This window comes from Artibeus jamaicensis, unplaced genomic scaffold (genome assembly GCF_021234435.1).
Source record: "Artibeus jamaicensis isolate MK-2021 breed Jamaican fruit bat unplaced genomic scaffold, CSHL_Jam_final scaffold_474, whole genome shotgun sequence".
Classification (NCBI taxonomy): Eukaryota; Metazoa; Chordata; class Mammalia; order Chiroptera; family Phyllostomidae; genus Artibeus; species Artibeus jamaicensis.
Genome location: NW_026522046.1, coordinates 40526601 through 40807263, shown reverse-complemented (window position 1 = coordinate 40807263; position 280663 = coordinate 40526601). Strand labels below are relative to the sequence as shown.

At 53.0% G+C, this 280663-nt stretch overlaps 14 protein-coding genes, 1 long non-coding RNA gene and 1 pseudogene across 15 annotated transcripts in view; 9 read left to right on the top strand and 7 right to left on the bottom strand.

Annotated features, from left to right (window-relative positions):
- The window catches only part of TSPEAR (thrombospondin type laminin G domain and EAR repeats), a 40215-nt gene extending 4792 nt beyond the window's left edge, over window positions 1–35423 (bottom strand). The window contains exons 1-8 of the mRNA XM_037158219.2: window positions 35310–35423; window positions 17132–17370; window positions 14302–14392; window positions 13320–13473; window positions 12257–12388; window positions 11408–11634; window positions 10718–10904; window positions 9303–9532 (exon numbers count right to left, since the gene is read on the bottom strand). Of these exons, the coding sequence (XP_037014114.2) occupies window positions 9303–9532; window positions 10718–10904; window positions 11408–11634; window positions 12257–12388; window positions 13320–13473; window positions 14302–14392; window positions 17132–17370; window positions 35310–35408 (1359 nt within the window). The 5' untranslated portion in view covers window positions 35409–35423. The remainder of the gene's footprint in view (window positions 1–9302; window positions 9533–10717; window positions 10905–11407; window positions 11635–12256; window positions 12389–13319; window positions 13474–14301; window positions 14393–17131; window positions 17371–35309) is intronic.
- On the bottom strand, window positions 19267–27786 carry LOC119058779 (keratin-associated protein 10-4-like). Its single transcript, XM_037158221.2, has 2 exons — window positions 27126–27786; window positions 19267–20110 (listed from the first exon to the last, which is right to left on the bottom strand). Exons 1-2 carry the CDS (start codon window positions 27784–27786, stop codon window positions 19344–19346), a joined length of 1428 nt encoding a protein of 475 aa, XP_037014116.2. The 3' UTR covers window positions 19267–19343.
- A 9777-nt stretch (window positions 35424–45200) lies between the features above and the next one.
- LOC119058784 (keratin-associated protein 10-12-like) lies at window positions 45201–45980 on the top strand. The gene is made up of 2 exons (XM_037158227.2): window positions 45201–45378; window positions 45535–45980. Exons 1-2 carry the CDS (start codon window positions 45201–45203, stop codon window positions 45978–45980), a joined length of 624 nt encoding a protein of 207 aa, XP_037014122.2.
- Window positions 45981–52430: 6450 nt separating this feature from the next.
- On the bottom strand, window positions 52431–53139 carry LOC119058756 (keratin-associated protein 10-9-like). The gene is given in 3 exon segments (XM_053657934.1): window positions 52431–52488; window positions 52490–52857; window positions 52888–53139. Coding segments are annotated over 3 exon segments (678 nt in total).
- A 4103-nt stretch (window positions 53140–57242) lies between these two features.
- On the top strand, window positions 57243–57968 carry LOC119058780 (keratin-associated protein 10-3-like). The gene is made up of 2 exons (XM_053657933.1): window positions 57243–57430; window positions 57497–57968. The coding sequence occupies exons 1-2, from the start codon at window positions 57243–57245 to the stop codon at window positions 57966–57968; spliced, it is 660 nt and encodes a 219-aa protein (XP_053513908.1).
- Window positions 57969–59643: 1675 nt separating this feature from the next.
- Window positions 59644–65154, top strand: LOC128626280 (60S ribosomal protein L12-like; annotated as a pseudogene).
- Window positions 65155–70050: 4896 nt separating this feature from the next.
- On the top strand, window positions 70051–70802 carry LOC128626291 (keratin-associated protein 10-7-like). Its single transcript, XM_053658007.1, is given in 2 exon segments — window positions 70051–70686; window positions 70689–70802. Coding segments are annotated over 2 exon segments (750 nt in total).
- Window positions 70803–77030: 6228 nt separating this feature from the next.
- Window positions 77031–77729, top strand: LOC119058783 (keratin-associated protein 10-3-like). Its single transcript, XM_037158226.2, has one exon. The coding sequence runs from the start codon at window positions 77031–77033 to the stop codon at window positions 77727–77729; it is 699 nt and encodes a 232-aa protein (XP_037014121.2).
- Window positions 77730–83315: 5586 nt separating this feature from the next.
- LOC119058785 (keratin-associated protein 12-3-like) lies at window positions 83316–83636 on the top strand. Its single transcript, XM_037158228.2, has one exon. It carries the CDS (start codon window positions 83316–83318, stop codon window positions 83634–83636), a length of 321 nt encoding a protein of 106 aa, XP_037014123.2.
- Window positions 83637–87430: 3794 nt separating this feature from the next.
- On the top strand, window positions 87431–92968 carry LOC119058781 (keratin-associated protein 10-4-like). Its single transcript, XM_037158223.2, has 2 exons — window positions 87431–88094; window positions 92121–92968. Exons 1-2 carry the CDS (start codon window positions 87431–87433, stop codon window positions 92966–92968), a joined length of 1512 nt encoding a protein of 503 aa, XP_037014118.2.
- Window positions 92969–123806: 30838 nt separating this feature from the next.
- Window positions 123807–153542, bottom strand: UBE2G2 (ubiquitin conjugating enzyme E2 G2). Its single transcript, XM_037158196.2, has 6 exons — window positions 153407–153542; window positions 140765–140800; window positions 140628–140673; window positions 132090–132208; window positions 128100–128240; window positions 123807–125588 (listed from the first exon to the last, which is right to left on the bottom strand). The coding sequence occupies exons 1-6, from the start codon at window positions 153447–153449 to the stop codon at window positions 125476–125478; spliced, it is 498 nt and encodes a 165-aa protein (XP_037014091.1). The 5' UTR covers window positions 153450–153542; the 3' UTR covers window positions 123807–125475.
- Window positions 153543–155408: 1866 nt separating this feature from the next.
- SUMO3 (small ubiquitin like modifier 3) lies at window positions 155409–171319 on the bottom strand. The gene is made up of 4 exons (XM_037158213.2): window positions 171173–171319; window positions 165396–165524; window positions 159010–159081; window positions 155409–156790 (listed from the first exon to the last, which is right to left on the bottom strand). Exons 1-4 carry the CDS (start codon window positions 171191–171193, stop codon window positions 156698–156700), a joined length of 315 nt encoding a protein of 104 aa, XP_037014108.1. The 5' UTR covers window positions 171194–171319; the 3' UTR covers window positions 155409–156697.
- Window positions 170271–182634, top strand: LOC128626246 (uncharacterized). Its single transcript, XR_008390170.1, has 4 exons — window positions 170271–170324; window positions 176985–177049; window positions 179194–179441; window positions 179845–182634. It is a non-coding gene; the product is annotated as an uncharacterized LOC128626246 (long non-coding RNA).
- A 23-nt stretch (window positions 182635–182657) lies between these two features.
- PTTG1IP (PTTG1 interacting protein) lies at window positions 182658–203234 on the bottom strand. Its single transcript, XM_037158169.2, has 6 exons — window positions 203044–203234; window positions 195852–195904; window positions 190868–190976; window positions 187141–187315; window positions 186090–186136; window positions 182658–182881 (listed from the first exon to the last, which is right to left on the bottom strand). Exons 1-6 carry the CDS (start codon window positions 203156–203158, stop codon window positions 182835–182837), a joined length of 546 nt encoding a protein of 181 aa, XP_037014064.2. The 5' UTR covers window positions 203159–203234; the 3' UTR covers window positions 182658–182834.
- A 1456-nt stretch (window positions 203235–204690) lies between these two features.
- ITGB2 (integrin subunit beta 2) lies at window positions 204691–231154 on the bottom strand. The gene is made up of 17 exons (XM_037158183.2): window positions 231035–231154; window positions 230777–230937; window positions 220308–220368; window positions 219952–220040; window positions 217698–217878; window positions 217320–217490; window positions 216410–216651; window positions 215246–215401; window positions 213519–213614; window positions 211185–211274; window positions 210158–210298; window positions 208662–208849; window positions 208332–208576; window positions 207948–208167; window positions 207327–207556; window positions 205404–205570; window positions 204691–205191 (listed from the first exon to the last, which is right to left on the bottom strand). The coding sequence occupies exons 3-17, from the start codon at window positions 220363–220365 to the stop codon at window positions 205129–205131; spliced, it is 2337 nt and encodes a 778-aa protein (XP_037014078.2). The 5' UTR covers window positions 220366–220368; window positions 230777–230937; window positions 231035–231154; the 3' UTR covers window positions 204691–205128.
- Window positions 231155–240620: 9466 nt separating this feature from the next.
- On the top strand, window positions 240621–269641 carry SLX9 (SLX9 ribosome biogenesis factor). The gene is made up of 6 exons (XM_037158246.2): window positions 240621–240898; window positions 244454–244562; window positions 255616–255684; window positions 266981–267131; window positions 268181–268249; window positions 269339–269641. The coding sequence occupies exons 1-6, from the start codon at window positions 240761–240763 to the stop codon at window positions 269460–269462; spliced, it is 660 nt and encodes a 219-aa protein (XP_037014141.2). The 5' UTR covers window positions 240621–240760; the 3' UTR covers window positions 269463–269641.
- The last annotated feature ends 11022 nt before the right edge of the window (window positions 269642–280663 follow it).

The following is a 280663-nucleotide window of genomic DNA, read 5'->3' as shown; positions in this document are numbered from 1 at the left end:
CTGTAACAGTGGAGAATTGCAACAGCAGGGAATTGTGACCCCCCCCCCTCCATTCTCTTGTCATTGTTTCCATAAGGGCTGACTCTGACTAACATGCGGCTTGTAGATGAACAGCACGCTTGTGTAAGAATCCTAAGAACTAACTTCAAAATACATAGACTCCAACCTTCAGGCCTCCTGGCTCTGGGAGATTTGCTGACCTTCAACCATGGAGCCAGGATCGTGAAGCCAGGACGACTAAACCAGGATGATGCACACCCGCCCATCGCCTGCCTTATTGGAAGGGACCGAGCTCATCTGCATGTAAAGAACCTTTCAACCCCCTCCCTTGATCTCTTTGTTCTGTTCCCCTCTCCCTCCTTATAAAAACCTCTCCCTCCACGGAGAGGTGGAGGTGGGCTTTGAGATGTGAGTCCCCATCTTCCAGGTGGCCGGCACCTGAAAATAAATGTTCCTTTACATCAGCACCTGCCTCATGGGTACTGGCTTTTGTAGTGACAGATTGCCGAACTTGCTTTTGGTTACATAGCTGGAGTAACACCTCTTCCAGGGAGCCCTCCCTGCTTCCTCCAATCTGGCCATGACCTCTGAAGCAACCACTAGGTTCCTCTTGTGTTTCTTATTATGAGCTGCTCCTGCCTGGGGGGTCTCTTTTGGTTCCATTCACAGCCCCATCTCCGGATTCCCTTGCACGCCATTGCTCCATAGATCACTTGTCACCCTCGAGGATGAGGTGTGCAGGGTCAATAGGTCTGGACTTTTGCATGAGTGGCCAGCTATGGAGCATTTGCCCCAGGCCTCGAGTGGCATGAGCTGATTGGCAGGTGGGGCCCATGAGCAGGAAGCATGTGTCCAGTTTACAGCCAGCGTCTTGGGGGAATGGTGACACCTGTGCTCAGGGAGGAGAGGACCAGAGAAACCCAGATCCAGGGCCCAGCCTGAGCCCTGAAGAGAGAGGACAGGGGCAGGAAATGAAGGGAGACACTTTCCTGGGGAGCAAGGGGCAGGGCCAGCCCCGGAGGGCGACCACACCGATGACAGTCTTGGGGGAGAGAGGGAGACTGTGGCAGCGCCCTGCAGGGGTCTGTGGCAGATGCAAGAGCGTGTAAATGCTCTTGGAGGCCCCAAACCATGGCCTGTGCAGGCTTCAGGGGTCTCAGCTCCCGTGTGAGCAGAAGGGGGTCGAGGGCCGCAAAGGCGCAGGTGGTAGACTCTGCATGGACGTGGCCCTTAAGTGTTTCTCCTCCAGGCCCTCAGCTTCTGACACAAACGGAGAGACTTGCATCAGACTGACCCTGATGCCGGTCACAACTGTCACTCCGGACACGGCACTTACACAGAACACACAACCGTTCAAAGGAGAAGGGCCAAGGACAGGCAGAGCCTGGAGGAGTGCGCCCCTTGAACACAGGTTTATCTGACATCTCTTCTGAGGGTGCTCCTGGTGTTCAAATGGGCATGGCAGGCCAGTCAGGCGAGGGAGTCCAGGGGAGCCCATGGGAGCTTCCAGAGGGTCCGGAAACAGAGGCCAGCAGCCCCAGGAGGGAGGGAGCCACAGAAGGGACCAATATCTCCATACAAACTTCTCTCAAGTCCTCGCCTGGTTCCTGAGTTGCACGTAGGGAAAAGTGCAGGGTCCCTGAGACATACCGTAGCCAAGGGGCTGAAAGGACCGGCCAGAGACCCGACCAGCAGGGAGCACGGCAGCCATGGGGCCTATAAGTGGAAGAAGGCACAGCAGATGGAAATAGGCTGACCCTGTGCAGACACAGGAGTTAGCAGGCAAAGGCTGTAACGATGGTGGCCGCCCCCAGAGAAGTGTGAATGTAGTGAGCAGCGGGGAGAAAATTCGGAGAGCCAGGAAAACTCTAAAAGGAGTCAAACAGAAATCCTGTAATAGGAAGCATAACATCTGTATTCGTTGATTCGTTGGATGCAGAGCCAATCATCAGTGAACTAGAAGACAGACCAACAGAAGTTATCCTAATTGAAGCATTCAAAGGCAAAAATAGATTATAGTTAAAGCAAACAGCGCCTCCGTGACCCGTGGGGCAACCGAATGCAGCGCCACCTATCGGCAACTGGAGCCACAGAGGAAAGGAAAGGGGAATGAGGCAGAAAGAGCGTTCAAATAAACACAGGCCAAAATTTCTCCAAATTTGATTGAAAACATTGAGGCAAGAGGATCAGAGACCCAAAGTGGAAAACGAGTATTGAAAACCACATGTAGACACAGCCTCTTCAAGTAGCTGAAAACCGACGACAAAGAACATTTTAACAGCAGCCGCCAGGGCACCTCGGACACAAGGCAGCCCGACCTCCCCCCCACGGAGGCGCAGCCTCGACCAGAAAACCCGTTTAAAGTAATGGAAAGCAGCATTCTCCAACCAGTGAAAATATCCTTCAAAAATGAAGGCAAAATGAACTCATTTTCAGACCAAACTTCCCAGCAGAAAGTGGGGGTAGGGCAGACCATCCCTGCTCTGTCCCAGGTCGAGCTGGGGGTTCTCAGCCTGGAGGGGAGGGGCCGACCCCGTCCCCCTGCCCAGCAAGGCCCGTGCACAGGGGACATCCCCAGCGGCCTCCACGGTGGGAAGCGGCTCCGTTTCTCTTTGCCCTGACCTCCCTTCCTGGCCACGTTAGTTACCTCGTCACTTCCCCGCTCGTAAATTCAGGACAGGCTGCCCGGCCTGTCTTCTCCTCCCCACGGGTCTCGTGCCTGCCTGGCCAAGTGTGGCGAGCACTTTGTAAACGCTCCCCGCCGACAGGACGGTGTTTTCCCTGTGCCCAGCAGAGGGCGACGTTGCCCGCCTCGGTCCAGCCGGCCTGCCTGCTCGCTAAGAACCCTCCTGGGGCCAAAGCTGGGCTCAGACCCAGGAGCTCTGGAAACAGGTCTGGGTCCGTCCTGAGGAGCAGAACCAAGTACGTTTAAGCCAAAAGGATGACTCACTAGGACAAGGACAGGGAACCAGGACACCTGGCTGTCGCCAATCCCTTACTGGGGCCTTTCTCAAGTACCCTGTCCTCTCCTAAACTAGGTTCCACTCTGTGAGGTGGCTACATTCTCTTTCCAGGGCTGCCCCAAGCCTTCTGAGCCGGCTTGGGCATGAGGGGCCCAGAGGGGCTTTCAGCACCACCCACCGTAGGGCTGTGTCGAAGCGGGGGGTCTGTTAAGGACCCACACGGGGTGGAGAGTCACACACACACACCGGCTGTGGCTTTGCAGAGACCACACAGGTGATGTCAGGTCCCTGGCCTCTGGAACCCGTGCTGGGAAAACAATGTTGATGGGAACACGCACGTGCAAATGCGCACACCTGTTTGCACACACACACACACCTGTAGACACACGTGCAGGCGGGCATGCCCCACAGTGCAAGGGGCCAGGCTCTCTGCCTCCCGGTTCAACCCCAATCACCAGGGCTTCCTTGAGCTCTGAGTTACATGACCCGCTGACCTCTCGCCTGCCCTGAGCCCCAGCTCGGAGGACATGCGGGGTGAGGGGGCCTCGGCGGGTGCTGGGGCTTCAGCAGCACAGGGAGAAGCATCCCCAGGTGAGGAGGAAGGTGTGGTTGGCAGCAGGGAAGCAGGGGGAGTGGCAGGTGAGTGTGGCTCAGAGGGACTGTCACCCAGCCTCTGCCCCACGCACCCAGCGGGGTGGGGCACGATACGGCAAATACGAGGTGCCTCGTTCCTTGTGAACTTCAGCAAAACATAACTTTATTTTTCAGTCTGTGCGTATTCCATGCAATACGCAGGGCAATGCTTTTACTAAAAAATTAGTCACTGTTTCTCTGGACTGTAAATTGAATGGGCAGTCTGCATTTTATCCGGCCACAGGCTGGCTGGGACCCGCATGGGGCCTGGCTGGGTCACGGTTACTGACTGTCAGTGACCCCTCATCACACCGTAGCTGCCTGAAGCCCCCACCGAGCGGAGCCGACATCTGCATCCCCTGCCGGAGGCTGGGCTCCCCACGCCAGGAAGTGAGTCTGCGCCGGCCTGGGGCTGCACCAGCCTGAGCAGCGCGTGCAGGGGCTCGGGCCGCTGTCAGGCCACTCCTGGCCTCTAACCACATGAGGTGCAGAGGGAAGAAATCCCCACATCAAATGGCCCTGCCAGACCCTGCCTGGCACCAGCCCGCAGGTGGCCAGGCACCTGCTGGGCTGGGTGGGCCCCTTCCTTCCCTCCTTCTGAACGGAATTCCCCTGGAGCCCGGCCCCGCCAGCCCTGGCACAGTGCCTGGGGGTTTGGAGCCCTGACAGGCTCCCTCGAGGGTGGGCAGCACGCCAGTGCGGGCAAGGAGGCTCTTGGGTTCCAGCTTTGATGCAGCCAAGAATCGGGGCCCGGGAGTGCCAGAGCAGAGGGTGAAGGAGTCGGAGGCACTGCCGGGGGAAGACAGGTGGCCTCCAAAGGACCCTGGGGGGATGCTGCCATCCTCACTGCAGGCAGGTGGCTAATGTGGGCAAGGGTCCCATCCCGGGAGGTGGGGGAGAGTAGCACACTCCTCACCCAAATTCTAGGTGCTTCCCTGAGCTGCCCCCAGGCCCAGTAGCCCCTCCAAGCCATGCTGCCCGGGCTGCTGCCAGCTCCTGCCTCACAGGGACAATGGAGGTCTCAGGAGGGAGCACCCTCCCCTCGTGAGCACCTGGCCAGTTATTCTGGGTGGTACTGGCCCAGAAAGGGGCTGCTCTTTCACCCCCTCCTCACAGAGGTGGGTCTTAACCCAACTTTCTTGCCTCTTCCTTTTCATTTGTTGCTGGACGTGGGCATCCTTGGTGAGGACTGTTTCTGGGCCATTTTTCTGCCACCTGCACACCCGCTGGCCAGTCCGCCACACCTCTGCATGTCCCACCCACCTGCCCAGCTCACGGTCCCCTCCATCACCGACCCTCTCCCTGGGGCCCTGGGCATGCAGCCACCCCTACCCCAAGCCTCCCGCCCACACCCTGCCCTGGTCCTCGTGTCTGTCCACCATGGGCATGTCCATGAGCCTTGGCTCCCGGGCAGCAAACTCTGAACCCCGAACCTTGGTCAGTCTTACCCCTCTGCCCCCCACCACTTCTGATCCTCAACCCCTACCCTCACATCTGTGCTTACATTATCAAATGTGACCACAGCCCCACAGCCGGTCACTCAGGGAGCGGAAACCCCGGCAGCGGGAGGCCAGGTTTCTACACTTGCAGAGTCATTCCCTCCTGGAGGCGCCCAGCTCAGCCCTCCTTTGGTCCAAGATGCCGAGGACAAGAGGTTGAAGCCTGGGTCTCTGTCACCCGGAGGACAGTCCTAGAATTCCTGGCAGGAGGGTGGGAGCCAGCCTCCAGTCACAGGTGGGCGAAAGCCCTGCACGGCCTGGACTCCCCGGGAGCAGAAGCCCCCCACCCCTAGCCAGGACAGTGCCCGCGGCGTTGCAGACATGGCCCACACCCCTCACCTCCCCCGACATCTCCCCGCACGCGAGATCTCCAAGCACCCAGCCTCTCCTGCTTCAAAGCTCACGGTCAGGAAAGGCGTTGCAAAACTCCCAACCAAACAGTAAACACAGCGCGGGATCTTCAAGGCCTGAAAGGACTTAAACACACCCCGGAAAATGCTGGCAAAACATGAAAGTGGGGTTTCGTGGGTTTTGAGGAATTACTGAGCTGTGAACAGATGCGGCTTGTGAGAGAAGGCCGCCTTCAGGCAGGGGGCAGAGCTGCCACACGCCCGGGGCCCCCGTGGGAGCCTGCAGAGCTCGGGCGACCACAGGGCCCGAGTGCCCGCCTGAGCAGCCTCAGGGTCCTGGCTCCTAGAACAGCTCCGCCCTCGCAGGTGGAGTTACCACCCGACATCGCCCAGGATGGAGTCCTGTGGCCACCTTCCGGGACTCTCCCCACCTGCCTCCCGGAGCAGGCGAAGACCTAGCGGAGTCTGCCCAGCAGGACCCAGTGCCTCGTCCTGACCCTTTGTGATAAGGAGCCGGGAGGGTGGGCCGCACACCCGGGAGGAAAGGAGACAGCTCGCTGCGCAAACTACGAGCCAGGCTCCACCCGGATGGTGCAGGCCTGGAGGAGGGGACTTGTGTGGACACAAGGACACCTGTGGACAACTGGCTCTTCCACTCACCACCGTATGTCCCCAGCCAGGTCCCCTCCCTTCCCAGCCTTGGCTTCACCATCTGTGAAATGGGTCTGAGATGAAATCATGAGCCAGCTGAGCACAAGCAGCCACAGACCTCCCTCCAAAAATCTCTGTAATTGGCAGAATGGCTTCTCCAAAAGAGGAACAAAAAGGTGGCCATCTCGGCCAAAAAGGTGGACATTCTAGGGGTTCGGGATGAGGCTGGCAGGAATGGAAAACACCGTGCCCAGAGCGAGGAGCGGGGCCCAGTACCAGGGGGTCTTGCTTCCTTGGGTGCTCCCACCTGCTCTCACCTGCCCTGGGTGCCTGAGAGAGAACTGCCCCTGCCTAGGGACTGGGTAACCTCCCTCTCAGGGGGCCCCGGGGAGCCCTCTGATTCCAGTGGGCGGCGTGAGCATCCTCTCTTCAGGCCCTGCTGCAGCATCCAGGACAAAGGCCTGGGCCCCTCGCCTCCCCACACCTCCTGCGCCCCCTCCCTCCAAGCTGCCAGGGCTGCCCCGCTGCACATACAATCAGCGTGGCTCCCAGACACGCCCCCGGCTTTGTCCACCGAAGATTCTAAAACTGAGATGCACTGTCGGCGTTCACGCTGCCCAGGGCCGAGGGCGCAGCTGTGGTCACGTCGATGGTGCACAGCCTCTGTGTCACTGCTGGGAACAGTCCCTGCACGCGGGTCAGACGGACCCTCCTTTGTGCTGCAGTCACACGTGGACCCTGTGTGCTGCACACCGCTGCTCGTCCACAAGTTCTTCCCGAACCCCTCTCTCCCTCCTTCCCTCTTCTTTCCTTTCTGCGGGGGGGGGGAAAAATCGCCATCTCTGCCCACAAGCACGTCTCCCAGCTCCTCCCCGGCCCTTCCTCTCCCCAGGAGCCTGCGCTCTCCTGCTTCCGTGAAGCCAGTGCCCCTGGGAACGTGGCATCTGCAGTGCGAGCCCGGGGCTTCCACCCGCGAGTCTTCCCACTTGCTGTCCACGCTGCCATCGTGTCTTTAAGTTGTGCAGCCCACATGTGTCCATGGGGCCCTCCCGCCCGGGCTGACAGCCTCTAGGACAAACAGCAGTGGTTCCGGAACTACCACCAACCACGGTGGGAGCCACCACCTCTGACTCTGATCTCCTGTGTCAGGCTGACACCTGTGTTTGCAGGTGCACAAGGACACCACCTTCTGGGTGCTCCCCCACGTCTCTCAGCACCCCATGCAGCTGGGCTGGGTCATGTGACCAGCGCCGGCCAATGGGCATCAGCAGGAGTTCGCAGGCACCCCTCCCTGGGCTGGGGACTGAGGGCGGATCTCCTGCTCAGTGCCCACGGTTTCCGCACAGCCGAGTCCCTGCAGCTCTCATCCCCTCGGTCTCGGCCCTTTCGATCCGAAGGTTCACGTTCCTGGTTCAGGGAGAACCTTGGGCTTTTTCTTTGCTAATTCCATCGCCCCTTTTCTGGCTTCACTCTTTCTAGAACTCTGGTTCCTGGCACTCAGATTCCTGGTTGGTTCTATCTTTTCTTTTTATCCCTCATTCTGGGAGATTTGCCCACCTTTATTTTCCAATCAAGTTTGATGAGTGTCTTCTTGGCACGCCAGCAATGGTATTTTTAAAATCCAAGCACTCTTTCCTGTTAATGGCATTCCGTATTCATCTCACAAATGCGGTATCGTCTGGACTTCGGAAGGTAATTACAGTTTCTGAAAATTCTCTTGCTTCTAGAACCCGCTCATTGCCTCCCGGTGTGGGCGGGCGAGTGTGTGGATTTTAGCCTCCACGTTTCAGGCCTTCTCACGGCGGGAGGCCCTTCGTCATCTGAGTCTGTTTAGCGGGTGGCAGTGGCTGCACCTGTCACTGGCAGCTGTGCTCTGGGGACCCGGGGCCCAGCCTGCAGGTTGTGGCCCTCGGCGAAGCGCTGAAATGAAGACCATGTTCAACTGGACTTCTGTCCAATTGCACCTTTCTGTTCGAATGCAGGCGACTTGGGATCACAGTGTTGGTAGCTGTAGAATGACAATCTCCAAAATGTACTCCCCGCCCACCGCAGGGACCTCTCACACCACATGCAGGGTCTGAGGGTCCTGCGGGGCCTGGCTTGGCGGCCGCCCTTCTGTGCCAGGCTGCCAGGCCCTGATCTAACACCCCAGAACTCCACTCCCTGACTCACTCATCTGCTAGAGTCTTGGAAACAATGCCCTGAGTCTTCTTTTGGAACAAAGTCTTCGGCTCCTATGATCGTCCCTCCTTCAATATGATTCGATCCCTTCCAGATTCTGACCCATCCCCCTGCCACCGTGTGCTGAGCCGCAGAGGCCACCTGCACAGCCTCTAGGACAGGGACCCACGCGGCCCCTGCCCTGCTGCTCGAGGCCATTCGGTCCCTGCCAGTCCAGGTGTCCTTGGGAGCCTGTCTCCCCACCTGCAGCACTGCCCTGGCCCAGACCCAGACATTCTTGCACCTCCAGTCTCCTGGTCCTGGACTCTAATCACAAGGCAGACCCTGTCACCCAGCAGGCGCGCCCCACCGCAGCCCACTGCTGAACGCTTTCAGATCGGCCACCCACACCGGCACAGTCTCCTCTGACCCAGCATGTCTGGGCTGTCCTGGCGCCCATCATGCACCACAGCCACGACCAGCGGACGACCCATGTCACGCAGGGGCTTGCCTTTCAGAAAGAACCAGTCCGGTGCTGAACAAAGCCGTGCGCCACACTGTCTGGGTCCCAGTCCCAGCTCCATCACGGGGAAGCCCGTCACCTCTGTGCTGCAGCTTCCCGTGTGGAGAGGGGACTAGTGGCAGCGGTTACCTCACAAGGTGGCCGCAAGGATGGAGCGGGAAGAAGGGGGTCAAGATCTTGGCAGGGCAGCTTCACGAGGTTCCTGCTCAGCCAAACTGAGCCGCTGTCGCCCTAACTCAAGAATAACGCCTCATCCCAGCCCCGCTTCCCCCAGTGCATCTCCCCACCACTCTCATGTTAGGGCTCCCCAGGCTCTTTGGGGGGTAGCAGAGGCAGCTGCAGGCATCGTGGCTCAGCCTGAGCCTTATATGGGGGGAGGCACCTGGGGCGGAAACTCAAGGGTGAAGGCCAGACCCAGGGAACTGGTCCTGGCTGGGGGCCCCCAGTCCTGCACCGCCAGGCGCTGGCTTGGGGTCCCAGGTGAGGCACGGTGGGAGCACAGGGCACACGGGGGGTTCCTTACCGGGAAGGACTGGAAGAGCTGGAAGGAGCCCACCAGCCAGATGTACAGGTGGGAGAGCACCTTCGTGGACGTGCCGTTGAAGGCATTGGCCACCACCAGGAATGAGTAGGGACCCACGGTGAAGAACTCCCAGTCGTAGGCGCCGGAGGTGGCGATGGTCTGGTTGGCCTCGAACAGGCGTGTCCTCGGGTTCCACTTGTAGATGACACTGTCGATGTTGTGGTTGTCACCTAGAACCCAAGCAGCTGCGTTGAGGGAGGGAGGACAAATTTCCGTGGCCCAACGGTGGCCTTGGCTGGGACTGCGCCTGAGGGTCCCTGCAGGCTGTGCAGTCCAGCCAGGCCTGGGGCCACTCTGGACACAGCCCTGCTCACCCCACGCCCCCCTGCGCCCTCTCACCCCCCAGCGAAGATGCCCTGCATGTGGCCGCACCTCCAGCCTCTGTCCAGATGAGAACTCTCAGGGGCTCCCCCTTTGTATGGCTCTGGACCCCCACCATGGCCTCCCAGGGTCTTGCAGGTGGACCCCCGACCGCATGTCCCCAGCCCCACCTGTCACACTGCGCAGTGTCCCCTTGGCTCCCACGCTCTCCCACAGGTCAGGCACTGTGCTCCCTGGACCCCTCCAGGCCAGCCTGCCCTGAGACACTCACTTCCGCAGACAGCCCTAGTGAGTGGGCTCCTGGGGTCACGCTGCCCATCAGCCTCAGGGGGGCTCCTCCTCAGGCCCCCACAGAGCTCCCCAGTGGGTCTCGAACTCAGGTAAACACAGAGCCACTCGGCCCACCAAGGCCTGAGCTACAGACACCTGTAGGGCTGGTCGCCACCTGGACCCTGTCCATCCCCCGAGTCACAGGACGGAGAAGGGCTCGCCCAGGTCACTGAGGGCCGTCCCTGGCTTGCCAGCCGCTCCCTGCCTGTCTTCCCACTGTGCCCACATGTCACACACGGTCCGTGTGCAGAGGGACGGCCTGGTCTCGGAAACAGGGTCTGCATCTCTCTAACCTCTCTCCCAGCCCGTCCGCGCCGGCGTCCCCCTGCCTGGCCCTGGGCCGGCTGGTCAGAGGGCTCACCCGCCCACCTGTGCCAGCCAGACCATTCCCACGGGGAGGTGAGTTAGTTAGTGAGTTAATTAATTACTTGTTAAGTTAGTTTCAGATGAGGCCATCTATGTAGTCAGGTGACCCACACTTCTGTGGCCATTCTAAGGGCAGGTACAGACCACCCATCTTCCTACCCCGACAGGTGAGGATACTCAGGTGTGTTCACCCTTAGGCCACCGCACGATGACCAATCCCGGGAAATCGGGCCAGTGTGCTTTATTATCATTTTTAATGAGATGAAAATGAGCCTCGTGGGTGAGTCCTGCCCGCCCCTGGGATGGTTCCCTTCCAGGTCGAAGGTCACAGCCCCCACCTTCCCTGTGGTTGGCCACGGCCAGGAAGTGCTCCCCAGCCACCTCGAAGGCCTCCCAGTCTCGGGCGCTGTGGGTGGCCACCCTCTGGTAGGGCGTGAACCGCAGCTTCCTCTGGCTCCACTTGTAGATGACAGAGAACTCCTGGCCCTTCTCGTTCGGGTCGAAGTTCGCCACAGCCAGGAAGATCTGCAAGACAGGCCCGGACACTCGGTCTCATGCTCACAGCCAGGGTCTGGCGAGGGAGGTTTCTGGATGTCGGCGGCTCTGCCCGAATAGTGCGGGGGTGGAGGCCGAGTCCCCCTCTGTCTGCCAGCAGCCTCAGCAGTCTGGGAGCCCTGACTGTCTGTCTCCAGATTTGTTCATTACATTTAAAACCCTTAAATGCATCTGTACTTCCCAGTCATTACTGCCATTTCTATTTCCCAAACCAGGAAAAGCTTCATGCACAAAAGCGTTCATCACCTGCCTGAGTAGGAAGTCTCCATGCCCTACTCTCTTATGGTGAACGTGTATTTGTCACGAAGCCAAGCACAGCACAGAAACCCCCTGTGTGTGACGTGACCAGCAGGCACGAAGGCCCACTTATGTCATTGTGACAGGTGCACCAGGCGTGTGTGTGGGGTGGGAAGCCCGAATGCCCAGGTACGAACCACTTCAAGAGGACAGAGGAGGCCCCGCCGCCGACTTGCCTTCTTCCCGATGGTGAAGTGCCTCCAGGACTGGGCCTGGTGCGTGCGGATGCGCTGGTACGAGGCGAACCTCCCGTCGGTCCACTTGTAGATGGCGGACGTGGCCCTCCGATTGGCGGTCGCTACGAAGAGCCCGGCCTCGGGGATGACGAAGACCTCGATGCCCAGGGTCTCCGAGTTCGTGAACAGGCTCTGGTGCTCCTCCACGTAGTCCAGTTTCTCTTTGGCTTGTGAGAGAGACATCAAGGCCTGGTTAATGCTCCCCAGAACGGAAGCCTGGAGGGACCGTGTTGGGAGCACGACCCCCGGGCCCTGAGCCGTGATCCAGGGGCATTAGTGTGGGGCAAGGGCAATTCTCTGGGAGTGCCTGTCCACGCTCAGAAGCCCATCAAGAAGCCCATTCGGGCCGCGTGGGTCTCAGGGTCCATAGATGCCGGGTGGTACTCATTGGGTGGAACTGTTATGTCGGATCCTTACCAGCTACTTCCCACTCTCACTGACGTTACAAAAGACTGTGCCCTGGTGTGAACTAGAGGGTAGAGTCAGGAGTCGGGAGCAGCCCAGCAGGAGCCGGTTCCCCTTTGCTGCTGACGCCTGGGGCCACCTCACTCACCCCTCCAGCATCGTTCCATTGCATCTATGATCGGAGAGCTGACACGGGGTGAGGAGAGTGGGCAGAGCCCCCTGTGAGGGAGGAACCCTGTGCTCTTCCCTGGACAGGGGGAGAGGACAAGCTCTGCCTGCCCACGGAGGGCGGGCTACTGTGTTTCCTGCTCTTACGTAGCACTGGCCCAGAGCAGAGACGCCGGCCCCCAGAGCCCCCAGCCACAACCTCCCTATCCCCCTCACCTGCCAGTACGGACACCCACTCGCTGCCCACGCACAGGTACAGCCCCTTCCGCCCGGCATCAAACCAGAACTGGGCGTCCTCCTCTTTGGTGCACGGAGGCCGGGATCCCAGCGTCACCTTCATGTCGGTTTCTGGGGGGAGACAGGGAGGATGAGTGTCCGGTGGAAACCTGCCCCCTGGAAGAAGTGACCCTGCCTCTGCCTGTGAAGCTGGGCTTCGAGGACCCACTCGGGGGTCTCAGATGGATCTCTGGAGGCAGGCGAGGCCCGAGAGCGTCAGAGGACAGCGCGTCCACCTTTCCTCAGACCCGAAGCTCTTCTGAAAATCTTTAGTGATGACGGCATTCCTTGCTTGCCTCCCACATCTGTGATCCATGGGTTGGATTTATCAGAACTTCCATTTGGGTTAGTTCCCTGACATATTCATCCATCGCCTCTCGGAATGACGCCGCCATCTCAGGTCAAGCTCACCTGTCCCAGTGGTGCTCCTTGGCCACTTCAGAGCGGCGTCTGCCCTGTAGCCCAGGGTCAGGGCAGAGGTCTGGGGGCCTGATCCCGGGCCCAAGGCCCCTTCCGGTCACAGTGGCCCAGGCGTCCCAGGAAGACGCCTCTGAGGCCTCTCAGGGACTTGGAAACACAGTTCCAGCCCTGGGTACCAGTGTCGCCCTGGTCAGGGTCAGGGGTGTTCCCTGGACTCGTGAAGCTGGGGAGAGGGTCAGGTTGTCTCCCCACCTTGCTGAGTGGTGGGGTAAGGGGTGGGTGGGGGCTCGGAGTCTCCCCAGCAGGGGCTGTGGTTTAACCAGTCAGCATTGTGCTTTTCCATGGGGAATGTGAAAACAGAAACTAAAAAAGCAAAGCTGGGGACCCTCTGGGCAGGGGGTTCACGGTAAATAGAAATGTGGCTTGCAGAGGTGAGGTCCCCGCTGAGGCAGGGGCTGAGGTTCAGATGTATATCGGGGAGGGACGAGGAGAAAGGGCCCCAAACGCTGCTCAGGGGCAGAACCCGCAGCAGGAGGGAGGCAGAGGCCTTGTGTGTGGGAGCAGGCGGCTTTGGCTCACTAACCGTAGGGGTATTTCAGCACCTCGTTGTCTTCCGGCCCCCCGGTGAGACCCTGCAGGATGGGGGGGATAGACAGCACGATGTCGGTGTTCCTGCAGGGACACAGCCTCGCCCTGGCGTCCGAGCCGGGCAGCAGGACCAGCTGCCTCACCAGGCCCTGCCGAGAGAGGGACAGTGTGTCGGGACCCTGGGGGACAGGTGGAAGTGCAGTGGGGGCCTGACCGTCTCTACAGCCAGGAAAGAAGAGTCTGCATATTGGTTATGGGGGGACCCTGGGGGCATCAGTGGAGCGCTGCACACCCTTCGGAGGTCATTAAATCACAGAGGGTTTTTTCTGTGGACTAACCTGGGGTGACCGATCAACATTGCTTATGCATCCATCTGTCCACCCATTTACCCATCATCCATCCATCCCTCATCTGTCCATCCATCCATCCATCCATCCGTCCATCTGTCCATCCTAGCACACCATCAGTAAATACTCCCAGAGCACCTCTGCTATGCACCAGGCATGGTTCTAGTCACAGGGCACCCAGAGAACTAAAGCCCCTCCCCCCATGGAATAAGGTGCCCCGCCCACACTCCAGGGGAGAGACAGATGGTGAGCCCACACAGCCAGTCTGAGGGTGGCCTGGGCTTCTGTGAAGAGACCACCAGGGGTGGGGTGTGGGAGGGCTGGGTGAGGGTTGTCTTCTCAGTGCTGGGAAAGGCCTCCATGGTAAGAGGACATCGGGTGGGGCCCTGAGGGTGGGCTGTGAGCCGTGGCAGCAGGGGCGACATGCGTGCCAGGAGGAGGGAACAGCAAGGGCAGAGCCCCTGTGTCAGGTGTGCCTGGCTCGTGTGGGCAGGGCCTTGTGTTCCTCCTTCCGTCTGACACACACGACAATCTGTGGAGCCAGAGCAGGAGGACGGCAGACCTCCGGTGACAGCCCCTATGTGAGGACCGGTGCATGGGGGGCCGCGCAGGCAGCCCTGCCGAGCTTACTGTGAACAGGCCTTTGGTCCTCCTCCGGCTGCCAACGAAGAACCGGGCTCCTTGCACTGACAGGGTGGCGGGAAAGGGCACGTCAGACATTCTGCAAACAGCGGGTGTGGGTGTGAGGGCCATGGAGAGCAGCAGTGCGAGCCATTTCCGGGAAGAGGACAGGGCAGTGCCACCTAAGGGGCGTGTCAGTGTCCTGGGGCAGCCGGGGCAAAGTACTGTGGGTGGGTGGGGGGGCTTAAACCAGAGACATTCATCACCTCTCAGTTCTGGGGGCCAGGAGTCCAACACTGGGGGGTTGACAGGACCTCACTCCCACTGAAGGCTTTGGGGAGGGACCTCTCGGCCTCTTCCTGTCCTAGGGACTCCTGGGGGCCCCAGGGGGCCCCCGGCACTGCCTGGCTTGTAGTGGCATCGCTCCACCCTCTGCCCCATCATCACACGGCTTCCCCTCTGAGCCTCGGCTCCTCTTCCTGGAAGGACGCCGGTCACTACTGGGTCACCACCCTATCCAGCATGACCTCAACTTAGCTAGATAACGCCTGCAAAGGTGCTGTCTCTAAACAGCTCCCTTTCCCAGGTCCTAGGGCATGTGAATTTAGGGCACACCCTTTGTCCCAGAACAAGGGTCATCTGCAAAAGTGCATGCTGCCATGGGGTCCTGTGTCTTTGCCACCTCACAGGAACCTCCTGTGGCTTCTCCCGGCCCAGGCTTCCTGACCACGGGGGACAGATGGCCTCAGGGCAGGAGGGGCTTCCCTCCCTGATGACTTGAGGGTGGCTGGAAAGTGTGACTGGAGTTGGATCTTTTTTTAAAGATTTTATTTAAGAGAAAGGGGAAGGGAAGGAGAAAGAGAGAGAGAGAGACATCAATATGTGGTTGCCTCTTGCACACCCCCTACTGGGACCTGGCCAACAACGCAGACATGTGCCCTCACAGGGAATTGAACCTGTGACCCTTTGGTTCTTAGGCCGGTGTTCAATCCACTGAGCCACACCAGCCAGGGCCAGAGTTGGTTCTTCATGTGCAAGTGGGGCCAGACTCTGGGGACAGTTGAGAAGGTGGCACCCTATTGTAGACGACAGTGTGGCTGGAGCTCTTGGGGCAGAAAAGCCAGGCACATGCTTTCTCCTCACTGCCCAGTGTCTGCTGGGCCACGATGCCTCGTCCTCTCGTGAAAGCAGCAGCTCCTGCCAGTCTTTGCCGTCTGGCTGCAGATGGCCACGGCGAGGTCAGCTCCGGACCACAGTCTCAGATGCCCAGTGTCCGTGCAGTTTCTAGGTCCCCTGATTCTGAATTTGTGTGCAGGGCCTGAATTCCTCCTCGGTCACCATCACGTCAGTCCCCACAGCCTCCCCCACCCCTGTCCCTCCCAGAGCTGTCCCACTCCTTGCTCTCAGCACCTGAGGGGCCGTCGTCCAATGAAGTCCCTGATATGTCTGTGGGTGCGGTGGGGGAGGGGTGGTGAATAAGGCATGTTTAAACCAAGTGTATAAATGTTATGGTTTCTTTTTATTGTGGAAAAACTTTCATTAACAACAAAGCAGAGTGAGATTCTGCCTTTGAAAACCGTGTTTGGTATGAAGAGAACCAGACCCTCGCTGGCCCTGCTCAGCAAGGGTCGGTGCTGGGGACCCATGCGGCGCCTCGGCCGGCCAGGCCACGGGGATTCTCGGTTCCTGGCCGTTTACTGACTGACAGTTCGCAGAAACTGGTGATGGCAAGGACGAGAAACGAGCTCAGGCTTCCACGTGCCCAGGGTTGTGTCGATGTCACCAAGGTTTACTTTGCGTGGGGTTTTAATAAGTGTTTACTCCCTCATCTTAGATGAGGAGACTGAGTCAGAGAGGTTAAATGGCAGGTTGGAAGTCACACAGCGAGACTTGGGCCTCAAGCTCAGCCACAGCTTCTGTTTGGCTCTGGGGTCTGGGTTCCTCATGCTCTTCCTCTGTGCCCTAATGTCATGGTCCCAGCACGCCGCAGGGCACGTCCCCCTGGTCAAGCCAGACCTGGACTCATACTTCAGCCCAAATCCTGAGCCAGGTGTCGGCTCCCCGGCCTGCCACCCTCTGCCCTCCGACTGGTGACTGTCCTGGTCCTGGCCCCACGGTAACGGGGGAGTTGTAACCCGCCTCTCCAGTCTTCTGACACTGTTTCTGTAAGTGCCGACTCTGACTAATATGCGGCTTGCAGATAAACAGCTTGTTTGTGTGAGTATCCTAGGAACTACTTTCAAAAGATACAACTCCGACCCTCAGGCATCCCGGCTCCGGGAGGTTTGCTGACCTTCAACCGTGGAGCCAGGATGATGTGAAGCCAGGACGACTAAACCAGGGCGACGTACGCCAGACCGTCACTTGCCCTATTGGGATGGACTGAGCCCGTCTTCACGTAGAGAACCTTTCAACCCCCTCCCTTGATCTCTCTGTTCTGTTCCCCCTTCCCTCCTTATAAAACCTCTCCCTCCACTGAGAGGTGGAGGTGGCTTTGAGATGTGAGTGCCCCCCTTTCCAGGTGGCCAGCATCTGCAGATAAACCACTTTCCTTTCCATCAGCACCTGTCTCGTGAGCACTGTCTTTTGCAGCAGCAGGCAGCTGGCCTGCACTTGGTTACACCACCACAGCCTTTCTGGGGACAGGTTGGCCATCCGCCTGCTGGTGGCCCCGGGCAGTCCTGCCAAAAAGCATGTTTCTAACAGTGGTCCCTGCACAAGCCTGACCCCACCAGGGCCCGCACTGCATGGCTGGAGCGGCCCCCGGTGTCCACTCTGGACTCGGACTGCAGGGCACCACATAGCATCACGCGACCCTCCCCAGCATCCTGGTACCTACATGTCCACGGGGACGCCACAGTCCGTGGTGAGTGAAAAGGAGTCTTCAGACACAGCCAGGACCAGCGTGTGCCACTGGCTGTCCATCAGGGCTGGGCTGTGGAAGGACACACGGGTCTGCCAGGCACCTGCCCTGTCCTCACTGAGGAAGAGGAAGTGCAGCCGGGTGGGCGAGTACCGCAGGCCCAGCAGCAGCGCATCGGGCCCCTCCGCCACCACCGTGAACAAGTACTGGTTCTTCTGCAAGAGAGGGCAGGCAGGTGAGCGCCGCAGGGAAGGGGAGGCTGGCGAGGGCGGGGCAGGCCCCTGCAGAGGGCCTGCTGCTGTGACCCCGTCCGAGATAAAAGCACGTGCACACTGCTCACACCCATGACCGCGGCTGGCACTAGGAAAACAGAAAATAGCCAGCGTTGGTGAGAATGTGGGAAAATATAAAACCTCATGCCCTGTGGGCAGGAATGATAAATGGGGCGGCCTCGATAAAAAAACAGTACAATGTTTCCTCAAAAAAATTAGGAATGGAAGTCCCCCATGATCCAGCAGCGCCCCCCCATTTGCCATAAATCCAAGCAGATTAGCAGCAGGAGCTCAGAGAGGCGCTCACGCGCCCACGCTCACTGCCACACTGCTCACAAGTGTTGAAGCACAGTGCACAGCGGCTGTCCGTCATGGAGGGAGGGAGAAGCCAAGTGGTGTGGCCCATCCGCACCACGGAACGTCTGCAGCCTGAAAAGGAAGTTTCTGCATCCTCATGAACGAGCGTCAGGGACACTGCTCTGGGTGAAGTAAGCCAGTCACAAAAGGACAAACACGGTGTGATTTCACTCACCGGAGGTCCCTGAACCAGTCACATTCTCAGAGACAGAACACAGAAGAGTGGGTGCCAGGGGCTGGGGTTGGGGGTTGGGGAGTGAGCGTTTAAAGGGGGCAGAGTTCCCTTCCAAGAAGATGAAGAACATTCTGCAGATGGACAGTGGAGATGGCTGCACACCAGTGTGAGCACGCGTCATGTCACTGAGCCGTGCACTCAGAAGTTGTTGGAATGGGCCCTGGCTGGTGGGGCTCAGTTGGCTGAGCATCGTCCGGCCAAGTGAAAGGTGGCCAATTCCATTCCCAGTCAGGGCACGTGCCTCAGTTGCGGGCTGGTCCCCAGCTGGCACGTATGTGAGAGAAAATCAATCGGTGTTTCTCTCCCCCTCTTTCTCCCTCCCTTCCCCCAGCTATAATAAATAAACAGACAAATAAACAAATAAAATCTTTTTTTAAATGATTAAAATGGTAAACTTCACATTACGTGTATTTTACCACAATTTACAAACCACACACCTCCCGCCACTATGGCAACCTCGCGCACAGTGTGACCTCCAAACCCCGCAGCCCCTGCCACACCGACTACAGATGCAATGCACACTTGATTATAAGCAAATGTGGTGTGGAGACTATGAATTTCTAGCCTAACACAATTAAAAGAGTAATGAATTGGAAGTGATGAAACCTAATGCTAAAGGAGATCTATAACAATTACAGAGCATAATTTTTTTCAGCAAGTCTTTGTCCATGTAACACTGTGACCCAAATTCCATGCAACTGTTATTCTGAGGAAATTAAAAGGCACCATGTTCCTCATAGTTAATTTAATGATGGATTCAGTAAAACCCACTTGGCTCAGAGTGGGTCACATGGTCTCTGGCCACTCCTTCACTGAACTTCCCGTTTTGGGGGTGAGTCCCACCCGGTGCCTCACTTAAAGGACTGAGGCCACTACCCTTTGTGATCACGCCGTCACTCACTCCCAGAAATACTTGGGGCTGGAGACCAACATCTGGTGAAAACCACCTGTCCCTCCGCCCCGCCCTCACTGTGAAATCAGATGGAGGAAGCAATCAGGTGATGAAGTGAGTTTATTGGGGTGCCAGAGGAGATGCTGACAACATGAGAGTGGAGGTCAAGTGACTTGATAGAGAAATGTGGAGGGAAAGACAGGGGACCCAGGGGCAGGTGAGGTGCCTCCCGGCAGGCAAGAGGCTGGGGAAGCAGCAAGATCAGGGGTTCCTGGGAGCAGAGGTCAGATGAGGACAATGGGGACCTGGGGGACCCCGTCCTGGGTGAGGTCAGCCATATAACATGGGTCAGGGGTAGACTGAGGGGTGGCTGGAAGGACCACAGTCACAAGATGTGACCTGAACCCAGCTGGCCCTGGGAGACATGCCTGGTCAGCAGCAGGACTTCTGGGCCGAGGCAGGGACACAGCAGACCGGGCGGGAGCACACGGGGCGGCAGATGAGGGACACGCAGGAGGCCGGGCGGCAGCAGCTGGGCCGGCAGCAGGAGGAGGTGGGGGCACAGCAGGAGGAGACAGGCACACAGCAGGAGGGTCTGCACACAGGGCGGCAGATGACGGACATGCAGGAGGAGGGTTTGCAGCAGGATGAGGCGCAGGGGGTGCAGCAGACGGGCTTGCAGCAGACAGGTGTGCAGCAGACAGGTGTGCAGCAGACAGGCTTGCAACAGAGAGGGACACAGCAGGCCTGCTGGCAGGGGGAGGAGGTGCAGCAGGAGGGCTGGCAGCTAGACTGCTGGCAGCACAAGGGTGTGCAGGAGATGGTGCAGGCTGATTGGCAGGGGCTGGGCCCGCAGCTTGCCTGGCAGCAGGGGCTGGACACACAGCTCACTGGGGTACAGATGAGTGTCTGGCAGGGGACTGGGGCACAGCAGCTGGGGACACAGCAGGTGGACTGGCAGCAGCTGGGGACACAGCAGGAAGGCTGACAGCAGCTGGGGACACAGCAGGAGGGCTGGCAGCAGCTGGGGACACAGCAGGAGGGCTGGCAGCAGCTCTCTGGACAGTCATCCGCCTGGCAGGAGTCGGTGCAAGAGTCACCGGAACCAGGCAGGCAGACGCGGTTGCCATAGCTCAGGTCGCTGGAGCAGATGGACAGGGTGGAGGCGGCCATGGTGGGGCGGTGGGGCTGGAGGTGAGCTGGAAGATGGGGTGCGAGTGTGAGTGTGTGTATGTGTGTATGAGGTGCCCAGGGCTGTCAGCTTTTATACTCTCCTGAGTGTTGTCCAAGCAGGAGGCCCCCACGCCCTCCTTTCCGTGTTGATGTTTGGAGAGCCCTTATGACCTCTGGTTTATTTACAGGAAAGAGTTTGCTGCTTGTAAAATGCCTGTCATGGTAGAAGTCTGGGTTGACCCCCTGACCTGCCTTTGGTTTTCTAAGCAAACAGCATTGGAAAAGTCTGGAGTCCTGGAGCCCCAGCAGCCTGTACTTGCCCCGCTCCACTCCGCAGGTGTTATCTGTAAACTTGCCACTGATCCGTGACCAAGTCAGTGAGAGGGCAGCAGGGGGCTGACCCTGGGACACCGCTGCTCATCCGCTGCAGGACATCTCTGCACACAGAAGGCCGAAGAGCACACAGACCAGCCAAGGGGAGAAGCAGTGAATGGGAAGATAGACAAAGACAGGTGTCCACCTCAGCACAGGACGACAAGTAGTTTGGGCTATTTGAGTTCCTTTTCCTTTCCAAATAATTTTAGAATCAGCTTGTTTGTAGCAAAAATAAAAAAAATTAAAATTAAATAAAAGATAAGTAAAGTCCTGCTGTAATTTGATAGGGATGACCTTGAATCTATAGGTCAAGTTGGAGGGGACCGGCGTCATGGGGTCTCAACCCATGAACATGCTCTAATTCTTCACTTGCTCACGTTGTCTTTGATTTACCCCTTAGTGGTTTTATAGTTCTCCTTATGGAACATTCTGTCAGATTTATACTGGTTTTCATTTTCTGTTTTGTTGTCTGCTTTTAAACAAAAAAAATTTAATCTAATCATTTATTGTTATTATACAGGGGTGGGCAAAAGTAGGTTAAATTATCAGCCATCATTACCTAACGTTTAGAATGTAAGTAAAGGTACAAAATAATAATGAGAAAAAGACAAATAATACAAATAAATAATATGGTAACAAATAATACAAGAATAAATTTCGTGTTTTGTGTACTCACAACTGTAAAGCCACTTTTGCCCACTCCTGTATGGAACTACAGTGACTTTTTATTACTTTGCATTTGTGTTCCTCAACCTTGCTAAGCTCCCTTACGTTTCTAGGAGCCTTTCAATAGCTTCTTGAGGGTTTTCTCTGTGGACCATCATGTCTTCTGTGAATAGAGACAATTTTATTTCTTTATTTCCAATCCATACGCCTTGTTTTCTTTTTCTTGTTTCACTGTGCTGGCGAGACCCTCAGTAAGATGGAACAGGTGTGGTGGGGAAAGGCAGCCCTGTCTCACTCCTGGTGTCAGGGAACAGCAGTGTCTTTGACAATTGAATATGGTGTCGCCTGTGAGGTTTTCATAGATGCCTTATGTCAGGTTAAGTATTTTTTGTTTGTTTATTCTGATGTCACTGTAAACTTCTTTTAAAAATCAAGGAGGAGGGAACACTCCCTAACTCATTTTATAAGGCCGGCATTACCCTCACATCAAAGCCAGACAGAGACACCACAAGAAATGAGAACCGCACACCAACACTCTTTATGAACACTGATGAAGAACCCTCAACAAGATACTAGCAAACCCAATTCAGCAGCACATGAAAAGGTTTATACACCACGACCATGAGGGCTCCGTTGCTGAAATGCAAGGATGGTTCTACATACAAAAATCATTTAGTGTAACAATGACATTAATAGACTGAAGGAAAAAAATACACAATCATCTCAATTGATGCAAAAAAGCATTTGACAACATTCAACACCCTTTCATGATTAAAAAAACACTCAACAAACTAGGAATAGAAGAAAATGACATATAAATGAATATATATGAATACAGATAAATATATAAATGAGTAAATACAAAATACCACAGGAAACATCACACTCAGTTTTGGAAGACTAAAAGCTTCCCTGTGAAGATCAAGAACAAGGCAAGGACGCCCACTTTCACCACCTCTGGTCCCCACAGAACTGAAAGCTCCAGGAGAGAAGACAGACAGTGGGAGAAGTAAACGGTATCCAGGTTGGAAGGGGGCGAAATCATCTCTGCTCACAGATGTGATATGAAATGTAGAAAATCTGGAAGGTTCCACAGAACAGCCTGCGAGCTCTAACAAATGAATTCAGCGGAACAGCAGGAAACAGACCAACAAAACCCAGTTGCATTTTTGTACAGTAATAGCGAACAGCTCAAAATGAATATTGTGAAAATAATCCCATGTGTAACAGTATCGAAAGGAATAAAGTGCTTAGGAATGAACTTAAACAAGGAGGTAAAAAGCCTTCACAATGCAAACTACAAAACATTGTTGAAAGAAATCAAAGAAAACATAAATAAATAGAATGACAGCCCCTGTTCATGGATTGGAATTTAATACTACCCAAAGTACTCTATAGTTTTAATGCAATCACTATCAAATTCTCAATATTTATTGCAGAAATATGTAAACCCATCCTAAAATTCACATGGAACCTTAAGGGACCTTGACGAGCCCAAACAGTCCTCAAAAACACCACTGCTGAAGGGCTCACACCTCCTGATTTCAAAAGTTACTACAAAGCTACAGTAATCAAAAGAGTGTGGCACTGACATAAAGACATGTAGACTGCTCAATACAATACAGAGTCCAGAAACAGACCCTCACTCAATAGGCCGAGTCAGTTTTGACAAGGGCACCAAGTCCATTTAATGGAAAAAAGACAGTCATTTTAACAAATGATTCTGGGTAAACTGGATATCCCCATGCAACAGAAGGAAGTTAACCCATAACTAACACCATATGCAAGAATTAAGTCAAAATGGATCTACAGCCTAAGTGCAAGACCTGAAGCTATACAACTCTTAGAAGAAAACTGGACAAAAGGTTTACAGCATTGAACTTGGCAGGGCTTTCCTGGGTGTGATACCAAAGGCACAAGCAACATGAGAAAAATGCACAAATTGGACTTTTAAAGTTTCAGATATTTTTGCATCAGAAGACAATATCAACAGAGATAAAAGACAACTCGAGGAAATGGGAAAAACATTTGGAAATCATGTATCTGATAATGGATTAATATGTAGAATGTATTGAGAACTCCTAAAAATGAATAATAAAAAGCCCCCAAACGACATAATCCAAAAATGGGCCAAGGATTTGAGTGGACATCTTTCCAAAGAAGATACACAAATGGCCCTGGCTGGTGTAGCTCAGTGGATGAGGTGGGCCTGCGAACACAGGATACGTTTATTAGGGGATGATGTTTCTTCCCTCCTTCCCCCTCTAAAGATAAATAAATAAAAAAATCTTAAAAAAAAAAAGAAGATACACAAATGGACAATAAGCATGTGAAAAGGTGCTCAACACCACTAATCATCAGAGAAATGCAAACCCAAACTGTGAGATGCCACCTTATACCCATTAGGATAACTACTACATACGAAGGAAACAAAGAGAAAATAACAAGCGTTGGTGAGAGCGTGGAGAACCTGGAGCCCATGTGAACTGTTTCTGAGCACTGTTTCGGTGCTGCTGCTGTGGGAATAAGCATGATGGTCCCTCCCAAAAGTTAGAAGTGGAATTACCATATGATCTAGTAATTCTACTGGATATATGCCCAAAAGAATTACAAGTGGGGACTCATAGAAATAGTTGTTAACCTATGTTTCTAGTGGCTTTATTCACAATAGCTAAAGTGTGGAAGTGACCCAGTGACAATTGATGGATGAATGGATGAATGGATGGGTGAGCAAAATATACAGACACACAGTGGAATATTACTCACCCGTAAAAAGGAAACAGAAAAAGGGACGCCCCATGGGGACATTACGGTGAGTGAAATAAGCCAGCCACAGAAAGACAAATGCTACATGATTCCACTTACAGGAGGTACTTTAGCAACAGAAAGTAGGGTGGGGTTTCCCAGGGGCTGGAGGGAGGAGAGAATAGGAAGCTGCTGTTTAATGTGTGCAGAGTTTCCGTCTTTGCAGGGTGAAGGAGTTCTGGTTGTGGATGGTAGTGATGGCTGTACGGCATGACGAATGTACCCACTACCATCAAACTGTGCACTTAGACAGTGTTAGGGCAGTAACTTTTATATTATTTATATTTTACCTCAGTAAAAATATCTAGGGTGAAAAAGGAATGAGCCATCAAGCCATGAAAAGACATCGAGAAGCACCAACCGCACAATGCACATCACTGAGTGAAAGAACCAGTCTGAGAGTCTTCCTGCTATTTGAGTCCCAGCATGTGACATTCTGGAAAAGGTAAAACTATGGAGATGGGGCAAAGATCCATGGATGCCAGGCATTAGCAGGGAGATACGGACGAACAGGTGGGGTGCAGAGGACTTGGGGGAGCAGGGAAACTGTTCTGCATGAACTATAATGGTCCTTATGTGTCACTACATCTTTACAAAAACCCATAGAACAGACATCAAGAGTAAACCCTAATAGAAACTGTGGACTTTGGGTGATACTGATGTGTCAATATAGGCTTATTGATCATAACTAATGAACCACATTACTAACAAATGGATCAACATTGCAAGGTGTTCATTGTGGGAGAGCCTGTACGTGGGTGAGCATGCAAATTATGTGGGAACCCAAAACTGCTTCAAGAAACCAAGTCTATTAAATTGACCAGGATAATTAGGGTTATCTGCTTTCCTTTGAGTGAGTGAGTTTTGGTAGTCTGTGTCTTTAAAGAATGAGTCCCTAGTATCTGAGTTTTCTGTTTTTGGAGGAGAGTATTGCTTGCTGTAGTCCCCTTTAATTCTTTAATATCTATGGGGCCTGTAGTAATTCCTCCTTTTCTATCCCTGATATTGGTGATTTGCATCTTCTTTATCTTTTCCTTATCCAGTGTAGAATTTGTCCATTTATTTACCATTTCAAAAAACTAGCTTTCAGTTCATTGATTATCACTACTGTTTTACTATTTTCCATTTCACTGACTCATGCTTTAATCTTTATCACTTCATACTTCAGGCTTGTTTGAGATTTAACTTACTCTTTATTTTCATGAAAAAATTTTACCTTCTTCGTTTCTTTGTAACTAAAGTGCACTTCCCGCAGGCAGGAGAGTGGAGTTTCTCTTCTCTTCCGGCCTGACAGGCCCTCTTCTTTTCCTCCTTCTCTCTCGTCTTTGGGGACTCCAGTGACACGCAACACCTGAGGTCACTTGGCGTCATCCTCCAGCTCACCAGCTCTCTGTCTGGTTCTTTTCCTCTCTGTGCTTCATTTGCTTGCTATTGCTCCACCTTCCAGTTCACTTGTCTTTTCTTTTGCGGCATTTATTCTGCTGTTAACCTCATTTAGTGTAATAGTCACTCAGACGTAATGGTTTTCCTCTCTAGAGGCCCTGTGCCATTTTAAGTCTTCTGCAACTTTATTTAATATGTTTGCTTAGCCTTTTCTCTAGAACATATGGGACATAGTCATAACTCTTACCAACTCTATCAGCTGAGACATTTCTGGTTTGGTTTCGATGGCTTGATTTTATTCTTACTATGGGTTATGTTGTTCTGCCTCTTTGCATGCCTGATAATTTTGAAGGAATGTCTAAAATTGTGAATTTTACCTCATGGAGTATTGAGATGAATATTCTTGACCTTTGACCTAGATGCAATTAAGTTCCTTGGAAATGGCTCACTCTTTAAAGTTTGTGTATCAGCTTTGTCAGGTAGGACTGAACCACCAGTTATGTTGGGGTTAATTTTACCCACAATAAAAGCAATTGCTCTGAGTGGTCTCCCTGGAGCCCTGAGAATTAAGATCATGTTTCGGCTGGCAGGTAGGAACAGGCGCTACTTCGGGCATGTTTGATTTCTGGGATGACGCCATCTAACTTTGTTGCTTGCCCCAGTCTGAGTCTCAGGTGGGTTTGCTGATCGTTCCTTCACTGACACTTGAGGGAGACCCTGTGAGGACCAAGGGTTTCTCAGGGCAGTGCTCCCCTCTTCTCGCCCCAAACACTATCTCCCTGGGCCCCCCTCAACTTCCAAGGTCATCCCTGACTCCGGGGTGCATGGAGCTCTACTTGGACTCCCCACTTTTGCACTGAGGCCTGGACATGTTTACAAGGTGGTGAGTGGGACCCGTTGTGACACCCTTGTAGCTTGATTCCCCCTCTCAGGGGTTCCTGTTCTGTGATCCACAAATCTGATACCTGAACACTACTGCTTCACAGCTTTGCTAGTTTTTTGGTTCAGCCTTAGTGGGAAGGTCATCCAGTCTCTCTCACTCCTTCAGGGTGGGAGCAGCCCCTCCTGCCCTTGCCCCATCAGGTCTCTGCTAACGGTGTGGACCTGTGGGTGAAAGACAAGGGGTGGCCCCAGGCCCACAGAGTCTGTGCTGCATGGACCGCCCAGATGTTTCCTGACAGGCAAATCTGGAGGCATGGATTTTTCCAGTTGGGACAGTGGGTGGAAATGGTCCCTGGGGCCTGAGAACTCCCTAGACCAGGACTTTTTTGAAGGTGACCACTCTTGGGGAAGCCCCAGGCACAGACCTTCCAGGCCAGGGCAAAAGTTCCACCTGGTACCCCACCAAAAGGAGTTAGGCTGCTGCCTTTTGGGACTTCATTACTCATACTTGTGGCTAGAGGGGACCAATGTCGGTGACAATCATGTGTCCCCTCAGTACCCCACAAAGTCAGATGACGGAAGCAGTCAGATGATGAAGTGAGTTTATTGCGACACCCAATGGGGTGTTGACAGGCTGAGAGTTGAGGTCAAGTGACTCAAAAGAGAAACTAGGAGGGAAGAATAAGTGACCAAGAGGCATGTGAAGGCAAGAACCTGGGAAGCAGCAAGGTCCAGGGTTCCAGGGATCAGAGGTCAGGTCCAGACAGTGGAGACTTGGAGACCCCATTCTGGGTGGGGGCAGCTACCTAACACAGCTCAGTACCAGGCTGAGGGGTGGTTCAGAGGACCACAGTCACAGGCTAGAGCCAGGCTGGCCCTTGTGGGACATGTTTGGTCAGCAGTAGGACTTCTGGGCCGAGACGGGGACACGGCAGGCCAGGCGGGAGCACACAGGGCGGCAGATGAGGGACACGCAGGAGGCTGGGCGGCAGCAGCTGGGCTGGCAGCAGGAGGAGGAGGGGGCACAGCAGGAGGAGACAGGCACACAGCAGGCGGGTCTGCACACAGGGCGGCAGATGACGGACACGCAGGAGGAGGGTCTGCAGCAGGATGAGGGGCAGGGGGTGCAACAGACAGGTGTGCAGCAGACAGGTGTGCAGCAGACAGGCTTGCAACAGAGAGGGACACAGCAGGCCTGCTGGCAGAGGGAGGAGGTGCAGCAGGAGGGCTGGCAGCTAGACTGCTGGCAGCACAAGGGTGTGCAGGAGATGGTGCAGGCTGATTGGCAGGGGCTGGGCCCGCAGGTTGCCTGGCAGCAGGGACTGGACACACAGCTCACTGGGGTACAGATGAGTGTCTGGCAGGGGGCTGGGGCACAGCAGCTGGGGACACAGCAGGTGGACTGGCAGCAGCTGGGGACACAGCAGGAAGGCTGACAGCAGCTGGGGATGCAGCAGGAGGGCTCACAGCAGCTCTCTGGACAGTCATCCACCTGGCAGGACTCAGTGCAAGAGTCAGTGGAACTGGGCAGGCAGACATGGTTGCCATAGCTCAGGTCACTGGAGCAGATGGACAGGGTGGAGGCGGCCATGGTGGGTGGTGGAGCTGGAGGAGTGTGTGAGTGTGTGAGTGTGAGTGTGTGCATGATGCCTGGACTGTCATCTTTTATACCCTCCTGGGTATGTGTGTGTTGCCCCAGCAGCAGGCTTGGTGAAGCCTTCCCTTCCTTGTTGGTGTTGAGCGTTGTTCTGTGATTCCACATTGTGGGTTCACTGAGTGCCACTGCCTGTGAGGCTCCTTAGTGGGACTTGGTCTCTCCTGGCCAGTGCTTGTCCCCAGAGGAAAGGCAGTAGAAGTGCTGTTTGTGCTGTTTTTGCAGGAACGGTAGCGATCAGGCAATTCAGAAAGTGACAGCCCTCTTCTCCATCCCTTGAGGGGTTTGCTCTCATAAACATAACTTCTCCCATGGAGGGAGGAGGATGGGACAATCCCAGAATCTTTGAAAAAAGGGAAACGTGGTCAGCTGTGGATGGTCTGTGATGCTCAGCCAGCCTGGACACAGGGGGATGCACTTTGTGGGCTGATGAAGCCACTTGTAATGGGAGTTGAGGGGGTATGTGTCTACTGGGAGTGAGTCCTGGGGTAGGCATGCGTGAAAAAAATTTTTCCTCTGGGGGCAGAGACTGGGTCACAGAGAGTGATAAAGATGCAGACCCAAGCTAGCACAGTAGAAATGACCACATGTTGGGAGCTGTCCCACCTGGTTTCAGGGACTGTAGCCTTTTGTCCCATGGCTAGAGCTGAGTGAAAAGGCCTTGGGGACATAAGCCACTAAGGAGACAGAACATTACCTCCTGGCAAGAGCACAGCCCTGCCTCCCTCACTTCCCCCTGCTTGGCCTGGTGGATGACTGGTTAGCCAGTGATGGGTAAGATCCCTCAGAGGAAGAGGGACAACCTAAGACAGGCATTGTAACAAAGGGCCATCAGGGAAGGACTTAGGGGTCTTCAGAGAAGGGGCAGAAAAACCCTCACCCCTTGGCTTTGTCATAGTCTGAATCCTCAGTCTTTCTGCAAAAGTCTCCTAGTCTCTTGGCTGCTTTGCTTTCCCTGCCTGACTCAGCCTGGGAACTATGCCAAGAAACATCTGCGACCTTGTACTGGAACAGATGGTTCCTGGGGGCAAATCTGGCCAGAGAAAGAATGTACATTGTGTCCTTTGAGGTTTGCCGTGCCCTGTTGCTGTGAAACAGACACTTGAGCTAAAGCCAACCCTAACCAGAGACAATCCCTGTGCTTCTTCAACTATTATCTGTAAATGAGGTCAGTGGCATTTTCAGCACTGGTTGATGGGCTTTATGTGCATATTATGTATCCCTGTGTGAGCTGAACTCAATAAAAACACAGGGAAGGAGGTGTTCAGGACCTTTGTCCTTTGAGGGACTTGTCACCTTTTCTCCCCACACAAATCATGCATTGGGCATTTTTATTTTCATCCACAATGACCAAGGGAGATCTGCAGGCAGAGACCCCCATCAACCATGAGAGGCAAATGTCTTGGCTTATTGCACCTTGAACTTTCATAGAACCCTCCCCAATAGAGTGCTAAATGCTCATACATTCCTCCTCTCTTCATAGCTCAGATGATCACCTGCTCCATACACCCAGGGCCACCTGCAGCCCCCGTGTGAAAGTCAAAGCAGGATCTCCTCCCTCAAGAACTCTCCCTCCTCAGGCAGACATATATGATTTTCTATAATTATGTATATGTGATGTGTTGCTGGGCCTATAGTATATAATAATGTAATGTATTGGGGAATATCAGCACAAAGGAGGTACATGGGAGCCAAGCTGTATTAAGCAAAGGAAATTACTCCAGATCATAACTGAAATACACAGAAAAAAGTGAGGAAAATCAGAAATGATAAAAAGGTTAGGATAGCAAAAGCTCTAAGTATGTACTTGTTTTTCTTTCTTCTCTAAGCTTCTTAAAATTCATAAAAGTATAGTAAGTAATAATTACAACAATATACGGTTGGGTTGAACATTTATAGATACAGTATATAAAACAGCAAGCCCATAAAAAGGACAAGAATGAACACAGTTATATATAAAAAGGGGCAACATTTTTATATGGAAAAGGGTTAGTATTCATCAGAAGTTGATTCTGATCATTCAAAGCAAATGTATGGTTGGCCCTGGAGCAAACACTAAGGAAAAATTAAAAACTATAGTGAAACATTATTAGAGAATGAAAGTGCCACACTAGAAAGTATTCACAACATGCAAAGACAGCACTAAAAAATCAAACAAAGGACTAAAGGACCACACCAAAAAAAGACACAAGAGACAGAGGAAACAATAAGTAACACGGCAGGTAGAAACATAGCCCCCACTGATTCTCGTTGTCAGTGATGATCGTGCTCTGCAAAGTCACTGCAAACACTGTATTAGCAACCACCGAACCATTGGTCCTGGGGAAATGCAGGGTCAGTGCCTGTGAGCTTCTGGTCTCCTTTCCATCAGCTGCTCAATATATAACCTTGTTTGAAGTATGTCTAGGGAAAATGCCACGTATTTTCCTTTACTCGCACACATAATGCTTCTGACACCAGATGTGTAGGTTTTTTCCCCCACTGACCAATTCTCTGACACAAGCTGGTGTCCTACAATTCAATTCAATTCCAAAACCACCCAGAGTTATCATGGACCCCACAGGTGAAGAGCTCAGTCCCAAAGGTGGCCCCCATTCCAGATGCCAATTGCACGTAGCAGGTATCCAGGTGACCTCCAACATCTGTCTGACATGGTTACAAATCAGAGGTTCCCACAACCCCCTCCTTGGTTCAGTAATTTGCTAGAGTGGCTGGCAGGGCTCTGGAAAATAGTTTACTTGCTATTGCTGATTTGTTACAGAGGACATTTTAAAGGAAACACATAAACAACCAGTTGAAGATATACATAGGACAAGGTCTGGAAGAATCCTGAGAACAGAAGTTCCTGTCCCCATGGAGTTGGGGTGCTCAGTCTCCCAGTGTGGGGATGTGTTCGCCAACCTGGAAGCTCTCCAAACCCCAATTCATTGGGATTTTATGGAATTTTCACCATGTAGGTATTGTCAATTAATAACTCAGCTTTCAGCCCCTCTCCCCTGTATGGAGTAAGGGGTAGGTCTGGAAGTTCCAAGGTTCTAATACTGGCATGCTCCATCTGGTGACCAGCCCCCCGCCCCATCCAGGAGCCACCCGAGTCCCCTCATTAGAACAAAAGACACTCCTATCACTCATGAAATCCTAGTGAATTTAGGAGCTCTGTGTCAGGAACCAGAATCAAAGACCTAATATTAGAACAAAAGATGCCTTCAGTGGGCTTACCACTTAGGAAATTACACGGTTTTTAGGAGCTCTGTGCCAGGAACCAGGGTCAGAGACAAATACGAGCAAGAACTGGGGGCAGAGGCATACACATTAGCTCAGGACATGTGTCTAATACTTACTGTTGATTCATTAACACTGGACTCACTTCCCACAGCAGTGGAACCTTCTGGATGAAGCTTATCCAACACATGTTCTCTCTGTGAGGCACATCGCAGCCTTCCTGCACTGAGGAGTCCATTTTAAACAGCAAATCACCAAGAAGAGCACAGAAAGGTAAAAAATGTGGCACTAAGTAGACGGATAAAGGACCATCGTCCACAGTCAGAGCAGCAACAAGAAGGCACATGTCGGAACACCGACTGCTCTGCGGCTCTGTGTGTGCCCGTGAACAGCTACGACAGCATCATGCGTATTGATCTTCCAGGTTACACATTGATTTTATCAAGTAGCTGAATTTGAAAATACAAAATAGCTAAATAATGAAGATTAGTGATATAGCAATCATAATTTAAGTGTGAATAAATCCAATCATAAAGCAGAGATTGTCGGACTGGAAAAAAAGATTCAACCATATGCTGAACATTTCATGTTCAAGTATACAGATTGGTTAAAAGTTAAAGGACAGAATGGGATTTATTATGCAAACAATTATCACAGGAAAGCTGGAGTGGTTACACTAATAGCATGTAAAATAGACTTTAAACAAAAATTATTCCTAGAGGTCAATAAGGACACTTTCTAATAATAAAAAGGTCAATCCATCAAGAATATACAAATATAAACATTTATATGTAAACAATAACAAAGCACCAAAATACATGAAGCTAAAACAGATAGAAATAAAACAAAAATAATTTAACCATATTAGTTAAAGACTTCGATATCCCAAACCAATAATGGTTATAACAACTAGGCCAAAGATCAACAAGGAAACAGGGGACTTGAACAACATTATAAACCAGACGCCTACCAAACTCCCCACCGGACAACAGCAGAATACAAATTCTCAGAAGTGCACAGGAAACATTCTTGGGACAAAGTAGGCTAGGACACACAACAAGCCTCAGTAAGTTAAAAAGAGAAATAACACAACGTATGTTCCCTGAATGCAATGGAGTGAAATTAGAAATTAATAACAGAAAAAAATCAGGAAACTCACAAATACGTAGAAATTGAATAACAGCCCCGTAAATAACCAATGTGTCAAAGGAGAAATCCAAAGAGAAATAATAAAATACTTCGAGATGAATGAAAATGAGACCGAAAGAGCAGAGCACATGGGATGCAGCTAAAACAGTCCTCAGACATGCACAGCTGTGAGTACCGGTAGGTCTCAAATCGGTAACTGAAGCTTCCACTTTAAGACAAGGAGGAAGAAGAGCAAACCAAGCCTAACGCAAGCAGAGTAAAGGAAATAACACATATTACGGCAGAAAGACATGAAATAGAGAGTAGAAAAACAATAGAGAAAGATCGATAAAACCAAAAGCTGATTCTTTGGAAAAAGAAAATCAACAAAACTGACAACGTTTTAGGTACCTTGATCATGAAAGAAAGAGAGAAGACTCACATTTTAGGAGCAGAAATGAAGGAGGGGACATTGCTAACAACCCATGGAAATAAAAAGAACTATAGGAAAGTACTGTGAATAACAACAATAAATTGTGTAAATTAGATGAAATGAACAAGAACTCAGAAACAGAAGAACTGAAAACTAATACCCTGAGAAGTGCAAAATGTCATTTGTATGTTAAAGAAGTTCTAAATCAGTGAGAAACATCCTGTGTTCATGGATCAGAAGACTTAATATTATTAAGAAGGCAACCCTCCCCCAATCTGTCTACATACTTATGCGACTCCTCTCAGAATCCGAGCTGACTTCCTAGGAGAGGTTGACAAGTTGACTTTAAAATTCATATGGATTAATGAGGAGTACAGAATAGCCAGAACAATCTTGAAAAACAAAAACCCAAATTTGGAAGCCTTGCACTTCCCGATATCAAAATTTACTGTAAAGCTACAGTAATCAAGACAGTGGGGGGATGGCATAAGGATAGAAAATACTGATTTATCCATGGAATAGAATTGAGAGTCCAGAAATAAACCCATACAGGTGTGGTCAATTGATTTCAACAAGGCGCTAAGACCATACAATGGGGAAAGAATAGTCTCATCAATAAATGGGGCTGGGACGACTAGAAGTCCCCATGCAAAAGGATGAAATGGGACCCCCTACCTTACATGATACCAAATACAAAAAAATAAATGGATCAAAGACCTAAATTAAGAGTGAAAGCTATAAAACTCTTAGAAGAAAATATTGGGGTATATTTTCATGACCTCAGAGTTGGCACTAGATACTAAGATATAACACTAAAAATCTAAGCAAGAAAGGACAAATAAGATAAATCTGACTTATTTGAAATTCAAAGGTTTTGTATTTCTAAGGGCACTGTCAAGAAAGGGAAAAGAAAACGAGTAGAACAGGAGAAAATATGTGCAAATCATATATGTGATAAGTGAGTTTATCTAGAATATATAAAGAATTCATATAACTCAAAAAGGAAAATAATTCAATTAAAAACTAGGCCAAAGGCTTGAAAAAATACTCCTCCAAAATATACACGAATGCACACATAAAAAAAATTATTCATCAGGGAAATGCAAATCGAAGCCTCAATGCAATGCCGTTTCAAGCCCGTGAGGATGGCTAGAATTAAAAAGTCAGATAATAACAAGTGTTGACGAGGAGAAACCACACTGCTTGACCGATGCTGGGGGGAACGTAAGATGGTGCAGCTACCTTGGGAAACAGTCTGGCATTTCTTCAGAAGTTAATCACAGAGGCACCATGACCCAGCAACTCCGCTCTTAGGTATGTATCCGCCAAAATGAAAATATTCGTCCATACACAAGAGAGTGTACTTGAGTGTTCACGGCAGCTTTGCTCACAACAGTGAACAGGTGGAAAGAACCCAAGTATCCATCAACCGATGAAGAGGTAAACAAACTGCAGTGTATCTACACAGTTGAATAAGATTTGGCCATAAAAAGGAATACACGGTGACGTGCGCTACAACATGGACGAACCTCGAACACAGACTGCACGGAGGAAGCCGTATATTTGTGATTCCATTGATGTGAAATGTCCAGACTAGGCAAAGGTGCGGACACAGAAAGTTCAGCAGCAGTTGTTGCTCAGTGCTGGGGGCAGGTGGGAGCGAGAGTGTGCAGGGCTTGCTGGGCGGGGGGGGGGCTCTAAACCTACTGTGGAGAGGGTCGCTCATGGCAGCTGACTGTCCAAACATCACTGAGTTTCAACCTGAAATGGGTGGATTGCGTGGTGTATTTAGCATGTCTCAGTGAGGCTGTTAAAAATGGCGGGGCATGACAGGAAATGCTCTGAGGGACCCACATGCTGGAGTTGTCGGCAGAATGGAGTCCTTGCTTCCAAACATTGGAATCACATTCGAGACAGCAGCTGACCAGACAAAGACTTTAACCTGGGAACTGGAATTCATGTAAAAAAAAAGAAAGAAAATGGAAGTTATAGGACTGAAAGTCACAATGGCTGGGCCCAACAGCAAATTCGAGGGAGCAAAAGGAGAGGCCGAGTGGGCAGAGGCTCCCGAGAAAGGTCAGACACAATCACAGTCCACAGCCAAATCCCACAAGGAGGGTCAGGGGTCTGGGGCCCAAGGACCCAGACGTGTAAACAGAAAGGGCTTGTGGAGCGCCCAGGAAATGTATTGTCTTGGAAGCCATGGGGAACAGGGGTAGATGCCATCTGTCCTCCCTCCTGGCGGTGCCCAGCCCAGCAAGGAGGACGCGACAGCAGCTGGGTCTGGGTGGATGGGGTGGATGGGGCAGCGAGACACAGGTAATCGGGCTCCAAGAGGTTAAGTTTTGTTATTTTACTGTTTACCTTTCCTGCTAAAGAACATCAAAATAAAAACTCCAATACGAGCAGTATCCCTAGCCTTCGGCAGGTTAGCACACCAGGAACATTATAATTGCAAGAACTGCTGGTACAAACCCCAGGCAAATGACCACAGGCTCTGCCTGCTCACTTGCAGTGACGGGAACCTCACTACCCACCAAGACCCACGCTGCTGCCCCCACAGGTCTAGGCGACCCTGATCCATACCTCTCTGTGACTCGAGTCAGTCATGCCCTTTGCACACTCTGGCACCGAGGACATCGGGTTGTCTACCACAAAAATGAGAAGTGGGACTGACCTTCGGGGGGAGACTGGGAGCTTTTAAGGTTACGACGATGGAAAATTCTTCAGGAAAGAGGTCACATCTGACGAAAATCCTCGATGCCGGGAAGCTCATGGCGTGGAGGGCAGCGGCTGAAAGCTGGAGTCCCAGTGCACCTTGGACCCGTGAGACGCTGATGCCGCTCTCAGCGCCGTTCGGAGGGACCGCCTCTGCCAGGATGTCCAGGGGGCGCAGATCTGTGTCAAGGAAATCACAGGTGGGTTATGCCAGGACATTAATGGGGTGCCCCGTGTGGCAGGCCAGGTCCCAGCATGGTGCAGAATCCTCGCAGAGCTCCAAGGGCTGGTGCGGCAGTCGTCCCAGCTTCACCACCCACCTGGGCCTGCCCGTGACCACCCCTGTGCACCCCTACAACCTGGCACTCTGCTGGCTGCACTGGGGGGCTAGGAGAACAAGTCCCAGCTGGTCCTGGCCCCAGGGAGTGCATGGTCCCCAAGGCTCACACACATAAAGCATCTGGGGACTGGGGGGTCCAGCATGGCGTCCCCAGAGGGCTCAGCAGTGTCACCATCAGCAGCCAGACTCACAGACATGACAGTGGTCACTGCAGCTGAGACTGACAGAGCAAAGAGCCACGGCCATGGCAGTGTGGGGACATTGGCTGGTCCTGTCCTTGCGGATGCTCCTGGAGTGCACCGGGACCGACACCACTCCTTGCTGGCAATGACGGACTGTTTGCAGGTTTCTGGGTGTTCATCTCAGGCCCCCTGCAGGCGGTCTGAGTTCATCTCGCCTGTGCTCAGTGCAGGCTGGTGTCACGGGGAAAGTGATCGCACTCCTGCCCCCGTGAAATCCTCCTGAGAACTCTCCTCTGTCAATGTGGACCAGGGCACATGTGATGTGTCAGAAAGGACAGCTCTGTCCCCCTGCTCTGGGGCTGAGGCACACAGCTGCCCACTGCCATCCCGTTGGATCAGACTTCAGGAGCATGGCAGACGCAGGTCCTTGCAAATCACAACAGCCCACAGGGCGATCCAGAAATCCCAGGGACACCTTCCCTCAGGGGTTGAACCAGTGATCTTTCTTGAAGCAACAAAGGCTATGGCCCGTGTGGGCTGTGGGGAGTCTTAGGTTCGCGCGCAGCCTGGGAAGGGGCCGCATGGGGACAAGGGCCATCACACCGTTTTTCGGGGAGCACAGAGCCATGCAGCAGTGCCAGTGAGAACAATGGCTGGCAACTGATGCAGGAGAGAGGGGGCTTTGAGGCCTGGGGGTCCATGCTGTCACCCTTGTCCCTCACCCCTACAGTATTCTCCAACCCAGAGTGGGGGGCTGGCGGGCTGAGCTGGGGGACCCTGCCTGCCCTGTGCCCCGCTCGGACCCACACCCAGTCCAGGCTGCCCCTGCAAGGCCAGCTCCCTGCAGAGATGAGCTGTGACCAGAAAGAGCTGTCACAGGGGGACAAGGAACGGCACACACGGCGGGCGGGCGATGACGGCTTGTCGAGCAGAAGGTACGGAGCCCAGCTGTCCCCACCAAGTCAGAGGGAGGGGGGAGGAAAGATGGCCCCGTGTCTCTGGTGCCAGGAAAGCTACCAGAGTCCTAATGAGAGATGACAAACCAGCAGCTAAAGTGGGTTGGGCGGTCAGAGTGCCAGGGACAGAAGGAAAGGTCAGATATCAGAGGGGCCAACGCTGCCCTGGAGGCACAAGCGGGGCACGCCGGAGGCTGTCAGGCTGGGGGACACGATGAAGTGGTCCACATCCAGAACGTATGAAACTCCAGCCGATAGAGAAACGTCCCCCCCAGTAGACAGCTGGATGAGACAGCACGGGAGCCCCGTGGAGAGGGGCCCGTGGGCAGCAGAGGTACAGACACCGTGTGCCCGGTCAGCCCGCTGAGAGGGAGGAATGTGGATGCTTAGAACGTGATCACACTCGCTCAGTCCCCAGTGGTCCACAGCATGCAAAGTGTGGAGCGGTGAAGCCTCGGGCACAGCAAAGGGCACTGGTGTCCTTCGGGACAGTGTGACTATCTGGGCAGAGGGACCACACAAAGACTTCGCCTGGAAAAGCACAGGGCTCGGGGTGGCACTCGAGGGTGTGGCCCTGCCCAAGACCAAGGCGGTCGACTGGCTGGCGGGGCGGTGGTGAGCAGCCCGGCCTTCGGGCCCAGCTGGACGCCAACCCAAGGCACGCAGCTGGGAGGGAGGAACTGTGTGCAGTGTGGCGGACAGTGGGACACGTAGCAGTGGGCAGCATCTGGGGACACACAGGACATGCAGGCCTGCGTGCCGTCTGGGAGGGCACACATCCAATGACCTCTGGGGAGGGCGCTGTGGGGAGAGAGGTCAAAAGCCTGCCCTGCGGTAGGAGAACTCTCACTGTTATGATTTGTGCCGCTGAAGACAAAACAGGCTGTGAGGAGACTGCGGGTAGTTCCCTGCAAAACAGCCGCTCACAGAGCAGCAGGGAAGGCCATCAGAGCATCCATCACCCAGAACATTCAGGATGTGAGTGACCAGTGACCGCCGGTTCCCCTAGTTTTTGTCCCCACTCCAGTTCAGGATCGATCAGAAAAGCCACACCTCCTCCCCTGACCAAGCGCGCACACAGGAGCCCTGATTCCGGTGCTGCCTCCAGCCGCCCTGCGCCTCAGCCTCCCTCGGGCACTCGGAACGTCCCTTTTCACTATAAACTCTCCCCTGCCCTGCCTGTCTGAGCCTCCACCAAACCCAAGTGGTGGTGAAGGACCTGCTGCAGCCAGCTCTGGGGGAGCGGCCTTGGCTTATTTCCGTTTGGGTGGTCCTCTTAAAACGGCAGTTTCAGAAATAAATAGTTGTTGCCCTCAGGTCCCTACAGTTTGGCAGGGGAGGTGGTGGCCACAGATGCACTGACTCAAAGCTGACTACACTAAGTCCTGAACCTCAAGGTCTCACGGTCCACCACTCACTGATGCTCTCTGAGTCTCAGTTTCCTTGCCTTTAAAATGGGTGGGTGGTTAGAGTAATCTAGGTTGCAGGTCCTTGCTTTTCATGATTTAGAATACTCCTTGTCAATTCCTTCTAGCCTGCAAAGTTTCTATCGAGAAATCAGCTGACAGTTTTATCAGGACTCCTTTGTGGGTAATTATCTGCTTTTCTCTTGCTGCTTTTAAGATTCTCTCCTTATCTTTAACCTTTGGAATTTTAATTATGATGTGTCTTGGTGTGGTCCTCTTTGTATTCATCTTGTTTGGGACTCTCTGTGCTTCCTGGGCTTGTGTGTCTATTTTCTTCACCAAATAGGGAAGTTTTCTTGTATTATTTTTTCAAGTAGGTCACCAGCAAAGCTATCATTTAGAATCAAAGGGCAGATAAAATGCTTACCAGACAAGGAAAGGCAGGGCTAAAGGAGTTCATCATCACCAAACCATTAATGTATGAAATGTTAAAGGGACCTATTTAGGAAAAAGAAGACCAAAACTATGAACATTAAAATGACAACAAACTCACAACTATCAGCAACTGAATCTATAAACAAACTAAGCAAACAAGCAGAACAGAAACAGAATTATAGACCTGGAGAACACTGGGACTGTGGTAGTGAGAAGGGGGGCCTGGGGGGCTGGGGGAAGGGTGAAGGGATTAAGAAGCACGAATTGGGAGTTACAGAATAGGCAGGGGCATGTTAAGAGCAAATACAGGAAACGGAGTAGCCAGAGTTTATACACATGACCCAGGGATGTGAACAAAGGAGCAGCAATTGCCAGAGGGAGTGGGGATACTGGGTGGAGAGGGGTAAAGAGGGAAAACTGGGACGATTTTAATAGCATCATCAATTAATAATTTATTTATTTATTTCTAAAAAATGGGCAGGTGGAGCCCCACCCCCCGACATCAGGAGGTGGAGAAAGAGCGGAGCCGCCTGTTGTTGGACGAGCCGAGCAGCCCACCGGAAGGACCGGAAGGAACAGCCAGGGCCATTGTCACTGTGGTAGTGTAAGCGGGAGGCTGAATCAGAGGAGGCCCTGACCCCACCCCGCTGGCACCCCCAGGGAAGGACATGGCGAGGGAATCGGGACACATGCCTCTTGCAGGAAGGGAGGGGAGGAAGGGCTGAGAGTGGAAAGGTCTGGGTACCAAGTCAGAGTCAGAAAAGTGCCTCACGGCCCCCAAAAGGAGACCCCCAAATGCAGGCACCAGGCTCCGAAGGCAGTGCGGCCAGCGGGAAGGCAGCGCCCTGGCCGTACCCCACACCTGCTGTGTGGCAGGAGGGTGAAGCCTTCGTGATGGTGAGGACCAGGCCTGACAGGAGCCTCCTGGGACTCTGGCCAGGAGCTAGGCTCTTGGGTCCCAGATTCGTGCCCTGGGGAGGCTGTCTGTGCCAGTGCCCGTGATGAGCATGGTTTTCAGGAGGGACCAGTTGCCCTCACTGAAAGCACAGGCGTGAGGCCCTCGGCCAGGTCCGACAGTCTCTGGGAAGGGGTCCCCTACTGGGGGCAGGAGGGGGGAAAGAACTAAGTGGCCAATAAAATCCTCTTCACTCTGTGGATATTGTTGATTTAAATTGTGTGCCTGGAGAGCAGGAGCAGTTTCTTTCCAAGCATTTAGGTCAGGGTGTTAGAAGAGTCACCCTCCGTGACCTCGGGTTATGGAATTCCCAAACTCAATAAACACAAACAATCAGGAAGAGGTCACAGCAGAACAAGAATCTCTGCTCAGGAAGGACACCGTGGGCAGTGCCAATGACTGGGGCAGCCAGGAAGGGGGTCTGTCATGCCTGGAACCCACAAGAGTACAAACAAATGGTGAACCCGAGGACCCACGAGGAAAACAGAAGAGCAATCCATCCTCGGAAAAGAACAACAGCAGGCAACTCACAAAAGGAGGAGCCCAGAGGGCTCACGGGCATATGGAAGAAGACTCAAGTCGTGAGAGTCGGAGAGATGCAAATCAGAACAGTAGGGAGATGCTACTTTTCTCCTATTATCCTCGTTAAAGGAGGGAAGGAAAAACACGCAGAGATGGAAAACAAACGGGAAAATGTGTCGTGTCCTGTCTGAGCGCTCAAACCTGCTTTTCTTAACTTGTTTTAAAGGAAGTCAAGGGCAGGAGATAAGGCTGGCCCTGGGCTCTGGGTGGGACCACTGGGACCCCTGGGCTCTCTGGGGATGTGGGGTAAATATGTCCACAGCCCGCAAAGACAAAGGCAGTGTGGTCATCTGGCCACTGAAGCTGCAAGGAGGCCCCGAAAGAGCAGTGATGCCCACGATAACCCAGCAAACATGGCCCAGAGCGCTCCATGAATGAAGTCCTCTGCACACACCAATAAATTTCGGTGCAAAACACCTGCTCCTTCAGTCCTGCCCCGAAGTCCGCCTCAGCATCTTAGCGTCAAAGGCTCCCAGAAATGTGCATGATCTGGTCCACAGGGTGAGACACAGGGAGGGCGGTGGCATTTGCATCCAGCTCTCCTGGGCCTCGCTGTGTCCTGCAGCCTCCCACTGACCTCTCAGGGGCTTGGTCTTCTCGACAGCCATAGAAGACGGTACCCCCCTTTTGTGTAGGGCTATGGGGGGACTGGTAATCTTATCTGGCAGGCAGAGGTTGCTCCCCAAACATGGACTGCCTCACTGAAACTGAACTAGAAAGGGACCCCCCCCATCCCTGATGACACAGCCAACCCTGCACTGGCCCACTTTTGAGGGAATTGTTAATTTCCCACCCGAGTTTGCCTGCAGGAAGGCAGGCTGCCAGGCTGGCCGAGCAGGTCTCTTGAGTAAGATCCACATGGCTGGTACAGCTGATGCGAAGTTCGCGTATGTAAATAGGGCGCCAGGGTGCCTTGATCAGCGATACAGAGAAGTCTGCACACAGAGCACGGGGAATGAGTCCATCTGCTGGCCGTGCACTTCACAGCTCAAAACCTGAACCTCCTCGCCAGCCTTGTCAAATGCTGTCCTTCAGGCCCAGTGACCCCCTGGCCTGGGGACACGCAGACATTCTGGAGACAAAAGACAGAGTGATGGAATTCAGGCTGCAGGGCAGGGGGATGATGGGGGCCCTTCAGGACAGGATGCTCCCTGGCCCTCTGGGTCCCACCCACAGAGCATGTCTCCTCCCGGACCCGCCTCTGCCAGGAGCTGAGGGGTGGGAGAGGTGAAGATGAAGGGGCAGCCCTGTCCCTGAGGACCTTTGCAATAAAAACACTGCTCCCTCCTGCCAGGCACGATCACCTGCCATCCAGCCAACTCTCCGTGTTTCCTTATCTGCCGTCCTCCTGGCAAGTGAGAACCGCAGGTGACTCCCGCTGCAAGGACCTCAGGCTGTGGGGTGTGGGAGTCAACACGCTCAGCACCTGCAGCCTTACCTGCCTTCAAACCCACTGCATGTGAACTCCCATCTCATCCACTCTATCACCCTTAAAACACGGTACGAATCCAGGAATTACAGGGTCAGAGCCACGAGCGGCCCAGAGATGGGCTCACGCAAAGCCCCGGGCTCCAGCCCAGGACTGTCCTCAGGACGGCCTTAGGGACACGTGGAAGGACGAGGGCATTTACAGTAGTAAGAGCTTCTGTCAGAAAAGGGACGTACCAGGTCAGCCATCTGAGCTTCCACTGAAGAAACTTGGAAAAGAAGAGCAAATGAAAACCCGGGGAGCAAAAGAAGAACAAGGGCAGAAACCAAGGTCAAGGTCACTAGAAACAAGAGAAAAGTCAGTGAAATCAAAGCTGGTTCTTTGAGAAGATCGATGTAATTGATAAACTTCCAGCCAGGCTGACCAGGGAAAATACTGGAAAGATTAATTTATCAATATCAATGAAAAATAGTGGATATTACTGACCATTTTTCAGAAATTAAAAGGACAATGAGGGAAGCCTACACACAGCATTAGGTTTATTATTCAGAACCTTAAAGGAAATGAATCCACTCCTCACCGACACAAACTATCAAAACTCATTAAATAAGAATCAGATACCTGGGTGGTCTGATATCTATGGAAGAAAACTCCAGTTTCTTAGAAAATTTTACCAAACGTTCAAAGACAAAGTGCCAATTTGACACCACTTCTGATAGCAAAGAGGGGAGGAGGGGCCGCTTGCTGGCTGCTTGCATGAGGGCAGGGTCATCACAGCCACCGACATCACAGCCATGACATCACAGCCACCGGCATCACAGCCACAACATCACAGCCATGACATCACAGCCACCGGCGTCACAGCCGAGGAAAACTGCAGGCCAGCTCCCTCATGAATACTGTCATGAAAATCTTGAGTAAAATACTAGCAAATCAAGTCCAGCAACATACAAAAAGGACGACACGTCACGCCCAGGGGGCTTACTCCGGAACTCAGGACCGCTTCCACACTCAGAAATCAGTGAACGTGTGCACAATAGCTTCACAATTTTCCATAAATCTATAACTATTTCAGAATGAATAATTAAAAAAATCAGTTAATGTAATTCACCATATTAATGGACTTGAAAAAGAACAGTCTATGATACAAAAACGCATTTTGTGAAATCCAGCATCTGTACTTGGTCCCTCAGCAATAAAAGGAAACTTCCGGAAAACACTGCAGCTAACACGGTTCGTGAGGGCAAGACTGAACTGTCCCCAAGTTCAGGCACAGGTGAGGGATCTGCCCACGAGGAGGTCCTGGGAGAAATGACACCCTAGAAGTCATGAGCACCCTGGCTCCAGATTTGGTCTCCGAATGCCGTCATCCACTAAAAGGGACCAGTGCTCCCGGCAGAAGTGGCTGATTCCAGGGAGTGTGGAGGAAATTCGAGGTGAGCTCGCACCCGAAATGAGGCGTCAGGGAGAGGCGGGGCGCCCAAGGGGCCCAGGAGACGAACGAAGGAGCTACCACCAGTCCAAGTTGGGACGATCTGAATAACTAAATTAGAAACTGATAATATTGTCATAGAACTCAATAAAATATGTTTTTAAAAATATTTTATTCATTTATTTTTTGAGAGAGGGGAAGGGAGGGAGAAAGAGGGAGAGAAACATCAGGGTGCGGCTGCCCCCAATTCCCGGTGACCCTTTGGTTCTCAGGCTGGCGCTCAATCCATTGAGCCACCCCAGCCAGGGCAAAATAGACACTCTAGTCCATATTGAAATAAGTAATAGAACGAATTAAAAAATGGAGGACAAGGGACAACTCCTTCTTACAGAAGAATTGTAACTAGTAGCCTGTGATGACAGCCTGTGGAGGGAGAAGGACCACCCTAAAAACACCGCAGGGACAGTGGCTGCAGGGACAGCGGCTGCAGTCACTGTCCCCAGACAGTGCTGAAGCCATTGAGCAGACATTTCGGTAGAAACAGGGTGTTTGCAAAGCCCTGCACAACCTCCCCCAAATGTATACTCATTGCAAAGAGGAGAATGGTCACGTTCCCAGAGATAACACACACAGACAGCCCGTGCCCCTGCCTCGCTGGACACATGACTTCTATGAGGTTCTGCCCCCAAACAGAGCAGCCCTGGTAACTGTGAAAAGAACATCAGACAAACCCAAACTGAGAGTCGTTCAGCAGCATCCCTGACCAGTGCTCCCCAGCAGTGTGGAAGTGGAGGAGCACGTGGAAATGAGCGACGCCCTGGGTGGGAGAGGAAGACCTGAACACAGCCATGCCGGGTCAGGGAGCAGGGGGCGGGCATTCATGAGAAAAGGTGAACCCGGTAGAGTCCATCCTCTAGTGAGTAGTGAGGTACTGAAGTGGTTTCTGAAATTTGGTAATTGATCTACCGTTATGTAAGAAGGCAAGGGGTGTATGTAAATTCCCTGTACTTTTTTATAATTATTTGCTCAAATAAACTGTGTTTAAAAAATCAAGCTGTTCCTGGACAAGCAGAAGTCGTGTGCATGCCGCTGAACACGTCACGCCACATGCTGCCTGCGCCCCGCCCTGCACCTGCTGCAGACCCACGGCCCCGAGAAAGGAGCCCCACCCAAGCTCTCCTTCCATCCCTGGCTCTGACACTGTGTCTGCTTCAGAGCTGGTGCTTGTGATGGGCTGCATCCTGTCCCCAAAATGTTGCTGGGGCCCTCACCCTGGGACCTGTGAATGTGACCTTGTTTGGAAGTAGGGTCTTCTCAGGTGCAACCAAGTGAAAATCAGGTCACTATGGCAGGTCCTAATCCAGTATGACTTTGGTCCTCATAAAAGGGGGACATTTGGACACAGAGAGGCACACAGAGGGAGGGCCTTGTGAAAAGGGAGGTCGAGATTGGGCGCTGCTTCTATAAGCCAAGGAACCCACAGATGGCCTGCAGCCACCCGGAGCTGGGCAGAGCCGGGGCAGATTCTCCTCTCAGCCGCGGAACCAATTCTGCGGACACCCTGACCTCCGACTTCCGGACCCCAGACTATGACAAAACACACTTCTGTGTGTGAGGCCAGCTGGCTGCGGTGCTTTGTTATGGCGGCCCCAGGCTACACAGCGTGACTCACATTGTCTTAACCAAATAAGCTTCCAACCACCAGGCACATGACCTGGCGCCGCCAGCAGGGCACCCACCACAGGGCTGCAGGACCAGGGACCTCAACTTAGCACAACACAGACCGGGTTCTGCCCTAGTCCCCAGGGGTCCTGCTAAGAAACGAGGCAACCTACACCCCACCCCAAGGTTTCCTTCTGGCACTGAAAATGGGCAAGCACACCCAGGCCAATTCTAAGAATTTCGTGAGCTGAGCAATGACTCCTGGGGCTAAAACACCTGCTGCTTCCTCTCCAGGGTCCGCCCTCACCAGCAACAAGGAAGAGGCACGTGAGCCCGTGGCTGGGACAACACACAAACCCAGGGAGGGGTATAAAAGGTGAACAGCCCCAGCTTCTCACACACTCACTCATTCTCACACACTCACACTCTCACACACTACACCCAGCTCACCTCCAGCCCCACCCCTATACCATGGCTGCCTCCACCCTGTCAGTCTGCTCCAGCGACCTGCGCTATGGCAGCCGCATCTGCCTGCCTGGTTCCAGTGACTCTTGCATCGACTCCTGCCAGGTGGACGACTGTCCAGAGAGCTGCTGTGAGCCCTCCTGCTGTGCCCCCAGCTGCTGCCAGTCCACCTGCTGTGCCCCCAGCTGCTGCCAGTCCACCTGCTGTGTCCCCAGCTGCTGCCAGTCCACCTGCTGTGTCCCCAGCTGCTGCCAGTCCACCTGCTGTGCCCCCAGCTGCTGCCAGTCTACCCCCAGCTGCTGTGCCCTCATCCCCACACAGACCCTCATCTGCACCCCAGTGAGCTGTGTGTCCAGCCCCTGCTGCCAGGTGGCCTGTGGGCCCAGCCCCTGCCAATCAGCCTGCACCAGCTCCTGCACACCCTTGTGCTGCCAGCAATCTAGCTGCCAGCCCTCCTGCTGCACCTCCTCCCCCTGCCAACAGGACTGCTGTGTGCCTGTCTGCTGCAAGCCTGTCTGCTGCACACCTGTCTGCTGCACTCCTGTCTGCTGCAAGCCTGTCTGCTGCACACCTGTCTGCTGTAAGCCTGTCTGCTGCAAGCCCGTGTGCTGTGTGCCTATCTGCTCTGGGGCTGCCCCCTGCCCAGCCCCCTCCTGCTGCCAGCCCACCCCCTGCCCCTCGTCCTGCTGCAGACCCTCCTCCTCTGTGTCCCTCATCTGCCGCCCTGTGTGCAGACCTGCCTGCTGTGTGCCCATCTCCTCCTGCTGTGCCCCCTCCTGCTGCTAGCCCAGGTGCTGCTGCCTGGCCTCCTACCTGTCCTTTATCTGCTGCCCCATCCAGCCTGCTATGTCCCTGCCTTGGCCCTAAAGTCCTGCTGCTGACTGGGCACATCTTCCCAGGGCAGCCAGGCTCAGGCTTCACCCCTGTGACTGTGGGTCTCCCCACCACCCCTCAGTCTGGGCCTGAGCCATGTCAGAAGGTTGCCCTCACTGGGGTCAGGGTCAGGTCCCACTTGGAAGCTGACTGCCATGCCCTGCAAAGCTCTGGCACTTGGACAATTTCCTGAGCTGGACGGTGTAGAAGAACCAAATGATCATACTCAATGCTACAGTTTCTGAGTGGTGCCTAGGTAGTCCTCATGGCAGTGGTCCGTCCGTATGTCCCACCCTCAAGAGAACCAGATCAGCCTCCATCAGTCTCTGACTGCGCCCAGGCTCAGGTCTGGATGTACTTGAGCCAAGTGACCAATAAACACCCCTAAACTGAGAGTACTGCACTCATGGCCACGTGTCTTTGTTGCCATTTCTCAGCTTGACCACACATTTACCTCTGCCCTTTGCACATCAAACTGTCATCCAGCAGGGCCCCGTGTGGTTTCCTGTGACCTCCAGGTTTCCAAGGGACAGGTTTCACAGGTCTTTGGCCATTTGGGGCCATCATGGATTGGCCCTTCATCCTCCTGTATTATTTATTATTCACTGAATGGTTATTTTTCTTGATTTGACTCTGTACCTTCCCCACAGACATAATTACCATGGGGGCTGTGTGAACAGGACACCACTGAACCTTGGGTGAAATGGGAATTAGTGACATTCTTTATGGAGCCCGGAGGCCCCAGAAAGTTAGGTTGAGATTCCTTATGTCTCTACAAGACCCACAGTTAGGATCTCCAGGATCCGTTCCTCCCGGGAGAATGTTGGCAGCGTGGCGGCGTATGTTGGCGACATATGTTGGCAGCATGGTACAGCCCTTGGGGAAGGAGGTAAGTCTCAGGTTGAGCTCCAGGTTAGCCAGAGCATTTCCCAGAGTGGAAGCAGGCACATGCAGCTTCAGAGTCAGAACAGAATCTGTGGAGCCAGAGTGAAGCAAGGGATTAGATGGAAGGGATTTCGAGAGAGTTCTTGAAAACAGGGAGTCAGGCATTCCTTAGAGCCATGGCGGACCTGACATCCTCCCACCAGATGAAATTAGAAAATGAGACAAAAGACACAAAAAGCCAGGTTTTGGACACTAGACAACCGAGACTACAGTACCGGGGTCCCTCAGGGGAGGAAGACAAAGGAGGCAAGCCCTGCCATTTAATTCCCTAACTTTGGACACTTATCCGGGTAACTTTCTGTGAATGATTTCTGGTTCTGTTGTGGTCAGAATAACATTGTCTGTGTGATTACCAGCCTACTAAACGTATTGAGACTTGTTTAATTGCCCTGGCTTGCTGGCTGAGAGTCTCCAGGCCACAGCACATGGAGGGATGATAAACAGTGTGGGGTTTTTGCTGAGCTATAGAGGTAGGAGCCAGAGTTCACAGAGAATGAGGCAGCTGGAACCTATGGGGCAGACACAGAAGAGGGGAGAAATATGCAGAGAAAGCCTCCTGCGAGTCCACTGCAGAATCCTAATCCATTAGTCAGAGCTCAGAACCCCATGCAGCTGGACAAGAACAACCACAGAGCTGTTACAGTGAACAACTACCAGAGCATACGCAAGAGTAAGAGACACTAGGGTTCCAAACAACCAGAGGGGAGGGACCTCGCTGGACACCGGAGGCGTTCAGTACGGATCGCAGAAGAGTCGCATCTCAACCGCAGTGTTGAACCTCTCCAAGAGCAAAGCTTCTCCAGCCCGACCTGACGAAACTTGGAAACAAGCCCAAGAGCACCGAGAGCGTTGGCCGACCCGCAGTTGGTAACTACCAGGCAGAACACAGTTCAACACCCTTTAAAAAAAAGGAAACGAAGTACACCATTCAACGGCCTAACGGTTTTATTTCATTGAAGTCCAGCGCTCAAGAAAATATCAGTAGACACATGCAAAAGAGGAAAATGTCGCCCATAACCGAGAGATAAGACAGTGTATAAAAACGAACCCACAGAGTTGATAGAACTCGCAAAGTAGTTAAAACAGCCACTGCGAATATGTTCAGAAGTTTAAAGGCAACCACAAACATAATGAAGAGAGAAATGGACAACTGAAAAGAAAACAAAACAGAACCCCCAAAACTAAAAAGTATACCATCAATAGTAAAAAGTTATAAGGATGTGTTAAAAGTTCTTTAGACACTGCCGAGGAAAAGCCCCGTGACCCTGAAGACATAGCCATGGAAATTATCCAAAACAGAGGGCAGTGAGAAAAAAAAAGTAAAAACTTCACGGAGCCTCAGTGACCTGGGAAAGAATTAAGTGCTCTAATATAAGTACAAATGGAGCACTTAAATAAATAAATAAATAAATAATGAATAAATAAATAATAAATAAAAGTGAGGGACAGGGCAAAAGGTATTTTAAGAGATAATGGCCAAATATATTCATAATTTGATGTAACTGATAAATATATAGAAAACTGGGAAAACACTATAAATTAACCCGAACTAATTGATGTTATATAATATATCATCCCCCCAAACAGTAGAATGCACATTTTTAAGTGCATATGGGACACTCATCAGAAAAAATTATGTGCTAGGCCATTAAGCGAGTCTCAATATATTCAACAGGACTGAAATCATACAGAGAATGTTGTGCGACCACAACAGAATCGGAATCAATCGCTGCCTGAAAGATATCTGGAAAATGGTCCAATATCAGGAAATTAAACAACACGCTTCAAAATAATCCTGAGTCAAAGAAGAAATCACAGTGAAAATTAGAAAATATTCTGAATAAAATGAAAGTAAACTCTGCAAGATACAGCTAACACAATGCACTGGGGGGGAATGTAAAGCTTTAATGACGTATATCTTAAAAGAAGGCAGGACTAAAATCTATTATCTAAGTTTCTACCTTAAGAAGCTATAAAAAGAAGTACAAGTTGAACCCAAAAATAAGCAGAAGAAAGGAAATAATCAAGAAGTGTAGAAATCTGCTGAATAGAAAATGCACAGAGGAGAAAATCAATAAACCAAATTTGTTTTTTTGAAAAAAATCGATAAAGTTGATTCATTGCTAGCCTTGTTAGTCAAGAAAAAAGAGAAAAGATATGAATTTCTAACATCATAAATGAATGAGCACAGATCTGTAGGCTAAAAGAATTAAAAGGGGTGAAAGCAAACAACTTCATGATGATACATTTAATAACTTAGATGAAATAGGCCACTAACCAGAAAGATACAAATTATAAAAACTCATATGAGATGAAATAGAAAACCTCTATAGCCCTCTGCCAAGTGAAGAAATCGAATTCATAGTTAATACCTTTCCCACAAACAAGACACGGAGCCCAAGTGCCTTGACCACTGGAAATCCTAAGGAAAGAATATACCTTAAAAATCTATTCAATTCCAGTGCATTTAGCAAGGTTACAGGATACCAGCTCAATATAGAGAAGCCAATAGTACTTCTACCTAGTAGACTAAATAATCAAAAAGAAAAAAATATATACCATCAACTGAAGCACTGACCGTGAAATAGCACACAACGTGAACAGCATGTGTGCATGGCCTGTGTCCGGAAAATGGCAACACATTGTTGGACAAAGCAGCCCTGAAGGACTGGACAGACATATTGTGTCTATAAGTCAAAAGGCTCCATGCTGTAAATATGTCAACTCTTCCCAAATTTATCTACAAGTTCAATGCAATTCCAATCAAAATTTCAGCATGCTTTTCTGTAGAAATGAATGAGCTGATTCTAGAATATATTCTAAATGTTACATGAAAATGTAAAGGATCTAGATTAGCCAACTAATTCGGAAAAAGAAAACCAACATCGAAGGATTTACATTGCTTGATTTCAGGACTTAATTTAAAGCTACATTGTGTTGATTAAGACTGTGTAATTGGTGAAATAATAAACATATTTATTACTGGCATAAAAAATAGAAGAATAGAACAGGTAAGAAAGCGCAGAGACAGATCTTCACATATACCATCAATAGATTTTTTTGGCAAGGATAATTCAATGGAGAAAGGACAATCTTAACAAATGATGCTGGAACAACTCACAGTACATTCAAAAATTAACATGAAACGGATCATAAAACAACCACAAGATACTTAAAAGTAAGCATCGGGCAAAATCTACGTGACCTTGGATTTAGACAAAGATTTCTTAGATAGAACCATTAAAGAAAAAAATCAATTGAATTTAATCAAAATTAAAAATGTCAGCTCTTTAAAAAACACAGTTAAGAAGATAAAAAGCCTCATCACAGAGAGCTTTTCCACTTCTATGGATGACACATGAGTGGTACCCACACTATATGAAGAACACTTACAACTTAATGATAAGGATGGACCAGCAGATCCTATCAAATCGGGCAGAGTTTGGGACAGACACTGCACTGAGGAAGGCACACAAATGGCAAATGAGTACGTGAGACAGTCACCATCACCAGTCACCAGGGAAATAAGCACCTCACTACCAAGGACACCCACCTGGTGACTGGCAACGCCGCCCTGGGGTATTTACCCAGGCAACACGGAAACACTACGCACTGAGGGCCGGCATTTACAGAGGCTCCATTCAGAATCGCCCACACCCGGAGGCAGCCTCACGTCAGCAGGTGAGTGGATAGAGCATGGTGCAGCCTTCCGGTAACGCACGGCTCCGCCACGAAAGGGAATGAATGCACTACTGAAACACACAGCAGCAGGGACAAGACAGAGAGCCACATGCGGAGAGGACACACTACACAGTTCCTTCACGTGACCTGTTTTTAACGAGACCTCGGGCAGGGGTGGCCCGGCCCTGGGCAGGGGGTGGCCACTGGAAAGGAAGGCAAGGAACCTCTGGCCTGAAGGAAATATTCTACATCTTGACAATGGTGGTGGCGGCAGGATGGCGGCCTTTTAAAAAACTCACCAAACTGCACAATTACATTGGGTGCATTTGAATACAGGAAAGTCGTACCGCAACAAAGCTGATTTTAAGCAGAAGTGGTCAGGGGGAGAAGAGGGAGTTCAGGTGAGGAGTGTGCAGCAGGTGGGACGTGTGGGGGCGGCTGGGAGGTGGCCAGCATTTCAGGGAAGGAGGCCGAGACCCTCCAGGGACAGCAGGCCATGGATGCTGACCACAGGAAGAGTGAGGGGCTCATGACCGCCACCTCGTTCGCATGGTGGGCCGAACATTGTGTGATCCTTTAGAGCTCGGGGACAGCGGTCCACTTCCTGCAGCAGTTCTGGCCGCTGCTCCTAGTGGGTGATCTCGCTGGGGTACTTGCACCTTTGTCAACCGGTGCCCTTGCGTGGGGCTGATGTCATCCTGATGTCAGAGGAGGCTGTTGTCCATGGCCCTTTGGCACACTGAGGCCCGGAAGGGACACTCAGCTCTCAGGGGAGGCCCTGTGTCATGACTTGGTGTCCCTCACACTCCCAAGCCCAGAGGAAGCCAGAGGAAGGCTCCAAGGGCACGCAGACAGGGGACCTGCAGGTCCTGCCTCCTGCTTCTCCATGTCCTATTTCTATACTTGCTGTTCACTCTGTAAGCTGGGAGCAGCCCCTCCCCCCTCACTCCATCCGGCCTCTGCCACTGGTGTGGCTCTAAGTAGATGATGGAGGTGGATCCAGGCCCACAGAGGCTGTGCTGCGTGCAGCCCCCACACCAGCTTCCTGATGAGTGACTCTGGAGGGTGGGTTTGCCAAGATGGGACAGTGGGTGGAAACAGTCCCAGGGGACTGAGGACCCCTGGACCATGATGTGTCTGCAGGTGACCAGCCCCAGGGAAGGCCAGGGCATGGGCCTAGTAGGCACCAACCTTCCTCAGCAAGGACAAGAGTCCTACCCAGTCATCTTGCCCAGAGCAGTTAGGCCGCTGAGCTTTGTGATCTGTCAGCCACTCATTCCCAGAAATACTTGGGGCTGGAGACCAACATCTGGTGAAAACCACCTGTCCCTCCGCCCCGCCCTCACCATGAAATCAGATGGAGGAAGCAATCAGGTGATGAAGTGAGTTTATTGGGCTGCCCGAGGAGATGCTGACAAGACGAGAGTGGAGGTCAAGTGACTTGATAGAGAAATGTGGAGGGAATGACAGGGGACTGAGGCACATTGGAGGTGCCTCCTGGGAGGCAAGAGACTGGGGAAGCAGCAAGGTCAGGGGTTCCTGGGAGCAGAGGTCAGATAAGGACAGTGGAGACCTGGGGGACCCCATCCTGGGTGAGGTCAGCCATATAACATGGGTCAGGGGTAGACTGAGGGGTGGCTGGAAGGACCACAGTCACAAGGTGAGACCTGAACCCATCTGGCCCTGGGGGGACATGCCTGGTCAGCAGCAGGACTTCTGGGCTAAGGCAGGGACACATCAGGCAGGGTGGGAGCACACAGGGTGGCAGATGAGGGGCACGCAGGAGGCTGGGCTGGCAGCAGGAGGGTCTGCACATAAGGTAGCAGATGACAGACACACAGGAGGGGGGTTTGCAGCAGGATGAGGGTCAGGGGGTGCAGCAGACAGGCTTGCAGCAGACAGGTGTGCAGCAGACGGGCTTGCAGCAGACGGGTGTGCAGCAGACAGGTGTGCAACAGACAGTCTTGCAGCAGACAGGAGTGCAGCAGACAGGCTTGCAGCAGACAGGTGTGCAGCAGACAGGCTTGCAGCAGACAGGCACACAGCAGGCCTGCTGGCAGGGGGAGGAGGTGCAACAGGAGGGCTGGCAGCTAGACTGCTGGCAGCACAAGGGTGTGCAGGAGATGGTGCAGGCTGATTGGCAGGGGCTGGGCCCACAGGCCACCTGGCAGCAGGGGCTGGACACACAGCTCACTGGGGCACAGACAAGGGTCTGGCAGGGGGCTGGAGCACAGCAGCTGGGGACACAGCAGGTGGACTGGCAGCAGCTGGGGGCACAGCAGGTGGACTGGCAGCAGCTAGGGATGCAGCAGGAGGGCTCACAGCAGCTCTCTGGACAGTCATCCACCTGGCAGGAGTCGGTGCAAGAGTCACTGGAACCAGGCAGGCAGACACGGCTGCCATAGCTCAGGTTGCTAGAGCAGATGGACAGGGTGGAGGCAGCCATGGTGTGAGGGTGGGGCTGGAGGTGAGCTGGTAGGAGGTGTGAGTGTGTGAGTGTGTGAATGTGTGTGGTACCTGGGCTATTGGCTTTTATATTCTCCTGGCTGGGTGTCCCAAGCCCCACAGCTGCCATTTCCGCTTCCCAGAATCATCAGAGATGTTTGTTTGCCTGGGATGTTGTCCAGCTTGTAAATCTAGATTGTGTAGCTCAGGAGCCTGTCCCACTGTGTCTCCAGGGAACAGGAGTGGGTGGGCAGGTCCCAGCCTGGGTCCTCAGAGCAGGGGAAGGTGCAGGTGGAATGGGACTAAGGTCCCACCTCAAGCCATCCTGGATGTGTAGGCCATCATCCCTTCAGAGACCCGGACAGCCTCTGTGCCTGGCTCGCTTTGCAGGCAGCCGGCTTTGGGAAGGTTTCCCTGCAGTTCAACACCTCATCTGGTGGGGATGCAGAACTGTTGCCACCTTATGTGGGAGGAACCGAGAGCCAGGGGCGTTTGGTGACTTCCCAGGGCCACATGGGTGCAGCAGGACCTGGGCCCCTGAGTCGGGGCTCAGGAGGATTTCTCACTGCCAAAGACCTCTCTCCGTGGCCAACTGTCTGTGTGTCCACTTTCCACCATACTGGAAGGCCACAGGACTCTGCATTCTGGGGCGAATCATGCGGCTCCCTTCCAAGCAGAACAGTGACAGCTTCCTGGGTGCTCGATTCCCATGTGTGACCCACACAGAGCACCTCGGCTGGACCGTGAATGGGTCTGAGCCCTCGTCTCCCTCGCAGGTGCCTTCTTCGCAGGGATGCCTCGCCTCTCCTTCAAGGCAGCCCCCAACGGCCCTCTGATGGCTGGACACCCAGCCCGCCTACTCAGACCACCGGAGGGGTCACTCGGTAGTAGAGGGCCACTGGGCACAACAAAAAAGATGCAAAACGTGGCCGAGGAGAGCGCCTCCCTCACTGTCTGCCAGCGCCTGCACCCACTCAGGAAGCGGCAGCTGCACCCCTTTATTTTCTCTGTCTCTGTCTCTGTCTCTCTCTACACACACACACACACACACACACACACACACACACATTTACCCTCAGTCCATTTTTGTTCACAGTCGTTACGTTCTATAAAGTTGCTGCAAGCCCTGAATTATCAAATACCATGATGGTCCTGGGGAAATGCAAGGTCGGGTCCCTGCGATCCTCTGGGCACTGTATTTTCATAACCGATCAATACGTAGCCCTGTTTGGTATGTGCTTCTGTGTGAGGACGTTTGATTTAATGTATGTATTTAATGAGCATCTTAGTTAATATCGCGTTATAGCCACCTGCACTGTAACTCTCTCCTGAATGGGGTTACCTGACGTCTGTTTTCTCTGGGAGGCACACTGCAGCCTTCCTGTGCTCACAGCACCAGACAGACCTTCAGCTCCATGCTGTGGGCCATTCTCACCAGCAAAGTCACAAGTATAAGGCCCCAAAATGTGAAAAACACAGCGCTGAAGAGACCCAGGGAAGGACCCATCTACAGACCGTGAGCTGAAACAAGAGGCCATGTTGCCTGTGCGACCTCAGCCAGGAACATGCGCCATGGGGGACTCAGAGCCTCGGCTGTCCTGCACGAACCCGCAGTGCGAGACAGGCACTGCAAGGGTTAACAGGGCTACAAACAAATCGCAGCAAGCCAGTGAGTTCACAAATAAGGGGTCCCTGAATAATGAGGAGCTGTCTGTCTAGGCTTAGATACATATACCATGTGCATATAGATAATGTCTTTGTATACAAATTTTTTAAATACAAACTGTACCGTATTTTACCCACTATGTTTTTTTTTAATCTTAACATGGAGCTCCTCTCCTGTAAGTACATGAAGATTTCTCTTTCTCGTGGATAACTGTGTAGAATTCCACATTGGTCCGTGCACGTGATTTCTGTAGCTGTGTCATGAATTGCCACAAGCTTAGTGGGTTAAAAAAATGCACATGTCACACACAGTCTCTGGGGGTTGAGCTGCACTGAGTTCGCCATGGGTTCGCACCATGGGGTCCCATCTGGAGGCTCGACTGGGGGAGGAGTTGCTTCCCAGCTCACCTGTTCTCCTCAGAATTCAGGTCCTTGCAGGTGGTCCGACTGAGGGCCAATTTCTTGTCTTGCCACGTGGCCCCCTCCACGGGCAGCTCACAAGGGACAGCTGGCTCCTTCACAGCCAGCACAGGACAGTGTCTCCTCCCAAGACTAGTCTACAGTCTCACATGTGTAACATAAACACACACGTCCCATCACCTTGGCTGTAAAGGAAGGTACCTAAAACAAGTCAAGGGTCCTGACTGCTCTGGGGGGGCAAGGGCCACACAGCACACAGGATGCCCGTGTTTTACTCCAAACTTAGAAGAGCCCCACCCACACTGAGATTATTTTTGTCCCCTTTTCCTTCAGCTATTGAGCGAGGTGTATTAATGTCCCCAACTCTGATGTTACTCTTCCCTATTCCTACTTCTAGTCCTGACAGTTTTCTATTTCTCCGTTTTAGGCTATATAATTAGGTACATACACATATGGAATTGTTACAGCTTCCTGGCGGACTGGCCCTTTTTGCTTTGTGAAATGTCTTTATCTCAAATAACGCTTCTTACTTTACTTGGCAGTAAAGTAAGATCTACTTTACTTGGCAGTAACCAGCCGCACCAGCCTTTCAGAGTTGGTGTTTACATGGTATATTCTTATCAGTGGTTTCACCTCCAACCTTCTGTGACCATCTCACATGGCCACAGTGTTAGATCTACTCTCTGGCTATGTTTTCTATTTGTCCCAGAATGCTCTCTTTGATTATTTCCCGACCACTTTGGGTTAATCATGTACTTTTAGGATTCATCTCCCTGTTTTAATTCATGGTGAATGACCCGCTGCAGGCATTGACTTTTCCTCGGGGACCTAAAGACTCCCTGGGTGCACTCTCGGAGACTCGGGCACACACCGGCACTCTTACCGCTTTCAAAGCAACGCTAAGACCTCGGGATACTTTAGCTCCATTTACCTTTGTCACCCTTACTGTTAATGCTGTTTTCCATTTTATTTTTCTGTAAACAATCAAGAAAAAAATGGGGCCTGGCTGGTGTGGCTCAGTGGATTGAATACAGGCCTGCAAACCAAAAGTTGCTTGTTTGATTCCCAGTCAGGGCACGTGCCTGGGTTGTGGGCCAGGTCCCCAGTAGGGGTCATGTGAGAGGCAAGGACACATTGATGTTTCTCCCCCTCTCTTTCTCCCTCCCTCACCCACTCTCTAAAAATAAATAAAATATTAAAAAAGAAAAAAATGGGAAATACAAGTGAGCCTCGTTTTCCATGCAGAAGCCTTGTTGCAGGAGCTGTGCCCTCTGCAGGGAGGTGTACAGGGACCTCTGGGTCATACACACAGCTTTCCGTGTCGGATACACGCGGATGGTGCAGGAAGGCAGTGGACAGGCATGGGGTCTGTGCCTCACTGAGCAGTTGGGTAGGTCGCCAGGGTGTGCACCGCCCACTTGGGGACATGGGGGTGCCACTGCCAGACCATGCACCTGCGCCTGCCCACCACCCACACCAGGGGAGCCCCTGCACCAGAGGGCATGCCGGGGAACCACAGTGAGAGATGGTCCGGCCTCTGGCCCTCCTTGGCCCGGCCTTCTCCAGCCAAGCACTTGGGAAGCCCTGGGACCCCAACAAACAGGGTCCCCAGGTGGTCACAGGACCCGTCCCAGGTGTCAAGAGAAGGGAGGTTGGACATGAAGGGATGTCTCTCTTGCAAAGCAAACGCAGACCCCAGGACTTGCTATCTACAGGCAAACGTGACTTTCTACCTCAGTGTTAGGAACCAAAGGCAGCCTAAGACGGATGCACCCACAGAGCACACAGTATACAAGAGCTTTGCAGCTGAGCGACTGCTCGCAGAACAGAAACATAACACCGGCACTAATGAGAGCTCTCTGGGCTCAAACAGAAACAAGGAAGAAGGTGAATGAGCATCCTGTGGGGAAACACAAGCCACACGGGATATAAAAGCTGACAGCTCAGGTACCTCACACACTCACACACTCACAAACCCTCACACCTCCTCCCAGCTCACCTCCAGCCCCAGCACCCACCATGGCCACCTCCACCCTGTCTGTCTGCTCCAGCGACCTGAGCTATGGCAGCCGCGTCTGCCTGCCCGGTTCCATTGACTCTTGCACCGACTCCTGCCAGGTGGATGACTGTCCAGAGAGCTGCTGTGAGCCCTCCTGCTGCGCCCCCAACTGCTGCCAGCCCTTCTGCTGTGTCCCAAGCTGTTGTCAGTCCACCTGCTGTGTCCCCAGCTGCTGTGTCTCCAGCTGCTGCACCCCAACCTGCTGTGCCCCCAGCTGCTGTGCCCCAACCCCCTGCCTGACTCTCGTCTGTGCCCCAGTGAGCTGTGTGTCCAGTTCTTGCCAATCAGCCTGCACCAGCTCCTGCATACCTTCATGCTGCCAGCAGTCTAGCTGCCAGCCCTCCTGCTGCACCTCCTCCCCCTGCCAGCAGGCGTGCTGTGTCCCTCTCTGTTGCAAACCTGTTTGCTGCACACCCATCTGCTGCACACCTGTCTGCTGCAAGCCCGTCTGCTGCACCCCCTGCGCCTCATCCTGCTGCAGACCCTCCTCCTGCGTGTCCGTCATCTGCCGCCCTGTGTGCAGACCCTCCTGCTGCGTGCCTGTCTCCTCCTGCTGTGCCCCCTCCTCCTCCTGCTGCCGGCCCAGCTGCTGCCGCCCGGCCTCCTGCGTGTCCCTCATCTGCCGCCCTGGGTGCTCTCGCCCGGCCTGCTGTGTCCCTACTTCAGCCCAGAAGTCCTGCTACTAAGTGGTCTTCTTACAGGCACCCCAAAACTCAACAGCTCACTGCCATCTGCACCCCCAGAATTCTTTACTAAGAGCGAAGACAGCTGTCAAGTCCCCTTCATAAGACCCTGCACTGGGTATTTGTGGTCATCTGGCCACCACTGCGCATCTCTCCCTAGCTTTTCCTAGAGGAAATGCTTGCCCATTTTTCCAAGTAGAGACTTCCTCAAATCCACGTGCCCTGCCATCCAGCCCAGGCTGGCAGTGACCCCAGCAAGGCCAGCTGGACTCTCCCCAGGCCTTGGAACCTTAAACAGAGTGAAGGGAGAGAAGCTGGTCTCTCCTCACTGCCCCCCAACCCCCATGTGGCCCTAGCATCTCTACTGCATCCTTTGCTGGTGTCTTCATCCTTCCCCACCCCAGCCCCTGTCCTGTGTGCTATCCTTCCCATCCAATAAATTCCTCTCCTGATGCCTTTAACCAGCATTCATTTTTGTTCTTTAACAATGACCCCTACCTGACATCCCCCAGGTAAGGTTGGTCCCAGGTGGTTCCCCAGGGCCACCATGTTTCTGCCCCTTCAGTGGTGTCCAGGAAGTCCCCCATCACTCAGGCCATAAGAATGTCCAAGAGATGAACCCACCTTCTGGACACAAAGGGTGGATAATCTGACAGCAGTGCCTGCCCTGAGAGGGGCCACCCTTGAGGGGTGACTCGGACTCTCTACAGCATCCCCACTCCAGAAGGGCCCGTTCAGGAAGAAGCATGACAGACCTGGGGCGGCCAACCTTAGGCCTGCTCATAAGGCTGTCCCTGGGCTGGCACCTGGGAACAGGGACTGCGGGAGGGCTCTCAGTACGTGTGACGGGAGTGCCGCACTGGGCCTAAACCGTCCGCACAGACACGATGGTCGTGCTGACACCTCTCTCCCTCTGGGGGTCTGGAGTTTGGGGCACATGCAGGGCAGAAGTGCCACGTGACCAGCCCCAGTAAGAGCCCTGGGCTCTGGTCTCCGATGAGCTCCCTGGTGGGCACCTCCCATTCCTGGCTGAGCAGTTAAGTGAGTCCTGCAGGATCCACAAGGGAAGGCTCTGAATGGTGGCTGTGCCTGGTGTCCCTGACTCCCACCCACGTGGCTTTTCCCTGCGGTGATTTAGCTCTGCATACTGACTCCCAGGAGCTGTACAGAGTCATCAAAACTCGGGAGTGCTGGGGACCCCAACAGCCATCAGAATGAACAAAATGTTCAAGTCTGTTCATAATAAACAGGGCCAAGAGTGAGAACAGGCACATTTCACAGTCTGCAAGTCTCACCTAAATAATGTTGACTTTTTAAAAGAATACAGTCAAGAGGATGAAAACCGCTAGCCCCAGACTTGGATGAGAGGTTTGCCGTGCATCCACCCCAGGTGCTGTGCTGAAGCCGACCGGCCCAGCCCCTGAGAGCCGACCGGGCCCTTTGCTTCCTGGCTCCGTGTTCAGTGACACCATGTTGGTGGTGGCTGGGGGAATAGTTACACCAGGGTGATTGGCAAACACCACAAATCAGGACTTGTTTTGGTTTTGTTTCACAGGCATCCAGTCATTAAGCATTTACCGGTGCACTGTTGCACATATATGACAAAGAACTCATATTGGGGATATATAATAATTTTCTACAAATCCAGAAGAAATACAAATAACACTAGTTAATGAAAATGGTCAAATGCAAGAGATACTCAGATGTTCTGTGAGCAGCTTTACTCATCAGGGAAGGCAAATTAATGCAACAACACCACGCCTTTGCACACTTTCCAAAACGGAGAAGATCCTGAACGACTGACAATACCTCATTTCACAGAGACTGTGCAGTGACTGGAATTGTCTAACGGGAACGTAAATTAATTTAGAAACTTGTTGGTCAGTGTACGCTTAACTGAACATATAAGGTATGCATATTTCTACTCTGCCGCCCCATGTGCTCCCTCTTCACCTGCTGCGTCCCTGCCTCAGCACAGAAGTCCTGCTGCTGACGGGCACATCCCCGTAGGGCCACAGGCCCCAAGGATTCTCCCTACCCGTCAGCCCCTGGAAGCCCCTGACTTCCCACCTTCCTTGGCCTCCCCCATCCAGGTAGAGCTCAGACCTGACTTCCTCCAGCCCAGCCCCGGTCTGGAAGCCTGAAATGTTCACGGAGCTCTTCTCCTGACCAGGACCCATGGGTGCTCTGGCTGCACCACAGCATGCTTCTCTGCTCCAGGCCGCATCTCTCCTTTGGTCAAGAATGGGCGCTGTCTGACCCCAGTCCTGCCCATCCTCTGAGCACCAATCAAAACTCTCCTTCCCCCACCAGCCCTTCATGCTGACTGCACATATCTGGGGGTGGGAGGGGCAGCTGTGAGACCTGGGCCCCTTGGATGCCTTGCTATTGCCAGTCTTGGGAAATTTGTGGGGCTCCTGCACATGACAGCGGGAAGCTCAGTCTTCTTCATACTGTCGTTTGCTGTTTCACCACCATCACAGGTCCTGCAGGGTAATAGAAGCACTGTTCTAGGACAAGTCCTATGGGCCCTGCCTGGCCTGGCACTGACTGTCCTCTTGAGATGCTCGGGCACCCTGAACTCACACACAGAGACGCAGACACTGGAACACCTGGTGGCCCAGCACTGAGCCAGCTGCTGGGATGCAGAGGGCAGAGACCAGCACATGGCTAGCTTCACCTGCTGGGCGGGCTGAGGGAGAGCAGGTGGCAAAGGAAAGATCCCAGGGAGCTGTGGTGCAGAAAGCCCAGAACATGGGAGAATGAGTCCAGACTGTGGAGTGGGAGACACATGTGAACAACGTGTGTGGATATGCTCAGATGCAGGTTCACTCATGGCTGACCAAAGACTCCTAGAACAGACTCCTGGACCCAGAACCGCAGAGCACAGCAAGAGACACTGGGGATGTGACTGTCCCCACATGGCCCACAAGACCTGAAGGGCTAGTTTATCGAGTTTTCATTTGCATTTGTTTCAAAGTACTTTCTAACTTCCGTTTCATTTTTTTCTTTGACCCACCTGTTGTGTAAGTCTGTGTTGTTTGATTTCTACATATTCATGAATTTTTTTCAGTTTTCCTTCTGTAACTGACTTCTAGTTTCATTCCATTGTGGTGAGATAAGGCACTTTGTGGAATTTCAACATTTTTAAATGTATTGAAATTTGTTTTGTGGTTTAACATATGATCCAACTGGAGGATATTCCATGTCCACTTGAGAAAAATGCATATTCTGCTGCTGTTGAGTTGAGCATTGTGTATATGTCTATTACGTCCAGTTGCTTCACAGTGTTCTTCAAGTCCTATTTCACTATTGATCTTTGATCTAGTTGTCCTATCATTTAATTTCTTTAACTAGTGTAAATGACTTATTGAAGTCTCCACGTGTTATTGTAGGACTAGAATTGTCTATTTCTTTCTTCAGTTCAGTTTTTTTCTTTATGCATTTTGGAGGTCTCTTGATAGGTACATATATGCTTATAATGGTCATATAGTCTTGACATACTGGCCCTTTTATCAATATTTGAAGTCTTCATTTGTCTCTTACGATAATTTTTAACTTAAAGTCTGTTTTTGTGATTTTATTGTAGCCATCCAGTTTTCTTCTGGTTACTATTTCATTAAGTATATTTTTCAATTCTTTCACTTCCAATATATTTGTATTTTTGGATCTAAAGTGAGTGAACTGACTTGGGAATATGTAGACAAGCTGAAGAGACACAAAACAAGTAATGAGATTGAATCGGTCATTAAAAACCTCCTATAGGAGAAAAGCCTGGGGCTAGATGGCTTCAATGCTAAATTCTATGAAACATTTCCAAAAGACTTGACACCAAGCCTTCTCAAACCCTTCCAAAGGACACAGACTGAGGGAGCACTTTTTAACACGTTCTGTGAGGTAGGTAAGCATTATCCTGATTCCAAAGCCAGATGAACACAACAAATGAACACTACAGAGCAATATTCTTTATAGACAAAGGTTTAAAGTCTTCAACAAAATACAGTCAAACCAAATCCAACACCATATTAAAGAGATTATATCCAAGAGACAAATGGGATTTATCCCAAGAATGAAAGAGTGATTCTCATGTGAGAATCCATCAGTGTAATACTGATAGAATGAGGGGAGAACCACTCATGATCTCAATTGATGTAGAAAAAGCATTTGATTAAAAAAAAAGACCTCTTTCATGATAAAAAAAATTCAACGAACTAGGAATAAAAGGAAATTTCCTCCACATAATAGAGGGTGTTATGAAAAAGCCACAGCTAACATAATATTCAATGGTGAAAAACTAAAAGCTTTCCCCTCTAAGACAAAGAACAAGACAAGGACATTCACTTGCACCTCTTCTATTCAACACTGTACTAGAAGTTATAGACATAGCAACTGGGCAAGAAAAGGCATTCAAATTAGAAAGAAAACTTACTATAAAGCTATAGTAATCAAAACAGAGCTACTGACATAAGGATAAACAAATCAATGGAATAAAATTGAGAGTCCAGAAAAAAACCCACAAATATATGGTCAATTGATTTCTAACTATCAATTGATATGGTCAATTGATAGTCTCTTCAATAAATGGTTCTGAGTCAACTAAATATTTACATGCAAAAGAATGAAGCTGAACCATATCTCACACTATATATAAAAATTAACTCAGTTTCAGCTTTTGGCTTGGAGGAGGCTTAGTTGCAACTTTCTTTTTTTATTCATTTATTCATTTATTTTTAAAATTTAGTTGCAACTTTCTTTTTTTTGCTCTATGTATTTTTTATTTTAATTAATTTATTTTTATTGATTATGCCATTATAGTTGTTCTATTCACCCTTCATTCACCTCCACCCTACCCCCCATCCCCACCATTACCCCCCCTTTAAGTTTATGACCATGTGTCTCAAGTTCTTTAGATTCTATATTTCCCATACTATTCTTGCCCCCCCATCTATTTTCTATCTACTGTCTATGCTACTTATTTTCTGTACCTTCTCCCCCCTTCTCATCCTCCCACTCCCCTGTTGCTAACCCTCCTTGAGATCTTCATTTCTATGTTTCCACTCCTGATCTAGCTGTCCTTTTAGTTTGCTTTTGTTTTAGGTGTGGTTGTTAATAACTGTGAGTTTGCTGTCCTTTCACTGTTCATGTTTTTTTAACTTCTTTTTCTTAGATAAGTCCCTTTAACATTTCATATAATAAGGGCTTGGTGATGATGAACTCCTTGAATTTGATCTTATCTGAGAAGCACCTTATCTGTCCTTCCATTCTAAATGAAAGTTTTGCTGGATAGAGCAATCTTGGTTGTAGGTCTTTGGATTTCATGACTTGGAATACCTCTTTCCAGCCCCTTCTTGCCTGTAAGGTCTCTTTTGAGAAATCTGCTGACAGTCTGATGGGAACTCCTTTGTAGGTGACTGTCCCCTTAGCTCTTGCTGCTTCTAGGGTTCTCTCCTTCATTTTAATCTTGGCTAATGTAATGATGATGTGCCTTGGTGTGTTTCTTCTTGGGTCCAACTTCTTTGGGACTCTCTGAGCTTCCTGGATTTCCTGGAAGTCTATTTCCTTTGCCAGCTTGGGGAAATTCTCCTTTATTCTTTGTTCAAATAAGTTTCCCACTGGTGGCTGTGCCTTTCCCCCTTCTGGTACCCCTATAATTCGGATGTTGGAGCGTTTAAAGATGTCCTGGAGGTTCCTAAGACTCTCCTCATTTCTTTGAATTCTTGCTTCTTGACTCTTTTCTGTTTGGCCATTATTTGCTTTCTTCTGGTCCACTCCATTGATTTGAGTTCCAGTTTCCTTTTCATTGCTATTGGTTTCCTGTGCAATTCCATTCATTTCAATTAGTTTCGCCTTCATATGTTTCTCTAATTTGTGGCTATAATCAACCAGTTCTGTGAGGATCCTGATCACCAGTGTTTTAAACTGTGCGTCTGAGAGTTTTGCTATTTCTTCATCACTTAGATTTATAGGCTCTGGGGCTTTGAGATCTTCTTGAGCCATTTTTTATCTGTTTGCACCCATTAAGTATGAGGAGCAGAGCCTTGGACTCCCAGGTCGCTGAGTTGTGATGCTGTATGTGGGGGGCATGGTCAGAGCGGGGAAATGGCGACCCACTCTGCTGTTTCCCGCCGCTGGGTGAAGAGCAGAACCTTAGGTGGTTTACCAGGGCAGGGCTACTCAGGTCGCTGGGTTATGACACTATGTGGAGGCGGGGTCAGAGCGGGGAATGGCGGCACCCTCTGCTGCCGCTCGCTGCTGGGGCCTGCTGGGTTCCATCTAATCGCCCACTCCCTCGCTTGTCTATCTGCACAAGAATGTGTGACCACAGTCAACCTGCAGCCCTGCTCCCTCGCTATTTCCTGGAGGTTGCTCGATGGGTCACTCACTAGGTCCAACCCTGCGCCTGGGTTCCGCGCACCTGAGTCCTTCTGACCGAGTTTTCCTGTGCAAACCCGCTCCGCCAGCTGCTGGTTTCACCCCTCTTACCGGTCAGGCTGAAGAATTTGTTGTTATCAGACTTCCGAAAAGTTCAATTTTCTGTGTTCTGGCTGTGTTTTCTATTGCTAATATTTACTTGTCTCTAAACTTGGTTGTGTGAGAAAGCACAGCATCTCCACCTATGCCTCCATCTTGGCGGAAGTCCTAGTTGCAACTTTCTTTGCTCATCCTGAATGTGGGTTCATCTGACAGCAACCACCTCTACCAAGTTGCCAAGTTCGACCCCAGTAATATCAAAGTTGTATACCTGAGGCACATCGGTGGGCAAGCCAGTGCCATGTCTGCCCTGGCCTCCAAGATCAGCCCCCTGGGCCTATCTCTAAAAAAGTTTGGTGATGACATTGCCAAGTAACCAGTAGTTGGAAAGGTCTGAGGCTCACAGTGAAACTGACCATTCAGAACAGACAGGCCCAGACTGATATAGTGGCTTCTGCCTCCGCCCTGACCAGCAAAGCCCCCGAAGAACCACCACAAGACAGAAAGAAGCAAAAAAAAAAAATTACACACAGTGGAAATGTCACTCTTGATGAGATTGCCAACACTGACTGACAGATCTTTAGCTAGAGAACTCTCTGGAACACTTAAAGAGATCCTGGGGACAGCCCAGGCTGTGGGCTGCACTGCTGGTGGCCACTGCCCTTGTGACATCACAGATGATGGCAGCAGTGGTGCAGTGGGGTGCCTGCCTAGTTAAGAACTACAAAGAAAAATATTTCACTTAAAGATCATTTGATGACCAAAAAAAAAAAACCCCTCAAATAGACCAAAACCCTAAATATAAAAGCTAAAGCTATAATTCTTAGAAGAAAACAGAGGAGTCAATCTGTCAGTCCTTAGATCTGGCAGCAGTTTCTTAGATATGACACCAAAGGCACAATCAACAGAAGGAAAAAAGTAGATAAGGACTTCAGGTCAAGATGGCAGCTTAGTCATACATGCCTTGACTCTTCACACAACCACATCAAAATTGCAACTAAAATAGAGAAAACCAGCACTTGAAACTGTCAGAAATTGAGCTGAATGGAAGTCTGACAACTATGGAATTGAAGAAACCACATCCACTCAGACTGGTAGGAGGGCTGCAGACATGGAACCAGCCGGTCACCTTATCCACGTGCAGTAGATAAAAATTCAGAAGGGATATATCAGGAGCAAGGAGTCCCAGCCCCACCCTGGGCCCCACAGTCCAGGATTCCAGTGCCATGAAGATAAGTCCCCACAACTTCTGGCTGCAAAAACCACCAGGGATTGAATCAGTGGAAGAAAGTTCTGGAGCCCCAGCAATTCCTCTTAAAGAACCCACACACAGACTCACCTACTTACTCACTCCCTCTGAGCTCCAGCAGATCAAAAGGCACCAGTGGCATACTAGGAGAAACGGAAATGTCTGTCATCAAGGTGAGCAGAGGCCACTGTCCCATTCATGAACCCTCCACCCACAGTCACTGAGCCAGCAAGCTGGTGCCATATCTGAGACTCCATCAACCTGGCTAACACTGGTGTACCTGGGAGACCCCCAGAGACTGCCCCACCTAACTTATGGGCCATCCAAGCTGCTTTTCCATATGAATGGCTGGTCTTGGCTCAACTGCACAACTTCCTAAATCCTCTCAAACAAACAACAGCTGGCCTTGGTAAACCCCAGGCCCAGCACTAGCAACAGCCAGCCTAGATTCACCGCTTGGTTTAACCTGGGAATCTCCAAGCCCAGCACAAGTAGCAGCCATCTCAGATTGCTTTATGGCTCAGGCAGGGTGGCATTGGGCAAAACACAGGTGGGGGATGACCTTGACCTACACTACCTGGAGAAAGCCTAGAGCCAGTATACCCAGTGGTCAGCTACAGATAACATTGGAGAACCACTACTCTGCCCCTGCACAGCTGATCCTCCATGGAGGGCAGAGGTTGGTATAAGTGGTCATAGCCAATCCTTGAAGCTCACTAGCCTGGGTAAATCCCTCCCATTGATCTGCCAAAAGCAACCAAGGCTCAACTACAAAATGAGGGTGTACTCAGCACACATAAAGGGGACACCTCGAGTACCCAGCTTGGGTGATAGGGGAGGCTGTGCCACTGGATCCTACAGGACACCTACTATATTAGGCCATACTACCAAGACACAGAGTCAAAGTAGCTCTACTTAATAATATATAGAAACAAACACAGGGAGGCTACAAAAACAAGGGGACAAAGAAACATGGCCCAAATGAAAGATCAGATCAAAACTGCAGAAAAAAAGCTAAGTAAAATGGGGATAAGCAATATATCAGATGCAGAGTTCAAAACACTATTTATAAGGATGCTCAAAGAACTTAGTGAGGATCTCAGCAGCATAAGAAAGATCCAGTCAGAAACGAAGCATGCACTAATCAAAATAAAGAACAATTTACAGGGAAACAAGAGTAGAGTGGATGAAGCTGAGAATCAAAGCAATGATTTGAAACACAAGGAATTAAAAAAAAATGACCAGTCAGAACAACAAGAAAAAAAAATCCAAGAAAATGAGGATAGTATAAACAGCCTCTGGGACAACTTCAAGAGGTCCAACATTCACGTCATAGGAGTGACAGAAGGAGAAAAGAAAGCAAGGAATTGGAAACCTATTTGAAATTATAATGAAAGAAAACTTCCCTAATTTGGTGAAGGAAATAAACATGCAAGTCCAGGAAGCACAGAGAGTCCCAAACAAGGTGGATGCAAAGAGGCCCACTCCAAAACACGTCATAATTAAAATGCCAATGGTTAAAAAGAAAGAGAGAATCTTAAAAGCAGCAAGAGAAAAGAAATTAGTTACCTACAGGGGAGTTCCCATAAGACTGTCAGCTGCTTCATCAAAAGAAATTGCAGACTAGAAGGGACTGGCAAGAAATACTCAAACATGAAAACCAGGGACCTACAGCAAAGATTGCTCTACCCAGCAAAGCTATCATTTAGAATTGAAGGTCAGATAAAGAGCTTCCCAGACAAGAAAAAAACTAAAGAAGTTCATCATCACCAAATCATCACTACATGAAATGTTAAAGGAACTTATTTAAGAAAAAGAAGATCAAAATTATGAACACTAAAATGGCAAAAATATGTATCCATGAACAACTAAATCTAAAAAACAAACTAAGCAAACAAGAGGAACAAAGACAAAATGGATATGGAGGGTCTTTTGATGGTTGCCAGATGGGAGGGGAGTGTGGGGAAATGGGTGAAGAGGTGAGGGGATTGAGAAGTACAAACAGGTAGTTACAGAATAGCTTTGGGGATGTAAAGTACACAATAGGAAATGGAGTAGCCAAAGAACTTAGGAGTGTGGCCCATGGACATGTACAATGGTGGGGGGATTGCCTAAGGGAGTGGGGCATGGTGAGTAGAGGGGGCAAAGGGGAAAAATCAGGACAACTATAATAGCATAATCACTAAAATATAATTAAAAAAATAGGTAGGTGGGACTTAATCAAGATTTTAAAGTTTTGTATATTAAAGGACAGTCTCCAGAGTGAAAAGACAACCCACAGAATGAAAGATAATATTTGCAAATTTTAATTCTGATAAGGGTCTAGTATACATCATACATAAAGAACTCCTACAACTCAACAACAAAAAGACAAATTAATTAAAAAGAATACTTCTCCAAAGAAGATACACAAATAGCCACCGACACATGAAAGGAAGCCCAGCATCATTGGTCATTTGGAAACTACAAACCAAAACTTCAACACGATGCCACTTCACACCCATGACGGTGGCCATAATTAAAAAGTAAATAAATGACAAGTGTCGGCAAGCATGTGAAGAAAGGGAGCCCTCACACGCTGCTGCCGAGAATGTGCACTTGTACAGCTGCTGTGCTTAAATCTGTGTTTAACTCAGAAGTTAAACACAGATTTACCACGTGACCCGGCAACTCCACTGCTACGTGTACAGCCAAAAGAATGGACAAGAGATATTCAAACAATAACCTATGCAAAAAAATGTTCATAGAAGCACTATTCATATTAGCCAAAAGGTGGAAATAATTCAAATGCCTGTCAGCGGATCAGTGGATAAACAAAACATGGCCCACCCACACCACGGAATATCGCTCACCCACACCCAAGAGCGGGGCACGGACACATGCCACAGTGGAATGACCTTGAACCTCCGTGATGAACGACAGGAGCCGGACACGAAAGGCCACATGCTGTGTGGGCTTTTATGTGAAATGTGCAGACGAGCAAACCCATAGGGACAGAAAGCAGAGCAGCGACTGACAGGCACAGGAGGGACTGCTGAACAGCACAGGATTTCCTTCGTGGTGGGGGGAAGGTTCTGGAACTGGAGCGTGGTCACGGCTGCACAACAGTGTGACAGTACTAAATGCCCCGGAATTACACACTTTAAAATGGCGGAAATGGTGCGTTTTATATCATGTGTTATCACCCACACGTTCGAAACATCCCTGCTGCCGGCGGCTGAGGGTGAGGCCACCCCACTCGTCGGCCCTGGGCGTGATTCGTGTTGTGAGTCTCGGTTGATCTTACGGGTGGGACATCTGTGTTTTAATTTGAGAAACTTTAATTATTAATGATATCCAATAGCTTTGCCTATGGCTATTGATCACTTCAGTGATTTGAATTTTGTATTTGATTCTTTTGCATTGTGCTCTGTTTTAGTTCTAAGGACTTTTTAATGTTCATACTAAACTTTCATCTATCGTGCATATGACAAATATTTTACACAGGCTCCATGTCCTCAATTTATACCCCAGAAAGGTTCCCTTCGGGTTGTGGCTGAAATTACATCAATGACCAGTTGTGCCCCAGCCTCTCCGCTCCAGTCTCGTCAGTGCCCACCTCCTCCAGGTGAGTCCCACCCCTCCGTCAGGTCCCGACCGGAACTTGCTCTCCCAGGACAACGGACCATACATGCATGGGCTTCAGGGATGTATTTTAGGATTCCAAAGGTCCCTGAATGGGTCATCCCAACACTCCGGGAAGCCAGACCCACTGCAAGTTCCCTTCTCGTTCCTGCGGAGGGGAGGCCCTTGCCTGTCCCCAGCCTCATGGTCCTCACAGTCCTGGGCCGACACCATAGAAGTTCAGAGAGCCCTCCCAGGAGGGGCCTGTCCTCATGTTGCCTTTTCTCCAGAATAGGTACCTCCTTCCACTTCTTTACCAACCGCAGGCCAGGTTCCTGGCCTCAGGGAAGGCCTGTGCAAAGAAGCTAGCCCAGAAAGCGTGTGTCCTCATGGGACCAGATGTCACCCGGTCCCCTGGCACATGACTCATCAGGGGGAAACTGCAGGGTCAGATGAAGAGAAGTTGCAGCTTCCTTCAAGGTGTCCCTGCCAGGGTCAGACTCAGGCCAGGGACAGCCAGCCCATCGCAGGGCAGCCTAAAATTTACAAGATGACCAAGGACACCGCATGACAACAGGACTGACCATAATAAAGGTGTTCACAGGGCAAACACCAACAAGGAAGGGAAGGCGTGGGGGCCTCCTATGGGGGCAACACAACTGAGGGAGGGGTATAAAAGGCGACAGCCCTGGGCACCTCACACACTCACCTTCACACACTCACACACTCCTCCCAGCTCACCTCCAGCCCCACCCCTATACCATGGCCGCCTCCACCCTGTCTGTCTGCTCCAGCGACCTGAGCTATGGCAGCCGCGTCTGCCTGCCTGGTTCCAGTGACTCTTGCACCGACTCCTGCCAGGTGGATGACTGTCCAGAGAGCTGCTGTGTCCCCAGCTGCTGCCAGCCCTCCTGCTGTGTCCCCAGCTGCTGCCAGCCCTCCTGCTGTGTCCCCAGCTGCTGCCAGCCCTCCTGCTGTGTCCCCAGCTGCTGTCAGCCTTCCTGCTGTGTCCCCAGCTGCTGCCAGTCCACCTGCTGTGTCCCCAGCTGCTGTGCCCCAGCCCCCTGCCAGACACTCATCTGTACCCCAGTGAGTTGTGTGTCCAGTCCCTGCTGCCAGGTGGCCTGTGGGCCCAGCCCCTGCCAATCAGCCTGCACCAGCTCCTGCACACCCTTGTGCTGCCAGCAGTCTAGCTGCCAGCCCTCCTGCTGCACCTCCTCCCCCTGCCAGCAGGCCTGCTGTGTCCCTCTCTGTTGCAAGCCTGTCTGCTGCACACCTGTCTGCTGCAAGCCCGTCTGCTGCACCCCAGTTGTCCTGCTGCAAACCTGTCCTCCTGTGCCTCATCTGCCCTGTGGACCCGCCTGCTGCGTGCCTGCCTCCTCCTGCTGTGCCCCCCTCCTCCTGCGGCCTCATGCTGCTGCCGCCCAGCCTCCTGTGTGTCCGTCATCTGCCGCCCCGTGTGCTCCCGCCCAGCCTGCTGTGTCCCTGCCTCAGCCCAGAAATTCTGCTGCTAACTCTTCCTAGGCCTCATCCAGGGTCCTTCCCCAGTAGTAGGGTGACTTCCCAGCCAGCTACACCCCCTCTGGCTTTCACAACAGCAAGGGACAGGACAAGCTGCTTCTTACCTGGCTCCTCCTTCGGGGCCCCTCAATAACCGCCAAATCCTTCCTGATGCTGGTGAACAGGTGCAGCCCCCACCATTGCTCCACCCCTTCCCCCTGAGCCCCTGTATGCGCCCCGTTGCCCCAGCGGACCTGCTCCCACCCCAGGCAGTAACGTCACCTCTGGGCCCTAATAAAACCACCTGTTTCGCTCTGACCTTCTGTTTGTCTGTGGACTCAGTGGGGCCAGTGATGAGGGGTACCAGGTGCTGGTCTCTGTGAACCCCACAAGCCAGGCCCCCGCTAAGCCCTGCAGGACCCCAACCCCTAGCACACAGCCCCCAGACCTACCTCTGTGAAGCTGCCTCTGGAACCCAGGCCCGGGACTGTGGGGCACGGTGGTCACCTCCTGCACCCACCCCCTGGCAGCAGCCATGGGCCCCTGAGCCACACTGGCCTTTGCAGCTGTGTGGTCGCCCCGAGGTGCAGGCTGTGTGTCAGTGCCTGTGGCACCCCCAGGGGCCTCACCCACCTGGTCCCCTCTCACTAGACCAGCCCAGGGACTGCAGCGCCTGGCCAGGCAGCCTAGCAAGGCTGCCTTTGCTCCAGCTCTCCCCGACCCCACCCCCCACCCCAGTGACATGTGAAAGGGGTGCCCCAGCCAGGAAGGATAACCCAGCAGCCCTGGGTTCTTCCTGGCCCTTTCTCAGGTTCGGCCAGTGGGGACAGAAGCACAGCAAGGTTACCAGTGCCCATGGACTGAGGGGCCAGCCCCACGCAGCCTCCCCTGGAGCTCCTGGCTGCCTCCTGAACCAGGCTCCTGGACCCGCACCCCTGTCTGACACCCTCGTATACGCTTGCTCCCGAGCCCCATCCTGCTCTCACTGTGCCAGGCCCCTGGTGTGTGTGCCTCACATGCGTGGCCTCACCCATACACCCCACACTCCCGGGGCCCCCAGGATTCTCCTGGAGAGCCCCTTGGAATCTGCCTTTTGCCCTCTGGTCTGGGCTCAGACACTCCCTTCTGCCGGGCAGCTGTGCCCATCCAGGGCCCTCCGCCTTGCCCTGCCCCGGTGAACGGGCCCGTGTAACCAGCCATGTCACCAGGCATAGGCAGCAGGGCAGACAGTATCCAGCCCTCGGCCCCGGTCCCAACCCACTGTGACTGCAGAGGGTATGACAGCCATCTCCCTTATTCCTCCCTGGGACAGAACCCCCAGGACAGGCAGCTGGGGCCAGAGACCAGCCCGAAACAGGCTCCAAAGGACGCCACCTTCCTGGAAGGAAAGCCAGGTCCCTGCAAAGGGACAAAGTGAGGAAACCAAGGACAGAAATGTCGGTCTTCTTGCCGTGCGCCCAGGGTGGCTGCTGGGGCCCAAATCTTTGTCCTGGGCTTCAGTACACAGTGGTCCTGATTACCTCCCCTCTGTGCCCTCTGCCACCTAGGGTCAGAACAGACAGTGGCATGGGGACCCAGGGCTCATTCCCCGACCCCTCCCGCTTGGTCCTGTCACCTCTGCACACCGTCATCAAAGGCACAGGCAGGACCCAGCCTGCTCCGCTTTCCCGGGAGCGTTCTTCACGGCATCTCGGCCCCACCCTAGGTGATGTTCCAGTAGGTTCCTTTTTCTGCCGCCTCAGAACCTCGGTTCTAGATGCAGCCACTTTGGAAAAGTTCCTCAGACTCAGAGTCACAATATGACCCACCTAGTCCAATTCTAGGCATCTACCACTCGGAATCAAAAACCAGGGCTCAACCAAAAACCCACACGCCAAGTGCACAGCCACATGGTTCGCGATGACCATGAAGAGGAGACATCAGAACGTGGTCTGGCCACCCACTGGAATATTACTGAGCCGTGAGCGGGAGCGAGGCTCTGACGTGCCACGCCGTGGGTGGGCCTCGAGGACACCGTGCTGAGTGACAGACGCCAGGCAGGAGAGGCCCACGCTGGTTCCATTTGTAAGAAAGGCCCAGAAAAGCAGGATCCTCGGAGGTGGAAACTGGACGGCTGGTTGCCAGCAGCTGCGTGGAGGAGCCAATGGGGAGCAGTGGCTAACGGGTTTGGGGGTTGGGAGGGCGTTCTAAAATTAGACAATGGCCACGGCTGCCCAGCTCTGTAAATGCACTAAAGGCCGTGGGCTGTGCACTCTAAGTGGGTAAATGTTATGGCATGTGAATTATATCTTAATAAATCTGTTTAAAAGAAAAAACCTCATTCTGTTTCCAATTTGAAAATAAAAGCAAAATATACCATGTTCTTAAAAAGGCAAATTACCTGCATGACTAACAAAATAAAAACTGTAATGCAAGGAGATCCAAAGAAAGTGTTGAAAATGGATGGAAAGATCTAGTTATTTCAAAGGCGCAGACTTGGAGAGTTGTAAAGGTGCGTACCGTCCACATCATCACAGAGGTATTTTTTATGATATTTAAAACATTCGAGAGCTTAAGACGAGCCAGAGGTTTCCTGGGTTCACCTAACAGGGCTGGCAACAGCCCGGTGCCCCTCACGGCAGTGGAGCAGAGCGGAGCTGTGTAGATGGGCCTGGCCTCGGGCCACGCACAGCCCGCTGGGTCACAGCCGCACTGTTCCCACTGAAGAAAGTTTCCTTCTTCACCACACCCCATACCAGGGATTCCTGTTGGGGCTGAATTGGCACCGGTGACCACCAGTTTACATGCCAAACCAGCAACAAGATAGAGACAGGGGGAAAAAAAAAGAGAGAACCTGACTGTGGACCAATCTCATTTAAGAAAATAAAGTAGGGGATTCTAACTACAGTGTTAACGAATTCAATGTGAAACTACACTAAAAGCCATTATCGAGTAGAGTATATCTCAGGATGCAACTTAGAAAGGATACAATTAATTGTCCTGACGAATGGAAGCAGAAAGGCCATTAGAACTTGTCATAGGTTAATACACGCTCACAGAGGACTCAACTCGTTCTTTGCATAAAAGCCCAAAGCAAAACTCTGGGTAAACCAGGGGCAGGAAGAAGCTTCTCGGACACAGTGAGAGCCCTGCTACAACCCAGAAACCCCCACTGAGCCGTGAGCCACAGGCGGCGCTGCCACCGGCTCCAGGAGGCGCTGCCACCAGCTCCAGGAGCGAGACGCAACGGCTTCGTGGTCAGCCCTCCCCCGGTGCTGCCCTCTCATCCCCAACATAAGAGCAGAGTGAAGGGAAAGCACACAGTTCGGGGAGGGAGGAGAAAACGTGCATGGGTGCAGCTTCTGCCCCACAGTCCTCTGGACCCTCTCCCCGCCCCCCCGAGCCGTCCCCCACGCCCGTGGCCCGGCCAGAAACAGTGACCCACGCACTGTGGCACTCACTCGGATGCCCAGAGACTTCTTCCTGTTTTCAAAGATCAGCTGATCATTTGCTCTTTTGCTGCACCTACCCCACCAGCCCCAACCAAAGGCTCCCTGATCCAGGAGCCTGACTCATCCCATCGAAGAGTTGTACTTGAGGCAGTGACAGCAGGAAGACACCTTGGCCAGTGACAGATAGTCCTCAGGCCACAGAGAAGGGAGCTACATGAAAGGGCATGGGTCACAGGTGACACCCAGGAGACGTGGAGAGTCCTGACACCCGTGCCATTGAGCTGGACCCCGGGACAGGTTGGGGGACAGAAGGGGAAACCTTTATACTCATCCCAGAAGTCCGTGTCAGGCTTCCCGGAGCCCCCTAGCCTGGAGCCCACATTCTCTCCCCATTCCCACCCACAAAACCAAGGCTGCCCAGGGCGAGAGCGAGAAGGGGACGAAGCAGAGCCCCTTATGGCCAAGAGAGAAACGTCAGACTGCAGGCCCTCAGGTTTCCCACTGATCACTGTCCTCTTTCACAGGACACTCTCCTTCTGGCAGCATTTTTGTGTCTATAAAGTGGGTCACCGCACGCTGGTCGCCTCTGGAAAGCGCTCAGGCTGAGACGGAGCATGTCTAAGGGTAAAGCCCCGTGGTGCCCCGAAGCCCTGCGGTTATCATCAGTGTTTTCACCATTTCCCTAAAGCAACACGAGCTCCTTTCGCTCTGGAAGGTGGAGGAGGCCAGGGTTCTCACACAGCCCCTCAGGACCTACCGGAAGGACATTTCAAAAGTTATGAGGAAGACCAAAACAGGACAAGAAAAGGGCTCACCAGGACTCTCTATAAGTTTGTAAAAAAGAGAAGCAAAGGGAAACAGATTAGTATAAATTGGAACAGGACCCCAGTGCATAAGAATAAAATTGCTCAGTCTTTTACACGAAAAGTCAGATGCCTGACACCAAGGAGCAGCCTTATCTGAAGTCCGATGAAACAAACAGATCACTTAGGAAATGACAGAAAGCTTGTACCAATGCACACTGACATCATCGGAGTTATGGGGAGTGTATCTCATTTACATCACAGGACAAAATCCAGCTGCTACAGAAAAAATAAATAATCAAACACTGTTTGAAAATAAAAGTTAGGGGAACAAGATTTATCAGGATGTCCACTTAGTAGGTTACGCAATGGCAAATCGCTGGGCCGCACACCTGAAACTAACGTAGCCATGGATGTTGACTTTAACTGAAAAAAGTTTTTTTAAGATTTTTAAAAATTAGGGAAAAATCAATGTAAAGGCCTAATAATAGACAAGAAATGAAAGACTGAACTATGGTCTGAAAGATAAAATCAAGAAAGATCTCTTAGAGAAGAAGGCAACCAATGAAACATATGAAAATGAGGGGGAAGTGGGGAGACGTGAAGGCAAGTCCAGGAGGTGTGACGTCTCGTGGAGTCCCTGTGGTGGAGGACTCCGGAAACAGAAAGCAGACCCCCGTTTAAGTATAAAAGTAGCAACAGTGTAAATGTACAAGTAGGGCCTGGGTGGGCCTCCCCGTGGAGAGGAGCAAGGAGCTCTCACCCCAGGACACAAAGCAACATGAGAGCCTGGGAGCTACAGCAGGAGGTTGCGGATGAGGATGGGAGGAGGGCAGATGCTCTCGCAGACTTCAATAATTAAGTAAACAAACAAACAAACTATAAATAACAAGCGACAGCTTCACTCTCATCAGGAACACGGGACCCCGTGAGGAAATGCAAATATGTCTTTGATATTTTGAGGAAGCTATTACTTAGAACTTGAATTCTCACCCTGGCAGGTGTGGCTCAGCTGGTTGGAGCATCCTCCCAAAGACCAGAAGGTCCCAGGTTCGATTTCTGGTCATGGAACACACTCGGGGTGTGGTGTTTTCGGCCCCCAGTTGGTGCACATGAGAAGGCAGCCAACCAACGTTTCTCTCTCGCAGTGATGTCCCTCTTTCTCTCTCTCTTTCTCTCCCCACCCCTTCCCACTCTAAAAAAAAAAATGGAAAAAATATCCTTGGGTGAGAGTTAAAAAAAAACAGAATTCTATACCCAGCCGAACTATCATGATGAGTGTGGTGGTAACTCGATGCCTCTGCAGACACTCAAGGAATCTTCAAACATAAAACCCACCAACACATGTGCAAAAGTCTTTGATCGTTTCCCACGACAAAGTGGAAATGAAAAAAACCCAGAGTATCGCTTGCAGTCTAACAAAGGAGGTGTCCAAGTGTGTCATGAGGGAAAGCAAAGGGGAAAGAGAAGGAGCTAATTCACAGGATGCTGAAACTCCTCACAGGCGTGGGGTGATTGAAACGAGAGCTTCCTATGACCCAATCCTGTGCGTAGATGTGGTTATAATATGAGCAAGTTTCATGTTATACTTATATTTTAGAATGCTCACATGCATAAAAAATATTAAACCACCACAAACACAGGAAAAATGGAACCAGAATTCATCACTGGAGAGTAATCACAGCCTGACATCAACTCTGCAAAAACTTGTCTCAGATATTTTCCATAAGTTTTCTGGAGCCAAACAAGGAGACACAGGAAGCTCATCCTACAACACACAAGCTGAACCAGTAGAAGCTGATGGCAGGAAATACACGGGCACTAATGAGGGCTCTCCAGCAACAGGTGCTCAGCCCCAACAAGGAAGAGAGGGCGTGGGGAGCTGTGCTGTGGGACAACACAAGCCAGGGAGGGTATAAAAGCCAACGGCCTGGGCACCTCACACATTCACTCACCTTCACACACTCACACACTCCTCCCAGCTCACATCCAGCCCCACCCCCCGACCATGGCTGCCTCCACCCTGTCCATCTGCTCCAATGACCTGAGCTACAGCAGCGGAGTCTGCCTGCCTGGTTCCAGTGACTCTTGCACCGACTCCTCCTGCCAGGTGGACGACTGTCCAGAGAGCTGCTGCCAGCCCTCCTGCTGTGTCCCCAGCTGCTGCCAGTCCACCTGCTGTGTCCCCAGCTGCTGTGCCCCAGCCCCCTGCCAGACACTCATCTGTACCCCAGTGAGCTGTGTGTCCAGTCCCTGCTGCCAGGTGGCCTGTGGGCCCAGCCCCTGCCAATCAGCCTGCACCAGCTCCTGCACACCCTTGTGCTGCCAGCAGTCTAGCTGCCAGCCCTCCTGCTGCACCTCCTCCCCCTGCCAGCAGGCCTGCTGCATCCCTCTCTGTTGCAAACCCGTTTGTTGCACACCTGTCTGCTGCAAGCCTGTCTGCTGCACATCTGTCTGCTGCAAGCCCGTCTGCTGCACCCCCTGCGCCTCGTCCTGCTGCAAACCCTCCTCCTCTGTGTCTGTCATCTGCCGCCCTGTGTGCAGACCCTCCTGCTGCGTGCCTGTCTCCTCCTGCTGTGCCCCCTCCTCCTCCTGCTGCCAGCCCAGCTGCTGCCGCCCAGCCTCCTGCGTGTCCCTCATCTGCCGCCCCGTGTGCAGACCTGCATGCTGTGTCCCTGCCCCAGTGGCCCAGACATCCTGTTGCTGACCAGTTTGATCTCAAGCTGCTGCTCTCGCTCCTGAGCACAGTTCTCCCCTCCCACGAGCCCCTGGGGCCCCTTGGCTGGTGCCGGAACCTCCCCTCTCCCCTCAGGGGACACACAATTGCTGCCTAATGCACATCTGAACATGCTGCCCATCCCTTTTTGACAAAAGATGACCACAAATCCCTCACCAGAGGGTAGCATGCAGGACCCCAGGACCCTTCTCTGCAGAACCTATTGCTTGCTGTCTATGTGACAAAGGCCAATTGGTATAATAAATAAGATGTTTGTGCCAGGAAATACGTGTTTGCTTTCTCCTCCTCTCTTGAGCCCCTTGACCACCCCAAATCTGCGTGCTCTGGTGGCAGAAGCCAGACAATAAAGCCATGTTCTCAAATCTGAGTTCGGAGCAGCTGGGTGACAGATCTGGGAGTGATGCCATCCGCCTGTTCATTTCCCTTCCTGAGCCCAGCAGCCCACCCTCCCTGCAGTGGACAGCTTTCCCGGGCTGGGCCGGGAGGCAGGTGTGGGTGCTAGAGGCAGGGACCCTGAGTGGATGTGGGCTCCTGCCCACACCTATTCCCCCTGCCTGTCCATGTTAAGGGTGGTTTGGGGAGCAGAAAAGGCTCTGCGGGTCAGGCTGTGTGTGACAATGTCGCCTGCAGGGAGGAGCAACAGAGCCAGAATCTGTGCCGGATGCCCCACGGGTCAGAGGGCTAAGGGCGATGCTGCCTGAGAGCCACCGCTGTCCAGGTGGACCCTTGGGGACGGGATGAGGTGGACTCAGTTTAAGCAGGACAGACCTGAGCAGAAGGAACCCTGCTGCCAAGCACCGGAGAACGTAATGGGCCTCCTCCCCTGGCTAGTGGGCCCGGGGCAGAGGGCTCAGCAGGAGGAGCCCACAGAGGAATGAGGGGCTCAACAGCTGTGCAGCAGGGCGGGGTGGGGCAGCTGTAACCTGGTGTGAACACCACCTCCTCTCCCCTGTGCCTCTCCTGTCCGACGGTCACGCTGTGGTCAGCAGCGTCATGGAGGAAGAACAGACATCGGAAGCTGTACAACAGAACGATATCTGTCCTATGGCCAGAACACATGCCCACAAACACAGTGGCTGGAACAATACAAATTCACTGTCTCACAGCTGTGGAGGCTGGAACCCGACGTGGGGCTCTGTGGTCCGAGGTCAAGGCCGGAGCAGGGCCGGGCCCTTCTGGAGGCTCCGGGACAGAACCTGTTCCTTGTCCCTTTCAGCTTTTAGAGGTCCCTGCCTCATTCCACGTTCGCGTGCTCCAAGCCGGCAGCCTAGTGTCTTGCTCCCATCTTCCTGGAGACTTCTCTTCCGTAGCCCAGTCCCCCTTGTGTCCCTTATAAGTCACTGCGATAACATCGGGCCCCTGGTTGACCCAGGATCATCTCCCATCACCAATCCTGAACCGACTCCCATCTTCAAAGTCACTTTCCCTGTAAGGAACATATTCACAGGCTCTGGGACCAGGACACGGACATCTCCGGGGGACCACAAAAGCTGTACACCCCCAGGCTCACTCCCGCCGAATGGGAGAAGGAGGAGCCATACTTTTCGATGGCACGTACAGTTTTGACTTTAGATGGAGTAGGAGCAGGAGACCTTTTACCTGAAAGGGGTCAGGCCAGGAAGCTGGTGGTTTGCCCTCAGCCCCACCCACAAGAGGCTAAGAACTGACCTGGTAAGTTCAAGGGACCGCGTGGGACCTCAAAGGAGGCCCTGGAATTCCCACATGGCTGGGCCTTAGGAGCGTGTCTGTCACCTCAGAGGTGGCCTTTGAGCAGTCAGTCCTGGCCACAGCCATGGCAACTGGGGCCTTTTCTGTAGAAGGAACTTTCCAGAATCCTTGGGAAACTACCTCCATAGGAGCTGTTTAGGGAGATACTCTGAAGGAGAGATGTCGCCACAGTCAGGTTAGCATCGTACACTGATATTTATTAGGCCTTGGATGCTGGCACCTGCCAGGGTGGCATGAACCAGGCCCAGCCCGGGGCCCTGGGGGCAGGTCCCTCAGCTTGGCTGGCTGGGATCAGACAGCCTTGCCACGAGGTGGCCTGGTCGGGTCCAGAAGGTCTGAAGTGGACATCCGGACAGCCCCACAGGAGATCATACACCGGGCTGCTCCTGACCCTACGAGGAGGGTCCTGGATGTCACAGGCTCAGCATCAGGAAGGCGCGCAGCAGGGCCAGTCTACAGAGGAGGGTGCGGCAGGAGGGCCTGCAGCACCCACAGGACTGGCAGCAGGGGGACACACAATGAGCCCACAGCTCACGGGCACACAGCAGGCCACCTGACCTGTGGCTCAGAGACAGTTGCCTGGCAGGGGCCGGGCGTGCAGCAGACCAGGCTGCAGGGGAAGACCTGGCCACAGACTGCTGGGCAGCACAGGGACCAGCAGCTGCAGGCCGGCTGGCAAGAGGCAGCTGAGCCATGCAGGGGGCGTGACAGAAACCCCACAGCCCAAGGGAGGTCAGCAGGCATGGCACACCCCACAGAACTGGTACAGCAGCTGGTGTGGCACATGGTGGCGTGGGCCCGGAGTGGGGTCTGGGCAGTGGACAGAGCTGGTCCACAGGCTCCTTCCCCCCAGCAGTCTTTTGACCCAGCAGACGCCCGTTAGCGTCTTGGCTAACGAGACTCCTGTGCCTGCCTCTTGGCTGCCTGGCTGGCTTTTCCTCCTCTTCCCTCTCCGTTGGTCTCTTCTTGGTTGAAGTGACCCAGTTCAGGAAGCTCCTTCTTGGCTGGAAGTCACTGGGACCCAGTGGCCTTGTGCGCTCTGGAACCGAAGCCCACATTGAACAGCGAAGGGCCCTCAGTTGGGGACAGGGGATCAGTCCTTCATGATTTTCAAAGTCCACCCCAATATTAAATACCCGTCCTCTGGCCACACAGCATGGTCCCACTCACTGCACTGAGGGTCCCCCAATTCGATTTGGCGATCCAGAAGGTTTTCCAAACAATGAGAGCCACGCTGCGGGCTCGTGCGGCGAGCTCACGACCCTGCCAATGCAAAACAATCACAATGGATCTAGCTCGGTGCCACATGCTAAGTGTTTGCACCGACCGTCTCATAACTGACTGCGTTCCAATCCCACCCCCATCTCCTGATGGGGCAGGTGCCTGTCCTGTCGCAGCAGACGGAGCGCAGGCATGTGAAGCTGCCTGGTTTCCTCCGGACCCGTGCTCTCTGCCACTGTGCCGACCTGTGCTGGGGCTTGGGATTCTGAGAGTCTTCCACCTATAAGTTAGACTATGTTTAATCCACTTTGGGAACCTCGTCCGTATTTCTTCAAGATATTCTGGGACTTCCGCCAAGATGGAGACGTAGCTGGAGGAACGACCTCGCCTCTGTGCACAACCAAATCTAAGAACAACTATTTTTAACAGCAGTCACAACCAAACCACACGAAAAATCGACAATAGGGAGTCCAAAGGACAACTAGATACTCAGCTGGACCGGTACGGGGAGCGAGGCCAGCAGCGGAACAGGTTAGCAAGAAAAAATTCCCAGGGCAGTGCGCGGTGTGCGCAGGCGGCAACCGAGGGCGCTGATCGCTAGCGAGCTGGCTGCCGGAGCGCACAGGGAAGAGGCGCGGCGGTCGGTCGGTCGGTCGGTCGGTCGGGCGCATTTACGTGCAGAGAAGCCAGTGAGAAGGGAAGCCGGCGTGGGGCAGCAGGCTCGCACAATTCCGATCGGATAAACCCCAGGCGTGCGGAGTGACTGGATGCGCTGGGCTAGCGGAGGGGACCGCCATTGCTCCCTCTCTGACCACGCCCCCACACACAGAGTCACAAACCAGCGACCTGGGTCTCCCCGTCCGGGTAAACAACTAAGGCTTCGCTCCGCTCACTTAACAGCACGAATAGACCAAAAATGGCTCTAGGACAACTCAGAGCCCCAGAACCAATAGACCTAAGTGATGAAGAAATAGCCAGTCTTTCAGATGCACAGTTCAAAACACTGGTTATCAGGATCCTTACAGAACTGGTGGATTTTAGTCACAAATTAGAGAAACATATGGAAGCTAAACTAATTGAAATGAATGGTGATACAAAGAATACCAATAGTAATGGAAAGAAAATTGGGACTCAAATCAAGGGAGTGGACCAGAAGGAAGAAAAAAATGATCAAACAGAAAGGAATGAAGAAATAAGAATTCAGAAAAATGAGGAGAAGCTTAGGAACCTCCAGGACATCTTTAAACGTTCCAACATTCGAATTATAGGGGTACCAGAAGGGGGGAAAGGAACAGCCACCAGTGGAAAACTTATTTGAACAAATAATAAAGGAGAATTTCCCCAAGATGGCAAAGGAAATAGACTTCCAAGAAATCCAGGAAGCTCAGAGAGTCCCAAAGAAGTTGGACCCAAGAAGGAACACACCAAGGCACATCATAATTACATTAGCCAAGATTAAAATGAAGGAGAGAATCCTAGAGGCAGCAAGAGCTAAGGGGACAGTCACCTACAAAGGAGTTCCCATCAGACTGTCAGCTGATTTCTCAAAAGAGACCTTAGAGGCAAGAAGGGGCTGGAAAGAAGTATTCCAAGTCATGAAAACCGAAGACTACAACCAAGATTGCTCTATCCAGCAAAACTTTCATTTAGAATGGAAGGACAGATAAAGTGCTTCTCAGATAAGACCAAATTCAAGGAGTTCATCATCACCAAGCCCTTATTATATGAAATGTTAAAGGGACTTATCTAAGAAAAAGAAGTTAAAGAAACATGAACAGTGAAAGGACAACAAACTCACAGTTATTAACAACCACACCTAAAATGAAAGCAAACTAAAAGGACAGCTAGATCAGGAGTGGAAACATAGAAATGAAGATCTCAAGGAGGGTTAGCAACAGGGGAGTGGGAGGAGGAGATGGGGGTAGAAGGTACAGAAAATAAGTAGCATAGACAGTAGATAGAAAATAGATGGGGGGGGGGCAACCCCACAGTTTGCAGACTCCTGCTGTAGTGTTTCCTGTGCCTGGCTGGTGTGGCTCAGTGGATTGAGCACTGGCCTGTGGACCAAGGGGTTGCCGGTTCGATTCCTGGTCAGGGCACATGCCTGGGTTGCAGGGTGTGCAAAAAGCAACAGCACATTGATGTTTCTCTCCCTCTCTTTCTCTCTCCCTTCTCCTCTGTCTAAAAATAAATAAGATCTTTAAAAATTAAAGTTCAAACTACATTATTGCCTCAAGTCTTCCCTGTTGGTATGAGACAAAAGTGACTAGAAGGACACAGCACTCGGCTCTGAGCCAGGGGGCCCGGTGCATGGCAATGGCCTGGGGAAACCACGTGGGGTCACGGAAACCATGCGGGGCCACGTCGTCAAACCAGATCACCCTGTTTACAGAAGGGGAACCGGGCCTCCAAGCCAAGCATACTCACGGGGAGCCCAACACAGAACAGTGCGTCCCAGGAAACAGGATGCTGGGGAGACATGTGCAAACAGCCATGGGGGACGCACAGTCCGGCGGGGACGGCCACAGCTCGAGTATAAAGGCCGCCAGGGAAGGAGCCTGCGGTCACCACTGCCCTCCACGCCACACCAGCCAGCCCCTCGACGACATGTGCCACACCAGCTGCTCCACAGGCTGCCGGGCTGGCTGCTGCTTGCCCAGCCCCTGCCAGCCCTCCGTGTGCCTGCCCGTGGGCTGCAAGCCAGCTGTGTACGTGCCGGTGAGCTGCCAGACCACCTGCTGTGTGCCCGTGAGCTGCAGGCCTATCGTGTGCACGGCCCCCTCCTGCCAGCCCTCCGTGTGCCTGCCTGTGAGCTGCAGGCCCGTCGTGTGCGTGGCCCCCTCCTGCCAGTCCTCTGGGTACATCCAGCCCTCCTGCCCCACCCTGGTCTGCACACCCATCTCCTGTGGCACCCCTTCCTGCTGTTGACCCCGAGCCTCCTACCCGGCCACTCCCAGTGTGGATGGGACCACACCTGCACCTCTCCCACCCTGAGTCCTCGGCAGGCCTCCAGTTGTGCAGGTGGAGGATGAAAAGCACGTCCAACAAGTGCCCTGAACTCCGGGACGAGAGTGTGGCAGGGCGATCTGGATCCCGCGTGACCCTGTGCATCCCCTCAGGGAAGCCCTGGTGCTCAGGGTCCTCCTCTGTCTCCAACAGGAAACCTCACCCCGTGCGAGGCTAATAAAATGTGCCTTCTTGCTGCAGATGGTCCCTCTGTTTTATCTTCACATGCTTTCTGAAATTCTTCCCCTGAAGATGGCTACCTGCCTAAGCACAGCAGTCCCTCCTCAAAGGGCTGTCTCCAGAAAGCTCAGCTGAAGGTGGGGGGCCCCTGGAGGGTAGAGGGGTGGGGGAAGGCGCTGTCCCCACATCTGCCACCCAAAACACTGTATGTAGGTAGAGAAGGGCAGAGGGAAAACCTCCCTGCAGCTGAGTGGAGGACGGGACACAGGCCTGGACCCCAGGGCCCACGGCGCCATGAAGGATCACTGCGACCGGGTGGCGGGAGACTCCCACCGAACCCCGACTCGTGCAAAGCGGAGTCTGGCTGTCACGGGGGGAGAGGCAGGAAGTCCGAGGAAACCTTGCCCTCAAAGTCCCAGGTGAACAGGGCTCTCCAGGCGGACGGCGCTGGGCCAGGGTGACAGTGAGCCCTCCTGCCCCCAACCCAGCCCGACCAGCGTCGCTGCACACAGAGCACCAGTCTCCACTGGGGACAGGCAGGGGCACGTAGAGGACCCTTCGTGTGCAGGGCCCCAAGGGGCAGCTGGAAGCAGGGCAGAGCCAGAACACTGCCCCCTCCCCAACTCTGGCCCTAAACAAGGTGCTGGCAAAGGATTCCTAAATGTATGAGGAAATGTCAATTTGTGGCCTAAAAAAATTCTGCTCGTGGCATATTTACATATTTGTCTTTACTTCTGTCCAAGAAAAATTTCAGCTGGATCAAAAAAATATTTTTTTATCAGACAAATAGAACAGAATTGAGATACCAGAAATAAACCTATGCATTTATGGTGAGTTGATTTTGACAAGGGTTTCAAGACCATTTATTGCGGTAAAAATGATCTTTTCAATGAAAGATACTGAGAAAACTAGATTTCCATGGGCAAAAAGAATGCAGCTGGTCCCCCCGCCTCACCCCAGACACAAAAAGGAACTCAAAATGGATCAACAACTAGAATGCAAGAGATAAACCAAAAAAGTCTTAGAAGAAAACATAGAGGAAATAATGATTCATAAACTTGAATTGGACAATGGATTCTTAGATTTGACACCAAAAGCAAGGAGAGCAAAGGAAAAAGTAAATAAATTGAACTTGATCAAAATGTATATCTTGTGTGACTCAAAGGACATTATCCAAAAAAAAAGCAAAAGGACAATGTAGAGAATGAGAGAAAATATTCGCAAATCATATGTATAGTAAGAGTTTAATACCCAGACCATGTAAGGAACTCCTATCACTCAACAACAAAAACACAAACACCTGAACTGAAAAGTGGTAAAGGACTCGAATAGGCATCTCCCCAATGAAGATACATGAATGGCCAAAGGCAGGTGAAAGGGAGTCCACACTGGTCAGTAAGGAAATGCAGATGAAACCATGATGAGATACTGTTTCATACCTCTGGAATAGCTGTATTTTTTTTAAAGAAGAAATTAACAGGTGTCATTGAGGATGTGGAGGAATCCAGACCCTCAAACATTTCCAGTGGGGATATGAAATGGCACAGCCACTATGGAAACATTTTTGGCAGTTCCTCAAAAAGCTGAACAGAGACTTACCATCGACCCAGAACTTCCTCTCCTCAGAATACACCCAGGAGAACTGGAAAGGGCGCTCCAATGTCCTTTGCAGCCTCATTCACAGAACCCGGTTGTGCAAACAACCAGGCAAGTGGGTAAACACAGTGAGTGCGTCAGAACGATGGGCTACGATACAATCATGAAAATACAGGAAGTTCTGATTCACGCTGCCACACAGATGAAGCTCGAGGACATCAAGCTAAGGCCACATGCCAGGGGCCTCCCGCGTGCCATGCGCCAACTTGGCTCAGACTCCCTCAGCGTGGCCAGGACCCTGATCATCAGAGACCCCTCTCTTCTCTGAGTCCCTGCCCCGCTGGCGTGCCAGCTCCTGCAGCTCATGAGAGCCCACTGTGCGCCGGCCAGGACGTCGGCAAGCCGGTTGTTAAACTGCCAACGGCCTGAAATCAGCCACGGTGGGCACACTCAAACCCCGCCACTGGCAAACCTGCCAGTCTGGGCCTTCATCGCAGAGAGCACCACACCCCGTCAGTCCTCACTTCTCCCACCGCCCGGGAGTGTCGGGCTCCCTCCGGCTCCTCGGGTCTAGCCGAGCAGCCCCCTCCTACTTCAGTCCCCTCCTTGCCAAGGCCCTAGCACAGAGCTCTCAACAGAGAAGGACGTGGCCAGGGTGTCCAGCCTTTGGGCGTCTCTGGCCACACTGGAAGAAGACTTGTCTTGGGCCACACATTAAATACACTGTGACATGTAATCACAAAAAATGTCATCATGTTTTAAGTAAATTTATGATCTCGCCTTTGGGCTGAAGTCACAGCCATCTGGGTCGCATGCAGCTCATGGGCAGCAGGTTGGACACCCCTGCATGTAGAATGTCTTTGCTCTCTTTTTTAAGTGTTATTTTCCGTTACAGTTGACAGCAGTCTTTGTTCTTGACTTAAAAAACCCCTTGCCTCCCCAAAGAAAACTCCCAGCTTCCTAGAGACCCCTTCTGGACGGTGGCTTCCCTTCAGCATCACGTCACCTTGTCTACCTTCCCTCCTTCAGGGAAACGAACGCTCATTTTCTCGCTTTCCATACAGCAAGCTCCTTTCTCAAGCTAGCTCCCAGTCTCCAGGCACCCACCGTACCTTTCCGTGTGAACCTCGCACCGGTTTCTAATCCAGCTTCACCCTGTTCCCCGCCCCCCACAGAGTCCAGATTTCTCATGTCTTCCACGTCTCTCTGCTCTCTGGTTGAGAACCAGGCCCACCAGGTTCCAATCTGGGCTCTTCTGCTTGCTAGCGTGGTTTTGGTGCAAGTGCTTAGCTGTGCCTCAGTCTCCCCATCTGTAAAGTGGGAACAACAACTCCTACTTCACCAGCCTGCTGTGAGAGTTGCAGAGTTCACATTTATTAAATTGCTCAGAATAGTTGCTGGCATAGCAAGAGCTATTATTTAAGTGTTTGCTAATACAATAAAAATAAACATAGCTCCAAATTATTCACTGGTTTATGGATTCAGAAAAGCATTACACCCCAAAATAAAGAGGATAAAAAAAGATCAAAATATGCTTATGATTCAACCAAGCATGGAGAAATAGGGGAAATAATAGTAAGCAGCCCCAGAAAGGTGCCCAGAGGGGGACTGTTGGGAATTACTGGCCCTCCTGGGTCCATGCTCAGGTCCAGTCCCCACTGTGGATGTCTGCTCTGCACCCCGGCTCCGTAGGCCCTGGGCTCCGACCTCTAAGGGGCTTAACGAGCTGAGCTATCTGTTATGGATGCACAGCGTCCTCAGGGACCTGGTCCAAGAACAACAAGGAAACAGGCTCTTCTGTGTCCTCGTGATGGGACAACATACGCACCTTTGAGCTGTATATAAGCCCAGTCACCCTGAGCAGCTCACACAACCTCACACCGACTCCCTCAAACACACACTTACACACTCACATCATCTTCCAGCCCCACCGCCCCACCATGGCCGCCTCCACCCTGTCTGTCTGCTCCAGCGACCTGAGCTACAGCAGCCGCGTCTGCCTGCCTGGTTCCAGTGACTCTTGCACCAACTCCTCCTGGCAGGTGGACGACTGTCCAGAGAGCTGCTGTGAGCCCTCCTGCTGTGCCTCCAGCTGTTGCCAGCCCTCCTGCTGTGTCCCCAGCTGCTGCCAGCCCTCCTGCTGTGTCCCCAGCTGCTGCCAGCCCTCCTGCTGTGCCTCCAGCTGTTGCCAGCCCTCCTGCTGTGTCCCCAGCTGCTGCCAGCCCTCCTGCTGTGCCCCCAGCTGTTGCCAGCCCTCCTGCTGTGTCCCCAGCTGCTGCCAGCCCTCCTACTGTGTGCCCATCTGCTGCAAGCCCATCTGCTGTACACCCATCTGCTGCAAGCCCGTGTGCTGTGTGCCCATCTGCTCTGGGACTGCCCCCTGCTCAGTCCCCTCCTGCTGCCAGGCCACCCCCTGTCCCTCATCCTGCTGCAGACCCTCCTCCTGCATGTCTGTCATCTGCCGCCCTGTGTGCAGACCCTCCTGCTGTGTGCCAGTCTCCTCCTGCTGTGCCCCCTCCTCCTCCTGCTGCCGGCCCAGCTGCTGCCGCCCAGCCTCCTGTCTGTCTGTCATCTGCCGCCCTGTGTGCTCTCGCCCAGCCTGCTGTGTCCCTGCCTCAGCCCAGAAATTCTGCTGCTGACCAGGCATGTCCCTCCTGGGCCAGCTGAGCACAATGGGGCACTGCTGGCTTTGCAGCTGCCTTTAGGGTCTGTCTCTTAGGAACTCCTGAGATGCACTGACAGCATCCCCTCCTCTCAGCTGGGGAGGAAGTTCCATCAAACTCCGGATGACCCTGTCCATGCTCACTGGCTTACTCCTCCTGGTGTCCCAGTGGCCAGCCATGTCCATGATACAAGTCTCAGTGGTCTTGCCTCCTTAGAGGCTGCTTGGAAAAACCTAATAAACTCACCTGCATTTAACCTTAATGGCACTTGGTTCTTTTAGCCATTTCTAGTTGAATTGCCAGCCAGTCCTCACAGAGGCGGGGCCCAGTGCCCTCACAGCCCTGCCTGACCCCAGCTGCACTAGCCCTTTCTCAGGGCCCCTGCCCGCGCTGAGCTGGCACCTAGCTCCCATCCCACAGGATCTGGGCCGGTCCCAGGAATGGGGGCTTTGGTATGGGCAGCCCCCTTCCCAGGAGCCCATCTGTGGCGGACCCTCAGGGACTTGGCTGTGGCCAGTCCCAGGCACAATTACCACACAGCCCTGGGCATCTCCCTGAGAGGCCCCCTTGGAGGAAAGCCCCCTGCAGAAGGGGCCCGGCAGGACATGGGGTTCAGTGTCTCTCCCCAGGAGAGAGGAAGGGCAGATGCAGCAGCCCCTCCGCCCACGCCCAGAGGACTGGAGTCAGGCACCACCTGCACTCGCCGCCCCAGCCCTCCTGGCCCACCTGCCTCCTCCGGCTCCTAAACCTCCCTCTCTCTGGAGCATTCCGCCGGGACCACACATGCCCCGAAGTCTTCTCTCATGTAACATGACAAATAAAACCCAGTCGTCTTCCCCCTTGGCTCTGCCTGCACCCCTCCAGAGCAGAGCTGCCTGACAGCTCTGGGTGGCCCATTTCTCACCTACTCACCGCTCCACTGTGACATCCTCTCCTCTACCCTCCCCACCCACCACCACGCCTCGGACCCTGCCTGACCCCAGCTGATATCAGTCCCACTCCCATCCCCTCTCCTGGAACCTGTCCCCACGGAGCTTGGCCCTCAGCTCCAGGAGGTAACTCTCCTGCTCCTTCTTTCTCTGACTTTCCTGTGCCTGTCGCCCTCCACTTCACTGTGGCGTGGGGACCTTGACTCTCTCCCCTAACACGTCCCCAGGGCTTCTCCTGGATTCAGGCCACTTACAGCTCCCCATAGGACCTTCCTCCAAACTTGCCTCTCCCAGCCCACCTATCCCCCGAGGGTGGAACCCCCGCCCAGCACCCTGGACTCCACCCTCACCCCCAGCCCCCCACATGCAAACCCTGGTCCTGCCACTGAGCCTGTGGTACTTCCAGTAGGTCTTTGGGGTCTGTCCCTGCTGCTCATCACCATTTTCCTTCTCGCTAAGTGACTCTGAGCAGCCTAAGACAGGACCCTGGGTCCCAGCCCCAGAGACCCCAAGACAAGTTCATGGGGCAAGACCTTCCTAGCGGAGGCCACTGTCCTCAGAGCTCCCAGCGCCATGTGCCCATTCTTATACAGAACGCATTTTGGAAAGAAATGGCACCTTCTGTCCAGTAGAAGATGCAATCCAGGAGAAAAAATGTTGTAGAATCCTGTAGGCTTGGGAGAAACTGCCATCTGGGGCCTGGCATTGTCATGGCTGCAGCCTGGGCAGAAGGGGAACCACCAGCAGAGACAGGCGGCCCTGGGGGCGTCGGCCGCACTTGGCTGGGCAGAGCCCTTCGCCTGTCCTTGTGGTCCTGACCTTGTTCTCCTGCCCTCACCCGAAGCTCCGAGCACAAAGTGTCGGGTTGGGGGTCTAGTGTGAGCAAGAGAAGCCGAGAGAACAGGGGCCGGGGGCGCTCCTTTGACCCAAAGCCCCCTCGCCAGCAGCAGCCTGCAGGGTGGTCTCCCTAGGTGGCTACCTGTGAGAGAAGCGCCCGACGTGTTGGACGAGGCCTCCCATTTCATCGGAATGCTCTAGAAACCCAGGAAGTCAGTGTTTTGAACTTCAGCAGAGAGCTGGATAGTGCAAACTTGTCACCAGACCTGAGGCCCGGGGCCTGTCCTACCTGTTCTGGGCAGACCCACCGGTGCCGAACCAGTGGCTGACCTTCCAACTCAACGCCTCTCGGCTCTTCTAGACTTGGTAGAAACCACGTCGCCTTGTTAAGCACGATGCTGCCATGTGGCCAGTAAAATCGTGGTGAGACCAGTGACTGTGTCAGCTGAAGATGTTTAAATCCCACAATGGCCTGGGTGCACTGTGACCCTCACCCCCATCTCGTGGAGGAGGAGACGGAGGCCCACAGTGACCGGCCCAGGCCGTACACACTGGATCAGGCGGTGGGAGGGAGGGGTGAGCAGAGAGGGGGAGAGACCACACGGGGCAGGTAAAACACAGCGTGTTTGCCAGGAATGCTGCAGGGGGGCAGAAAACGTCCCCAAAGGCAGCCTCGTCCCAACTCCAAACACAAGCAGAAGGAGAGGCCCCTCAGGCTGAATGCAGGGATGATTAGATTAACAATTGCCAGAGGGGAGCTGGTCGTGGGACAGCCAGGTGGGCCCTGAGTGGCCCTGCCCCTCACAGCGAGGCCGAGACTCTGCTTTCTCACAGATGACGGACAGGACACCTAACTGTAGAGGCGGAGCTTGCAGGGCCAGAGCGGAGCCACAGAAGCTGGAACAGGCAGGAAGGTTGCCCCTGGAGCCTCCAGAGGGTCCTGTGCCACCTGGGTCTCGGCTCAGGAACTGCTCTTAGGCTTGAGTCCTCCGGGACCGGAGAGGGTTCGTTTTGGTTATTTTAACCACCGAGCACGTGGTTGGTCATCACAGCCACCCCAAGACACAAAGTCAGACGTACAGCCAGCCTTCGCTTAGCGTTGCGGGAGATTCTGCAACTTTGGGAGACAGGACAGATGATGGAGCTGACTCGGCTACAGGCGCTGGCACCAACGGAGGTACGGTCCTCTGGCATCTCATCCATGTCATGATGAGAAACACCGTTATTCAAGGACCTGCTGCGCGTGGTCAACTTTGTATGGAAAATCTGGCTGCCATGCTTTCTGAGTCTGAGTGTGCCGGTTTAAAATGTCACTGAGACAGCATCAATATAAGAATAATAATAACAGTGAACGCTCAGCCTTCTAAGGAGGCTGGTCCAGCCACCCCCAAACCCTTACAGGTGATGCTCAAACTCGCTCCCCAGGACAGGGCCTGTGAGGCTGTCTGCCACCCTGACCAGAGCCACAAGGGCCCTGAGAGCCCAGAGGTCACAGAGGAGACATGTCCCAGCTTGGTGGCTGCTGCTCAGCTGGGCACAGGACCATACTGCCCCTCCCTGCCCACCGCGTGACCCTCCACCCAGAGGTGCCATCTGGAGAGACACCAGCACAAAGCTCCCATCCCCAGGCTGTGCCTGTCAGACCACAACCTGAGGAAGCGACAGCTGGCCCCAACCCCAGGCAGAATGGCTCGGGATTTTGACCCTCCACCCAACCACCTACAGGAACTTGGTGACAATGCAAAAGAAAGGGCACAGCATGCCTCAGGGACAAACACGCGCATGAGGAGCCATTTCTGGGACCCAGAATCCAAGCTTCCCTCCCCCATCACCAGATCCCTGCAATGAGCACCCAGCAGCACCCACTCCGTCCACCTGCCTCAACCCCACCCCAACACCAACTCTCAGGCCCACCGAGCAGACTCGCTCAGGACCAGACGCCCAGCCCTGACACACAGGCAGGACTTTTATGAGCTGGGCAGCAGCTCCTGGGAAAATAAATGAGCCCTAATGAGGGTTCCTCGGGAACCAACTCCAAACACCAACAAGGAAGGGGGGGCGTGGGGGCCTCCTGCTAGGGCAACACACAACACAGAGGAGGGGTATAAAGGCTGACAGCCCTGGGCACCTCACACACTCACTCACCCTCACACACACACACACACACTCACACTCACACACTCCTCCCAGCTCACCTCCAGCCCCACCACCCACCATGGCTGCCTCCACTCTGTCCGTCTGCTCCAGTGACCCAAGCTATGGCAGCCGCGTCTGCCTGCCTGGTTCCAGTGACTCTTGCACCGACTCCTCCTGGCAGGTGGAAGATTGTCCAGAGAGCTGCTGTGAGCCCTCCTGCTGTGCCCCCAGCTGCTGCCAGTCCACCTGTTGTGTTCCAAGCTGCTGCCAGTCCACCTGCTGTGCCCCCAGCTGCTGTGAGCCCTCCTGCTGTGTCCCCAGCTGCTGCCAGTCCACCTGCTGTGTCCCCAGCTGCTGCCAGTCCACCTGCTGTGCCCCCAGCTGCTGTGAGCCCTCCTGCTGTGCCCCCAGCTGCTGCCAGTCTACCTGCTGTGTTCCAAGCTGCTGCCAGCCCTCCTGCTGTGTTCCCAGCTGCTATGCCCCAGCCCCCTGCCAGCCCCTCGTCTGCACCCCTGTGAGCTGTGGGCCCAGCCCCTACCAATCAGCCTGCACCAGCTCCTGCACACCCTCATGCTGCCAGCAGTCTAGCTGCCAGCCCTCCTGCTGCACCTCCTCCCCCTGCCAGCAAGCGTGCTGTGTTCCTATCTGCTGCAAACCCACCTGCTGCACACCTGTCTGCTGCAAGCCCGTCTGCTGCACCCCCTGCCCCTCATCCTGCTGCAAACCCTCCTCCTGCGTGTCCGTCATCTGCCGCCCTGTGTGCAGACCCGCCTGCTGCGTGCCTGTCTCCTCCTGCTGTGCCCCCTCCTCCTCCTGCTGCCGCCCAGCCTTCTGCGTGTCCCTCATCTGCCGCCCCGTGTGCTCCCGCCTGGCCTGCTGTGTCCCTGCTTCAGCCCAGAAGGCCTGCTGCTGACCGCGTGTCCAGTCCCGCCACAGCCAGCCCCTCCCTCCTCACGACCGCCCACAGGGTTTCCCCCAGCACATGCACTGGTACAGGCCTCCGCAGGAGCACTCGCTGACCCCCAACCCGAGCCACCGCAATGAGCCTGTCTGCAGCCTCCACATGCTGCCCTGATAAAGCTAAGACATCCCTCCCCTATTGGGCGGGGTCCTCAGGCTGTTTCTGACAGACGTGGCCCCTGGGCCTTGTCCCATAGCCTTCCTGGGGGCCCTGCCTATCTCGACCCCTGCCCCCCAGATGCTGTTTACCCCCCCATACTTGTGTCTCAAGTTGATTGAATAAACGTGCTGTCCTGGCCCCTGGCGTTCTCTTTATGGGCCTAGTTGCAGGTTTTCTCCCATCCCCCAGGGAAGCATAGCCCTGGCTCCTGCATCTTAGGCACAAGTCACACTTGGGCAGCTTTTCCTACACTGACTTCTGAGGCCCACCCAGGGCCGTCTGGGGCCCCTGCTCCTACGTCTGCACCTCTGGACATATCTGGGGTGGCCGTGCTGCCTGGCCGTGTGGCGTGTCTGGGACCCAGGTGGCCAATAGCCACCTGGCCAGCAGGCCCTTGGCGAGAGGGTCCTGTTGTCTCAGGCTTTGCTCTCCCTGATCAGTCGAGGGTACCTGGGGGCAGGGCCCGAGCTGGCTTCAGGGCCAGGAGGCAGAGGGACCAGGATGCTCCTGGGGCAGAGCTGACACAGAGGTTTCTACAGACTGAGTCTGTCCCGCCATCTACCCCTGAACCTCCTCATTTTTTAAAATGTCCCCTGTCAGTGCCTCCACAGGTCGATGACAACACCCTTTCCTTGGCCCCAGGTCCAGGCCGGATGTGACCAAGGTCAGGCAGACCCCTGACTCCAGGTCTCACCTGGGTGTGGCAGAGGTCAGAGGGCAGAGGGCGGGGGTAGGTGACTTCAAGGGCCCACACTCTGGGGCTCAGGCTTGCTGTCTTTAGAGGGTTTTTCCCTCGTTGAAGGTCTGCATGGAGCCCCCACATTTTCCAGACTGCCCAAGGCCAGCCCTCATTCCTGGACAGAGCCACTTCCTAACTGAGGTCCCCTCCTCCACACTCCACCAGTGCCACCTCTCACTCCTCATCTTCCCCTGCTCCTGCCACAGCACCCCCTCCCCCCAGGAGGCCATGAAATGCAGCAAGGCACTCTTCAAAGGGAGGGGGGTCAACAGCGAGCTCCCCACCCTCAGAGCAGGTTTAACAGATCACCTGACTGTCAGGCAATGTCCCCCCGAGAACCTGGTCCAGACCCCCCATCAGCCAGGCTGGCATTTCCAGAACCATGCTCACGAAATGGGGGAGCCCGGAATCTCTCGGTGGAACTAGACTTGGATGGTGTGAATTCCCGCAGATTAGCACTCATAGTCAGTCCTTCCTCCCACATCCTGGGGCTCCCTCCCCTGGGGACCCTGCCCCTCCTCCACCACTCTCCTGGGGCACACTGGCCCTCTTTTCTGGGACCCCATTATGAAAGGGGGGGTGTGAGAAATCAATTCTCCCAGGTGTTATGAAGCTGGAAAATCCCCTGGACTTCTGTCCACTGCAGCCTCCCCTAAGCCTCTAGCGGTCTCCCTCTAGACAACCTCACCTGCACCCCCAAAGACCACTGAGCTGGGGAACCCCAATCTTTTGTGGGTCTGAGCCTCTCTGGGTGGATGGTGAACCCATAGATCCCTTATCAGAAACTGTATTTAAATGCATAAAACATATTCCCCTAGATTCCTAGGAGAAACAATTGTGTGAAAATACAGTTACCAATTTTTTTTTTAAACAAATGTGGCAGTGAGGTACCCTTTTCATTGAAGTGTTAACACAAAAGGAAAGGCAGCCTCACTCAGATGAGGGTCAGATGTTCCCACAAATCCTCAGGGGGCGCAAAGATGCTGGCGACAGTGCAGGCGCTAACTGCGGGGGGCTCACCGCACATCCCACAGGGCTGCTGCGTCTGGGTTGGAGTCATGACCCACAGATACAGTGGTTCCTACACAAGTTCAAGGCCCGGAATTCCATCCCTCCGACCCCGGAAGGAGCCCAGTGGCGTCGGGCAAGGCAGGGCGCTCTCCACCAGGATGGTGGAGAGCGCCCTGGTTTAACCAGAAGGAGCCAGGTGAGCCACCAGCCTGAGTGCCATTCTGTTCTGCTCTTCAGGGACGCCCGCACAGCCTGTCACCAACACTAGTGACTCTCCTCTGAGTTGTCCTAAGCTCAGCCTCGAGCCCCGGGGCAGGGGATGCCACCTACCCGCAGACTTCCCGGGAAAGGTAGTTACACAGCGCGTGGTCCCCAGAGCGCCCCCCACCCCTAGCGGCGAGCGGCGTCTCCGCAGGCTGCACGGGAGCCCGGACTCCCGCGCACACACCTCGCCAGGTGGGGCTGTGGAGCGGCGCCCGAGCCTTGGGAGGCTTCCCAACCACCTCCCACCTCCACGCGAGACCTGCGGCACAGCCACATGCACGCCGCAGAAAAAAGACCACGACACAAGTTTTATCATTTAGGTGGATATCCTCCTGTTTTTCTCTGCGGCGCGCGCGTGTGCACACGGAGCCTTCCCTTCCGCTTCCCCAGGGCTCCCCGCCAACCCGGCCCAGCCTGCAGACCCCAGGGCGGGGCCGGCCGCCCCCAACCCACCCCACCCCACACCACACCATTTCACCCCTCCCCCGCCCAGAAGTGGAAGCTATCTCCTTCCAGGCCGCCCCGCCCACCCCCTTCCTTCGCCCGGGGTCGGGGGGACGGTAGGGGGGCAGGGGACTCCCGGGCTGCATGCCGACCCTGGAGTCACCTTGGCAGCAAGGCTGACATTTCTTCTGCCCCCGCCCCACTGCGGTGGCCGGTAAGTACCGGAGATACTCGTTAGATTCGCCTGAGATCCCCCCTCAAGATGTTCACCCCAGGGCAGAGGTACCTGGGCCCCGGCGGCTCCAAGCCTGGACCTGGGGCTGGGATGAAAAACGAAGCGTTAACAGACGGGGGCCCCCACCCCAACACCCTGCGAGGGAAGGGAGTGGCTTTCACGTCCGACGCCTAACCTTTCGCCCTGCTTTCTGAGCGGCGCTGGGCACGTGGTACCAGAGCGGACGCGGTTCGGGGTGCGCTTGCAAGCACAGAGGCCTGGCCGGGACACCGAGGGTGATAACCGAGGACCTCGCCCCCTCTTCCCTGTCCTCCCACCTTCGGGGTCCCCGGACTGTCAGGATGGGAGGAGAAGTGGGCGCCCCCACCCCTCTCCCGCCCCAACACAGAGCTCTCTAAGCTCGGGGCTCAGAGTCCAGCTGGGAGGGTGGGGCGTGGGGGCGTCCAGGCGGAGACCAGTCCAGACCTGGAATCGCGCGCCTTCACTGCGGAAAAAGGCTGCCCGGAAAACCCATGATTTACCGTTAACAATCGAAGCCACTTAAGAGCATAGTGTATGAGGTTCCATTATAAAAAATGTATGTTCTGTTTCCTGACTTCTGGGCGGAGTGTTGGGGGGAGTGTAATAATAAAACCTGCCCTGTAAGCTGAGAACTTTTTATAAGGACAAAGGGTGTCAGGGTGACAGGGCGCCCTGGTTTAGGGCGTCGCCTTCTCTGTGCTGGGGGGGCGAAGGGGGGGTGGGCCCGCAGACTTGTATTTGCAGAGACGAGGGTGAGGGGTGTGCTGGGGTCTCCTCCAGAGAGCAGGTCGCTGCGCCTGTACTAATAGGGGGTCATTCACTTAATGTCACGTGTACTTTTGCTAAAAGTGACAAAAGTGAAAAGCCTCAGCACTAAACTGTTGAGACCGTCTGCGCCCAATCGCCAACCACTCCCCAGCTGTGCAGAAGTGTCAGGCAGGTAAGACAGCAGCCCCGTCTCCCCCTCTGCCTCCGGACTTCCCGGGGCCGACCTGGGGCTGGTCAGGAAGGGTCTGACCCCGCCCGCAGGACGGCCGAGGGCTGGCTGTGGGGATTCCTCTGGGTCTGTGCGCTCCTCTCTGTGCGGGCAAAAGACCAATGATGAGCGAACAGAAGCAACGGGCTTCTTAACTGCAAAAGTGTGAACCACCAGCAGGGGGCGTCTCCCAGGAAACGGCCTCCAGGGCCTGGACTTGGGGCCAGGATTTCCCAGAACTCACGCGAATAATCACCCCGCGAGCACAGAAGCACCAATGACCCACCGCAGAACTCTGGTTAAAGAAGTCCAAGGACAAAGTCTGTGAGAGAATTCCCCCCCACCCCTTACTGTACCAGGTGCAAAGGAGGCCAGATGCCCCCAGCCTCCCATTGAGCTGCTGCCTCTGGGGCCTCCACACCCCAGCTTGCTTTAAAATGCAAATCTGTCACCAGGCATTTCCTGGGCACTTTCTCCAGCTACAGTGATGCAGGGCACCCCGGGTCTCACCACTCCATCCACCCCTGCACTGGGCCCACCCTGGGGTCCCCCACACCTGCTGGAAGCCTTGGCCCATGCAGCTCCTGCCCCCCTGAAGATTTCCTCCTGAGATTCTCACAGCTCCTACTCTGCAGAGCTGTGATCTGAGGGAGGTGCAGACTCCCGGCCTGCAGGGATGTACCGCCTGAGCGGTGGGCACAGCACCTTCCCTGTCTGGATATTGAGCCAGTGAAGGCAAGAGACAGTGGGTGGGGTGGGTGCCATGTGCATTAGGCTCTGAGCCCTGGGTGAGGGCCCACCTCTGTTTTCAGGTGGGTTCCCCCTCCAAGTCTCCACTTCACCCCTTCTCTCTGGCCACCCCCCACCCCCACTGAGCCTGTCAGTGATCCCAGCACATTGGGTCCAGCCAACCCCCTGCTGGGTCATCTCTGGCTTGGCCGAGACTCACTCTTGATCATGAGACGCACTGTGCAGAAGGGCCAGCCTATCCCCAGGCCCCACCCTTCAGAGAAGGGTCCCTGCCACGTCACCTTCCTGTAGGTGGTGTCCTGTAGCCATGAACTCACCCGAGTAGGGCCTTGGTACCCTGCTGCTGGCCAGTATGCCAATCAGCTGGGAAGCAGGTGACCAGTCTGCACACCTGCGGCGTGGCCCTGGCCATAGTTTCCGAGAGATCCTTGCCCGTCTCACTGCCCAGACCCCATGCCCACTTTAACAGCAGGACACTGCTCCTGCTGTCCCATCCTTACGAAAGCCAGCTGAAGTAGCCTGCTTCCTGTCCCGACAACGCCCTCCCTCCCCATCCCTCAGGCCTCCTGGACTGCCCCTCCATATACCACCTGGATGTTGAACCTGAAGCCATACAGACACCGAGTCCCACTGAGCCATCGTCCTCTGTCCTCCCAACTCCTGGGCCACCCCAGCCTCCCACCTTCGCCCAGACTTTCTAGGGTACAGTTCCTCTCCCCTCTGCTGCCCCACTGGGTAGGGATCCCTGAAAATCCTGACCCAGAAGTCCCCCACAGCCTTACAGTGACCTTAATCGCAACCTGACACTAGGAAGAGAGTGTGACCAGGGCAGAGAGGTGGCACAGTGGTGGCAGCAGAGTGGCCTTCTCCCCAGAATGGTGCCCTCCTGAGAGAGGGGTGCACAGGCCTGAAACCGTCACTACTGCCCTGTGACCTGCACGTCAGCCGCCGGCCACCACTCCGAGCTGGACAGGGTCAGAGCCAAGACTTCAGATATCAGGTGTCACAGCCAAGGCCCCTGTGTTTCACACACACACAATGACAGAACTGTGAACAAGGCCCAAAGGAAAGTGAAGTCTGCCTACACACACACACACACACACACACACACACACACACACACAGCCCTACAGCCTAACTCGTGCACTTTGCAAAACGGAATGCAGTCCCAGTGGTGTTTTTTCCAAAATCCTGGCTGGCCCTCATGCAAGTGTCTTGGGAGCGTTCCAAATGCAGTTCAATATTATTTATGTGACTTTTATCTTTCCTCCCTCGTTTGCGGTATTTAGAACTGGGTCATCTTTTAACTATTTGCAATGTACCTTCAGGGGAGAGGGGGCGGCTTTATAAATAACCTTTATTATTATTATGCAGGTTGATTCCGTTCCCGGCGCTGAAGGGAACGTGAACATACATGTCAGTGACTCATCCCCCACCGGGAGGGACACTGCCACGAACTTGGGATGGCTTGGGCACCCGTGCTGCGCAGGGCCCTTCTGGTGCGGGCCGGGACCGCTGCGTGTGCTGGGGAGGGAGTGCAGCCTTCAGTCACTTGGGGCCAGGGGATTTCTGACTTGGTGGCCTGGCTCCTGTGTGATTTTCAAATCTCATGTCCCCAGATGGTCACGGACAGGGGCAGGTACAGTGGACTCAGGGGCCCAGTGGGGGCTCAGACCTTCCCTACGCCCCACACAGCGGCTGCCCCAGTACCCCGAGGGCTGCTCTTCTCTGCCAAGGGGCCCTGGTGGTTCAGGGGTGGAGACTGGGGACTTTAAAGGACACCCCGCCCATGTCAGTCAGTGTTCTGACTTGGAACCTCATGGGCATCTTCCGGTCACATCACTGGGGACCAAGTGCCATCAGAACAAAGAGCCGTAACATAGAGGGGACTCAGCCAGTTCCAGGGAACCAAGGATGAGTAGTTTGCAAATAACACCAGTGCCACCCAGCAAACCCTCTTCCTGGGACACCCACACTGCCACTGTCACTGAGGCCACATGTGCCCATATCACTTGCTCTTGGTCCGGCAACCGGGTTTCTAGGTACCAGGCCTCGTTTCCCTGTCACTTTGCATTTTAATGTTGGGTTTGATAAATAAAATCTCTTGGTAGAAAATCTAGAAAGGTGTGACAAGGTCATGGGTGTTAGCAAGCCCACTTGGACTTTCCGCAAAGGAGGGAGCGTAATCCGCCCTCCCGCTTTGCCCCACCCCTGCCCTGCAGCTGCCCTGGGGGTACTGGCCAGCACGGCTCCCCCCTTGGCTGGAGGCCACCCCAAAAGATGTGTTTGGGGCTGTCCCTGTCTCTGTCACTCCTCACGGGACACAACCACGGGCTTCGGGAAAGCTCCGCACTTTGCCAAATGCAGCCCTGGGGCTGTCTGCCTCCTTCGAGGTCTTCATTCCTGAAGCAGGTGTAAGGCCGTTTTGCCCAGGAGGCCATGCAGGTAAATACATGCGAAGGGCCTCGGATGGCGGCTGCTTAACTCTTTGAACAGAGTCCCCACCCTGTTAGCATTTAAAGACCAGGTTTCGATTGTGATTACCTCCCTGTTCCCTTTCATCTTCTCCACCTCGGCTGGTCCCACCCCTACCTGTCCAAGTGCACCAGTGACACGGACTCGCGCTAGAAGGTGGCATTTAGTGAGTAGCAACACCCACTCTGGCTCCCCAGGCAGCAGCCCCCTTACCTGTGCAGGGCTCCCATCGCCGGCCACCTCGGTCCGGAGTCGCCAGGGGCAGGAGCAGGACACACAGCGTCAGCAGGACAGACATGAGGGGTCTGGGTCCCAAGCTCCATCCAGGGCTCGCACTTGGCCCGAGGGGAGGCAGCTGCTCCTCAGACACCTGGGTCAGCCCTTTGGGGGGAGGCCCCGGCAGTCACTGGGATGGCCACATGCCCAGGGCCTGGGGCAGGGACAGAGGTGGCCCTGGCGGCAGCCAGCTTCTAGCAGCTCTGCCGGGGAAGGCAGGTGGTGCTGGCAGGTCGGGGCTGCAGCCGCCTGCCTGTCTATCTCCTCATTTCCTCATGGGCTCGGGTCCTGCCTTGCAGGTGACAGCTGATAACATCTCTGCATGGGCCTCGATTAGTCATTGGCAAAGCGCGTTTTTCCCAAAGGAAAGACAGAAATAGATCGTCCAGCGAAGAGCTCAGAGCAAACCAGAAAAACTCAGAGAACCTGTTTTCCTCGCGTGTAGACTCGGTGCTGGGAGCCTTTTAGGACTGAACTCGGCTACCAGCTGCTGGGGGGTGTGGCTGGGAGCAGGTCCCCGAGGGTGCCAGCTGGACTCCCGGCTGCAGGTCCCCCCTCTGCTGGGGTCCGGACGACAGGTCCCCACACTCTCCTGGGATCCCAGTGGCAGACCCCTACGCTCTGCTGGGTCCCCTGGTGGCAGCGGCAGGTCCCACTCTAGGCAGTGGATGCCCCACTTTTATCTGGTGCCTGGCCCTCGGGAGGGTGTGTGGGTTTGTCAACTGTTGGGTTTCAGGAATTTCCCTCCGGAGGGAAGTCAGTCCTTCAAGGGAACAGCTAATGAGAAGAGAGAAGAGTCGCCCGGGGGAGGGGAGTGAGCACGTGTGTGCGGCGGGTGGCTCACATCTTCAAGGCCCAGGGTCACTCCAGCTTGACCTCTCAAAACCACAGTTGCCGTGAAGTGCTGCTCCAGGCGGGCAGCCGTTAAGTGTGACTGTTCTGTTTAAATCCCCACCTGCCCCTCCCAGCAGCGCTCAGGTACCGGACGGGAAAGAGCTGCCAGCAGTTGGCAAGGGAGTTATGCCCTTGTAGGAGACCCTGGCATTCCCCTGGGAGCCGTCCCCAGGTCAGCAGGACCCCTCTCTGCAGCCCCTAAGCTGCACATTTCCATAGGACAGTGCTGTGGACGTGAACCCCAAGCTCTCCCGGGGAACCCCAGCTCCAGGTGTGTGTGAAGAGCAAACGCCCTGGGGCTGCAGCTGGGGGGCGGAGCGGCTGCACAGACAGAGGAAGAGGGGGATGGAGGGGGAGAGAGTGCGTGTCACAGGCTCTTTCTGTGAAACAGCCTCTGTGCCTAGGAAGACTCTCTCCATCTCTGTGTCTCTCTCTCTCAGTAGAGAGAGAGAGACACAGAGACAGATAAATGATAGGGCGTGTGCGTGTGTGCGTGTCTCCAGCAGACACTAAGAGATGGTTTTTGTCCTGAGCACACGGTCTCAGTTATCTGGAGTTGCATGAAGAAAACCTGGAAGTGGCTTTTATTATACAGGACCCCATTCCCAGCACCAGGTGCACCCCTGTGTGGGGCCCCCGTCACCTCCACTCCAGGTCCCCCCGGCAGCCCATGCTTTCTGACCACAGTGGACAGGAGGAGCTGTGAAACGCCTCGCACCCAGTACGATGCATCGTGACCACTCTCTGACAGAAGGAAGGACACCGCCCCCCAGACCGTGAAAGGCCCGATGTCTGGGGGAAAGCCAGCTGTTTAAATCGGATAAATCGAGCTTTCCTCTTTTCTTTCCTAACTAATGAAACTTGGTGGGTCATTTAGCCCTGGGTGAGGCTGGAGCAGGTCGGGAGGGCAGGGGACTCCCCACAGGGTGGTGGACGTCACTCCTGCAGACCACAAACCCAGGCCGTGTCCCTGAGCTTCCTGCTAACCTGGCCAGATGACCCTTGACCTCTGATCCCCAGACTCTCTGTCCTTTAATCGATTGATAAAAAATGTGATCATGTGTCATCTCTTAACCAGATTTGAGGAATCAGAATTGTGTTGCCTTGAACCCTCCCAGGAAAGGTTTCCTTCAGTTACATCCGACCCAGTAATGCTGGTAATGCTCATGATGACAATCGGGGTAATTAGTGGGATCTTCTTCATAGTTAAAACCACAGAAAGACGTGTCTGAACGCAGGAAAAAGCTCAGAATTGCTTTCTCTAGACTGAGCCCCTCATGGCCCTGGACAAGTCACGGAAATGCTCTGAACGTTGATTCCCCACTTACGAAACGTGCCCAGTGGGGCCGCGTGGAGAAGGAGCCTACGAATTAAGCGATGGGTGTGATAAGGCAGCACACTTCTGAAGGCGTGTCCCCCGCACATGGGCTCTCCGATGTGCCGTGGGAACAGGAGCTCAGGTGTGGGTTTCCTCCAGGCCCCCTCCCTGGGGACACACCAGCATACCCACGAGATGAAGGTTCTGAGGCACCAGCAACAAAACACCTGCTTCTAGTTTTCTGCCCCAGTTTCTCGGCGCTGAAATCACTTTCCCTAAGTCACACACGCTAAGGTTGTGGACTTGTGTCCCAGGGACCTGCTGGACCAGCACAGGTGTAAAGGGCAGAGGGTGGCCCTGCCACCGCGTCACAGACCAGAGCTGCTTCCATGACTGTTCAGAACCTTCCCAGACCTTCCGTCACTGGGTGTCACTTCCAGGAAGCGGGCTGGTTTGGTGTCCCATTGGGAGCCAGACACAGCCCCAAGCAGCCCGACACCGGGCCAGAGAACCAGCCCGTCCTGGTCCGCCAACTACCTCCAAATGAGAAAACAGAGACTCTCCCAAGTATGTCCCCTCAGCACAGCCCGTTTGCCTCTGCTGCAGACCTTTGTCGCCCACAGCTGTCCACGCACTGAGGGAGAGGGGACGACAGCTACTCTGCATGGTTATCACGCAGGTGGGACGGCCGTGCGCCACATGCAGCCGTCCGGGGGCTTCCTTACACTGCAACAATAACCCTGAGAGCATCACCCTGTAGCCAAAGGCGGCCCTCTGTGTGTCCCCATCTCTGCAGGGGCTGCTCAGTACATCCCAACCACAGAATGAAGCTTTCCCCAGGAAAATGGGGTGGCAGGTAAAGGAGAAATTTGAAATGATAACTCCGTGTTACAGAAATAAGGTGTGAATACCATGAGATTCCCCCCTCCTCCCGTTTTGGGTGCTACGAAGCTAATCTGTCACTTAGGGTGGAATACTGGGGAATAAAGAGGGTACCTGACATGTGACCACGGGTCTAGATGGACAGGAATAGCAGGCAGGCTTGGACAGTGCTCAGTGGCCACCTCCCCGGGCACGCTGCCCTCAGCCGGCGCCTGGGCGGGCTCCCTCTCACCTGGCACCCAGCGTTGGTCCATCAGTCACTGACACCCAGTGGGCTTGTGAGGTTGTGATGTAATAGGAGAGGTCCGGTGAAGTCATCGAACTGGGGGGTAGGAGTTTGTTTTTCTTACCAGCCGGAGACTGGTCTTTGGATATTCAGGCTGTTAACCCTTTGTCTGCTGAATGTCTGTTGCAAATAGTTCCTCCCTGTCACCTGTTTTTCGATGCTTTGGTTTCATGGCTTGTTTATAAAAAGAATGCTCTCAGATGCCTTTGTCTTTTGCCAGGTATTTTAACCTTTTATTCGGTCAGTAACATTTTCTGTAAAACTTAGGCGTCTTGAAACACAATTTTTGAATGTCTCTGCTGCCACGTGTGGGTTTACGTTGAGCTCTCCGCTCTGTCCTGAGTGTGAGTGGGCCTGAGGCAACGTGGTCGGTGGGACTGTTGGCAGGAGCGGTTCTGCACCGTTGACCAAACGCCCCTCCTCCCCCACCACCTCGCAATGTCACATTCACGATGGATCAGGCACCCGCATAAGCTGGGATCCAGTCTATTATCCCCCGTTTTAAAGTCCCCTGATCTCGTTCCTCGGCCGTCTTGACAACGTCTTGATGGTCAGTGTTCACGTGTGTTCGGTTTTCCTTTTCACAAATGTGTTAGCAGTGCTCACGTATTTTCTGTTCCGTATGAAATTTAAAACTTACTGGTTCTCATCTTCATGTCCAAAACCAAAATAAAGCAAACAATAAAGAATGATATAGGAGTCCCAATCGGAATGGCACAAATCTATAGATTAAATTCAGGATAATGGACATTTTTATGATATGACACCTCCCGAGTCAGGAACACGAATACCTCTCGGTTTATTCCACTCCTGAATTAAGTTCATCAAAATTTGTTTTAGCGTTTTGACTATGGAGGCTGTCCACTTCTTCTGCAAAGTTGTTCCTGTAAATATCCTATACACTTATTGATAGATCACACTCTCGGAGAGTGTGTGACTGTGTTTGGAGCTCTCTCTGTGCCATCCCGTGTCTCCCTGTCACTCTGCCCAGCGCTGCGCCGGAAATTCCAACGCCGCTCGTTAGGTGCACACGTCTGCATACACGCTCCCAAGTCACTGTTTCCCTGGCTGGTGTCGAACACTCCTCTTCATCCCAAAGGTCTTCTATTTCTAGAAGTGCGTTGAGTGCGTGTTGCTACTGTGGCTGTGGTGCCTTTTTCTTTTGTGTCTTTGCAGAATGTGCATCTCTGTTGGCTGCTCAGTGTGGGTGCTTTCTCTAATCGGGGCAAAGCTTGCAAAGTTGCAGAAATTGACTCGCCCCCTGAAGAAAACATGGCGATAAGAGAGAAAGACGGACAGCCTCTGAGCCGTACTCGTGCCGCAGGAAAAGGGGAAGCGGGGTCTGTACAGAGATCTGAGGGGAGCACTGTTAGGGCCCAGAGACAGTGGTCGGCAAGAAATCCTACTGCAGCATCAGGAGCGGCAAAACAAGGAAAATAACGTGGGGTTTAGGAAACTGAAAATAACCAGAATCCTTTCTGTGTCCTTCGGCTTTGGGAGAGGAACTTCCCCAAAGAAGAACGGGTAGGAACGGAGTGGAGGGCCCAGTGCTGACCCAGAATTCGAGGGTTCATGGGGGTCGGGGTCAAGGCCAGGGTCTCCTCTTCTTTGCCGGTAATGGGAGTGCACTTCATCCCCTCAGGTGAAGGCCTTCAGGAAAAGACAGGTGCCTCCAGGAGGGACTCAGCTGCCTTGCCCACTCTCCGGGGTGTCCAGCCTGCCAGCCTGCCCTGCAGATTTTGGACTCCATGGACTTGCTAGTCCCCACGATCACGGGGGCTGATGTCCTCCATTGTGTCTCCTGACACCGAGACAGACAGATGGTAGGCAGGCAGGTAGACGGATTTATCTATACATAACTGTATCTGCTGGTGGTGCTACTTCTCTGCAGAACCCTGGCTACTGTGGCAAAGGCATTATCTCCCGAGGCACACCCAGGGTGGAGAGGGAAGCACTGAGCAGGGGAGGCAGAGGAAGCTGAGCTGGGAGGGAGAGCTCTTCAGAAGGCGACGCTGGCCTCTCTGCCAGCGGAGGGGGCAGTTTTCCTAGTCCTGTCAATTGCAGTCCTATCTAATGTCACTTCATGGAAGAGAGCTTCCCCTAGATTAAAACCAAAGTCTGGAAACCTCCGTTCCGGGAATTTCAACATGGCTCATTTATGTGGGTTCTGGCAGCGGGATCTCTTTCGAACGGGCCCCCCGTCCCCCGAGTAGGCGATGACAGGCCCGAGACGTTTGTTTGCCGTTTTCCCCACCGTTCTGCCCCGAGATGGCCTCCCACGAGCGGCCAGGAGACGTCAGTGTGGACCCCCCAGGCCGGCCCTGTCACAGGCTCAGAATTTGTGTCTCACTTGCGGTTCAAGGAGGCCCCGGGGGTTTTCCTCCGAAGGCTCAGCCAGGCTCGCTCACGGTGGGCCTCCCTGGTGCACACAGGGACTCGGTGTGGAATGAACAGACTGAACGAAGCTGTCCGGACGCAAACACCCTCTGTCCCAACCCAGTCAATGGCATCCGCAGGCGCACTTACCGCCAAAGGAACCGTCTCCGAGGGCTCACCCATGCTGTTTCCTCAGAGAACTAAATGGCAAGGGTGGGGGCGGGGCATGAGAAGGGAATATGCCCCCATTTTCCCCCCTAACTGGCTTTTAGCTCATTTCAAACACCAAAACCACATTGGTCCCATCACCCGAGTTGGTTTCATTCACGCGCAAGGGGCCGGGCAGAGAGGCTTCCTCCCCTGCGCTGCTCGCCTGGCTCCTGGGCAAAAAGGCGGGACGGGGATGTCGGCCACTCTTGCTCTGTGGGGACAATGGCACAGCCTCAGCCTCACACTGAGGCCACCAGGCTGCTTCCTGTCCCTGGCTTACCAAGCCTGTCATTTTCAGCTTGCGTGGGGCACCAGTCCCACCTCCAGGCAAAACCTATCCTTAGCACACAAAGCATGTTCTTAAAATTCTTCACAGCTTAACCTACATTAATCTAACCCTGATAAAAGCATAGGTTTTCCCTTCTGCTCGGAGCTGCATTGTAATTTCCCCAACAACCTGCTGAAAAGACCCAGGGAAACTTAGCAACAGGCAGCCGGCCTGGAGGGAAGCTGCAATTACCGGGGTGCGAGGCCGGCGGGCAGCGGCACCCACTTCAAAGGCACAGGGGGGCGGGCGCGGGCAGAGCTGTAATTAGGGAGGCCGCCGGGCACCACAGGCCTGCACCGCCCAGGAGCGGCAAAGCCCCGCGTGCGCACGCACAGCCGGCAGGAACAAAGGTGCCCAGTGTTTGATGTGAATCACCCAGAGTCCGGGAGTGGGGCCCGCACCTCCGCCCTGCACCTGGGACCCCCGCGGGCCGCCCGCCCGCCCTCTGCCCGGCCCTTGCACACTGGGGGATGCTAGGCTTTGGGGGGAAGGACCAGACAAATCTGCTGCTTGCCAGCACTCCCAGGAGCCCCCTGGAGCAGGTCAGAGACACACGTGGCCAGCCCTCCCGCACAGGCGGGACCAGGGCGAGTCCACGCCCGAGCCATGCGTTGCAGGCAGAAACGCGCATCCTTACTGGTCAGGACGCATCCTGGGTGCCTGCGTGGGAAGGGGCCTGAAGAGCAGGGCCCCACCCTTCCTGCCACAGGGACTTTGAGAGAGCTGCAGAGGGGACACTGGCTCGGAATGCCTCCCGAAGGGCCCTCAGGGAGAGAAGGAAGCGTGGGACTCACGGTGGCCACCCACCGGCCACTTGCCTGGTAGCCAGCTGGCCCCCAAGACTAGCCCCAAATCAGAGTGCTTTGGCCTCTGCGTTGGTGTCTATCCCTGTTATTTAAGACATTTTCAAAACCACATTTCCCAAGGACAAAGGACACTCGAATGCTGTCACCAAGGCACCCGTGCGTTCACTAAAATGTTAGGTGGTAGACAGTGGCAGCGAGGCCCTGCACAGTCCGCACCAGCTCTTAGCCGCAACAGAGATAGAGTGTGGGGACACTTGGGGACTCTCTTAGTCCTGCGTATGATCTCCTGTGGAGACATCTTCGTGCCTGTGTGGGCTTGGGTGACTCAACCGGTCTGAGCACTGAGATAGGAGGTCACGATGAAACCCGCCCCGGGGGCCGTGAGGGTCAGAGTGTGCTCCCCCAGCTGCGCCCCACCAGCGGCCTCCTGCATGGACTCACTGCAGACCTTGCAGCCCCGCCTGCTGTGCGCCCACCAGCTGACTTGGGGGGCACCTGTGATCAGAGGCTCATGTGCCTTCCTTGGTGACTTCTGCTCTCACTTCTCCCACAGCGGACCGGCCTCCCTTTCAGTGGGAAGTGGGAAATCTACCGGCAGCCATGCCTACTCCTTCCCTGCCTCGTCCACACACCTGCCCATCAGGCCATGTCCCTGTTCCCACCCATGGCCACGGCAGCCATTAGGGTGGTCCATCCCTTCCTCCTCTCCACCGCCTCATTCCTAGGGTGCCCCCTCCCTTCTCAGCCCTGCCACCCCTTCCCTCTGAGGACCAGTCATTCCAGCTGTTCAAAGACTGCTCCGGGAGATGGCTCTCAAAGGCCCATGCACAGGACCCCTGGGGGTGCCAGCTGGACCAGGATCGCTCTTCGGGAAGTGCAGGTTCCCACTGGGCTCCTCCATCCTGTGGAGGCCTCGCCCTTTACTCTCTGCACCTTCACTCTCAGCTTCGCCAGCCATTCCGACAGACTGTGAGGTTCCTGTTCCCCAGGCCCTGGCATCCAGGAGGGGCTCAGTAAACATAGGGTGTCTGTGCCCCGATGTTCAGTGGGGCCGAAGCACAGTGTTTGGGCTACAGGAGTTGGAAGATGACTAAACTAAGGCCTTCCTGTCACAGGGCCCCGTGGGTTTCCCCAGAGAAACACGCCTTGGTGGGAATTCAAGTTACTGCTGCTAATTTCTGAAATCCCAGGTCACTCCCAAACTCAATAACCCTTAATAGGGCGCTCACTCCATGGCAGCCCTGGGCTGGGCCCCGGGCTGCTTGCCGGCGATGGCGGGGGCTGGAAGAGGGGCGCCTGCACGTGGAGCCCAGCAGGGAGAGTCGGCCCTCTGCCCACTCGCGGGTGCCAGCCCTCCGCGGACTGGGCGGGAGCTTCCCTGTGCTGCCCGGGCAGTGCGGGCAGAGTGGAGAGCTTTGGCACAGGGAGGGCTGGAGGGGCCTGGAAAGAGCTGGACCCCAAGCAGAGGAGGCAGGGAGAGAAGCCAGAGACCCTGGTGGGCGGCAAGGGCCACAGCACAGGAGGCTTTGGGCGACCATGTGCCACCAGAGGCCATCGCCCCTGGGACGGCTGGGGGGCACACGTAAAGCAGTGTCTTTGGCTAACGGCCATCCTCTCCGGGTCCTCGAGGGGTTGTCCCTCCTGCTGTCTGCGTCCTCATATTCTCTTCTTAGGTGGACGCCAGTCATGGTGGGGTGGGGCCCACCAGAGAGACCCCATTCTACCTTGATCGCCCCTCTGACAGCCCCATCTCCAAACACACCCACACTCCGATGGGCTGGGGGTCAGGGCATCAACATGTGAATTCTGGGGACACAGCTCAGCCCACAAAAACCACCATCGCAGCGGAGTGAGGTTACGTCATCACGAACTTCCCACTGAAGTGCGTGAAAGTGCACCGTGGTGTCAGTCCTGTTCTCGGTGTCAGGGACAGAAGTGCAGCGCAGCAACGCAATAGCTGTCTCTGCTGAGCGATGTCCTTGTGGGGGGCGTGCCGGCGGGAGCACACAGGCCCCGTGACACACACGCCCCCCCCCCCCCAGCCACTGCACGCGGTGAGTCCGACACGAGCCCTGTGCCAGGGTGGGAATGGCGGCCTTTTTCTCAGCTAGACTCCTGGAATCGCAGTGAGTTCAAAGCGCAGGTTCTGCCCACGCCAGCAATATGACTTCTGTGTGGTTCAACAAGAATGTGCTCGTGTCTTCCTTGTGTAGTTTGTTAAAATAACAACGACAGAAAGGCCACTGAGCACTAACAGCTTTATTCCCCGCTGACAGACGTGAAGGGCGCTGTCAGCTGGGAAGGGCTCCCCAGGAGTCTAGGACGGCCCTACTCTACTGCAGCTTGCAAACAGATGACCTCACCTAGACATACACGTGCTTTTGAAAATAACTTTATTTTCCTTATCACACAAGGTGAATTAGGTTCCTTGTTGAAACCTCATCATGTGCTGGGGACAAAAAGAAGGAAATGAAAATCGCCGTAATCCAACTGTCAGGGGCAGTCACTCAGCATCTCGGTGTGTCACGGCCAGAATCACGTATTATTACACACACAGTGTACTAAGTACACACCACCGGGGCACGGGCACACACTCCGCCATGCCCTCTCTTCTCAGCTGACAGCATAGCTGACGGCGGGAGTCAACTCGAGCCCCGAGGCCATCTGTGTAAACAGCTCCGGTCCCCGTGCAGGATTGAGTGTGCCCCTTTCCTCCAGGGGTCTGGGGAAGGGGGAAGCCCACCTGGGTGTGGGAGCCCCAGCCCCTCCTGTGTGGCCAAGCAGAGCTGGTGCAACAGTTCTGAGCTGGCCCTGGGCCCCCGTGAGTCCGCTCCTCAGTCCGAGCCAAGCAGATGCTCCCTGCCAGCCGGATCCCCTCCTTCACCCTCCCTGCAGGGGACAGGGTATTTCATGAAGGGGGCAGTGCCCACTGGGTCTAAAGCTGGCCTCCCTGCTGTGCCCTGTGGCTCTGAGGCCAGACCTCTGGACTGGGAACCACCACCCAAGTGTGGGAGGGCATATCCCCTTGCTTTGCTGAAAAGTCCATTTGGTTTACTGGTCCTACAAGGGGAACACCAGTGGTGTCCGCCTCCCTGCCTCCTTAGGTTGGTGCAGATCAGGTGACCTGAGAGCCCTGGGGAGGGTCTTCGCCCAGCCCCCTCCAGGGTCCCTGCAGACAGTAATCACCCAAAAGGAACGAAACTCACCCGTTTCATCCTGGAGTCCCCAGAGCAAAGAGCGGTCCACCCTCCCCCTCAGCTGGTTGTTGTTAGAAACCATCACATGAGACAACAAATTCGAGTGCTGGGCCTTTTCCCTCGGCCCAGCACTTGGCTTTGTTGTCTCATGTGATGGTTTCTAACCCACACATCAGGGGTACTTCATGGTCACCTCTAGGATACTCATTTACTCTAGGACTTCCCCAGACAGGGTGGAGTGGGGAGGAATGTGGGCAGAGAGTGGACAGCGGCCATGCAGCTCTGTGGACTCCTGGGGCTCGTGCCCCCCACCCTGCCCTCTCCTGCCCATCCCTCCAATTTCTCTCCTTCTTCCAGCCTTCCCCCAGGGCCTGTCCCCTGACCCTCCCCTCTAACCAAAGCTGCAATACTCCCTGCTGGCCTGGCCTCTCTCACCTGGCCCTGGCCTGGCTGTGCAGTGCTGGGAGAGGGTCCTGGGGTCTCAAGACCTCAACCCCAGAAGCAGATGCTCAGAAGCCCCTCCAGGAGCCACTAGGACACCGTCAGGGCTACGGGGCCCCTCCTAAGCAGAAAGGTTATGGGGCCGAGTGGGGGGTGGGGGTCTGCTGCCTGGGAGCAGCAGGGATAGCAGGGATGGCGGAGGGACAGGGGAGGAACAGGCAGGGGCTTCGCTATCTCGGCCGTCCTGTGCAGGGCCCAGTGTGGGCTCCCTGGTCCCGGAGGGGCCACAGCTGTGGCTCATTCTCTGACTTCTCAGTGAGGAAGAGTTCACATTCCAGGGTGGCAGATAAGTGCTCGTGGAAACGGGGCCCAGGAACTGTCTGTGGAACGCAAGGAGCCCTGAGAGAGGCCCACTGACGATTGCCAATGAAGTTATCTGAAGGATGGGACCCTCGGGTAGTCTGAAAGTGTGTTCTGGGTCAGAGGAAGAGTGGGCAATGGTCTCCAAGTCTGGGTCCTACCCTGCTGCTCGGGGTGTTGGGGGCTCCAGCACCTCCTGCCCAGCCAGCCCTGCTGAGCAAACGCCTGTTCCGGGGCCCTGCTGCTCCCAGCGTGTTCACCAAGTGGAGGCCCTGCCCCCACTTGGCAACTGAACACTGGGGGCAGGAAAACCATGCCGTGCATGTTGGCTCTGAGCCAGGACCGACAGCACGGCAGGGCCTGGAGGGAGGACTTTCCCACTTGGAAGCTCCGCTCAGCTGTTCGCTGGTTCAAAGCTGCAAAGCTGGAGTTGGGATCGCCAGCCGAGATGACAGGGGTGACGTGACTGCCACTCAGTCGGATGTATCAGGCGTTGTGCAGCATCCTCATCCCCTACGGAGTTCTGGGGGCACTACCCCCACGGTGGGCACCAGAGGGAGGGAGGTGCTAGCCAAGTAGGCAGGGACAAGACCTGAGATGACAGGTGGTATTTGCTTTCCGGGGCGGACAGAAAAATTGAACACAACCTCAGGGGCCAAAAAGAACAGAACTTCATCCTCCTGCCTCTTCCAGCTCCCAGGCTGCCATCATCCTTGGTGTTCCCCGGCTTGTTCCGGCACCACCCCAACCTCTGCCTCTGTCGTCACGTGACTGCTCCCTACAGCTGAGTCTTCATCTGCTCCGACCTGACCATATCAGCAACGACCCCACCGAGCCCTTACTGATAAGCTGGTGACACCTGGGGAAGACGGCCAGCCTGCTTTGGGTTTGGGGCTCCCTGAGCCCCACGAGGCCTTGCTGCAGCCCTGCCAGACCCCAGCAGCCCCCAGGCACCAGAGCCCAGTCTGGGGCAGCAGAGCGAGGCAGGACTCAGGCTTCCCAACCTCACAATCCGGAGACCTCGCCGGAGCCCACGTGACTCCGAGGGCCAAACTGCCTGGCACACCTTTAGCTCAGGATGTGCCCACTCAGGATCTGAGCGTGAACCAGCCGTGACTCAGAGCCATGTCTCCTCTGTGCTCTGTGCTTGGTCTGTGCAATGATGAGCCTCCGCCCAGACCCATTGCTTAGGGGGCAAGATACATGGTGCTGGCTGGCTGGTTTCTTGTCCCAGTACCAAGGTGATTTACAGAGGAGCCTAATTCGTCACCCCACAGTGGTCGGGTGGGGTGGTGTAGAGGGGTGGTGTTAAATGCCAGGTGTGCATTCACCAGACAAACGAGGCCGTGACTCACATCGGGGCGAGGGCACGGAGTATGGGAGGTGACCAAATGCTCTTCCTTGTGGCAAAATGGCCCAGGTTGGGGCCATTCTTCCGAATGGTGCGGAGCCGTGGGGACAGGGAGGGATGCACAATGCAGAGAACATACACACAGAACTCACCAGGACACTTTAGGGCCACTTACAGGTGAGTATCAAAGACAGGAATATCCCATTTAAGCTCCAACCTTTTGCTGTAGCAACTTCACATGTTCTGTGCATCCCATCGCCTGCACTTGCTCCTCTCACCCGCTGTTGTCCTTGGAGTTCAAGGGCGCGTGTGTGGTGCACCTATTGGGGTAACAGTTTTCACGGTTCCAGCATGGGGTCCCTGAGGGACTGAACTGGATGGCGGGGCTCCAGTTACAGAGCTGTCAGGACACCATCTGAGAGGGCAACGTGCTGTGGGTGTCTGTCCCCAGGACACTGGCTCTGGGCTCCACTCCCAGGAGGTGCAGCTGCAGTGAGGGCCTGGTTTACAGCCTCCATGCCCTACCTGACTGCACACTGTGGAGGGGCAATTCCCAAAAGGTAGTGTGGGGGGGGGTGCATGGTCAAAACGAGGGAGGGGTCATGGGACCCAAACCAGATCCCATCCTTGCAGCATCACACAGATCACACTGTCCAGCCTGTCACCTGACCCTGAAGTCCTCCTGACCACCCCCCGGTGGCTCCAGCCAGCCAGCCTTAGTCCCTTGCCCTCTGTCCTTGGATCCATTGACAGACCCGGTGCATCCTACTCCCAGACTGATCTCAAGGGCATCCACTGTCTCCGTCTCCATAGGGCCCCTCAGCCACCCACTGCCACGTCCAAATGACCCCCTACCTCCACGCCTCCCTCCACTTTGTCCCGCACCAGCAGGAGGAGCTGTTTAATAAAATGGCCGCTCCAAACGTGAGGCTCTTTATATCTCCCATGGCCCTGCCACCTGCCAGTGATGGCCAAGCTCCACATGCTGCCCTTGAGGCCTATGGCTGGGCTGCTCCCCGACCAGCCTCACCTGGGGAAGCCCTTGTTCACAGGTCCCCCATGTGCGTGAGTGCGTGCATGCATGTGTTTGTGTGTGTGGCCATTTAACCAGTTAGGACACCAGCCTCTCGGAATTTGAGGCTGTGAGTCAGGGACTGAGCGCCAAGGGCAGGCCCGTGGGTTTGAAGGGGAGATAGGATCTCGTAGACAATGAGTGATCACATCTCCAGGTGGCTGAAGGGGAGGAAGCTGGACGCATTCCGACCATGACTCCCAGTTCGGAGGGTAAAGCACCGGGAGCAACATGGTCCGCACCACCGCTAATGAGTCGGCTCATGACCCGTCTCAACACGTGCCTGTGCCCATGAAGGAGGAAAGGGGAGCTCCCCGTGGAGCACGAGCCCTTCACCGTCGGTGCCGCTCAGAGCCCAGGCCCCGGTGCTCCTGTCCCAGGCCAGATGGGCCTGTCACCATGTAGTCACCTGGGGAAAACAGCACTTTGGAAGGCACCTTAATAGAAAGTGTCAAAGTACCTAAGCCCCCAAGGACTCCTGGGGCAGCTGCAATGGGCGGCAAGGGCAGAAATGACCATAAGGGTTACGGTAATGAAAACAGTGACAGTTCTGTTAGATCACACGGCTAGTAAGCGCTGGGCTCTAGCTTTCTGGAGAGAGACCCAGGACCAAACCCAAGTCCATCTGGTGTCTAAGCCAAGTTCTTAACTAGCTCCTAGGCCGCTTGGCAAGGCCCTTGGCGGGGACCCTGTGGTTTGACCTTAGAATGAGTGGGCTTAGGGTGAGTTTTTGTCACTGCGGCTCCTCAGGCCAGCTCACAACCAGCAAGGCAGCTGTTCGGGGAACCCGCAGGCAGGACAAGCTGGTGAGGACAGCGTGCCCAGGAGGAACTAGGTGAAGGGACCCCCACCAGCCCCGGGCAGTGCAGACCAGCTCCTCAGGCTGAAGGCCGCTCACAAGGCCGGGAAAGTGCTCTGTGCACCCCATCAATGGCAGCCAAGGGGGAACGAGCCACTGGACGTGAACGAGGCCCGGGCTCCAGAGAGGACGGAGCAGAGAGAGGACTGGCACCTGGAGCCACTCTGCTCTGCGGGTACTGGCCAGCATGGGCGAGGCAGCTGGGAGCCCCCAAAGGCTCTGAGGACAGGAGGCCAGGCCCACCCCAAAAGGGTCGACCTTAACGGCAGGGAGGCCCACCCAGCCTTGCTTGGGCCACAGCAGCTCAGAGATTACGATGTCCAAAGGCCACGGCTGGTGCGTAGCCAGCAGATGCAATTTACAATTCTATCTAGAAGGAAATAGCATCTTCCTGGGCCTCAGTCATGTTTACAAATAAATTGTCAAATAAAATACCCAGCACATGAAGACACCAGACAGAAGCCACGGGACAGTGGCATATCAGTCCAGGACTGGAAGGAGAGGGATTGTGTGGGGACTCTCGTTACAGGGGCCCGGCCGGCTGCGTGCCGTGACAGCAGCCCTGAACACTGAAATGAGAACCCTGGTGGGTGAAATACGAAAAATGCCTCCCCAAGGCAGGCAAGGCCCAGATAGAGAGGAGACAAGCACCCCAAGGTGAAACCCACCTACTGCTGAGGGCGCTGGCTGCCCTGAGCACTTGGGCTTTGGTTTCCAGCCAGACCCAGCTCATGGAACGGGAGGTAGGTCCCAGGGCTCCCAAGATGGGGTGTCTCACAGATCTCAAGCTGGGATCCCCCAAGGGCTCCACCTGAGGGGTGCCCAGGAAAGTGACCCGGCACTGAGCAGAGCTGGAGACCCCACCTGAAGGCAAGGCGAGCCCGGCAGGCGTGCAGCCCCATCCCGTCCTTGGGTGAGCAGAACCAACCCAACCCAACCTGACCCAACCCTCGGCGGGGCAGGTAGTTTGAAGAGGTGTGTGACAGGGGGTGTCCCTGCGCCTGGCAGAAGCAAAGGCAAATGCCCCCTGGAGGAACTTACCTCCAGCCAACGATGAGCTCAAGTTCAAAAAGAACCGAGCCCAGGGAGGAATGAGAACAAAAGCCAGCAGAGAAAACGGATATCAGGGCAGACCAGCTGAGACTTCAGACACACACTGTAAACACCCGTGCTCACTGAATTTGAAAACAGGGTGGGAAACAGTTATTTTTTTGAAAGCCCCAGATGCAGAAGGAGCCACCCCGAGCACCAGCAGGGTCCCCTCAGGGACAGGTGTGCTCTCCCATGGGTCCTTCTACTCAATACCCACATCCAACTTCTGGGCCAGAGATGAGGACATGGAGGGGGGTTGCAGTCACATTTATATATATTTGCAAAATTTAAAAGGAAACAGTAAATTAAAAAAACATAAAACAACTGAACAAAGTTTAGCTGGTGGTTCCTACCTGGAGGATCGCACAAATCTCAGGTGAGCCCACAGTTCTCAAGAGTAGAGAGATGGGCCGGGCGAGAGCAGGTTGCGAGGTAGACCCTGACCTAAGATGTGTGCAGGGGAGCTGTGTGGACACCACTTTCCCTGATCCCTCCGGGCCTGGGGAGGGCGCCCCACCTCCTCCCAGGCTCTGTGAGTGACTGCTCCTGGCCAGTGGGCGAAGTGAGCCAAGTGACTTGCACCCCAGAGGGGCAGACATGAGATCTCTGTGCATTCCGCCCAGGCCAGGCTGCTTGCCCTGGGCCACACTTCAGGTGCCTGCACGTCACACACGCCACGCTACGCACTTACTGAGGCATGCGGGCGGGGGCTCTTGGCACCAGCTGGGCCCAGCTGGGATCTCAGGGTGTCCTGAGACAGGGGTGGGCCTGCGGCTTGTTCAGCTGCAGAGCTGGACATGAGCCTGGCTTGACGGGAGGAAGAGAGTAGGTGAGAGAAGATACCAGTGAATTAACTTGTCAGCTCCTGGCAGCACAGCGGTGCACAACCAATGCTGTCCCGCTTCTCCTCCTGTCCTAATTGGTGGCCTCGGGTCCTCAGGTGCTCGTGCAGGATTTGCAGGGTGCTATTGTCACCCAGGAATATTCCATACTATGAGTCACCCTACAGACAGAGGTCTGTGCAGGCATGCCTGCCGCATGACTTCACATGAACATTCAGATCACAGATCGTTTCTTTAAAGCCTCTTCAATAAGATTTAATTGCATTTTCAAAAGAATTTTTAAAAAGCCTAATTTTAATATCTTGGATTTACGTTGTATATTCATTATTTTTATTTTTCAAATTATTAGTTATCAATTATACTTTGTATTTTATTATATACCTTTGAATACCTTAGCAGCAAATTACTTTTTGAAAACACTGAAAATTACTTTCAACTTAACATTTTTATATTTAACTTTATATATTTTATGGAAATGCATTCAAATTTTGTACACTTTAAACTGCAGTCTTTAAAAATATTTTAGACCAACACTGTTATAAATATTAATTTACTGAACATCTTGACTATCAAAATCAGGAATTTCATTAAAACAAAAGAATATAAATTTAGTGGGGCATGCACGTCACGACGTGCAGATGCTGTGAGCACGCTGACCCACGCCAGTGCCGCAGCCCACCCACAGACGCCGCCCCGCGCAGTAACAACTGAGCTCACTGTGTGTTTGTGCTTCGCTGTTGGGAGAAGCGCCAGCTTTATGCATCTTCCAGCGGACAGGGGACAGAACTTGCTTTATGCCGCAACGTGTTAGCTTGGGTCTTGTCATTTCCATGTGCAGAACTGGCTGCGTCCTCCCTTGTACAATCACTCTGAGCCTCTGTGGCCAGGTGGTGGCAGGGAGGTGGCAGACAGGAGCACACAGCAGGACGAGTGGCTCATTGAGGGCAGACCCCTGCAGACTACCTGGACAGTGGAAGAGCAGGAAGTCAGCCTCCCTCAACCCTGAGTTCGGGAGGCATCTTTGTAGTGCGAGCCAGGCCCCTCCAGGCTAAGAGAAGCGACCCCTTCTGGGTCCCCACAGAGCCATGTGCGTGTCCAAGATGTCTGCAGCAGCCCAGGCAGCCTCCGGGCTGGATCCTGACATCCCTGAGTCTTGTGCCAGAGGACTCCCCCTTGGAGTGGGCTCCCCTTGGCCTCAGCTGGACAAAGGGCTGGCCAGCATCCAGGCAAACGCAGGGGCTCTGCTCGCTGTGGGCAGGCAGGGGCTCTGGGCCAGAGCCATGGTTGAGTCCAGCAAGGCAGCCTGGGTACAACGGCAGCCTGGTGACCTGCTTTGCCACCTAGGGTTTGACAAGAAGTCAGCAGGTATGTGATAGGGTCCTCGGCCCCCTGACTGGAGCAGCAGGCCCAAGCTCTGAGTGGCGGGCAGCTGTCTGCCCCAGGTGACACTCCCCTGGAAGCCAGCATGTGCAGGCTGGCAGTCACGGATGACTCATGTGACTAACTTCTCTATGACAATCGGGCTAAATTTAGGTTAATTACTTTTTAACCATTCTCCCAAGGGTACATGAAGGTACTTGAAGCCGGTCCGCAGGCTCCGCTGCTGTTATCTGATGGGCTGCATGCCAGCCTGGCGGTGTGGGGCTCTACCCTGCTGGGGCGGGAGTGGGGCCAGCCAGCTGGAGAGAACCTCATGCATCACTGTCCAGTATGCCAACTGGTGGCCCCTGTGGGTTTTGGACACTGAGACACAACTATGTGCACAGGGCAGTTTGTCAGCTTGCCCAGCCCTGCAGCCCATCCCCTCCGGTGGCCGTGTGACTTTTCAGCTCCTTACAAGTCCACACACTGAGACCTGGGGACCCTCCTCACATGTCACCAGCGGCCCCTGTGCACTGTCACTGCAGCTGGGTTCTCACCCCAGACCCTCCTGCCTGGTGTCCTCGTCTGTACTCCCGTAACAGCACAACTGGACTATCCAGAAAGTCACTCTGCAAACCAGGGAATGTGAAGCCTGCCCAGCTGTGCTGCCGGCGCCTCCCACATCGCCCAACCCTCAAACCCCAGCCCCACCAGTCAGGGCTCTGAAGCCCCTGCCTTTCCCTGAGCTCCACCCTCATTCCAGAACAGACGCTGCTTCCTAGGCCACCCTGGCACCCTCGCTGGCTCCCTCCATTGAGACTCCAGCCGCTCTGACCCCTGCCTCAGTTGGAGCCCTCTGGGCCACCTAAGGCTCAGCCATCACTTGGCTCATAGTTGCCGGCAGAACTGTTTGGCTCCCCAGCCAACCAGAGCAATAAGGGGCCTGCCCCCAGCTCCAGCGGGCACGGGGCCAGCACGGCCACAGTCAGAGATCACTGGCCATGCTGGCACTCCCTCCAAACTCTTCCCATGCATCAACCTGGAATACTCTAGAAGCTGGGGGGACCCCTGCTGCCCTGTGGCTGCCCCTGTGCCCCTGCGAACTCCACTCTCTCCCTCGAACACCATGCCAGAGGTATGGCTGTAAACCCTGCCCTGCTCCTGAGGGACTGTGCCTCCCAGCAGGGCACCCTCCTGCCCAAAGTCCACTGACCACAACCCCTGGTCAGTGAGGCCAGGCACCCCTGCATAGCAGCCTCGAGTGTCAGGGTTCTAGTTCATGTGGCTTTGAACGGGCCCGACGAGGCCCGTGTGAGGCCCAAACGGAGGGCCATTCATACAGAGGCGGGTCTAAAGCCAAAGGCAGCGGGAAGTCACAGCAAAGGCTGTCTGTGAAGGCTGATGCATGGCATCAAACAAACTGCTCTCTTTCCATGTCCCTCCCCAGTCGGGACTTGTCACTGCAGTGGTCTGGAGGATAAATGACCAAATACCTTTGCTTCACCTCCTTACCTCCTTGGAGGGCCAGTGAACAGCCAGAAACCGCTCAGAGACCACCGGCACAGGGCAAGTACCAACTTCACCAACGATTTAATCTTCATGTTACTCAAATTATAAAAGCAGCACACGTTGGCTGTAACGAGGGGACCAGTACGAAGCACAGGTGGTAATCACCTGCCTCAGCCCCACCGCAGCCACGATGGCAACTGGCCCTGAGCAGCACTTCTGCCCTAAATCAACACCACACTGGACAGACCACAGAGACCTGCCTCCAGGCAGTGGGTGAGGACTCGTGCGAGACTGTGACCCCAGGGAAGGGAGCAGCAGGCTGCGGGAGCCACAGATCCCTCCCTGGGCACAGTTTCCCCTGCAGCAAAGAGCTGGGCTCCAGGCAAAGCACGGCAGGTAGAGCTCGGAGGGGAACGTGCAGGGAGTGCACTGGAGAGAAGCCACACAGAGATGGCCCCCGGGTGCAGGGCCCTCAAGTCCTTGGCTGAGGACTGTCTGGCACCGACCAGCATGAGCGTGAGGGCATTGCCAAGGGGCACAGGCACTGAAAAGCTGAGCAGTGCCAGCCCAGCAGCGTGGAAAGAGCACCTCGGCCCTCACTCAGCCTCCAGGCATCCAGCTGAGACACCAGGGAGGCCATGCCTGGGACATCAGGAAGGTCATGCCTGGTAGTGGGGACAACATCCTTAAGTGAGGCCCATGCGAGACACCCACCCCCGAAAAGCCCAGCATAAAGCCCTGACAGTGGCAGGGGCGCGTTGCTGCCTGTGGAGTCAGCCGAGTTGCAGGAGCTTTTGGGAAACACCTAGGACACGCCTCAGAGCCTGCGCAACAAAGCGTAAAACCAAACTCACACAAATTTGGGGCCAATTAGATCAAAACTCAACACTCCTCAGAGGAAGACAGGAACCAAGGGTCTCTGAGGCCTCAGCAGCCAAGTTCAGCAGAGATCGGAGGTCGGGGGAGGAGGGGAAAAGGACCCGTAACAGCCCTGGGAAGGTACACGCGTCCATGGGGCCCGCAGAGGATGCAGAGCAGGTGTGGCCGACGAGCTCCGGGAACAGAAGGAGGGAAAGGGGAGGACTGATGGGGGAGTAGCCTCAGCAGACAGACAGAAATGAGGGGGCTCAGAAATGTGGGGGCTGGTCCCTCCCATGCAGCCATCGCCTGTCACCCAATAGGAGCTCCCCTTCTCAGCTCCAGGTCAGCAGGTCTGGAATACTCTTCCACCCTTGTCCCTGCAGTCCAGGTCCCCCAAAACCTGCCCACGCTCTGCCCACAAACTCCAAGCACCCTGTTAAGCGTCCATCTGTCCCTTCCAGGACCTGCTAGCCCGGCAGAGTCTCAGGCTGTGCCCAGGGATTTGCAGCTGTGAGCGGTGGAAAGCCAAGCCCTATCCCGCACCACAGGGCCAGACCGCAGGTGCCCACAGCCTCCTAGGACTCCACTGATGGGAAAATGGGCATCAGGCAACAACCAGTGGCCAGGCCCAGGCCAGCCCAAAGCCACAGGGCTTCTTGCCCTGAGTGGTGGTGTGTGTAACGCTTGTGCACATGCACACGTGTGAATGAGGGCACAGGTCTTTGAGAAGGAGGGGTCATGCTGGGCGAGGTGGCGCCCGGAGGTCTGGTGGGTGGGACTTTGCTGCTGCCTCATTCCAGCTTAGCCACTCCAGTGGGTGGGAACTGGTCCAAGAGGGAGAAACCCGTGAGAACCCCCAGCCTGCTCTGCCCTGAAGCTGCAACTGTTTCATGTGGTTCCAACTCATTTAGTGTATTATCCAGGATTTCAAAGAGCCATTAGCGAGACAATCCCTCAGTCCCTGGTTTCCCCTGCATCTGGGCCAACGTCAGGTCCTCTGCCAGGCAGGTAAACCTGCACACGCAGTGCACACACACACAACTTGAAAAGAACTTTGTCACCACCATTTCCCTGGAGTCGGGAGTGTGGCAGATACGTGAGGTCAGTGCCCTCAGCACAGTCACACATACTAGCTGGGTCTGAGCTGTGGGGGCCGCAGAGGCAAGCTCTGAGCACCTGCCACCTGTACTCTGCAGGATTCGAGCTCTGGTCCTGCTTCCGAAAGGCCCACCCCTGCCCCTGCCCCTGCCCCAGGCTTTGCCAGCAGTAGCTGGGGCTGGCAAGTCTCGTGGTGGCTGGTGACTGGTAAAAGGGTGAGAGTATCACTGAGGGCCCGTGGCAGAAACAGGAGGTGAAGAAGCCAGAGCTGCCAGGCAGGCCCCTGGGCAGAGAGGAACCCAGGCCCCAGCTGTATAGGACGGGCCTCGGGCAGCCAGGCAGCAGCCCACCTCACAGCGAGTCTGGTTCACAGACAAGCGCGTGAAGGCCGAAGCCCACGTCTCTCACCCCCAAAGCCAGGGCCTTGGTTCTTGCCTGTGCGGCCATCGGGGGAATTCTGGACCCAGAGCACGACCCCTTGACCAGACACCTGAGCCACTCAACAGTGAGCAGTGCTCCAACCAGGCAGGGCCAGGAACCCTGCACAGCTGAGTGGCTGCCAGCCCCACACTGCTGCGGATGCATCTGTACAGCCATGCCCAGCTTTCCTGGGCAGAACACCTGTGAGCACCTGCAGGCATCTGTGCACCCAGAGCAGCCTGCGCAGGTGCCAAGTGGAGTGGAAGCCTCGGCAAATGTCCAAGCCACCCCTAAAACCAAGGTTCCTGAGGCTCAGGGTAACAGGTGTGGGTGGCCAAGGCAGATGGGCTTGAGAGGCGGGTGGCACACCTCACGTTGTGGAGTACAGAAGAGCAGGCTCTGTGTGCCTGGGTTGAGGCCAGCTCTGTCAGAGCTGGGTTTCAGTTGAGTGGGGAGGTGGTGGGCATGGGGTGGTTCACACATAGGACCCAGGGCTTGATGCTGTAGGGGCCTGGGTGGCAGGGGATCTTGAAGGTGCTGTTGGGCCAGGGTTCTGCATTCATGGTGAGACTGGCCTCTGAGGAAGTGCTGTCCCAGCGCTGGAAGTGGGAGAGCTTGACCTGAAGGTACTTGGGGGGCTGTAATACTAGGCCCCGGGCCACAGCTCAGCCCAGAACCCCATTCCTTGTGTTGAAGGGGGTATGTAGTATAGGTCCACGTGGGTACCTTCCCTGCAACCAGACCTCCTGGGACTTGCCCAAGGCACCAGACCCTGGGCCTGAGTGCTCAGCAGGGCCAGCCAGCGAGCCTCTTCTGCCTGCCCCAAGCTGGCCCTGGGCCAGCATCTGGGAACAGGGACTTTGGGAGGGCTCTCAGTATGTGTGACGCGGGTGTCGCACTGGGCCTAAACCATCTGTGCAGACACCATGGCCATGCTAACACCTGTCTCCCTCTGGGGGTCTGGAGTTTTGGGGATGTGCTGGGCAGAGGTGCCACATGCCCAGCCCCAGTAAGAGCCCTGGCCTCTGGTCTCTGACGAGCTCCCTGGTGGACATCTTCCACTCCTGGCTGAGCAGTTAAGTGTGTCCTGCACAATTCCACAAGGACAGGTTCTGAATGGTGGCTGTGCCTGGTGTCCCAACTCCCAACCACGTGGCTTTTCCCTGTGCCGACTGGGCACCGAATCCTTTCACCATCCCGTATCATGGCTGAGCTCAGCAAATCACCAAACCTGGGGTGGTGGTTTTGGCAGCCCAATTCCAATCATGTCAGAGATCTCAGACATTAAATGGAACAGTGAAAGCCCCTCAAAAGAAGGTGGCGTAGGGCCTGGGGCAGGAAAGAAGGGCAGTTATGGCTCCAGGGAAGTCTGGGGATGACTGAGAAAAGACAACCGTGACAGTCAACAACAGCACCGCAGGCCAGCAGAGCCGACGCCTCTTCACTTCTTCACACACCGAGTAAGGAGCTTCGGAGGCAGGTCTGACAGAGACTGTGACTTGGAGTCCAGGGAAGAACCCAAGAATCTTGGCTTCCTGCTGCTTCCCCCTCGAACAACTGAGCTTTGCAGCCCGTGTCCACAGTAAGAGGCTGGAAACACGGACATCTCCTCTGCCCAGGTTCACAGCCCTGAGTGCTGTTGCAGACCCTGGCTTGGAACCTGAGAATTCCAGAAGGAAGACACGGAGAATGGAGAAAGGAACCAAAGAGAATGAACCCTGCAACACTCACGTAGGCCTTCAGGATGAACTGACCTCTCAACAGTCTGGGCACACTGCCCGCAGGAGGGAAGCCCCACTGAGGGGCTTCTGGCACATTCCACATAGGTCTCCATACAATTATATAATAGTGTGATGAAGAAAAATACAGTGCAGAATGGGGAAAAATATATAACTTTATTTTTAACCAGGGGATTCTCTCTTTTCCATTTAATAAATACAAACTAATAAAAATACTTTGTTTTGCAAAAGACCGCCTCCCTTCTTCCTCCAGATTTCATGGAAGCCCCCGTGGCCACTATTGATGTGGCTGCAATGCCCACGCTCCTGCCGTGTCCACACACCACGTCCCCACTGCTTTTCCTCTCCGTGGAGAGGGCTCTGCCTCCTATAAATGGGCCTGCAAATACGGCTTAGGTGAATATGTCTCCTTTCCTCCCCTTCCAAAAGCAGGTCCTGTACTGAATTCCCAACCTTAAAAGATGCCCTCTGAGAAGGAGAGACCCTGGTTTCCACCGAGGCCCAATACGGAACCCTTCAGCCAGAACTCGCCAACCCAAGACATCACGTGAGGTGGCAGCACAGCAGAAGCCACGCCCGTCCGCCAGACACAACGTGAAAGGGGAGGAGAAATTACAGTAAAATCTATTCTATGTCTTGGAGGCTGTCCCTTATTTCAAAAATATAAATCCTATTTAAATGTAACCTGTTTGAAGCAGGCCGAATGTGTGATTCTGCATGCAACAAATCTGTTATTGCTCATAGTGGACCCCGGCATCACGCTGCTGAGCCGCCTACATTGAAGGCCGACCGCATCAAAACCACAAACCACAAGCACGTGGTTTGTGCCCACAGGGCGAGGGCCTGGCGTGCCACACTTCCACGGGCGCCGGTCGAGTTTGGAGGTAAGGCACGCCTCTGCACTGCACTAACAATGGATCCCTGCCAACTCCAAGTTGCAAAGAACAATTCTGCCCTAGTAGTTAACAGTTCCTGCTGAGACCAAGCATGTCCAAAAGCCTGTAACACCCCAGTTTTGAGAATGGGAAAGACAAACTCCTGTAGTTCCAGAAGAAACTGTGACTAAACCTTTCAGTCCCACATTTTTCCTGAATTGGTAACTGAGACACGGCTGTGTTCTTTGATAAATGTGACCGGGAAAGACCACTGGTCTGTGTGGTTAGCAGCGAGCTTCTGCACATGCCCACTGTTCATCAGTCCACAATTGAAAAGTCTATTTCCTGGAAGTATTTCTAACTGTGGTAGGTTGGAAATGCGTAACAAATGAAGAAGATGGGACTGGGTCGTAAGAAAAACACCTGCTGGTAAGAGACCATGGTAAGAGACCACACTGCAGCAGCAGCACACTGCTCCTGGGGTGCACGGGGAGCCGGGGGGACCTGCAGGGGCGCCTGCCTGGCCTCTGCCTCGGCACTAGGCCCCAGTCCTTCGGAGGGAGCATTACTGGTTCCGGTCCCCGGAAGGCTAACACGCATCCTCCCCAGCCCTCGGGAGGGGCGGGAAGCTGTAACTGTGCGGTGCACAAGCGCCCAGCTGAGAGAGGTAGTGGTGCCGGCCTGACAATCTGCCTGAATCACCTTGCCGGAACGCTCTAAAGCTGCATTCAATTGTCATTATTCTACAGAAGTTGTAATTTCAGAAGAGAAGCCTGTTTGGGGTGGGAGAGGTGGCAAAGAAGACCAGAGCTGCGGTTCTGCAAGCTTGCCTTTTTTGGTACCAGCACAGAGTGTCACTGTCACTAAGTGTCCTGGAGGAGAAACACTGGAGACTGCTCGGTGGCACGTGCACACACACATGGGTGGGGCCCTAGAGCCCCAGAGACTTCTGCACGATCTGCTTGGCGATCTTGTAAAACTGCTCCCGGTCATCCCGCCACATTTTGGAGGCATCCACATTAGCTCCACTTTCGTCATTGGGCTCTGAAAGAGAAGGCAGACATTGCCCACCTGAAAGAGGCTGTTAAAGTAAGGTCTCAACGGGCAAGATCTTCATTTCATCCAAAACCACTGATGGATCTTTCCAGAGATGTGTCCCAGAAATAAGTAAAGATGCTGACAGCTGAATCTGCTCTTTGAGAAGCACACGAGAGCCCCGAGACTGAGCAGCAGTGTGACCTCAGTGGAAAGATACCTCTTGGGGTGAAATCTACTCTCATGACTCCTTCCTTCTAAGAGTATAAAATTGCCCGCAGAAGTCATCCACCTCACTCTGGGCACCCAGAGAGCAAGCCACAGACAAGCCACCAGCCTGCTTGGTCCCTGGAAGCGCCCTGTGCAGATCACATCTCTCTCAGAGCCCTTGTCAGTGCAGCTGCCTCCACGCTCATGGGCGTTGGGCCCATGTGGACACCTGACCCCAGGGCAGCTAGTCCCTGTGTTGGCCAGACAGGGCCAGTAGTGGCTCCAGGGTGGAATCCAGAGACACACAGAGAGGCAGCCGGAGCCTGTGGGAACCGGACAGGAGAACGGTCAGTCATCAGTCACAGACGAACAGGCAGTGAGCCCGGTGCTGGTGGTCAGAACTGAGAAGCGGCTAGATCAGAACAGAGAAGGCTGTCTAGAGGGCAGCAAGCACAGCCGTGAGATCAGCCTCGGGTCCAGCCCTGGGCCGCACCCTCCCCCTCCAGCCCTCCTGCCCTAAGCTGCACCAACCCAGCCAATAGGCGTGTTTCCCCTCTTTCCATTTACTCACACGCCCCTCCTCACCAGGTCACGAGTGCAAGGCCTCATTCTGGGCACTGGCTACGCAGCCAACCCCACGACCTGCGCCCTCAGAGAGGCACCACCTAGCCGACCCACAAATGCCTCATTTCAAACTAAGTGCTACAGAAGGGAGAACGGGACAGCAGCAGGTAGAATGACTGGGGGTGCACTGGCCTCCTGGAGAATGTGGCACTTAAGGGACTCCCGACTGGGCCAGGCTGCAGGAACACCCAAGCACAGGCAGAGCCTCCAACTGAGGGAACCCCATGGCCCCAAGGGCATGCAGTGGCCCTAGGGCAGCCCCAGAGGGCACACACAGCCACACGGGGGAGGTGGCCTGGCCAGCCTGAACATAGTGACAGAGCTGGAAAAGCCACTTGGAGCAGAGGACTGGTATTCCGAGAGGAGTGTATAAAGACTACATTAAAATTTACATATGAAGACAGCCAAGTCTCTGCCTCCCTCCCGTCTTCAGACCCCTTCTCCTGATTCTGACCACTCGGTGGACGAATGGGGAGTGCTTCCAGCTCAAACCATGCACACACCGAAATCTCAGACCTCACGGCATCCCGGACCTCCACGGCCTAAACCCAGGGCCACTCAGGCTGGCCTGCAGCTGGGTGTTCCCCCACCCCCACCCAGGGGGGCCTTCTGCAGCACTGTCCACGTTCACCTTGTGGCAAGCCTCTATCTCCTCTGGCTTTTCCACAGCGCTCCACCCATGCTCCTCTGAGGACCCTCTCCTTCCACATGCCCTTTGCCATCCCCTTTGTACTACCCGTCACCCACTGTCTTACCCACAGGTGATTCCACACCCTCGCTTCCACAACCCACCCTCGGCTGAGTAGCTTCCGGGCAGGCCCTGGAGGAGGGTAGATAGTCACAGCCCAAACTGATCCCTTCCCCAAATCCTGCTCCCTTTTGCTCAGGCACTTGGGTCACCCACCCCCTAGTGAGCCCGAGTTCCACAGCCTGTGTCTCCCACCCCTAGTTCCTAGGCCCCAGGACATCATGCCCCACTGTAACCACAGCCACGCCTGACCATCTCTCCTCAAAGTTGGCCCCGAAGCCATAGGACCTTCTTCTGAAGTGTCAGCACACATGATCTGACATCTGTGGGGGACCGGCCCTGAGGGAGTGCACCACTGCAGGGCTCCCTGCCCCAGCTGGGTTCCAGCCATAAGGGGTCCTGGCAGTGCCCCTGCCAGAGTCAGTGGCCTCTCCCTCTCCCTCACCTTACAAACTCCTAAGTGTCCTAAGCTGATCCCACATGGTCCCAGCTTGGGACCTGACCTGGGAGCCCCAGGTGTGTCATGACCACAGGATTTATCAGGGTGGCCTGCCATGGCTGGTGAATCTGGAACATTTCCTTAGAAAGCGGGGCCTTAAAGCTGGGGTCCACACTTCATACTGGGCTTCACACCCCTAGCACAGTGTCTGCAGCAACACAGCAGGCCCCCGATGAATGGCTGAAATAAAGGGGACGCCCACGGTCACAGCATGGCTACGCCTGGTCTGCACCATGACACGCACACACTGCTGGTCTACACAATACAGCCTGCACCGCACGAGGCCATTCCTGAAGTTCAAAATTACAGAAAGCATCACACACAGTAAAAGTGAATAATGAGGACAAGGACAACACAAGGAAGGAGGCACAGCCGTCAAGCTGTCTGGCTCCTATGACGAGTGAAAAGCTGCCAGAGCCAACCAAGGCCTCGCACTCACCTGCCAGCATGCTCACCACCGACAGGAGGATCTTCTCCACGCTCTGCACCGGGCTCCACCTCTCAGCGCTGCTCTCGTAGCCCATGGGATCGTCGCCCGGCGCGTGGAGGATGGAAATGCAGACTCTGCCATCAGGGTAGACTGCAGGGGCCAGAACACACCAGGTGAGCAACAGCCGGGCCAGTGACACAGCAGGCGGTCAGAACCCAGACAGGAAGGGAGCAGGAGGTGCCAACACAGCGAACTGTCTGCACAGCCAGGGCACCACCTGAGGCCCCACCCACAGGGTCCTGGGGAGCCTATGCAGGCCCCTCAGGGCACTTGCTCACCCTGACGGGGCTCCGGGCTGACCTGTCCAGTTCTAGTCATCATGGGAAAACTCACCTTCACATATATTTTTAAAAATATTAAGAGTATCATTTTTCTTCATCCACTGATTATATTTAAATAGCCCCCCACTTCCTGGGGCCAGTGTATTTGGCTTTCTTAAATTGCTGCTCAAGTAGAGTTGTCTCCATCCCCCCCACTGCCGTCCCTCTGACCCATCCCCACCTCCCACCCTCGATTCTACATGCCTTTGGTTTTGTCCATGTGCCCTTCATACATGTTCTTTGACAGCCCTTCCCCCATTTTCCTCCATGTGTGTTTCTTATATTATATTCAAAAGAATAAATGAAAGGTCATCTGGCATATTTCACCAAAATATCTCATATAATTAGAATTATTCACAACACTTTTCAGAGTGAGTTTCTTAGATATCCCTAATTCTACCATTATACCCCTGAAAAACGTATGTTCACATGGCTAGGACAAAAGCAACTGGAATTATATAATTATTTTTTAAAAAGGACAGGCATTGGCATTTCTTTTTGTAAATTATTCTAATATAAAAATGACCGTCTGCACTCTCCGGAAATCAACTGTGTCTAAATCTAACCTGTCCCCCAGGAAGCAGCATCATTAATCAGACACCAAGGCCTGATTAGAGAACAATAAACTTTCAGTTTCGTTTGTAACCAGCCCTACTGACAAAGTTAAAACCATCTGTTTTTCCCCCTCTTATACGTACTTGGAGAGATTTTCAGAGCATTTGGCACATGCTCAAATCACCCAGGAATCCATCTGGATAGACTCAATTGTAAAATTATAAGACTATTGAGTTTCATTTAAAATAAAAATGCATCTAATTCACCTTCATCAGAATTTAGAATTGTGAGTAGTTCTAAATGGCCTTTCTTTTACACCGAGCCCCTCACTTTTCCCATCACCCCTGTTCCAGTGCTTTTGGCTCTTTGGCTATCCAAACGCCACACCACAAACTCCAGCTGAAGGACAAGGCTCAGGAAACTGCACAACGGTCAGGACATTCCTCTGCAGGCCGCACCCTTGGGACCTGGGTACCCAGAATGCTTTGAACGACTCTCTCTGCCATAAAAGCAGAGTAGGTATCAAGGAGTTTCCAACTTAAGAGTCACTTCTTCAAGGTGACAGCACTGACGCATGACCCCGCACACCCAGGAGCAACTGCATCCCTTGCCACCTCCTCCCTTTCACAGAGTCCCATCAGTTTCAGCTCCTAAACTTCCCCAGAACCTCCACATCCACAACCCTTTCCCCTGACCCACCACAGCTGTGTCCTAGCCAGGCCGTCCAACTGTACTTGACACCACTCCAGAGTGGCCCCTCTAAGACCACACTGACCTCGCCAGCCTGCATAAGCATCCCCTAGCAGTCAGCCATGCTCCTCAAATAAACACCCAAATCTGAATCACTGCTCAAAGGCCTCAACTGGTTTGGCTCCTACTCTCCTGTCCCCTCCTGTCTGATGGATGCCCAGGAACTTCCACTGCTCTTCCCCTGCAGACTGAGCTTGGCCACCACCTCTGCAGGGAACAACCCCACCTCACTGGCGGTCCAGCCCCCGACCTTTTATTATGTGTTCACCACTGCATCCTAGCAACTCAGTAAATGCGTTCAACTATTTTTTAAAATATTTATGGACTGACTGATTTTTATTATAGTGAGACCTATCTAATAGCTCTACTCAAAAATAATTTTTATAAAATAAAAACAGCACACGTCCACTTATAGTAAGGCTCAATTTAAAAGCTGTATGTGCCCTGGCCAGTGTGGCTCTGTGGACTGCGTGCTGGCCTGCAAACTGAAAGGTCACCAGTTCGATTCCCAGTCAGAGCATGTGCCTGGATTGCAGGCCAGGTCCCCAGCTGGGGGTGTGAAGGCAACTAACTGATGCATTTCTCGCACATTAATGTTTCTCTCCCTCTTTCTCCCTCCCTTACCCTCTCTCTAAAAGTAAATAAATAAAATCTTTTTTTAAAAAGCTGTATTAATTATCTGAAAATTAAAATAGTATTATCAGACTTCCTACTGTACATTCACATGGTTTAATAGTTTAATCAGTTCATCGGTCATATTTGTTTCTAACACTATGTCATAAGCAGTGTTCTAAAGACCACTTATCTTCTGTAAAATCTTATTTTTAATTACCCACAGTCCTCTTTATAAGTTGCATTTTACCATTAATCAACTTGAAACTCCATTCCGTCGACCATGATATATTTTTAAACTGCTGGGTGAGTGACCTCTGAGCCCCCTCGAGGTCTTCTTTCACCCGTGTCCCCTCCCTTCCTTACACTGTCTCTTTGAAAAATGCCTGTTAGATCTCTAAGCAAAATGTGACTCACTACTGGTACAATAAAAATATATCTGAAAACTATAAAAAAAAAACCACCACTTAGTATTATTTCAAACAGCAAGGTCACGCCGCGCGCATGCCCCATTCAACCGCCACGCCCAGCAGCTCCCGCGAGCTGCCCCCACTGCCGGCAGCCCCCACGGTCTGAACACTTCCAAGCTCCCACCCCACACAGAGCCGAGCTGATGCTGGGCTAAGAAAAGGTACAGACTGGCCACTGTCACCAGCAGTAAAGGACAAATCCCTAAAGGAGGTCTAAGCAGCAAGTCCCACAGGAGAGAGCGTGCCCACCATGTGGGCAGCCCTGGGCCGGTGTTGAGATGGTGTGTCACGTGTGTTCATTTGGAAACCGAGAGAGAAGTCAAAAACTAGGAACATTCTCTAAATTCTCTAATGATGTGTAAAAAAGTACAGGAAAAGAAACTGGTTTCAAATAGGTAAATATTTCATTGTGTTGCCACAGCTATTAAGAACATGATTAATGAAAATAAAATCATTTATAAAAAGAAACATTATTTTAAACATGATCATTGAAAACAACATATTTCCTTAGTAATTCTCTTATTTATAATCGTCACCTGTACAAGGGAAAAATAAAAACTGCAGCCATTCAGGAATTCTGATCCCTGCTACTAGACACTTTTTCCAACTAAAGGACAGTAAGTTTATTTAAATGACCTTATTTTTTCCTGTTTTTAAAATACATATTTTAGGAAAAAAATTTACAAAAAGAAAAACATCCTACCACTAAAAGGCAATCATTTTTAACATTCTTGGGTTACATTTCCAGTTAAATTATAACTTACAGATTATAAACTGTTTTTCTCATTGAATTAGCACACACACCATCCCTCATCATTAAATACTCCCCAGATCATTTAAATATCTATGCAGTACTGTAGCATATGAATCAGTACAACCCAACTCGTGCTGTTGTTGAAAACCTAGGCCGCTCTCCACTTCCCCATGGCAAACAGCGCTGCAGTGAGGACCCGTGGGACCCTCTCTGTGCACACTCCCCACAGCTGTACCACCAGCGGGGCGCCGGCTCGAATGGCATCTCCTTGGAGGGCCACATTCTCTTCCATCCACATCAAACTGCCCTCCTAAACTGAAACCACCGACCAACACCACCGTGATTAAGTGGCTAAAATGCAGCACATAAAAACATTTCCAACGCTCTGGGTTGCTCACGGACACCACCTCGAGTGTGGTGACACGTTCTCTGGGCCCCTCCCATGCCACTCAGGATGATGACTCCTGAAAGCACTTACTGTTGGGATGGAACATCTCGCAGGTGAATCTCATCTTTGGGGGACTCAGCGGGTAATCAAGTGGAAAACTCAGGATGGCAGGAAACACTCCAAACTCAAAGCAAGTGTCTTCTGGGCCCCTGGAAGACGTAAAATACACAGGACTTGAAGGCAGATATTCCCAATGTCTAGCACACTTAGAAATGAGTTTGGGGAATTTTTACTACATTGTTGCATATGAAAAGATTATCTAAATACTAATGATGAATAGCTACTTATTTCTGAATGGAAAATAATGTCTCACCGTCCTGTTCCAATCGGGTTTAAATCTTAGGTACAAGCACAAAGATATAGTTACAGGTGGTTTTACATCAACAGAGGTAACGGGAGCAGCAGAACCTCCACCCTCATAGGATCAGAGGAAAAACTAAGGCCAGCACTGCAGGATCCCAAGGACCTTGCCTTTCTGAGTATGTGGTGCAATTACATTTTAGGAGGAGGATATAAATTATGGCGCACATTACAGCAAGACTCTATTGTTGCAAATAAATAAGGGGTTGAGAGTTGTTTTCCACAAGCTATTTTTTATTTATAAATGCACCTCAGGAAAAATTTCTGTAACCTTCCAGAAACTGGTAAAGAGCACACGCGTGGTCCCCGCCGGGTTCCCCACAGAAGCCCAGACGTGCACACACGCAGCAGCGCTGCAAGCACGCCTTCATCTGCGGGCCTACGCTCGGGGCCACACCCGCACCCACACGGGCACCTAAGCACTCACTGTCGCCAGGCACGTGCATGCCTTGTCTGCCTGGGTTTACCAACGCCTCGTGTGGAAAGTGGCAGAAATGGAGTAAACCACTTCTCAAAGTCCCACATTTCAAAACTCTACAAGCACAAATAAGTGCCCTCTTGCTCCATGTACAGTACACTGGCCAGCAGGAGAGGGGGAGTGAGAGCCACCGCTCTCACCGTAACTGAGATGCGCTCCCCCACCCCACACAAAGGATGGCTACAAAATCTGCATTAAGGTAATGAACCCATCTCAAACCATCCTTCCTGTGTAAACTTTGACAGAAAACAGAACTGCCAAAGGACAGCTACAGACTTACAAGAGCAGCAACCACGCTGGCTGTGACCCAGCAATTGAGTAAGAAAAGAAATCCCACGACATTCCTGTGAACTGAGAGGAAGCCGCCTCAGGACTGCCTGGCTCTGTCCACGCCATGGCCTGCGCGCATTAACTCTGCACACAGTGAGGGCCGCCACAGGGCCCACAGCCTTGGCTGCCCAGGCCTGCTGCTGCCTCTCAAAATGCTGGGTCGGCCAAAAAGGTGGTTCAGTTTTTTTTCCACATGATGGTTTAGTTGTCTTAAACTTCATTCAAAACAATTTTGTTAGACAGTATTGTGACAGCTGCCATATCAGCATGCATTTAAAAAAAACCCTCAAAACTGGTGAGTTTTTGTGTAGCCATATTAATATTGAAGATGGAAGAAAATACGCAACATTGTCGGCATATTATGCTTTACTGTTTCAAGAAAGATAAAAATGCAACTGAAATGCAAAAAAAAAAAAAAAGATTTGTGCAGTGGATAGAGAAGGTGCTGTGAGTGATCGAACGTGTCAAAGGTGGTTTGTGAAGTTTTGCGCTGGAGACTTCTCGTCAGACAATGCTCCACAGTCAGGAAGACCAGCTGAAGTCAACAGCGATCACACTGAGACATTAGCTGAGAACAATCAACGTCATACCACGTGGGAGACGGCTGACACACTCGCAATATCCAAATCAGTAAAGTTACCAGTTATAATGAAAAATGGGTCTTTTATTCTAAGGAAAAAACTAAACAGACTTTTTGGCCAATGCAATAAATACAAGACATGGCACAAGAACAAAATTAAAATATATTAATTCTAAAACAATCTACATACATTTTTAGAATTGTTTAAAAGTACAAGTTTATTCTGTCTTAATAAAATTATTTTGATTCAGTGAAATTTTAAAAATTTATATGAATTTGCAAATAGTAGAAACAATATTTATTTCCACAATTAAAGGAAAAAGACAAAATTTCAAAAAGAAACTAAACAGAGCTCTATTTTCATTTGATGTTGACACTCAGGCTCTCCATGACACCGCCACAGCAGAGCCAGGATGGGTCACTAGCCTGGGAGGCTGGGCTGCAGTAAAGTGGTCAAAATGGGAATGCGGCAGGAAGTGTTCAGTAGAGGTAAATATTTTCAATGTAAGAGACAAATCTTGGTTCTGAAAACTGTGTCTTTGCTACTTTGGGAGAAGCCACAGTGAATAGCTACTTTGTTTCGGAGGGTGTCACAGCACAACAGCGCCCAGAGCCTTGGCCTGAAACCAGGACAGGAAAGCCACATGAAGAGGCGGGCGTGGGGGGCGGGGTCCTTGGAAGAGAGGTGGCCCAGCTGCACTGCAGGGAAGGGTGGCCAGCCTGGGACAGGGCTGCAGGCCACCACCGGGCACTTCAGTCCTGCTGTACTCTTCCCGAACAATGAAATGAATGCCCTGGAAGCCCTTCTCTCTGCACACAGGGTCAGCATAGCCCACACACATGCACGAGATTTCCAATCAACCCACACTTCTTTTCCAGCAGGAGAACTCAAAGCAGATGGTAAGTGCCTTTCCATCCTTAACTCCACATGTCCTTCTGATGAAAGGTGTAAGGAGTGCTGCTTTCACTTAAGCAAAGCTGGGATAAAGTGACTGGCCCAGGCTCTAAATCAGTTCAGTCCGGGAGTTAGGAGAACACAGTTCGAACTGCTACCCCAGAGGCTGCGCAAACAGAGATGCTATCTTTAAAAGCAACAGTGTTACTATGTCAGGAATGTGTGCCAGTGCTTCAATCTTTCTGGCACCTTGATTCAGTAGAGAAAAGTCTGTCTGGGTAATGTTTTTGGAATGAGCCAAATGGTAATTGCTCAATACTTTGATAACAGTTCTTTGTTTCTCATAATAGTGCTTTCTTTAAAATTTAAAAAAAAAATAAATAAATCCCCTGGGTCGTCTGCAGCCTCATAAACATGATCAAACATTTCCTAAAGTGCTCCCACACCTTAAATATCAAAGCCATTTTCAAACACTCTGGTTGGCTACTGGTTTAAAACCAGGCTTCCTGTCTCTTCCAGAGGCCTGGGCGCCGGGGACGAGCCTGCAGCCGGGCCCACATGGGCAGTGGCATGCCAGCTGACGATGGAAACACCAGCAAGTACATTCCTGAACCAAGAGAGGGAGACGTAATTAGTATTATTTTTGGACAAGTTTTAGTGCCATCCTCCAAGTAATAAAGAAGTGAGAGCCTCACTTCTCCTGCACTGAAGGCCTCATCTCAAAATCTTAAGGGAAAAAAATGTACAAGAAAAAGGTAACAAAACATTTATCTGAGACAAATATATAATCTTCAAAGCCTGAAAATTATTTTCCATCTTATTGATTAAAATAATGGGCTGAATTATGCAGAGCGCTGAGACAAGTACTTATCTATTTGTTGAGACAGGTATTAAAACAAAATACCTGCGCTCCATTCTGTAAAGGAAATTGTTCCAAATCGCTCTCTCTGAGGACTGGCTCAGGTGAGTTGGATGCTAAGGAGCAAAAACTGAGAGCAATACCAAGGTCTAACCCTAACCACTGTTCACAGTGCCTGCTCCATGCGGGCGACGGCTGCCTGCTGCTACCGCCCAGAGCCCCAGCACCCCAATTCCATGCCATCCATGACAACTGATCTCCGCTGGAGCTCGGCACACCTGGTGTGAGCCACCTGCACTCAGGCGTGTCCCAGCACCTCGGCCCACACGACTCTCCAGCTGCGGCAGGTGGTGAAGAAACTGTCTTTGCTATTCCCTTTTCAGGTTTGTCACAGCTCACATACAAATGCCTCATACATATGACAAGGGTTTAAATAACAGAGATTGTAAACCCATTCATTAGTACTTAAACTTGTACTGGATCACTAAGGGACAGTTATGCTCTATAACCACCTGGGGCACAGAGAGGAAAGGCACACCACTTCATAAACACTCTCCTCTTCTGGAAGGGTCCCCAGTAGAGCCTGGCAGGCCATGAGGATGCCAATGTCACAGCAGAGTCAACAAATTTATTCCCCAAGGATCAGCAGATCAAATCCACAGTGAGGCCCCACTTCATAGCCAGCAGGGCTGCTGGAACCAGACAACTCCAAGTCAGGGGAAAAGTAGAGAAATGAAAACCCTCACGTGCTGCTGGTAGACAAGTAAAATGCAGAGCGAGCTACTGTGGAAAACAGCTGGACCGTTTCCTAAACACTGAACACAGAGCCCCTCTGCCCTCCAGCAACTCCACTCCCGTGTGTCCAGCCGAGAGAAACGGAAACGCAGGTCCACGGACACTTCAGAGCAGCACTGCAGCCCAAACCCGGTGACACCCAAGTGTCCGTCAGCCGGAGAGTGGACACACCAGGCGTGGCCCATCCCACAGCTGGGACACAACTTGGCAACACAAAGGGAAGAACCACTAACACTCTGCAACGCAGGGGAAGAACTCAATCGTGCAGGACACTGAAGTCTTCCACTTTGCAGTGGAACCCAGAAAAGGCATCTATCTATCGAGTCCGGAAGCAGCCTGCGGCTGAGGTGGGGGTGGGGACTGACTGCAGACGGGCATGAGGACCTTCTTGGACATGCTCTGAAACTGGACTATGGAGATGACCACGAGACACATATTTACGAATGTCACTGACTTGTACACTTAATACGGGGCAATTTATGTCATGTAAATTACATATCAACAAAGCTGTGGAAAACTTGACCCTGGGGGACAAGGCCACATGCCATACCAGGGCATCTTGACCTCTGCAAGGCAGCGTCTGGGCCAGACACTCCCACACCGAGTGCAGGAGCCACCATGTGCACTGCAGGGTGCTCAGCAGTGTCCCGTCAGACACCAGCAGTGGAGTCCCCTACTCCCCAGCTGTGATAACCAGCAGTGTCTCTGGACATTGCCACCTGTGTCCCATGGGGGAAAAACCAACCCCAGCGGACAACACCAATCTAGGCCTGCTGTTCCCTAATTTGCTCCTTCTGTCCACAACCTTTGGAGACACCGCTCTAGGCCAGTGTGTCCTTCTGCCTGAACCTCTGCAGAGCCACATGGCATCCGGCTGTACAGATGGCCGTGAATCACACCAAACCGCAACGTGCCCACATCACCGTGGCGGTGCTGCAGGGCACATCCTCACACGAGACCTGCACGGCGCCTCTAAGAACGAAATTCCTGGGGTTGGGACTGCTGGGTCAGAGCATAGGATACACACTGTAAATGCCTATTTGGGCATCTCAGTTTATTTCAGTGGGCACAATACCCATGAGAGACGCTCTGTGACAGTGCTCTGGACACAAGAAAGCCTGAGTAAGGGTGGCTGCCGTGACCATGATGTTCACACCTGGTGTAAGCCACGCACAGCCCCAGAGAAACAACAGCCTGGGCATCCTCACGCCCGCCCTAACGCAGCCGGGCCCCGAACGCGCTACGGCAACATGGGGGCGAGTCAGCTGAGGTCCCCGAGAATTCAGGAAGGGGAAGACTGTGTCATTTTACCACAGTCAACAGATGCCCCTGGTCTGGACAGGAAGCAGCAGCTAGGCCACAGACCAGGCAAGGATGTCCCCACTGCCAGCTGCTTCGAGGATGCTGGGGCCAGACAGAAACAAGGCAGCAAAATTCCAAGGGACTTCATGCTTTTTCCAGCCACTGAGGATAAACAGCTGTCCTGCTCCATAGAGCTCTGTCCTGCCAAAGGGCTCCGGAAGAGCATGTCCACCCCCCACAGTAAAGGATTCAGACGGCTCCCACAACATGGCTGGGGCCAGCAAGGTCACGAAGCCAGAGACTCTGAAACATCAAACTGCAAGTCTATAAGGATGCTGCATTGCTATGTTTTGACCCAGGTAAGTGAAGGTCAGAGAGGCAGTGACTGGCTCAAGACCATAAAGCCATGGCAACCATACGGCCTTTCCAGCCTACCTCCCTGGGGCTGCCAGGAAGCCCCTGCCCTTCCTACTGAGTGGTAGGCTCCAAAACCAACATCAGCTCAGCAGAGAGTCCTGAGAGTGATTTAGAGAAAAGGCTGTGGCACTCCTGTTTTTAATCCTTCCCTGTTCGTTAATGTGCTGCGCTCCCACCCCAGTCCCTCAATCTTGTTCTTTCAGGGTGGAGACTTGGGGTCGCCCCTGACAGGCCTGTATCAGCGGACATGGTCCTAGTAGCAGGTGCTCGGCATTTGTGTCTGGGGCATGTGAAACGATGTTTTCTTCCTGGCACAGCTAAATGGAGGCCCCAAAGGTAAGCTGCAGACTCTAGAAAATGAGACAAGTGTGGCTTCTATAAACACTAGGGTATGGGAGAAACTCTGGGAATGGTCGAAGAATAAAAAGAAAGAGAAGAGAACCTATCGCTAAGTAGGGAAACTCAGCCAGCTGTCTGCCGAGACAAGAGGGCGAGCCGAACCAGTGAGAGGACAGTTAATTCCTTAATAGATGTTTTCAGCACACTGGTGAACGGCCTCTTGTTTGTGAAAGAGTCTGGAACAGGACCAAAACCCACAAACTCACCAGATTCTGCAACCGGGGAATTCCGCACTAAAGCAAAAGCCTTATTCAAACACAAAAGTGCTCTACCTAGAAAATAGCTCTAATAACTTTTTAAGACAGGTTCTCAAAATATTGATTTAATTTTATACTGTTTGTATAAAATTAGTAATAGTTACCCTAACAGATTTTTAACAATAAGTACTATTAAAAAACCAAAGTAAAAGGCTCATGTGTCCCTTTACGGGCTTTTAAATAGTCTCTTGGCTGTGCGTAGCCATTATCTTGCAGAGACGAAAGGCCTATCAGGACTTCCATACTCAGGCAGGCCTTCCAAAAATCTGCCCCTGCGACCCAGGCTGCCGCTTGGTGGCATATGTATGCATCCGTGTGAGCACCAAGGAATACGTGTGAAACAGTAAATGAGAAAAGCAGGGAACACAGCAAGTTCCTATAGCACAATCTCCTGTTTCTTCAAAAATACAGCCCCAGCTGGTGCAGCTCAGTGGACCATGTGCTGGCCCACGAACCAAAGGGTCGCTGGTTCAGTTCTCAGTCAGGGCTCATGCCTGGGTTGCAGGCCCCAGTGGGGGTCACACATGAGAGGCAACGACACACTACTGTTTCTCTCCCTCTCTTTCTCCTTTACTTCCCCTCTCTAAAAATAAATAAATAAAATCTTTTTAAAAACTTAAAAAGCTACACTAACTGAAGCGCACAGTGCTGCAGCCCACGGCATGCAGGACACCTCTGACAGGAAGCCCTCGACCTACTTCTCACTGCGGCAGGGGAAAGACTCAACGCCGCACGGATGCAGACACAGGCTGCAAGAGGCCCTCACACCAGAAACACTGAAACCCAGGGAACTGTGGGTACCACGGACGCGAGCCATGGCGGCAGCACAAACGATCAGGAAATACTCTCTCTGGAGCCTGTTTACTGACTTTTAAAATGTTTTGCTTTTCGAACAACTCACCTTCACATCAACTTCCACACATTAATCTCACCTCACAGGCAACAGCTGGCAGCAACTTGTTTCTCAGACTAACGGGTAAGGACTAGGAACTAATGGCGTACAAGCACTGGGAGAATCCAGCAAGTCTGATGACAGTGAGAACCACATCCTGAAACCAGAGTTCACACTTGTGGCAGTAACTTCACCCCTCTGCCAGTCCCTCCCCACTGGGGCACTGCATCCAAAGGGACCTCATGTCACCAATGAGAAAACTTAGGGACTGATTATAAAGTTCAACTCCCTAAATCTTACCTGACCACATTTTCTTGAATAGCTGAAAATTGCACATCTAAGGTAAAAAGAAGACAAAGAAAGAGCCTGGGTCACAGCACCATAGAAGACTCTAAAATCAGAGGTCTATTTGTTGTTTTTTAAGCAACATCACCATATGGGACACACCATGCAATCCAGTCACAATCTTTCTAGAATGGGGTAGGAGGAACAGCACTGGTCAGGCCAGAAGAACAGAGCATGTCTCCTCGTCGGGGGCAGTGGAAGGCCAGACCAGACACACAGAGGAAGGAGAGGCGGGGAGGAGAGGAAGGGGGAGGGGTTCCAGTCCTGGTGCACAGGGAGGGTGGTGACCCCCGCATGAAGGAGCCTTTCCCACCTCAAAGCCACAGCTCCCAGAACTTCCTGAAGCCGAGGCCACGCCTGCTGTTGGAAGCTAACTCAGCACAGCACAGAACATTTGACATTTGTTATTTCAAAACTCTACAAACACATAATGCTCGCTAACTTTTTACTGGTGCTAAGGAAGTACTTTCACATCTTCTCGATGGACATTTGTGTTATCTGTGGCCCTGACAGCAGTGGACCAGAGAGGAGCTGAACTTGAGACACACCTGGCCCTTTTTCTAATCGACACCTCTGGGCACAGCCGCATCGCCAAATGCGATGCACCAATCGAATTTCCAGCGAAGTCTTAAGACTAACAACATGTATGATTAACTTACATGATCAATGCCTCCCATTCAAAAAAATTCTCTTCATTCATGGGGCCTGCAGGAATAGAAAAAGATCCACATTGTCACTCTGAAGGCAACTTTACTATTAGAAGTAAATTAGAAAAAGATTAATTTTAGTACCTCACCTGCCACAATTCCTTCCGGAGGATTCAGTGTCAATTCTACAAAATTAAAAAGTAAAACCATTATGAAACAGAATGAATATTATATTGAAATTTTAACAAAACTGTAAAAAGTATACAAATTATAAATTACATAGTATACATATTAGCAGATCAAAATTCTTTGTAAAAAGTGGATTCCTGTTCCAGTTACATTTCTGATAAAGACTATGTGAACAGTTCTTTATACCAGCAAAAAAGCAGGATTTTAGAGCTACAAACCCCTTCATTTTACAAATGAAGAAACAATCAAAAAGATTTAACTGTCTTTCCAAAGTACTCCTGCTGGTTATTTTTTTCCAGATATATTTTTTAAAAATTTTATTTATTTCTTTTCAGAGAGAGGGAAGGGTGAGGGGAAAGAGAGGAAGAGAAACAGCAGTGTGTGAGAGATACATCAATCAGCTGCCTCGCACATGTGCCCCAACTGGGGACTGGCCTGCAACCTAGGCGTGTGCCTGACCAGGAACCGAACCCGTGCCCTTTGGTTTTGTAGGACAACGCTCAGCTGACTGAGCCAAGCCAGTCAGGGCTGCTGCTGGTTATTTTGATTAAAGCCCACAACTCAAACACAGTATATTATTTCTCAACTGAAAGGTATCTCCTGTCACTCTGAGACAAATTAAACACGTGACCAGAGCTGAGGCTTCAAAAGCCTGACTCTGAATCAAGTGCACTGAGCACCATACGGCCCAGCTGCCAGTCGGGGTCATCACTGCAATCTCCGAGCCCCATGAAGGCGAGACTCCACAGACTCCCCAGCTCGAGCACTGACGGCAGAAACTGTACAAAACCAGCCCGCAGCAGCGGCACTGCTCAACAACTGAAAATTAGCAGTTGATGAAAAACTTAAGGCCCAGCTCTGTCACGTATAAACTGCCACTAAGAAATGTCATCTGAACTTATAAGGCATATTTAAGAAAGCAAAAAGGTAAGTAAGTCCCAGAGGAAGATGATATTTGCAACAGATAATAACCAACACAGGGCAAACATGTGAACTTCTAAAGATCACTTTACAAAGCAATAAAAATATAGAAATAATCCAAAAGAAGAGTCAAGCACCAGAACTGAACAGGCACTTTTCTCTTTCACACTCTCTCTCTCTCACGGTCAAAAAACCTGAGAAGGCGTCCACCCCATTAACTACAGGGAAATGCAAACTAAAATCCTTGTGAGGCAGCACTGCCCCACCAGAATAACCCAGTCACCGATGTTTAGAAAGCTGACAACTGACGGTAAGAAGCGTCCACCGGGACAGGAGCCACGGAAACGCACTGCTGGGCGGAGTGCAGACTACCATTTTGGAAATGAGGGTGCTGTCACCTACTACGACCCAGCAACTCCTCGCAGGAGTACAAACACACACGTGAGCACGCATGCACCAAGAGACATGTCTAATAACCTTTTTCTTCACTTGCTGACATCATCACTCAGAAAAGCTTCAGATTCTAAGTAGCAAACAACATGCTTTTGCGCAGAGCAACTTTTAACAACCCCCTATGAATCCACCTCTGAAATAATATGGGAAAATAATAGATAAAATGTCACTGGAATAATTAGAGAGTTTGATATTTAACAAACTCTGTCTCCCTAATGAGACAGAGTAGATGCAGACCAAGGATACTAGTTCAAGCAAGTGAGCATTCAATAGTCCTAAATCTTATAAACAAAAATCAATTTAAATATTTCACCACTGCCCTGGAAATAGTGCTCTAACTGGTTTAGAAGGCTGCGTGTGTCTCTACTTTGCTATATAGTTTCATGTATTGAAAAGTACACAGTTAACAATTCTAATCACAACAGCACTCAATTCCAGGTGATATTTCTTCCCTTTATATTTGCATCTTGGTCACAGCTGAAGCTTTGAGGAGCTACACAAAGCCAGGTATAGCTCCTTGGCCAATAGGACTAGAACTGGCCAACCACTTATCAAATATCAAACAACATATTATCAATTACCAGTATACTCTTTCTCTGCCGAGCACTACTCTAGGGAGTGGAGATGTAGTGGTGGAAGACACAGACAAGTTCCCCGCCTTAAATGAGTTTTCGTTCTAGTGAAGACAGACAGGTAATGAACAAGGAAACACAATAAAACAAGTGAGTGTAGTAAACGACCGATTAAGGCAGATGGTTATAACTTGCTAAGAGGAACAGGAGCATAGGGGAGCCAGAGAGGCGGGCGGGGGACAATGGGAATGGGAATGGGAGTAGGGTGCCCTAAAAGCAACATAGAGAAATAATTACACCAATCATTTTAATGGAATCATACACCAAAAGGAGCTGGCTTTCTTCTTCATTTGTGGAGTTTCCCCTTGGAACTTCCCTCTGTGTCTCCCTCCCTTTAGGGAGAGGCACAGGGCTTCCTAAACTGCGTCCTAGTCCAGCAGCCTTCCCACCAGCATTCTTATTCAACAGCGGCATCTGCTGGTCAGTGCAGAACTGCGGCAACCCAATTCGCCAGTGGAGGGAAAGCTCTGGACTACACACACAACCATACAGTTTCATGTTTACAGATTAAAAAAACTTCAAAAAGAGAAACAAAATCTTAACAATGTCAGAGAAACTGAAAATACCATGCCACTGATTCCTTGACAATGTTAAGTTGTTAAAAGCATTTTTTGAAAGTACCTTAAAAAATCGCTGCCACAAAAAGGGAAACACAAATTTACCCTCTGGCCCAGCAATCCCGTGTCTCAGAATCTATCCCACAGAAACACTGCTAAAAACAAGGAAAGATACACGCATAAAGCTATTAATTTCAGGACCATTTGTAATAACAAAAACTGGAAACAACCCAAATACTATCCATAAGGGACCTGTCAAATCATGTTCCATCTACCAAGAGAATACCCGCAGCTGTAAAAGGGAATGGTGAACCCCTCTGTGCACTAGCACAGGACATATCAAATGAAAAAGCAAAGTGGAGGAAAGTGTGTAACGTGGATTCAGGTTAACAACTGAGGTTATTGGAGGGACTCTAATGCAATCCAACTGGTGTTCTTAAGAGAAGATCAGGCCTCAGTCGGTTACATTATACAAAGAATTCTTACAACTTAATAAAACAAACTGAAACATGAGCAAAAAACTTAAGACACATCTTCAAAAAGATATTATGGATGGCATATGAACGCATAAAATGATACACTGTCACTGGTCACTACGAAAATGTAAATTAAAACCACAATGAGAAGATGATGACTTAGAAAAATCTTCAGCTCACTACCCTGAACAGACACACATTTAACCCATATGAAACAATTTCCTCTTTAAAAAAAAACCTTAAAGGCTAGCTGAGTGATAATTGCACACCGGGCAAACGGAAAGCCTGCCCTGCTCCAGAACACCAGCATCTCCTGGAAGGGAGCCTCACCTCATGTCTGGCGCCCCAGTTTTTACAACTGTCACACAGGGGATGCCTCCTGATGGTCTGACTCTGGAAGCTAGGGGACCTTGTGTTCCTGGTCACATGGGACTACAGTAATCATAGTCACCCAGAAAAGAGTTCATACCCTAATCTGGCACCCCAATTTTTGCAAATGCTGCCAGGCGATACCTCTGTATCACCTAGCTCTGGTGGCCAGTGGGGCTTACACTCGTGAGTGGGTCCCTTGGAGTGTAACAACAGGGAAAGAGTTCTCGAACAGCTGCAGCCCCTGAGCACAGCAAGAGGGAACAGACCCAAGAGCTTGGTCTTCCTGTGAAGGACTACTGGCAAGTCACCAGGGCTGCAGCCCCTGGGGCAGGCTTCCAATTGAACTGCATGCACTCCTTTCCGGAGACCGCAGAACGCAGGCGCTAGCATCGCACTCACCCCCGCTGAGCTCCAGCATGCCAGTGTCTCTTGGAGGGGAGCTGTAGGCATGCTTGGTGCTCTGGTTCTTGTGGCTGCAAAGGGCTGCCCCTTGGTCACTTTGCTGTGGTGGCAGGAGTTGCATTCTTGGGTCCCACAAGGCTGGCAATCAAGGAGATGATCCTGGGCAGGCTACCCTATTCCTTTATGATTCGTATAACCCCCAGGGTGCCCCAGGGCACTGTCGAGACCATGGACAACCCCAGCCATGAAGAAAGCTTCTTTGCTCGTCCTGGAGCTTCATCCTGAGGGGGGAGCCTTTGGGCCTGGCACACATTTAGTGGCCTCCATACCGTACTTTGCCATGTATAATGTGCACTTTTTGCCCAAATTTTTGAGGAAAAAATAAGGATGTGCACTACACATGGGTAGCACTAATTCCAATTAGACGTGGGAATTAGTACTAAAACATGGGTGCGCATTATACATAGCAAAATACGGTAGCTGCTCTCAAGGAACCTAGACTGTAGATGCCATCTTGGCATCTCCCTCTGCCTTGCTCCAGCTCCAGTTACACTCGCCTGGAGCCTTGGTACATGATACACGTCTGGAGCCACAATCTCTGTGACTTCCAGCCAAGGGACACGTCCGGATTGTCTAGCTCTGGTGGCCAGGGAGGCTTACACTAACCCACAGGACTTTATATATCTGCATAGTTTTAAAAGCTGCTGCCTGAGGGTCTGGCTTATGATCAACCCAGATCCAGGAGGTGAGATCTTCCCCTTGGGACACTGACAGGTCTTGGCACATCCTCGACTGCGGCTTGCACAAGCACAAAAATTTGAGAGACAACCAAGAGCTGCGGCAGGGCTGAATGACAACATTCATCTTTTACGTGAGGCCACTCCCCTTCAAGACGGGAGAGGTGATTGTTTCATCTACTGTATCAAAACCAACACAGTCAAGCCACATGAAAAACAGAAATATGCTGCAAATGAAAGAACAAGATAAACTTCAGAAAAAAACCTTAATTAAACAGAGGTAAGTAATCTACCTGATAATGAGTTCAAAGTAATGGTCATAAAGATGCTCACCAAACTGGGGAGGAAAATGGATGAACAAAGAACAAACTTCAACATAGAGATGAAAAACATAGAAAATACCAAACAGAAGTCACAGAGCTAAACACACACACACACACATACACAAAACTGCCCTCAAAAAATACACTGGAAGGGCTCAACAGCACAGTAGATGGAGTGGAAGAAAAGATAAGTCAACTTCGAGACAGGCAGTGAAACTCACCCAGTCAGAGCAGCAAAAAGAACAAAAAAAAAGTGAAGTTTAAGGGAATTATGAGACAACATCAAATGGATTAACATTTGCATCCTAGGGCTCCCAGAAGAGAAAAAGAGGAAGAAACCTTATCTGAAAAAATAATGGTGGTGGGGGTGGAGTAGAGGCGGGTAAACAAGGGAGGGGGGAGTACCGGGGACATCCGCAACAGTGTCCACAATGAAAATAAATAAAAAGAAGCAAAGGCTAAAAACTCCTTTAACCCTGAAAAGAAAATAGACACCCCGATCCAGGAAGCCCAGAGAGTTCCAAATAAGAGAAACCCAAAGAAACACTCCAAGACACATTATAATTAAAGTGTTAAAAGTTAAATCAAGAAGACTATTAAAAGCAGCAAGAGAAAACTTCCTGCATACAAGGGGGCCCCCATAAGACCAACAGCAGATTTTTCAGCAGAAACTTTGCAGACCAGAAGGGAGTGGCATGATATATTCAAATGGCTGAAAGAAAAAAACTGAAAACCAAGCATAATCTACCCAGCAAAGTTATCATTCATAAGTAAAGGAGAAATAGTACTGAAATACATAAAAGCTGAAGAAATTCATCATCACCAAATCAGATATTATAAGAAATAAAAGAACTCCTTCGAACTGAAAAAGAAAAGGTATTAGTAAGAAGAACACATACGAAAAAATAACTCTCACTGGAAAAGTAAATATATAATAAAGGTATTGTAATAATTACTTGTAAAACTAGTATAAAGGTTAAATAACAAAAGCAGTGAAAAAACTATGATTAGAATAACCAGTTAAAGGATACACAAGATAAAAGACGTAAAATATCACGTCAAAAACAAAAATGTGCCTGGCTGGTGTAGCTCAGTGGATTGAGCGCAGGCCTGCGAACCACACGATCGCGGTTTGATTCCCAGTCAGGGCACATGCCTGGGTTGCAGACCAGTTCCCAGCAGGGGACTCACGAGAGGCAACCATACATTGATGTTTCTCTCCTTCTCTTCTTCCCTTCCTCTCTAAAGATAAATAAATAAAATCTTTTTAAAAAAATTTAAAAAAAAACATAGTGAGGAGAGAACTAATGTTGAGCTTTAAAATGTGATAAAACTTAATTATCAACATAAAACATATTGTTATAAATATAGGCTGTTATATATAAGCCTATGGTAACCATAAAGCAAAAACCTGTAAGAAACCTACCAAAAGTAAAGAGAAAGGAATCTAAACATATCACTAACAAAAGTCATCAAATTACAAAGAAAGAGAACAAGAGAAGGAACAGAAAAGACTACAGTACAAAAACAGCCAGAAAACAATCGATAAAGTAGCAATAAGCATGTGGCTATCAATAATTATTTTAAATGTGTACGGACTAAGTCATCTAATCAAAAGATAGCGAGTGGCCAAATGGATAGGAAAATCCAGGTCCATCTACGTGCTGCCTACAACAGACTCAATTTAATGTAAGGAACACACAGGCTGAAAGTGAAGGGCTAGGACAAGATGTTCCATGCAAACAGCAAAAGAAAGCTGGAGAAGCTCTGCTTGTATCAGACAAAACAGACTTTAAAAAGGGGGGGGGCTCTAATAAAAGACAAAGATGGGCGTGAGATAATGATAAAGAGGTCAACTCAACAAGAAGATACGACGTTTGGAAATTTTATGCATCCAACATAGGAAAACCTAAATACATAAAAGGAGTATCAAGAGACCTAAAGGGAGACATCACAATGCAACAACAGTGAGGGACTTCAATACCCTACTTGCATCAATGGATAGATCATCCAGAAGGAAAATCAGTAAGGAAACATCAGCATTAAACAGATGAGCTTAGCCAATATTTACATAACATTCCACCCAAAAGCAAAGGGATACATATTCTTCTCAAGTGCCATAGAGCATTCCCCAAGATAGATCATGTGTTAGGCCACAAAACAAGAGAATTCATATCTTGGCAAGTATCTTTTCCACCCACAGTGGTATAAAACTAAATATTGATTACACTAAGAAAACTGGAAAATTCACAAATATGTGGAGATTAAACAACATGCAACTGAACAACCAATGGGTCAAAGAATAAATAAAAGGAGAAATAAAAAAATACCCTGAGACAAATGGAAATGAACATTCCAAAATTCATGGGATGCAGCATAAGGAGTTCTAAGAAGGAATTTTGTAGCAATAAAATGCCTATTTTAAGATACAAGAAAAATCTCAACTAAACAACCTAGCATTTATTAACATCTCAAAGAATTAGGAAAAGAACCAAATGAAGCCCAAAGTTAGAAGGAAAGAAATAACAAAGATTAGAGGGGAAATAAATAAAAGACACTAAAAAGACAATAGAAAACATCAGTAAAACTAACGACTGGGTCTTTGAAAATGTAAAATTGACAAACCTTTAGTCAGACTCACCAAGGAAAAATAAGGATGACTCAATAAATAAAACTGGAAATAAAAGATGTCACAACTGATACCACAGAAATACAAAGGATCCGAAGACACCACACTGAACAACTACACCCTGACGACTTGGATGGATCATGATATAATTATGCTGAATGAAAGGTGCCTGGCAAAAACGATCCACAGTGACGGATAACAGAGCGGATGGGACCTGGAGGCCAGGAGGGAGAAAGGAGAGCTGGGCTATGGAGAGGCAGGAGGGATTTCTGAAGGTTCCCTATCCTGACTGTGGTGACAGCTTCATCGGTGTGTGTGCCTCCGAACCCACTGTGCGTACACTCCAAATGTATGTCCATTATACTTCAACGAACTGCTTTAAAAAAGTGTGGCTGTAAAAAACACCACTATGAAGGCCAAAAGGACAAATCACAGATGGAGATAAGATAACTGTAACACGAATAACCAAAAAAAGGGCTGGAAATATACACAAGGACAGGAAACGTATAAAGAACTCCCACAGACCAGTAAGAAAAAGGCAAACCAGTCTATGGCTATCTGGTGAAAGATTCTACAAACATGACAGGATGTTCAACTTCATTCATAATTACCATATACAAATCAAAGCACACCCATTGGGCTGATGAAAACAGAGACCGCACAACTGTGAGGTGTTGGTGAGCACCCGATGCACCGTGCGTGGGAACAACATGCTGAGAACCAGTCGAGCTGCTCATGTGAGAGCTCCAGGAATACCTCACGCCCCGCACGCGTGCACCAAAACGTTCCTAGAAGCACCATCTATGTATTCATGAAATGCTGGAAATAACCTAAATGCCCACCAATGACGTAATAAATTTTGGCCTATCTGTCAAACAAAACACTACTTAGCAGTGAAAATGTGCCGCGGTCCAGCCGCAGCGGGTCAGGGGGTCCCACAGGTGAGGGCAAGGCGTCGGCGCTGGGTAACAGACGACAACACGCCTCAAAGGACAGTGAAGCTCTGTTCCGTTTATTGCAAGTACAAGCAGGTTTTTATAATTTTCATTTCAGGTAGTGATTAATATTTGCAGTATAACATGATCATTTAAGCAGAAAAAATCAATACAAAGGCAATCAGTAAAAGTACAAAAGTTCCCATAGATTTAGTTAAAAATTATTTTAATTAGGAGAGCCATTAATCAGTTAGAAATATCTTATTGTATATTAAAGTTTCTCAGAATTTGGTATAGGGTATAAGGATACGCTAGACTGAGTAGAGAAAATAGGAGATTTATTATAAAGCCCTCGTGATGTCTAACTTAGCTATCTACCTTTTTTTTGCTTAAAATGTTTTTTCAGTGTACCATAAATTCTGACTCCCTAGTGACTGTTCAGTTTGTAATAACTAACTAGCTTTTCTTATTACTTTGCCTGTCTAGTTGATATATATTCCTATTCAAGGTAAAGGAGGGGCTGTTCCTATGTTGCAGGGGGCTTTCCAGGGTACTTCTTTTAAGTTTCTCTAGGAGTTCTTTTTATAAACATGTTTTGTACTTTAATTCCTTCTAAGAAAGTAGTGAGATTATCTCCTGATTTCCTAGAGTATTCTATCTTATCTTGGGTGTTTTTCTAATGATTGTTATTGATTAAGCTTGAATTCTCAGATTGTTCTGATTGTTTCCTTGTGCCTATATTCCCTGACGTTCTAGTATGATATTATTCTGTTTATTGAGCCGGGAAAGGTCCAGGCACACTATCTGAATCACTGCCAGGGTATTCATAATGATTAAAGCAAAAACGTCATGATCTCTAAAGCAAGCACAATCACAATAGGTATTGCAAGGCCTTCCATGCCACGTCCACCAGGTTGGAAACTGCTTCCTTGAAGTCTTACACCCCCTCTCAGGACCTTGTCACGGAGAGAGGGATCCAACAGTGGACGCGGCAGTGGACGTGGCAAAAATGAACCCCAGCTATATGCTTCGACATACACGAATCTCGGAAACAGTGCCGAGCACAAGATTCCATCTGCAGAACATATATGGTAAAACTACATTCCTATTAGGCACAAACAGACAAAGGTAGGTGATATGTTGTTTATAAGTATATTAAGTGGTAAAACTGAAGGAAAAGAATAATCTACACAAAACTCAGTAGCAGTAAGCACTAAGTAGCACCTTGTGGAAGGTGCATAAAGATTCCTCAAGTCACTGCTAGCCTCTGTTTCTTAAGCTCGGTGTCTTGGCTACAGATGTTCATTTTACTATTCATCTGAACACATGCATTTTACGTACTTCTACATATTTTTAATACGTTTCACAACAAAAAAAAACGTTGTAAAAAGCTAAAAAGGGTTAATGACAGGAAGAAACAGCAGTTCCAGGAAGGTCGGGTTGAGGCTGGTGGTTCAGGGAGAGCTTCTCCAGGGCAGCGGAGCAAAAGCAATGAAGATACATACCCAGGAAAAGAAAGTGCCGGCGCCCAGACAGGAGTGTGCCAACTATGAGGCCGACTGGGCTGGAAAGCAAGGTGCCAGGGGCAGAGGAGTAGATGAGGTCAGAGAGGCAAGAGAAGGGCCTGGGCACGTTGAGCCTGACAGGTCACGGCAAGGACTTTGGTTCTTACTATAGCCGAGGGTGCCAGGCAGAGTGACATGATCTGACTTTCTGCTGTTTTAAAACTAGAACCAAGTGAGGCAAGAGCAGAAGCAGAAGACTGTCAAGACTGAGGTCATCCAGGCCTGGGGACTGGCTTGGTCCCACATGGGACCCCGGATGCAGTCTGAAGTAGGACATCAACTTACTTGTGGATGGGTATAAAAGAAAGTGAGAATCAGGAAGGACACAATGTTTTGAGCCCCCAAAACAGGAAGAATGAGGCTGCCAATACTTGAGATGGGGTTGGGGTACAACAATGATGCAAGAACAGGGACTCGGTTTTACACATGTAAGTTTGGGGTTCCTATTAGATACTGAGCTAGGTAGAATAATGTCCCCCAGAATATGTGAAAGTGACCTTATCTGGAAATGGGGGCCTTGCTGATGCACTCAGTAAAATGAGGCCATACTAGTCTGGGGTGGGGCTTAAACCAATGACTGGCAAGTGTACAGGAGGGGAAGACAGTCACCCACGTGAAGACAGAAGCAGAGATTGGAGTTACACTAGGAAAGGCCAAGGAGCACAAAGAATTGCAGCAGCGACCACCAGAAGCTGGAGTAGGCAAGAAGGGATTCTTCCCCAGGGCTGTGGAAGGGAGGGAGGGTGGCCCTTCTGACACCTTGATCTCAGATTTCTGGCCATCAAAACTGTGAAAGAATAAATTTCTGTTACAATAAGCCACCCAGCTTGTGCTACTTTATTTCAGCCACCCCAAGAAACTCATACCTAAGTCCACCACTGATATCCCTAGGAAATCATCCGTAAAACTAGATGATTTACGAAGAAAACCTCAAGAAAAGATACCAGCTGAAAACATTTGGGGGTTTTTCCTGGCTCTCTCTTTTTTCTGGCTTTAAGAAGTTAGGCAAATCGTTTTGCTTCTGTTAATTCAATTTCCTGTAAAATCAGAAGACTGAACAGAATCGTATTTGAGCTCCTGCCACCTCTAAATTTCTGTAGTTCTAGGGCTATTCTTGAGTAAAGCTGAACAATGCAAAGACTGGGTTGAAGCAGCAGACTGGACTTAATATAATTCCTTCTCTACAGAAATGAGAAACTAATTCCTGCTTGAAGTCTAGAAACTGGGACAAACAAACACAGATCCAGAAAAAGAAACCAGGATGACAGGAAATGCTAAATGTTCCTACACATTGACCACCCCCCTGCCCGGCAGCCAGCATCTTTCCCATAGGAGACAAGGGCACCAGCCTCTCCCCCCAACCTCTGTTCAGAGTGAACCATCTCTCTGCATGGTCCCCTCCCAGTTCTCTCTTAAATACATGGTCCTACTATGGAGGACACTAGATGGTGAACATTGTTTATACATTTTAATGACCCTGCATCTGTAACACTCTGGTTGGCTCTCATCAAACATTGACCCTTCCTGCGCAGTGCCACTGATATGGTTCAGGAAATGGAGCTGCATGCATATCTACCGATTATTTTTATGACTTCATTATGTCAGTTTACTTTCAACTTTCTTCTGGAGGTACTGTCCATGTAATTATAACAATAACTGCTAACATTATCAAGAGCTACCTATCAGGTATCCTGTGAAGCACTGGTCTTCCCAGGGGAGAAAAATGCAGGGGTTAAAGGCCAAGGCCAAGGTCAGAGTGCTAATAAGTAGAAGCTCCAGAGGCCCTGTCCTTAACCAGGAGGGGGCTGCCACCTTGTCTCACCAGCTATGCAATGGGATGGCATGCCAGGACTTGTCACAGGTGACTCTCCCAAGGGAGTACTCTGCTATGAAAATGTAGAATATGGAACGTTTCTAGGTTCTCATGTCTTCCTTTGCTCCCGCCAAATGTTAGAAAAATCTACTGGCTAAGCTGAGGTTTTCCAAACATCACCCAGGAAGAGTAACAGGTGGTGGCACTGCCTGTTACCACACCAGGTGGTGTTCGAGACTGCCACTCCCTTATTAAAGAGGAAACCAAAAGTTAAACTGTCCCCTCAGACTCATCACAGTGTGTTTCTTCTCTTAAAATACTAAGTTCTCGGTAGGCAATTGAGGCTTTCCTCCCCTCCTCTCACTGCACGTGGGCAAAGGTGGAACTAGGGAATTGTCCAAATTAAAGGGCCAAAGAGCTTCGAAGACAAACAGCAAGTGATGACTGAATGTAACTGTCAACATTTTTGAACCAGCGCAGCAGTAACGTTCACTTCTGCCCTTTAACGCATCCTCCGTACAAGTTTACGGACAAAGAGAGGAGGAGGCGGCGGGCACAGCGGAGCAGGGCGACTGCGGGAGACAACTGCGGCTCACTCGCTGCTAATTGTAAACAAACGGGGAGGCACCGTGGGTGAAAGGAGTCCACGCTCCACGGGCGGATTTCCTAGCCTCGCAATCCGCCCAGGCCTCAAGGAGCAGCGGACGGATGGGGGACCAGGACGGGAGGAGGAAGGAAGGGGCACCGCCCCATGTGAGGATCGGCAGCGGAGGGGCCCGGGACTCACGTTTGTACTCCGCCATTAGCCTCTTGAGCGCCGTCCCGGCCATCGTCTGGGCAAAACAGTGCAGTCGGTCCCAAGAGCTCGTCACTGCCCGCCAGACAACGCGGTTGCTTCCGGGTTGCAGCTGGGGCGCCGAAGCTCATCCGGCCCGCGAGGTGCGCATGCGCAGTGGCCAGACCAGCGCCGGCACAAGCGCTTGAGACGGAAGGGTGAGTAGAATGGGGCGGAGCGTGGGCCGGGCCCGGGCGGTGTTGGGGCTGGGACCTGAGCACCGCAGCGATCGGGTTGGAAGTAGTCCGGGAGTAGCTAGGCCCTTCCGCCGCTTTGTGGGGTTAAAGTCGCTTCCAGCAGCTGCTCCAGTTCCTGTAGGACCTAGTCCCCCGAAGATTCTGCGCAGTAGATTCCCGGGTTGGGTGCGTGGTAACCGCCTGTTCTGTCACAGCAGCCGCACGGTGGTCGGATGAACGTGGGCGAATTGGGCAGACGTCATTCAGATAGGGTTTTGGTTTTTTTTAAGACACGGTTGGAGGGGTGGAGAAAAAAAGCATTTGCGGTCGGTGGTATCCATCACGCGTGGCCGCGACGTCACCCCCCACCACTAAGAGCCGGTTACTTTATCTGGGCTCAACCGCAGCCAAAGACGACCATCTCCTAGGTAGTGACACTCCAACTACCTTCCCACAGGGGATAAGTTTGGAAAGAGGGGGTCAATGATGGTAGTGGGGTTATTGTGCTAGCGTGGCCGGAACTCGGGGTGCCCAGACTCATCCCCATGGAGGAGGAACCTGGACAGTTTGGGGGGCCCAAGCTGCAGCCAACCCGCTCATCAGCATGACCTGGGTGCTGAGTAGCAGGTGCGGTATATGAGGACTTCCTAAGCAATCAGAGGAGCCCAGCAAGTAGAGAATGAAATGTCTTTATCTTTGGCAACTCAAGTTCTTAAGTATAAAAGGTATCTAACAGCTGAACCCGGGTTAAGGTAGCACTTTAGCATTAATATCTTGCTTCCCCAGCTGTGAGCTAGCCCAGCACAGCAGGGTAACACCCACCAGGTTTTCCTGGGAGGGTTCCTGGAAAGTGGGGCTTTCACTGCTAGCCAGGGGAAGGCTAGCCGGGACTTGCGCTCCACTGATAGGATTAATAGGGCATATCTACTCCTGAAGCATCAATTTGGAGATCCTGGGAATTAGACCAAGAGGTTATTATCCAAAGGCACAACCTCCAGGACATGCAGTTCTCCTACGTCAGCGCTGTGGGTGGGAAGCAAGCAGCACTGCTCTGCCGTGCCAAACTCTTAGCTCCACTCTCCTAACCTGAGGGAGGAGTGCAGGCTCTCCTCTGCAGAGGTAAGCCCACCTGAATCTCCACCCTTCAGGGCATCTAGCAAATGACTCAGTCCTTGTAAATGTGCTTGAGCCCACCTACTACTTGGCTAGTGTAAATGGTCATGTGCAACAGTGGACATGCTATATCCTGGCTGCCCCTGACCTTTCAGCTTGTGTTCACCTCACTGGATGACTAAAACAGCTTGGTCATTTTCAACCCTGGTTTTGGCACAGCTGAGTCCTCTGGGAAGTTGTCAAATTAGTAGCAGCTTACTCACCTTCAAAGCAGGTGAGCAGGTTGTCAGCTACACAGGAACGTAAGATAGAAAGGCACGAGGCACCAAACAACTTGAGACGCCAGACTGCTGCCCAGCTCTTTACATGTGATGCCCAAGACCATGAATATCATCACAGTGCCAGTTCAGCTTACCAAATGGGAGAATTCTGGGGGACGTGAGGGGGTGGACTCTTCGACAGGAACATGCCAGCCCAACACGAGTGACCTCCCCAGGGCGGGGGGGGGGGCGGGGAGATGTGTTGGGGGTGAAGCAGCCCGTGAATACTTACTTTTCATCAACTAGCCTTTAAATCAAAATCTGAGTGGACTCACTGAGTGGTCATTACAAGTGTTGCATTGTGACAGTTGGCCGCAACCTCCAAATGCAGGATTTAATACAAGAGACAGAATACCAAACTATATTTACTGTGTACAGTAGTAAAGGACAACAAAGAATGTACAAATTGTGAACAAACAGCAGAGCCAGCAGACACCACATCCACGCCCCAACAGCGAAACACAAAGGCAAGATTCCAGGCAAGCAAGAGATGGTCGAGGTCGCACTGTCCAGGTGCCAGAACGAGGCAGAGCAGGGCCACCAGGCAGCAGGGGCTCCACATGGAAGGGCAGGAGGAGAACTGAACAGGTCCCAAAATGCTTCACCGAAATGAAATCACGGCTAATGTTGGAAAGCGGCAGAGCACAGTCCGTGAGGACATGAAGTTGTCTTTGCCCAGGGCCCACTTGTAACTGCACTTTGAAGTAGCTCTTTTACACAAAAATGTCACTGCAAAGTCAGAAATACCTAATCGTACTTTTTATGTAGAGACCATAAGTACTCATCAGAAGCAAATACTGGAAGAACTCTGAGGCCACAGTGCACTACCAGGTGAGAAACGTGGGAATTACTTTCCTGTGTATTAACAAAGGAGGACACCTGAAATTAATACAAAATCATATTGAATATAAACGGTAACTGAAATTTTTTTAAAAAAAGAAAAGGGGAAAAGCCTATTTCCGCTGCACCCCACTTTGCCCGTGCACTGTGGGGGGCCTTAGGCCCACCTCTGCCCAAGCAGACAGCAGAGGAACAGAGCGTCCAGGGCCACACTATGGAGGGACTTGGTTATTTTCTTTTCACCTTCTAAAACGCATTCCAGTATTCTCCCTTCAACTTTACTATATTCCCACAAAATCTAAACTTGCAATAGTTAGTATTTTAAAAACCTACAAGAAACAGTAAGTGGAAGTTTGTCTCCCATCCCCACAATGCCCCCAAAATGTGTCCCACAGAAGCACCCCGACTTTGGTGACATGAGCTCTGTATGTGATAAAATAAGCAGGAGGGCTTATTTAATACCTAGGATACAATCCCCATCTAGACTAAGAGGACATTCACACCACAAGCTTCAGGGAAATGTCATAGGAGGGGAAAGACAAAAATGAAAGCAAAAACAAACCCCAGAAATTTTGCAACTCATTTTCCTAAACAAACATGACACTGTGGCTGGCCTGGTTTCAGGCGAGGATTTGTCCCTGCAGACGGTTTGAGTTGCACCTGCAGCATGTCAGAGAGGAAAGGAATTTTGGTGGATGTCCTTGGTTCCTGCAGACTCCTTTGTGATTGGCATGGTCACATGTTCACTATTTGACAGCAAATGCAAGGACAGTGACAAAGTGGGGCTGGTCCCTCTAGAGACCACATCCCAAGAGGCAGCCAGTCACCCTCGAGCCTCCTGTCTGCTGCTGGAACACGTCGATGGTGTCTTCGTCCTCCATTTCCAGCTGGCAGGATCGACATGACGGGGCACAGTGAGAGAGGGGAAAGCTGTTAGTTTTCTCACCATCAGAGGAACAGAAACTGTTCAACTGACCACACATGTCCACTGCACTGTCTCCCTTGCACTGGTGCACACCACCCTGTCACACCTTTGCTCTGTGGCCCTCCCTCCTGGGTCATATGCAGGGAGAAGAGGCTTTGTTTAGGATTTCCAATAAGCTGCATATTCACCAACATTCCCCTAACAAAAGAAGTTAAAACTAACTCTAACTGACAGAGAGAAAAACTAAGTCCCATTCAAAAATGAATGAGTATCTAAAATTATTCCTTAAATGTTCCCGTTAGGAACACCCAGTGAGCAGCACCAAGGCTGGATGGTGCCTGTGGATTCCAAAGCAAACCCAGTCCAAAAAGAACCCTCTCAGGCAGCGACCTGCTGCTAGTGGCACCGCTGCTCCCTGTCCCTCCCCTTCAAGACCAGGCCAAGGATGGGCAAATGCTCCTCTCCACTTACACTGCGGGCATGGACATCTGCTCTGACCTTTGTCCATTCTCAGAACAAAAGAAAGCTGCAAATCATACACTAAATAGGGTTGGAGGGCCCTGTCCTGCTGCAGACACTACCCGGGCAGGAGCCAAGTGACAGGTGGGTGAAGGGCTTTCCAGCCCGCGGCCCAGGGCAGGCCTCCCAGAAATCTTCACAGAGCCAACCACCATCTCCGTAGCAGAAGAGTTCCTCAACTGGTCAGAAACGTGCAGCCCTTCTACATGATTCTCACTCTGATTCTCCCTCCCTAAAGGACAAGCCTAATGAGACTCCCAACAGAATAAGTGTTGGGAATCGCCCTGCCTGGTTTCAGAAGCTGTAACCCCTGCCATGGCTAAGGCTGACTGAGAGACCTGGGGACCATAAGCCACTAAGGACACAAAGCTTATCTCCCTGGCAGGGGCACTACCTCTGCCCCTGCCCCCTTTTACTTCACCCTGCTTGGCCCCAAGCAGATGACTGGTTAGCCAGAGATGGGTAAGATTCCTCAAGGGAGGGACGACCTAACACAGGCACAGTCATGAAGGGGCCCTCAGGGAAGGACTTAGGGGGCTATAGAAAAGGGGGTGATGGACCCTCGCCCCTTAGCTTTGACATAGCCTGAGTCCTCATTCTAAATGCAAGAAGTCTAATTTCTTGGCTGCCTTACTTCCCCTGCCTGACTTAAGCCTGAAACAATGACAAAGGGCAGTGCAGCCCTGTGCTGGAAAGGGCAGGTTCCCTGGGGCCATCAGGCCTAAGAAAGAATACATAAAATCCTGTGAAACCTGCTTTGCTAAGAATGTCCTCAGTTTTCTGATAAAGGTCCAAACATAAAATGAGCTTGTTTCCCAAAGTTTTATAGACCTTTAGCTAACTGACCCTGACTCAGAATAAGCCCTCATAGTTCTTTGTATGTTACCTATTGTTTGATCCTTACTGCCTGACAATGATTGATAAGCTTTACACATATTCCTTTGCAAACTAAACCCAACAAAAGCCCAATGAGGAACATGCTCCTGGCCCTTCTCCTTTGAGAGAGTGGCCACCTTTCCTTCCCAAGCAGATCACGTCTTGATAGACTTATTCTCCTCTGTGGTGGACAGGGGTGCCTCTGCAGGCAGAGCCCCCCCACAAGTAAGTGACTGGATCACAAGGTCATCCAGATGATGAATGACAAGACCCACAGATCAACCCTCAGCCTCCTCCATCCGAAGCTTTTCCACAGTGGGACCGTGCACAGCAACATGCTGAGCCAATGCTAAGAGGGTTGTCGGGTGGGAGGTGGGGTGCTTAACAAAAACTAACTTCCTGACTCATAAAAACTCACTCCTTTCTACTCATACCCTTTATGCACAGATGTTTACAGGGCATAAGAAGCAAACCACTAAGTTAGCTACAAATTGACTAATGTCAAGACCAGCAGGGGGTGTGAGTATTCAGCCCATCTGTCCTGGACCTCCTCTGCTGAGTCCCCGGCCCACCCGCTGCACTTCCCAGCCTGGAGGAGTATGACTGACAAAGCGGCATCATTCCCATTTGAAACACTGAACTGCCCAATTAGAAAGGTAGGACATTAAGAAAACATATGTATCTCATATAAGCACCAGTCAGTAGCTCCCCAACAGGGACACCTTGAACAGCAGTTAGTCAAAGTGCAGGTGGGAAGCAGCCTGGAGCACCTGACCGCTTTCTTACCTGGGCCGGGGTGTCTGCTTCATTAATTGGCTGGCCGTCAAACCGGAATCTGATCTGTCTCATTGACAAGCCCTACAAAGAAAAGGCATATGTCATTAAGCTAAAACACATCAAATATTTTACATCAAAAGACCAGGATTCTGAATATGCAGACTGATGATCCAGCAGACTGCAAACCTACTGGTGGGCTTGCAGTCCATTTCCTGTGCACCAGCACCTTCAGAGAGCACCGCTCCAGCGAATGTAGCCCCAGGAACTTGCCCTCACTCATCCCTCCCACGTTAGAGGCCAAACAGGATTTCTACTGCTGACACCACCACTTTCCTCCTTTAAAACATTCTCAGAGAAAAGCTGGGTCTGGACTTCCGGCCAGGATGGAGGTATAAGTAGACACACTGTGCCTCCTTGCACAACCAAAGGAAGAACAATGACAAATTTAAAAACAAGAAACACCAGAACTGACAATCGAACTGTATGGAAGTCCAACAACCAAAGAGTTAAAAAACATTCAAACGGACCAGTAGGAGGGGCAGAGTTGGGCAGCCAGGGTGGAGAGGACTTTCATCAAGGTGGCAGTTCGCATGAGGATAAACCAGGAGGAACAACCAGGGAGCAACACAGACTGCGCAACCCAGGACTCCAGTGCAGGTAAAGAAAGCCTCAAAGCCTCTTGACTGAATAAACCTGTGGGGGTTGAGGCAGCCGCAGGAGAAACTCCCAACCTCACAGGAGAGTTGGAGAGACCCACAGGGTCCCAGGATGTACACAAGTCCACCTGGGAATCAGCACAAGAAGGGCCCTATTTGCTTGTGGGAAGTGGGGGAAGTGACTGAAATCTGGCAGAGAGCAGAGCAAGTGTCATTGTTTCCTCTCTACCCCTTCCCCACATACAGCATCACAACACACTGACATGGGTGGCCCCACCCTGGTGAACACCTAAGGCTCTGCCCCTTGCTTCATAACACGTATACCAAGACAAAGAAATATGGCCCAAATGGAAAAAACAGATCAAAGCTCCAGAAAAAATACAACTAAGTGACAAAGAGATAGCCACCCTATCAGATGCAGAGTTCAAAATACTGGTAATCAGGATGTTCACAGGATTGGTTGAATATGGTCGCAAATTAGAGGAAAAAATGAAAGCTATACTAAGTGAAATAAAGGAAAATGCACAGAGAACAAACCACGACGGGAAGAAAACTGGGACTCAAATCAATGGAGCGGACCAGAAGGAAGAAAGAAACAGTCAACCAGAACAGGATGAAGAAACAAGAATCGAAATATATGAGGAGATGTTTAGGAACCTCCAGGACATCTTTAAATGTTCCAATATCCAAATCATAGGGGTGCCAGAGGATATGAGGAAGAGCAAGAAATTGAAAACTTATCTGAACAAATAATGAAGGGGAACTTCTCCAACTGGCAAAAAAAAAAAAAAAGACTTCCAGGAAGTCCAGGAAGCTCAAAGTCCCGAAGAAGCTGGACCCAGCCCTGGCTGGTGTAGCTTGGTGGATTGAGCATGGGCCTGTGAAGCAAAGGGTCGCCGGTTCAATTCCCAGTCAGGACACATGCCTGGGTTGCAGGCCAGGTCCCCAGTAGGGGACACATGAGAGGCAACCACACATTGATGTTTCTCTCTCACTCTTTCTCCTTCCCTTCCCCTCTCTCTAAAAATAAATAAATATATTTTTTAAAAAGTTGGACCCAAGGATGAACACACCAAGGCACATCATAATTACATTACCCAAGATTAAAGATAAGGAGAGAATCTTAAAAGCAAAAGAGAAAAGGAAACAAGAGAAAAGGAGACAGTTACCCACAAAGGAGTGCCCATAAGACTGTCAGCTGATTTCTCAAAAGAGAACTTACAGGCAAGAAGGGGCTGGGAAGAAGTATTCCAAGTCATGAAAGACAAGGACCTACATCCAGGATTGCTCTATCCAGCAAAGCTTTCATTTAGAATGGAAGGGCAGATAAAGTGCTCCCCAGATAAGGTCAAGTTCAAGGAATTCATCGTCACTAAGCCCTTATTACATGACATGTTAAAGGGATTTATCTAAGAAAAAGAAGATTAAAAATATGAACTGTAAAATGACAGTAAACTCACGATTATTAACAACCACACCTAAAACAAAAACAAAAATGAACTAAGCAAACAACTAGAATTATAGGAACAGAATTATAGAAATGGAGACCTCATAGAGGTTTATCAGCAGAGAGGTAGGAGGGGGAGGGGGGAATGGTACAGGGAATAAGCATAAATGGTAGGCAGAAAATAGACAGGGGGAGGTTAAGAATAGTATAGGAAATGTAGAAGCTGAAGAACTTACATGTACAACCCATGGACATGAACTAAAGTGGGGGAATATGGGTGGGAGGGGGTGTGCAGGGTGGAGGGCAATAAAAAGGGGGAGGGAAATGGGACAACTGTAATAGCATAATCAATAAAATCTATTTAAAAAACATTCTTGAAAACAGGTCAGGTGACAGGAGGCACATGACAAGAAGATTGTATAAAACTGGGATGCAGTCCTGATGGCTGTGGCCTTAAGAAAGACAGGAGGGAGGGCATTTTCCCTCCAAAGAGGAGCACTTGCTGACGTTCTGCATCCTGAGGGACTGGTGACATGGTCAGGGTGCAAGGACACCGCCTTTGTATTTTTTCAGTTTTATTTATGTTTAGAGAGAGAGGAGGGGAAGAGAGGGAGAGAAACACCGCCGTGAGAAACATCAACTGGTGCCTCTCAAACACCCCAACCAGCGACCATACCAGCAACCCAGGCACGTGCCCTGCAGGGAACCAGATGAGGGACCTTTTTCGCTTTGTGGAATGATGCCCAATGGAGCCACACCAGTCAGGGCAAAGACACTGCCTTTTTTAAAAAAAAGTTTTTATTTATTTATTTTTAGAGAAAGGAAGGGAGGGAGAAAGAGAGGGAGAGAAACATCAATGTGTGGTTGCTTCTCACACACCCCCAACCGGGGACGTGGCTGCAACCCAGTCCTGTCCCCTGACCGGAACAGGCAACACCCCTGGTTTGCAGGCCGGCATTCCATCTACTGAGCCACGCCAGCCTTTTTAAAAGCAGCTCTGATTTTGCTTAAACAGTAGAAACAGGATTAAAACACACATCTCTGCTGCTCCTGAAACTCTACTGAAAAAATATAAAGAAATTTTAAGAAGGTATAAACAGCAGGACAAAGAACAGGAGGGCAATGAGCCAGCAGAAAAGAGGTGTCAGCAATGAGCTGGGAGCTCCGAAGTCCTGGATGCGAGACCCCAAGGTCCAGACGGGGTGGGGGCAACAAGATACAGCCCCAAGAGGCAAGGAACAGGCACAGACGGTTGGGGAGGCAGAGATGCAGAAAGCAGCTGATTTTGGATAATTCCTGAAGGTTCCTATCAGCCCCCCAAGTTAGGGCCACCAAGCTCAAGAGGCCAGACGCTGTGCCTTCCACAGGCAGAGGGAGCCCCAGGCTTGAGTGATGCGGTAAGGAGCAGCAGGTGCACCCCAGGCCCCCTCTGAGCCCCCTCCCCGATTCCACTGCACTCCCAGAGCACAGACGGGGAGGGAGTGGGGAGGGATGGGGCTCGACTTCTGGGAAACTCACAGACTCATCTGGAAGCCCCTCATAGAACCACTACCCTGGCAGGTCACTGTCCCCTCCATGTGTGAGCCCTGTCCACACACCTGTGTGTGCAGTTTTCCATCAGCTTTTCAGTGCTTCAGTCTTAAATATGAGTAGTTAACCAAGGGTCAGAGGGTATTTAAGGAAAGACTCAAATAAGTGAGAGACCAAACCTAAGATGGAGGAACATGGAAGGCAAGGAAGGGGGTGGGATCCAAGGCCACTTCACACACAGGCATGCACAAATGCATATGCATGTACATGCATGTATGGATACTCGCATGCATGTGCACACATGCATACGCATAGATGGAATTCTTAGGGAGTTAGTAAACAATAGTAAGTTGCCAGTAGGGAAGAAGGAGCCTCAAAGAACAAGAACTTTTGGAAACTAGAAGTCATGACAAAGTTGTCCACCTAAAGTTGAAAAAGATCCCAGATAGGAAACTAACGGCAATGACGAAACCCGATGCAGAACAGTGGACGTGGTCACAGCTAACATTCTACAACGGCACATGCACCACGGACAGGAATTTCAAGAGAGAGCAGAGACAGAGAGGGCACACGCTATGAAGGACTAATCGAAGGTATACCTCCTGAACTAAAAACAAGTTTCTAGACTGAAAGAGCCTGAGAAACGGGTGATAAAACCACACACCTCAAAGTATGTGATGGTGAACCTCCAGAACATGGGAAATGGGAATGAGGTTCCAAAAATGCTCAGAAAAACCAAGATACATACAAAGGAAAGACAATCAGAATGTCACTGAACTTTTCACACCGTTAGAAGCCAGGAGAAAATGATGCAGTAACTCCAAAAGAAGGAAAATGAATTTCAATCTGGAAATCTGCATGCAGTCAAATATGCAAGCACACAGGCTCATAAAGAGCAAGTCATTTTCAGACTGCGGTGCCTCAGATGTTGCGTCTCATGTACCATTTCTGAACAAGAGACTGGAAGACGTGCTCCATCAAAAAAGGCAGAAGACTGATCCAGAAAATGCAAAGGAGGAAGTGAAAGAAGTTTCCAGAATGACTCTGAGATGACAGACAGACATGCAGCTGGCCTCAAAAAAAAAAAAAAACCTTTCCAGGTGGGGCAGGACAGGAGGGGCCCAGGAGGGATGGTGGGAAATGCAAGGACACAAAGAGGTGGCAGTGACCACCGATGCCTGCCTACCAGGGAACTGGGCAGCACGGGGGAGAATGTGGAGGTTGCATTAATAATGGGCACACAGCTATCACCAGACTAGGCAAAACAACTTGGACGAGACAGGTATGTAAACAGAGTCCGTGGTGTGGTCCCGCGGACAGCTCTCTCACGGTGCCAGAGTCCAGTAGATGCCAGAGCCATCGACTGCAAGGGTGATGGAAGGGTGAGGGAAGGGTGAGAGGTGGCAATGTCAGAGCCAAATCCCCACCTTCCACAGGTGAAGATCTCTAAAATCGCAACACAGGAAGGAAAAGTACGAGCATATTTACAAAAGAAGTGAAAGTGGAAGGAGTGACGACAAGGCCTCTGAGGAGCAGGGTTTGAGAAGCAGGAGGGCAAAGAGGGAGGCATGGCTTCTCCATGGTGTCTTTCACAACAAAAACCCTCGGCATGAACGACCAAAGCCAGGAATGGAAATGGACTAAACACTTTTATTTCCAAAGAAGCCAGAGGAAGGACCCCTCCCCTTAAAAGGGACGGGATCCCTGGGGAAGTGGCCAGGGCACTCATCCTACCCACAGCAGTACACAGGCAAAGCCACCAAATGAGACGACTTGAGTGGATGGGATAAGCCCCAGGACCAAAGGTCAGTCCAACAGAGCACAGTGACAGCAAAACCGATGCAGAGACAAAGCACAAATATGTTTGGGCTGTAAGTTTATGACACTAACAAAAATAATCACAACTAAAAATGCTCAGTCTGGCTCTGGCTGAGTAACTCGGTTGGTTAGAGCGTCGTCCCAATATGCCAAGGTTGCAGGTTAAATCCCTGGTCAGGGCACATACAAGAATCAACCAATGAGTGCATAAATAAATGGAACAACAGATGGATGTTTCCTTCTTTCTTTTTCTTTCTCTCTCCTCCCACCCTGCTCCCCTGCCTACCCCTTCCTCTCTCTCTCTCAAATCAATAGAAAAAAATGTTTAAGCATTCAACCTAACTGGTCACTGGGGGAAGATGCAAGTGAGTCGGCTTTTTATTTTGAAAACTGGTAAATAAAGGGAATCAAACATGTTGTGGAATCTAATCTGACGAGGATGGGAATGAAAGGGGGAAAATGGGACACCTGTAGTAGCATAAACAATAAAAAAATAAAATAAAAATAAACTGTGATGAGGGCTGTGTCTCCAAAGCACGTTCCAGCTACCATGTGAAGGAGCAACGGCACAGCACACATTCCACCGTTCCACCGCAGCCTCCAAGGAAGGCAGCCACACACGCACTGATTCCAACCGCAGGTGAGCCATCACCCTCAGCCCCCGGGGGCAGGGGCGGCCTTCCATCTCCCATGCTGAGACAAGAGCTGATGGGCACGACCTGGAGGTTAAGAGGGCTGAAGAGAGATGACAACCACAGAGCACGCACACTTTGCACAGACACACATGCACAAATATGCATGCATACATGCAAACACATCACACATGCACATATCCATGCATACATGTGCAGACACATGCATGGGTACACACACTTCCAGGACAGTGGAGCCCTGAACAGCCTGCACACACGGTGACAGCAGTCGCACCCAGCCCACCGGCGCACCTGCCGCTCACAGTAGGCCTTCATCAGCTTGCTCAGTGGGGTGTGTCTCTTGATCTTGAACTGGACCACAGAGCCATCCTGCCCGGCCACTTTCAGGTTGATGTGGTCATTCTCTGTCTTCACTCCCTCCTGCAAAACATATGACACTGGACCTCAACCCCGTGTCCAAAAATAACCACTATTTTTTAAAGGGCAAGCCCTTTAGGTGATTGCAGGAGGGTTTTGAAGTTAAAGCAACCTATTTCTTAAAGTTCTCCAGCAATCTAGAGTCACTCATGTGATGGTTTTATTTTTACACAGAATTTATTTTTAACTTCTACTTGTGAAGCATCCATGTGTAAGGAAATTCAATACAAATACACAAAGCTCATAGATTGGTCCTTCCAAGAAAAAAATCTGTTCAATCCAGAAAAAACGGAGACCAAGCCCGTGTCTGCCATAGATTGCTCTGTGAAGCCTCGGGAGAGACAAGCCATCATGTGCTAGTCTTTCTGGGCAGCAGTGTGTGCGGCAGCTTCCACCTGCTGGTGGCTGACACCACGTAGGGCACCAGCCCTCCCTCATGTGGCTCAGTCAGCCCCATTTGACTGGGGGGACACTCAAGAGGCACTTGATCGTTGACTCGCTCACAGCCCCTGAGCAATCGCACATACAATGGATGCCCAAGTCTGTGTCCTGGAGCCGCAGCTCAGTCTGAGAGGCATTTCCTGAGAACCAGAGCGAAGCGCCTACAGGGCACAGTAGGGGTCCTGCAGACACAGGGCCACCTCATTTATCTGGCACTGTTTGGGAATAAAGGTGTTATTTTTGAACAAAATGATGAAGCTGACCCCAGTCAATCTGAAAATAAAAAGATTTGATGGAACTCCAAGTAACTGTACTTTCTCCGGCTGGCACACGTGCCCTTTTCCCCGTGTGTCCCTTGTCAGCGCACCCCAGAAGAGCTGACCTCCACAACGGGGCTCTGGGCCGGGGCTACTGGCCAGCTTTTGTGGGGTCATATCCGCTCTCCTTCGCCCCCTGCTGGGAGGGCTGGGGCCCTGCTCCCTCTGTCCTAACAGAGAGGGTGCTGGGGGGCAAGTGGCAACATCCCGCACTCTGGCTTGAAGCTGAATGGCAGTGCAGCAGTCTGGGGAGCTCGGAGTGCCTCTAAGAGGCAAGTCCCCAGCAAGGAGCCTGAAGGAAGTCACCCTGTGGTGGTACCTACCCTGCTGCAGCCTTGGGTGGCAGCTTGGCTAGGCACCACACACCCCTGTCTACAGCGTGGACTCCAGTGCAGGCAAACCCAGCGACACAAGCCGGGAGTGCTCAGGGACGGGAGGCCGGGATGGGCTGTGGGGTCCCCTCTAGGAGTACCCTCATCCCCCAGAGATTAAACATGCATTTGGGTTTTTTTCCCAAATAAAATTGTTTTGGAACAATTTTTACATTTACAGAAAAGTTGCAAAACAGAGACAGAGAGCTCCTGAAAATCCCCCCCCCCACCCCCCTGTCTCCCAAACATTAGTATCTGGCACCCACGGCACTTGCTACACCTAAGAAACCAGCACTGGCTGGCACATCATCAGCGCCGACCCGAGCTTCACAACTAATTTCACCAGTGTCCTTTTTCTGTTCCAGGACCCGATCCAGGGCACCACACTGCACTTAGGAAATTTTCCCCATTTTTTATTGTTAAAAAAACACATAACCTGAAATTTACTATTTGAACCATTTCCAGTGGCATTAAACACATTCATAATGTTGTGGGAGTATCACTATCATCAATCTCCAGAACTCTTTTCATCTTGTAGAACTGAAACTCCATCACCATTAAACTCTAACTCCCCTCCCCCAGCCCACCATCTACTTTCTTTCTCTGAATTTGATGACTCCAGGTCCCTCGTATAAGTGGAATCACACAGTAATCGCCTATTTGTGACTGGCTTATTTAACTTGGCATATGTCTTCAAGGTTTATCCACACCATAGTATATGTCAGAATCTCCTTTTTAAGGCCAAATAACATTCCATTGTACGGATGGACCACATGTTGTAGTCTACTCATCCATCGATGCACACGTGGGCTGCTTCCACATTTTAGCTGCTGTAAATGATGCTGCAGTGAGTACGAGTGTACCTCTTGAGAACCTGCTTTTAATTATTTTGAGTACATACCCAGAAGTGGCATTGCTGGGTCACAGGATGTTCCTATATTAATTTTTTAGGACACTCCATACTGTTTTCCCAGCTGCTGCACCATTTTACATTCCAACCACCAGTGCATGAGGGTTCCGACTGCTCCATGTCCTCACCAGCACTTGTTTTCTGTTTTTTTGATAGTAACCATCCCACTGGGTGTGTGGTCTTGATTTGCATTTCCCCAACAATTGATGATTTTAAGCATGTTTTCATGTCCTTACTGAACATTGATGGTTTAATTTTTTTATGTGCTGATTTTAGAGAAAGGGAGCCAGAGAGAAAGAGACAGAAACATCAATTTGTTGTTCCACTTAACTATGTATCCATTGGGTGATTCTTGTATGTGCCCTGACCAGGAATTGAACCCGCAGCCTTGGTGTATAAGGACAACAATCTAACCACCTGGGCAAGGCCAGGGCTCTTATTGACTGTTCGTATACCTTCTTTTGAGAAATGTCTACTCAAGTCCTTTGCCCATTTTTGAATGGGACTGTTTTTCAGTTGTTGAGTTTTATAAGTTCTGTACATATTCCACATATTAACCCTTTATTACTTTATATAGATGATTCGCTCATATCCTCTCCCCTTCTGTAGGTTGCCTTTTTACTGTTGACAGTATCCTTTGATGCACAGATTTTTAAATTTTCGTGAAGTCCAGTTTGTTTTTACTCTTGTTGTCTGTGCCTATGGCATCATACCCAAGAAATCATTGCCACGTTCAATGCTGAGAAGTGTTTGTCCTGTTTTCACCTAAGAGTTTTACTGTTTTAGGTCTTCTATTTAGGTCCTTAATCCATTGAGTTAATTTTTGTATGTGGTGTTGAGTCCAACTTAATTCTTGTGCATGTGGACAGAGGAAACATTTGTTTTTATAATGAAAAATTATAGATGGGTTCAAACAAACAGATGCAGGAACCAAAACACAAAACAAACAGAAACACAGGGCAGCAGCTGCAGACCAGGCAGAGAAAGGCAGTAGGACTGGGCAGTGGGCCTCCTCACCAGGGACGAGGAGGGCACCGGTTCCCTAAGTGGACAGTAGGGGGCGGAGCTAGTACAGCCAGAGAAGGCCCCAGGTACCTCTCTCCTCCAAAGGAGGGACACCAAGAATACTGGCCTGTACCAGACCCCTGGTGAGCTCCTAATATACAAGGAGTAAAAGAAAGAAAAACAGCCCTGGCTGGCATGGCTCAGTGGACTGAGTGCCCTTCTGTGAACCAGGGTTCTCTGGTTCAATTCCTGGTCAGGGCGCATACCTGGCTTGCAGGCCAGGTTTCCCCTCTTTCTACCAGTAGGAGTGTGCGAGAGGCAACCAATCGATATTTCTCTCACACATTGATGCTTCTGTCCCTCTCTGTCCCTTTCACTCTAAAATAAATACAATCTTTAAAAAGAAAAGAAACCCTAAAAACAACTCACACAATCCACAATTCATTGTAGTCAGCTCCCTGCTTCAGCTACGCAGGGGAGTGAGAAGCTGCTTTCCCCGCTGACCTACAAGGTTTTCTTCCTGCCAGTTCCATGACCTGGGAGTGCGCCTCCGCCCCTCCCAGCCAAACCCAGAGCAGAGGGCTCCTCGGCTGGCACCAAAAGCACTGCAAACCACTTAGTCATTTTGTACACAATACAAATACGTTTATTCAACTGAAAGGGCCATGGAAGTTGACCACGTGGGAGAGTTAAGTTTAAACTTACTTACTGAAGAAACAAGTACTGTGTGTATTTCATTGTAAACTTCAGTAAAGGGAAGCCACCCAGAAAACAAAGAAAGGCATTTATATTTGGCCAAATGATCAGGCTGGGAGGGGTGGTACAAAAGGCGAAGGCAGCTAGCTCCAACAGAACACGGAGAGAGGAAGTTTGCTTAGAATGCGATCTTGACTCAAAGCAGGGCAGAGGGGGTGCTGGCTTCCACATCCATGGTGTTGAGGGCTGCAATCTCCGGCACCAGGCTGGCATCGGAGGAAGCCTGTGTGCAGAGCATTCAACTCAACAGCAGTGCTTCCTTTTGGTCGGATAAACAAACTCTGACAGTGCAGACCAAAAACTTTGGAAACCTGTTTTCAGTAAGAGTAGTTACACAACAGCTGTGGACCTTCTCAAAGACTGACAGCCAATATCCTGGAAAAGTGATTTTCAACCAGTGTGCCACAGAATTTTTAAAATACGCAATACTTGACTATTTGGTCAGGGCACTCACCTCTTGTCCCTTCGATTGTCAAATAAAAAAATGACACAGTCAACACAATAGCCGTCAGATGTAAATGAATCAAAATCCTACCTATTTTTGTTAGATCGGCAAAAAATATATTTTGGGGTGTGCCACAGAATTTCAGTAGTTAGTTTAAGTGTGCCATCAGATTAAAAAGGTTGAAAATCGCTGCCCAGGCCCTGGCAGGGTATCTCAGTTGGTCAGAACATCCTCCCCATAGCCAAGGTTGCAGGTTCCATCCTCAGTAAGAGCACATAACCACAATCAACCAACAAATGCATAAATAAGTGGAAAAACAAATCGACATTTTCCTTTCTCTCTCCCCTGCTCTCTCTGTCTCCCTCTAAAATCAATAAATTTAAAAGGAAAAGGAAACGAAAGAAAAAAGTCAAGGAAAATCACTGCCCTGGAGGAACACACAGCAGAGGGCGCCATGGGGACTAGTGGGGACAACGTGGGGAGGAGGGGCGCACACCCGCAGGGCCTGGCGCGAAAGGGTGAGCGCACGCCCGAGGGTGAGGCAGGAGGAGCAGTAAGGTAAAGGTCGGCAGCGCGCCCATACAGGTTCGGTAGCCCGACAGATCTCTGAGCGAGGGGGCTAGTGGGTGAACGGCCGCTGTGACACAGGTCTTGGAGAAGGAAGGTCCAGGAGAAGGGTCGTGGAGGGGGGGAGCGTTTCTCCGTGAAAGGGGATGGCAGGGTCCCAGATTCCTGCAACTGGGGTTTGAGATGGAAGGGGAGCTGGTTTTCCAGAGGTGGTAGGAGCGATGTCGGTAGAAGGGACCCAGGAGGGAGAGGGCAGTCTGGAAGGGGGGGTCTGGATGCGGCAGGTGGTCCAGGACACGGTATATAGGCCGCCAGGTAAGGGGCGGCAGTAACGGGGCACTGGAGCCAAGAGGGTTGTGACGAGGGGTCTCCTCACGGTACCTCCGAGCTCCGTGTAGGCCCCGCCCCCGTCCTAGTGGTGGACCTGAACCTAGTGGAAGTGGGAGCAAGACCCTAAGGGCCACGCCAGGGGGTGAGGGTCGAGCAGTTGGGGCGGAGCCTGGGCAGGGGGTGTGAAGACCCGCCTGCGATGTAGGGGCGGAGCCTGAGCGGAGGGCAGGCTGGGCTGTGGGGGTGGAGGGTAGGGCGGAGCCTGGGCTGAAGGCGAGGCGGGGCTTGGGCGGAGGGCGGGGCAGGCAGGCTGGGGGAGGGGAGCAGAGCAGCTCCACTGCGGGGGGAGGGGCGGGAGGCCCGGGCTCGGGCTGGCCCAGACTACCATGTTGTACCCTGGCCGAGGAGGCAGTGCCAAGATCCGGAAGGTGCCCAGTGCGCGGCAGAAGCAGACAGAACGGCACGGGAGGGGGTCGAGCGAAGGATGGCCCGCGCTCACCAGCACTTACCTTGGGCTTTTCCTCAGACATGATTGCGAGCGGTGGCGGGGTGGCTGAGCGGAGGAAAGGAATTAGGCAGCGCGGGAGCGGGCAAGTCACGCTCTCGGCCCGCCGCTCTCCCGCCGCAACTGCTCGCGGGGCCGCGCTTTGCCCCCCAAATCCCCGCGCACTGGTTGGCCGGGGCAAGGTCACGTGGGGGCGCGCGTGCACGAGGCGCGCGCCCGGAGGCGTCGAGCGCGCGCCTGGTTGGGCTGAGGTTCCGGACGATTCGGAATGCGTCACGGGGCGGGGCTCCGCGCCATCTCAGCACCCCAACACCCGGGGGCGCTCGGGGCACCAAGAGGTGGGGGTGGGGCGCGCTGGGACTTTAGAGCGGCACAGGGCACCCAAGGCGGAATCGCTCTGGACTCTGGGGTCGGGGCGGGGCGTGGGAATGGGAGTGTCACACAAAGAGCTAGGCAGAAGGCTGGGTCGGGTGCAGCCTCAGGGCTGCAGGGACGACGACTGATGCAATACTTTGGGGTCTGTCTGCCTCAGTGCCCTGATCCACAGACCTAGTCCCCGTCTGCTTGAACTCAGCCAGCGAAGCCCAGGTACCGCCACTCAGTTCCCGCATGGAGAATGCATTTCTCCATGGAAAAAGGAAAATAAGGCCTGTCTGGTAAACCACCTTCGGTGGCCACAGAGGACCTGGGTATGCCAGGGTGCCTACTGGAAAAGGGGCCTTCTTCACCCAGGTGCCGAATGTCAGGTCATGAGGAACTCCGGAACTAGAAGGCAGGCCAAAGCTGACCCTCACATCAGCTCCACCAAGGACACATGGCATTTATTCATTTTGAAACCCACAAAAACTCAAGTCACCTCCACCCAGAGCTGCAGGTGGACACGCATAAACAAGGATCAGGGATACAGCATGTCCTTTTCCTGTCCACGTCTCACTCTGAGCTTAGCTGGGCTTTCCTCAGGCTTCCTCTTCTTTTGTCTGGTCCCCACCTGAGGCTTCTGAACCTGGCAAGTGGAAGCTGAGCACCTAGGGGAGATGAGACGGGAGTAGGAGACCTTGTTGTGACCGGTTTGCTGACATTTCTGGAGTGCATACCCTGTGCCAGATGCTAGTACTCTGAACCTAATTCTCACAGCAGCCCATTTTATAGGTGAGGAAATTGAGGTACTCTGAAATTAAGTTCCATACCCTGAGGTCCCAGAGTTTGTAAGTGGTATGACTGAGATTTGAAAGCAGGCAGTTGGTCAATGAGATTGACTGATGTGCCCTATTGCCTCTCAGGGCAAACCCAGGGTTAGACCCCACTGAGATGGGCTCCAGTGGACATCAAAAATGTGCCAGAGAATGGGGGCCACTGTCAGTATGTCCTTTCACTACTTTGAGGTGCACATTCTTAGCAAGCCCTGGCTCTTCCTACCCTCCCTGTCTGTAATCCTGATGCCTTCAAATGAAATGGACCGGTGATGGCCTACATTTATCTATCACTCAAAAGTGTGCCAAGCATAGTACTACTCAAGCATCACAAAACAGAAGCTGGGACCCTCATGATCCCTATGTTGCCAATTAAGAAACTAAAGTTTAGGGGGAGGGTAGGCTGTACAGATCACACAGCTAAGAAATAGCGGGGTTTGGATTTGAACCTAAGTGACAGAACAATGTCCATCCTAAGACCCAGCCGGCTGGGTTCCACTTACTTCCTGTTCCCATCGCAAGCCATGGTGCCAAGTTTTTATGGGCTCTAATTTCACAAACCATCTCTGACTCCTAAAAATTTACTTTCTTGACCAGAGGTACATTTAGGAAGGGAAGGGGGCTCCCCAAAATAGGGCTGTCATTTCACATGTTGACAAGTCTCTCCATGAAAGGACTGAGAGCCAACCTCCCATCTCAGCCGGGTCAGAGGGTTTGGTCCTTTTCATCCTGGACAGTGACCCTCCTCTGCCAGCAGATCCCCAGGCAGAATGGCCAGCTCAAGCTGTGCTTCCGAAAGAGGGCAGCCTTTGAGAACCAGCCTCTTCCAAGACAGAGGCAGACAACGGGAATCAAACCCCAGACTGTTGGCTATGGTATGACTGGGGATAGCAGTGTTCAGATCCATCAACAACTCCAGGACAGCCTCAGTTATAAAAGATAACATATGTGCCACATATACATTAAACTGTGATGGGTTATGGATGGAAGACACATCTTGGTTTCAGACTTAAAGTGTGAAAAATGTATAATTTAGAATTGATAAAACACAGTATCTAAATGTGTTACAATAAGAAATTAATTAAACTATGGTCTACTCATATAATGAAAGGTTATGTCACTATTAAATGTCTAAAAAATAATGGCCCTGGTCTGATGGCTTGATTGGTTGGAGCATTGTCTCATACACAGAAAGGTTGTGGTTTGATTACCAGCCAGGGAACATACCTGGGGTGCAGGTTAAATCCCTAGTTGGGCACAAATGGGAAGCTGCTGGGTGTCTCTCTCATGTCGATGTTTGTCTCTCTCTCTCTCTCTCTCTCTCTGTCTCCCTGTCTCTTTCTCTCTCTCTCCCTTCTCTCTAAAATCAATAAACACATCCTTGAGTGATGATTTTTTAAAAAATAGTAGATAAGACGCTCATATGATGTTAGTAAGTTTCTTAAAGCAAGTTATAAAACTATTGTGGTTTTGAGCAACTAGAAGATCTGTATGAAATATTTTGAAGATCTGAAGGCATTAGATAGCTACCAAAACATAGAAAACTTTCTCTGAGGAGCGAAGATCCCAGAAAGGAGGGAAGTGATTTTTCCCTTAGATACATTTGGTAGTTCGTACGATGTGTTAGTCAGCTCAGGCTGCCGTAAGAAAATACACAGCCTGGGCAGCTTAGACAACAGTCACTTTTTCTCACAGTGCTGGAGGCTGGTAGTCTGAGATCAAGGTACCAGCAGGATTGGTTTCAGGTGAGGCCCCTCTCCCTGGCTTGTAGGTGGCCACCACATCCCTGTGTCCTTCCCTCTGTATGCGTGGAGAGAGGGAGGGGGAGGAAGAGGAAGAGAGGGGGAGAGAGACATATAATGCAGCCCATAAATGCATGCAATGGACAAGAGTTAAGACACTGAAGGCTGCTTTTGAGTCTCACAGAATGGGCATGGCCAACGACAGGATAAACTTGTGGGGTGTGTGGCTCTGATAAATAACCTGGACCTTGACCTAAAGCGCTGAGGCCCAGAGCAAAGGAGTCAGGCTGGGGTGTAAAGAGGTCAGTCTGCACAAAGACTGAAACCCAGCATCCACACAGTTCGCTCCCAAGTTGGGCGAAGCTGACTGGTTCTCCTTCCTATTAACAGCCTGAAAACAAAGGCTGCTTTTGCTTCTGGAGGAAAAGAGCATTGTCCAGGGTCTCAAATTAACAAAAATATTGTCATAACCAATACCCAGAATCAAATAAAAGTTTACATAGAAAACTGAGGACAAATGATCCAAAACCAAGGGAAACATGAACATTATGATGAACAGATAAAGGCCAAGATATAATTAAGTTATATATTGTAATATAGTCGTCATGATACCTGTTCCCACTCACTGGGCTGCCGGCCACCCAAACAAGCAACCCTCCCAACTAGGACTCCTACCACCATGTTTTGTCCATGTTGGTTGTTCTTACTGGGATAACACAAACAAAGGAAGAGGACTAGAATAACAAACTGACCAAAGACAGCCTGAACCAAGACAGTGCTGAGTCACCTCCAGGAGACCCTGAAGCCCATTATTCCCTGCCTGCTAACTGCCACACCCACTGGCACCGTGACAGATCTGACTTGGAATGTGAGAGGAGAAAAGGGATGGCGCCCCAGTTCTGGGAAGGGACCCACCCGTTCCTGGAAAACTAATGCATATGCCTCCCCCTCATTGTGTTACCCCTATGATCTCCCCCAGACTTCTCTAGAATGAGAAATTGATCTTTAACACCTGCCTCTCCATTCTCTGGCCATTGAATTAAAGCTTATGTTGCTAAAATTTTAAAAGAAAAAAAAAAACAGGAGGTAATGAAGGGAGAAGAAAGCGTGGAAATACAATAAAGAGCACACATTTATAGAGAAGTCTAAATAAATACCAACTTTGTACAATAACAAAAATGTCTTCTGAAAGGAATCCATCCACTCATCCATCCATCCACCCGTTTACCCATACACCCACCTCCCCATTCACCCATCCGCCCAACCTATCCATCTATCCAACTACTCACCCCACTACCCACCCCCCACTCACCCATCCACCCATTCATCCAACCACTTATCCACCCATCCATCTACCCATCTATCCACCCACCATCCATCTATTTATCCAACCATTCATTATCCACCCATCCATCCACCCAACTATTAATCCATTTCACAAGTGCCTGGTGAGCTCATAGCAGGGGCTTGTGCTGTCCTGGGGCTCAACCCTTTCTTGAGAGGCCCTGCTGCTCATGACCCTCCCTTTCTGTCTGCCCACCCTATGGACTTGAAGTCCTAGCATCAGATGGGGAAAGAGGCTTACAGGGACTTTGTGGGACTTATAACCCCATGATTGTGGAAGCCAATTCCCTGAAAGAGATCCATAGAAGATGGATGGATGGACAGGTGCATGAATGGAAAGAGGGATAGACAGATGGGTGGGAGGTAGTTGGTGGATGGATGGATGAGTGGATGGTTGGACAGACAGCCTACTGGTTCTGTTTCTGTGGTTAAACCCTGCTACATTTGGTGGCCAGAACAGAATAGTAGATTTGAGTGAGGGAACAGATCATAGCAAAGGAGGGCTCTTTGGGTAGGTGCTTAGGATAAGTTCACACACCTGAAATAGAGGGAGTAGAGTCAGGAGCTGCCTGGAAGCCTGGGAAGGTGCTCCAGGTGAGGGCCTCAGCTTGTTCCAGGCACGAAGGAGCTGGCGTGCTGAAGGAGAGGAGGGTGCAGATGGAGCAGAGCAAAGGGTGTTCTAGGTCATCACAGCGCTCGGGCCTTTTTCTAAGGGAACTGTGGGAACCGTGGCAGAGGAGGGGCATTGAGTGGGTCATATTTACAGTTTAAAGAGGTCCCTCAGGCCAGGGAGAAGGGGCTATAGGGAGAACAGTGGGGCTAGCCACGCTCCAGGCGACCAGAGAGATAGCGTGGTGGACCTGGGTAGGGCAGCGCAGGGACACTACAGTGCTCTGCAGACTGTAGAGTTCAGGTGACAGGGTCTGGCTTGGGCTGGTCATGGTGAGAGTCCTTAGACGCTATGGAGCCAGGGCAGGGCTGCCCACAGCCCCCCACTGTCCTGGGCCTGCTGGCTCTGATCCCGGAATACATCACTGTACACTTTCAGAGCACGGCACCGAGTTCCCTGTGCCCTCTGAAACACTCTCTCCTGATTTTGGTGTCTGGATCCCCGGGATTCAGCTGCTTATCCCAGCTCTGTGGTAGGCTTCTCGAGAGCTGGCCCTACCTCTCCCTGCCCTTCCTGCCTCCCTGGGTCAGTGTCCACTTGGGTAGGGGCAGGCCATGCCACCATTCTTGGGAAACGGGGCTAGGTCTCCTGAGTGAGCCACCCAACTGCACGCACCCGCCCTGCAGTTCCGTTCTGAAGAACTCAGCATAGTGAGGCTTTCGAGCCAGCTCAGGACGGGGCGCCTCCTGCTTGGGGCTGGGCCCACCACTCGGGTCCTCGGTGTGAGCCACCCAGTCCTGGGTGCAGCTGGTATCTCTCTGGCAAGCAGGTTAACTATTCTTTATGCCTGGTTAACTATTCTTCATGTCTGGTTAACTTAATTTTTTTTATGCTTACCCAAGGACTCTTTGTTTTTTTCATTGCTTTTAGAGAGAGGAAGGGAGAGAGAGAAACTTCAATGCAAGAGAGAAGCACTGACTGGCCGCCTCTCACAGGTACCCAGACCGGGCTTGTACACACCCAGACCGTGCCTCCGCCTGGACCAGGGATCGAACCCGAAACCCAGGCACTGGCCCCACTGGGAATCAGACCCACGCCTCGCAGTTATGGGGTGACACTCCAACCAACTGCGCCACAGGGGCCAGGGCCCTGGTTAGCTACTTTTATGGCTGGTTAAATTCTCTGTATACCATGTTAACTACTCATTATGCCTACTTAACAATTCTTAATACTGGGTTAACTACTGTTTACATTGACCAAATTAACTCCTTTTTATGCCAACTTAACGACTCTTCAGATTAGGTTCCAGTCCGAGAAACCAGTCTGGTTTCTCTGTGTCCGCCCCCGGCACCCAGGCTGACACAGGGGCAGTCTCCTCCCTGCCGTCGCCCTCTGCATGGGTCCCTAAGAGGGTGTACCTGGAGGTGGCCACCCGTGATCTTGTAAAAATGTTGAATAAACAAAAAGGGCAACGCTGTTCATTAGGACAAAGTTGAAAATCATGAGGCATGAAGAAAATGCTACACTTCACCCTCAGTAGGAGATACTCATAGACTTAACTGGACCAAACGTGATCATATGGAAAGTAGTCGAGAGGAAAAAACACGTAGAACACACAAAACACGAGATTAAGTCCCAAGAGGGGTAGTGCCGGAGACGAGTGTCAGTGATGACTGAGAGTTAGTGTCTGGAAAGGCCAGCTGGCTGGTGGGGAGCCCCAGAGAGGGACAGGACTCACCCCGCCCCAGCTGGGCAGCGGGGAGCAGAGGACAGGGGCATGGTCGACCACCAACCCTCACCGAGAGCCGGCAGGTGGACAGTGTCGTCTTGGAAATGTCAGTATAAGTGCTGCCTCCAGCCAGGCCAGCACCCCAGCCTCTGAGTCACTGCAAAAGCCCCATGGCCACTCCCACTGTCAAAGAAACTTCATTCTGTGGACTCAGTACCGCTGCCCCTAACCTTAGAGAACGGGAACTTGTGGAATTACGCAAGGCTGTCATGTTAACTGTATTTTGCGACTTACCTGTAGACAGGCATTGTCCTTAGCACTCAGGCTTAGAACAATGAGACTTCTTCACTACTATGGACTAACATTTTTTAGCTGTGGAGAGAAAGCCCATCAAACCAAGTCAAGTCCCCACTGAACGGTGAGGCCCGCCTCTCTGCACAGGGAGGGGCCTGCACTGGGCCTCTGTAACCGGCTTTCCCAGGGGAGGTGCTGGCAGAATGGAATCATCTCAAGTGGATGCAGTTCCCCGACAGCCTGCACTGCTCCCAGTGCGGCCCTAGTGAGGCAGGTAGCTGCCCGGCCAGGAGTGCGCTCCTGCCAATGCACCTGAGTGGAGGTGATAGTGTCACATCCCCACTGGGGCTGCCCTGCTGTCCTCCTCACCTCAGCTGGAAGCACAGGACTTGGGCAGCTCAGGGGACACCCAGCCACAAGACCATGGGGAGGACAGCTGCCTCCCACTGGCAAACATCCCAGGGCTAAGTCACCAGAATGTCGCAGTCTGTCCAACTCAGCAGCCAAGGGTTATCAAGTCCAGGTGGCTCATGAGCCTCTTCTTCCCTCAACAATGTATGGAGCCTTTCATTCACAAAGGCTGTTTGGGGGATTGTGTCCCCCCAGAAGAATGCGTGGGACAGGGAACAGGCGGTAACTGCCCACTAGCCCCTCCCCGCAGCTTACTTGGTGCCTCCTGTCCTACAGGCTTGGCTGGACACCTGTACCAGAGAACAGAGTCAGGCCTCCATTTCCTAAAGAGGTGGCTGCTGCAGGTCCCCTCAGCTCCTTGAAGCAGACAAGTAGCAGAGAAAGCTCGGCAGTGGCAACACTGAGCCTGCAGTACACAGGTTTATGCTGAGTACCAGGCCACAGCAAGTCTGTCGGGAGCTCTGGGGACTCACGGGCCATCTGCTGTGCCTCCTGGCAAAGCAGAGAATGGCAACTGAACCAGCCACTGCCTGACCAGGGCATTGTCCCCAGGGCCTGGGACTTGTACAACAGCACTGCCAGGGGCGGCCGGACCAGCAGAGGCGCTGTGGAAAGGGGTCTAGAAGGAAGGATAGGAAAGAGATTGGGGACCCACAGTGGCCAGTCCAGGGCTCGTCCTGCCTCCCTCCTGGTCTCGTTCCTTAGAAACTGTGACAGTCACCAACTTGCTGAAGTGCTGACAAGATGGGGTGGAGTCACCGTCGGTCTGGTCTCCCCGGTCAGCTGCAACTGCTCTTCCCACCTGTCACATCCGGCCAGGCCTGCTCCTCTCGGCAGCTGCAGTCCTAGTGCTCTTGACAGTGATGCCCTCGGCCAGCATCTGCCTGTACCAAACACACACACGCACAGGCACAGGGCCAGCGCTTCCATCTACTCAGAGAACTGACTTCCAGGTGAGGTTCTGGTTTGGGATGCTTACCACCATCCATCTTGCAAAGTGTCACAGACCCCTTCAAGTGAGGGGTAATGCGGCACATTCTACCATTTTAAATAAGCACCATGGACACTTCCATCCAGAATTCTACTTCTATGATCTGACCCTGCTCGCAGTTCACACACATTTCATGCCAAAGCAGTGCAAATGGCCTTGGACTGGGAATTAGGGCGCCCCCCAGAGGGGACAGGGCAGGAGCAGGAGCTGCAAGGCCATTCGGGCGGTGGCGGCCAGGCGCTCGGATGCACAAGTAGGATGGAGCCCTGGGACGCGGACCAGCTCTGGGAGGACTCTGAGGACCAGTTGGTGAGGACTTGGCCACTACTCCCGTGACTTTTCATGTTTTTTACCTTTCCAAGCAGAGGTCTCATCATCCGACTTCTTCAATGAGTCCAAGGCTAATGTGAGCTTCCCATGTGGACTGGAGACTAAGGACTCGCCAAGCCCAAGGCCACCCTGTGACCACTCCTCGGGGTGGAGACACAACCTCCGGCCTCCCACCTTCTAGATGTAGGCCTGTGAGCTCCCGCCACTCCAGGATGAAGAAGCCGGAGTTGGCTTGTCCGTGTGTACTTTCACCTGGATGTGGGTGGAGTGCAGCTGGGCCCAGTGGGACTCACACTTCCCCGTGGGGACTGAGGAGTATCTCCAGCCACTAACTGAGCACACAGAAGTCCCCGAGTCCCAGTGATGACATGATGGTAAAAACAGCTCAGCAGAGACTCGAGTGGGGGGGGCTACTCCCCACAAACCAGGCCCGCAGAAGAGGGATGGAGGGTGGGTGCCTGTTGACCAAAGCTCACAGGCAGGACTGCTTTCTCCTGGGGTCCACGGAAGGGAGGCCTGGCTGGGCAGCGCTGCACTGACTGGGCTGAGGGCAAGGGCACGAGATGGCTGTTCCCTGCCAACCGTATTAAAGCTGAGAGTGCCGCACACCTCGTGAAGGGTCCAGAAGTCTGCCTTCATCCAGAAAGTCTAACTGCCCTACGTCTCCAAGTACAGCTCCAAGCTCCAAGCCAGCCCCCAGCTTATGATGGCTGACTTGTAATTTTTCCACTTTATGATGATGCAAAAGCAATACAAATTCAGCAGAAATCTGGAATTCTGGCCTTTTCCTGGGCTAGTATCTGCAGTGTGACCCTCTCATGGTGCCAGGCAGCAGGTGAGCCGCAGCTGCCCATCAGCTGCGTGACCAGGGGGTCAGCAACCACTATACACACGGCACCTGTCCTCGCTGTCAGGCCGTTCTGCCCAGCTGCTGAGCACAGTGAAGGTGGCCTGGCTGATTCTAATGCTCTGCAGGATAGTGTGTGACATGCAGTTTTGACTTACACTCTCAACCAAGACTGAGTCTACCGGGATGTATCCCCACTGTCGGTCGAGGGGCATCTACAATCAAACTGACGTGATACCACCGAGAAATGAGGCACAAGGAACACGGAGTGTATTCAGCAAAAGCATGTATTCAATCACTTACCAGAAAGTGGTTACAAAGTAAGGCACTCCAAACTTTATGGTTTCTCGGGGTTATAATTTCCGGCTGCTTTCAGTACTATTTCAGAGGAAAGCATGTGGACCGGGATGGCCTTCCGGACAGCCTGGTGAGGGCTCTGTGTCTCGTGAAAGGTGAGTCACTGTGTTTAATGATCTCCACCTCCGCTTTCTGCTCAGCAACCTACACTAGCTGATTTTACGTATGTACTAGCTACTGTGTTAAATACAAAGTTTGATAACGTGGATTACAAAGTTTCTTCTATGAATTTTAAGTCAAAGTTTTAAGGCTGCTTTAAAATACTAAGGAATGTTTAGTAATACTTTAACTGCTGTGAAATGCCCAAGAAGTCAGAGAAATAAAGACTATAGACTGTTTGGGTCAGTCTCCCAGTTTTGTGGAAATGTTATTCCTAGCGTGGCTCTCCTCAGTGAAGACCTGGAGCGCTGCTTTGGCCGCCCTCATCTACACCGGAACTTTATCTGACAGTAAGAGAGCAGCAGGAGTGTGAATACCGAACACGTGGCCTCTTTTATGTGCCTGTTGGCCTACTTTCCCCAAGCTAAATGTTTTTCTAGTTCAAAGCCATCCGGCACCAGGGAGTATGTTCGGATTTAAGAAAGGCTGCTCCCACTGTCACTTCATTGTCTGCTGCCATCCCTGCCATGCGCTCAATCTATTAGTGAAGCCACGTCTCTTGCTCTGAAAGAAATGGAGCCATCATACATGGTGCCAGAGGGCACCTGGAGGCCGCCAATGACTTTATGAGGAGATACTTATAAAGCAAAGTCTCATGACACATCCGAGCCAAAGGAGTGTGGCTCAGAGCCGGAGCCATCCTATAAGCAAGACAGTCACCAGTGTCTCTGTGTAGTGTGTGGAGATTCCCTTGGCTGGCCATGGACACCCCACTTCCCACTGCAGAGCCCCACAGAGGAGCTGCCCAGGGCATGTGCCTTCCTCCTCCGGGCGGGCACACAGTCCGACAGCAGAAAGAGTCTCAGAGACCCTGTGAGGGCTCCTCGCAGGACACGTGACTGTACACGGGACCTACACTGCTGTCAGGAGGCTGTCGGGAGAATGAGCAGGGCAGTTCGTGCACCAGCACGCAACTCCCGAGCTGTGTGCTTAGGAAGGTTGTCTCAAAACTCCACTTACAATTCAGGCTTTCATTAGATAACAATCTTCGTGTTCTAGTAAAGATACAAATGTAAAAATCATACAGTAAGTGGTCTGAACATTGACCGTGAAATCTTTTCAGATGGGGAATAAAAATCCAGAAATGATTTTTAAAAAGATTTCAAGTGAGTTTAGTCCTAAATGCTTTTCATCGCAACTGCAGTCAGGAAGTAGGGTCACTACCACAGTGCAGGGCTGATGCAGAAAGCAGCAGAACTGACGTGTGGGAGCTGGCCCACCCACCCCTGTGGCGTTAGGGGAAAATGACGAGGGACTGGACGACCCCCCTGCCCCACACACCACAAGTAAAGACAACTTCTTTCCCTGATTGCTGTGTAAGGCTTGTCAGTGGGGGGGAGGGAAGAAGGCCCGCCGCAGCAGGAGGTGGCGTTAGTGTTGTGGGCTGTCAGTCTGCAATCAGCTTGCAAACCAAGAAGTGAAATGTGCACGATTCCTCCTCAGAGTAACAATAAGAACAAAAGCAATCTCCTGCCTTCACAGGCTCTCGAGTGACTAAATACAGAAATAGAAAAGGGCACAGAAGCTCACAGGACAAAAACAAGGCCACCTTCAGGGCGGCTGTGCCATGCTCGCTTCGTCAAGGTCAGGAGGCAGCTGGGTCGGCAGAGGGCTGTCCCCAGGAGTGGCTTTGGGACTGCTGGACACGGCAGGAAGTGTTTTCTAGTTGTTTTCAAATCTGGCATATGGGTTTTCTTCTTTAAACAAACCTGGAAACAAAACAGCCTCCATTACACCCAGCCAACAGGGAACAAAACTCAAAAGCAGTACAATCACATCTTACGTGAAGATTTCCCAAGGCCAACAGGAAAACGGGGGCCTATGCAGACTCGGATACTGCACTAAACCTTTTCTAAAGGTTACAGCACAGTGGCTTTAAAAGTGAAATAAATGTACCCAAAACAGTAATTGTAAGAAAAATGGATCCCCCAAAATACAGACTTATTTGTTGATTCTCTCAAAGTTAAGAAATTTAAAGCCAGTATTCCCAAAGTGGTTGACTAATCTTATACAGAAGAAAAAGGAAAAAAAGAACTCCTTACTTTAAATGTCCTTTTAATGTTGATTACCTTTTAATATTAAGGCTACAAAAAAATAAGGCCACCATTCATTTAGCTGTCAAGCATTATGACATAATTGTAGCAAAATGTATATTTAACATAAAAATAAATCCAGAGTGCTAAATACCCAGACTAGGAGTTTTCTCTTTGCACGTGGAACCCCTGTTAACAACCTGCACTACACACCAAAAGTACCCAGAGCCACAGCCACATGCTTGCTTGCTACAGGGTCTTTTAGGGAGGGGCACAGACAAGAACGAGGGTGGGGGGTGGGTAGCAGAAGAGGCAGGGGCTGCAACAAGGGTGCAGGTGTCAGAGGAGGACAGGAGCCCTGGGCCTTGCGTAGGCAGTGTGCAGATTCGGTCAAGAACTACCATGCACTAAATGCCAAGTACAAGCGGCCTAGCTGCGCACGTGTTGCAGAAAGGAAACAGCTGCAGCCGGGTTCTAGTTCAGAGGGTAAACAGAGGAAAACTGCTCTGTGACCTGGAAACCAAATGCTTTCTAAAACCAAACCAGGGTTTTGCCTGCCCTGGTGCTCTGCACGCTGACTGAACGGAGTGCACTCGCGTGCCGCCTCCCCTCACCACTGGGAGCCCCGGGCCTTTGTCCGGGTAGGAGGCTTTCCAAAGCCCAGGACATTCGAAGGACTTCATACAAACTGGCACACGCGTTGACTTCATCAGCACAATTAAAGGCTACACTTACCACGGAAACAGCAGAGACAGAGCAGCTCAGTGCACTGTTACAGGAAGTGGCACCTCCAGTGACAGCCCGGAACCCTGGTCCCAGACCCACCAGGGCCTGCCACACCAAGAGCCGGAGCACCACAAAGTGCCAGGTTTCACACGCTACTGTGCTTGGCCACAGAAAGTGCTTTGCTGTATGCGTGTGCTCACACTCACCTTGTCTTTTATTTACGTTAGTGTTAATCAGATGCCCAAAAGCTCCTTTCAAGGTCTCTAACTTTTGTGGAAAACCACTGCCCCAGCCACGGGAGTGTACACCACCACTCTGTGGGCAAAGGGGAGCACCTGTGCAAAGGAACTGGGGGAGTGGGCAAACACACTGAAGCCACGGGACAAAGGAAGTGCGCCCACACAGGAGCCCGTCACTGCCTGCGTCGGGCGGGACAAGGCCCAACTTGGGGTCCATGCTGTGGGCAGGGAGAGCATGTAGGCTGGGGGGCCAAGAGAGAGTGGTGACCCTGACCTCACAGGACTCTGAAGGCCTGTGGAGCAGCACCCAGGAGGCCACAGGGTGGGAAACAAGAAAAGGCTCTACCAGCCGTCGGACAGCTTGTCTCGATCAGAGGTGACCCAGCAGCATGAGGTGCGGCAGTGGCCTCCAGAGCCAATACTTGGAGGCCACTAGGGTCAACCCCAGCCTGACACCGAGCCAGGGTACACAGCACCCACTTGTGTCCTTCAGGAGAGGCCACACAATGCAAAGGACGTCTGGCATGGAGAAGGACGTCCGGCCAGTGGGCCACCTGAACCAGCGTGCACACCCCGGAGCACCAGCAGCCCCGCTAGGGAACTGAGCCTTCAGGATTTACTACTTTCGTGAGTAGGACCCTAAAGTACCACTGAATCAGTGTTTCCTTATACACACTGAGGACTTTAGTCAGAGAAGGGACCTTTTTTTCATTGCTTTTAGAGAGAGAAGGGAGAGAGGAGGGGAGACAGTATAGGAGAGGGAGAGACACCAATTGCTTGCCTCCTCTATGCGCCCGGACCAAGGATCATAGGCTCCTGGACCGGGGATTAAACCCACAGTCTGGGTATGTGCCCTGACCGGGAATCAAACCCACAATGTCTCAGTTATGGGACGACACTCCAACTGAGCCACACTGGTCAGGGCAATCGGAGATTTTGAAATGTTCCTGATCAGATTCAGGACTTAGCACAGATACCCAGTCCACTTCACAGGATCCCCAGGTCACAAGGTCAAGGGAGGTACAGTGGCTCAGGTCTTGAGGCCCCACAGCTGTCATTGGGGAGGGCCTTGCCTCAGGACAGGCCAGGCAAGTCCATGCCCATCAGCTCCAACAATGCTGGGCAATCAGGGAGCAGGGGCATTAATGCTCTGCTGTCCAGGGATGTGAACCACCCGAACAGGTCAGGAGCAGACCTAATGTCCTCAAACACTGAAAAGAAAAGTCCCAGACCCTTCCCCCAAAATATTTCCAAACAAAACCAAACGAGAACAAAGCACCCAGGAAAGAGGATCGCACGGCCTCAGTTTTGGCTGACTCTTTAAAGAAGGAGTGCAGCTCAAACTGCAGAAGTTGGGGTGAACCCGGGGTGGGGGGAATACACGGAGGAGACCAGACCCACCCCGTGCAGATCTGCAGGCTCACCCCCTGTGACAGAGAACGGGAAAGAGGTGACAGCAGACCACTGAGACAGCCCGCACTTCACGAGCAACAAGTACCGGTGGAGAAGTTTGCTTGGGATAAAAGTATTCCAAGTCTCCATCTTTTAAGACATTGAGTGCAATTAGTTCATAACAGCACCACTTGGAATAACCTTCTCCCAGTAGAGACACCTCTTTCTTTCTTTTCATTTTTATTTCTTGATTTGAGATAGAGGAAGAAAGAGGGACGGAGGGAAACACCGATCTGCCGTCCCACTGATTTACACGTTCATTACCGGGGACCGAAACCACGGCCTTGGTGTATTAGGACGATGAGCTGACCGATTGAACTGGTCAGCCAGGGTGAGATGTCTTCCTGTCCCCACAGAGAGCCCACAGCCCGAGTCCTACAGTTACACCCCATGGGACACCAACAATGACCAAGATGTCTTAGAGGCAATTGCTCACCAACTGAAATAGAGATTCAGTCGATTCTTACCATATTTTTTCCTGATTTCATCGTGCCTTGACTTCATCTCTGCTCTCCTAAAAAACAAGAAAAAAAACCCTTGTTCAGCACTGAAATATGCTGTAATTTTAAAAGAAGCACCTTTCATTTCCCTCGGTGGACAAGCTGTGGTTTGTTCTTGTCTCCTGGAATGAGCAGCGTGGGGGGGGGGGGCCCGGCCACCAGGTGACACTCCCACTGGGACAGGCCAGGTGATGGATGGGGCACAGCCTCCTGTGGCTGCTTGTGATGTGTCATTCAGTCCTTCCTTTCCACAAATGCAGTTCAAATGTCCAAGTCTTTTTTTTACATTCTTTTCTCATGTAAAAAAAATGCAGTGATTGGTTAAAACCTCATGCTAGTTTCTGAAGATGGCTCCCAACACGCCAACGCTAGTTTTTATCTGGGACATGTGACTTCAAGGTGATGACCTGGAAACCTGTCCAGACTTAGGCCACACCAGCTGCCATCTGACAAGTCAGTGCCTCCCCAAGCCACAACCGTGTCCTTCTTAGGTAGAGACAGTGACCAAGGGCCATCCTATAATGGCATGCATCACAGACCCACCAAAATGCTTCACAACCAGGAAAGCACTGCTCATGAGCACTGGTGGCACAAGACCCAGTTCGGCCGCAGGCAGACAAGAGATCCAGTCCAACGCTTTCCTGCCTCTCTGAGCCTTGGTTTGCTCATAAACAAAGGCTGGACAAACTATCTTCAAAGACTCCTGCCCTGCAACATTGAGAACCCACCGCCAAGACATAAGCAGGAGGGTTCGGCCACCCAGCTACCCTGAAGTCATGGACTGTAGGAAACAGATAAGGAAGCGGCAGGCCTGCGACAAGAAGGGCCGTGGCCCCCGGCTTGGTCCCCACATACAGAGCTTCTCACCCTTTATAATGCAACCTAGAAAACCTCACGGGCACTCGCACACTCACAGTTTAAAAGATGGAGAAGACCCGCGACTTATCAATGTCACTCTCCCGATCTGAGTCCCCACGGAGGGAACTTCTCCCCAGCAGGAGTGAGTCTGCGGCCTCACCTTTCCTCCTGCCGGATCCTCCTCTCTTCTTGCTCCCTCATGGCCTTCTCCTCGCTCTTGTCTGGCTTCCGGCTCCTCTTCTTCCCACAGCAGCAGTAGCAGCAGCACACGGCGACCGCCAGGAGGACGAGGCCCCCAATCACCGACATGGCGATAATCAACGCCTCAAAATTCACTGCCAGTGCAAAGGGGCTGAGTCAGCGCAGGAAACTCCGAGGGGGAAACAGCCCACCCTCCCGTGCAGGGAGCTGCGACAGAGCGAGCCCCCGCCCACGCTGCACCATCTAACAACCCTCCACTAACCAATGAGCCCAGACTCCGGGGTAGCTTTCCCACCACCAGACACTGAAAAGAGGTTTCAGGCCCAAGGAAGATTAACGAAACCAGAAAGAGAACATGCAGTTGTGTATTTGGACTCTCCTAAAACATTTTAAGTCCTGATGTCGTGGAATTCACAGAAACAAAATTTAAGCCTGATGCGGCTTATTTGATTATGCAAGTCAAAGTCGAGAGCATTACATTTACTTCTCACAGACACTAACTTCTGACCATAGCAAGCAGAAGGACAGGTGGTCTTCCCCAGGGGTTTGGAAGCAGCTGCCTCAACAGCGTCAAAGGAGTTTGTAACTTTCTGTCCAGGCAAAACTTCTGAGACAAAGACAAACTTCAGACAAGTTTTACCTTACCATCTTTTACCTTCTCTTAAGGATTTATAAGTAAAACTATTTTTCTATTTTTGTATTCCATCTGAACTCTAATATCAGTACTTCTTTCGTGAATGTGCTTTTGAATCATCTGGTTAAAACAGCCACTGAAGAGGCCTGAACAGCCGCTTGGCCCACAGCGGGTTCCATGCTGTGCGCACCCCAGAGCAGCGCCATTTGTTTCCTGAAAATGAGGTGCAATTACCCACCACACAGAGCAGATGATCTCTAACCTCACTGGTTTCCTGGTTGTGATTGGGGTCAGGCTTGGAAGGTGCGTGTCTGCCTCGGGGACAGAGAGGCGAGCGCTGTGTGCCCCTCAAACCCCCTGCCACATGCCTGTGTGGACCTGTGACACATTCAGACTGGCTGCCAGCACACGGCTTACTCGATCGTTTTATAATCAGGGATAGGCGTGACATCTGACCAAATTCTTCTGAGCTCTAAGCACATGCTTTTTCCTTCTCTGACCTGCTCTGGAAGCACTAGAGCCGCAGGAAATAGCAGTAATAGGTATCATTAGAAAGGAGATCCTCACTAGCAGACGGTGTCATTTTTGACTCAAGAACTCTGTAATAATCAACCTTAAAAACCAACGAGATCAGTAAGATGGCTGGCTCTAAAGTTGCAAAACTCTGGGCTCCCTTCCCTGTTAGCCATGCGTGGCAAATGACACTCCACTAAAGGAGTAAGGGATGACCTGGAGGAGGGACCGTTGCTTCTGAACAAAGGTTCAAATTGACAAAGACCGTATTTTTCTCCAAGCAAACATAGATTTCTAAGGTCATTACAATTAAAGTCCCAAAACAATTCTGCCTCAACTGGACGAGAGGATTCTAAACTGTGAGACTTAAAAGCACTGTGGTGAGGCCCAGCATCAGTGTTAAGCATGCTCTGACAGCTGGTGAAACCAGGGGGACCTCGAGTACCCCAGACACGAGTCGCCCTGCAGGCCCACTCCCACAGGTTAGGCCCCTGGCCAGACAACCGTACTTACTATGGGAACCAGGTGCAGTTCCACCCACACCTGAGTGGCAGGTGCCATTTCCCTGTCCGCCCTCACAACTGCTCAAGCTTCACATCTTCGGTGGGACTGGGCACCACACCCTCTTGTTACTGCAAAGCCTCCTCCCACAGCCTCTAGCTCATCCCCAGGTCCCCTCCCTCCCCCAGGGCTGTGACTGCAGGGGGTGAGTAAACTGCTGTGGATCTCGTCTGTCCGGTGCCAGGTGTCGTGTCTGACCATCCCTTGCAGGCCCTAGAAAGGGGCTTCCATTTCACAAGAGAATTATCAGAACTGCACACCACCTGGAAAGGAGCTCAACATCCTTCAGAGAAATGCACATTGAAACCACAGTGAGGCGCTGCTCACACCCACCAGAGGGTCTACAAGGAAGATGACTGAGTGCCCAACTGCTGGCAGGGGCGTGGAACAACCGCAAGTCCCACTGTTTAGAGGAGCATGAGCTGGTACGCTGCTCTGCAAGATACTTGCAGACCTACTATGGCCAAACACAGAGCAGGCAGTGAGGCAGCAAGTCCACATAAATGCCCTGTGCGGGGAGCACTGGCCCCTCCAACACGAGGCCGCCCACAGCAGCACTGCAGACGTAGCCTAAACGTCCCTCAGTAGCAGAATGGGGAACACTCGTGAACGCTGCCCGGTCACAGACAAGCAGGCACACATAGGCACGATGCACGCACTGCTGACTGAGGGCAGAGAGGGCAGGACAGGCTTTCCTTCACCCAACGGGCAGGGACAGGCGGCGCTGACCTATGCTGATGGCAAGTCAATCACGCAGTCACCCTCGGGGTCTGGACAGCACCACTGTGGGTGCTGGAAATGGTCCGAGTGTTCTCCTGAGGGGGGACGCCTGTGTGCTTAGGTAAAAGTCCTCTGAATAGATGTGTGTGTGTGTGTGTATACATGTGTGTTTCTGTTGCCGACTGTGGTACACAGAGGGAGAGGGAGACTTAACATGTTTACACCCGGTGAGAAGTGAACCTTCAGCTAAACAGCTCATGTTCAACACGCCCATGGTCCTCTGGTCCAGGAGCGGGCTTTGTGACACAATGGGCAAGAACAGGGTCCACGCAGGAGACAGCCACCAATACGGAAGCAGAGGGCAGTGAGGCCCAGTAAGCCTTTCTGGTACGAGGACAGCAGAGAGAACGGCAGCTGTGCACATGGGCACGGGCACACACATGTGCACGCTCCCACAGTAGGCACCCTGCAACCACTCACGCACATACACACGCACACAATTCTGGATTCCCCGGGGCCTCGACACCACGAGTATTTATTTCCAATGGAGGCCGATGGATTCTAAGACAGAATCAGTTAGAAAACAGACAGATAAACGAGGAATAAGCTGCAGACACAGTGAAGCACCAAAGTGCCCTAAGGAAACAATGGCTCCTTCATGCAGGTTTCAAAGGCGGCCCTGCATGACCCCAAATCTGAAGCCATGAAAGAAAGGATTAATAAACCCGACTAACTACATTAAAAATGAGTTCCATACAGCAACACACACCACAAACTAACTTGAAAGGCAAACTAGGAAACAATTTCAGTCTCGCAAGGGCTAATTTCCGATGAAAGAACACCTGTAACAACTATACACAGACAAAGGAAAGCACGAGAAAAGGTAAGGCCGTGCCCATGCTGAGCAGGGTCTTCCTTGCTGGCGAGTCGGGGTCCCCACAGGAACCGCAGGTGTCAAGGTAGCACACGACACCACCTACATAAGCATCCAAACCACAGTTCTAACTTCACCACCCACCAAGGTGTGGAGACCCAGCTCGGGGCCAAGGCTGCAGCCTGAAGGTCCACAAGCCTCCAGATCCCCACAGACCCCACTGCTGCTTTGTGAGACACCACGAGCTCTCGCTGGCTCCCCAGTTCCCTGCCCGGAGCATCAAGAACTGCTGGGCTTTGTTTTCTGGCAGCTTATGTTATGAGCAAGACCAGAGTTTTCAAACCTGCACTGATTTTGCACAAAGCCAATGAAGTGACCACTTACCCCAGCACACGCCCCAGCGTGCAGAGCTCAGCTTACACAGAGAAGCAGGTGGCAAGATTTTTGTCACTGGGTAGTCCAGGCACGTGTTATCAGTGTTGCACCAAAGGCACTGAGAGAGAAACATCAGATGTTAGAAATTCAACACAAACACCAAAGAACAAGACTGCCCAGGACTCGATCTCCTAAACCATCAACCACCCCCATCCGCTCACCCTTGGGAATGATAATGGCCTTGGCCCCCACCCCAACATAGCGGCTCAACTGCTCACCAAGAACCATGTTACTGAAATCTCTCCCATCAGGCACCGTGAATGGCCACACGGCCTCTGTGTTGGTCCTGAAAGATGCCAGGCAGCTCTCTGCCCAGGGCCCTTGCATGGCCTGCTCCTGCCTGAAACATCCCTCCCAAGACACACGTATCCCCCTCACCTCCTCCTGAGGCCTACCCTGAGCAACCTACTTAAAACATCCCCCGCCTCTCCCCTCACCTCCTTCCCTGCTGTGGCATCGCCTCCTGATACATTCAGGCTGCCGATTGGCCCATCTGCAGGAGCCCATTAAGTTATTTGTTAGTGATCCTCTGTGACCACGACCACCACTGTGCAAGACCCCACCTCGGACCTCTCTCTACAAGTGCAGCAAGTGAGAACTACCTCCAGCCCCCTGAAGGAGGGTGCAACCGAGGCTCAAAGGGGCCTGCCAGATCCTCAGAGCTGGAACCTCACAGAAGCTCCTGAATCCCCAACAGTGTCAGGGGAGAGGCGTCTGGGGCGGGGGCGGTGCCTTCATCCCAGTGTGAAGTTCCCGTGGCCACCAGCAACAAGGGAAGCGTGACCTGGCTTATTTTAGATCTTAAAGGTAATAGTTTTATGGACTTTTTTTTTTTCCTTTGAGTTTTTAATAGGATAGAAAGTCATGGTACTTTTTTTTTTTTGTCTCGGGTTGGGGTGAACAACTATTAAAAAAATATGAAAACGAAGCCTGGGCTTCCCCAGGCCCCTTGACATAACACCGACTTTAGTGCGCTGTTTAAAAGGGTTGAGCATACTTAATAAACAGCAGGAAAAGCCTTTTTATTTTGGATAAAGGGTTTGAGAACATCTTGCATTTTAGTGTTTTGTTCTGGCTTAACAATTTTTGGTAAATCTTCCATTTTCAAATAGTTTAAGCTATAAATGTCTAATCTTCCATTTTTACATGAGGGTTTTCCCGAGAGCCATAAGGAGCTGTGGTGGTTGTTCCGGTTTAGATTATGAGAGTATGCCATGGCGAACAACGCGAGCGACCCCAACAGCACACAGGGTGCCCTCAGCCCCGCTTCGACCCTGCGCAGGCTCCTGCCAGGCCTCCCAGGCACTGCACATGCTTTCAGAAACTGTGCACTCCCAGACTCGAGGGCCGCCCCTGCTTTCACCCACACGCCCACGTGCACGCCGCAGCGCTGATCTGCCCGCAGCGCTGATCTGCCCGGGTGCGCAGTGGGGGTAGGACTTCAGCTGAAGTGCCTTCCCACTGTGACCTGCACCTCCCCAGCCTCCTGCCCAGAGAGGCGAGGGTTACACAGGACACCCCTACAAAGATACTCTGGGAAATGCAAAGCCAGCAGACCCTGAGCCATTTTTATGGCTGAAATGACTTCCAACAGAAAAACCCTAGATGCTGAAAAAAAGGCACCACCAAGAAAATGCCACCCCAAGGACAAGAGCCGCCCTATCCAGTTTGGTGTTGTCAATACTAAGACCTGAAGCCGCAGGACAAGCTCCTTTCCAGTTTATTATTTTTTTTCCAATAATTTTACTTTTCTCTTACAGTTGACATACATAATTATGTTCCTTTCAGTCATACACTGCAGTGACCAGACATTACAGAACTAAGTGACCATCTGATAATCTCGCACCCATCTGACGCCACACATACTTGTGAAAACATTGACTACTTCCCTGTACTGTACTGCACATACCCGTAACTATCCTGTAACAACCAGTTTGTACTTTTCAACCGCCACCTTTTTTGCCCACCCCTCCAACACCCTCCCGTCTGGCAGCATCAAAACGTTGTAGGTATGAGTCTGTCCTGCTTGTTCAATCTTGGTTTTCAGATTCAACTTTTGATAGAAATTGTATTTACTGCCATTTTGTTGTCCATATGACCCTTTTTCCCCTTCTTTATTAAAGAAGCCCTTTTAACATTTCATATAATACTGGTTCGGTGGTGATGAACTCCTTCAGCTTTTTCTTATCTGCGAAGCTCTTTATCTGTCCTTTGATTCCTGATGACAATTTTGCTGAGTAAAGGAATCTTGGCTGTAGGTTCCTGCTTTTAATTACTTTGAATATTTCTTGCCACTTCTTTCTGGCCTGCAACATTTCTGTTGAGACGAAATCAGCTGACAGTCTTATGGGAACTTCCCTGTAGATTTGTAACTGCTCTTCTGTTCCTGCTGTTAAGTTTCTCTTCTGCCTTTAACCTTTGGCATTTTAATTATGATGTGTCCTGGTGTGGCTTCTTTGGATGTTTGGGACTCTGTGCTTCCTGGACTTGTATGTCTATTTCCTCCACCAAATTAAGGAGGTTTCCATCACTATTTTCTCAAATAGGTTTTCAATTTCTTGCTCTCTCTATTCTCCTTCCGGCACCCCCATGATGCAAATGTTGGTTTGCTTGAAGTTGTCCCGCAAGCTCCTCACAATATTCTCGTTTTTGGGGTCTCACTGGGCGTTTTCTACTTCCTTATCTTCCAAACTGCTGACTTGATCCTCTGCTTCATCTATTCTAGTGTTGATTCCCTGTGATGAATCCTTCATTTCAGTTATCATCTTCTTCATTTCTGATTGGTTCTTTTGTATGGTTTCTATTCCACTTTTGTTTCCTGTATCTTTTGTTGAATTTCTGAGTTCTACTCTTCCTCTAAGTTCACTGAGCATCCCTATAACCAGTGTTTGGAACTCTGCATCTGATAAATTGCTTGTCTCCATTCTGTTCAGTTCTTTTTCTAAAATTTTGTTCTGTTTTTTCATTTGGGACACATTTGTCTGGAAACAGCTTGGGTGGGCCTGAAATTTGGGTGAGGTGGAGGCCTCAGGGAATCACCATAGTGGGGCAAACAGTGTGAACCAGGTAGATGGAATCTCAAATGTGGCACCAACCTGCCGGTTCTGGGGTGGGGGAGGGCTCATGAAAGGAACAACAACCTCTGCCAATGCTTCCGTCTGGGAGAACACAGTACCCCTCAAGTTCTTGTCCTGATATCAGACTTCCCATAGGTCTCTCGTGCACTTGGAACTGCTGCCCCTGTAACGGAGCTCAGAGGGAGTGAGTCCAAGTAAGTCCGTACACAGGTCCTTTAAGAGGAACTTCCTGGGATTCCAGAAGCCCTCTGTCTCACTGGGCCTCAATCTCCACCCATTTTTACAGCCAAGAGTTATGGGGACTTCTCTTCCTGGCACTGGAACCCTGCGCTGGGGGGCCTTTGTGGGGCTGGGACCCTTCGCTCCTCAGGGATGATCTCAGGGATATCCCTCCTGATTTTTATCCACTGCATGTGGGTGTTGGGCCAGCCTGGTCCACTTCTCTATTTGTCCTTCTGGTCTCAATGTGGCTTTTTCTTTCATTCCCCAGTCGTAGGACTTCCATTCAGCTAGATTTCCAGTGGTTCTGAATGATGGATGTTCTGCATTTTAGTTATAATTTTGATGTGGTTGTGAGAAGAGGCGAGCACCAACTTTACCTGCGCCACCATCTTGACTGAAAGTCGTCCTTTCCAGTTTAACTTGGAAAGTTTAACTTGGCAGAGGTGGGCAAGTCCTATCACCCACAGGATGAGTTGGAAACCCACAACACTGCCACATGGGTGCCGATGCTTTATAAAAGCCTGGCCCACGTCTTGGAGGAGAAATCATCTGACACATCTTTCCTGACCCGTCCTGTGTCTTTAAATCCCACTGCCAGGGAAAGAGAAACACAGGCTGTGTATTTCCAATACATGCAAAGACCCGACCAGAAGGGAGAGACAGCCTCTTCCAGAGCCCCAGGCCAAGGCCCCACAAAGGGTGTTTTCTCTCCCAGCCATCCCCACCCTGGTTCGGCTTCCCTTGAGTCCTCAGTGCTGACCACGCAGTGCTGCGGTGAAATGAGGCCACACACTCGCAGCCAAGGGGCTTCTGGATCAGGAGCTGCCCAGAAAGTCAATGCCTGACGGGCAGCCACAGGACCCTAACAAAGTAGTGTTGTTCCCACAAGCCCTGTGACGAGCCAGAAACAATGGGAAGTTCCCCAGTGTCACATGTCACTCTCTACTTCTCCCTGGTGGCACCCTGAGCACATAAACCTGTAAGATCCCAGGACAGTGGTCTCCCTGGAGGTGACCCCCATGAGCCTGTGGCCTCTGCTCCAGAGCAGCTACCCTCTTATTCATGGTCACAAAGGGACTTAAAATAGGAACATCAAAACACCCTGGCTGCGAGGATTACCTTGTTATTAGTGAGCTATGGACAGTCAGGGCCCATCGCAAGATGGAGTCATAATCCCTGTCCCCAACAGGCCTCTAAGGTCTAATGACACCAACACAGGGCTTTAGTCAGAGGTTAACAGTCACTGATTACGGGTAACTATGACCCCTCGGCCCAGCACCCTGCCCACCTGCTCCTCTGTCCCCGCAACCCCCATTCTGAACAGCACCGTTCGTTCACCAGTGCCCATCCGCCACCGCAGGGAGGCCCGAGGCTTCCCCACCAGGCCACACATGCTCCCCACTACAGGCCTGGTGCACATCTTTTAAAACACCCACACCCATTTCAGTAGTTAAATATGCATATGAATGATGCTCAGGTGGTGTCTGCAGCCTTCACAGGACAGCCTGAGACACCTGAGAAAGGCTAAAATAATATTTAACATCCATCACAGAAACACCCCATGTTTCCCTGAACACACACCAAGGACCCTCCCGTAGAGAAACGGGCCCTGCTTCCAGTCACATGCTACTCACAGAGACATTTTTCAGGCACTCTTGACAGGTCCTGTTTGTGTTCTGGGAACAAGCTGTGGAGAAAAGAAGAACTGAATCACTGAGAATCATGTGAATCAGCCAGGATGGCAACGAGCGCACTAGTGAGTGATGCATGGGTCCTCTCCAGGCACCGAGCCTTACTGAGCCCCGCTGCAGGTACAAAAAACAGCACACAGGTTGCACCCATGGAGATCTTCTGGGGAAAGGTGGCTCAGCACACCCTCAGGAGATAAGCCACAAGGTCAGGTAGCACGGACCACTAGCTGGCCGAGGCCACCAGCTCAGCAGCAGACACTCTTTAGAAGCAAAGGCCACATCAAAGCCAGGCCCACGTGACTACGGCCAGAGCTTCGGCCCTCTGGCCAGTCACCCCAGCTCCCAGCACATACGGGAGAAGCTGGCTGCAGTCCTACAGAGTGCCCGGGACCCTCCCAACACTGTTGCTCCAGGGAGGGGGTCAAACCCCACACCAAGAATCTATGTACGAGTGAATCATTTCCAATATGTAATTAGGCAGCTGCTCTTTACCCCACCCCATCCCTTAAAACAAACATACACTTTGAAAAGAGCTCTGCACAAACTCACTAATCACCAGGAACTGCAACTTAAAATCATGATAATACACCACTTCACACCTACTGATATGGCTAAAATTAAAAAGACTGACAACAGTAAATGCTGACAAGGCTGCAGAGCAAATGGGGATTCTCCTATGAGTTGTGGTGAGAGTGCCAAGTGGCTCCACCACTTGAAAAAATGGACCTGGCACTTCCCCATAAAACAAATATATCTGCCTACCCTGACTCCACAATTCCACTCTCAGGTATTTCACTCAGGAAAAATTAGAACATACGTCTACAGGACATACATACAGGAGTGTTCATAGCAACTTTATTTACAAATGACAAAAGCTGAAAATAGCCCAGGTGCCCAGGTATAAAAGGATGGACAAACTGGTAGTCATACAATGAAACACTACTCTGCCATTAAAAAGTAGGACACTGTATACATAAAACATGGATGGATCTGTGAACAATGATCGAAATGAAGCCACTTGAAAACAGAGCCGGAGCTGCCATGCTAGGAGAACTGTTTTGCATATATTCCTTCCCAAATCTTAGGAATGTTGAAACAGGAGAATAACCTGTGTACTGGGCCTGAGCAACCTTGTGTCTCAAAAAAGTATCTGCAAAGCACGCAGATATTACGACATCTGGACTGGAAATTAAAAACATTACTGAGAATTAATGTCACTATATGAAGTTGTCTGCACCAACATCAATGCCTCCCTGCTACTGACGTAATTGTTTCCCTTCCCTTTCTTACACGTACCCATTGCTTCCGTCTCCCAACGGGAACACAACTTGGGCTTCCACCTGGGTAAGTGCATCCAGAATAACTGTTCTTATTGACCTCAGACAAATGCTCATTGCCCCTCACTTTGAAAGGCCTTTTGTTTTTAGGTTAGATCTTTTAATTCATCCAATGGCACGCTTACTATATCTGCACTTGACCTATGTGCAATTTATCTCAAGAAAAGATAAATTTTACCCTAACCGGTGTGGCTCAGTTGGTTGGGTGCTGTCCCACAAAGGCAAAGGTTGCAGGTTCAATTCTTGGTCAGGCCACATGCCTGAGTCACGGGTTTGGTTCCTGGTTGGGGCGTGTGCATGATGCAACCAACTGACGTTTCTCTTCCTCTCTTTTTCCTTCCCCTCTCTCCAAAAATAAATAAATAAAATCTTTAAAAAAAAAAAGACTAATGTTGAATTCTAGTTAATGATGCATAAGGAAGCACTCGGGGAAAGTACATGATATCTGTACTGTACCTGGAAATGCCTTTGCGGAGGAACACAGGGAAGACACCTGGACAGAGGCAACACAGTGAAATGTGAAGGATAAAAGCTGAGTGCTGGGTACATGAGTGCTCACTGTACTACCCTTTCAACTTTGCTGTATGATTTTCATAACAAAATGTAGGGGAAAGAGCTTTAACTTCCAGTTACAATTTCTACTCACAATATTTGCTAAGTGGGACTCACTCTAAAATAGTTCTTTTGTTCAATTGTCAGGTTCTTCTACATTGCATTTCTCCAAATAAAATCCTATTTTTTTAAACGAAAACCCATTCTTTTGCATATTATTTTGCAGCAATTATTATTAAATAGTAGTCTTTTCAGCACCTGTAGTGGTGTGCTATTGAGTTTATGCTGAAGCTTATTTTTAAACTGCTTTAAGTCAAACTGGGACAATTTAAACATCCCAGTGACAGCAGTGGCCTCTGACCTCTTGAATAGGCTATGGTTTCACACTGATATGAAGTAAATAAACACAGAGCAAGTAACCAGCAAAGATGGAAGCATCTCCCCTTTGCGACCATCACAGTAAACAGGGACACCAAGACCACTGTACCCATTGGTGGCACCTCCCCAGTTTAATCGTCACTTAATCTTGAGAAAACAGCACATGGAAAGTGATCAAAGTTATCACCAGTACGATCTGTGACCACATGATAACAGGACAAAGAAACAAAAGGTGCCCCCCAGAGGGTGAGGGAGGACAGTTGGAGCAGCTGAATCCCTGCTGAAATGCATTGGGACCGAACCAAAGGAAACCACATGAAACCAAACCGAGGGTCCTCCCACAAAGCCACTCTCTGAAAACAGAGGACTGACTGAGAAGCGATTCCAAAGGGAGAGATTAAGAAACATATCTAAATGTACCATGTGAGCCTGGGTGGGGATGGAGGGCAGGGTGGGGAACCTAAGACATTACTGGGATAACTGGTAAACTATGTACAAGGATGCATATGTTACATCGAGCATTTAAGTATCACATCACCAGTAATTGTTCAGATTTTGGTCCTTATACCTGTTGTGTAAAAGAATGTCCTTGTTTTCAGGAGACACATCCTGAAGAATTCAGTGGTGAAAGGCCACACCACAACTTATTCTCAAACAGTCTGTTTAAAAGCAAAGCGAGCAGACAGAGGGAGTGGCAAAGCAGACGTGGCAAATGCTGTGTAACAGAAAGAGATTCAGAAGCTCACTGTTCTAGTTATTTCTTCAACAATGACTTCTGCAGCTTTGAAAGTTTTCTAAATAAAGAGTTAGGCAGAGGAGGCTCAGCGGGAACCTGAACACTGCCAAACATGGCCACTCTCCAGTCCTTTTTGAGAACTTCCACAATAAAGGGTGCAACAGGGAGCGAGGGTGATGCGGAAGAGTAGTTTTCATTTTTAAAGCCTTGGTGATAACTGGTCTTGCACAGTGAAGTAAAAGAACTATGCTCCAAACCACATACCAGAAACTTTGTCCAGCCCCAGAGCCTCTGATTACCGGCCAGTATGAGTCAACCAAGAAGCATGGGAGGGGAAGGCCAAGGAAACTGCCCAGCCCTCTTCCTGAGCCCCCAGCACAGCCCAGGACAGGGCAGGTCTGCAACACAGGCAGAAACATCCACGTTAGACAAGCTGAGAGCTGGGAAAGGTCGTCATTCTGCTTGCCCTTGAAACACCCCAATCTTCTCGCCTTCTGCACGAGTCACTCACTGTACCTCGTCTCACTGCACCACGGCCATCTCATCTCACCTCGGGACACAGAAAACCATGTGTTCAGAGCCAGAGAAAATTTTTTTAAAATGCTCTGTTTCTTGAATGTACTGCTGAATGTGAGTGTCCTGACTTCTGAAATGTGATGACTGAAAATCTTCAACTTAGACTCTATGCATTAACGATTAGAGAACTTTATGTCTCGTTCACTTTGGAAATTAAAAGACAAAACCCCAAAAAGGTTTCTTCTGTAGGATACACTAACCCATGACCCACTTTTGAGTTCTTTCCTAAAGTTTCAGGTGAGTCAACTGATGAAGTACAAAAGGGACATACACTAGCTTGTGCAAAGAGGTATGTTACTTTTTAAATGAGAAAGCAAATTAAGTATATTATTTACAGTCCCTTGGTTACAAGCCAAAGGGCTCCAGCTACTGCACCCCCAGGCAGTGAAACAAGCCCCCCATTCAAGCACTTTGCCCACGCTGCACATGACAGAGCCTGAAATGTCCATTTCATGTGAGAAATGAGGGTGGAAAATTCACTTAGACAAAAAAGCCCTGGTCGCCCTGGTCACCCTGGCCAGGTAGCTCAGTTCGTTGAGTGTTGTCCCACCCACCAAAAGGCTGCAGGTTCAATTGCCACTCAGGACACATTCCTAAGTTGCAGGTTGGGTCCCTGGTCCAGGCGCATGCAGAAGGCAACCAATCCATGTTTTTCTCTCTCCCTCCCCCTCTCTAAAATCAATAAACATGTCCTCAAGGGAGGATTAAAAAAAAAAAAAGCCCTACCCGCCTTCCTCGGCCACAGAAAGGAGTGAAGACTGTACATAAAACCACGGACATGTGCACATGTGCACTCGTACGGGGACCCTTCCATCCCCTGCTGAGAAGGCCCCAGTTCTCTGTGGGAAACGGGGAGGAGGGCTGCAGACCCCCGCAAATCCAGCTCCCACTATCAGGAGCAGGCCAGTGGCCCCACTAAGCTCCTTTGGATGCCTCCATTGAGGACACCAGCCTGAGGTCATTTCTACCCCAAATGTACAGATGAAACTCTGGGATGGAGTCTGACCTCATGCACAATACAAGTGAGGTCCTAGAACACAAGAAGATTTCTTCAATGTAATGAAATCGTTCTCAAGATCTTCGATGCCTGGTGGGTTCCTCACATCTCCCTTCTAGCAACGCACACAAAAAGATAGTAGAAATTGTTGGTTGAGATGGGTGTGATATCTGCTTAAAATTCACATACCTGGGAGGGTTAATTTTATTTATCACCTTGATTGGACTGAAGGACACTCACAAGCTGGTGAAACCTTACCTCTGGGTGTCCTTGGTGAGGGTGTTTCAGAGGAGATTAGCATCTGAATCAGTACACTGGGGAAAGCAGGTACCTACCCCACACACAGTCTGTTGATGGGCCCAAAACTAACAAGCAGAAGAGTGGGAGTTTGCTCTCTTGTTGCTCAAGCTGGGAATTCTCTGTTCCCCTGCCCTGAGACATCAGTGCTCCTGGCTCCTGGGCCTCACACTGCCAGTGCCCCAGGTTCTCCCGCCCTCTGTAGAGCCACACCCCAGGTTTCCTGGGTCTGAAGCTTGTATACCATAGGACTTCTCAGCCTCCATTATTATGTGAGCCGATCCCTCATAATAATTCTCTTCTGCTTCTCTGGGGAACTGACTAACATCCTTACAAGGAAGACACAATGTTTTAAATACTGTATTCACATTCCTACAGTATGACAAGCAGTGAAAATCTCACACTAATTAAATACTCCGCAGGAAGGGGGGGCTCAGTGCCCTAACACTGCCCCCTCTCCACTTGAGTGCAGACCCCAGGGGCACCTGGGCAGTAAACACCTGAACAACAGGACAGCTTTCCTCCCGTTTGAAGGTGTCGCTAGGGAGAAAAACAACAGCTCGCCCCCATCGACTCAAGACTTGGAGCATATCCAGGAAACAAAAGGTGGGTTTACTATGAGCTAAGGCAAATGAGAACAGCTTCCCACTGGGCTGACAGTAAGTGCATGTCATATGGCGAGAGAAGAAGTTATTTTTTTTATTCAAAATTCTATAATGACATTTCTAGTTTCATTCCCGAGCACTTCAGGGCATTTCCTGACACAACTTCAGCCACTGAGAGATTCTGGAACAGTCAGATTCTTTTGGCAAGTATCCATTCTGTTTGCTGAAAAGTCCCATTCCCCATGTGGGCTGAGAACATAACTTAGACCAAAAGTTCCCTCTGCAGTGCACTGGACTGCTTCAGTAACAAATGTCAAGAACACACAGAGAATTACATGAGGAAGTTGATAAGAAACTCAAACGGGTCCTGCACTGGAATAAACATGCAACACAGTTACAAAGAGAAAAGGTGTTTGCTGTGCCAAACAGACTTTGACAAAGCCTGAGCTAACATGAGTTAGAAAAACTCTGGCCCCTCAAGCTGAGCCAGGTCAATTCTACTTGTAAAGGTCTTGAAACAGAGACTAAGAGGCCTGCCCCAAAACTAACAAGCAGAGGAGTATGGATTTGCTCTCTTCTGTCTCAAGCTGGGACTTCTATTTCCCACAATTCGTGGTCACATGGGTCACCTCCACACACAGCAGAGCAGCCAGCTTGAAACATTTCTGAAACAGATAAGACACTAGCCTCAGCTCACACCCTTCCTCATTTTGTTGCAGGCCCTGGGGCTATCGCCCCCCTCACTCAGCCCCCATGAGGCTACCCTCCAAGCAGTACAATACCCATTTCTGCAACTCTTTGGCCCTCAAGTCATGCAGTTTCCTCCACTATTGCTCCCCTCACCTACCCTCCCTCTCACCCAGGACTCTAACTTGTTTCTTGGTCAGTCTCCCCAAAACTCAGCTTCTTAAGGATAGAGAGGAACTCTGGGTCACCAGCGCGGTCCCGACCCGGCACACAGAGGTGGTTAATAACAAGCGGGATGAACCAATGCAGAAGGCCCGCGAGCGTAGTAGGCCTGTTCCAGAATGTAGAAGGGAAATCAGCTTGCTTCAAAGTGGCAGACGCTATGGCACTGCGAATTCCTGCCTCAACCTAAGGCCCCGAATAACTCCGAGTGACCCTCCTCAGTGGAGCTCTGCCCGCGGCACCAGCCCCAGCCCTCCCAACCTTCAGTGATTTGGCACCGGGACACCAGCCACGACCAGCTGTGGAACTCCAGCAGGTTTTTCAGTTCTAATAATGCAATCCCGACTCCGAATCTAAACCCAAGAGCTGTTTCCGACAGGATCAACGGTGGTGGTGAAGCTCAGTGAGATGACAGTGGCTGAGAAGGGACGACCCTGCAGACTTAGCGGAAAGGCGTGGGCCTCGGACTGGGACCACCTAGCACAGCTGTGCCGGGCGGCGGCAGCAGCAGCTGAACCAAGACAAAGGGACGGCCTGCCACATCCAGTTGCTCCAGCAGCGGTTAGACCGGCGGGACCGGACACTCGAGTGGCCCCAGTCTTCCACCTCCGCAAACCGCGGCCCGGGACTGGGATGGGGCGGCGAACCCGCGTAGCTATGACCCCAAAACCCCTAGGTCTCCGCGCCGAACTCCCAAATCCCACGTCCCCTCCCACCTCAGGACTGGAGCCCCCTCCGCCGTCCTCACCCACTCCGGGAGAACTCTGCCCCACGGCCGCCGGGAGGAGCAGCAGGAGCAGCGCGGCGCCGCCGAAAGGCAACCCCCAGCGCATCCTCCGCCCGCAGATCCAGCCAAACCCCATAGTGCTTATGGCCTAGCTAATCGGTCCGTCAGCTTGGTAGCCTGTGTTGGAAACAGTGTCTGGCGCCGGAAGTGGGCGGGGCGGGCGGCACCAGGACGAGTGCGCAGCCGCGGGCACCAACTTGCCCCGCCCCTTGCCCTCAAGGCCCTCCCTCGTGAATTTAGCTCCCAGCCTCTGCGCGCCACGGGGGCGGGGCTCCGTGCGCCTGAGCAGCTGAATGGCCGCAGCGGCGAGGGGCCCAGATGTGGATCAGTGCGCCTGCGCGGTTGAACTGTGGAGGCTGTAGCAGGGTCGCTGCGTTTTAATTAGCCTTCGCAGTTCTGAGGGATGCGCCGTGGTTTTGACTCTAAAATGGTGAAGGAGCTCTGGAAGGTGGCCCTAGGGACTAACTGCCTCGTCCCTCCTAGGCTGGTCCTGTGGGCCACTCAGCAAATAGTCGCCCGACCCCACCTGGAAGACACATCCCCTGTCTGTCCAGGGGACCCCTGTTCCCTGACGGACTCGCTGGCCATTCATCGCCAACTCCCTGGTTCTCCGGAGCCTGCTTTAAGCATCCTGATCTCTGGCTGTTTATCCACAAACCACCATTCCTTCCCCAAACACCACCCCCACCCCGCCGCCATGAGGGGAAAAGGGGCTCCACATGAAATTAGTGACGGACAGTAACCTCACAGGATGAACTGATCGCAAATCTCTAACTCATGATCAAGGTGGGGAGTCACTCCCCAGGCATATAACTTCTTTAGTAAAAGGTTACCTGTGCCTTAAGCCAGCCTGTGCATTGTCCTTGTGCATCTGGGTTAACTGTTGAAACGCCAGAGTAATTCTCTTTTCAGACCCCTCAGAGGCTAAGCACCCCCAATCCCCCCCGCCCCCCCCCATCCCAGGGAGCCCGTGATCTTGTTAACTATCCTGTAAACCCAATCACAGAGGTTTCCCCACCTGGCTTTCTCCCACCTTCTGGTAATCTTCTTTACATTTCCCCTTAACTCCAAATGTATAAAAAGAACCGAAAAACTGTCCTTCACCAGAGCATTTGAGATACTGCTTCCTGGTCTGTTGTCAGTTTGGCTCAAATAAAATGAAAATTCACTTGGCCAGATGGCACTGGGTCAGCCATGACTTCCAGGTTCCTTGCATGAGACGGCTAGGGGAAAACCACTCACTTTAAACTCACTCGCTCCCCACACCCCAATCCTCACCACCACCCCCACCCCCCCCCCCCCCGCCCCGGGAGAGCAGGTGTAACCAGGAGGGAAGGCATGCTCATTTCTGGGCTTGCTCTGCCCTGCCCAGACTCTGCATGGCTCCCCTTTGGTGGAGCTACCCCATGTCTTCTGAAAGCTGCTTAAGCTGCTTATGTGTGAGGCAGGGACGGGGACCAAAGAGGCCTTGTACGCATGGCCAACAGATGAAGAAGGAGACCAGAAAGTCAAGCCCCGGGAGGGCCAGGGATTGGAGTTGTCACGGACCCCTTAAGTGTGTTGAGAGCAGGATGGGGGAGGGAGGACATAGCTGCAGAACAAGCTCCCTTAGAGAGACTCTAGGAAGGTTTTATTAATGTTTTCTATACACATGATGGGGGAACAGTATAATAAACAGATGTGATTTTTATACCCTGATAAGTGCAAATATAAATACTTTTTTATCACCTTTCAGCAGACTGCCGCCCTCATTTTTATACAAGGAAAACATGTCTCTAAGCCTATAAGACCCCAGCGATCCCTTTTGCAAGGGATCTGTATTAAAAGGTGATACATATCAGAAGGGGCACCAGTGTCTCCTGAGGAGTCCACATAATCATCTTGCCCTGTCGCTCTCAGCCAGAAAATTGTGGTTAATAGAGGAAGTTGTCAGGCATTGCCAGCCATGTCCACAGAGCGGGGTTGCAGTCGGCTTGATGCGGAAGACATGGTTCATGAGTGATTCCGTCTGCTCTGCTCAGACGGCCTTGTCTTCACCAAGTGCCCCTAACTCTCGGCAAACTTGGGGTTCATGACTGTGGTGGTGGCACTCTTGAAAAGTGGGTTATCCTGGTAAGAAAAGCAAATTGGACTTGTGAGTGCAGGGGAGGCAGGAGTAGGGTGCCCTTCCCACTGGTTCTGGTCCCATTGGCAGGGCTTGCACCAGGAGCTCTAAGGGTGGTGGTGGGGGAGGGGAGGCGGTAGCCACGTGTGGAGGTTACACAGGGCTCTATGGAGAGATTCCCCATGCGGGACCAGGGCCCCCAGGGACAACCACTCACGTTGTTCCACTGAGACTTGAGCTTCTCCTTCTCAAACCGCTTGTACTCCCTGAGGTCACTAAGGTGGGTCAGAGCTTTCCAGATGACCAGCAGGAGGACACCGATCAGCACGACTCCTGCCACAGTTCCCCCCACAATGGCAGCTATGTTGGGGCCTTTTGGACACTCTAAAGTGGGGAGAAAACACATACACACCCAGCGTCAGGCTCTCCCTAGCTACCGGGCCCCCCAGGGGCCCCTATCTCAGGTCATTGCATAGTGCTAAGGTGGACAGATCTTTCCCACTATCCGGCTTACAGCCATCAGTAGTTGAGCAAACAACCTAACCCAGCCCCCAGTCTGGGTCAGGGCAGGGCCGGCTCAAGGCCAAGCCATGCAGTTCCAGATGAAACCCGGAGGACTCTTGTTTACAAAGAAAGAAGGGCCTAAGTTACCAGCTAGCAGGGCAGAGCATGGGTGGGCTGCTGCTGTGAACACTGAGCCTCCCAGTACGATGCGGAGCCTTCTAGACCACATGGAGGGCTCCCACTGTGGGGAAGGGAGCTGAGAGCAGGTCTCAGTACTGCAAGGGCCCTTGGTGGACCGCTGACCCATGTGCAGCCACGTGAGTAGCTGGGCATCCCAGTCCTGTGTCCCCTCAGCCTCTCTGGGAGGGAACAAGGCGAAGGAGCTGGGAGTTTGTGGGCTCTCTATGCTGCTTGTGTAAAGCCCTGACGCCATCCATGGGGTCTATTTACCACAAGTCCCAGTGTTCCACGTACCCTTTGCCATTGTCACCCAGTGTAACTCCTCAATATTGACCTAAATCCTGCTCCCTGTCATGGCCTGTGGATCCTGCACCTGCCCCTCATGTCTCTTGATTAGGACCCTCAGTGGGCAGTTCCCTCCTCTGTCCTCAATAGACCCAAAGACCCAGCCCAACCCACTCTGTCCACCTCCCAGCTTCAGCACCTGGACCTCAGCAGCCCCTCCAGGTCTGCATCCCGCTGGTCCCTCGAAGTCCTGTGTTTAGCAGGCAACCCCCAGATCAATGTCCAGTCCCTACCACAGGTCTGTGTCCAGTTTTTGAAAATGCAGTTCAGATTGTCCCTCACTCTCCTGAAATTCTGCTAAGGGCTCCTTATTATGTTTGGAAAGAGACCCAAATGCCTCCCAGGACTCACAGGGCCCTTGAACAGCAGGCACCCAGTGCCCCGGACAGTACACCCTCTGCCCCCCATGTATGGATGAATTCATCACTGGTCTGACATGCACTGCGTCCTCCTCAGAGAGACCTTCTAACCTGTGACCTCTGGAAGCGTCCCTGGACATGCTCTTTGTGAATGTGCCCCTGGCTGCAGCGCTCCGCCCCCCAATCTTGGCACTAGTGTTCTGATGTGTTAACGAGGGGCTCCCGTCCCCTTGGCACATGAATCTGTGATGACAAGGTTGCTGTCTTTGAGTCCTGCACCATTACTAGGCCTGGTACAGATCTGGAGCCGAGCAAATGGACAGTGAGCAGCACTTGGGAAACTGGATGCCTGGTCTCCTGGGAGCCTTGGATTCCCCTGCACCAGGGCTGAGCTCTGAGCATGCAAATTGTCCACTGGCCACATAGCTGTCCCCGGACCAACTCTGGGACACAGGGATCCAGGACTTACTTGGCCAGCATCCCTGGGGGTATCACCAGCTCGGGCCATATCGTCCCTCCAGCAGGGTCCCATCCCCTTGAGCTAGGGCACAAGCTGTCCCCTACCCCTCACATTCCAGAAGGTAAGGTCAGAGACTGGAGTCCAGGGCAGGAGGCCCACAGTCCTGGATGCTGGCATGACCCTGCCAGGCCCGCCTTCCCATGAGCTCAGAGCCCTGTGCAGCAGATTCGCCATCACAAGAGGCCCCATGACTCCAGGTCTGGTGCCCATGTCCCATCTGGCAGGGACTCACCTCGAATCTCTTCCACGTGGATGTCATGTGTGTCCTTCCCATCCAACTGCCACAGGGTGTAGGACATCCAGCAGTCCTCGGAGTCACGCTCCTTGCACTTCCGGGTCAGCTTGGGGTTCCTTGACGAACTCCGCTCATGGGGCTTGCTCAGCAGTTTCAGTTTCTGACACGCCACACTGCAGTTCTTCATGTAGGGGCCTTTGTCAAACTTCAGGCACTCGGCACAGGACCTGCGTGAGCATGTGTGCGAAGGGAGTAAAATTGTGTTGCCCATGTGTGAGCGTGGGCAACACTATGAGAGAGTGCTGGTGTCTGGGCACCGGGGTGGCCCTGGTGGGGCTGGTCCTGGCTGCCCAGGGGCTGACGCTGGTGCCCATGTGACCTTTGTGGCTGGGGCGGGAGGTGACGCTCCTGGGGAGTGAGGTGGGCAGAGCTCCTGGGACCTGGAAGCCTGACGGATGGGGCCCCAGATGGCCGTGGCTCTTGGAACTGAAGGACGGCAGTGGGTGCGCGGCAGTCTGGAGGAGGGCAGCCCCCCTCTCCTCCTGGGGCCCCAGCCGGGCAGCGGATTTCTGCTGGGGGCTCACAAGTTCACCGGTTTCAAGCAGGGGGAGCACTCACTTGGAGTTACTGCAGAACTGTGGGCACACTGTGCATTCCTCACAGAAGAGCGGCTGGTAGCCCGTGTCACACTGGCACGTGTTGCAGATGCACTGGCCACGGCCACTGCAGACGGACCCCCGCAGGTTCCGGCAGCCCTCTTCAGACTTTTGGCACTGGCAGGCCGAGCCCTCGTAGTCCGGTTTGCAGAGGCACTTGCCACAGCGGCACTCACCGCGGTCTGGGAAACAGTGGGGCCGCGGCACAGTCACCCCTGCTCCGCCCCAGACCCCCCCCACTCGGCCTTGCACCCACCAGGGCTTGGCCCCAGGACCCCGCTCCCGGCGTTATGTTCTGTCTGTCTGCTTCCTCCTCCCACTTTGCCCCTCACTCCCGAGAACTCACCAGTGCCTCCGCAGACTTTGCCATTGTAGCGCTCGCAGTTGACATTGTCACACTCGCAGAACTGCCCAAAGATCTCCTTGTTGGGCACGTCGCTCCTGTGGCACACGCACTGCCCACAGATGCAGTCCCCCAGCCCCGAGCAAATGATGGAGCTGTTGTCTTTCCGGCAGCTGCCTTCTAGCTCCTGGCTGCTCCGGCCTTGCGTCTGGCACTCACAGTTCTTCCCAATGTAGCCAGCATCGCACCTGGACAGGAGGGACACCACTCAGGGCTCCTCCCCAGGATCCTCGCTGTGTGTGTGGCTCCTGCCCTGGGGGTGGGGCAGCTCACCTGCAGATGCCGCACTCCACAGAGCCCTTGTTACCACAGTGGCTTCGGTCCCGGTTCCTGTCCCTGCACTGGCACTCGCACTGGGGAAGTAGCCTCACAGTCACCGTGTCTGTGAAGCCCAGAGCCCGGATGACAAATGACTGCTCTTGAATGCACTCTGTGGCCGTGACCTTCACCTGGAAGGTGACCTGTGTGGGGAACAGCAGAGCTCAGGAGAGGCCAGGGCACTGGGATTAGGACCCTGCTTCCAGGCAAGGAGGGCATAGGCCTCTCAGGTGCCTGGAGGCAGTGGATGGAGGTGGGGGCAGGGGGAGAACAAGGAACACTGAAGGATTTCTCCGGAACTTGGGGCTTGAGATGAGAAAAAGATTAGATGCCAGAACATGGCATGGTGACCCTATGGTCTTCCCCGCGCCCACCATCTCCGTCCTGCACTTAGGCTGGGGAGGTGGTTTTCAGAAAACTTTGTACCGCACAAGCGTTCAAAAAGATTTTTAAGTGACTTCGTAAAGGACATATACTTTGTCCCTAAGTGCAGCATGCCAGCGTCCCGAGTCCCACAGGAAACCCTAAAGTCTGGATGGGGAACTGTGCTCTCACCCTCAATATGGGGTCGAAATCCTGCCTGAGAGGACAGGCTGAGGCAGAGCAGGGTCCCTGCCCGCCACATACCCGCCTGAAGTGGACACCAGCCCCGAGCTTCAGGAAACGCCAGCTGGTCAAGAGTAAGGCACTCCCGAATCCGTTTCAATAAATTTCTGAATGGTACATTAACCCCTGTTAATAGCAGGGAATAGCAGGGAATAGCAGGGAACATGTGTGTAGATAAAGCAATCAGCCAACAACAAGATTAAATAAAGTCTTGTGTGAATCACCCAATGCAAGAAGGAGATATTTCAGTAAAAATTCTCATGTAACATTTAGTAAGTAACAAGTTTGAAGACCTTCTAATATCATATTTAATAATGCAATATAAGCAAGTATTTTGCTGAATATTAGTTCACAGCAAAATGTAACAGTTAATGGTCATGATAAATATGAAGGAAGTAAGTCAGTGTTTATTTCTAAATATCTGCTTGGTCCCTGCTTTAATGTGTTTTCAAAAAACATAAATCAAGAAAACCAACCCAGATGTGTAACATGCAGAAAGAACACGCTTTACAGAGATGCGCTGTTCCAGTGTCTGCTCCCAGGGGGCGCTGCCGACCTCGTGGTCATTAGGGCTACGCCAGGGATTTCTTTGGTGTTGACAACAAGGATGTCCTGTGCCAAAGACGGTGCTAAGTGCACCACCTACTCCTTCTTAATAGGGAAGATAAACTTACGTGGATCTCATTTTGCCTAAGAGGTTTCTAAAGGAAGGGAACTGGACCTCTGGTGGACGGACTTCGGCTCCTGCCAGTGACTTATTTCTGAGCTTTCTGTTTTGCCTGGGTGCACTTCCTTCTAGCTGTCACTGGGAGAGCACCTTCTGGAATGCTGGGAAGGAACCTCACCGGGACGTTGATCTGGACACCGTCGCAGTCCCCCCGGGGCTGGTTTGTCCGTGGTTCTCTGTTACCGCAGAATGAGTCGTAGGTGACTTTCACAGTGTCGGGGACAGCGTTGTGGTCCAGAAAGACTCTGGAGGAAAGTTTCTGTGGGCAAAGAGTGGCTGCTGATTAAGGAGGATCGTCCTGCTGTTTCCAGGCCTTCCAGGTCCTGGCTTTTGCACGCTTCCCTGTCCCCCTCTCCCTCCACCCACAGGAACACTGAGAGCTGGGAAGGCGCTTGGCCCTGTGCCCTGTGCAGCGGCTGTTGGGGTCACCAACACCATGGCTCTGCCCTCGAGACAGGCCAGTGAAGGAACCTCCCTGGGGGCAGATCACAGCCCCATGAGGATGGGGGGTTGACCCTCCTGCTCACCACTGAACCCTCGGTGCCTGGCACGGGTAGGAGCTGAAAAACTGAAGACGCAGAGGGAGTCAGACAGACAAACAGATGGTCAGAGAGAGAAATAAGGAGGAAGAGACTGAGAGAGAGGGAAAAAAGAGAGAAAGATAGGCAGAGAGATGGTGAATCAGCCAATACTGGTGCACCACCCCAGAAAAGATGGGAACACACATAGGCAGCAGCTGGGGCTCAGGAAGACCCACTCTGGGAGTATAGGGCTCCAAGAACACACAAGAAGCCATCAGAACCTACTCAGTGGGGCTTTGACTAAACTCAATGGCTTTGGCATTTTTTAGGGTGCTCCCAGACAGCTTGGCTCAGTGAAGCCATCAGAGTCTTTGGCCGAGGAGGAGGCCTAGGGCGCCTGTTTCAGAGAAGGCACTGGCGAGGGTCCGACATGACACATGCCATGCCATCAACAAGAGAAGGTGCACCGGCCCTGTTGGAAGTTCAGAGTCAGTTTGTCCTCAAGGCCTGCGGCGGCCCATACAAGACATGGGCTCTCCCATCCAGACCACCTTTTTGTTGACCTGCAGGAGGCTGGCATCTGTCCAAAGTGTTCAGTCCCCAGCAGAACACCCAGGGACTCACATTGTAGGCATTCTTAATGAGCTGGACCACATTGCTAGAGTCATCCGACAGCTCTCCGACTGCAGACTTGGGGATAATCTCCGTGAGCTTCTGTTGGGCAAGAAGACCAGGTGGGTCATGAGTGCAACTCTGGGGCTATGGAAATCTCAGCCTCCGCCAGTTTGCAGCACCCCAGAGGGTTCCTTCCCGCGTGTACAGTGATTCAGACAACCCCCCACCCAACATCTCACAGTACTTAGTTAAGACAGTGCATAGTTAGTGGTGTGCTGGTAAACTGTTAACATCGGGCTCTCAGGGGAAAACACCCTGAGTTGTAGCATCTGCCAATTTCCTTGGTGTAAATATCTGCCTGGCTGGACTTCACTCTACTGATATCACTGAACAAAGAGCTGAAGAGAGATGTGCCTTGCCATGGTTAGGTAGTGTTCCCACCATGTGGATAAAACCGATGCAAACCAGGAGAACACGGGTGATCAAGACTATGCCAAGGACTCAGGAAGGGGGAGTTTGGGGCATTTCAATAAGTTGATATAATTGGATTTTAATAATGACTATTAGAAACAATGAGATAGTCCACTCCAGCAGGCCAAGGTCAGCTGGTTCAGCTGTGTCCATGGGGTAGCAAGCCCAAGCACCAGAAATGCAGATAGGCCCGGGGCCAGCTGGCAGGGCAGCTTGGACCACTTCTCCCCCACACCCACCTCAGCCTGGTTCGAGGGTCATGCCATCATTCATTGATGATTGCTCTAACACTTTGTCCTGTAGAATTGATGGTTGGCCCAATTTCCCGCCTCAAAACCTTTCTGTGACTGCCCAGAATCAGGTCCTGTCACCTCCATGGAGCTCACAAGGACGGTTACAGCCTGGCTACTGAGCCCCTTTGGCCTTCCTCACCCAACTCCCCTCTATTCCAGCAGTGGGACTCCGCTGTGGCTTGGGAAAGCTGGGTGCTTCCATGTCCTGTCCCCTCTACCCTGTGGAGCCATGCTGCAGAAACCCCGGAGGATGTGTCCACTCCCCTTACGAATCGCTGATCACCTGGACACCCCTTTCTCATAAGCATCATGACAGAGGCTCAGGGAACAATCTCAGAAAGGCCCGTGAATTGCCCAGGGCCTCATCTGTGCTACTTGGAGGGGAAAGTTTGGGGTTCAAGTTCCCATCTCAGCTTGCGGCCTGTTATCACCCTGTATTCTGGAGCTCAAGTCCTGCTGCTAATGATAAACTGCCAGGACCTACTACAATTCGGTAAGAAGGGGACTGTCACATGTCATAATATAGTCAACTCAGCAGCTTCGAGGTCTTGACCTGCTGGTGCCCACGCAGCTAATGCAGGTGGCCTTTGAACCTGCTGCAACCAGCCACCAGCCCTGAAGGGAGCCGAGGCACAGTCCCTGTGGCTTGGCCAGCTCCCACTGCCTGCCCCCTCCCACTTCTCTGTGTGCCCTGCAAAGTCCCGACCTTTCTCGAGTCCAGGAAAAGTGACAGCAGGAACTCCTGGTCTCACTGTTGGCCACAATCAAGCGCACCACCCCTCCTGAGCAGAGGACATGGCAGGCTCACCGATGGTAGGCGGACACTGCTCAGGGTGTAGGGATGTCAAGGGGCCAGGAGAGTCTCGTGTCCGTCAGAGTGAGAGGAGCCCCCCAGCTAAACGCTGGCCAGACACCAAACACACAGTGGTGACCAGAAAGAGAGGACAGATGGAGCGAAGCTGCTGCAGGAACGGGAAGCAATCCCCCACGAGAATTCCATGCTACTGAAGAATGTGGTAAAGACAGTAATTCAGAAAAGTCAGGAAGGACCAGGGCTCCTGAGGTGGAGAAAGGGAAGGGATCTTGGGGTGTTGAAGTGTCAGCTTCCGTGGAGGGACAGCCGCTGGCTGGGGCCCAGGGTCTGCAGGCGACGTGGGTGTGCTTCCCTGGGGAGTCCCCCAAGCCACATGTCTATGTTCGTAAACTTTCCTGAAATATCATCTCAGGCTTTGTGAAAATGCTTATATTCCATGTATGTGAATAAAAAGCTAGAGTCTCCGTCAAATAAAACACTGCATCTGCTGCTCAAAACGGCCGCCACGTTGGAGCCAGAATGAGCCATGCCAAGATGACAAATACACTAAATATCAAGGGAAGCAACCCTCTCCCGTCCACACAGAGATGTCATGTGGCAGGAAGAGGTTTTGGATTTCCCAACAGCCCCATTCACACCCCTGAGCCCGTGGCCCAGTGTGGCCGCCTGTCCCACACACCCAGCACACAGAAGCAGAACTCAGCCTGTGATGACATTGACACGTCTGTGTCCCACCCTATTGCCCAAGACCCTAAGTCTACTTACTTCATAGGTTTGCACCATTTTCTTGGTCACAGCAAAGATGGGCTGGATGTTGCTTTCAGCCAGTTTGTGTGCCAGCTGGCCCACCGATGGGTAGTCCTGGAGAGAAGATGCCCAGTTGGACAGCGCGGAGGCCGGCACCAGCTGTCCAGGCTGACCGTCCACACTGCCCAGCACAAAGGCCTGCAGGGGCTGGAGGCCGCACCCTTCCAGGGCTGTCCCAAGGGCCCTTCCCAATGATGTGGACAAACGCATAACATAATAGAATTGCGAGGGAAACCAGTTATATTACAACACAGTTAAGAATAATGACCCTGAAAAAAAAGATAACTAGCGAGGTGTAACTGGCCTCAAATTTAAAAGCAGAACCTGGAAGCCATTTCTGAACAGGAACCTCTCATGCAAGACATGCTTCCGTGAGAAGCCTGCTCGCAACTGCCTGCCTCTTGCATGGAGCTGCCTTCATGCACTGTGCTCCTGCTATCTGAGGCAGTCCTTATAAAGGAGTTCCTGGAATCATATTCCGACTAATATGACTGAGGTTTTCCAGGTGCAACTGGTGCTGCACAGTTAGAGCCCCACTGGCATCTTCACTGACCAATCAGAGCAGTTCCATTCTGACCAGTTAGGACAGTGCCTTTCTGGACCAATCAAACTGTGAGGATTTGGAATCCTCACTTGCATGAGGATTGATGACCAAGGAAAGGGACTTCTCTCTCTATAGGGCAGCTCTCCTCTAGCTTGGTGAGGGAGGGCATTTTCTCTTTTCACCAAAGACTGGGTTTCCCTGTCTACAGGTGTCAGCACCAGAGGAAGCCACCTCAGCAGACTCGACCACTGCAGACTGGAGAAGAGCAGAGCTATCTAGCCAGAGGGGCCAGGCTGCAGCACCAGGGCTGAGGGGCCTCACCCGGGGGACCTCCCAGCTTTATCATAATGGAGCCGTTTGCACTGAATAAATGTTCTTCCTTCACGGCATCCCAACTTGGTGATTCCTGTTGGCATTGAAATGGCAATAAATGGCATCAACAACTATCTTGATAAGAAAGTGTAAGTTGTGACATGATTTTGATCGGTGCCCTGAAGAAGAAACCTCTCCGGATGTGCACAGTGGAGACGAGAGGGAACATAGTGGGGGCATCTGTGCTCGTGCAGTGCCAGGGAACTCCTCTGACTTGCATCGGGCAGGAGCTCCCACGCCACCCCTGCGTGGGCCGCCTTATTTTGACAACTGAGGGGTGGTCTCAGCCCCCAGCAGAGGCTCACTGGAACCTCAGAGGCACATTTCTCCTGTCCGAGTTGTGGCCCCCTGAAATGTTCCCTCCGACACCCTCCCCTGGAGCCTGCACGTTCCGGGCAAAGATCCCCTGAGTTATACTATCGCTGAGGTGCTGGGTAGTGCCTGGAGTTTATGATTTCGGGGTGCAGAGTGCTATTGCACAGCAGGCCAGGGGAAAGCCGGCGGTTCAGGACTACAGCTGCACACCCGAAGTGGAGGATGACTGACCGCTTTGTGACAGCGCGGCTCCTTAACCTGGACAAAGGGCCTCTTCCCATCTCTCTGAACCCCCAGAAGTGCTCTCTCAGCCAGCCTGGAATGACTCTGGCCTCCAGTCCTCCTGGACAGAACTACAGACACCCCTGAACCTTCCCCTTTGGCCCAATGTTTCCTCCCCAGTCTCTTGTGCTGTGTCCCCTCCCAACAAAGACCCTGGACAGGGGGCACTCACAAACTCATTGCTTTTTTTGTACATGTTGTCCTCCAGGTGACATTGGCCATCATTGGGGGTCAGGATGGCTCCCAGCTTCCCATCGCCTGCAATGTGGAAGCCATCGTCGGTGGCAAACACCAGCAACCGTGTGACGTTGCGCCAGCCAATTTCCTTCTGAGAGAGAGAAGACAGGGTTACCTGCCTCAGTTTCCTTCCTGGGGCTCTCACAGAGGAGAGGTGACAAGGTGCTGCGCCCATCCCCTGATGCCAGGGTTTTCAGGCAGGAGGCCCCAGAGACAGGATGCAGGCTGGGACCAGCTTCTCAACTCTGGTTTCCGTGTGTGTTCCAGGTTCCAGCACCTGGGGCTGGGGGTGCTTCTCTAGGGCAACAAGGTCACGAAAGTCCGGTGCATGTGTGGGACCCAGGGGGGAACTGACATGCATGTTTATATGAAAAAACTTACAACTTCCGAGGGACTAAATCCTGAGAGACTAAATCCCCAGGGGCTATTTCCAAAGAAGGAGAGAAAATACTTGTAGAAAAGCTTATCACAACATAAAAACACTGCAGACACAAGGAAAAAAGGAACTCGGGGGCCCAAAGTGGGGCCTGAGAGAGTCAGGCACGTTAGCAACTCGCCTGTCATCACCGTGACGTCACACAGAAATGAAGTGTGTGTTGGTGACGCAAGGGCAGCAGTGCGGAGGGACCCGCAGAGCAGCTGGAGGATTAAAAGCCAGTTTGCAGGTCAGGACTGCGAGGTTAAAACAGGAGGTGATGGTGTTGTACCAGTGCCATCATGAACCCAGTGGGTGGGTTGACCAGACAGGACCCTGTGAGTGAGGGGGCAGTCAGGGGCAGGAGATGGTCGCTGGGTGAGGGGCAGTCCAGATATGGCCACTGAAGCCACGTGACATGGGAGAGCCTCTGAGGACACCCCTTATTTCTCCAGGGGCAAGGAGGTCGGTGGCGATTCTGCTCTAGGAACCGCCGGGATATGGCCACTCAGTGATCTTGCTGTACAAGATTGTTTGCTCACATTTAGGCTTCAGAAGATGTGCCCCACATCACAAACTGATAGTGACATCTCTGGGTAACTGGAGGGTCTTCTAAGAGTGTTCAAGGTGAAGGTGGATCCTGTGGCTGGGGGACCCAGGGACAGAGCAGGGACCCGGCCTTACCGGACACGCTGCGACCTGCATCATGGCATCCAGCCCCCCCTCGGGGGCGTCCAGGTTTCCTGAAATCAGCTGCTTCCCAACCTCTGTCTGGAACTGGTTGGAGTTGTCGGTAAGCTTCAGCACGTGCCTGAAGGCAAATGGGGGCTGGCACTGCTTCTCCTTGTTGGGGCACGGGTTCTTCAGCTTCTCGGGGTGCGTATTGACAAAGGGGAGCACGGTCTTGTCCACGAAGGACCCGAAGCCTGAGGGGCAGAGGCAGGGGCGGGGGTGGGTGAGTAGGGGAAGCAGAGGTGGCCAGGTGGTGGCAGGGCAGGGCTGCAAACCGGGGGAGCACGAGGATGGGGCCCCAGCTCCCCTACTTGGCACAGGGCAGGGGAGGAAGGGAGATGGCCCACGGGGCGTGCGAGTGTGCAGGTATGTGACCAAGTGCGTGTACATGTGTAATTAGGTATGTGTGAGTGTGTGTGTGTCCCCACACACAGACACAACAGCTCAGAGGGAGCAGAGATGCATGTGATGTTCCATTTCCCTTACACACGTGTGTGTCTGAGACTCGCACTTTATAAATAAGTCCCTGCTTGCCAAGCACCGAGGCCCCTCTGCCGGGAGGTCAGGGCTGTGTGGGTTTGCCACGATTATTTCATCAAAGGTGTAATTCCTGTATACTTTTGCAGTCTTTAATTTTTTAAAAACTAGCACTGTAGGACATTGTCTTTCAAACATACTGAAGAACAAACAAAAGGAGAAGGGAGGAGAGGGCAGGGAGGGGGTGGAGGGTGTCAGGAGAGCCAGCCCCCAGGTACGGCCTTGGCTAGGATGCAGACAGGGACACTGTGCGAGCCCCCGCATCTGTTTCTCAGGACATGGGTGGGGGTGGTTTGGGGGCAGCAGGTTTAGCTGTGGCCCTCACCAATGCGGCCAGACTCGGTGATTTCATTGAGGGCCCGGAGTAGGTCGCCCCCCAGCTTCTTGACATTGATGAGGTCATCGAGCATGGAGTAGGACAAGTCCATCAGGTAGTACAGGTCGATGGGGTAGCCCTTGGCACGCCGGAAGGTCACGTTGAACACGGCCTCCTGACCTGCCACAGAGACCGGGAGGGTGAGGGGGCCAGCCGGCTCGGGCAAAGCCGAGGTAAGCGGCTACACAGGTGGCCGGCTGTGGGACTTGTCAGCCTTCTCAGAGGGGAACAGAATAGCGTTTTCCCCTCCTTTTTACACAAAGCACAGGACACAGGGCTAAAAGACACCCGCCCGCAGCCGCAGAGCCCAGGCAGGGCCAAGCCCACCTGGTCTCAGATGGAGCGTCACTCCCTGTGGGAACAGCTGCTTCTGGCCCCCCTGCTGGTTCTCCGTGGTCTTGGCGAAGCTTTTGGGGTCCATGATGTCATCCGTCTCACAGCCCCTGGATATCAGCTGCGCCCTTGTGTCACAGCGGACGGAGTCAGGCTCCCCTTGCCCGGTGAAGTTCTGGTGGGGAGTGGGAAGAGGGAGGAGAAACGTGGGGCTGACCTTCGGAGTCTGAGGAGGCGGGCCCTCCCCATCTGCTCTGGCATTCGAGACAAACACCCCTGTAATACGGGGGTGAGGTGGGGGGCTGGACAGTCCCCAGGGAGACACCGCCTCAGACAGCTCCTCCGTGAGGCCCCCAGACACGGGGGAGGCTGAGGTGGGCAGCTGCCTCACTGCCTGCAGCAGCAGGAGAACTGGTGTGCAGTCCGGGCTGGGCGTTGGGTGAACCTTCTGCAGCCCGGAGCTGAGAGCCCCCAGTTGTCTGGCCCGGGGTTTCTGCCCTCTGTCAGCAGAGCCTTTATTGGTGGGGGGTGGCTCCCTCCCGAGGAAATGTGGGCATCCCCTCTGAGCCTGTGTGGCAGTCCCAAGGCACTTCAGGGCACCCACGGAACCCTGGACCCCAGGCCTGCGCTCTGGGCCAAGCCCCTCGCAACCCAGAAAGGGGCCATAGGGGAGCAAAGGACCTGGGTCCAGGGTACTTTCCTTGTGACCCTTTGCCCCCACAAATGCCCCATGGATTCTGACACCAGCAGGAAAGAAGAGGTCATGCTGGTTGGGTCCCGACCCTGGGCCACAGCGAGCTGTACCCAAGGGAGGGTGTGCTAACACGGGAGGTGCTAAAATCATATTCACATCTCTGCTCTCTTTCGCAATGGAGAGTAACCAGACAGGCAGGAGGCTGGCTGGGGGCAGGGGCTTGGTGACAGGGGTGGGGACGAGAGAGGGGACAGAGGAGAGGCTACCCCCCGCCTCAGAGGACACCCCCCTTGGAGGAGGAACACCGACCACGCTGACTTCTCCCGTGGGTTGCTTGGGGCAGTGGTGTGGGCTGGTGACTCAGAGACAGCTTTCTGTGTGTGGAAGGATTGAAAAAATGAGGATGCCTGTTTATGGGTGTCTGGAGTCAGGCCGTTCAGGAAGAAAACCAGAAAGCCTCAGAGAAGGGCTCGATTTCACGACCAGGGGATCTTTTTACTCCTGAGAGTAAGAAAGGGCTGGAAAATGAGACCAGGGCCACCAAGGTCACGGAGCGGCCTGGAGGGGTGTCCCAATGCCAACTTGGGAACAATGTGAGCATGAAAATGTCAAAACAACCATGATCGTTTATAAGCTACCAGATACAGTAAAAATCAGTGGGTCCCTACCTACGAGAGAGAGATGGAGGGCGGGGATTCTCCTGACATCAGAAGCCGTTAGGAGTCAGCTAGCCATCTCTTTGACAACTGATTCAGGCACAGATCAGGGACGGAGGCCAAGGTTCATGGTGGAGGCTTGTTGGGGCAGAGTGTCTCCAGGCCTCGGGCACCTCCCTACAGATTACTTCTCCGTGCAAAGGGAAATAGTGACGTCGCGGTGCACAAGCCTGACAAGAGTGATTCTAGCTAGTGTCACCAATAGTGGGACAGTGACAGCACGAGCCCCCCATATGGGGCTCCCACCAAATGTCCACCTGGACAGAATGAGGGAATGGCACACAAAGCCAGTGAGGGGTGGTACACAGCCCTGCTGTCCTGAAGCTTCAGGCATGTCAAGGGCGTGAAGAACGTTCCACATTCAAGGAGACGAAAGAGATGTGACATTGGAATGCAACGGGTGTTCCTGCGTTATAATATTGACCAGGGGGAAAAAACCCTGGCTGTCCTGGGCCTTCAAGTTTCTTCCCAGAGGCCTCACCCTTAAAACAACAAGAGGGAATTAGGGTCCCAGGAGGGAACTTCTCCACTTCTTATTGTATTCTGAAAGCTGGACTGCCTCTCACCTCCCTGTGTGCCCCAGGCTGTAGGGGACACAGGCCTGCGGCTGGCCTCTCCAGCAAGGCTCTGCTGACAGAGGGCAGAAACCCCGGGAGGCAGGAGGCAGGTCTGCCTGTCCCTCTGTGAGTTAGACGATCCTTTACCCTGTTCTGTTCCTGTCCCACTAGGAAAGGGGCTGGTGATGGTCCTGGGTGCCTGCAGTTCCAGAGGCAGAGTAGGCAGGTCCAGCCCAGGAGGTGTGCAAGTAGGAAGGACCAGCCAGGAAGGAAGCTCTTACCAGCTTCTGGCACCAGGCGCAGCCAGGCCCTGACTCGATGCAGTCCCGGCAGGTGCTGACCTTGAATTTGGTGCACTCCTGGGAGAGAACTGTGGGCAAGATGAGACGGGCTCTGTGAGTGGGACTGCTGACCCCATGTGGAGTCTGGCAGGCACAAGGGGCTGCGAACACGAATGGGTGGACAAATGACCAAGCCCACACACAGTAGATGGAAGGGAAAGGAGGGTCAGCAGGAGGACCAGGAGGGATGGGATCAGCCTGGGGGTGTGTGTCTGCCAGGAGACAGACAGCAGCCTCCTGGAGGGTGTGAAGGTGGGCCCCACCCTCCTCCACCAGGAATGTCCCGAGGAACTCACCAGAGCCAAGGGAAAGCAGACCAGAGAGGGTGAGCAGCAGGGAGCGCTGACGCAGCATTTCCTGTGGAGGGACGGGGCCTTGGTGACAGATCCTCAGATCCCAGAGTCTGGGCCTTCCTGCCCACAGAGCCCCTTCTTGCAGAGCCAGGAGGCTCTGACCCTGCTGCTGAGGATGTTTAGTATCTGGGTAAGGCCAGCTCAGTCTGTCTCCCTGGCTGCCCCAAAAGGTGGCTGCCACACCCATGGGCCCACTGGGCCTCCAGGGACGAGCAGAGAGGGGGCCTCATGCCAGCAGCACATAAGGGCACACATGTACATACACACCAACACCCCCACCCCCACATCACACACAGCACACTAGTGAATGCATGCACACACCACACACCACACATACATGTACACACACCATACAGATGCCTGTGAACCATATGCCACACACGATCACATGTGCACATATACCACACGTGTCATAACAAACATGCACCAGACACACACATATGCATGGCAGAAACAGTACTGGAAGGAGAGGCCATCCCTGAGCACTGAGGATGCCTCGCACCAAGAAGCAAAGGAGCGTCACGCAGAGCCGCCACCGCCTGCTCAGGGCACTAGCTGCAGTAGGCCATTGTTTCGTTTTCCTGACGCTGTCCTGACGCACCTAGCGCCCGGGCTGAGGGGTGGACGGGGCATCCAGCGAAGTTGGTCACTCAGCGGTCACTGACTGCTGATGCTCCCAGAGGCACAGTCGTGGGTGCAGGGTCTGAGGCCTTGGGTTTGAACTCTGTTCTGGTTCTCGGAGGCAGAGGCAGGACCTTCCAAGCCACAGCCCACTGGGCAGGGACAAGAAAGGGGCCGCCACAGGGGCTGCAGACCCGGGCTGGGCACAAAGAAGTGACGGCCCTTCAGAACAGCAGGGGAGGGGAAGCAGGGCTTCCTGGGTGGGTGGGTCCCCCGTTCTGAAAACACTGTCGCTGACTGTGACATTTTATGTGACATCAAGGAAGCGGAGAAGGTGTTGAGAAGTAAGAAACCAGGAGTTCACAGGCAGGAAGGGGCCATGTTTTATCAGAAGCAAAAATCAGCACAACTCACCCTGAAAGTAACTCGGATGCCAGCTGCTCTCCCGGGGTGGGCCTCTGAGGCTCCGTGGGCGCCCTGCCCCCAACACACTGCCTGATGGTGGTGGGCCATCAGCGTGCCCTCGGAGCCCCAGGTCAGGGTGGGTCTACCCCGGTTGACAGAGGCCCCAACCCAGAGCTGGCCTGCCTATTCTGGGGACTGCTCGGTCCCTGCTGTGGCCTATAGGCCTCTGGGTGCACGTGGTCCCTGCCATGGGTATCTGGGTGCACACCGTGGGTGATCTGGTCCCCCCTTTTCCTCTCTCACCCAACCCCAAGTCCCTCTCGTTTTGAAGGTGATCCTGCTCCCTGCTTCTCTCCAAGATTATACTCAGGGCCTGGAAGTGTCAAAACAGAACCCTCAATTCTTCCCAATTGTGTCGAAAGCAGAACCCCTGCTACTCTGGCTTCCTGGGTCACAAGAGCAGCCAGCAGGGGAGGCGGTTTCGGTTCACTTCAGGCTGCCCGTTGTGGTCCCTCAATTGTGGGACATGGGGCTCAGCCCAAAAACCAGCCTCAGCTTTCCACCTGGGTCCCCCAAAGTTTGGCGGCTGGACTGGTGCCCTGAGTATGCCCATTGAATCCTCAGCGACCTAAGGTCCAGTCAACCCCAGGATAGCACCCCCACTTCTGAGGCTAAGGTGGCTCCAAATAGAGGATGAGGGAACCCCTCCCCAAGTGCCCCAACTATGCCTGTGGTCTGGCAGGGTGAGTGGATCCCCTGGTTCGGGGAAAGGACCTACAAACACAGCTCTGCCCCCATCCTGTGGTCACAGACCTGACCGCCCCCTCCCCCCAACATTCACCACAACCAGCTTGTAAACTCTTCAGGGCCGAGCAGCAGCAGGACGGGGACCTGGGCATCGTCACACTTACACTCCCCCCACAGAGAGTGGACTGCTTGTTTGTTAGGGCAAGACCCACAGGCTGCAAGGCCTTATCTGAACCACAGGAAGCCAGGGAGGAGTGGGTAGAAGGGCTGCTCTCTCCCCAAATGTTACTTCTCACTTGCAGCAGAAGTGGGAACGGCCACTGCCAATGGCCCGACCCCGCCACTGTGTGCCCCACAGGCGAGTGGGGGTGGGACACCTGGATACACGCAGCTCTGGGAGTTCAAAGGGTGGGCAGAGGGGAGGAGACAGAGCATGGAGCCTGGGAGTCGGTGCTTCTCTAGGCTGCGGGCGAGCAGGGCTGGACCTCGGGGCACAGGGGCCCAGTGGCCGAGCCTGGCGGCCAGGACTGACCCTCAGAGGCCCAGGACCTTGCCCAAGTCCAGCCTGTGAGCCCGACGCTCACAGACCGAGCTCTCCTCTAGGCATTGTCCTGGAGGCCCACCCCCGGGCCAGCACTGTGCAGGGCCTGCGCCTGGGTGGCAGTCCTACCTCAGTGGCTCACTCGGCCTCAGTTGCCTCTGTGCAACTGGAGGGGTTTACAGGCCTGTCCCCTGCCCTGGGGAGGACAGGCTCGGCTTGCGATCATGTGTGGAGCGACCTCTGCACCTGAGGGCCCTGGGGCCAGAGATGACAGCTGGCCAGGGCGTGAGCAGGCCAGTGGGAGGCCCAGGGCTGAACCGAGGGGAGAGGGCAGCTCGAGGAGAAGGGCTCGGGTTCCAGCCAGGCCACCTGAGCCCAGGCCTGCAGAGCACACGCCAGAGGGGGTCCTCCGAGGGACAGCCCCCTGCCTCCCTTCTGCTGGAGGGCTGAGTGCCTTTCACCAGCGAGGCTACCATCTCCCCAGATCTGGGAAGCATCCATCACCAAGACTCAAGATACAAAACCCTCAGTTAGGCTGTTTGAGAAACCTCACACCCCACGAGCGGGTGAGGGTCTGGACCCTGCCCACTAGGGGAGAGACGGCACAATCTAGAGAAACCGTAAGAAGTGGCACCCCAAGTTCCCTGTGCCAGTGGGCTTCCCAAAAGATGGGGTGCAGCAGCCTCCCCTCTGCACCCAGTGAATGAAGCTACTGAAGGGCCCACTTCACCACAAACAAAATGTTAAACAGTTGGGTTCTGAGATGCGGAAGGAGCATTAGAAGAAAAGGAAAATATTCTAAACTACACACATGAAAAAAATACCCATATTTGGTGAGACAAAAAAGAAAAGGGAACATTAGAAAAGAAATACAACTTTGAGCAAGAAGCAGTGGGAGGCAAAGCCTGTGAGTCAGGATGAGCTAGTGTGGGTGCAACTCGCCGCTGCAAATGAAGGTTTCGCCAAAGTCCAAACCCTCAGCCGAGGCCATGCCAGCTGCCGTGGCCCCCCTGACCATTGGCACTTGGCATGGGAGCTTGCCCTTCCTTGCCTGTTGGGGTCAGAGAATAAAGCCACCTGAGTGCTGACTTACAAGAGATCCCCAAACCAAGTGACGGGGGCCATGAGCATAGACGAGATTTGGAGGGGGGAATAGAAGGAGGAGAAGGTAGGGGTCCCTGCTCACTTGGGAGTGGGTGAGTCAGGGCTGTTTCAAGAAGAATAAAGCATAGATGTAAAAGAGGCCTCATCCTTTCAGAATCACTGTGTCGGGACGCAGTCGGTTGCATCTGCTTTACATAAACACAAAAGAGAAGCGAGCACAGCTCAGCTCCAATGGGGGCAGGAGCCCCGCCCCCATCTCAGAGGTCCAGCCCATCCTTTGGACTAAGAGGGCAGCAGGACTGAGGAGGACATAGCCTACAGTTTTCCAAAACTCCAGCCCCAAAGACATAGTCCAAGTGCCTGTGCACGTGGTCACAGCTATTAATTTCACCGCTGGTGATGCGCAAGAGCAGAAATTTGAAGAAACACAGCTTACGACTTAATGGCATGAAACAAGACTTCCCTCCGCCCCGCCCCACACATTAACTAGGAATTTTAAAATGCTATTATCTCTTTTAAAAATTTTATTGTATTTTTCCATTACCATTTGCCCCCCCTTATACCTCTCTCCCCCTGACTATCTCCTAAGTCAGCGATTTTCAACCTTTTTCCTCTGCTGGCACACACAAACTAATCACTAAAATACCGCGGCACACCAAAAAAGTCTACTTTTTTCCGATCTGACAAAAAATAGGTATAGTTTTGATTCATTCACACCAGATGGCTACTATTGTGTTGGCTGCTGTCATTTTTTTATTTGACAGTCTAAGGGAAAAGAGGGCAGTGCCCCCAACTAAATAGTCAGGTGTTGCCCACTTTAAAAGTTCCTGCGGCACACCGGTTGAAAAGAGCTATCTTAAGTCAGAGAGGAAATGCAACATATTTCCAAACACTGTGGAAGAGGAGGTGAGGCAGACGCCCTATGTGCAGAGTGATGGTGCACTCGACCCCTTAGGGACATGAAGCTGATGCCCTAGGTGCCCTAATGGTGGCTGCAAAGGAAAGACAGTTCCCTTCCAGGGCTGGAGGATTCAGAATTGAAAGAGCAACGAGAAGGGGGCGGAAGTCGGTGAATCAGAAAGCAAACATGAAAGCAGCGATGGATAATTACATAGAAACCCATTTCCTGGGGGAAAGCCATAACATGAGTCCACTGCAAGGGAAAATGCATGACAATCACAGAGGCGCTTGGAAAGGCAGAGTCGGACCAGGCAGGGCTGCTAGTGTTAGTTCCTGGCTGTAGCTGCACTAAGAAGCCAAGGGTGGGAGCCCCGAGGCCCCCCACCCCGGTCAGTCGGTCTTTGGCCCACTGGTGCACTGCACGCCGGGCGCCTGGCTGTCAGGGACTCCCCCCCTCAGGGCCCCTCACAACACAGGCACGTTAATGCAGTTTCAGGGAATAAAATGATGGAAGAAACAGACGAATATCTGTCTTACATCAAAAACCTAAAGGGAAAAGAGGGCAAGAAGAGCGATGACTTTGGAACAACAAATTTGGGACACAAAATAAGTGAATGAATGAAAATATTTAATTACTATCTAATTCAAAAGGTGAGTAGTGATCTTCCTCTTCAAAATCTTAGAAATTAATAGCAAAAAGGCAAATACGCCACGGCAAAGGCTGGAAGCTGATGGATATTTCACAAGGGAGGGAATGCCAGTGGTCAGTAAACTTTAGAAAGCCCCCCTGGCTAGTGGTCAGGTAGAGCAATCGAGGTAACGAGATTTCCGGTCTAGCTGTGCAGTAGCACACGTCTTTAAGATTTTTAACACCCACCCAGCGGAACCCACACTGCAATGAAAACGTGTGAATGGCTCCATTTTCGCGGTAAAAAGTGACTGCGTGGGAAACTGGTATGTTTACCAGAGCTGTCCAGGTTTCCCTCCAGCGGCTGCCCTTGTAAGCATTTGCAATTTTCTTTATTATCCTGTTTGTATTTTCCAAACTTCCTACAACAAACATATATGATGATTTTTTAAATATTCACCTAAGAGAATCCAAACTCGCTGGTGGCTGAGCAGTTGTCCCAAAGCTTCCCAGGGGGGTTGGTGACTCCGTGGTGGTGGGAAGAACTGAGACCACTGACCTCAGGGCCCTCCTTCATTCACTCACTGAACACATGTTTGCTGCTCTCTCCTCTCGGATGCGACCTCTCAGCTTCTGGGATTCTGACCCCTGCCAAGACCTCACAGAACCCCGACCCCCCTGAACACTCCCACTGAATTTCCATCACACCCCAAAGCTGCTGCACTGCAAAAGCTGAAGCGTGGCCATATCCACACAACCTAAAATGAAGTGGGGGGAAGCGCTGCTCCCCTGGGCTGACTCTGCGAGCGCCCCCAGCCCCTGAAGCACCGGGAGCGAACCTGCGCCCCACGCCCCGGGTAGCCCAATGCTCACCAAGGTACCGGGGTGGCCTGCTGTCCCTATGGCCCCTCCTGGGTGAGAGCCCTGGCTCAGTGAGGTCTCGCTGTCGATGAGGCCAGCCTCGGGCCCTGCCTCAGCTCCTCAGACCCCAGGAAACCCCTTAGACCACTTCTAGCAGCAATTCAGGGTGCGATACTTGGGTGACCCTCTCCCCAGAATCATCCAGTGCAGTGGAATGACACCCCATGGGCATGGAGGTCTCTGCATCTCAGATGGGCTGGATCTGAGCACCCAAGAGGCCGAACCGCACCCCAACCCCACATCTCCTGCCAAAGGGAAAGAGGCCGTGACTGACCCTGTGGCACCTCCTGGGTGGAGGGCAGTGGCTAAGGGAGGCAAGGGATCAGGGCAGACACAGTCAGTCCTCTGGGGGGGAGCTTCTGCCAGGGGAAAGTGGCCCTTGCCTAGATGGCCAAGCAGGATAATGGGGCCCTTGGGAACAAGACGGGGCAGTGTTCCTAGCACCCACACTATTGGCTACACCCTGCACTCATTGTTTTGGTTCACCCCCATCCATCAGGGAGCGAACTGCGCCTGCCCCCTGTTCCACGCAACCGTACCAGCAGGCCCGGTGTCTTCCCGAGGCATAACCACATCAGCCCGGCCCTGGGGCCAGAACTCCCAAACCTGCCCTCAGTGGCTGAGCACCTGCGGACAAGCTATGTTAGCCACTGAGCCTCAGTTTCCTCCCTTATTAAACAGAACCAAGGATGCTATGATGGCGACTTTCATGTATCAATTGGCTGGGCCATAGTACCCAGGCATTTGCCAAACTCTGGTCCAGATGTTGCTGAGAGGGTGTTTTTTCACATGAGATGAACATTCAATTGGTGGACTTGGAGTAAAGCAGATTGCCCTCCGTAGCGTAGGTGGGCCTCACACAATCCGTCAAAGGTCTTAAGGAGATGGAAGTCCCTGGAGGAAGAGGGAGTATGGTGCCAGGTGGCTTTCCAGCCCGAGCTGCAACATCGACTCTTTCCCGGGTTTCTGGCCTGCCGTGCAGTCTCGACTTAGTAGGTCCTGCAGTTGCACGAGCCAAATCCTCAAACTAAATCTCTCTCTGTGCACACACACACACACCATACCCATGCTAATGGCGCTGATTCTCTGGAGAACCCTGACTGCTACAGATACTGAGATGTGCGTCTAGGCTCGGGGAAACTTGTTAGAGGTGTTTTTAACAAGCTTGTTGCTGAGAAAGGTCAGCCGCACCGTGGTTTCCTGCTTTGCAGGTTCTAGAGGCCACAGGGCACTTCCGAGCCCGCTCCTCTTCCCCCAAATCAGAGCCAGGGGCTGTGACACCACAGCTCCCCCACAGCCAAGATGGCCCCACAGGCTGCCCTTCTCAAACCTGCGCTGTGTGGATTCTGTACTGGGTGGGGGCCCACATAAGGGGCTCACGCAGAAGCTAGGGTCTGCCTGCTCTTGGACTCTCCTGGGCCTTGCTTCTTGGCTGCTGGAAGGGGGAGTGATGTGAACACCCTCAAAGGTAGAGGAAGGAGCCCTGGGCCAACGCAGAAAGGCCTGTCCAGGTCGCAGACGGGGTAGCCCCGGGACTTGGCTGTACCTGCCAAGCCTCATCTCGCCTGCGCCATCACTAACGTGCCCTCTCACCAATGGTGGAAGCTACTGGAAACTGCCAGCCCTGTCAGGAACTCCCACTTCACCCACAGCCCGCCCTGCCCTGAGAAAAGTGCTGGCGGCTCTTTCCTGCCTCTCTAAGCACAGAGCAGCACCCCTCTCCCCTTCTGGCCCAGCTGCCAGAGCTGAACGCGGAGTTCTGCAAAGCCAGCTTCGTGGGAAGCCCACACGTGGAGAGGAGGCCCAGCTCCCTGCGGTCATGAGCCGGTGACAGGTGGCTCAAGATCACAGGGCCCACGGAGACTCGGGAGCCCCGCCCTCCCCAGCTGCTTGCTTCCTTTGGTAGAGTGTTTAGGCAGATGCCCCGGATCGGGGTACCAGTCTCACGGTGATAGGCAGGGTCTGAGGTGGGATGACAACACATTTGACAGCCTCATTTGGGGTCCAGTTTGTGCAAAGAGAAACAGGCAGTGAGCATGCCAGCCAGCTCTGTCTGGTGGGTGTCACCAGAACATCACCGAAAGGGGGCCCAGCGCTGGGCAGAGGGGCCCAGCATGGTCAGCACCCCTACTCCCTGGGTGAACACAAGTGCTACCAAGCCCTTGCAGGCAATGTCCTCACCTGCAAAAAGGAGCCAGCTGCCCATGACATTGCCTCGGGCAGGACTGTGGGACACTCCCACAGTGACAACAGAGCAGAAAGATGAGCCCTGCAGATGTGTTCCACTGAGCTGGTGGGGGCCTGGGTCACAGGGCGTCACCACAGGCTCCGTGCTGCCCTGTCCAAGGGCAGGAGCCTAGCTGCAGCCCTGTTCTCTGGGGACCTTGGCCGGACGCAGACACCCCTTATCCATTTGTCCCTACAGCTCCGTCCCTGGGGAGTGAGGTGTGGATTCTGCCTTTGGTTATAGAGTCTGTTGGAATTTAAGCTACAGGCTGGCCCAGCCCGGCCCTCCCATTTCACAGATGGGAAGCCAAGCATCCTGCTCATGTCACATTCTTTCTGGGTGGGACGAGGTGCGAACGGGCCCCTCCCCTCCCCTGGACAGCAGTGCCTCTTCTGCAGAACTTTGGCCAGGCCCTGGGCTGCCTCCTCTCCCTGTATGAAATCTCCAGGTAATGGCTGTCTCTTGTTCAAGGCCTCTTACATACGTGCAATCTGGCAATTGCAGGGCAGGTAAACCCACCCAGACCTCAGCGGGCAGACCCAAGGCTGGTGGGTGGGTGTCTGGCTGCCCAGCCTGCCCCCCGGGAAGTGCCTCGATTTTCTCTGTTGGACAAAGCCCTGGGGCAGCCCTGAGTGCCCTCTGCCCACATTTGTCCACAGGCGCCTCTGCCAGTTGCTGATCAACTCACTCAACAGCTAGGAAAAGAAACAGCGGCACACCTCAGACCCAGAGCTCACTCTCACAGAAACCCAGCCCCTGGTCACTCCTCCAAGGTCACCTGGAGGTCAGGCATCCACAGAGTAAGGCCCTCCTGTGACCCTGCGCAGTGTGCGGCACAGAGAGATGTGGGCTCAGCCAACGCCACGCCAGCGCTATTTGGGAAAGAGATGTCCTCAGTGCTAGGGGGACGCCAGTCCTGGGTTCTGAAGTGGCCCCGTGCAGTGCTGGGTGGAGCGGGGGCCCTGCACTAATGTGGCTGCCGCACGAAGGACCTCCCAGAGCTCGCAGCAGCTCTTCTCTGCCAGTTCCCCAGGATCTGGCCTCCTCGCTGCGTGCAAGGTGCCGGCGCCCTCAGCCATCAGAAAACTCATTCTCCCCTTCCTGTCCCGGTGGCTCCTCCTCCTCTACCTCGTGGTACCAGGTGCCCTCAAAGGAGGAGGGCTCAGGTGCAGGGAGATTGGCTGGGGACAGCAGCAGGGTCCCCAGCACACACAGACTCACCTACAGTCCGGGGAAGAGAACAGGGGTTGGACTTGGGGGGAGGGGGAGGTGAGACCGAGGAGGGCCTCGCGGTGGACCCCAGGCTCTAGTCCCCCCACTCCCAGGAGACCTCGGGACAGGCCTCCAGGAGACTGGTTTAGGTCACACAACGAATGCCTGTCTCCCCAAAACTCACTGTCACCCAGCACTCACATCCCCAGGCCCGACCTTGTGAACCTTTGAGAATCTGAGAGAAGTGACAGACACACCAGCACGAAAACATGCCATGGATACACACACCTCACAGATGTTTACACACAAACACACTCATACAACACACACTCACACATCCCCACATGCTCCCCATACACCCACATTTAGACACACACCCACTAACACATCCGCACATACCACACACACTAACACACATCTTCACATGCACCTACACTCACTCACACACACCACAAACTCACACCCCCCCGTCACACACACATCAAACATGCACGCTCACACTCAGACAGATACCCAGAGTCTGCTGGAGACAGACCATCCCGGGCAGCTCTGGGGGCGGGAGGGGAGGGGGGGCTGACTCAGGCAGGAGGAGGCAGGCACAGGCTGGTTCAGCCCCATCACCCCCTACACAGCCCAGCCTTGCTCAGTGCTGCACCCCCAGCTGGGGGTCTTGCCTATCCCTCCCCCCATCCTCCTCTGGCTCTGCCAGCCTCGCAGGCCTCATTTCAGGGGCTCAGCAAGTGTCTGTGGCTGTTGGGATACTCTTGACCCAGAAGCCAAGGACTGGGGTCCATGCCGTCCCTCCCACCATGCTGGCGCCCAGCGTCCTCAGTGATGGCAGGCACTCCCATCAGTTCACAGAGCTCTGCCTGCAGTGGCTGCAGCGCTTCCCCTCATGGAGTCTCAGCAAAAGGGGGCCTGGAGTGGGCAATCCCAGGGCAGGCAACAGGGCCCAAGGCCATCAGGGCCCCCTGCATGGCCGGGCCAACTGGGGCTGCTTCCCTTGGGAAGGGCTATAGCCACCCTCCAGGGAAGAGCCACAGCACCAAACTGCTCTCCACTAAAAGAGCAGCCTGGACACATGAGCCTTGCTGTCTGTCACTCACCCCGCTTGATATCCTGCAGGCCGCAGCGGGGCGTTGGCTATGCTGGCAGGAGCTTCTGCGTGCTGTTCACCAGGCTGGCTCTGTGGCACGTCTGGAAGGACACTGGCCAGCCCAGACTTTGATGGGGAAGGCACCGTGCTTCCTCTTCTACGGTTAGGAGACTGAGGAAGTAGTTGCAAGTGGGTGATTGCACTGTGTGTGGCCCAGCCCCTCTGCTATATATGGGCTTTCGAGGGGGTGTCAGAGGAACACACTTACAAGGCAGATGGTGGAAAGTGCCATTCATTGTGCAAGCTATGGCGAGAAGCGGAACGACGGGAAGGAGAGCCTGTGGCGGCACCAAGGGACTGCCTCAGGTGCAGATGAGGTGCCCGTGTCCTGTGGGGAACCACAGAGGGAGTGCCCAGGGGAGGGGACTGGCCTGCAGACTGGGCACCCAGGGAGAACGGTGAACTTGTCAGAGAAGGCGCAAACAGGGGCGTGGGGGATGAACACTCATTTATGGAAATAAAAAAATTTACATGAACCAGAGCTGGAGAGTGAATCAGAGAGCAGGCAGGGCGAGTAATTAGCTCAAGGGCCCAAGGAGATGAGAAGAGGAAGACACAGCCCTCGGTCCCGTGGATGCTCAACCTCCACAGGCCCGCAGGGGTCGAGGAGAAGGAAGAAGGAACAGGGAGGAGGAGATGCTCAGACAACAGAAGGAAAGCACCAGGTCTCAGAAAGGGCCCGGATTAAGAGTCTATCTGGGGAGGGAGGAGAATGTCCTGTAACTAGGTTTACTCTGATTCTGTCACAGAACATAGAAGAAAACAAGGAAATGATACAAGATAAAGAGGAGGTGGGGGAGAGGGGGGGAAAGAGAGAGAGAGAGAGACATACGGCGAAGGTCCCATAGATTACGAGATTTAAGAGACATTGACCAATCACCCGCATGGATTATATCTCACTGTCAGTATTTTTAGGTGTAACAAAGGTTTTGTGATTATATAAAAGTGTCCCCATACTTTAGATTTGCATGTTGAAATATTCCAGATGACATGATATGATGTTTTCGATTTGCTTCCAAGTAATGGGGGGGAGGGGTAGGGATGGGGGAGAGTGGGGAGGTGTTGTTTAATGGGCACAGAGTTTCAGGGTTGCAAGATGGAGAAGTTCTAGTGTGAATATACTTAATAGTGTGAATATACTTAACAATACTGAACTGCGCACTTAAAAATGGTAAGGACGGTTAAATGGTTAAATTTATTTTATGTGCATTTTATCAAAATCAAACAGAAAAAGGAAGTGTAAAAATGCTATCAGGTGAACTGTTAAAGGAGACAAGGCTTGCCTCTCGAAGCAGGAATGGATGAGATTGGGGACAGAATTCTGGAATAACCTTTCTTCCCAAGTCACTTTCACTCGGGCCTTTGGAACATGGACTACATGTCACCGGGCGTCACGGAGGACGCCCTGAGCTTGGCTGATGCTGAGCTGGATGGACGTCCGGAAGCCACAGAGCCAGAACTGTCCAGAACGTCAGCACCTAGTCAGGAGACGGGAGTGTCCCAGCCAGCCCTGGTAAAAGACAGAATGGAAGGGGTCCCCTGAAGTGTAATGCAGGTGTGGGGGTGCAGCGGGCAGCCAGGTGAGTGTAGAACGGAGGAGGAGCTCAGAGAGAGGGGGACTGTTTTTATCTCTTTGCTGAAGACAGGCCTGGGCGACCTAGTCCTACCTCCCACCCAGACATGTGCCCACAACACGCAGCCAGGGAACTCAAGAGCTCAGAAAGGGGGCTCTTTTGTGATGGTTTAAAAATTAGAAGCATTTTCATAATGGGGAATGTGAGGCAAGGGGACCCAGGCCCACTTTACAGAGATCGCCTGGCGGACGGAGCGGGAGGGCGGTGGTGGAGGGGGCTGCGCCACCGGTCAACGCTGGGATGAAGGTCGGAGCATCAGGCACTGTAGCCCATAATGCGGTGTTGGTGGGTGGGGCTGAGTGAGCGAGAGAACCAGCGCCCGCCTATCAGAGGAGGGGCCTAGGGTCCAGCCCCACCCCCTACATCACCCGTTACCCCAAAGGCAGAAAACAATCTCACCTGGGTGGACTTAAGGGCATTCAGGGGTCGGGAGTTTCCAGCCACCTCTGTCCTGATCACGGGCTGGACGCCCCAGCCACACCTCCCACCCAGTCCCCACCCCCACCAAGCCGACTTCCCCTAGTCCTTCCTCTTTTGGCTTCCTCCCTCCTCTGTCCTTGGGAAGTAGCTGAAGAGGTGGTACCCCTGTTTCCCTGACTCGCCCAAAGGATGGTGTCAGAGCACCCAGGGGGGCAGGAGGTTGGGGAATGGCCTTTGGACTGAGCAGGGGGTCCCCAACCATCATAAGAATGCAGGTTAACTGACAGGTTTGACTGTGCAGAAAATCACCCTGGAAAGTGTATTACAAATCTGCTGGGAGGCAGACAAGGGGCTTTAAATTTAAAGGTTAGTGAGCAAAAAAGTAAAGGAATGATCAACTTTGGGGGGGGAGCCAAAAAGTTGCAGAAGAAAGGAAATGTAACTACAGTGAGTGCAATTTGCTCAGTGACACACAACATTTACAGTGTGAGAATAAGGAACGCGCTGAGCACACACTGACAAGCAAACCATCCCACGTCTGTCCGTCTGTCCGGAGAGGAACGGGCTGCCTGGGAGTTGGGGAGCTCACCCTCCTCTGCCAGAACAGGATGGGCATAATGCCTTCTCACCCTGGAATCCAATGCCTCCCTTCGGCAGAAGGCTGTGCTGACCTGTGGGCTCCAGTATGTCGGAGGGGCCACCGCACTCTAACCTAGGCTCAGGTCACCCCTCTCCTTCCTGGGACTCATCAAATTGCCATTTCCCACTCAGTTTGTGGTTTCCACCAGTGCTGAGCAGAGCCATGAGGGACATCTTTGGGGATGAGTGCCCACAGAAAGTCTGGGCTGCCTTGGTCAGGCAGGTTTGCAGCTTCTGACTAAGGGACTCAGTTTCACGGGTGCTTTCCAAACTCCTCTTGCCCCAAGGTGGGGCTAGGCGGGGGGATGTGGAGGCTGAGGCTAGAGAGAGAGCTCAAACTTGAGGCCCAAGGGCTGGGCCTACCAGGAGTGGTGGCACCCTGGGGACACTGGGTCCCTCTCCTTCCCTGGGCCTCAGTTTCCCTCACTCCTCATCCACCTCCCTTACACCTTCCATGTTGTGAGGACAAATGGAAACATGCGAAAGAGTCCTGCAAAGGGCCTGGCCCGCAGCAGGTACCAGGAAATGTAGAGATGTAAGCAATGAGAGGAAGAATGAGACGTGATCCCAGAGACCATGGAACTTTGGATAACTCATGGCACATGTGTTCTGTTTGGTTTTGCTTTTTTATTGAGGGGAGGGTCATATTTGGACTTTCAGAGAGATTTCTTTTCATTGGATTTCATGCTTCCACTTTTTAACTTTTGAACCTGGGGGAGTGATTTAATTTTTCTGCATTGGGTTCTTCGCAAGTTGTAGACAGGAATGAAATTCGTTCCCCCCTTCCCTCCTGGAGACACGGGGCTGATGAGACCCTGACCTTCCCCGAGTGCCGACAGCCTAAAGTAGGGAGGATATGGAGCGAGGCCTGGCATCCAAGGCCTTCCTGGGCGGGGGCGGGGGGAGCACCTGTCTCCGCCTTCCCCAGGAGCTGGTGGGTTCGGGGCAGGCTGATATTTCGGAGAACTGTCTGAGAAATTCCTTCCCACACCACTCTGCCTCAGTTCCTGGAAAGGTCTACAGAGAAAGCCCACTTCCAACCTCCCTCCCACTGGGGACCCCTTGCTCGAGCCAGATCTAATTACCTGACTTGTTCCTGGGCACACCTGTATCGTCCCACCCAACAGTGGGCTCTAGCACCCTCCCTGTGCCCCTTATTTCCCCGCCTGAAGGGTCCAGCCCAGATGTTATTTCCCCAGCGCCTCATTTATCCCTGCCTCATTGCTAACTTGTAAGGAGCTGTCCCTTCTTCTGGCCCCAGGTGACACTTTACACACACATGTGGCACATCAGCTGGACGGAGGTGAAGGGCATGGCAATGCACAGCCTCACTGGAATTCAGTCCCCTCACTGGCCAATGGGAACAATGACCACTGTGCTATGACACTATGTGTGAGGTTGTAAGCAGGTAAGACACAGAACATCACCTGGCACAGAGAAAATGCTCCACGAACGTTAGCCATGGCGACCCCGCTGGGTCCGGGCAGGGAAACCTTAGGGGCAGAAAGTACAGGTCTTTGGTCTTTCTGGCCACTGGACCCAGACCTCAGGTCGGTCTGGTGTCTGTTTAACACACCCTGGGTGGTCCCATCATCAGCCCAGGGACAAAGTCAGGACCAGACCATGGACCTTGGGCCCCACCGGGCCTGCATCTGGAAAGCGCTTGGGACTGGGGAAGAATAAGAAGACGTCAGAGGTGGGGGACAGAACAGAGACCTCCGGGTGCTCAAGGGGACCCCAAGGGTCTCTACCCTCTCTCCTAAACCTTCCCTCCTGGCCTCTTCTGCCCATTTCAGGAAGCCTCCTTCTCCCCAGCGGAGACCAAAACACCTCTTCTGGGGCCCCCGTTCTCTCAGATCCCTGCAGATAAACCAGGCCTGGGACAGGGCCTCCTTCCCCTCCTGCAGGTGAAGGGCGCTGCCTCTGACTACCTCCCTCCTCCTCTGCCCCCCTCCCCTCAGCCTCTGGGTCCCAGTCCAGAAACAGCCTCTCAGCCCAGAAGGATCTTTCCAGAAAGATCCTGCTATCCTTTCCCTGGAAAGCCACTGCAGGTTGAGGGCTGTCTTCTACCTTCCTTCTCCCTCATATTTTTCTTTCTTAAGGAAAAATAGCACATCTCTCATGGTGGGGCCCATGGGTCTCTCTTGCTTCTGACACAGGAAGGAGCTGGGCATGTGAGCACTGGTGGCCCATGTGGCTGGGCTCTGGGAAGTCTGGACTGAAGTTCTGGGCACCCAGCGAGTGCCCACTGGGCAGGTGGCTGCACATTTGCAGGCCAGCTACAGAAAGACACCTTTTTCTCTCTGCAAACTGTGGGTGCTGCTCTGCTTCTTGGGACACTGAGATGAAGTATGTGAGGCTCTCAGCAGAGCAGGGATGCAGGGCAGTGGGGTGGGGGTCAGGACCAAGTGCCCGGGGCTGGCAAATCACGCAGGGCAGAGGGGGAGGAGAGAGGGGCTCTTATCCTGATGTCGGCTAAACACGGATGAGGCAGAGGCTGGTCTGGGGAAGGAGCGTTTGTCCTCATCTGGGTGTGACTTCATCCATGCAGGAAGTGAACCCCTGAAGGTCACCCACGAGTGGGAGGCCAGGCTGGGCAGATAGAGCTGAGGCTGTGGGCTGCGTGATGGGTGGTTATCAGGAAGACCTGATCTTTTTCACACTTGAGCAACAGTGAAAATTCCTAGTTAAACAGGCTGCCTGGCCCTCTGCACTGCCCAGCCTGGCCCATGTGTCCTGCCATCTCTGAGTGAGGGGACCAAAGGCAGGTTAGCATTTAAAATAGTTTTCTATATTTTTCAAATTCTCTGTGATAAAACTATTAGTTTTATAGTCAGAAAAGGATGTTATGATAAATTAAGTTATTCAGAGACAGAATAAAATCGAAAGGATCTATGCCCCACATGCCTGCCCTGTGAGGAGCTGGTAGAAGGTTGGAAGGAGAGGAGAGACACACAGCTGAAGGATGTGGGGGGCAGAGGGGCACCTGGAAAGTGACAAGGCCAGGCCCCCATCAGGGACAGGCCCCAAGGGTCCTGGGGCGACAGAGCTCACTGTTGAAATCATGGCTTGGGCAACCTCCCCGCTAGGCCTCTTCCTCCAGCCCCACCCACTTCCTCCAAATGGCCCCAGGGATCCCATGGTGAGTCCGACGCAGTATTTGACCCCAGGAGTTTCCAAGTGCCAGAATTCCACAGATTGAAATAGGTTGCATCCAACTTCCTGACTTGTTCCTGGGTATGGACACTGGGGCTTGGCCACTCCCCACTGCTGAGTGCAGAGATGCATAGGTTGGGCACCCACCTCGGTGTCCCAGGTGCCAACAGGGTGGTGATCCCCTGGAATCCGCCCAGTTAGGCAGATGCTCAGATGACAACCTGTTCAGTGTAGACCCAAAGTGATCATTTTAAAGCCCGATGTCTCTAAACTGAAGTCAAAGGCTGTAGGTCCAGGGGGTTGGAGGCGACCTGCAGCCTAGCCCACCAGGTCCCCAAGGCCAGGTGCCTCCTTTGAGCAGTGGGACTGAGAGGCGTGTGTTTCTAGGTGCCTGTGTTTCCACAAGGTGCAGGTGACCCACCCCCACCCTGCTGTGGGCAGCTGCTCACCTGTTGCCCCCTTCTGTCTGGGAGACTGCTAGGGGGAGTGCTGGGCACCTGTCTCCGAACCAGGCCTAGCACAGGGTGGTGGGACTTGGCCACCTGCCTTGGTCTCCCAATCCACCGCAGTGGACAGAGCCCACTGAGGGCTGAGACTCGGGCAGGTCTCAGCGGGCCGCCCTGGAACAAGGTGCCTCCTGCCCATGGCTGATTCCTAGGGGAAGCAAGGGAGGTTCCCCAAGAGGGTGGGAGGTAGGTGGTGGGAGGGGAGGAAGCTGCCTCCTTTCCCCATTGCACCATGGCTGGAGTGGGCAGGAAGGGCTGGGGCAGACTCAGGACTTCACCCCTGACCAGACACCCCAAGGCCTGTTCACTGAGCCTCTACCTTCCACAGGTCCACGCTGGCTGAGGACGGCTCATCTGGAGCTCGTTAACCTGGCGGGGGGCTGCACCCAAGAGGCTGGTGCCAATCCCCATAAGCAGCCCAGAAAGGAAGGCCTGACACTGAGCACATGGGCACCTGCTGTTACAGCACTGGATCAGGGCCAGGCAAGCCTGGGATGCAGCGGAGCCGGGAGCTCCAGGTCCCAGGACTGTCGCTGATCGTGTTGGGAGAAGCAGCTCTGCTGTTCAGGGGTCATCAGGCACCCTGATGCGCATTCTGGGAGTTTGGGAACCCTACAGCAGAACCTATGCTTCATTAAGAAGTCCTGGGGACGGCGGACCAGGTGGATAGCAGTGTGAGGCAGGGAGCGTTTGCATGTCCCGGAAGCCATCTTCCCACCACAGTACAGGACCCCAGACCCCTGTGTGTGAAGACCTCCCTACAGCTCCTGTGTGGTCCATGTGCTGTGGGGGCTCCATGGGCCTGGGGTCTTCGAGAAGCAGCCGGTCACTGAGACCCTCTGGCACCCCTGAGTCTGTTCCCTTTGTGTACCCAGCTTGGTAGAGTAGCAAAGAGTGCACCCTTCTTGGTCCACGAGCGCCCTCAGGTGACAAAAGATTGAGTCAGAGAAAAAACAATGACCTTCAAAGCCCCAGCCAGGCATTGGGAACAGGGGACCACCAAGGTCCTGGGGAACCTTGTGGAGGCAGACAGCTCAGGGGACAGACAGTCAACATGGCTGAGTGCTGGGAAGGGCAGAACAGTGGGGGGCTGGGGGAGGAGGGTGTGCTTTGGGTGGGTCAAGGCCAGGATTTCCTTTCCAGGGATATCATGGCCTGGGGGCCCCTCTGGGTAGATAGGGGTGCTGTAAGCAGAGGGGGTGTCCATTCTGGCCCAGAGTGGAGTGAATAGTCAGGGAGACCCAAAGAAGGCCCAGGCAGGAGCTCAGTGGGGTGGGATTTGGGGGAGTGGAAGGGGCTGTAGGAGTGGATGTGACAGGGAGGTAGTGAAGATGACGCCTCCCTCTGTTTTGGTGCTTGGACACTGGTGCCATTTTTCCTGAAGGAGAACATGTTGCTGGGGCAGATGAGCACGCGAACCCCCCTCTGAGATTTCCAGGAAACTTTCATAGGCGGAAAGAGAAAGACCCGGGCTGCAGACGGAAGAGTCAGAGTACTGGGAGTGTGGCGTGGAGAGCCCAGACAGGTGGTTACGGACGAGAGGGCAGACGGAGAGAGAAGGAACCCCGGACTTCTGTAAAGTTGTCACAGGTTCATTTTGGAGCAGTTCACATTTGTTTCCTTTTACTGAGACAGCGTGGATCGCACAGGGAGGCAAAGGGACACCTGAAGCTGAGGCTGTCCCACAGGCCCCTGGAGCTGTTCAGGTGCTGACGTCACTGGCTGGGTCCAGCAGGGGACCTGCCAGGAGCCAAGTGGGGTCTCCCTGCCTCGAGTAACTCTGGAAACCAGGATGGTTGGATGCAGGGGGTTCAGTGTGTTAGAGACCACGTCAGTGACGTTGGGCTTCTGGGGTGTCCCCTAGCAGTCCTGCACGGGCTGCCAGGAGGACAGTCCTTGATGCCAGTGGGGGTTTGTCTCTGCGCCCTTGTGCTGTGCCCATAGCTCACCCCACATGGCTTTCTTTCATCAGCAGAAATTACCTCTGCATTCTTGTTTTATTGTGGAGCAGCTGGGGACTTGCACTGTGCTTTCAGAGAACTGATTGGAACCAGGCTTCTTACACTTCTGATAAAACCCCCTTGAAGAGGTCATAGGTCCCATGGGATTGGTGGGGACCTGACTCGGGGTGAGCATGGCCTTCTCCACATTCCAGAAAGCCTACCTACTGGCCCAGCACCCTCACTTCCCAGAGGTTCCAAAGATGGCTGAGCTCTCCTTTCAACCACTTGGTCTGGGAGGAGCTGAGCAGATGCCAGCACTGGGACGCCCTGACAGGGGCTGGCTTCTGGAGTTCTTCTGGGGACATTCTCTCTGGCCTCCATGATGGTGTACGTAGGAGCCTTCGTTATCTATAAATGTCCTGTCCATGTTGGACATTCTGGAACTGGACAGGCCAGCTCCCGTACACCCTGAACAGGCCTGTAACAGACAAAATCGAATGTTGACTTGCCCGCTGCAGGGAGACCTCACACCAGGGCAAACACCTTTCCACCCTTCCTGAGAAGTGGTGCCCAGCTCTGCGTGGGGCTGTTCCACTCCGAAGTCCACTTTTTGTGGCTGGGCCTCCTAGGTGGGTCGGGCTCCTAGGTGGGGCTGGAGGAGGGTGCTGTGTGTCATGTCCTGGCTGAGCCTGGACTCCTGAGTGTCCCCAACAGAACAATAGGACTCCTTGAAAGTCACATCCATTCAAGCTCGCTTTCTCGTTTTCCTGAATGAGGATGCACAGAAGCCTGAAAGAGGAAGGCTCACTCAGGTCCTGGTCCTGGAACTTCCCAGCACGTTTCCCATGTAAACAGATGACACCACTGCTCTTTGGAGGAAGGGAGAAAGATAAACATTGATGTGAGAGAGTAGCATCCATCGGTTGCCTTCTGCACGGGCACCCGGGCCAGGGGTCACTTGTGCTCATGCCTGGACAGGGAACGCACCCACAACTTAGGTATGTGCCCTGATGGGGAAACGAACCTGCAACCTTTTGGTTAGAAGACATGACTAGCCAATTGAGCCACACCTGCCAGGACTAAAAGGAATTTCTTCTGAGGAGTAAATGAAATGCTGTAATACAAGATGGATACAAAGTAAAGGTTCAATCACAGTTAATAAAACAAATGGACTAGACTAGCTCAGGTAAGGGTTGTTGGGGCTTCTCTAGGATTCAGCCACAGATCTCCCAGGTCACCACTTCTAATAATATGCAGGCCCCGGCCCCAGCCTTCTGATTTTATTTCTCCCCGAGACTTTATGAAACGCACGAGGGCCGTGTGACAAACACACTAGTATGTGTTCAACAAGCTTGCTTCACCTAGCGCCACTTTATCATACCCAAATCACAAGAAGGCTGCTTAGATTCCAGCAATTAGACCGGGTCTGCCTGGGAGGCGGGGCGTTTCGGGGGCGGGGCGGATACGTGGCCACGCCCCTCCGGCGCGCCCGCACTGTTGCTGCCGGGAGGATCTCGGAACCCGGTTGTCTGGGCTCCGGTTTCCTCTCGGCGTAGAGAGCGCAGGATTAGGTTCCAGGCGGCTCCACCTCGTGCACCACGGTGCTTCCGGTCCTCTGTGATTTTCAACCCCAGCCATGGGGAAAGTGAGGGGGCTGCGAGCCCGAGTGCACCAGGCGGCTGTGAGACTCACGGGGGAGTCCACGCCCGGCCTCGCGCCTCCGGCCCAGGAGGCGGCCCCACCGCAGGCCTGGGCTGGTGGAGTGGGGAAGAAGGTAAAGTAGGGGCTGCGGGTGGCCGTGATGGCTGGGGTGTGTGGAACGGGGATGGCTGGGATGGGGGCAGGGTCGGTGAAGCTGGGTTGGGGCGCCGCACTGTGTCTCTTGGGGGGTGGTGCGCTGGCTAAGGCCCTGTGTTTCTCCACCTGCGTGCCTTCTGGATCCGCGATGTTTGGTGGCCTCCAGGTTCATTTCATGTTGAGATAGCGGATGAGAGGTTGACTTTCCCCGCGCCTTGGGCTGCAAAAAAATGCAACTTGGGACATTCGGGACAAACAAGCTACAGCAAAAGCCACAGGCAAGTCCGACAAAGTAAAGGAGTTATTTTACGGAAAAAAGAAGGAAGTTGGAGAGGTTGTTTTGAACAAAAGGCCATTGAAGAAAAGGAAGAATTTAGGGTGGTGATGGTTTCTCATTGGTGGAGACCCTGGGGAGTGGGTTTCTTGCAGGAGATGCCATGTACAGCTTTCCCTGCTGGGCTTGTGGTCCATGATGCCCTGTCCTGGAGGATTCCTCTGTTGGGGTGTGTGAATGATTGTGTTCTGTGATCCATGTCCGGTGCACACTGGTTGGAGCTCCCATGCTGGCCTGGTCACTCCGTCTCAGGCAGGTTTCCCTGCATTTTCACGTCTTAAGGCTATTCCGTAAACTTATTTCCACTGATTTCTTGCTGTCATGCTCTCTTCTTTTTTTCTCCTTTCTTCAGACGGTATCATCTCCATCCGTCTGTCTTCACATTTGCTGATTCTTTCTGCCGGTCATTCCAGCCTAGCGTGGAACCTCTCGAGTGAAATCCCATCACTGTATGTTCTGACTGCAGACTTTACTTTGTGTTTTAATAGTGTCTCTTCCTGATAAGTTCTGTGTGGTGAGACAGCATCATACACCACTGCAGTTCTGTAGACAGTGTCCCTTTTAGAGCTGTGGCCTCATTTGCAACGGCTATTCTAAAGTCTTAGTAAGTCCAACATGTGGGTCCCTTAACGAAGCCACAGCTACCTCGGTCATGCTTTCCTGTTTCTCTTCATGGGTCATATTTGGTTGCTGTGGAAAACTGGACATGTGGGGAGTGCACTGTGGCACCCCCAGGGGACCGATGCTGTTTGCCTGGTCTTTACTTGTGTATTGGCCTGGCTCTGAACTAGTGCAGCCTCCAGCGTGCAGCCTTCGGTCTCCTTGCTCGTATTTTTGTTGTTGTTGTTTTAATCTTTGCACCCAGCTCCCTGGATCAGTATAAGCCACTATTGGTCAGAGTGGGGGTAAGCCCCTCATCCAGTTAGGTTTCAGCCCTACACCACTGGATGCATTCGAGGCCCGCAGGCTGCTTTTGCCGTTGGGAGTTTGTCTTTGACCCACCTTCAGCCAGGGACTGGAAGCTCTGACTTTGCCTTGATTGCTCCTGAGCCCGCGTAGCGTAGAGCTTCTCAGCCTGCAGACCGTCACAGGCGCTCTCCTGCAGGTGCTTCTGGGCTAGCGCCCGGGATCCTTCAGCCAGCGCTGGCTCAGAGCTTGTGCCTGGGTCCTGTGCCCCAAGCCATTCGCCCTGCATGGTGTTTGCTCGGACATACTTTCTAGGGTGCCCATCCAGCAGTGGTTGCTCCTGAGAGGGTGCAGCCCAGACCGCAGGGTGGACTGTGATCCCGGGAGGGCTCTCGGCTGTCTCTGTGGTGTTCTCTCTGTTACACTCTGTGTGCACGCCCAAGGAGCTGCTGGCTGCCAGCACTGCGGTGCAGTGAGCTACACAGTCTGTGCAGATCCCAGTGTCCCATGCCACCCTTAGCCCAGGCTTTTCCTTATTCTGTCCTGATAGAGTCAGTCCCCTCCTCGGAGGGCAGGGGCGGCTTCAGCTTCTCCCTGGTGACACTCCTCTCTGCAAGGGGAGCTGGGAGGCGGCCCCTAGTCTCCTTGGCTTGTGGGGAGCTTCACTGTACAGAGCTGGGCAAGACACTCAGAACCCAGGACCCCAGACCTTCCTTGCCCAGGGTAGAGTGTCTGCCCAACAATGAGGGGGAAACCCTGACTCTCTGGCCTTACCTTCTTGGAATAGAGTCTGTGCAACTTGGTGGGGTGAGGGACTTGCTGGCTGCCTCCACCCCCGTGAAAGCACGGACTGGGAAGTGGGGGAAGGGATAAAGCTTCTCTGGTAGTTTCTGGTATGCCACAAATTCTTTCTGTTGTTAATAAGACTTACAGTTTTCACAAGTTACATGGTAGTTGGGGAGACGGTCTGCCACACCCCCAGCCCCAGCTTTTATTTCCTGTGCTGGCCAGGTCGGGTGGGATTCCCTCAGCAGATAAAATCCTGCTGGACCCAAGGTTTTGGGTCCAGTGGACTGCTCTGGGGTCAGAAATACAGTCCAGTGGACTTTAGACTGCTCTGGGGACAATCCAGTGGACTGTTCTGGGGTCAGAAATACAGTCATTAGACAGAGGCCACAAAGCAGGTCTACCTAGAACACGAAAGACGTAAAGGTACCAAATGGGAGAGAGGGAAAAAGAAAACCTTACCAAGACAAGGCAGACTTGGAGACAAAAGGCAATAAAAAGACTTTGTATTAAAAACAGTGTGGCCATTGAACTTTAATGGGGACTAATTAAACAGAATTCTGATTTCTAGTCACATAATGATATCATAAACTGCAAAACATCAGCTCCTTTTATACTGAGCTCCAGAAGGTGAAGTAATGAGATAAAAGGCACAGTGTGGAAAACACTGAAGTGACAGAAATTGAGTGTCAGTGTGTACAGACTTCCATATGTGGCCAGGGACTCTGCTTTGCGGGGTGGTGTCACCTGAAATGGCCTTCCCCTCTGCCCTGTGTCCCACAGGCTCCAGCACTGCTCCCCAAGTGAGTTCTCCGAAGTGTCTTGTTCACCACGCCTGGGAAGTCCCCAAGAGCCAGGACTCCTCTGTCAGGCACTCTGGGTGGGCCCATTAGCCTGGCACCATCTTGGTGCTCAGGCCAGTTTCTGTGCCGTCCGCATCCTGTCCTTTGGTGTGTGACTCCCCTGGGGGTGGGTGCTGAAGTCCTTCCCGAGGCACCTGTCCGGGAGCTTGGCCCTGGAATGAGCTGGATGAGCATGGGAGGTGGGTTCTGGGTGAGCACCTGTGATGCGCAGAGTGACATGGAGGGTTCTGAACCCTGATGTAGGGGAGAATGCAGGTTGGAAGCAGACCTGGGAGAGACAGTGCCAAGGTGGAGGGAGGGATGTAAAGCAGGAGTGAGAAGGTGCAAGGTTTGGGAGGAGTTCCTGAGTCTGGTCTGAGATGGTCCTTAAGCCAGGAGCCCAGCCCCCTGGGGTTTGAGGCGGGCAGGAAGTGGTCGCTGTAGGGCTCTGGGTTTGAGTGCCAAGGGTCTTAGGCTCCCCTCATGGACCTGGGAAGTGAGGACAGGTACCCACAGAGGACAGGACCCTCTTCTGTGGGTACCTGGGCCAGTCCCTATGCAGCTGAGGCCCTTGCCCTGGGGTCTCCCTGCATTTTGATGGGCCTTGCATTTTACCAGGAAGCCATGCAGCGAGTCTTACGTGGTCTTCTTTCTTTCATTATAGGAGTGTGCTTTTGTGAACACCAACATCTTTGCCAGGACGCAGATCGACCCCGGCACCTTGGTGCAGAAGCTGGACCTGGACACGCGGAGCGTTACTTCCATCAGGAGAGGTGAGCAGGTTTGCGTGTTTATGGTGCCAGCTGGCTTTGAGTTATTGACGTGCATGGGTCGGGGCAAGTTTTAATTGCCTATGCGTTTTAAAAGGTTTTTATTAATGGAAAAATTTAAGATTTATTAAACTAGAAAGAATGGTATAAAGAAATCCCATGTGCCCATCAGTCACCTTCAGCACACCCGTACTGAATTATTTTGAAGCCAGCACTTTCCTTCCTGATTTGTTAGTGTCTATTTCCGAGGGCTCTTTAAAAAGCTGTCTACAATGCTGTTACTACATCTGAGCAAGTTAGCAGTCATATCTTTTTATCAAACAAACACGCAGTGCCCACATCTTCACATTGCCTCGTAAAGCTTCTTTGTAAAACTCAGGGTGCAGGGCCCCTCCCAACCTTTTTCCTTGAGTTTCTCTGATGGAGCCGAGCTCCTGGGCAGAGCTTTCACCTGAGCATCCCCGGGAGGTAGAGAGCAGCTGTGCTCCCCTTCGCTGCCCTGGGGTGGAGTGAGCTCTCGAAGGAGCCCTGCGAGGGTGCACCATGCAGTCTGGAGAGAGACCTGAATGCTGCCACTGAGGTGCGAACTGCATGTGTATGGTTGAGCATTTAAAATACTAGAGGCGTCTAGCCTCTTTAAGAGCCCTCAGGCCTCAGGGGCGGGGCTGCTTGGCCTAGTCTCTCTGTAACCCTACTGTACTTTCCTTCCCGATACACGTTTCATCTCTAAACTCGTCTGTAGCTGTCCTGTTTGTCTCACTGCTTTATCAGTCTTTGTGTTCTCATGGTTGGTCCTCTAGTGAAATATGTACAGACTTCTTGCTGGATGACTAGGCAACCCCCAGATTTCTAGTATCATTTTCCAGGTTTCCATCTACAGTTGGTAGGCAGCTTAGAGTTGTAAGATGTGACTATTTCATTGGCTTGACTTATGAGGTCTGTCCAGAAAAAGTCCAGCCACTGTTAATATAATAACGGTTTGCTCAATGTCAGTGTAACCTGGCAGCCAAGGAGAGTGGACTGGAAGGCACATGTGTGAACAATGACTTGACTGTATTAGACCGTGGGGGTGTTAGACCCATTGAGTGAGCATGTGTACTGTGTGGCTATCACATTAAAAATGCTTGAGTGAATAGAGCAGTGAATCTGCATCAGATTTTGCATTAAACTTGAACATTCCTCCATGGGAACTATTTGGATGATTCAGAAGGCCGCAGCTATGACAACTGGTGATTGGCAGCTTCATCACGAAAACATGTACACAAGCATCACGTCTCGTGCAGAGTTCTTTGGTGAAACATCAAATCGCCCAAGTGACTCAGCCCCACGACAGCCCAGATTTGGCGTCCTGTGACTACTGGCTTTACCCCAAACTAAAAGCACCTTTGAAAGGGAAGAGATTTCAGACTGTCAGTGAGATTCAGGAAAATACGACAGGGCAGCTGATGGTGACTGGGAGAACTGTGTGAGGTCCCAAGGAGCCTACATTGAAGGGGACTGAGGTGTCATTGTCCTGTGTACAGTGTTTTTTGTATCTTCTACAATAAATATTTCTGTTTTTCGTATTACATGGCTAGACACCCTCTGGCCTGACCTCATACATCAGGCATCTTTTGCGGGGTAATGTTTATTTGCATCGTTGCTCTGGGTTTTTGTTATGTCACTGGGGAGGTGTATCTGACTCTCCTTGCCATTCTGTGCGCGTTGGAACTGCAGAGAGCAGACATGTCCCCCCCGCCCTCCTAGGGAGCCTGCAAATTAGATTCATAAAAGACAGATCAACAAGAGAAAAGCAGTTCACTGCTGTGTGCAGTGCCTGTCATGAGGGCGAAACAGCAGTGATGAGAAACTCAACGGGGTGATGAGGACCTGGCTTCTGTAGCATCTTAGCAAAGAGCAGCGCACTTACAGTCTTGCAGGGCCCAAACCCTGGGAAGGGAAATACGCGGCGGAATGAATGGAGGAAGGTGTTTGTGAGGGAAGGTCGAAGCCTCACTCACCTTCTTGGCCACAGAGCTTCCCAGGGAAAGGGTATGCTGGCAGTCCTCATTTTCCAGAAGTTTCTTTGGTGAGCAATGTGATCAGACAGTTGTCTGTGTTCACGGATTCTCTTACAGCTTGGGCATTTGGGGCGGTTCTGATCGCCTTTCTTAACCTCGAATGAGCGCTTTACGTATTATCATGGTTAGCTATTTGTCATTTCATACAAAAACTAGGTTTTTTTAAAGTGCCCAGACGGGTATTCCACCAGAGAGCCGCAGAGCTGTCTCTGACCTTTTCCAGTGGCGGCTGTTCCCACAGGCGCTGCCTGTCATCCTGGGCCTTCTCTCCTTCCCGCTACCCTGGTGGGAGTGGGGCCAAGGCTGCCTTCTGCCTGTAGGGTGGGCCCTGCCTTGTTGGTCCAGGTTGGCGTTTTGCCTTGCCTGTTGGTGGTGTGTGCACCCAGCAGGAGAAGCCACCTGTGCACAGCCAGTGTCCCCGAGCAATTTGCAGGGAGCGGAGGGGACAGAGCAGTAGTTTACAGTCACTAACCCGAGTTGGAGAACTGGTGTTGTGCATGTTGAATGTTGGATTTGGGGGCATCTGTGTAACTTCCCAGGACCATTACTTCCTCATGTGTCAGATGAGTGTGGCATCTGCTGGCAGGTGTGCTGGGTGGGCCTCCCAGGTGGGTCCTTCTGGGCTTCTTAGGCCTTGCTGCCCAGTGGTACTCCCGTGTCAGTGAGGGTCTGGTCCGCTTTGTCCCCTTTCACAGACAAGGATGCAGTGCTGGGAGAGGCCAAGACCCACTGTGGACGCTGGCCCCGCAGAGCTGTGAGGCCCCAGCTGGGAATGGGAAGGCCATCGGGACCTCCCTCTGGCACTGCTGGGTGCTTCTCTGCAGGACATCGTCATAGCTCCACCCGAACGGAGAGAGGAGCCGAAGCTCTGCATCCACCTTGAGGTCGCCCCAGGTCAGCACTAGCACCAACGGGGCCTCATCCCAGACCTGGCGAGCCTTGTTCTCACACACCCTTCAGGGGTCTCTGATGCCAAGTGAGGAACCCTGGCCCAGGGCCTAGTGGGTCCTGATGGGCAGCTACAGGAACACAGCAGCCCTCTCATCTCTCATCGCCGTGAAGATCCTAGATCCCAGACAGGCCCTGTGGTTCTGTGCTGTGCTCACCCAAGTACTCCCTGGTTTCCCGATCAGGTCCCCACAGCTGCGGGAGCTCCCGATGGAACCCCCAGGGTGTCCCCAAGGTGTCCAGATGCTCCAGGTTCCTGGTGCAGGTGTCTGTGTCTCGGCCTCTTCCCTACCCGAGCCTCCTTCTTCAGCAGCTGTTCATTCAGTCTGGCCCCCTTATTGGCCAGTGCCTGGATCTGGCGGGGGAACAATGGGCCTAATGGTCCCCGAGCCTGAGCTGGGCCTGGTGGCTTGGGACAGGGGCAGGTCGTGTGGAAAGTGGCATCTGATGTCTCATGCTCTGGCTGCTCAGTGATCGCCTGGGCAAGGCGAGGGCGCCTGTCTGCCTGGATTAGTGCAGACACATCCCTCCTTCGGGCCTTTGCCCTGGGCTGAGTCACAAATAGAACTGCTCCCCGGGCCTCTGCTGCTGTGTCTCTGCCTCGCAGCCTGAGCGCCCTGGGGGAGGCTGAGCCCACTCACCAGGGAGCCTGGCCTGGTTGTGGGGCCCTTCTGCCAGGCGGGTGAGCATCTGTTTTGCTTCCGCATGGGCTCATGTGTGCTCTCCTCCTCCAGCAGACATATTCCCCCATGGCACCTCAGCCTCAGGATGCATGGGGCCTGTTCTGCCAGTGGCCTGCTCCTGGGTTTCTGCACGGAGCCTTTGGAGCCCTGCGGCCTCGTCCTATATTCCTTTAATGCTGGGAAGTCTCAGAGAACAAGCCTGCTCCGTTCTCAGACAGGCACCTGGGTTGCGGCACCAGTACTCTATCCCGGGCCCCAGACTCATGCAGGAGAGGCGGGCAGGGTGGGATGGGCCTCCAGGAGGACAGTCCTGCGTAGGAGCACAGGAGCAGGACAGGAGAGGAGAGACTCAGCATTGCCAGCACGCTGGACAGCTTGGAGGCACCAGGGGACTGTGCTGAAAGCATGTCTGCTGGGCTCTCTGGTGGGAGAGGTTGCGGAAGTGGCAGTGGTGAGTGGACAAGGAGGCCAAAGTGGAGGGACTTTGCTACAGGGACACCTGGGACATGTGCACCTGCCTTCTCTGTCTTTGGCCTGTGCTGCTGAGACGCCCCTGTCCTGCAAGCAGAGAGACCGCAGCTTTGACTGCACTTTCCGTTTCCTTCCTCTGTGCCTCTGACCGACCGCAGGGGTTTCCTGTGAAGTGTGAGTCCAGAGCAGGTGCAGGTGCAGGGCTGCTCAGCAGAGGGCGACAAAGCTGCGCCTCCTCCAGCCACGCTCAGATCGCAGAGGCCCATCCTGCCTCTGGAGAGGCGCTGGGCAGGCCAGGCTCAGCACACGGGGAACCTGAGGGGTTGTTCAGAGGTTTTCATAAAGACCCCTTCGAAGGCCCTCCCCAGCTTTCCTCCAGCCTTGCAGTCAGGGGTTGCAGAGACAGCTGGACTCCACCCCACTGGCAGCTGTGAAAGGGGAACTGACTGGAGTAGGGCATGTGGAGGAGAATTACTGCGTCCGAGGAGCCAGCTCTGGATAGACCACCTGGCATTGCTTGTGGCTGTGTGTGGGCCCTTGCACTGTGCATGAATTCTCCTCTCCCCCACTTCGGAACAAGCTGCAGCTACTCCTGTCCCAGTGAGTTCTTCCCAGCTTTGGGCAGTGGGGTGCAGGAGGACCGACTGACCCACGGCCTGTAGGCCCCTGCAAGGGTGTGTATGCGCACCTTGTACTGAGAGAGATGCAGTGTGGGCAGGTCCGAGGTGCCAAGTCCATAGGGCCAACACTCGCCTTGGGTCCATCCCTCCTGTTAATAATCTCAAAAAGGTGATAGAGACAGGCGGGTGGTGGAGGCGGTGGGGGCATTGGGAAACAGGCCGGGGAGGGGCCGGCAGTGGTAGGACAGTCTGCCCAGCAGGGAGCACTGGAGGCTGGATCCTGCACCCTCAGCAGGGCTCCTGCCCTCTCGTTCACCCACGGGGGCTGTGTATTCCTTCTCATCAGTTGGTTGGGCAGTTGGGGGGGCCACCTGTCCTGGGGTCACCTCTGAAGGAAGACAGATTTTTGGCCATAGAACTGAAGCCACAGGTCGCCCCACAGCCTTCTAAATGCTGTAGCGATTGCCGGATCATGGTGTAGCTCTGTGAGGAGTCGGCCCTAGGGTTTGGAGTCTGTCCTTCTGACATGCTCAGCGGTTTGGGGCACCTAAGGGTTCATTGTGAGACAGGTGTTGCAACAAAGGGGTGCACTAGCAATGGTACCGGGCAGGTGGGTTTTGAAAACCATGTTGGTGGGGCTATTGGGTTCATAATCTTGCCAGTTCCCTTCCAGGACATTGTCTGATGAGGGCAGTTCATCCCCATTTTTTTTTTTATAGCTTTGGTTTTTTAAATGGCCACCTAATTACAAAGGCGCAGTATAAGTAATGAAGAAAACCTGGACATGGAGAAAAGCAAACGGAGCACGGTCCCCGCACCTGCACCCTCTGTGGGCGCCCACTTGTTTCCAGCCGTGCCCAGAGCGGGCGGCCCAGCCTTCCTGTGTTCCGGCTGCTCGTCCGGCTGCCTGGTGCCAGGCCGTCCTCTGGCCCCAGGGTGTCCCAGTGATGCTCACCCACCAACGGCTCCTGCGCTGACGCCCGTAACACTGCTTCCTCAGTAATAGGATGGATGTGGCGAACGTCAGTGTGAAACCTGAGGGCCAGGCCTCGGTGCGGCCTTCACTACCACAGGCGTCTCTGTCCCCACCCCTCTCTGCACGCGGGCGTGCCCTGGCCCTCACTCCTCCATACCTGGGCTCGGCGACGGTCGGCGCACAGTGGCCTCGTCCCTTTTCCAGGTGTTGAGATTTGTTGGATGATGGGACTGCACATCCGTGAACACGAGTGAATACATCTGCAGATGAAACTATAGTGGTGGAGGCCCTGCCTGGGGGGCTGAGTGGACTGAGAAAGGGTCGCCAGTTCAATTCCCAGTCAGGGCACATGCCGGGGTTGCAGGCCAGGTCCCTGGCAGGGGGCTCGTGAGAGGCAACCACACATTAATATTTCTCTCCCTCTCTTTCTTCTTCCCTTCCCCTCTCTAAAAATAAATAAATAAAATCTTTAAAAAAAAACCTATAGCAGTGGAATTGCTAAGGCAAATGTATGGATACTGCAAATGCCAGTAGACGGTGCCAGTTTGCCTTGTGAAGGCGCTGCCCACGGAGCTTCCGCCCAGCGCGCACAAGTCTGCCGCTGGTCCGTGCCAGCTGGGTGCGGGTGCGGACCGGGTGCAGGGTCTCTGCCACGTGGAGAGTGGACAGAGGGGTCTGGTTTATAGAGCGTGCTGTTAGAATGAGCTTTCAACGGCCGTTTCTGTCTGAGTGGCCCATTTATGCCCCTCTCCCAGTTTTCCCCATGGCTTTTTCTTATTGGTTGGGAAGAGCTCTTTACATAGGAAGGACCTGTTTTGTTATCTGCAGGGTTTGCCTGCCCCCACCATAGAACCTTTTGAATTGGTTCACATAATTGTTTTCCTGCTGAGGCTTTAAATCCATATGCAGTCGAATCTGGTTTTTTTGTGTGTGTTTTGTAGCTCTTCTGTGTGTTTTGCAGTGTTTTCATGGCTTTATTTTTTGTTTATATATTAATCTATTGGGACCTCCCAGAGGGGTGTGAATGATTTCTGCTTCATTTTCCCCCAAATCTGTGTCTTAGGTTATGTTTCTCATTCTGGCGAGGAGAGCATCGGTAGCGCAGATGCCTTTGTATTTCACGACTCGGTCACGTCAGCCATAGCCCACAGTTCTCCCTCATGGCCCGTGCGTGCCCCAGCACCTTTGCACGGCATTGTGGACGTCATTTGTTGAAAGGCCGATTGTGTACTGGTTTTCCTTACAGTTTCATTAGAATATACTCATGTGATACCCGTGCCCTTCTGAAACGCAGCACCTGGGAAACCAGGTCCTGTCCCTTGACCATCCCACACTGGTGGCAGCCGTGGTGGCTTGATGAGGACTGGGAGAGCAGGATGGGCCGCCCGGGCACGGGTGGTGCTGGGGCAGGCAGACAGGCGTCTGCTTGCTGGAATTTTGCCTTCTTTCCACGAGGCTCCTTTATGAGAGCAGAGCAGAGGGCTGCTGACCTCACCAACACCGCCGTGGTTGCGCACTGAGGCGCAGCTGGGTCGGACGGCTGCCCAAGGCGCGTCTACAGTCAGACTCCACAGCCCGTGGTTCTGCTGTGCACAGGAGCGTTTTACCTCCCGCTTTCTGGGGAGAGCGGCCTGTGCCTGAGTCTGCACCAGGCCTCCTCTCTGGGTGCCACGTGCCACTGTGGTCCATGCCTGAGGTTACCGCTGGCGCCAAGGGCCATGCAGGCACCTTGGTATGGGCACCAGGCAGGGCTCGGGCACTGAGGAGAATCCCAGTCTGTTGAGCAGGGCCCAGGGTGGCCCTCCCACCCTCCCCCCATGTATGCTCACTCGGGCGGTTGAATTTGTTTTTCTCCAAGTAATATTTTTTTATTCTATTTGTTTTTCTGTTACCGTTTAGTCCCCTTATATGCACTCCCCTCCGCAGTCACCACACTGTTGTCTATGTCCCTGAGTCCTTTTTCCTTTTTGCTCATCCTTCCTTCTTCTTTAGCTGTCACCCTGTTCTCTGAGTTTGTCCCCATTTTCCTCATTAGTTCAGTGTGTTCATTAGATTCCACATAGGAGTGAAACCATATGGTATTTGTCTTTCTCTGATGGGCTTATTTCACTTAGCATCATGTTCTCCAGATCCATCCGTACTGATGCAAAGGGTAAAATGTTCTTCTTTCATACGGCTGAGCAGTATCCCATTCTGTGAATGCCCCCTAGTTGTTTTGCCCACTCATCTACTGGTGGACACTAGAGCTGCTTCCTTACCTTGGTGATTGTCAATAACATGCAGTGCACATAGGGGTGCTTATGTTCTTTCAGATTAGTGTTTTGGGTTCCTTTGGATGCATTCCCAGAAGTGGGATCGCTGGGTCAAAAGGCAGATCCACTTTTAACTTTTTGACATATCTCCACGCTGCTTCCCACAGCGGCTGCACCAGTCCGCGTTCCCACCAGCAGTGCACAGGGGTTTCCTTTGCTCCAGGTCCTTGCCGGCACTTGTCGTTGGTGGTTGTAAACGTTCTTTGTATCTTGGGTTCTGGAGGGTTTTGCTCTTGGCCTTCTGGGTACTGCCCGGGTTCAGGCTGAGCACTCGGGTGGCGTGGCCTGCCCCAGCGTGTACAGTCACTCTCCCTCTGTCATTCCTCGGAGATGCTGCTGGACTCCTTGTCCCCTCCCCGTGGCCGGCGGTGTCCGGAAGCACAATGTGGGGCCCAGCACATGGGCATCTCTCTTGGCAGAGGGCTGTGATTTCCATGAAGTCATGTGCTCCGGGGTTTGCGCGAGTTTCTGACACGAGCAGGATCGCCACCTGGCTCTCGACAGGACTTGTTTCTGTGTTGTTTTTCCTCAGACACTGTGGACCTGTTGTAACGGCCACGAACAGCTGCGGGAGGGAAGGATGAGAGTCGGGGTATGCATCGTGCATAGAGAGTCCAGGGCTTTCCTCACCTGTCTCTGGGGAACCCAGTAAGGCCGAGGAAGCCTGGAGCTCGCTGTTTTAGAGCAAGCGGAAGCAGAGACACTGACCCAGCCCTCCCAGGGCGCGCACGCTCGCCACACCCTGATGCTGGGCAGGCAGTCGTCGGACCGTGTCCTCTTTGTGCCTCTGGAATGGCGCCCACCAGCCTGGTAGTGTCTGCTTCCCCAGTGTGTTTCCCCTCTTGCCCTGGGGCTGAGCTCTGTCTGAGTGTCCAGCCTGTTCAAGCAGAGTCCAGTGTCACCTGATGCACTAGCTGGCACTGCCCACGTCTTCTTGGAGCCATATGATGCCTTCAGGCACACCTTGGCCATCTCTGTCCAGCTGGGACTCAGGCGTGGCCGGCACGGTGCAACGGCTCATGCCCAGTGCAGTGGGTGCCATGCTGCGCCTCAGCGGCCCTCCCACCTGAGTGTGCCTGTCTGGGGGCAAGGGGTCCTGTGTCTCGCTTCCCACCCCCTGCCTGCTGCGAAGGAGGCAGCAGCCTGGGGGTCAGAGAAACAGGCCAGAGATGCTCTGTGTTTTGCATTCGGGGCCGTGGGTGTCATCTGGGTGCTCTGAGGGGCGGTGCCTACAGCCACACCTTGGTTCCTGGTTTACTTGGGGGAATGAAGTCCCAGATCCCAAGTTCCTGGTGCCCCTCCAGTGGCCTGGTCCCAGGGCTGCTGGTGAAGCCTCAGCAGGGCTCAGCCTGAGGACACTGCTGTGGAAGCCTGGTGGCTGTGGGCCCACACGTCATACTCTGTTCCAGGCCTGGTCCACAGCAGTTCTCCACGACCCGGTGCCCCCGAGCCTTGCTTTTTTACCTGTAAAGTGGGACTCGTTGTGAGGTCACTAACATAAATATGCCCAGTGCCAGCTGTCGTCAGGTGTCTTCAGGTGGCTTCAAGTGTCGCAGGCCAGCAAGTGTGATGGGGCCTTGACACCTGGTGGCGAGCATTGCTGTGCTTTCTCACGGGCAGCGGGCAGATGAGGGCGGGGCGGGGCGGGGCGGGGAGGCACAGGCCGGACTGAGTGCGGGCGCACACGCTGGTACTTGAGAGGAGACGAGTGTCTCGGTCAGCTCGGGTGGCCGTACCAAAGCCACAGTCCAGGTGGCTCAAACAACAGACATTGATTTCTCCCAGTCCCGGAGGACAGAAGTCTGAGGTCAAGGTCTCGGAGGGCTGGGTCCTCCTGAGGCCTCTCTCCTTGGTGTGTAGATGGACGGCTGTCTCCTCCCTGGGTCCTTGCATCATCAGCCCTCTGTGCGTGTCTGTGTCCCCATCTCCTCTTGTTATAGGGACACCAGTCTTACTGGATTGGAACCCACCCACATGGCCTCATTTCACCTTAATTGTCTTGTTAAAGACCTTCTCCCCCAGGACTGCCTGTTCTGAGGCACTGGGAATACGGCTTCAACATGCAAATTCGGGGACAGAGTTCAGCCCTGACAACTGAGGTGTGAGACAGGCCATGGGTGGTGAGGACAGGGCGGTGACGGAGGGGAGGCTGCAGAGTTGGGGGTTGGAGTCACCACCGAGAGTGAGCAGACGGTGCTTGGGGGGTGGTGCAGCTGCTGCGGGGATGGGGCGGGCAGTGCGAAGGGCTGTGGGTGGCCCGTGACTTGATGACAGAGCTGTCCCGGGGACCAGGACAGAAGGCGTGTGTTGTACTCCACACCCTGACACTGGCAGCAGGGGCTGGGGACACAGCCCCATGCGGGCAGGCGAGGGTGGACAGAGGGCTTTGGGAGAAGGTGCACCTGAAGGGAGTGGGTTACCCTGGTTGGTTCAGGGACATGATGCAGGACCACCTGTCACTTGGACGGCACTCACCTGAGTCCTCTGGGCTTCCAGCAGCACCTGTGCGGAGACATCCAGGAAGTTGGGCACTGTGAGCCCAGGTCCTGGGCTCAGCAGAAGAGGGACCCCAAGTGCTGTGAGATGGCCACCCAGTTCTCGCGTGCTCACGGGTCCTCTTCGAGCTATGTGGCCCTCTCTGGTCAGCACGCTTATGCTGCAGCTCTCCTGAGGGTCGTCCCCTGGTGGGGGGGGAGGTGGCGGCCTGCCTGGGCTTCCTGGGGCAGCCCGTGATAAGTGCCAGGCCCTGGCCTCAGAGGGACGCCTTTGCATAGGGCACCCCCTGACTTTGTGCTGGTGTGCAGTGTGGCATCCCCAGCACTGCAGGAGTCTCCTCTCCATCTTTCCCTGGGGACTGGGAGAGGCTGGGACCAGTCTCACCCCCTGGTACAACCCAGCTGCTCCCAGGCTTTGTGAGTGAGGGGCTTCAGGCCTTGTCCTGCAGGAATGGGGTGCTCTGCTCACCGCACGTGTGCTCTGTCCTCAGGTGCGGAGGCAAAGGCAGTTTTGCCCAAGAAGGAGAAGCTGAAGCTGAGACGAGAGCGGTGGCTGCAGAGTAAGTGCATCTCTTGTGTCCCAGGTGGTGACGTGGCTCACTCATGGTGACGGGGCGGCACAAGCTTCCCCGTCCTCTAACTCACGGCCCCTTGTCGAGGATCAGGGTGGGCCGCACTCAAGGGGTGAGCCGAGGCCGTGGCAGCATGCCTGAGATGGCCCGTGATGTGACAAGCAGATGACCCCTGCGGAGGCGGCCCTGTATGAGCTTCTGCAAAGCCTCCACTTCTCCTTAAGGAAATGGTCTCGAGAAGGTGCTGCACTCAGCTTCTTGTGTGTGGATACGATGTGTTTGGTCCTGTGATGAATTTGTAATTACAAATAGTGCCACGTGCTGTTCATGAGTCCTTTAGGGGACAGAACTGTCTAGAGGGGCAGGTGAGATCATGTCCCTCCATCAGGAGCCCTTTCAGACTGCCAGGCACATACACCTGCGTGGGGCGTCCGGGCAACCGCGGTTCTTTCTCTATGTGGTCCCAGGACTTCTGGGTCCGGGTCTTCGAGGGTCAGCGGGCCCTTCTCCCCGAGCGCCTGTCCGCGATGGTGGACTTCCTCCTGCTAAATGTCACAAGACAGTGAATGCTGCTCTTCCGAGTAGTTTTGTTTTGGAAAACATACTTATTTTTCATGATGCTGAATGTGTGCTGTTTTTCTGAAGATTTTCTTGTGAAGATTGTTCTGTAATTTTTTCTTACTGTTGTATTTTTAGTGTAGTTCTGCTTAACTTATAAGATTAAGTCAGAATACAGTTGGCTTTCTGCTTGCAGATTCAGCCAACCGTGACTGAAAATACAGTCGTGAGCCGAGTTCCAAGAAAGGTGAGAGAGCGTCACGGAGGCAGTTACACTCACCCACACACCCGGGCTGTACCGCGCAGCCTCCTGCTCCTGGGCCACACGCCTGTGTAGTAACCGGCGGGGTGAGATCGAGCTCCGGAGGAGTGGCGCGGTCAGGGGGCGAGGTAAACGCGAGGTGCGTGAGGCCACTGCCAAGGAACGCGGCCACCGTTTCACAGCGGACTTCTTTAAGGAGGATGTCTGCATGCTCAGACGGCGTGGTGGATGCACAAACCCGTAACACAGGGTTCACTGTCACGACCGGGTATTATGTGCTGTACACAGTTGTATGTGCTGTGGATTTTCACATTTCTCTGTCACATATCTGTTCATCTGTCTGTCCCTGTCTGCCTGTCCACCTGCCAACCCTGGCTTTATCTATCTGCACTTGCCAAAGTAAGTACAGGTGTCAGTACCCTTTCTCCCAGACAATTTTGCTAGATTCAGTATTTGTTTATGGCCCTTTTTATTTTTATTTTTAGATAAAATTTAATGCAGTGACGCGCAAGTCTTAGGTGTGTCGTTGAAGGATTACGACAGTTGCACACGCGTGTGCAGCTGTAACCCTGTCGCCGCAGAACCTCCTCGCCCCCAGGAAGCCCACACTGCTCAGGGCTGAGCACCGCCTGCTCTGTCTGGGTCACATGTCAGGTTCATTGCTCTGGACGTCACGTGACAGGAGCCGTGCAGCTTGTGCCCTTTCTGTGTGTTTGAAATTCATAGTGTTGTGTGTGGCCATGGTCCATGATGCTCTGTTGCTGAGAAGCGTTTCTTTATATGGACATAGTATTTGGTGCCCACTTTCCTACTGATGGACACCTGGTCTTTTTTCTCTTTTAGCTGCTATGACTAAGGCTGCTGTGAACATTCTTTACAAGTCTTTTTGTGGACTTATGTTTTCATTTCTCTTGGGTAAATACTTGAGAGTGGAACGCTGGGTCATAGGGTAGTTGTATGTTTAGTTTTACCAGCAACTACCAGATGTTTCTCTAAAGTGGCTGTACATTTACACTCCCAGCAGTGACGCTGGGAGCTCTGCCTGCGGCTCGGCTTTGCCGGCGTGCGGTGGTGGCTGAGCCCAGAACGGCAGCTCCTGTGGGGTCAGCGTCCATTGCCGGAACCAGCACCCGCGTGTCTGAACTTCCTGCCTGGCCTTCCTCTGCACTCGAGGGCCCCCTGAGGCCCTTGGCCTTCTCACTGCCGAGCTCTGAGACTTCTCACGTCCTGCACACCTGTCCTCGGGCAGGTGTGTGTAACACAAATGATTTTCTCTCAGGCTGTGACTTCCTGTTCTTCTAAAGAATCTTTATTGTTTTGGCTTTTATATTTAGGTTTCAGGTCCATCTTGAATTCATGTTTGTCTGGTGTGGGTTATTTTTTTCCCATGTGGATCTCCAATTGTTCAGCATGTGTGTTACGTAGGCTTTGGCATCTTTGTGACAAATCAGATGGCCCCCTGCAGTTTCCTGTACTTTAGCAAAGACCAACAAAAATCCTGTTGGGGTTACGATTGAGATTGCTTTAAGTCTCTTGATCAACTTTGGGAGAATTTCCATTTTAACAATATGGACTCTTCAAGTCCATGGTCATGTTGTATCTCCCCAGTTACTTAGATTTTCTTTATGAGGGGGACCCAGAAAAATCTGGGATTATCTTCTGGAGGGCGGGCCCCTTGTAGCACAGGCTTCCCCCACCAGGTGTGTGTTCTGGGAACCCATCTGTGTCAGTGCCCCAGCCGGCACTGCTGTGAGAGGCTGCGTTCAGTTGCAGTGAATTTCTTTTTTGCAGACTTTCAATTCATTTGCCCATTTCCCGATGGGTGGTTTACAAGCGCACCCACCCATACTGTGCTGTGTTCAGCAGTTTTTGACCAAAAACAGCATGACCGTCATGTCCCACCTCCCTCTTCACCTGATCTCTGCTCAAGTGACTTTTTTTGCTTTTAAAGATTTTATTTATTTTTAGAGAGAGGGAAAGGGAAGGAGAAAGAGGGAGAGAAAAGTCCATGATGTGCAAGAGATGCCTCAACTGGCTGCCTCTCCCACACCCCCCACTGGGGACCTGGCCCACAACCCAGGCATGTGCCCTGATCAGGAATCGAACCAGCGTCCTTTTGGTTCACAAACCGACACTGAACCACTGAGCCACAGGAGGCAGGGCCCGAGTGACTTCTTTTTGTTTCCCCAGATGAAAGAAGTCCTCAAAGGGAAACGTTTTGCCGGTGTGGAAGAGGTTAAACAAAAGACGGCAGAAGCACTAAAAGGCATCAAAATTGATGATTTCAAAAACTGTTTTGAGAAGTGGAATAAACGTCTCGATAGGTGTATTGCATCAAACGGAGAGGACTTTGAAGGGGACTGAAGTTGAGACATGCGAGAATAAATACACAATTTTTAGTAAATAGATTCCAGGGTTTTGGGCTCCCCGCATAGTTTGCGTCACCAGTGTTGTGTATGTAGAGGTCTCGCGTGGTTTCTTTTCGATAAGCTTTTTGCCGTTTTATAGTATTTGAAGCTGTTATAAATGGAATCCTCATAAACGGCATTTTCGTTTTCTGCTAGTACCTAAAAGTGTTTTTTTAAATACTAATCTTGTATCGTTTGACTTTTTAAAATCATATTAGTTCCGGTACTAATACTCATGCCACTTAAAATAGAGAGTTTTATATCTTCTCCCAAACTTTGCTTTGGAGTCTTCTCATCTCACTGACTCAAACTTGGGTGCAGTGATGAAAGCTGCTGAGAACTGTCCCCGGTCTTGGCAGCCAGGGCTCAGGGCCCAGCGTGCCTTGTTCCCGAGGGAGACCCCAGGCCACAGGGCGCAGAGAGCAGCTTGACGTCACTCGTTCTGTTTGGTGCCCTATTGGTGTGTAACCTTCAGGCTTTTGTAGGCGATGAGCAAAAGTGGGCTGGACGGCAAGGAGGGATGACAAGGACGATCTCTTGTTGGTCCTCTTCTGAATTCCGCCATGGGACATGGGTGGGCTTTCAGGGAGCTGGCACCAGCCCTTCCGGGCACCACGTGGAAACACAAGTCTCAGCCCACAGGAATTTCCCGTGCTCAGCACAGCCAGGGTGGTTGGTTTAGAGTCCTGATTTGCCTGTGTTACATTTTTGGTTTTTTAAATAATCTTTTATCTTTCAACTACAGTTGACGTACAATATTATATTAGTGTCAGGTGTACAACCCAGTGATTACACGTTTATGTGACTTACAAAGTCATCACCCTGACAAACCTGTCATTCACCGGACACCACACATGGTCCGCACAGTGCTGTGGACTGTACTCCCCACGCTGTGCTCCCATCCCTGTGACCGTTCTATAGTGGCCACTTCGGACTTTTAAATTCTTCCACCTTGTTCACCCAACTCCCACCCATATCTGGCAGCCCTCAAAATGTTCTCTGTGTCTGTGAGTCTTCTTGTTCTGCTTATTTATTAATTTGTTTTTTAGAATCCACATGTAAGTGAAATCATATGACATTTGTCTTCCTCTTAATTTCATTCAGTGCAGTACCCTCTCCGTCCACCCATGTCGGTGCAGGTGGCAAAATTTCATTCTGTTTTACGGCGCTGTCACGTCCCATTGTGTATGTACCGCTGCTTCACTCATTCCTCCGTGAGGGCGCTCAGACTGCCTCCGCCTCTTGGCTGCTGTAAGTCCTGCTGCAGTGAGCATCTGGATGTCTGTGTCTTTTCGACTTAGTGGTTTGGGTTTCTTCAGGTAAATACTCAGGCATGGAATTGCTGGGTCCTCCTTTGTCTCTTGTGATAGCCTTTGTCTCCAAGCCTATTTTGTCTGATATAAGTATTGCTACCTGAACTCGTTTGTTTCCATTTTCGTGAAATATTTTTCCCATCCTTTTGCTTTTAGTCATTATGTGTCTTTCAGTGCGAAGTGAGTGTCTTGTGGATGGCATGTGTAGGGTCTTGTTTTGTTATCCATTCAGCCTCCATTTATCTTTTGATTAGAGCATTTAATGCATCTGCATTTAAAATAATTGTTGATAGGTTTCTATTTATTGCTATTTTATTGTTCATATTTTGATCTCTTCTTCTTAAAGAAGACCCTTTAGCATTCCTTATAATACTCGTTTGGGGTGATGCACTCCTTTTGTTCTTTCTTGTCTGGGAAGCTCTTTTATCTGTCCTCAATTCTAAAGGATAGCTTTCCTTGTAGAGGAATCTTGGTTATAGGTCCTTGCTTTTCATCACTTTGAATATTACTTGTCAATCCCTCCTGGCCTGCAAAGTTTCTGTTGAGAAATCAGCTCCCTTATAGGGACCTAACTGCCTTTCTCTTACTGCTTTTAAGATTCTTTTTGTCTTTAACTTTGCCATTTTAATTATGATGTGTCATGACAGGAAGGACCTCTTTGGGTTCATCTTGTTTGGGACTCTGCAGTTCCTGGACTTATAAGTCTATTTCCATTGCCAGTTTAGGAAAATTGTTTTTATCATTTGTTAATTGGTCTTTAACTCCTTGCTCTTTCTCTCTTCCTTGGCACCTTCATGATACAAATGTTGGTACGTTTGAAGTTTTCTCAGAGACTCCTTAAACTATCTTCGTTTGTTTATTATTCTCTCGCTTTTTTGTTTTCATTGGGTGTTTTCTGCTTCCTTCTCTTCCAGATTTTTTCCTCTTCTTCATCTGTCCTACTGATTCCCTTTAACACATCCTTCGTTTCAGTTGTCGTATTCACCATTGTCAGCTGGTTCTTTTGTGCGTTTTCTGTCTCAGTTTTGTATTTCTGGTACCTCTGCTGAATTTCTCACAAAGTCCTTGTCCTCGAACCCTGACCTCACTGAGCACCTCACAGCCAGTGTTTGAACTCAGCCTCCCGTAGCTTGTTTGTCTCCCTTTGGTTCGGTTCTTTTCTGGAGTTTCGTTCTGTTCGTTCATGTGGAACAGGTGTATCTGTCCGCTCGTTTTGGTGGCCTCCCTGTGCTTGTTTCTGTGTATTATGTAGGGCTGCTACATCTCATGGGCCTGGCAGAGTTGCCTTATGTAGTAGGTTTACTGTAGGATCCAGTGGCACAGCCTCCCTGTCACCCAAGCTGGGTGTGTCAGGTGCACCCTGATGTGGGCTGTGTGCATGTTCCCATTGTCGTTGAGCCAACTGCACACCAGTGGGAGGGATTTACCTGCAGGCCGGTGGGTGCCGAGGACGGCTGTGACCACACTGGAGGGTCTGCTGTGCAGGGCCCACCCCATGGAGCCAGACACACTTCAGTGGGGCGCTGGTGCCCAGTGAGTTTGCCCGTTGAGTAGGCCACTTGTGGAGGTGGTTGGTGGGTGCTTTGGTGTGGTCTGAAGCTGTCTGCTGGCTGCGCTGGCTCTGGAGCCTCTTGGTCTGGAGCAGACAGAGATCGCTGCTGCCTGTGCCCTGCCCAGGGCCACCCAGCAGGAGCTACGGAGCGATCTGCAGACAGCTGCTACTTGTTTGGGCCTGAGGTTCCCGGGAGAGGCCACCCTACAAACCAACAACGGCTGCGGCTAGAGCCAGCCTGGGGCCACTCAGGATACGTGCAGGGCACGACGAGGCCAGGTGCTGCCTGTTCGGGGTTTGTGAGCCTTGGGGAGATTTCAGAAAGGTCTGAAGCAGGAGCCAAGGCAGACCATTGGTATGTATGGTAAAAACTATTGGGAACTCTTGGGCTTGGGCAGCCCTACAGGTTGGGTGGGGCGGGGTCTCAGGGAATCACCAAGACGGGGTGCACAGTGTTAGCCAGGCTGACGAGAACTCAGATACGGCTCCCGCTGCTGGCTGTGTTGGGGGAGGGCTCAGCAAAGGAACGATGGCCTCTGCCAGCACTTGTGTCCCGGGAAAAGCTGCCTTTGTCCAGCCCTTGATGGACAATTCAGCCTCCCCACTATGTGCCTGGCACCTTTTAAGTGCTGCCCCAGCACTGGAGCTCAGAGGCAGTGAGTCCGAGGAAGTCAGCTTGTGGGCCCTTTGAGAGGGACACCGGGGCTCCGGGAGCCGCCCGTCTCAGCCACGGTCTCTGCCGGTTTTCAGAGAGGAGTTATGGGGACTTCTCTTCCCAGTACTGGATCCCTGGGTAGGGGCCTGGCGTGGGGCTGGGACCCCCTGCTCCTCACGGCCCCCATAGCCGAGATAGCACTCCCGATTAGTAACCGTTACACGTGGGTGTCGGGCCAGCCCATTCAGCACTTCCCCTCTCCTGCCAGTCTCGATGTGGCCTCTTCTGTCTGTCCTCAGTTATAGGACTTCAGTTCTGTGAGGTTTCAGGTGGTTCTGCGTGGCAGTGGTTCGTAGTTTAGTTGCAGTTCCGATGTGGTTGCGGGAGGAGGCGAGTACCACGCTTCCCTGCGCTGCCATCCTGACCAAAAGCCCTGTTCTGCCTCCTCAGTTGCACCTCCAGCTTTTAAATTAAACCTTTTAGGGTGAAGCCTGTCAGTCTGTGGGGCCCTTTCTGCAGTGGGCCCTGGAGGGGAGTGTGGGCGCAGGACACAGCCTCCCCTGCCCCCAGCCAGGCCCTGGGGGTCCTCTCCAACCGCCATTGCTCAGAACCTGCTGCTTTAAACCACAGAGTTGATAGAAGGGACTTTTTCTTGTCCCCCTTTGCTCTCCAGTAGGCTGGCTATGAAACCCTGCTTCCAGGGGGACAGATGTTAGCATGTGGGCCCGTCCGGTCCAGCACCCTCAGAAGGGGTTCCTGGAGAGAAGCAGATGAAGGGGCTATGCACAGCTTAGGTACAGGGGTGTGGGGGGCCAGTGAGGATGATGAGCCCCCAGGGTCCTGGGAAACCAGGACCTACCTGGTCTGTGGGGTAAAGGGAGGAGTCTCATCCCTAGGAGAGCAGGGGCGGAGGGGCGGCCGGGCCGAACCTGCTCAGGCTCGCCCTCCTTCCTCCCTGCACCACTCTCCCTGCCAGAAGGGGTGGTGGGTTCTGTGGGGCACAGGGCAGAGGTGGGAGAGGAGCCCGTTGGCACAGAGCCGACACCCCTTAAATTCACGCTTCTCCCCATCCCTGGCACCCCCTCCCCTTACGGGCTGGGATGGAAGGAAATCCACATCTGAGGACAGAGGAATGTTTTATTGCAAAGAAGAAGTCAGTTGTGAAACTCTTCAAGGAAAACCGATAAAGCCACCAAACTTGCATCTGGTTTTCTTCCCAGGAGCAAGCACTGGCTGGTTGTGTGAGGTTAAACTGCTAGGCCTTTCTCTGCACTCGTGCACTCACGCTGGGGCATGGGGCTTAGAAGTACACGGTGGGGGGGAGCGTGTGGGTTTTCACCCGTGGGTCCAGCTCTTGCACCTTGCTGCGTGCAGCTCCTGCCCAGGGCCTGTGCCCTGTCGGTCCTCCCACTGCAAGGCCCACCCCCTTCCTCCCATTCACATGCTTCCCCGGCACCCGGAGCCGTGAGGTGCGGCCGACCAGACAGGCCAGCTCTCAGGGCACATGGGGCGCCCTGTGGCTCCAGGAGGCTGGGTGGGGGTGCGCACTGCTCCGCCTGACTGTCCTTACCTCGCCGTTCCCCAGTGTTCAGGCTCCCAGTCCCCACTGACCCTCAGGCCCCTCACACTTGGTGTTTTTAGGCTGTAAAATCTGCCTCCCTGACAGGTGACAGATGGCATTCACCATTGTCATTTTCCTTGATTTCAGGTGGGGTTGAACAGCTCTCTCTGTGTTTTTTGGCCTTTAATTTCTCTCTGATGCGCCATGATTAATTCTTGTATAATTAATTTTAGGAGCAGCAGGAAGAAGGGAGGGAGGGAGGGCCGACCGCTTCAAGGCCGTGGCCTCCCGTGAAGCCCTCTCGCCCGTGGGTCTGTCTGAAGTCCTGTCCTTTCTTAATTTGCTTTAACATCCAGTAGGCCGGCTCTTTGTTTGCCTGTTTCTTTTCTGGAACCGTTTTGACTATTCTTATGCATTTATGGCTTTTAAAAAATATGATTTAGAATGAGCGTCTCAGGTTCATTGAAGACTCCTGTTGGGTGTGACTGAGGTGCGTCAGACTTGTGTGTTGGTGGGGAGGCCAGGCCGGCCCCCGCATATGTCACGGCAGCCGGTGCATCCCCAGGCTGAGGTCACCCCGTCCACCGTCCCTCCCTTGGCCCTGTGCCGCCGGCGGGGATGGGCACGGGGTCGGCAGAGTTTCCTCTGCCTCATGGCCGAGTGTGGCCCGGTTTCACCACAGGTGCGATGCTCGTCTGGTAGGTCCTCTGTGTCAGGTTAAGGCAGTTCCTTCCGTTCACGGCTTCATTGTTGTTTTTATCATGAGTGGGTAGTGAGTTCTGTTGGATTCTTTTGGTACTTTGGGTGACTGATGGCCTTCCCCTCTGAAGCAGCTGCTGCAGTGGACTGTCTGGCAGATGTCCCCATGTGAGCTGTCCTTGCAGGCTTCAGACACTCTGTAGTTGGACACCATGTGTTAACATGCTTTGGCTTTGATTGGTTTAGCATTTGTGTCCATCTTCCTGGGAGCCGTGGTATCTGCTTTGCTGCATTTGGTCCTTGGTCCCGGTGCGGTGTTGTTACCGAATCTGCCAATCCAGCTGGTAAAGGTGCGGTGGCTTCGGAGCACTGCTCCTCCTGCGCCTTCCCCAGCCTGAGGCCCCCACCCTGGCCACCTCAGCACCAGCCACCTGCCCCTGAGCCCTCCCTGGTTGCTCAGGCTCTTTAGGAAGAGGCATTTGGTGTGATAAGGTGCTGAGCAAACGGCCTGCCCTCATCCTGGAAGGATGGGAAGACCCAAATGGTCAGTTTATGCAGTCTGATAACCCCGGGGCTCTGAGGGATAGTTGGGGTTCGCTGCACAAGGACCTGGGAGGTTGGGCAGTCTGTCCCCTGAACTCAGCTGTCTGGGACCAGGAGAACCACCCATTCTACACCGGGTGGGCCTTCCAGAGCTGGCTCTGGGCAGCCGGGGGTGTCAGGGCGGGCCGCGCTGCCTCGGCTGGGAGCTGGGAGAGCTGGCCTTCGGGAAGCTGGCTTCGGGAGCTTCTCCCTGGCAGAAGATGAATGGTGTCAGTTTCTGGAAATTCGCCTCTTGAAATGCCTGTTAGGGTCCTCACTTACCACGTGTCTTTCACACGTGCCTGGGCCCAGTGCCACTCACGCTTTCTCTGCATTAATCAGGGGCTGTCCTGCATCTGTCCTCAGGCACGGGGCTCCCCATCCAGGTCCCTGTTTTCTCACAGCCTGCTCTGTGCCTGGCAGCCATCACTGTTGTGCCCATCACTGCCTCCTGCATCCACCCTGAGGGGCTGACGGCAGCCCTGTGCTCTGAAGGGCCTGGCAGGCCTCGGGGTCCCCAGAACACACAGGGGGAGCGGCCTGCTACTAGCCCACCAGGCCACTGGCTGCCTCTCTTCCAGGGGCATCCTGCACTCTGCAAGGAGCTGGCTGTGAATTGTCCTGGTCCTTTGTCAGGGAGGGGCTTTTTGTTCCCAGTTTGGATGTGATTCAGAGCCCGTACCTCGTCATTTACAGCCCAGCGCACAGGATGAGGGGGCTGGGAAGCCAGGTCTCCCCCCAAGCCCATCGCTGCCCTCGTTTCTGAGCGGTCTTAGTGGCAGGCCCTTTTCTCGGTATGACAAATCTGGTGCAGAGCCAGCCGCCCGGCCAGTTAGCCCAGGTTCAGGGAGCATAGCAGCCCCTCTGCCTCGGCTGCCTGTGGGGCCCCAGGTGGTGTTCGAGCCCTGGCCTCGGGGAAGGGAGACCTGTGTTCGAGATCTGTCCGCCAGCATTTCCCACAAGCCACACTATGGAAATCACATGTTTGTGTGTTTTATTAGCAGTTTTGAAATACATGTTTAAATGGAAATCAAATTGCAAAGCTGTGCCCTGGTGAGGCCCTGCCCGAACCTCCTCTCCAGGGCCCAGGCCGCTGCCCTGCCGCCCACTGCAGCCTCATCCTCGGGCTCTTCTACACCCTGCTCTGCTCCGCCACCCCTTCCTCTGGCCCCAGGCCCCTTCCCAGGGGCCGTGTGGAGCCCTCTGAGACCTCCCCAGGGCACTAGTCCCCTCCCCATTTCAGTGTTAGGAACCCCACCGCTAACCCCGAGCCATCACCCACTCCCTCGGGGTTCTCCCTTTGTGTGCACCCCCAGGAGGCACTGGGGGAGTGGAGGAGTGTGTAACACACCCACCAACCTCTCTGGGACTGTGTGGCGCCCCCGACCCACTGAGAGCCCTGGCCTGAATTTTTTTTCCAAGAAGAAAAGTCCGCAGTGCCTGCACTCCAGTCGTCACCAACCCTGGAATTGAAAAGTGCGCCTCTGTGATGAGGGGAGAGAATAGCTCGGAGCTGGCCTGCCCCGCCCTGCGCCCCCACTTCCCAGGGAGGCTTGCAGGTGCCAGGAGCATGGACATGCGTGGCCTGCCTGTGGCAGGAAGCGGGCGGAGAGGGAGCAGGCCCAGGCTTGGGCTCCGATGGCTGGGTTCCTCAGCCCTCAGCCCCCTCTCTGACCCCTGTCCCCCTTCCACAGAGATTGAGGCCATAAAGCTGGCTGAGCAGAAGCTCAAGGCGGAGCGGAAGAGGCGGGCCACGGTGGTGGTGGGGGACCTGCAGCCCCTTCGGGATGCCCTCCCTGAGCTGCTGGACCTGGAAGCCAGTGCTAGGCGACCACAGACCCGAGGGTGAGTGTCCACCTTCAGCCACCTGGAGAGCTCGGGGCTGTGATGGCCAGGATGTGAGTGAGTCGGCCCAACCAGGGGCTCCCCACTGGACACACTTCCAAGCAGGCTGCAGCCCATGACTATTGGGGTGTCAGGGGCTGCACGGGGCTGGTGTGTGAATGCCATACCCAGTGCCGTGGTGTTGAGAGGTTTACCGGCCTAGCTTTGACCACAGTGTCCTTAACTCATGGGGAGCCTGTCGGGGTGGTTGTCAGGCCCTCTGGGCAGGCCCCAATAGCCCCAATAGCCTCAGGGTCAGCTGCCCACCAGGGCCCGGCCCTGAGGCTGGGTGAGAGTCCTGCCTCCTCTTGCCTCCGACCCTTCAAGGAGGGCTTGAACTACTCTAGACCCCGTGGACACTGAAGTACCTCCCAGGTTTGTCTCTGCCACCTTGGGACTGGAAGGGGCTGTGGGAGGCCTCCGCCCACCTGCCATTCTACCTTTTAATAAGTGGGGGTGGGGCTCCAGGGTGTGAGGCTTCTGGCTGGTGGGGCTATGCTAGACCCTTTTTTCCTGGACCTCCTAGCGCATGGCCACCTTCTGGGGGCTCCGACTGGAGGAGGGGAGTCCTGAGCCCCCAGCTCTGCGAGCACAGGCTCTAGTAGAGCTGCACCATGCCCAGGATGACACAGGGACGGGGACAGGGTCAGTGGCAGGGGGAGTGGAGCAGCGTCCTGGAGCAAAGTGGGTGGCAAGTCAGGCTGAGCTGGAGTGATGGGAACGGGGGTGCAGGAGTGGTCCTGGGTGGACCAGAAGGTTTTCCATTTCTGTTTCAAAAAGAAATATCAGTTAAAGCTTCAGCCTCCTGGCCTGGGGGTGAGTTTAGGGGTTCGCCAAGACTCGGCCGGTTTCTCCCCTCCCGCCCCCTTGCACTCCCAGAGTCCCACCTGGGGAGAGGGGCGCTGGTCCCGGTGCCCTCCTGAGGCCTTCCTGTGGCTGCAGCTGCAGAGAAGTGCCCTTGGCGGACCAGGTGAACATGTGTGGCACTGACCTGACTTCTCTGTCCACAGCCGAGCCAGCAGCAAGCCCCGGCCAGCCGACCTGAGCCGGATGAGCGCAGTGCAGAGGCTCCAGCTCCTGTGAGTGCACCGCCCACGCCCAAACGAGGCCCTGGTGCTGCCATCTTCCCTCCTGCCCCACCCCCAGGGCAGTTAGGTTCTGGCCAGGTCCCCCAACCTCAGTCCACTTGGGTGCGGTGGGCAGTTCGGCCAGGGCCAGCTCTGGGGCAGAGCCTGGTTGGGGTGAAGCAGCCTGTTTGCAGTGGAGGCAGGAAGCCCCTTCCCCTGGGGTAGTGTGGGGAGCAGCTGCTGCCACCTCTTGGGGCTTGCCCTTGGGCCCAGGTCCTTTGGGTTTGGGGGGAGGTGCTATCCTAGGTGCTGGCACCTGCCTAAGGCAGTCACTTGCCCAGTGGAGTTCAAGTTTTCCCATTAAGAGCCGGGAAAGCTGGGGCCTGGCCTGGCGGGGCCTTGCCCATGGTTACACATGCAGAGACGGAGCACAGGCTGGTCTCCCACCTACTCTTCCTGACACCAGGCTGCCTCTGTTGGGAAGGCAGCAGGTGCTGCCTCTGTCGCCATGGTGCTCCTTTGTGAGCAGAGCTGGCCCAGGGCCTGTGAGGGGTGCAGAACTCCGGGCCCTTCATTTCTGCAGTGGCCGAGTCTGCTTTGGCAGCGCTGGAGGGCGGGCACCTCTTATGTAAGGCTGTGTGCCGGGAGCGTGCAGACTGCCACCTCCCTGTGTTTGGTAGCCTCTTGCCTTTAATAGTAGCTCCTTGTCACAGTCAGGTGTGGGGGCCCAGACCCCCTCCTTCCTGCAGATGGGGCAGGGAGCCAGCGCCCCACAACCCCATGGGCGGGCGGGCACAGGTGCTCCAGGGTTGTTGTAATGATGAAGAGGCCCCAGGGCAGCCTCTTCCCTCCTGCCCGAAACCCTGCTCAGCCCCAGGCCCCCTTGGCCTGACCCAGAAGGCTGCCTCTGCCCCTGCTTGGGGGGCTCAGGCTGCCTTCCTCACCCCCTTGTCCCTGCCTCTCCTGTCCACTCCACGGTTCAGCCTGCACCGTGATGCCTGGGTGTGGGGCGGCCCAGTCCAGGCAGGTCCTGGGTGCAAAATGCTCTCCCCACTGCTTCAGGGGCATGGATCTGCTGACCTCTGACCTCAATTCTTTCAGTGAGGAAGAAAGGACCCGCTTCCGGGACCTGCTGGCCGATCCAGCGTACAGAGCCAGCCCCCTACTGGCCATCGGGCAGCAGCTGGCCCGGCAGATGCAACTGGATGGCAGCGTCCTGCTCTGACCTGGCCTGGGACATGCCGTGAGCTCCGGGGACAAACAGGTGCCAGCGAGGGCCTACTCCTCACTGTTGCCACCCTGAACCTGGAGGACAGCCTCCTTGACTGTCACTTGTTTGGACTGGTAGGGCAGACCACCCCTCACCCGCCCCTCCTGGGAGTCAATAAATGCTGTAGGAGCTCAGGCCGTGGGACGGCGCTTCCTTCTGTGCCCTGGCTGCCATGTGAGCGAGACAGCTACTGTCGTTGCGGGTCCCAGGTTTGAAGGTCAGGCTGCGAAACACTGGTTTACACCCTCGGTCTGAGGATGTGAAAGGGAGCGCGGGCCCTTCCCGGGTCTTGAGGCGTGGGGTTTGTGCTGGGCTGGGACTAGCTGCCCGTGGCCTTGGGGACATTGGAGGATGTGCGGCTCGAGCGGAGGGAGGGCCCTGGGGTCCACTGGTTGGACAAGGAACCTGGTCACTGGTTGCTGGAATCACCTCAGAGCCTTGGCTTGGGTGTGGGTCCCACCCTCAGACAGCTGCACGATTGGACTGATGGCTGTGTCAGGGTCCGACTTGGCCCCCGCCCGGCACCCACCTGGCCCCGGCGCTGCCATGAGCCGGCCCTCAGAGGGACTCAGACCCTCTCTGTGCTCTAAGCACCGGTATCCTGAGGTTCGTCCCGGACGGAGAGGGCGGGTGGTGGCCACGCAGCATCAGCCGCTGGGGTAAGTCAGGTCTGGTACCTGTGCCCCTCGAAGCCAGGTTTTGTACAAACAGCACCTCTGCTACTTCTGGAACGTTCCTTGTGCAGTGATAAGGCTGGTGCCAGCAGCCTGGGCTGAGGTCATGGGCCTGAGGTGTGGGGGCGCAGCGCCTCCACACTCCCACGGCTCTTCCCCGATGACCAGGGTTTTCCAGGGTGCCTGCTTCCAGGATGTCAGGAGAGCCAGCTGCCGGGCGGAGATAGCAGGGCGCCAGCCTTCCGGGCCTTTCTCTGATGTCGCATTCTTAGGGCAGCTGGTCCCCTGCTTCTGGGTCTGCGTGGAGGGAGAACCTTCTTAATTTCAAGTCAAAGAGGCTCAACTAACCTGTTTTTCTTCTGAAGATGATCAAATAACGTAGGTTAAAATGAGAATTACACACATATTCCTGATGTTCGTTCGTGTTACTTATGTTTTCCTTAAGATTGCAGAAATCTTAATTGTAAGATTCTTGGTACCAAAACAGTGATTGCTTGTATTTCTGAGCCCAAATGTTTTTTTCTGGGGCCGCAAAGGCACTCAGGCCATAGAGTCTCTGGGGACCTCCTGACAGCCTAGAGCCATATCCGTTCTTGTCACTCTGGTCCGCACACCTAAGGGGAGGCTCTGGGAGCCAGGAAAGCTGGGGCCCTGGCTGGGACCTTCTCTCCAAAGGGGAAACTGAGGCCTGGAGAGGGAGAGTTCCCCATGACGGGCTGAGCGGAGGCCTGGCCCTGGGAGCCATTGCTGCTCGTCCTGAGGATGCCCCCAAGCTGCCTGGTGCCCCGGGACCCCCACCTACACACTTGGTCTCTGCCCTCAGTGCAGGTCAGCACAGGGCTCAGGGTGCCCCGGGAGGAGTGCCCCCGCTTTTCCCTGGACCAGCCCCCTCCCAACAAGCCTCCTCCCTGCCTCTGGTGCCTGGGCTTTGGCCCAGCGGTGATAACTCCCACCTCAGCGCCTCTCCCAGGCTGGGGAGCAGATTCTAATTACATAACAATGTTTAATTAGAGAATCCAGTACCCATCAGCCCTCTAGCTGCAGGGCTCCCATGGGAACAAGCCTTCCCTCTGCCTCCTGCAGGTGCCCTGGGCCCCAGGGACCCAAATCCTGTCTCCACTTTGGGCTAATGTGCCCCTTGTCCCCTGGCCTGTCACCATCCATCTTCAGTCCATCTCATGCATGCAGAGACCTGGGTTCTCTCCAGGTGTATTTGGGGCCCCACCTGGGGTCTGGGGCATCCGGGAGCCGGGCCTTCTGCCTGGGCCTCAGGGACACCAGGGTCACATGCTGCCTCTGTGTCACTTGCGTGATGAGAAGACACTCGTGGTACACAGGTGTGACCTGCTCCCAGTCTTCCCTCCTCCGACCCCTCCCCAGCCTGTGGAAGGGTTAGTGTGGGGTCAGCTCTGCGTCTCTGTGGCAGCCTTAGACCAAGGGCAAGCCTGCCGGCCAGGGTGCCTGACCCATGGGCTCCCCAGAAAGCAGACCCTTTGGCCACATGGACATCGCTTCCAAAAATAGTCCTTTACTCCTCAGTTTCAAAACGCAGTCTGAGTGGTATTTTTTTTTAGCTCTTTGTTGTACAAATGTCAGGCGCTCAGAAACCGCAGAGGAGTTGAAGGCGGCCTCGGGCTCACAGCCGGCAGGCCCGTTCCGCCCCACCCCCGCCCCGCAGCCCCTGGCATCGCTCCCGCCACCTGCCGGGCTTCCACAGGCGGCTCCAGAGGCAGGGCTCCTGGGAGCCCGACCGCAGACCCAGCACCAGACCAGACGTGACGAACAACCGTGTCCTAGTGTCGTCACATGTCCCCTCGGTCTGCCCGCCTCCAGTCTTGGGAAAGTCCCGTTTTCTTGGTGGTGGTTGGTGTCACTTCACTGTGTTCAAGTCCCTTGGAACACCTGCCTTGGACTGCCACTGGCCCGCACAGTCAGCTGGCTTCTCTTGTCTCATTTGCTTTTTAGAGATGGCTTCTTGAACATTGAATTTTCTGAAATTATGTAAAATATTACATGGTGCCAAAATGTCAAGCCTACTAAAAAATCGCAAACCTCCCTTTACAATAGTGGTGCTGGGTAGCTGGGAATCACAGTTTTGTCTAATTCTGGGGTAATTCCCACTTAAAAACAGCCCCTCGTTACACCTGTAGCAGTGTCCAGGTCTGGCCCTGAAGCCTGGGTCACGCCTCACCCTGGATGAGGATGCGTGGGCTGTGGTTGGGGGCCAGGGCAGCTGAGGTCCTCCCCACGCCCCAGCTGGGGGCCCTGGCCAGGCACTTGGGCCCTGGGTCCTTGGCTTATGTGGATGAGAAAAAATAACCCCACTGCCAGACACAAAACTTGAGTGGATAATGCTGAACACCCTGCTGTGTCCAGCACCATGTCCTCACTGTCCTGGTTCCCAGGACAACCTCATGTCCCTACACCAGCCCAGTGGGGATCCCGGGCAGCCTGACGCCCAAGCAGGAATGGTTGGAGAGAACGGTACTGGGGTTAAATGCAGGATGATGTGGAGCGGAGGGGGAGGGACGGCACCCTGGGAAGGGTGGCTCCTGTGCGGCCGAGCCGACGGCTGCTCTGCAGGGACCAGGTTCCCCAAGGTGACGCACAGCTGACTCACTATCCCGTGCTCAGAGACCACCCCCCAGATAAGGGGCTGTGTTTGGTGACACTGACCCGCAGTCCTGGGAGCACATCAGACGTGGCATGCATGCGTACTTGTGTATGTGTATGTGTGTGCAAGCATAGGTGTCCTTGTGTGTAGTTGTGTATGCTCCCAAGTGTGCAAGCGTGTAGATGGGTACGCGAGTGGTGTGAATGACTTTCCACTTGCTGAGTGGCTTGGCACTTCTGGGCTCAGGGTGGGCCTGCACCCTCTGCTCTCCCCCTGCAGTCAGGCACAGCCATGTACTCGGTCTGTTCACAAAAGTACATTTATGTGACATGTGGCACTTTGGGGAGGCTTCTAGAAGCAGCACATGATGTCCCGTGCTCACATGGTGACCAGCAATACTTCAGGTGGTGGCCTGCGCTGGGTTCTGGTGTGAGGACCGTTCAGAGCAGGGCGCAGCCACCTCACAGAGGACTTGTGTGAGCAAGAAGTCAACATCGGCTCTGGTGGGTGTGTTTGTTACAGCAGTACACCCCGGCACATGGTGACGGGTACACATCCCCTCTGGTTCGAACAGAGACGATGCAGGAAGGGTCACTGTCCATTCTGAGGTCAGGAGAGGTGCCATCCACAGGCAGGCCAGAAGTATTGAGAAGTGAGAATTCTGTGGAGGGAACAGTAAGTCAGGCTTCCAGGGAGCAACAGAAGAAGAGCCTCCACTGTGGTTTCCACTCTGTCCTCTGCTGTTCCCTGTGAAGGCTGCTCACGGCACAGGTGCCCACGTGCAGCAGCCACATGCACGACGGACACTGAGCACCGCCATGTGGATGACGACCGTCCGCCATGCCCGGGGCAGTGGAAGACCCTCCGTCACACTGAGGTCAGCAGACAACTTGACAGGTGCTTCCAAGGAACCCTGGTCCGAGAGGAGGCCACGGCACAGACGGCACATTTGGAAAACGTCAGTACAGAATACGCTATGCGGCGAATTCAGGAGGCAGCCAAAAACGTAGTTGGAGGGAACTTACGTCTCAAATGTTTTCATTATAAGCAAGAGAGAATAAATAGTACATGAGCTAAGCGTTCACTTCCAGACTGTAGAGAAGAAAAATAAGATAAAGCCCGAAGCCCCAGGAAGCAGAAGGAACATGTGGGAAAAATGTGAAAGGAGTGGCGGGTCTGGCAAACAGAACAGCAGAATTTAGGACCCATGAAGCTGAGACCTCCTGGCCCCTGGGGGCTGCTTGTGGAGGAATCTCATGACCTGACCTTTCTGCCTGGGCGACTGCCAGGAAAGTAGTCCTTGCTCTACGAGGAGCCCTGGGTCCGGGTGACCGTAGGCTCCCGCCTGTCATCTCACTGCTCAGCAGCCCCTCTGCCTCAGCCCCTCCCCCCCACACTGGGACAATGACGGTTCTCGGAATGTTTCTCCTCGTAGAGAACTGTGTTGCTGTGTGTCAGTGTGATGCATGTCCTGACCTTTTCCCCCTGAGACTGATTGGCTGGCCAGGGACTCCCCACTCCTCTCAGTGGTGCTGGCAGAGGGCAGGCGGCAGGCCCCCGTTTCTACCGAGGAGAAGGGTCTGGACCGAGCGGTAGGAAGCTGGGCTTCCTGGATGGTGCAGGGGGTCAAGGGCCTTGGCTGCTCGAAGGGGTCATTTCTCACAGCCAAGTGGTCTCTCAGAGGTTTGGGGAGAGGACCAGAGGCTCTGATGCCTGCAATCTGAGTGCCCAGGGAGCCACAGTGGGGCAGTGGGCTGGGAAGGTGGCCAGCTGGGTGGGGGTCTGAGGCCGGGGCTGGTGCCCAAGAGTACCTGCCACAGCCATGCCAGGGCGGGGCCTGGGGCCCCACCTTCTCTGTTCTGTCCAGGAGAGCTGACCACGGACATCTCAAGAACCCATAGGCTACCCAGCAGCTCCAAAAGCACAGGGAGGGACCCTTAGCACTGAAGGAAATGGCACACCTCTCCTCTCTCCCAACCCCAGGAACGGAACTTGCTCAGTCAAGTACCACACCCCTAGGCAGGAGAAAGCAGGGGTCTTTCTGGAGCATTGTTGGGGGCAACACTGCAGCTGGGGGACCCCATGTCTGTGTCCGGGGCTCCTCTCCTAATGAACACACGGCCCCTGAGCACCACCGTCCTTTGTGAGCAGAAAGAAGTAGCTGCCGGGAGCAAAGGGAAAGTGTTTGGATGAAACAAAAACAAGACTGTCATATTAACGGCGGCTGTAAAACAGAACTTAGCCTTGTAATAATATTTTGGTTCTGTTTCCACTATGTGCACCTAGAAAAATGTGCGTGGGACCTCAGCGCCGTGGAGCGTCGCATTCCACGAGCCTCACAGCATTACTGCCGTCATTCCAGACACGAGCCCGTGCGCCCCAAGCTCCAAAGGCTACTTACTGCAGAGTCACCACTTGCTGTGGGACTGAAAAGGGGTGAAATACGGCCCCGGATGCTTTCCATGGCTGGGGTGTTAGTAGGAGTGATGGGGAGTGGGCGCCGGCTCCCGGCTCGGTGCCCCGTGGAACCCTCTCGGCCCAGCAGAGCAGGCGTCATCACTGCCCGTACTTCAGGGAGGTGGGTCACCTCACCCACTGAGTGGAGCCCGAGGCCCAGGCCACAGCTCACAGGAGCATTTGCCTTACCTTTCCTTGCGGCCCCTCCTAATACGGCAGCAACGCAGGTCCCATGTGAGTGAAGCAGATCATGACTGGGCCACAGGAGACCTGGGTCCTTCCCACAGGGTGCTGCCTGCTGGAGCGTGGTGGCTGAGGTGTTGGCTTGTGTCCCCAAGGCTATGGGCTGTGGGTTGAGAGGGCTGGGGCACCTGGGGAAAAGAAGGAATGGTTGGGGACAGCTGTTGCACCTTGCGGGTCAGTGACGGGGGAGACATGTGCCCACAAATCCTGCATTCCCCCATGTTCTAGACACCATTTCTGTTTGATTTCCATGTGTGAGGCTTTGTTAACAGCTTACATTTTTGTCCACTGATTTGTGAGGTGTCGAGCTGATTTTCCTGCAAGCACATTACGGTGCTCACACAGGGCCACAGGTGTGTGCCCGTGTGCATTCGTGTGTGTATGTTTCCAGTGTGAATTGTGTGCATGTACCCATTGTGTGTGCATCGATGCGTGTGCACATGGGGCTCTCTTGTTTTTGAACTTGAACTCCTTGGCTCAAAGTAATCATTTGCTTGAGAAGTGATGACCCGCAGAGTAAGCATCTGCAGCAGGTTGGTGGCAGATGTCAGTTCCGGTGGTATTTTCTCTGAGAGATGCCCCCATTCCTCCATCTCCCTGTCGACAGCCCAGTCTCAGCCTGGAGGACAGAGCATAGTGGCCTCTCCCTCCTGCCTTGGGCCCTGGGGCACCTACAACCTCTGACTGGCAGGCTGGCACAGGGCCTGTTGAATAAGATGGTGTTTCCAGGATCCAAATTGCAAACACTTTCCAGAAGCAGTGGCAGTGGCCTGTCTCTCAGTAGAAGGGGGAAAACAAGAAGCACTGGCTGCCACACCTGGGACAGCTGGCTGCCACCTGGTTGTTCAGGGAGGTGGCTGGGCTTAGCTCTGCAGTTGCAGAGGCCCTGCACACATCAGCCTGCAGGTGCAGGGCTGTGGTCTGGGCCCCAGGGGCCTAATCCTGCAGCCAGGCCCTGGAACAGGTGGGGCCTGGCTCTGCTCTCGGTTCCACCAGCTTGTCCCCTGAGGCCAGAGAAGGGCAGAGTGGGAACCCAAGGTAACATCTGGAAATAGGTGGCCTGGAGCCTGGTCTTGCCAGAGCTGGGGCCACATGGAGCACCAGAGGACATGTAGGCTCGGTGGGGATAGTGGTCCCTCAGCCTGAGGCTGCAGGGTCTGCCTCAGGCACCTGCTCCCAAAACCAGTTCCTTAGAGGGGACTCTGCTTCCATGGTCCCTCCAAGCCAGGCCCTGATGCAGAGCGAGAGGGCCTTGCCTTTCAGACATGGGGCTGTGGCCCCCGCCCTGGGCCTTGCCTTGCAGGGAGGAAGTGCTGGTGCCCTCCCAGAAGAGGATAGTGGCCTGCAGGGTCCTGGCCAGGGACCTGTTGGGACTCATGTAAGACATTCTTTAGAAAAATGGGTGTTTCTTCTAACCTTCAACCCTGCTGGAGAGACTGAGGCTTGGCCCACACCCTGCAGCTTCCAGGCATTTGACCTCTTCCCACAGGTCGGACCGGCAGGCCCGCTCTGCTCCACCCTGTGTTTGTCTGCGGAGGCTGCAGCCCCAGGCAGCTGGCAACCAGCTGTGGAAATGGAGCCCTGCCCAGCTGTCCCTGGACCTTCTCCTGCGTGGGGGGCCCAGGTGGCAGTGATGGGGAGGGATGAGCCAAGGGTTGTGGTCGGTCCTGCAAAGCACTGTGCTCTACGCTGTGTTCCAGGCGGCAAGGACATCTGTGGCCTGGGGAGTGTGAGCGAGGGGCTGCCCTGCCTGGTGCCCTTGAGTCCCACACTGGCACCAAGGCTCCAGCTCCCCCTTCACACAGGCGGCCCTGGCCCCGAGGTCCTGATCCCCTGGAGCTTGGCTGGGGACAGGCATCCAGATTGGAGTCCCACTTCCCTGTGAGCCTCACATGCAGCTGTATTAGAAGTCTCTTGGGCCCAGGTGGGGGGTGGAGGGGCCCTCAATGCTCCCGGGGAGGCAGACCGTGGGCCCTAGAGGAGGGATACCAGAGCTGCTGGGCCAAGGTCTGCGTCCTGTCCTTCGGTCCCCAGTGTCATGCCAGATTCCCTCTCCTGTGGGTCCTGTGGTCCCCAGAAGCTCCTTTTGGTACAGTGCCCTGTGCAGCCCAGCAGCCCAGCAGGAGCTGGCTGTGGTGGGGGCGGCATCAAAAGCTTGGCGCCTCCAGGAGAAACACCTTTTATTTTTAGTCCGTGTTTCCAGCTTCCCCGGAGTGTGGAGGACTGAGGCGGGGCTGCTGGTGGAGGCGGTGGAGGGAGCTGTCCCCACACTTACCACTTGTGCTGGAGTGTCCCCTCCCTGTCCTCCTCCTCAGGCCAGGAATGCCCCTGGGGGCTCTGGGGCCATCTGCTCCCTGAGGATAGGCAATTCCCCCAGCCTGGATGAAGGGGGCCACTGGGTGGTCCGTGAGCCATCCGTACCCCTGGGCAAGCCCCTGGGATGGGGGGACAGTGTGGCAGCAATGAGACGAAACCTCCTCTTGTGGAGGAGACCTGATCCGCTTCAGGCTATGCCGCCTGGTGGCTCCTGGCACAGCAGCTTCACCCAGGAGGCCACGAGGAGACTCTTGCAGGACCCACCAGCACCCTCATTCCCTGCGTAGGGCAGGGGACATTGGGGGACTGCTGACCTCTGCCCACCACGTTTCCCTTCCTTCTGCCGTGCACCACCCTGCTGGTGTCCTGGGACCCACTCAACCTACAGGGAGGTGCTGAGGTAGCAAAAATCCAGCTCCAGTCCCTGCATTGGGCTCTCTGGGTGCTGGGGGAGCCCATGCTGAGCCCCCCCCACCCGCCACCCTGCACCTCCTGCCACGTGGGAAAGGGCTTGGGAACAGAGATGGGCTGGGCAAGCAGCTTGAATGCTGTTTTGAACCAGGTTGGGTGCTTCTTGGAGAAGCCTTTGGTTTGGTGTTTGGGAAGGTATGCTCTCTCCTGGGAGAGAGGAAAAGCGGCTGCAATGTGGTGCAGGAGCTACGAGTGTGTGGAGGGCCGCTTGGCCTGGAGCCGGGCTGGGAGCCGGGATGGGAGCTGGGTCAGGAGCTGGGTCACGCCCAGCCAGGGCCTGCGGTGCCGCCTGGGTAGTCCCGAAACCTCCAAATGGCTAAATGGCATGATAAACAGCAACTTACGGTTATTCCTGTTTGTTAAGAAGAGAATCAGTGCATTGTCCGTCTTTTGCCAGTTAGAGCTCAAGGCCACCGCCAGACAGCGCAGACCAGGGATGCGGGCTGGGGCTTCAACAGCAGACGTTCATTAGCTCCCAGTCCTGGAGGCCAGAGTCGAAGATGAAGGTGTCACAGGGCTGGGTCCTTCCTCGGCCTCTCTCCTTGGGGTGCAGATGACGTCTTCTCCTGTGTCCTCACATGGCTGTCCCTCTCTGCATGTTTGTGTCCTGATCTGTTCTCAGAAGAACACCAGTCAGTGTGGGTCAGGTCCCACCCTAGTGACCTCCGTTTATCTTCATCACCTCTGTAAAGGCCGTACCTCCAAATATAGTCACATTCTAGGTGTTGGGGGCTAGGGCTTCCGCATAGGATTTTGGGGACACAGCTCAGCCCATAAGAGGGGCTAAGCAGCCTTACCCAGCTGCTGGCAACCCTGGTCTCAAGGCTGTGTGGGGGTGACTGCTGTGCAGAGGCCAAGGGCCCGATCTGAGGAGGGGCCAGGCCACAGGGAGTCTCATCTGTAAGGGCCTCTCCTGGGCTGGGTCCACATGGAGCCCCCAGGCCTCACACGCAGGTGGTGAGCCCTCCCTACCACCCGGACTGAGCCCGGTGGAGGCTGCTTAGGGACCATTTGTCCCTGTTGCCCTCACAGCTGTGGTGCCATCAGGACTGGCTCCAGCTGGGCAGGGCCACAGCGTCCTACTTCTGATGGCCTCTCCCATCCTCGTTTTCAGGGCTCAGTACTGACAGCTGCTAAAGCACCCCCCCTGCCCCACACTGGGCATGCAGCTGCCAAGACTCCCCCCTTTCCCCACCCCACTGGGAGTGCAGCCGAGGAAGAGAAAGGGTTTCAAAGGCCTCCTGCCTGAAAGAAAGCCCACGTCTGCAGCCTGGCTCCTGTCCGATGCACCATCTATGCCACCACAGCAACTCTGCCCGAGGTCGGCTTTACGAGCTCGGGGCTGGTGTCGGCTAGTATGTGAAGACGGGGATCTTCAGCCAGAGCAGTTTGGGAGACGCAGGTTAGGCAAGGTGGAGAACTGGCTCCGCAGCAGGACCTACCAGAACCTTTAACTGCTAACACAAACTCCAACTCTTTGGGGGGGGGGTGAGTCCCCAGGGTGGCTGGCTGCTCTCTCTCTACCATTTTATCCAACGGTAAAACCCCCAGAGGGCTTCAGACAGGGGCCAGGAGTGGCAGTGGTGCCACGATTGAAGACCAGTGACGGTGACTCACTGCTGCAGGCTGGATCCCTGCTAACGCTAAATGCCCTAGAGAATTGGCTGAAAAACAGAAGGACCGATATAAAAGATCAGTAAGTTGTTATTACAGAAGTTAAGCAGCCTCTTTCCTCCATGCAGGAGTAAGTAATACATTTAGAAAATCAACTGTGTGTCAGAATGAAAAGGCCCCAAAGGTGCCTGCACTTCCTCATTTCTGGCTTCTGAGAGTAGCACCTGTGTGGCAAAAGGTGTGATTAAATGAAAGATTTCAAAGTAAGGAGATGATCCTGGATTATCTGGGTGGGCCCTAAATGCCTTCACAAGGGTCCCTATAAGGGAGGCAGAGGCGTGATCCACTCACAGAGCAGAAGCCCCTTGAAGATGGAGAAGAGACAAGGTGGGAGAGGCGGCCTTGAAGGTTGGCGGGATACAGCCCCTGCTGGCCCATGGCCCCTCCTTGGGCGGTGAGGGGTTGCCCGGCTCCTACTGCTGAAACCCAACTCAGGAGATCACTCTGGGCCCCTCTAACACCCCGTATCGGACCCAGAGGTCACAGTCACGCCACTGAAGGCCCAAGGGAAGCTGACCTTCACCTCAGGCCCCCTCTGCCCCTTCCTGCTACGTGGCCCAGTCATCAGAAAAGGGCGTTCAAATGTCCTTTATGGTGCCTCAGGTCAGGGGCATTGGAGGGTGACAGAGTCAGCGCCCTCAGGTTTGGAGAGCAGGGCAGTCGGCCAGCTCAGGGTGGGGAAGGGTCTGAGCCTGCCCCTGCTCCCG

What these genes read in the sequence shown, in the direction of transcription:
- UBE2G2 (XM_037158196.2), bottom strand. Translation starts at nt 153,449, where the DNA reads ATGGCCGGGACGGCGCTCAAGAGGCTAATGGCGGAGTACAAAC. An exon ending in GAATGGGAGGCATTGATCAT is followed by an intron (nt 132,209 to 140,627) that starts GTAAGTTAATCA and finishes TACGTCTTCCAG; the next exon opens with GGGCCCAGAAGACACTTGCT. An exon ending in CGAGATGTTCCATCCCAACA is followed by an intron (nt 128,241 to 132,089) that starts GTAAGTGCTTTC and finishes TGGCCCCTGCAG; the next exon opens with TCTACCCTGATGGCAGAGTC.
- PTTG1IP (XM_037158169.2), bottom strand. Translation starts at nt 203,158, where the DNA reads ATGGGGTTTGGCTGGATCTGCGGGCGGAGGATGCGCTGGGGGTTGCCT. An exon ending in GCAGAGTTCTCCCGGAGTGG is followed by an intron (nt 195,905 to 203,043) that starts GTGAGGACGGCG and finishes TTTTCTCCACAG; the next exon opens with CTTGTTCCCAGAACACAAAC. An exon ending in ACGCTGGGGCGTGTGCTGGG is followed by an intron (nt 187,316 to 190,867) that starts GTAAGTGGTCAC and finishes TTGCACTGGCAG; the next exon opens with TGAATTTTGAGGCGTTGATT.
- LOC119058780 (XM_053657933.1), top strand. Translation starts at nt 57,243, where the DNA reads ATGGCCACCTCCACCCTGTCTGTCTGCTCCAGCGACCTGAGCTATGGC. An exon ending in TGTGTCCCAAGCTGTTGTCA is followed by an intron (nt 57,431 to 57,496) that starts GTCCACCTGCTG and finishes CTGTGCCCCCAG; the next exon opens with CTGCTGTGCCCCAACCCCCT.
- LOC119058784 (XM_037158227.2), top strand. Translation starts at nt 45,201, where the DNA reads ATGGCTGCCTCCACCCTGTCAGTCTGCTCCAGCGACCTGCGCTATGGC. An exon ending in GTCCACCTGCTGTGCCCCCA is followed by an intron (nt 45,379 to 45,534) that starts GCTGCTGCCAGT and finishes TCTGCACCCCAG; the next exon opens with TGAGCTGTGTGTCCAGCCCC.
- LOC119058783 (XM_037158226.2), top strand. Translation starts at nt 77,031, where the DNA reads ATGGCTGCCTCCACCCTGTCCATCTGCTCCAATGACCTGAGCTACAGC.
- ITGB2 (XM_037158183.2), bottom strand. Translation starts at nt 220,365, where the DNA reads ATGCTGCGTCAGCGCTCCCTGCTGCTCACCCTCTCTGGTCTGCTTTCC. An exon ending in GACGCTCCATCTGAGACCAG is followed by an intron (nt 217,491 to 217,697) that starts GTGGGCTTGGCC and finishes TCTCTGTGGCAG; the next exon opens with GTCAGGAGGCCGTGTTCAAC. An exon ending in GTGTCCAGATCAACGTCCCG is followed by an intron (nt 208,850 to 210,157) that starts GTGAGGTTCCTT and finishes TTCCCCACACAG; the next exon opens with GTCACCTTCCAGGTGAAGGT.
- LOC119058779 (XM_037158221.2), bottom strand. Translation starts at nt 27,786, where the DNA reads ATGGCCGCCTCCACCCTGTCCATCTGCTCCAGTGACCTGAGCTATGGC. An exon ending in GTGCTCCCGCCTGGCCTGCC is followed by an intron (nt 20,111 to 27,125) that starts GTGTCCCCGTCT and finishes CCCATCTTCCAG; the next exon opens with CTCACCTCCAGCCCCACCGC.
- SLX9 (XM_037158246.2), top strand. Translation starts at nt 240,761, where the DNA reads ATGGGGAAAGTGAGGGGGCTGCGAGCCCGAGTGCACCAGGCGGCTGTG. An exon ending in CTGGTGGAGTGGGGAAGAAG is followed by an intron (nt 240,899 to 244,453) that starts GTAAAGTAGGGG and finishes CTTTCATTATAG; the next exon opens with GAGTGTGCTTTTGTGAACAC. An exon ending in ACGAGAGCGGTGGCTGCAGA is followed by an intron (nt 255,685 to 266,980) that starts GTAAGTGCATCT and finishes CCCCTTCCACAG; the next exon opens with AGATTGAGGCCATAAAGCTG.
- LOC119058781 (XM_037158223.2), top strand. Translation starts at nt 87,431, where the DNA reads ATGGCCGCCTCCACCCTGTCTGTCTGCTCCAGCGACCTGAGCTACAGC. An exon ending in GTGCTCTCGCCCAGCCTGCT is followed by an intron (nt 88,095 to 92,120) that starts GTGTCCCTGCCT and finishes GCTCACCTCCAG; the next exon opens with CCCCACCACCCACCATGGCT.
- LOC119058785 (XM_037158228.2), top strand. Translation starts at nt 83,316, where the DNA reads ATGTGCCACACCAGCTGCTCCACAGGCTGCCGGGCTGGCTGCTGCTTG.
- SUMO3 (XM_037158213.2), bottom strand. Translation starts at nt 171,193, where the DNA reads ATGTCTGAGGAAAAGCCCAAG. An exon ending in TGTCTGAGGAAAAGCCCAAG is followed by an intron (nt 165,525 to 171,172) that starts GTAAGTGCTGGT and finishes TATGTTTTGCAG; the next exon opens with GAGGGAGTGAAGACAGAGAA. An exon ending in AGGCCTACTGTGAGCGGCAG is followed by an intron (nt 159,082 to 165,395) that starts GTGCGCCGGTGG and finishes TTTTCTTTGTAG; the next exon opens with GGCTTGTCAATGAGACAGAT.